Below are 288,358 nucleotides of genomic sequence, written 5' to 3' on the forward strand. Positions count from 1 at the left end.
ATTGTCCTTTGTCAGCCTTTGCCTTGTTAGGCGAGAGGTTTCACATTTTCCCTGTGTCTCTTTGATTGTACGGTGTTAATTAAAGAGTTATTCCTTTTCACAAAATGTCTCTCACTATAGATGTGTATTATGTTTGACAATCCTGGTGCATTGCATCTGGTCTTAGCCTTTGCTTTGAGATTGGCTGTGGAGCTGTCCAGGTGCTGAATCTCCATCGGCTGGCGCTGGCCGGCTGGATCTTATCCGGCCTGCGGAGCTGAGCGGCGGGCCTTGAATGCCTGACCAGAGGACTCGGGAGAGTCAAGGAGACCTCGCAATGGAAACTTTCCAAAGCACCTGTCACCCATAGCAGTAGGGTACGCGTGCATCTGCGCCCTTGCTACTGCCAGGTAGTTCCCCCTCTTTCTAGATTGTGTGCAATGTCGGTCACGGAGGGGACCTGTCGTTCCAAGGCCGTGTGGTGTGTCTCCATGCCTCAGGTGTTAGGGATAGGTGGGGCACAGCTGGAGTTTTGATGCTACAGTGAAGAAGAAATCGCCCGTCACTTGCTTTAGTGTTTTATTTGTATAAAGTGTGGGCCTTTTCTTATATCCACAGACAGGATAGTGGCCGCAAGAGCGAGCCCACTGCGCGAGCGAGTGGCGACCAAGCTCCAAATTGCAGAAATAGCGCGTCACTCTTTCCTGAATGTAATCTTCGGCCCCTTTCCAGGCTGGTACATCCCTTCACGCCGAATGAGCCAGTTCATTATTTGGCTTGGGTTACCGGAAGGGCTCACACTCCGCCCTCGTGGGGCCCTGGCGGGGGCGCACCCCTGTCATCCCCCGGTTTTGGTTGAACGGGTTGGCTGCTGGGGAAAGCATTAGTTACCTCTCCGCTGAGAGTGACGCTCAGCCATAAAACCGACCAGCCCCGGCGGATTGACTGCCGTTCTGACGGGCTGCAGTGTCCACCCGTGCCGGGAGCAGTGCGTGGTGGGGAGGGGGGTCCTGGCGTGACGCGCGCCCTCTGGGGAGGGAGGCTGGGGGTAGGTTTCCAGCGGTGTGTCAGTCTGTCAGTGAGTGACCTGTGGGGGCGGCGGGTGTGTGACAGGAGCAGGGTGGGGAAGGCAGGGGCGGTGCACTGCCTGTATATATACTGCGCTGGCAGAGGCAGAGCGCACAGAACGCGCAGCCCGGGAACCCCTGCTGCAGACACTGACGGCGACCCCAGGTAGGCGCGCGCTGCGCCCTGTGCGCGGGCTCTGCCACGGAGCGCGTGCTGCGCTGTGCATGCGTTGCAAGCTCTGTGCATTTCATAATATTCTTGTAATGGTTTTAGATACCTTTAACATTCAGTCACTTATTAGCCGTTTTCTATTACTTTTTTCTTGTGAATGTTTCTTCGCACCACGCGTTGCTGCATCTTGCAAACAGCTGTGTTTGTGTACTTTAGCGCCAGACAAAGTTGTGGCAACTTCAGGACTTTGAGGAGAGGTAATCAAGAGTCTAGCCTATTCCAGGCAGAGCAGAAGTTTAAGGCAGGGGTACGAATGACGTTGTAAACTTCCTGCTGAAGCAGCCACAGTTGTGCACAAGAGTGTTTTTATATATGTATTGGGGCTGTGGCAGTTTGCGAGCAGCTTGTCCTTGCCCGTGGGGTCTGCATTCTTGGTAAATAACCAGAGCAAATATTCACTCGGTCGCTGGCCCATCGGGCCAGGAAGAGAAGAAAGTAAACTTTGCATTAAATGTGCGGCGAGCTCCTGCTGCAGTGCATGCATCCATTCGGTTTTCATGCAATTTCCAACTTCCATAATTATGTTTTTGTTTTGGAACATCAAACTGCAAACTTTGAACCCCTTCTGCAGGTCTGTGCTTGAGGCACGATGGAAGCAGAGCGGCTCGATATGAATGCCTTTCACCCCCATCTGGGTTGTAAAAGGGAGTATTTTCAGCAAATATTGCCACTTCTGGAACTCTCAATATTCACCCAATCGCTGCAGAAGCGATGGACGAGCGCATCCTGGGACTGCAAATGAGCCTGCAAATATGGGTCTTGGCTTCGGGATGAGACCTCAAAATAGTGCGAATATGGGTAAATCCATCCATCTGCCTATGCCCAAAGATTTAAAATATATTAGATGGAATTGTCTGTCAGGAAAACACCATTCGAGGTGCGTGACCTTGGATTTCTCTTTCACCCCCGTTGCTTCCCGCTAAGTGTGTGTATTTGAACGTCTGTACATCGACAGGCGCCAGATATATTCAGCAGGGCGTGCGTTCCCCATGATTGCAGGCTTTCAGTACGTCTCAGACCTTGCTCCGAGGAGGAGAGCGGCGCTCGCATAAACATTTTTGTTGTAGCGGGTTCACGTCGAGCGCGAGGCGCTGTCCAGCTAACATCAGCGAAATGGGGCTGTGGAATTCAGTTTATAAACTCCGGGATGGGGTGGGAAATTGGGCACGCACCCGGGGTGAGTGGGGCACGCACTTGGAATGGGACTAGATAGCACAGGAGCCCACGTTTTCCTGCCACGTGCAGGGTCTCTTTCCGCGTGTCTTGGGGAGCGGTAACTGTGTGTCTCTGTACACGATCGTTGCTGTGTGTTCGGACACGTTCACAGTCACAGTCCCAGGATTCCGCCCTGAGTGCATCATGTTAGCGCTTCCATGCTGGTCTGTGCTATGTTTAAGTTGTATTCATTTGTAATGAGCTGCGGTGACGCCCGTGGAATCTGAAGGCTGTTCTCCTTGTCTTGGGCGATAATCTGACACCACTTCACAATGTTGTGTGATCCTGGGCGAAACGCGTGACCTTACTGTGCCTTAGCCCCTTATGAGAACAGTTTGAGGCGCTTAGAAAGAGACTGGTCACAGTATTAGGCGCAGTATGCAAATGAAATGCTCTACGGATTTGACAGCAAACATCTAACCTCACATCCGCTAAAGTGAGGCTTTCTTCATTTCGGCTTCGAGTGACCCTAACCCTGCAATTGAAGGCACTTAGAGAAGAATCCAGAAGGAAATTCCTCAGCGTGTCGTTCCTGCGTTAACTTTAGAACCCTAGGGTTAGATTTACTAACAAAAGTGACGCTAACCAGCACAACATGTTTTTCCTAATTTACTTTCCAGTTTTAAACTAGTTTTGCACTGTAAAGTCGCCTGACAGTAACACAAAGCAGCGTGAAGCATTGCTTTGTGTTAGGTGGTGCCAAGGGGGCGCCACGTGAGTGGTACATGGGCGCTAGCATGCAACCACCCATGCCTTTTGACGCAAACCCCCATCTAAAACAATAGTAAACAGAGTTTAGCGCCAAAAGTTAACACAATTTAAAAGGAGGCGCTAACAGGGGAAATGTTTTTATCTCTCCTGTTTTTTCGGACTTTACATGCGTGCGGTAATGTGCAGCACTCATGCAAAGGAGGAAATGTTTTAAAGTGTGTCTACATACAGTATTTTGTACTGGCCAGTACACAACCTATGCTGACTCAGCCACACATCCTTGCACTATGGCGCAAAGGTCTGTGCCTGGCACACAACAGCTGAAATCAGCAGCGGAATAGGGAGCAGGGTGGAGAGAGCCATGTCTCTGTAGATATGCTACTCTCCTGCGCCCTCCCTGTCACACATGCAGCATTTTTGGCAGCTGCCCTGTGTTCTGTGACTTTTTTTGTAAATCTGAGTTCTAAAGTCACAAATCTTGCATTTACCCAGCACTTCTAGGACCGAGGAAACTAATTTGTTTCCAACTATTGACCAGTTATACACTTATCTCTAATTTGCTGTCGGAGTTTGATGTTCCGGTAAAACAATTTCATCCTCAGCTGTGCAAGCAGATTTTGGACAGATCACAAAAGACTCGGCAGCCCAGGCTAACGAGAGTCCAAATTAATTCACAGACACGACTTACGGTAATAGAGCCCTGGGCTGATTTTAATTATAGATTGCTCTAACCTGGTTGGAATGCGCGACAGATTTATTTAGACATAACGAGTTACTTTGAAGTTAGTGTAACATTGCTTTAATCACACACACTGCAATGTACACCTACCGACCGGTAACACTTGGAAAGGAGCCGTCACACTCTGCTCTCTGATATAAAGTCGAGCTCTGGACTCACACACTCTGCATGGGTCACTATATGACTCCATGCCAGAAAGGCACGAGCTGTCACTCAATAAATCAATGCATTCTGAGAATTTCAGTCCTGGTTTTGTTCAGTTGAAAAGAAGGGAGAAAAACATGTATTTATTCAACTTCTTTGTGAAGCGCTATCTTCTTAGAAGAAGAATGTTTTATGATTTGTCCTTTAAAAGTAAGTTGTCCATCTCACACTTGTCTTGGGGGAGAGATGTGGCGCCGCGGGGGTGAATTATGCGCTATACAAGTACTGGATTTACATTTACATTTCACAGACACCAGGGCCAGCCCTGGACCTTTCACCTGCCACTCACTGCTAGCAGGTAAGTTAGTCGGATTGCTTCAATGGAAGCACGCTGAGTCCACAACACCCAGAATGTACTAGGGTGGCACACAGGACCCTGGACTGGAAACAGGGGCCACGGTGACATGGGGTGAGCTCTGGGAACAGGGGCCATGGTGACATGGGGTGACGTGTGGGCACCATCACAGGCCCTGGTGACGTGGGGTGAGGATGCCACCTTCGACAGTGAGGCAGGGGCTAGCGACATGAACTTGTCTGATGACCCTCCTCTCTGCCCTGGTCCTTGTGAGAGATCTTTTAGCAGTCTATGGGTCACAGCTCAGGAGAGCTTGTCTTCACAGCTCTCTGCTGACATCAGAGAAATCTAGGCTTGGGGCCGGAGCAGGGGCTGATAGGTAATGCCCAGGGGCACCTCACCCCCACGTCACTTCTCCTTCAATCAAACACGAGGGCACTTTTTTCAGTTGTAAAGTTTCAGAGCGGTTCTAGGTAAAACTCAACAGATGAAGGCGCTTGCACTCTTGCCCCTGCTCTGTTATTCTATCTTAGTGGTTGTTACAAGACCCCGTTGTGCCTTTGACCTGAAGTCATAAAGGAGCAGACCTGGATGATACACTGAGCGCGGCCACCGCCACCACACCCCCTCAGCTATCCTGTGTCGGTGTGCGGTGGTCAGCCGGGCATCGCCTCGCACTCACAGCACTGCAGTGTGATACTTTTCATTTTTCTTTTACTGCTGCAAATGACCGGTTAGCTGCGGTCCAACCTGCCAGGTCTGAAAATGGACAATCTGGGCTCTAATCCTGGCTGCTCCCCGTTGTGTGTTCGTGGGAAAATCATGTTCTCTCTCTCGGTGCCTTGCCTTCTGCGCCGAACTAAACTGTCTCTCTCCGCTCAGCCTGGAGCACCTGCAGGGGGTTCGGATTGTAGTGCGAAGACGGCAATATATTTCTCTCCTTAACCCTACAAGTGCCAGAATGGGAAGTGATGGGAGCTGAGAAGCGGAGACACGCTGGCAAGGAGCTGCCGGCAGCCTTCCGCGAGACATTGGACATCTTACGCTTCACAAAGAGCTGCTTTCAGCCTTCTTCCGGAGACTTAACATCTCACCCTAGGCAAGCAGCTGCCTGCAGGCTTCTGTGAGAGACTGGGCCTCTCACGCTCGCAAGGGGCTGCCGGCAGCCTTCTGTGAGGTTGTACCTTTAGGATTTCTAACACATACACGCACACACGCGCACTCACGCACCCACACGCGCGCACACACACACACACACACATATATACAAACACACATGTCCCACTGAAACGATAGCCATGAGCTAACTCTGTGTTCTGAGGTTAACCTTCAGCCAGGAGCACTCGGCACCTGTTGGCCCACACTTATAATGGGAAAGTGAAAGTCGTGAGTGCCCCAGGGCATGGTGCTGGTGGCTAAAGTACTGCAGTGTTTCAAGGTCCCCAGTGATGCACAACAGCCCCATGGAATAGAACACCCTCCTTATAGGTTCGAAACCTCATCAGAAAAGAAAAACTACAAGTCCTCCAGTCACGTGATGCTGGCCAACAAGCGAGGCCGGGCTGGAGCTGGCACAGGGTCACCCACCAGCAAGGGCACACTGGCAGGATGTGGGGCGAGTCGACAGCTGTGGCCAGAATGGTCGGGTGTATCTTATAGACACACGCGAGTCTGTAGAAGGAACCTCGCGGTCCTCCATGAATGCATGGGTGTAAGTAGTATGTCACAGTGCAGGCCTAGCAGGAAGGGGGCCCTGCGCCTCACGTGTGTGACTCAGCTCTACCCCATGGCTCTATGTCGCAGGACAGCCTAGCTTCCTGTCCTGGTCTTTCAAGGTAGAAACCTGGCTTGTAGTCGGGTCTGTTAGTCGAATTGGTTCAGTTCAACTCAGCAACGACTACAGTTCCCAGAATCCCCTGCTCTGTTCAATGGAAGAGCAGGACTGGGTGTGTGGTGTCCGGTGACTCGGAGTCATCTCACTGCAGACCCCTTTCTTTGACAAAGACAGTGGGGCAGTTTTCCGTGAGATATAATCAAGTGCCCCTACACCCGAGGTGCATTTCGAAACCTTGGCCTTTCTCTGCCCCGCCCCTCCCAGGGAGGCAGTGACGTTGTAAGGGAGTGACATGCATGCCTCCTGTGTATGTTTGGGTCGGCTTTGATTCTGATAGCAGACCCCCTGCTTTCCAGGCGGCTCTTGTCCCTTCTGTTGATTCACTCATTCTGTGCGGTCTGCGGCGTCTCTGCGGGCCCACTCATGTCTCTGCCAGGGGCGGCTCTAGGCTCATGGCGGCCCTGGGCAGGGAGCGTAGGTAGGGGGCCCCGGAAGAGGGGGTCCGGGCAGGGCAGAGCCCGGAGGCCAGTGAAGAGGGGGGGTGAGTGTGAATGTAAATGTAAATGTCAAGGTATTTGTAGAGCGCACTGCCACCAAGCGGTTTCCTGGCACTATTACTCATACCACTGTGGAACCCTTCCTGGCTTTCCCTGTGAAGTGTCCACTCCTGGGCACCCCAAGGGTGAAACCAGGCATCCTAGCGCTTTTGGGGCCAGTGTGGAGGTTAAGCAAGCTATTGCCCAGAGTTGCTGCGTGGGGCCCATGATTAGAATAGGCACCGAGGTGAGAATTGTCAGGTCCGAGGAAATTGAGCCCAAGACCCGCCGAGGCGGGAATTGAACCCTGGTCCCGGGCTAGACCTCTGCATCAGGGTCTGCCGCTCTAACCATTGAGCCACACTCCTCCAGGGTATTTGGAAGTGGATCAGAGACGGAGACCGCCAAATCCCTGCCAGGGTCCGCCACACAAATATGTATCCATCCTCAGAGGATTATTATATTAAGGATATATATTGGCATGGTGGCCTCTGGGGTTTGGTGGCCCTGTGCAGGTGCACAGCTTGCACATGCCTAAAGCCGCCCCAAGTCTCTCCCAGCCCTTTTGTGGGTCTTCGCAGTTGTCCCGTGTCAGTCCTGTGGTTCTGTTGGTTTTCTCGCCTTTGGTGCTAGCGGTGCTGTTTTTCATGCTGTAAAGGCAGGTCTGCGGGCACCGCAGTGTCTGAACCAGGAGACCCCCTTGCAAACGGCATGAAAGAAGTGGAGAGCTTTTCTTTTGTCTTGCACTCACTCTTTTTCTGTCGAAGGCTGATGCGGGCACTCTCCGGAGTTTCTGCGTTCTGTTCTCTGATGTTACCCCTAGACCCCGCTGCAGTGTCGGGCTGTGACCTCCAGCTGCAGGGGCGGGCACCCTCAGGTGTGTGATAGGAGAACACAGAGCAGGAAAGGGCGGCACAGTGAGGACGGTGCAGTGCCCGCTGCTGCTACCGTCAGCAGCATCCTCCCCCCCTCTCGTGAAGACAGATGCCTCAGAGAGCGCCTCCACTGAGGTGCCAAAAATTCCTCCCACCTCTGGGCGCGCGCGTCAGGGAACATTGACCACAAGCTAGCACCGTCCTTCGCGCGTTCCTGCTCAGAGGATGGGCAAAGGGTAATTTACTCCGCTCCTCAAGCCTGAAAACGAGTCTTCAGGGCACTGTGAGGGTCCGGAGGGCCCGGCAACGGGGGTCTGGTGCAGGCGGTCTCAGAGTCAGGGACCTTCCTTTTAAAATATGTAACTCCAACTTATCCGATTGTCTTCGTTTTTGTGTCTTCGTTTTGGTGTCTAAATAAAAATAAAAATCTGCTTAATTTTTTTAAATAAATTTGTGTGGGATTTCTTTTGAGTCGTGTTCATGTTGGTACTCTGAACTGCTTAACACATGCTCCTCTAGTAAAGCCTGACTGCTCCCTCTGTGCCACACTACCAGGACTGGGCTAGGGATGTATTAATGTGAATCCAAAGGAGCTATTTCGGATAACGTGGCGGTATTGCATGGTGAAGCCTAACCAGCCTCACTATATCATATCCCACTTTCATACACCTACCAGCTTTGGGTCTGGGTGCTTAAGTAATGTCGCTGAGAAGCATCAGTAGCCCTTCTCCCTGCCGAGCTATTCCACCCACCATCATTCAGAGAACCCCTCTCCCATGCATAACTTTTTTGCATGCCTCATATAGAAGCTGCGATAACTTTCATTTCAGCCAACTTAGGGACTGATCTGCAGTAGGGTGGGCAGCTCGCCGCCCATCGGTGTGGCGGCCGTCATACAGAGACCTCTTTGCCTCAGAGGGTCAGCTGCCACTGTGGCTCCTATGCGGCACCTTAAGTTTGCTGAGCAGTCACCATATTTTTAGGGGATTTTTTTCTCAGTTTGGGACCTCAAATTTTTCCCTGGTGTGTCGAACTAAAAAAAATACATTAAACTGTTCCCTTTAAGCAAGGAAGACAATCTGATGTGCCTAAACTGACGGTGTAGGGTTTCTGCCTGTAAAGCTGGTGGGGCAACACTTTCGAGCGCATCTGCCACATCTGTGTCATAGTAGCCTGTCCGCCAGACTCTGAATCAGACCCCTAGCCTTGATTGAGGCGTTGACGTATTTTGCTGAATAACCAATAAGGGCGAAGAGTCCCCAGTGGATGCCTTTTGACTCTGAAGCCTGTCTCTTCTTTCCAAAGTACCCCCAGGGCACCACTGTAGATATCAATCTTAAAACCTTCAGCATTCTGGACAGCGGCAGAGATGTCCCTTGGGCTGAACTCTCCTGGAATAGCCTTGGCCCTTTATTTACTATAAGAGATGTGCCACCAACCCACGATCCCAAACAAGGCTATAAATGACCTAATAAAGCCCCCAGCGCAACAGTTATATTTTGCAGTAACTCGTGAAAGGTTAGTGCTAGATACCATCATATAAGTTTTCTATTTTACAGTACTGTACTGTATTTAAGTGAAACATCACCACCTTTGACCGAGGTGCCCAGGAGAGTGAAGGAGAGTTGATATTGATCTTTAAATTGAACGTTTTATAGAGCGCAGAAGCTGCCTAAGGACTTCCCAGCACTAAGCGATCGAGGTGCGGAGGGGAAATGCTCTTTCATTAAAATTACCGAGGGAATAGCCATGTCCTTAACTTTTTCCTGAATCTGGCTTCTGGATTAGGAGTCCCTCCTTTCTGTCTCATACCCAGTTCAATGCTAAGTGCCCCCCTACAACTTGTGGATCTGTATTAGGATCTGAGAAAGACCCGAAGCTTTGCTCCTATCACTCTGTACTCTCTTTTTCATGTTCTCATAGATCCTTTATTGATTTCATTCATAGGATCTTTCCTTAGCCTGAACAGCCTTGAGATTTTAGAACGTTTTATAAGACACGGCCAAGGCTGCGAACACCAGGGTCCGTCTGCAGCAGGGTTTGGGATCCGAATGTTATTCAGAGCTGAGCAGGAACAGTGGTACTCTCAGATTCAGAAAAGGGGGGTGGTACTCTCAGGCCACTGCAGGAGGTGCCTTGTTCTACCTCCACCTGTGGCCCACGTTGGGTTTGGCTTCTCAAAGCGCAGCCTGTGTATTAGGTGTAAGGGCTGGAAGAGGCTGGCTCTACACATGCCAAGAATGCACATCATGTTCAGTTTTCCCATTTACTCGTCAGGATGCTTTTCAACTCCTCCTGTTCACCCAATACGCTCCTTTATTCTCAGGGCAAGATGCCACCGCCTGGGAACATCGGGGCTTAGTGTACACTCTAAATTTACGAAGATTGACCGAACAAACATTCATTTAGAACTCACTTTAACGAAATGCTAGTCTAAGCCACATATATTTATTTTCTATATCGATATCGTGCTCTTTCACCCCACTCCTCTTCTCTCATTCTCTCTATGCCTCGGTGTTTTTCTTTCTTCTTTATCTTACTGTCTCTTTTTCTCCTCCAGCTGCAACCCCACCTCTCTCTGTCTCTCTGTCTCTCCTTCAAACCCCTTTTCTCCCACCTTTTTTCTCCTCGTTGCCTCTTTCTTTGTCTCTCTACCTCTCCCACACCATCAGCCCCGGCCTGGGAACTCATAGCAGCCTTGACAATTTTCTCGCATTAGCCCGTGGAAAAGCACTGGAAAGACTTGCTCGCTGCTTTTGTTACTTGGGACTGATATTGCAGCACTGCTGAGAAACCGGCCCCCACCACTACAAAACCGGCCCCCACCCTTCCAGCCTCCCAGCCAGTCTGATGCTTGCTATGGCCAGTCCGGTCCTGCATGCCATCTGTATTTAACCTACTCTCTCTGTCACTCTATCCGTCTTTCTCTAGCTGTCTCACTCTTGACATACACACACGTGTATCAGCAGGCTGTATCATTCATTATTTCTAACCTCTTTCTCTAACACAATATTTACCCTCTTAATTGTCTCTCTCTCATTCCAACTCCAAGTGCCTGTCCCTCCCTCCATTTCTCTCTCCCACTTCCCCCTCAATCTATATCTTCCTACCCCTTTCTGTGCCCTCTTTCATCCTCTCTCGATGCATTTCTGACTCCATGTCCCCTTTTGATATGGGACCCTCCTTCTTTGTCTCTCTCTCTCTCTCTCTAGTATGAAAACGTATTTCGTGTCCTAGCTGTTTTCTCCCATTCCTCTTCTTTCAGACGCTGGGCCATTTTCTCTTGTTTGTACAAATGCTCCAATTAATAAAGGGTTGTTGCTACATCTGAATGCTGATTGTGACTTCCACGTGTGACTGTAATTGTGACCATGGTTAAATCACTTTATAGTCCACTTTCTCTGTTCTCTACACTTGAACACAGACATCACCAGGTACAAGATGACATAATGACACTTCTTAGTGAGGTGATACAAAATGGGATGATGGACGGAGCGTTTGAGCAAATCAAACACTCACCCCCAGTCAACTGATCTGGGTTTAATCCATCATCATTGATTGGGGGCGAGTGTTTGATTGGCTCAGACGCTCCATCCATCATCCTCTTTTGTATCACTTCTCAGTGAGGTGACTTATGCTTATTAGCGTTCCCCTCTTGCCTTTCCTTCCTCCAGGCTTGCGTCAGGACACTCTTCGAGTAGCTGTGCGAGTTACAAATCCCAAAAATACAAATACTTGTACAACAGCATCAGCCACACAGAGAGAAATAAGACTCCACAGAGAACATGCAAGCAGCAAATATCACGAAGCGTCTCCTCTTAATAAACAAAAATCAAAGAAAAAAGAAACTGAATAGCATGCAACAAAAGAACAAATCTTAGGCAGAAGGATGAGTTTTGAAATGCCTGGTAGCCACTGCATTTTCTCACTACTGCTCCTAAAACCACCCACTTCATCCTCACCGGCAAATCACCCCAAGTCCTACTTCTCATTCAGTTCCTTACAACTTTGCAATCCACTCAACAGTCTCCAGTGTTCTACTAAAATCTTATTGCAATTGCAGGGAGTATCTCAACTTTTCCAACAATCTCGCCTTAAAAAAACTAGTTCCTCACTATGTAATCACCTTCTCTAAATAGAATTATACTACAACCTCTGCACTCATCACTCTTGTCTACTTGTCTCTCTGCCATCGTCTCCCATAAGCTATCATCATGGGTGTCACTTAGCCATTCACACGGACGCCAACGTGTTTGCCTGCACTGGCTGCATCAGTTGAGATGCAAAAAGCCAACATATACAGCACAGATTTCAGAACATTCACACCACACATGGTATCATATTGCACTCACTCATGCAAAACCTGATTAAATCTGTCCTCTAGACTGTTGTTCTATGGATGATAGAGCACTATCTCATGCTGAGAAACTAAGATATCTGTTCTGACATGTAATTCATACAATTGACTATAATGGGTGGAAATGGATATTCTTCTCTGGAAAGCACATAAGTAAAAACTGTACTACTGACCACTTATTAGGGTCTTTCAAAAACCTGACCCCTGGCAGCCATTGAGCACAGATTAATGGGAAGTTCAAAGAGATTCATGTTATAGATGTGAACATTTTAATGATTTAAAATGAGTGCAAGAAATACTCGTGATTGGAATTGACTGCAAAGGAAGTGGGAAATGAGTTGCCTTTGAAGGGAAAATGGTTGATACTCACAAGAGGGGTTGGGTATTTGTTCTTGCAGACAGGTGCTAAGTGTCATCGGGGTCAGAGAGGGGGAAGCCATTGCCAAACAGTTTTTTTTCTGTGGGCATGGCATCCCCAGGAGCCATACATCTGGGATAGGCTCCATACACCAGAGAAGGATTCTAGCATATTGAGAGTGAACAAATTGGTAAATTCTGAACTAGCTAGATGGGACACTTTACAGGATGTCATCACTAGTCGTTAGGGGACCTGGTAGCCCATTGGCTAGTAGTCACCACAGCCCTCAGAGCATGCGAGCACAAACTGGGCATAAAAGAGGCAGCCCTGGCACCCAGACCATGTATGTACTGCTGTTCCCAGGACCTGGCAAAGTGAGGCCTCCCCAAAGACTGTACTGCACCTGCTCCTTGTTGGGCTAGCAAGGAGAGGACTGTGCCTGTGGTGCCTGCTAGTGATTCTAAGACACAGTTGGCTGACTTCCTGCTACAGCTACCGCTACATGGCCACAAAAGCCTTGGTGTGTTGGTATCCAAGAACAGCTGACCGCCCTTGACTGCTATAGTTTAGCCTAGAGATTAAGTCCCAACCCTCAAACGTTGCTCCTGAGTATGCTGGACCCAGGAGAGTCATTGGAGTGCAGTTTGGTTGTCCAGCAAGGAAGTTATTGCCAGTTAAAGGGAAAAGCTTGTTTCACTGTAACTGGAGACCAGTAGACCAGTGACAACTGGTTTTTGGATGGACTTTACCTAGACTTCGAGGGACATCAACCCCTGTAGCCAAAGTCACCCAACTGTGTTCATAGACCGAGGTATAACCCCAGGAAGACCCCCATCACCAGATCACCACCCTTCAGCATCCTGTATCCGTTGCAGCAGGACCACTCCGTCGACGTATATGGCAGTACACCTAAAGAGACTAGAGCTGGACTGGAGACTGCTTGCTTGTGAAGTAACTGTCCAACTGGATCTCTTTGGTCCCTGTGACTCACTCCCTGCCAGAGTTAGTCACCCCCAAAGCGGGCTGAATTAGTAACAATGACTTATTGGGCTAAGCGAAAAAGCAGTGATTTTTTGGTTCCTTTGAACATTCATATTTCCGGTTCCCTTTGGTGTCTATTTACAGATAAAAATACAACCTATTTTTATACATTTCTGTAAGTTTTTACCGAGTGTTGTTTCTTTCTTATTCAACTGTTTTGGTACTTCTTAATGCTTTACACTTTTTTCTTTGATAAAGTCTGACTGCTCCGAGCCACAGCTACCTGGGGCTGAACTAAGGTTTTTTAATTAAATCTAGCTGGAACCAGTACAGGTAGCGAGTTTATTACATGGGGAGGTCACACAACCACACCATATAATAAACCACTTCCTGACACACCAGTGTGCCTAGTGACATCACTGAGGTTGGCATGCCTCCACCCTACCCGATACATATGTGTGTCCCCTTGCACTGCATGTACCTTTGACACTGTTGACACTGTTGTGTTTTCTTGTTTTTAGTGTTTGTTAACATTAATGTTTGCAAATATATCTTAAATAACAATAGAGATAGATAGTATCCAATTTTGGCAGCGTCAGCATCCCAAGCTTCACAAACACCAGTCATTTGCCAACCTTGAATACTTTATTCGTACTGCTTGTATTGATTTTGTGTCTTTTTTGTTCTAAGTACATTGTGAGGTTTGAGAACATTAGAGCATCATGACCATTAGAGATTCATGAACATTAAAGCTTCATGAACATTTGAACATTATGCACATTCTGTAGTGTGGTGACCCAAAAGGCACTGTTTTATAACTATATAATACTTATCATCTGTTCTACCTATGTTCAGTATCCCCAAAAGAGTGATATTGGTTTTGTGTTGTGTTTTCTACTGATAATATTCTCTTTATAATGTAAACACTTATACATGAGTATTTTTTAAATGGTTGTGAACACACACATATGAGAGGGAGAAGTATCCTTTATGTATCGTGTATGACTTTATTACATTGTACCTGGGCTTTCGTCGCATTCTTCTTTTGAGTTAAGCCTTAGATTGCTTGACCACATCTGCATGGAGAGTTAAGGAACTTTCTGTTGTCAACTTTGTCCTTTGAGCACTGGTAACTAAGAGTAATAAACTCCTTCCCTTATGGGTGAGCTCAGTGGCCCCTGTAACCATTCACTCCAGAGAACCATTTCAGACTGGTGTTGAAAAGAGCTTATATCCATTGACTAATACATGGCATAAAAATTAATCAATATGCCTATGATTCACAACGCTACTTGAAAGTCTCCTCTGCTCTAGACAGCCAGCATCTCAAACACTGCTTGCAAACTCATCCGATCCTGGATGCTCAGCGCCTACCTGAAGCTCAACCCCACCAAGACAGAATTCCTGTTATTTGCTAAATACAGCAAGCAGGAAAAAGTATGAACCTGGCTCAATGACACGAACCTTGATGACCTCAAACCTCAACTTTCCGCAGATGCTAAGTCACTTGGATTCACCATGGACATCAGCCTCAGCCTGAAGGAACACATAGCCAAGAAATATATTGCCTGGTACTAGCTCTCTCTTTTAAGGAAAGTGGAATAGTTTCTTCCAGAAAGCCACATTAGAACACTGTTCAAATCCTCATCCTCACGTTTCTGGTGGATGTATGGTGGTACAACGCGTACCGTTACAACGCGTCCCTTTACGACGCAGTTTTAACAACGCAAGCCGTTACAACGACTTGCGCTGGGGGGGCGCTGATAGTGAATAGTTTAATTTACTATTCCAACACCAGTCCCTGTGGATAGTAGGGAAGGTGTTGGATAGCAAATTAAACTATCCCCTATCCTAGAGCGCCCTCCAGCGAAAGTCGTTGTAACGACTTTCGTTGTTAAAGCTGCGTCGTAACGGTACCGCGTTGTACCAGTTACGTTGTAAAGGATGTTTCTCGTTTCTGGTTGGTGCTAACACTCTGCTCTATAGCCTTACAGATTCCACAATACCCCCTTCCCGTTAGGGCATCCTAGAGGCAGCAGCATGTCTTAAACAGTGCCTGAAGAAAAAAGATCAGATCAGATCACCCCCATCCTGATGGACCTCCACTGGCTATCATTGTCCGGCAACACATCTTCAAAACTGGCTGCCTCATTTGAGAATCTTTCACCACCAACACCACTGCTTATCTCGCAGAGAAGTGCGCCATCTCTGCTGGCTCTGGGCACACCCACAGTCGGGACACCACAAGACTGGAGACTAGTTAGTGTAAAAAAAAAAACAAGCCAGCAGGACTTTTCCATGTATGTACTCAGGATTTTTAACAACATCCATAAATCCATTAGACTTCCCAACGCTGCATCGATTTAGGAAAATGTTGAAAATTCCCCTCTTCTACTTCCAGAACCCAGCTACCTCTCCCATCACTCACTGACTGTGTGCTTTCCTTTGGCCTCATACAGTGATCCATTGCCTCTTGTCTAGGTTTGCTGCATACAAATACCCCATGCATACCCTAATATTGACTATTATGTTTTCTGACCATCAGAATATTTCCATAACTGCTTACCAGCCACTCGAAATCGATCCAACACCTACAGCCACATGCATCATTGTAGGAATTTGCGATTCCTAAATTGCGAAAATTAAGGAATCGCAATATAGGAATCGCAAATTCCTATGCATCAAAAAATCGCAATTTTTTTTGCGATTTCCTAATTTTCCATATTTGCGATTCCTCAATTGCGAATCGCAAATAAGGAAACACTTTACATTGATTCCTATGGGCCTAGAGGCCCATAGGAATCAATGGGAAGGCATTCTCATTTTGCGAATTCGCAATTAAGGAATCGCAAAATGAGAATTTAATTTCAAGGGTGCAGGGGGGGTCCAAAAGACCCCCCCTGCACCCCTGGAATGTCATGTAAGTACATTTTACTCACACACATGTCCTAAGGGCATGTGTGTGTGTAACATGGAAGTTTCAGAAATGCATTTTTTTGCATTTTTGAAACTTTTCGCAAATTACCATGAAGGTTTACTTCATGGTAATTTTTCCCTTAAAAATTGGGAATTCGCAAAAAAAAATAATCATGCATAGCATTTAAGAAATCGCAAAATTTGCGATTTCTTAAATTGCAAAACATGAAAAATAAATGATGCATCCCAAAAAGTGATTTTGGAATCGCAAACGGCCGAATTTTGCGATTCGCACCGTTTGCGATTCCAAAAACGCTTGATGCATGTGCCCCTTAGTTACTATGTGGCACAATTGGTGGAAAATATATGAACTTTGCCCCATTCCCCTGCCCCGACATATGTTTTAAAACTGTGCGCAACCACACACTCTGGGAAAATGGTGGATCTCCTGACTACAGCAAAATAGGAGGTTGGTGTATCATGTTGCGTGTTTCCTACCATTAAGCCCCAACAAACACGAAAGACAAACAACAACAAAAGAGCAACAGATGCCCCAACAAACTGCAGAGGAAACATTGCAGTGTTGTGAACAATAATGGGTTCATGTAACTGCTAACTCCACCAGCATCAGTCCTTCAGTTGCAGATCACTAACCTTTGTTAGACGCCCTCAGCTCTAAAAATGCCTCTACCTGTGGGAAGTTAATCCCAAAAAGCGCAAAGCACAGTTCACTTCATATACAGCAGGCGGATCACTGAATCCAGCTGCTGCTCACTCATAAACCTGAGCCCTTCTGAGTGAGTCCATGAGCTATGTCATCCCTGCTCCTTCCTCATGAGACATGCAAATCGCTGAGACAAACAATGTCCTCCCTTTGCTTGGTTCACCAAAAACAAATCTATTTCATCTCCAAACTGAGACCCATACATGCAGAGGCTGACATGTTATATGTAGCTTACAATTCACTACTCAACTGTCGACGAGCTCAGACTGAGGCTCCATTTGATAGACATGGCAAAGCCCCGCCCACAAAAATAACCAAAGGTGAAACACAAATCCACGTCTGCTGCTACCGTGGACCCCTCCGGACACTAACAACCTTGTTGCCTGTGAAATAAAGACACAGAGTTGAGACGGCTGTGGTTTGCTACAGGCTGGCGCCACCAGCGGCCAGAAGGTAGAATGCAGGAGAGGGAATAGGGTTGTATTTGGAGGGCGAGGGCTTCACAGTCTGGGGCCACTCAGGATGTAGGTAAGCGGGCTAGGTTCTGTTCAGGCTCCACCCTCCCTCCAACTGTCAATCAGCCCTGTCCTCCGCATGCAACAGAATGCCTGTAGGTTCCATGATGGCACTCAGACAGCAGATGCACCATGGAAAACACACAAACCGCAAAAAACACGAAATTACTAGGTAGATAAAAACAGACATTTTAAAACTTTTCTTATTTGTTCAGTGTTGTTTTTTGTTGTTGTTTTCTTTCTTATGCCTGTCCTTTTTATTGCCTCCTGGTCATATATGTTCCCGGTATCGACTGCTCAGATTGATCCAGCCAATCAGAATCGTTAACCAGCTAGCTGCTAGCACTACCGCTACTACTTTGTGGTGAGAAGAACACGATTGCTGGTATATAAATATACAAGTGAGATGAGTGTGTCCTGCGGGACAGAGGGGAGGAAAACGAGACTGAAAAAGACTGGTGTAAAACACACAGGAGAGAAGAACGCACATGCTATGTCTGCTTATGCATCAAATATTAGTAGTGAATAGTTCATAACTAAAGAATAGGAAAGAGATGGATCCAGCTCTCAACTGCTCTTTTCCTGATGATACGCACACACTTTTAGGAAAGGGCCATAATTATGGGGCATGCACTTAACAGCAGTTAAAGCCCCCTCCTGATAGTGTTAAGCATTTTTAATCCACTAAGCAGAATGCAGTGACAATTATCCCAGTAGACATTCATTTATGTATGTGTATATATTTTTTATCTATCTCACTTTTTGCTGGTCATCTTCCCCCTCGTGTTCTATTTATTTTAATTCAGTTACATTGTTTATAGCATGACTTGCACATATACACACATTTCACATACATTGCTAAAACTTATCACTCGAGTCTTTGAGTCTCTGGTAGTATCACATCAGGACAGGAATTCTGCTGCTTTTTCTATCTCCGTCTATCTTGCTTCTTCTTTATGTCACTCTCTCCCTCTCACCCTCTTCTCTTTTCCTTCTTTCTTTCCTCTGTCTCCCTTCCTCTAGTTTTCTCAATTCAATTCAGGTTAGTTCAATGAAATTCAATTGAGCAATGGTTTATTACCTAACAAATGGATCTTGTGTCCCTCTTCAAACTGTAGGAAGTATAGCTTTCGCGTGTCATGACGTGCCGTGGTATATGTAGAGCGCATTCTTGTCTTCTACAAGGTCAAAATTGCAGTTTTGAAAGACCTGGCCCCTGCTGTCCAGGCTCCCTGCCCTTTTTTCAAACGCCAGTCTGTGCTTTATGAGGCTTTGCTTGAGTCTTTAGTTGCTTGTGTTTGGAATTCTTCACAGAGAACAGATGTTCTGCTGGGGTGCAGTTTCTGTCTGTTACTTTATAATGTTCTAATGTGTATTTAATTCTGTTGCTGGGTTTATGAAGTGGGTCTAGTATCTTGGGTTAGCCTTTTTATTGTCTGGCTCGACAGCACAGCTGCTGCTAGACAATTAGGTGAGGTTCTCTAGAGAGGAGCTTTGGCTCAACCCATATGTTGAGAGCAAGGAGTACATGTTTTAATCAGGCAGACATTGTATTCTTCCACCAAAAAAGTTTGTGCCGTCCACACAGCTGTGATAATTTTGGTTATGTATCCAACTGCCTGAGCTTGAACTTTCAGGGGTACACACGCCTCTTGTATGCTATTAAAGTGTCTTAAATAACTAATTACTGAATGTGGTTTTCTCTGGCAGCAGCATAGATTGGAGGAAATTAGTATTTAACCTACATAGATTTTTAGGTCTGGCTTGAGAGAGCAACTGTCACCTAACCTTTTAACATACACTGATATTATTCTACAGTTCTTTCTTTCCACAAAATACATATCTATTTCCATGTTATTTACTTCTAATGCTTCACATTACCATACAACATTCAAGCCAGATCTATTGGCATTGCCAATGCTTGTTCAACACAAGTTATAGGTGGTGTGTTTCCTGAATTTCTCATACTTCTCTTTGTATGTGTGTCTTGGAGTCAGGCACGTCGGGAGTCTTCTTTGGCAATCAAGGGATTTATTTCCCTGCTTGGTTGAAATTGTTGTTTGGGGTATTGAACTGCAGATATATGCTTATGCTTTTTAGGTCTAACCCACTCGGCACTGCATTAGCTGTGAGTTGTAAGATGTATTATTAGCCTTTTGTGGACCACAGTGCCTTTAGTGGGATGGGTGGGTCTCTAAAAGGGCTGTGCCTTTAGTAATTAAGGACGTCTTAAAACGTGTGAAGTACAATCGTGTCCTTTACACAGCTGCCTGACCAGCATTTGTGTGCCTTTTTGTGAGTTTCTGCTAATACATCCAAACATATCACACTACAACAAACATATGCCTTAAACAAGTCAGGGCTATTGGCTTTGTGAGTGCTTGTTAGAAGCGAGGTATAAATATTTAACAACAATGAGTTTGTTGTAAATAATTATAATTTCTAATTACAAGTGGTACATAAATTCTCATCACTCCGGGCACAGTGAAGAGAGGCCAATGATTGGATGAGCACTTCATCTGAACACTATTATCTCCTACTGAATCACACTGCCTTCAGCCTCAGCTCCGGAGCTTTCAATCATGCCCCATTAAAATTGGAAATAACTTTGCTAAGAATATGTTAAACCAAAGAGGTTTAAGCTCTAAAAGTCTGAGCAGCTGGTTTTTCAAAGGCTTCCATGGTTCAAGTGAACTGAGTCGAATTTAGGTGTCTGGTTGAATTATGGTTATGGGCTCGTGATTACAATACAAAATTGCACTAAACCAAAGAGTTTACAAATTCAAATCTTTACTTATGTAAAATATAATTTTTTTATATAAGTGAGCCCTATTGGCTTTGCCAAGGCTTGTTCTGACGTATAGCTGGATTTTGTCAGCCTCTTTTTTATTTTAAATTACCACTCATAGTGCCCAATGGATGTGTATAGACATCCTTGACAAGGCAACCATTTTGGGCATCTTCTGGGGCATGCTGTCTTTGCGTTACATACTCTGCCTGCCGGTTATTTTCCTCCCTTATTCCCTCTGAAGGGACACATACCGTGTCAGGCGCAAGAAAGGAAGTAAAAGAACAGTGATAAATAGGAGTACATCTCATGCAAAACATGGAGAAAAACCCTGGAAGAACGCAAACTGTAACCAGGAGACAGGTAATGGATGGAGATCATAACTTCTCATCCAGGGTGGGGACCCCAAAGAAGTAAGCATGAGCGAATTTTGCGGATCTCGCGTTCGCGAATTTTGCGGATTTGCGGATTCGCAATCCGCAAAATCCGCGAATTCCCGCGAATTTGCGGATTTTTTTTTTTGTGTTCGCCCGTGTTTCTGCCAGTTCGCGAGGGTTTTGTACACTTTCGCAAATTGCGAACTTACCTGTCGGGTCGCAAGTTTCGCGAACTTGTTGTTTCTACGTGTCCAGCCTGTTTGGGACACTCTTCTTCATCACTGCCACTCTCTGTCACCACTGCCACTCTCTGACTACTCATGCCACCCTCTGGCCCACCCATGCCACCCTCTGTTTCATCACCACACCCTCTGGTTGTCCAGTGTACATTATTTTCGGCAAAGCAAAGCACACCTTCCCTGCCTCAAGTGACCTGAATTAATTTGGGGCTGATTAATGTGTCACAGAATATTTTTTTAGCTGGCACCTGCTTCCTTAGTGCGCCCTGATTAGTGATCTTTTGCACTTGCTAAGTGCTTTCATTGTTGCAAAATTAGTTACAACACCTGCCCTGCCCCAACTGACAATAATGAATTAGGGGCTGATTAATGGATTTTAACTTCCAGCCTGGCTCCTGCTTGTCTCCCTTAGCTGTAATTCAGGACCTTTGTGGCATATGTGTAACTATTCTGAGGTTCAGAGCAGGGTCACATAATAGTTTCAACTGGCAACTGAACTCTGGAGGGGCCCCTCAGGAAGCACTACAGGAAATGGCTACTAATGATGAGCCTGAACTTTTGAACCTGGTAAGTAGTTACTTTCAGTTTTGCTAAGATCGTATTTCTGCAATTTTGCACTTATTCGCGGGGCGCGAACTCACGCGAACTCACGCGAACAGTGCGAGCAGTGCGAGCAAAATCCGCTGCTCGCGGATTTGCGGATTTTGCGGGAGATTCGCGAATCTCGCGGATTGCGGATTTCCCGAAAATCCGCAAAATCCGCGAGCGGAACGGATTTTCCGCCCATGCCTACAAAGAAGGAAGGAGAGGAGTTTGGGGAGAGGAGTTGACCTAATGGCTAGGTCGGTCGACCTCGAATCTAGGGAACTGGGTTTGAGTCTCAGCAATGACGCTGAACATCCTGTGATTCTGGGCAAATCACTTAATCTCCCCTTGCCTAACAAAAAAATAAATTAATCTGTCCTCATGTAATGCAACTGGTGCTATGTAAAGCGCTCTGATACCCGATTTGGGTCAAGTTTGCGCCATATAAAACTGTTTTAAAAAAAAAGAAGGAAACAACAGAACAAAAACGTGTTAAGGGCCTTCCAAAAGTAAAGGTAAAAGGAAGCCATCTTTAAACTTCAGGGTTAACAAGGTGCACAGAGCGAGCACCCAGGCTGGAAAGTTTGATACAACACACTGAGAAAAGGTGTTGAGATCCAGAGTGGGGTGATCTAGCAGGAAGATGGAGTGTGAAACAAAAAAGAAGAGGGGATTTCTCCGCTTGATAGGGAATTCTATGCATGATGCAGATAGTTCTAAAGGTCACACACTGTTTAACTTGTAGTTATTGAAGCTTAATCACCGAATCAATGAGATGATCGAGCTTTTGAAGTCCACAATACTGACAGATCTTGAATTTGCAGGAGTTTCACCATTGAGGAATCCGGCTGACCTAAATTTAGAATATGTAAGTAGTCTACTCTTGAAAGGATAGAAGAAGATACCAATTGAGCATGGAACTGATAGGGCAGAAAAAGAGGAATCGTTTTCAATAGTTTTAGGAGGTTAAAGTAAGTGGAGGAGACAAAATTGATTTGAGCCAAGAGAGCAAAATCCTGCTTAGCTTGAACACCCAGAAATATAACTTTAGAAGTGCTGGAAGGACTGTGGCCAAGGAGGAGTGCCAATGATCTAAGGGGCATATTATCAAGGACGGCATTGAAATTATCGCAGGTTTAGTGGCAGAAAACTGCTGCTAAAGCGGCAATAAGGGACGTGATAATATGCCCTGGAGAATTCCAATAGAAGCCCATGTTCACATCAGAAAATGGACTTCTATTTGAATTCTCCAGGGCATATTATCAAGCCCATTATCGCCGCTTTAGCGGCATTTTTCTGCTGCTAAACCGGCGCTAATTTTTAACGCCGTCCTTGATAATATGCCCCTAAGTGACTACCGCAAAGACGTATTTCAGTTTTGTTTACCTTGAGCTTGAAGAAGTTTCATGATATAAAATTCTAACATTTGGAGGCAGGATGTCCTGCATGACACAGAGGAGAGGGCAGCAGAATTAAGTGTGATGATAAGTTGGGTGTCACCAGCATAAAACGTTGATGTATGTCTGCAGGATCTATTCAGAGAAATGAAAATGCAAACATATACATTAAGAAGTATGAGGAACAGAGCAGAGCTCTGTGGGACCCCAAAAGAGATGGCATAGTGTGGGGACCAAAAAGCGTCGGGGCAACAATGTGAGTGTGATTCATGAAAAATAAGAGGACCAATCAGCCACTAAGCTTTTGATTCTGGTCTGGACTAGATGTTATAAGACAATGGTGTCTCTGATCCCATCAAAGGGCGCAGACAAGTCAAGCCAAACAGACTTGGTTACAAACCATCCAGATTTATTTCGTCAATAGCCTAGCCTGACCAGTTTTGCGTTTGCTGTGCAAAAATCAAACTGCCAGAGATCAAGAAGGCTATTTACCTTGTAATTAGTTGGAGAGATGCTTAGACACCATACAGTAAACAAGTTTTCCCTGGCAAGGCAGCAAGGTGCATACATAGCGCTAGAAAGAGCTGATGCGAAAATCAATTGAAGTTCGGAAAGTGGGCCAGGAGTACTGAATTTGGCAAGCGTAAACATAGCGGTAACCACATCTAAGTCAGTGGATATAAAAGAGCCTCATGAACAGCAAGGGACAGTGGGGGGACATGAACTTGGAATCTAGAGCAGTGGTTCCTAAACAATTTTAGAACCACAACCCACTTTTAAGAATGTTACATTTTTGCACCCCACCTACCTTTAATGGACATGAAGCAGGACAATTTTTTTAATGTAACTAAATCATTACGTGACAGCACTATGTCATTTACAGACGATTTCAATTGAAATGGCCAAACTCTTTGCACCGACGTACAGTTTTACTGAAAAAACTAAATAGCACTCAAACATTAAAGTGTGGAAATGAGGTTTCTGTGAATATTTATCAGTTGTGTCTTGATTGTATCCTCTTAAAATATCTGTTTCCAGCTCACTTCAGAATTGCAAAACAAAATGTACTTCATTTTGCTTTCCTAACTCCTCACTTCTGAATGCATACACTTCGTTAATAGGTATTTACATTGTGTTGTGTGTTGAAAAAACCCTGATGTCCTACAGTTTCTCACACTCCATGTACTCCAGCAATATTGTGATATAAATCACATTAGAAACTCTCACTTTGCAGTCAGGGAAAGAAAAGTAAACACCAATCCCATGTGAAAACAGTCAGCAGCAATTTGTAAGCAGACATAGCCTGACATTTGACCTCTGTCTTTGAAGCAGGCAAATGTGGTAAGAAAAATACAGAATTTAAAGACGTCTTTATTTATTGCTCAGACTTTCCAGACCCACCAAATATTGGCTCATGACCAACTGTGGGGAAACTCTGATCAGAGAGGTTCTGGCTGCAGGGTCTTAATAGTAGAGTAAATGAGTTGTATATTTCAGGAAAAAAATAAACACAGTTGTCACAGAAGTTCTGAGAAGTTTGAATACCCAGAGTAGTGCATGTGGGCTGGCAAAAAGCATTTAAGGTTTTGAAAACTGCCTTAGAGGGATTGTTAGGATTATGAATGTGGTTTCAAGTGAAATTCTGACTTGGCCGTTTCAGTTCTTTTTTATAGGTGCAAAAAATAGTTGTTTATGAGCCTAAAAAACAGCTTCCCCATAGGAAATTTTCCACTGCCCTCATGGTGTGTCAGAGAAAGTCTAAAATGTCACTAGGACTCAGAGACACATGTTATACACCTTGTTTATGTGAGGTTTCCCAGACTTAAAAACATTTTCATGGTTTAAAACTTCTTGAAGAGCGGAATTAAAAAGAAGTAAAGCATTTGGGACTATTAAAATGCAAGTCAGTTGTAGTTAACGGCTGAAGAGCTGCCCGGGGAAGAGAGTGTGATGACCTGTCTCTGTGTGGTGGTTTGGTTCCATGCTAGAACTTAGAGCTTGGAACCATCTGTCACCAATGTTCATCTAATGTGAAAGTTCCATATTTGTCAGTTGTTAGCTGACTGTTGGTTGGGGCTGAATAAATACTACATATCAACCTTATCCTGGATGAATCCTACTTTGTTACAGAGAGCACCTTAAAAACAAATGGTCCACAGTTTGAAAGCCACCTATATGTAACAAAACACGTTACTCAAATATTTTGCTTGAGGAGAGACAATAGTGTATTGCATGTGACGGTGTATGTCTTGCAGTGAACAATTCTAGAATCCCAGGCAAATTAAAAAAGAAACAACTAAGAGCCTAATTACGAGTCTGGCGGTCTGAGGACCGCCAGACTCATGGGGCCAGGGCAGTGGCGGTCCAGCCACCGCCGCACCGGACCTTCGACCGCTCCATTATGAGTTGGGCAGTCGAACCGCCGTTGCACTGCCGCAGCCACCAGGGAAGCGCGGTGGTGAGGGCCTCAGTAATATGCTGGTGGTGCCGCTGCGGCACCACTATGCATATTCCGAGTTTCAGCACTGCCAGCGGTGTCATGGAGGTCTTTCCTCCATGAAAAGACTTGCGATCCTGAAACAAAGGGGGTCCTACAGGGCCCCTGTTGCCCATGTGCATTGAGATGCATGCAGAGGGGCACAACATGTGCCCTCCTGTGTGCATGCATCCCAGTTTCTGCACGGCATGGAGTTTACAGTCTATGCCATACATGAACGTTTTTTGGCATTCCCATTGTGGTGTCCATTTTCCTTGGCACCACCAAAAAAAAGCTTGCCAGACACGAGGAAACTCGTAATCTGGCGGGCGGTGGGCTCACAGGTTTGGTGGTGTGGGAGCGAACCGATGTCGTGGCGGTCTGCTCCTGCACCAAGAAACTCATGATCAGGCCCTAAGTAGGAAATGGGTTAAATAGTAATGGATGCTACCTTAGGTCTGCTTGAGAGTTATTAGTGGGAGTGTTGCCTTCAGTATTTGTTCTCCTAACAACACGCGTATACTTTCCATTTGGCATTGTTTAACACACAGTATTGTTATCTGGTATTTGTATAGGGCAGCGTGGGCTAATTTCAAATTCAGCAAAGTCCTTATAGGCCAATCTCCACATCCTTCAGATGTTGGTCACAAAATATTGGCATTGGAGGGAACTGTTTTGGGGGGGGGGGAAGGGGTTCAAGGGCAATCTGGGCTTACTGGGCTCCAATTGTGTCAATGGTGGCATTGACCTCTGGCGTTCTGGGGCAGACTTACCAGTAGCGACTTACCCATTAGCACTAGATCCTCAAAATAACGTGGATAAGCAGCCGCAGAATTACTCAGGAAGGTGGTGTAAGCAACAAACTCGGAACTCAGCAAAGCTAAACGTGACACTCAATAGCAATTAATCTAGCCTGGCTCGGTACCAAGTAGGGCTGGCACACTTTGGCTGAAACTCTCCCTCAGACCCAGTCATCCCCAGCCTAAACAATGAAGAGCCCTGTCTGGCACACAGTCAACAAACCTCTAGGTGGAGAAGTGGGGGGGACACAGGAGTTAGCAAGAGTCCAATCGGGGATTATGACTGTCCCCGAGTGCCCAAACACCATAATTCCCTAGTCACAGCGTGAAAGGAGACAACTTAAGAAATGAAAAGGCAGTGATTCTGAAGCCAGTGAATGGGATTAGGATTTTCCAAAGCTGCCCGTTTTAAGAAGGCAGGATCATCGAAACTAATATTGTTTGGGGTCCTTTTCCCAGATTCTGCTGAAGACTGTTAAGTTTTCTGTGGTGGGGCCACCCACAGGATTACAGGCAACATAGCACAGTAAATAGGCTCTCTCAAAGAGGCACTTTAAGTTTAAATATCTCCGTAACCTTTGGGTGAATTTTCTAGCGTTCTAAGAGGATTAACTCAGCTTGACTCCATCCGGCAAATGCTATTTCCCACTCCCATTCCTGGAAGGAGGACAAAGCAAGCTCCAGGTCCTTTTGGTGGTCTACCATGGGCACACACCGATCATCAGGGAAAGAGAGCTCTCACCACAAAATATCATGTGGAGCTCAAGGTTGATCTTCATTTTTTGTCCTTCCTGCAAAGCTACAGTCTCTTATTTTACGACTGCATAATCATCCTTAAGGGGCATACTTCCAGTGCACCCTTCAACAGGAAGTTAGCTTCTTCCTTTACTTCCCGCACAGTTCATTATCTATGCCCCTTTCTAAGCTCTTAGTCAAGAAGCAGCTGGTCAAAGGATGCCACAAGTTAGGCCCTCCACTGGGTGATGCAGTCCAGCGACCCTTGTTTCATCATTTAGTTATCTTCTCCCAGCGGGCACCTATACAGGAGTCTTGTCACAGTTTTGTCTCCTACCTGAAAAAGAAGCCAGCAATCAAAGGTACTGGCTTTGGCACATAGTTTTATTGTCACCTACAACGCTATGTAACTCATATTAGTGGTCATGGGACTCCCCATACTCCTGAGCAAGGCTTATGCCCTAAAAGGCAAAAGAAGCATATTCTTCAAAAAAGGAAAAAGCCATTGCTACCCCATTCCTACTGATGCCTGACTACGGTGACAATTCTCACGGAAGGGTTAGGAAGGTTCCAGGGTTCATTCCCAAATGAGACAAAGTAAAAGATATGTCTCCTCAGTCAACCAGCCACCAGAGCACATATTTATGCCACGCTCTCCTTACCTTACACAGATAGTTTCCCACCTCCTGAAGTTCCAGGTCATAACAGATACCATTTCCAGACCTGATCTTTCATGTATTCACTAGATGCATTCTGGGTGTTCTAGTTTTGCTTTCCTTCTATCAAACTAATTAGATGAACACACCTGGAAACAATGATTTATGGGTGAAAAGTTGAGGACTGGAAACGGCGTCTATAATGACCTGGAATGAGGGGGTCATCTTGCTTATACATAAAAAGTGACAGGCACTCTCCAAGTATGCTACATAAATGTTTTAACCTGAGAGACCAGCAGGCATCTATCGCCTGAAGACGACAAGCAAAAAGGGCCTATTGCTTCTAACAGAAATTATTGCTGGCACTACTTCCAGTTTCTCTCAGTCTACTGAGAGGACAGTGGTCCCTCTCCAAAGAACGACCAATTTGACCGCAGCGCCATGGGTTGCCTCTCAGTTCATTTAAATAGTATGCCCTCTGGTCCTGGTTAATGGGTTGAATATACCAGACTCGACAATGATTTGGCCTCCTGCGAGGGGCCGAGATATGGTAATGTGAGCTGTTTAATTACTATGTGTCTTTAATCAACCACAAAATAAAATAACATTACAAATTTAAAAAAAAAAATAGTATGCCCTCAGTGAATACCCTTGATTGTCATGTAATGTAATGTAATGTAAGTATGCACTTATATAGCGCGGCTGTCACTCCAAGGAGCATCTTGGCGCTTTAGCCCGTAGCCTTTGTGGAAGGCCGGAAAAGTCAGCTCGCACATCTATCCCATCTATACTGAAACACAACTGTGTCTAAACCAGAGTCATACAGACCGTATCTGACAGGTTGAAAATCCAGGTTTTCAGAGCCTTACGGAAATTATTCTCCGCAGAGATCAGGCGCAGATTGGGTGGGAGTTTATTCCAAGCCTTTGCACCCAGTGTTGCGAGGGATTTCCCTCCTCTTGTTGAGAGTCTGAATTTGGGGATCCGTAACAGATTCATGTTTGCTGATCTAAGGGAACGTGTTGGTGCATACCGTTTAAACCAGGGGAGAAAGTATTTGGGTCCTTGTTGGTGATATGCTCTGAAGGTAATCATTAAGATCTTGAACAGTATGCGTTTGTGAATGGGTAGCCAGTGTAGGGCCTTGAGAGCAGCCGAGGCAGATGACCTCCTCGGCCATTTTAAAACCAGGCGGGCAGCAGCATTTTGGACAACCTGCAACCTATGCAGGACAGATCGATTAAGTCCTGCATATAAACTGTTGCAGTAGTCCAAACGGGAAGTTACGAGTGCTACTGTCACCGTCTTCCTGGCTGTCAGAGGGAGAAAATCAAAAAACTTTCTGAGTCCTCTGATGATGTTAAAACAAGACCCTGCCACTGCCCCTGCCTGCTGTTTAAAAGATAGGGCACTATCAAACCTGATCCCTAGGTTCCGGGCCATGGCGATGGTATCGGGAGGGGACTCTACATCCGATGGCCACCATAGGCTAGGGGAAAATGGGTTTTGGGGGCCGAAAGGTATAATTTCGGTCTTCCCGGTGTTACATTTTAGATGGTTCTCACGCATCCAAATGAAGGTTGCGGTAAGGCAGTCTTTTAGATTTTCCTCTGCCTTTCCATTTTCCCTGTCTAGTACCAGAATGAGCTGAGTATCGTCAGCGTATGATATGGTACTGATGTTAAAGGACGAAATCAGCTCAATCAAGGGGGTCATATATAAGTTGAACAGTACCGGGCTCAAACTGGAGCCCTGCGGTACCCCTGTTTGCGTGATTTTTTCCTCAGAGCAGTGTTCTCCCAACACCGTGACCTGTCTACGATGGTCGAGGAAGTTCTTCAACCAGTCCAACACGGTGCCCGCTATCCCCGCTGCTACCAGACGACTGACCAGTATTGAGTGGGACACCGTATCGAAGGCCGCCGATAGATCAAGTAAGACAAGGACGGCCTTCCTCCCTTGATCCATGGCGGTCTTCAGTGTCTCCACGGTGTACAAAAGGGCAGACTCGGTGGAGTGTGAGGCCCGAAACCCAGATTGATTAGGGTGCAGGATGTCCTCATCCTCCAGGAACTTAGTCAACTGTTTGGTCGCCACAGTTTCAGTCATTTTAAAAAGCAGCGGGAGCAGGGAGATTGGGCGGAGGTTGGAGAGTGTTGAGGGGTCTGGCAAGGGTTTTTTTTGCAGAGGTTTAAATGCCGCCAGTTTCCATTCCGATGGAATCTCGGCAGAGGACAGAGATGAGTTTATGATGCTATTTATGATAGGGTTAACTGTATCTACCAAGGCATGTAACAGCATAGGGGGGGCAGGGGTCGAAGGGAGAGCCAGATTTAGTGGACAGAATCAATTGACGTGAGTCTTCTGGACTAATATGCAGGAAATCACAAAATTGTGCTACTCCCGGGGCAGTTTCTAGGTCCTCTACTGCCTTGACAGCGGGCTGTTCAGAAAAGTCTTTGGTGAGGCTTGATATTTTCTGCTCGAAAAAATCTGCAATCGAGTTGCATAAAGTGAGGGAGGGAGGGATCTCTGATAGGAGGAACCTTGGTTTCATAAAATCGTTAACTACTTTAAAAATCTCTTTCTGTTTATTATTTGAAGAATCAATTGCTTTTAAGTAATATTCCTTTTTGGCAGTTTTAATCTGTGCATGGTACTGCCTCCTGGATTCTTTATAGTGGCTGAGATCCTCTTCCTTGTACAGGCGGCGCCATTTTCTCTCCAATCTTTTAACCTCTACATGTTTCTCTTTTAAGGAGAGCGAGAACCAGGGTGCCGATTTTTTGTTATGGTGTATTTTACTGGGGTTTGTGGCCTTAGGGGGACCACAGATTTTCTTAATCCAGTGATTGAAGTTGTTATTATCTCCCTCCGTGACACCCGTAAGAATGGGTTTCAGTGCCGCAGCTCTCTGCTGCAGGTCTGGATCCTTACTTATTTTCTTCCAATCATGTTTCATACTGGCGCCAGCCCTAGGGAGACCCTTTCTGATCCCCTTCCCCTCCATTAAGAGGTCAAATGGTATGAACATGTGGTCGGTCCAGGTTAGAGGGCAGGGCGGTTTGACCTGTAAGGATGTTAGATTTGTGCATACGCAGGTCCAATAAGTGTCCTGCCTAGTGCGTAGGGTCCCGTGTCAGTAGGGTCAGCCCTAGTACGTCTATTAGATCTTTAAAACAAGACGCATTAACGTCTGAGTCAGAATCAAGGTGAAGATTTAAATCGCCTAAAACAGTAAAATTAGCGAATTTGAGGGCAAGATTGCTGATCACCTCAGCTAGACTATCTAGGAAGTTTTTCTGTTGACCCGGTGGTCGGTATATCAATACTCCAGACAGAGTAAAAGTAGTGGTCTTGTGTATATGGAGATTGAAACCCAGGCTTTCCGCCTCCCTGATATCTGGGAGTTCAAATGTGGTACATTTGATCGAGTCGCGATGGATAATGGCGAGTCCCCCCCGCGTTGTATCTGCTTATCCAATCGCTGGATGTGATACCCTTGCGGCAAAGCTAAAACAATATCAGGGGTACACCAGGCTTTAAGCCACGTCTCTGTGACGAACAAGCAATCCAGATCGTTCTCCGCAATTAGATCATGTACATGCGCTCCATTTTTACACATTGACCTGGCGTTAATGAGTCCACCACGGAAAGTTGTAAAGCCGTTGGGCGTAATGGTATGTTTCTCAGGGATTAGCTCAGCTCTACAGTGTTTACAGCATGTGGGTCCCCGCCAGGTGTCTGCTTGCAGTGTGTTATGGCAGCAACTATCCTGGGTCTGCAACGAGTATATCATATCTCTAGAAATATGTATATCGTGACTGGGATGGCTAAGGGGGGTTCCCTAGTCCCGGCCGTGGCACGGACGGGCACAGACGGGCTTACCTCTGGCGCACCTCCGGGGCGCCATCGGTGCGCCCGCTGCGCGCGTCCGCTGCGCGTCAGCCCCATGTGAGCTTTAAATAGGAGGCTCCTGATGGTCCTAGTGCAACCACTAGACCGTCACCTCTCTAAGATGGCCCCCGGAAATGAGGGTGAAGGACTCCCTCTGTACCGCGCTAGTCCACTCCCTCCACAACAAACAGCACAAGCTGCGGTGGAACGGGGAGATGAGCGGTATCCTGCACACAAAGGTACAGTTTTGCTAATGTGCCAACAATTTAAAATTTATACTGTGCAAATCGTTATCATTTACAAACAGTACATACGGCGATTTTAAAATTGTAATTGTGCAGGTAAAATCAATAGCGTGCTAGCGTGCTCAGGAAGTTCAGCAGCGCGTCAGCATAACGGAGTTTCAATACGAGTGAGTGCTTTGCACAATGAGCTTTGTACAATGAGCTAAAAATTAAAAACCTGCAGACACATACAATAACATACCAAGACTGAACATAGGGCAGGAGCATACACTTTCCAGAGCCATGCAGAGGAAATTTTGGATAAGAAATTGTATCAAATAACTTCTGTCCACTTGCTCAGACCTCTGATCGTTGCTGTTTTTGCACATAACGTTTATATGACCTTTGGTTGGAGGCTTTTTGTGGGTTGGGTGAACTTAACAGTTATTCCCTTCATTATTACAAAGTAACTGGTAGGATACACATATATATTTTCTTTATTATTATTTTACATCGTGTGAACACCAACTAGCTGGGTTTCAGAGCGCTATGAGGTGCATCATTGTTAGAATTGGGGATCTCAGGTTGGCTAAGGCTTGCGCCAAAGCCAGGAAGAGACCACCACTCTAGTCAGGGAAAGGGAGTTACACGCCAAAGATAACCCCTGCTCACCACCTTGGTAGCTTGGCACGAGCAGCTAAGCCTTTCTTGGTGGCGATGTGTAAAGCATTTGCACAACACACACAGTAAGAACACACTAGTCACACCACAAAAGGAACTCCACACAAGGTTATATAAAAATAGCCTTTGTATTATAATAAAAACACATCAGATAGTAATCACACAATATACACTGTACCAACTGGCACTGGCAATATTTACAAGGGATTATTTTCACATGACAGGGCCACGTGGGCCACTGTCAGAATTAGCACTTGGTAAAGAAATAGTAAAAGTAAGAATATATATGAACTTAGAACACAGCCAGTAATCACTGGCAAACACTATACTCAGCGTCAACCTGTAATATAAATCATAACAGGCACATAAGGCGAGAACTCTAATCTGCGCCAACCTCCTAAACTAAAAATAGGATAAACCACAATCTCCTAAACATAACTTGTATTTGGAAATAAACGTAATAACATAACATGTAATAGGGAATAAATCAAACCTAGACCACAGTAGAGAGATAAAACAGTAGGTAAAACCTAGTAACCATTAAAGCACATCTATGAGCATAAATCAAGGTGCATAAATCATACTACAAACATTAAATTTCCTAGCACCTATAAAAAGTACACTAGGGCCTTGCGCCCTACAAACCTAATGGGGAACATCGTTTACAACAAAACTTTTACCACGCACTACCATTACAACGCAGGAATTACAACGAAAATCATCACAATGACTTTCGCTGGAGGGCGCTGTTGAATAGGGAATAGTTTAATTTTCTATCCAACACCTTCCCTACTATCCACGGGGACTGGAGTTGGAATAGAAAATTCAACTATTCCACTATCCAGCGCCCAACAACGCAAGTCGTTGTAACTACTTGCGTTGTAATACCTGCGTTGTAAAGGCATGCGTGGTAAAAGCATGCGTTGAAACGTCATACAACCAACCTAATAGTTCCCTGGGCTCACTGGCCATCTATAAGGGGCTCAAATGCCCTCTGTCCACAAAGTCAGGGTGTGCTGCCAATGCAGCGACAGTCACTGGGGCGCACTTGGCGCAAACCTAAACGTGGCAGCTGCCCACTACGTGTTGGGCTGCTGGGAAGATCAATGAAGGCCTAAACGTTGCAGCTGACACTAAGTGCTGCGCAGCTGTGCAGGCCAAGGTAAGGAGGAAGGAGTGCGTCTCACTCCTAGATTAAAAAGACATGTCCTCTAAAATAAAAGTCCTAAACAGTGCAGCTGCCCACTACTTGCTGAGCAGCTGGGAAAGTCAAACTGCGGCATGGTCTCTCACTGGCCCTCAGAATAAATTGTGCCCAATGTTGGAGCCGCATGGGGCTCTAAAAATCGATCAGCAAACCGTTGGAGCCGTCTAGGCTCTTAAAAATAATGAGGCCAAAAGTATGGAAGCCACACGGGCCTCTGGGTAAACATTTACACAACTATGACCCCCAAATGTTAGAAATGGCCCTGCAACTCTAGGGGCACTACTTTGGTAAAGAACACCAGACTTGTAAATAACTTTGGCCCTAACGTTGGAGCCAAGGGCGCTCTGAAAATGAAATAATGCCCCGGTGTGCCCCTCTGGGATTGTTAACCACTCAGGGCCCCTTACCCAATCCTGGCCCATAAGGAAACCTGCCCCAAACTCGGTGGAGCGGCCCGCTGCAAGATGGGGCCGATCAAGACTAGTCAAGGGCACTGTGCCTCGAAGGCACTGAGCAACGGGGAGCCCCCACTCACTGGGACTCCGTCACGGGATTCCAGCTTTCTTCTGAGCACGCAGTGGGGGCAGGCACCGGCAATGTGCCTCGAGCCCCCTCCACCTTCCAGCTGCACTCAGTGGTGCCTGTGGGGCTCTACCTCAGTCATGGGAGCCCTGCGCAGGCAGGCGCCACCGTTCTTTTCCAGGCGGCTTCAGGCGATTACTCCAGGCTGCCGGGCGTGTGTGGGACTTCCTCCTTAGAACGGGAAGTCTCACCCGCCGTCAGGCACCTGGTGGCCTGACTTCAGTTTTCGCTGCGGGCCACGGCAGCAATCTTTTTTTCTGGGGCAAAAGCGAGGGGTAGGCTCCCTCTAACTACACAATAAACTTAGCAAGTGGGTGGACATCTGTAAATTATAACTGTAGATAGAAGGTGGCCATGACGCGGGACGGCACCCGCGAAGGGAAACGAAGTCGCGGGGTGGGCACCTAAAATTTAAATGAAAATAACACGGCCACAATGCAGGGTGGGCACCTGCTTTCAAATATTAAAATAAGCTGGGTGGGCACCCGCTAGGAGCAAGGAAAGGGGGAATCCCTGGGCTGGGGATTCCTCCAGCAAGGGCTCAGCCCCCAAGCTTTCCCTCGCATTTAAGGGAAAATTAGGCAGAGTGCTCACAAGGCGCTAAGGAGCACAAGACGTCCTGGGAATAGTTAACCACTTCCATGCTAATGACAAGGTCAACTCGTCATGGGTTTTACCTGCCCTGTGCTTATGACGAGTTGACCTTGTCATGAACAATGGGATTTCTCATAGTCCAGCACCGGGGGGGAAAACGCCTTAGCATCCAAGATGTTAAAGCAAGGCAGAAGGGTCCCAATAAGCCCTACAGGCATCCAGGGGCTGGGCAGAGCCCAGGGAGGCAAGCCTTCCCCTGAGCTCCAGCAGCAGCATGCCGTTGGCAGATTCCAGTCCAAGACAAGAACATTTTACTTGGGGTCACAGCCCCTATATTCATACCACAAAATCCTTTGTTGTAGCAGTATAGGCAAGGGGAGAACCAGATGCAACTGGTTCTGTAGCACTTTTTTTTGCTCAGCCCCTCTCCCTATTCTCAAGACAGGCCAGGTACATCAGACGCACCATAAGGGGGGGAGCCCGCCTTGTGGAGGGAAGGCTTAGCCCTGTTCAGGTCCCAGGTGCAACTCCTCCCTCCCATCTAGATACAGATCTCCCTATTCACCACCGGGCAGACTCACCCTGGCTCCTGGAGCCAAGCAACCAGCCAGCCCCTGGCACTAACAAGCTAGACAGGCAATTCACATCTCACAGCACACAGAAATGCCAACTTCTAAAAGTGGCACTTCTACACTAGACACAATAAATCTGCGTCCACCATTGCGCAGAATTTATTATCACGGGTTTGCGCATACCAAACTCGCCCCTGCACTCCCCACATATCAGGAATTACCACAGGCACACATATCCCCCAAGTCCAACAGTCATGATACAGCCAATCGAAACAGAGTGGCTTGAAGGTATTTATTTAATCTCAGGACAAGAGTATCACAATATAATACAGCTGTAAGTCTGAACAGCATATACCTAAAGTGTACTGATCTCCTAAAACAAGATTCTTCCATGACTTTATTTACTGTGATTCAAATATTTTAATACACTAAGGGGCTGATTATGATGTTGGGCCTGTCTCGTAAACGGGTCCAACCAACCTCCGGTAGGCAGTCCCAACCACTTGATTAGGATGCGACTGAACACTGTTAGGTCGCATTCCGACATTTTCCTATAGACGGATGTGTTAGGGCCCTACCGGCCATAGTACATGCTCCCATAGGGAAATGGTGGTGTTAATCCCTTTAGGGCTAATATCACTGCTACACTGTGAAAGAGACTTAATTAGGTGAGATGGATAAAACAGTGTTAGCAATAACAAATTAGGGCGGGGAGAGGGAGAAGGTGTATGGCATCACGCAATTTAATATTTTATTAACAATTTACAGGGGGTTTTAATTTGCCATAATGGATGGACTAAAATAAACGAATTGAAGTGCGCTAAGGTAGCAATCATTTATATCTGGGTGAAAGCGCCTGCTTTTGTGTTATTTATTTTTGGATTCTGTATTCTGCTTGAGAATTAAATCCATACTAATATAATAAAGAGAGAGCCCAAACCTTTGAGGCGGGTAATCTCAGGAACCACAGCACCAATCACAACACCCAATACAGCGTTGGAAAGGGAAGTTGCAGCAGAAGGACATAGGCTATGCAGACGCCCAACATATACATTTAAAAGGTAAAAGAACCGTGCCAGCAAAGTAGTCCCTTGTGGGCGTGTCTGCGTTGTGCTGTGGGCGTGTGCTGGGGCGTGACAAACGCTGGGGGCGTGTGGTACGTTCCTCCCTTCATGCCATGTCTCATATTGTGTGCTAATCCCACCCTGCTCCCTTTAAATACCTCTGCACCCCATAATCATAACCCACCCTTACTCCTTAAAATACCCCAACACCCTTAAACACTAACCCATCTTAACCCTATAAATATACCCTGTACCCCAAAACCCAAATCTATCCCTAAACCCTAAAAATACCCTTGTACCCCAAGACACAAACCTAGCCCTGAACCCTATAAATACCCCTGTACCTCAAAACCCAAACCTATCCCTGAACCCTAAAAATACCCCTGTATCCCAAAACCCAAACCTAGCCCTGAACCCTAAAAATACCCCCATACCCCAAAACCCAAACCTAGCCCTGAACCTTAAAAATACCACTGTATCCCAAAACCCAAATCTACCCCTGAACCCTAAAATACCCCTGTATCCCAAAACCCAAACCTAACCATGAACCCTTAAAATACCCCTGTACCCCAAAACCCAAACCTACGTCTGAACCCTAATACCCCTTTACCCCAAAACCTAAACCTAGCCCTGAACTCTAAAAATAACCCTGTACCCAAAACCCAAACCTACCCCTGAACCCTAAAATACCCCTGTACCCCAAAACCCAAACCTAGTCCTGAACCCTAAAAATACCCCTGTACCCCAAAACTCAAACCTAGCCCTGAACCCTTAAAATACCCCTATACCCCGAAACCCAAACCTACCCCTGAACCCTAAAAATACCCCTATACCCCAGAACCCAAACCTAGCCCTGAACCCTAAAAATACCCCTGTACCCCAAAACACATACCTATCCCTAAACCCTAAAACTACCCCTGTACCCCTAACCCAAAACTATATCTGAACCCTTAAAATACCCAAACACCCCAAAACATATACCTCAGTACCCCAAAACATATACCCCTATACCCATAGTTACCTTATCCAAACATAAAAAAACATGCTTTTACCATTCATGCATTTACAACGAATTTTGTTGTAAATGTATGCGTGGTAAAAGCATATAAAATGTAATGACATGCGTAATGGCATTGTGGAGTCATGGTACTTTCGTAATGAAAGTATGCGGAGTGATGGTATGCGAAAAGAAAGTTGCGGAATAATGGGTGTTTACCCTCCCACGGTAAGTATATTGGTGGCACAGCGGCCCACATCTCCAGCAACATACTCATATTTTTTCACCATCCATTTGAAAAATGCACAGGTCTCTCTCATTGATGGCCAGCACCGACATACACTTTTAGACACACCTCCCGCCACAAGTTCTAGAATTGCGAACTTTAGAGCTGGGGAGCTACGTTTGAATCTTGGCATCAGCTCAACATCCTGTGATTCCAGGCAAATCACTTTGTCTCCCTGTGCCTACCACAAATGAATGTGTTCTTCTGTAATGTAAATTGTGCTCATGCCATGTTGTCGAGTTCGCGCTATATCATATTTCAAGGAAAAATAAAGTAGGGAAACTCGAGTTCACACACTACTGAACGTGCACTCTTAAGTGCATCAGCAGTGCACTGTGAATCGGAGCGTTTCACAGGCCGGTCACAGATAAGAAATGCTGTCAAAACGAAATCCTACAAAACTATATACTACTGGCCGGCAGCAATTCATACCCGGACAACGTCGGGACGGGCTGCTAGTCTCGATATAAAAACAGCAATCCCTTGTCGGAACCAACCCTCTGTGCATCAAATCAGCATACCATGACCTTAGATGTAGGCGAGCCAACAAATTAACAGGGTAAGCCAAGCCAAGGGTCGGCTCTGGCTCTAAGATGTTCACGAGCCGACCCTTGAAAATATTTGGCATGTAAATCATGCAACAAACATTGTTAGAACATGATATGGTGTCTTCAAAATTAAAAAAATTGTATTTTTCTAACACATAGAAGTGATTCATCTTAGTACATCAGACTATGCCTCAGCATTGAGAAGTTTTTATTAAAAGTGAGAGTTTTTAAAGATCAAATGAAAAACATTTATGCCCCCACCCGGATGCCAATGTTGTTAGTGAACTAAGACGCAATTCAGTTGTCATGTGAAACCTATAGCTGGCCTAAACTCATATTATAGATGGAGCAAAATGATATACTATTAAATCTAACACAATAGGTTTTTGTACACCATGCATCCTAAACTCGTGTATTTGCAGGTACTCTCATATATGATAAAAAATAAAAATGAGGCTTTGTGAAATAAAGTATTTGCCTAAGTTCTCACAATTTGGCCAAGAAGGGAAGCCAGGATTTTCCCCAAATTTTACAATTGAACACCGCATTTCTTCTATTTGATGGTATCTCTTTCTGGCATCAGAGGTTAATGCTTTGTCCTTACATCTTGGATGGTGAGGTTAGAGCATGGGTGATAGGTGGAATCTTTGTTTTATTTTTGACACTTTTGCAGAGCAGGAACCTAATCCAAGGACACAAGAGCACTTCGCAAGAGACACCAACTGCATTTCATTTTTTTTCGGCACAGGGAGAGGATTAACATGAAGCTTAGCCGAAGTCAGGATTCATACCTTATCCCCCTGTTACATGGTCAGCAGCTGCAACCATTAGGCCACATCGCCTCCTGGGAAAATGTGGCTCGTTTTGGGCTTGAAGTTCCTAGAGGACCTTGAGCTGAGCCAGACCGCCCACCTTTACATGAACCCACAATACGAACAATGACGCACACATCACATTTACAAGATCTGGACTTATATACACGACATAACACTGCACATCAAAGTAGCATGCATTGTTCCCATGATGCAGCAAAAGTACCTGCACATCAAGGTAGAATGCCCCAGTCATAGAGAACCAGTGCTTTAAATGGGAAAAAATAAGTGCAGTAGGTGTGATGAGGGGGCTAGGGGCGGAGCTGAGGGCAAGACATGATGCTACTTATCAACTACTATATTAGTTGTCGCACATACCAAAACACATGAGAAATGTGTTTATAAAAAGAAAGCAGGTTAAAACATTACACAAAATGAAAGAGAAATGTGATAATATGTTAACATTTCCTTTTTTTGCAATAGTTGCACCTTCTTAATGTCTACTGTTAATTGCTGTTTAGCACAATACTATATATTCTAGAGCATGCGAGTAGGAAGAAACTGAAAATACCCCCACGTTGAACCAAAGCTCTTATGGCACCAAGCAAATGAAGCAACTCATCATGACCATCCACAGAAGATATCACTTGTCTCTTCCATCGATCTATCCATTCATCCTTTCATCCAACCATTTACCTGCTGATGTCCACCATTTAACATTCTATCCTTTATTCAGTCTTTCATCAATCATTCAGTTGTTCACCATTCTGTCTACCCACCCTTCATATCCAAACATATCCATCTCCAAACCTACCCATTCATCATTTCATCCTACCATTTACCTGCTGTTATCCATCATTTACCCTTTACATTCTATCCTTTATTCAGTCTTTCGTCAATCATTCAGTGTTTCACTATTCTGTCTTTCCACCCTTGTAAATGTAAAAATGTAAATTGATACTTGTATAGCGCACTACTCACCCGCAAGGGTCTCAAGGCGCTTGTACGAACACCGCTGTGGAACCCATCCTGGCTTTCCCTGTGAGGCGTCCACTCCTGGGCACCCCCAAGGTGGAGGCCAGGCATCCTTAGCGTTGTGGGGGCCGTTGTGGAGATTAGGCAAGCTATTGCCCAGAGTTGCAGAATGGGACTCCATGATTGGAATAGGCACCGAGGCGAGAATTATCAGGTCCGTGGAATTTTGAGCCCAAGACCCACCGAGGCGGGGAATTGAACCCTGGTCCCAGGCTAGACCTCTGCATCAGGGTCTGCTGCTCTAATCATTGAGCCACACTTCTCCCTTCATATCCAAACCTATCCATCTCCAAACCTATTCATTCATCCTTTCACTAATTCATCTCTTTAACCACCCTTTCCCTCATACATCAATACTTTCACTCATCCATCAACCCTTTCACTCCTTTATTCCATTCACTCTTTCACTCAATCCCTCCTTTAACTCACCCATCCCCCTTTCATCCATCCTCCCTACCTTTCATTCATCCATCCAATCTTTCACTTATCCACTCATCATCTGCCCTTTTAATCATCCACCCTCTTTCATCTATGCATGCTTTCATCCATCCATCTATTCATCCATCCTTCCAGCTATAGAGCCACCCTTGCTCATGCATCCATCCACTCACTCACCCACTCACTAATTCACTCATCCACCCACTCTCCCTTTTATGTTATTTATTAATCTTTGTCGCTGAGCAGACATGTACAAACAAAGTGCCACCCATTTTCTTTGAAATACCTCCTTAGAGTGTCTGGATTCTCTCTCTCTTTCTTTCCTATTTTCTTACAAAAACAGGCATACACACAAAAATAAGCAGACATACAAAATACTAGGGTATGATTAAAGCCATGTAATACTCTTCACCTACCATGGCTTTTTTAATTTTTTAATTTTACAGAGTTTTATATAGCGCAAACTTGACCCGAATCGGGTATCAGAGCGCTTTACATAGCACCAGTTGCATTACATGAGGACACGCATTAATTTTTGTTAGGCACAGGGAGATTAAGTGATTTGCCCACAATCACAGGATGTTCAGAGTTATGGCCGAGACTCAAACCCAGGTCCACCGTTTCGAGGTTGACCGCCCTACCCGTCAGGCAAATTCCTCTCCCAAATGCTCTATCGAGTAGAGCTAGCTTGTCCGATCCAACGTCCGAGGCAGTGGCTTGCTGTGATGAGAGAAGCTCTTAGACTGGGATATTGACAGATTGTGTCAACATGTCCATGAGATAACGGTCTCTTACTTTTATTCATGGCCATACCCTCTCACTCACTAGTGCAGCACTTGTGAGTACCGCGCTATGTTGGGTAGATCTTGTTAACATGAAGCATCTATTTAGTTCCAATGGGGCTTGTGGTTCAGCCAACCATTGGTGGACTTGCACGTCTGCCATTCTGCACCAAGCCAGACTCTCAAATGTAAATAAGAGGTGTGTCACGGTGACCCATCTCCTTTGGCGGTATCTAGGGAATAATGCCACAAGATGCATGGAGGGGCACTGTTCCATTGTTTTACATGAAGCTGTGTGTTGCTATGGTGAATTAGGGTGTGGACAGAGAGGGATTATGTTGGCCAGGTCCCTTAAAAAGCACTTTTGAAGGCTTTCCTGAACAATGCTACAGAACATAACATCTGCCAATATATTTGTATCACTTGTCAAACCAGGGGGCTGCTCCTATTGGTAGAATACAGAGTTACTGATCTGTTGTTCTAACGATCTTTTGATTGAACAAGGTGCATTTTAGCTACGAATCACATTTGGTTTGGAGGACCATTAAAACGCTCCTCATAAGTGTGGAATGGTGAAATGCATGTCTCCCCTGTCTGATGCACGTTACAAAATACAATACAAAATCTAGCAAGATAGAATCATTCTTGATGAATGTTGATGCTTTATCAGAGTTCACTGTAACGGGCTTCAACAATTGCCACCAGGGCCGGACTGGCCGTAGCCTGATGGCCACTGCCAGGTCACTGACATGATTCCTGTGCTTGCACGTACGCACAGGATAGTGTGAATGTGATTGACAGCACAGGGCCTGAATGGACCCTGCTCTGTCAAGCACAGCATGATGGTGAGCACCTGGACCTTATTCCAATCAGCCCTGCTGAATAGCTCAGCTGGGGCTCAGATCTGGGGCTGCAGAAGCGACACCTTGGCTGCCAGAGACACGTTCTACTCCTGCTTACCAGCACAGCTAATGAGCCTTACTTTTCATGAGTACCGGTACTCTCCAAGGCACTAGAGAAGTGCCAGTACTCTGAACGATAAATCTAAGAAGTGCTGGTACTCAGTACCAGTGAGTACCAGCCCATTTAAAGCACTGTAGAGAACCATTACATTACATTAGTTTGTCTTGTCAGGCCGACACCCTGATGCAATCTCTGCTGCACCATTAAAGCAGCCTGCCCTGATTTCCTACCTTTGGCCTGATCTGTCATCCCTAGCTCAAGTTGCTGGAAGAGAAGGGGGAAAGTGGTGGAGTGAGAGGCGGCAGTTCAGACAGCCCACTATTCAATTCAATTTATTTATTATGTTTTGCCTCTCAAAAGAGGGCCACATAAAGTACATACTACAAATACACAAATGAAAATGAAATAAGATACAATAAAATACCAAAAACGGTTTGCAACAATTAACATCAGACAAGATTAATCCACAGCAAACACCTCCATATTTCATTATTAAATAGCTAAAAAACCTTTAAAAAAATTAAAAATATAGACGCAAAACATTTCATTTGGGGGGAATACAAAGCCTGCAAAAAGATGTTCGCATTAAGAATGCCTAGTTGAAGACAGATCGGCTTTAGCCATTTCAACCGCAAAGAGCACAATGCAGGACATAAAAACAACACATGAGTTGGATCCTGTACAGTCATATTACATAGGTTACATACCGGAGAAGATCCATACCATTTTGATAAAAGAAGATTTAAAGGTTATAAATCATATCTTAGAAGGAACCACAGTCTTTGAACTCCATGTGGAATATTCCAAGAGACATACGGTTGGGCAAGCTTTATTGAATAAGAATTAAAAAGGAGAGCAGAAACAGGCTTCGTGGGAACTCTGTTTTAAATTGGATAAGCATTCTTATCCAATTTAAAACAGAGTTCCCACGAAGCCTGTTTCAACAAGGTTTTTAGCTGAGTCGGGGAATGTGTAAAAAGAGTACTTTCGTCCAACTCTAAAAATACCACAGCTTTTCTAAAATTCCTAACTATTTGAGAAAACTCTTTAAAGCTGCCCAATAGTTCTCCTTTAAGAAGAGCTCTCAATGATCCCGGTTCTCCTCTGGCCAGACTAGCCACCCATCTAACCAAAGCACACAAACCCTGAACCCAACTACTCCTAAGGCCACATTCGAGCCTACATGAGGCCAGCGAGCAAGCTGTGTTAAGGGTAGATAAAGATCTTAATAACTTTCCTTCAACTGTGTGACAGAAACCCCAATGCTTCAGCTCTACAAGTTCTATTCCATATAGAAGAGTTGCAGGAATTTTTGCCCTGAACACCTCCAGTAAACAAGCAAAATGTCTTTTCCCTGTAGCAGAGTAAAGGGAACACAGACCTTTGCCATGTGCAAGGGCTTTACGCGAATTATGGTCAATATGGGGCTTCTCACTCAAGTTGGCCGAAATTATTTTACCTAAAAAAGTATAAGATCTAACTACCTCTAGTTTCTGGCCACCTATAGATCATCCAAACTTTCCTGACCTGGATTTCTTTTTTCCTGACATGCACAGAATTTTGCTTTTGGAAACATTTATCCTCATAAAATGGGACTCGGCGAATAAATGTAGAGCCTGCAGACGTTTAGTCAAGCCCTTAGGAGTCGGATCTAAGATGAGGATATCGTCTGCATACAGCAAACAGGAAATAGGAGAACCCCCCACAACCGGGGCTTTGCCCACACAAGCAGACAGGGAAACTGGAAGATCAGCAATGTACAGGGAAAACAATAGTGGGGCCAAAAGGCAACCCTGTTTAAATCCATTCAAGGATGGAATTAGTTGTGAGAGACCCCTTTCTCCACCTTGAAGCACACGACACCAGGTATCCGTATGAAGAGACCGTACAAGATCCAATAGATGAGATGGCATACCCAATGCTGCTAGTTTTCTCCACAACGTACGACGATCTACTTTGTCGAACGCTGTGGAGAAATCAATAAAAGCGGCAAACACCGCCCCCCCTCGAACATGTATATATTCGTCCGCAATCACCTGAAGGGCGGTGAGATTATCTAATGTACCGTGCCCCTTGCGGAAACCAGTCTGTTCCAATGGTAAAATATTATTTACCTCTACCCAATCATTAATTAATTCTAGAAGACACTTTGCGAAAACTTTTCCGATTGAATCAAGGAGGGCTATCAAACGGTAATTCATAGGCTTGTCCCTATCTCCCTTCTTAAATAATGGGACCAATATGCTTCCCCTCCAAGAAGCGGGCACCATTTTAGAGATGAAGCAAGATCTAAACAATGGGAAAAGTATCTTACTCCATAAAATCGGATCCTGTTTCAAGACCGATATGGGTAACTCATCAGGTCCCATTGCTCCCGAAGAGCGCATGTTCTTAATAGCCATTGCAATAGTTTCCTCCGAAGGGGAATCGATAGGAAACTCAGCTGCTTGAATCAACCCACTATCCTCTATCATTGGGCCATTCCCAGCATATAGCTTTGAGATAAAAGAGGTCCATACCTCTTCAGAAATAGGGATAGGGAGAGGGCCAGATCTTACTCCACATCCTTTGCCAACTATAGACCAGAATTCTTTAGCCTTACCATGCATCACGGCTTCCCTTAAACTTATCCACAGTGAGTCTTCTTTTTCTTTTTTAAGTTTCATTCTCAATCTACTTCTCCTTTTTAGCAGAGATAATTTATTTGCTAATTCACTAGATCTACGTAGAAATTGCTCCCGCACTAATTTATTTATTTCCTGATTTAGGGGAAGCATTGCACTAGGATATTGGAACTTTTTCCTAGGAAAACTAGACTTTTTTGCAACCGAAGTGATCTACCTCATAAATCTTTCAAAGTACATGATTTCAGAACCCAGCCAATCACTTAATTCTAGTATAGTTTTACAAAGAATATCGTGCACACCCTTCTTGGCACTTGGATTTCAAAAACATCTACCCGAAATTTTATGGAAATTGACATCTTTATTATTAAATGACCAAGTATCAGAGAGAGGAGGTTGCAAAGAGATACTTATACTAATCACATTGTGGTCACTCAATGCTGTTGGGAATACCATTAGATCCAGGACAAGCGGGAAAATACCATAATCAGAAATCACGTAATCTAGAATTGACTCGCTATAAGCTGACCTATGGGTAAATTTAGCAGGGATGGATCACTGAAATAATATCGACTGACAAAATATCGACTTGCCAAAATATCGTGGACAAAATATCGACAGTCAAAATATCGAGTTTGTATCTACAAACAGGTAAGTACAAAAATATCGAGTACAAAATATCGTTAACAAAAATATAGATGTAAAAAATATCGACTTTATTAAAAACAGTGTTAAATTAAATTAATATTAAATTTTAATTACTAAAATATACTTAAAACGACTTAAATTAAAATATAATAATAAAATAATAAAAGAAAATAATAAAAATAATTTTTTTAAATCTTATTTGTTGACCCTGAACCCTAAAAATACCCCTTTACCCAAAAACCCAAAACTGACCCTGAACCCTAAAAATACCCCTTTACCCAAAAACCCAAAACTGACCCTGAACCCTAAAAATACCCCTTTACCCAAAAACTGAAAACTGACCCTGAACCCTAAAAATACCCCTTTACCCATGACCTGAAAACTGACCCTGAACCCTAAAAATACCCCTTTACCCATGAACTGAAAACTGACCCTGAACCCTAAAAATACCCCTTTACCCATGAACTGAAAACTGACCCTGAACCCTAAAAATACCCCTTTACCCATGAACTGAAAACTGACCCTGAACCCTAAAAATACCCCTTTACCCATGAACTGAAAACTGACCCTGAACCCTAAAAATGCTCCTTTACCCAAAATTTATCAATATTATTTAATTACCAATTAATTATTAATTAACAATAACAATAAAGTAAATATATTAGAACATTAGGTGTAATTATTTTAATAATTAATATTATTTTTTCAAAATTAATTACTTAAAAATAACACAAAATTATATATATAAAAAATGTACTCTAATTAATGTAATTAACTAATTACAATTAATTAATTAACAATTATTTACTAATACAAAATATATTCACAATTATATTAATTAATTAACTAATTAATATTAATTAATTATCAATTAATTATTAATTAAAAATATTAACAACATATATTAATTAATTAATTATTATTAAATTACTTCCCACCCTATTCCCCTATAAACCCACAACCCGCTACAGAATTACATTACGCAATTATTATCAAAACAAAATTCATGTAATAAAATATTTTATAACATTAATACACACTATTCACACATATTATTACATAAAAATACACTATAAAATATTATATATTATTAAAAAATCGATATTTTTGCTATCTATATTTTATACAGTCGATATTACTTCACTTACCTGAAAAACGATATTTTTGTAGTCGATATTATGTCCAGTCGATATTTTGTCCAGTCTATATTTAAAACTCGATATTATGTCCAGTCGATATTTTGGAGTCGATATTTTGTCTCTATACCAGCAGGGATATCAGAGGGGAACCTCCCATTTAAAATAAGCCCCTCAACCACAGACAATTCTTCCAGCAATATCTTCCCTCTTTTGTTAGTTTTTATTTTATCTGGAAAGAGTGATTGTGGAATGAGGTAGGCTTCTTCTTTAGATCTATTTCTAAACAAATCTATACTTGAATTAGAAACTTTACAGTTCGGATCCCCAACTAATATTACTTCAGGTGGGGGGTATACCTCTTTAATCTGCTTAATATAGAGAAACACTTGCTTCAGTAAAATATTAAAACATTCTTCGGGAGGAATGTAAGCATTAATAATTACAACAGAATGCTTATTGTCAGTGCTAGCAAGACTACCTATTGTTATTGCTTGGAAGAGATTACTTGGATCAACATAATGGAAAAATCTCCACTGCAATCTATTAGACAAAAGACAAGCAACACCCCCTTTAGCATGCCCTTTCTTTGAGGGGGAGGCCGCAGCCTCAAGCACAAAGTAGTCTTTCCCTGCACATAAATTATTAACGCACCATGTTTCTTGGATGCAAATCCCGTTAGCCTCCAGAGAAAACAAAAACTCTAGTTTCTCTAGGCTATTATGTATCCCGGCTGCATTCCAAGAAATAATTTTCAGTTTATTGTTAAAGATGTTGAAACAATTTGGGGTTATCAGTGATTTTATTTGACAAGGCACCAGGAAGCCAATTCCACCGTAGATTATCCTCTACAGGATAAGAATTCTGAATTAACGGAGGAGGCAAAACCTGGGAAACCAAACGTTTGCCTTTTGAAACCCAAATCTTTAAATCATTGAAAGAAGGAAGGATCCCATCATGCCCATTGTCCCTTTGAGAAAACCCATTTTGGGGAAAATTACCCTTTCCTAAGGAGCAAATAGGTAAGACATCAATTCCTCTACATTGAAAATTCTCAGCCTGTTGAAGTATAAGGTTTAAAATAATTTTGGAATGAAATTTTACCCTTATACGGGACACGCTGTCTCCACCTAACAAAGTAACCAACTCAATATCACTCGATTGAATAAGTTTTAAACTCTCTAAATCTTTGAAACAATTGAGCAACCATGTCCTATTTAAATGCAGATCAGAATCAAACAATGGCAAAAAGTCCACAATCCGAGTGTCAACATAAGTCTTTGATACATTTGTCTGACAGTGTTGGGAACATACATCAACATCTTCTGGTAACAGATAAGGAGGAGCTAGAGGGTTAAGAGCCCCTGATACAACCGGGATAGGTCTTATCACCTCTGCCACTGGAGGATAAATCAACCTTCCTCCACCATCAGGAGGAAGGGCTCCCACAGAAGCGAGAGGAGTATTAGAAAGAACTTTTTCTCCAAAAGCAGAGGCGAGAGTATCAACATCTGGACTTAGGGACCCAGTTATAGACTCACTAACAATATCATCGTTACCAGTTATAGCAATAGGATCTTGAAAGATTATTTGCCTCTGTCTTTTCTTCCTGTATTTACGCACTGGTTTCCTCTTTTTTCCTTGTTATTTCTATGTCTACCACTATTTTCTTTTTCTTTTTCTTTGTCTTCATCCTAAAGCCCCTTTTTTTCTGGCACGAAAATTGGGAATAACTCATTTCCAGCTTTTGAATCTGGAACAATCATACTTTCTTCCTCTATTTCAAGGTCAGAAACCTTTACACAATTAAGTGCGGCTGAAATAGGAATTTCGGTGGAATCATTTTCTTGGACTACCACTGGAATATTTATACCTAATTTTCCCGCAGAAGCATTACCACACACCGTTGCCCTCTGCGAGCCCGCCTCAGAAGCAGGATCAGAAATTATATCCGGGGCTTTTAGCAACATAGCATTTAATATTTGTGTAACTGAATCTAGAATACAATTAGAGCTTCCTACGAATTTGCTCAATAGTAATAGTATAGAAGCCAATAAATGTTCCAGAGCAATTAAGGATTCAGAAATAGGTTTTTCACCCGAAGAAACAAGAGGACAAATGCCAGATAAATTAAGTACAGGGCTCTTAGTGTCATTAAGCAGAGAGGACATGTCTTGCGCGTTTATAGAGGGAGTACTACTGTACAACAATAGTCCAGAGGGAGTAGCGCCCGCTGGAGATTTGATAGCCTCTGGTAGTTTCGGGCTACCACCATCCAAGTAGCGACCACAAAGGTCAATACTTGACAAAGAAGAGTCACCTCCAGTTGGAACATTAGGCACAGTAACTTTAAGAGCTGATGTATTATTATAATGCTCTCCCTCAAAATTTGGTGCAGAGTGCTCAATATCATTATGAATTTCAGAGTAGACAAGGCAGGACTTCGCAACAGACCCTGCAAGGGAGGAATCCTTCACAATCAGAGAGGAATCCATATTTTCTACCACCATTGCAGGACCCACAGGTGGCACTATATCAGAGCCTACAATTGCGTCAACTGGCAAAACCTTATCAAAGGGTTTTTCCCACAGTTTCAAAAGCTGGCATTGACCCTTCAATAGAAAGTTATTAGCAGATTTATTTCTCAGGGGGTTGGATCTTGTTTTTACGCAAGACCTTCCCCCCAATATTCTTCTGGAGCGGAGTTTCTTTTTCATCATCCTTAACAATTTATAACAATAGACGATTTAAAACATAAAAACCACAAAGAATGTAATTAAGAATAAGATTAGTCCATAAGAAAAAGTGAAACAATGAAGGTGTATCAGGAGGAGCAATCCTGCCTGAGTCAAAAGTTCAATCCGTTGATTATTTCCAAGAAGAGTTCAGCTTCAACTCATATCTTTGCAATTGTTTAAATAAGAAATATCAATAACTAGGCCCAGCCCAACCTACCTCAGTCACCGAGGGCCCGCCCTTTGCCCGGGCTTTGCCCGGCGCGTCCCGCGCGCGTTCCCGCGACGCGGGAGGCTAGCGCAATTTCAAGCACCTCCGGGCGCGGTGATTGGCCTGTGCGGCTGGAGCCGCTAAGGAGTCTGGGAAGCGTAGTCCTTCCAACTACGGCCGCGATGATGTGAGCGGCGGCGGAAGAACAAGCACACAGCAGGTCACCAGCAACAATGAGGAGCCTCCAGGAGCCAAAGGAAATTCGTCCAAATGCCCCCAAAAACGTTAAGCACAACCTGCTCCACCGGAGGCTAGCGCAATTTCAAGCGCCTCCGGGCGCAGTGATTGGCCTGTGCGGCTTGAGCCGCTAAGGAGTCTGGGAAGCGTAGTCCTTCCAACTACGGCCGCGATGATGTGAGCGGCGGCGGAAGAACAAGCGCACAGCAGGTCACCAGCAACAATGAGGAGCCTCCAGGAGCCAAAGGAAATTCGTCCAGATGCCCCCAAAAACGTTAAGCACAACCCGCTCCACCGGAGGCTAGCGCAATTTCAAGCGCCTCCGGGCGCGGTGATTGGCCTGTGCGGCTGGAGCCGCTAAGGAGTCTGGGAAGCGTAGTCCTTCCAACTACGGCCGCGATGATGTGAGCGGCGGCGGAAGAACAAGCGCACAGCAGGTCACCAGCAACAATGAGGAGCCTCCAGGAGCCAAAGGAAATTCGTCCAGATGCCCCCAAAAACGTTAAGCACAACCCGCTCCACCGGAGGCTAGCGCAATTTCAAGCGCCTCCGGGCGCGGTGATTGGCCTGTGCGGCTGGAGCCGCTAAGGAGTCTGGGAAGCGTAGTCCTTCCAACTACGGCCGCGATGATGTGAGCGGTGGCGGAAGAACAAGCGCACAGCAGGTCACCAGCAACAATGAGGAGCCTCCAGGAGCCAAAGGAAATTCGTCCAAATGCCCCCAAAAACGTTAAGCACAACCCGCTCCACCGGAGGCTAGCGCAATTTCAAGCGCCTCCGGGCGCGGTGATTGGCCTGTGCGGCTGGAGCCGCTAAGGAGTCTGGGAAGCGTAGTCCTTCCAACTACGGCCGCGATGATGTGAGCGGCGGCGGAAGAACAAGCGCACAGCAGGTCACCAGCAACAATGAGGAGCCTCCAGGAGCCAAAGGAAATTCGTCCAAATACCCCCAAAAACGTTAAGCACCACTAGACAAGTGATGAGGAGACATGCTAGGGGACAAGTCGTTGGCAGGTGCATGCTTTGTGTAAGTGTGAGAGAGCAATCAAGAAGGCATTTTCTCCACATACGTGTCCAATGTATGCCTGGGGCCACCAATACACCCAGTGCTTAATTTGAGCAAGTGGTTTCCGGCGCTCGCACCAGCCCTTAATTGTCAGCACCGTCACTTGTGACAGTCTGCCATAAGGTGGCAATGTCTGGCTAATTTAGAGATGACCACAACAGCAGTTAATTGTTAATTTAATATGCATTAGAAATTACTATTGCACACCACTGATAAAGCCTTGGCTCTGCAGAGCAAAGAAGCATGCCTTGATCCTCTGATACAACCACAGCCGTACAGAGCTGAAAGGCATGTCAAGGTACCGCAATACCACCACAATCCCACAAGTTATAGGTATATTCAGCCTGTGGAGTGACCCCATAGAAATACTTCAAGCTGACAGATAAGGATTGCCGGGTGCACCTAGTCGGCCATTTAACTTTCTGAATGGAAACGTTTTGCATGCTTTTTTTCAAGACGTCACACTAGTTTGTGCATTCTGGTCACGAGAGAGTGTTCCACAGTTCTGCACTTAACTTGTTACACCATCCCTATCAGGGGCGGCTTTAGGCATGTGCAAGCTGTGCACCTGCAAAGGGCAGCCAAACCCCAGGGGCCGCCACGCCAATATATATCCTTAACCACATGCGCGCTGCTGTTCTTCTGCTGTCATGCTGACTTTTTAAAAAACCCATTGTTCATGACGAGCTGGGCTCGTCATCAGTGTTTGAGGAGGCTACACCATGACGAGCCCAGCTCATCATCAGCCTCGAAGGGGTTAATATAATAATCCTCTGAGGATGGATACATATTTGCGTGGCGGCCCCTGGCAGGAGTTTGGCGGCCTCTGGCTCTGTTCCACTTCCAAACACCCTGAAACACCCCCCCCCCCCCCCCCCCTTGTTCGGGGCCCAACCGGGACCCCCTCTTCCGGGGCCCATACCTACGCTCCCTTCCCAGGGCCGCCATGAGCCTAGAGGCACCCCTGTCCTTATGCACCTTATCCTGCCATGAGCGCCGTGTGTGGGCGATGGCCATGTCGCCTGGCCATGCCCAGTGCTCCACAAGGCCCTTATCTAGCTGCCCTGCCATTCCACCCGCCTGTGCGAGGCTCAGGGGCTGAGCATTGACTCATAAGCCTGAGGAGAACAGGTGCACGCAGCCCGGATATCAGACCACGTGACTCAGAGCGCGCGCGGTGCCGCCCCGGACAATGGCGTCTCGTGAGCTCCATTCCCAGCAGCGCGCGCTTATCAGCCTTCCAGACGCCGATAAGATCATTCGATTAAGAGCAGCAGGGAGAATGCTGATGCTATCGCTCCGGCAACCCCTGCCAGATGAATCGCTGCATCTGCATGGCCGACGGCCCCGCGCGCTATCATCACTCGGCACAGAGGCGACCGGCAGGCCGTCCTGTCAGCGCGTGTCATGGCTGCCCCCTCGAGCGCGTGGTGTCGGGAGCCGGCGGGGCCCGGATGGATGTCTGACTCTTGCTCCCGGCCTGCACTGTCAATGGCGCAGGGGCGCAGGGCCCCAGACACGTTTCTATTGGCCAGGGTGTGATTAGTTGTAGCAACATGCCAGATGCCGCTGGAATAGCTTTGGCATAGATGCCATACATAGATGTAACATGGTGGACAGATCACCCGCAGCTCCACAGAAAAGTGAGGTGATGTGCCGGAAGTAAACCAGGCCATTCCTGGATTTGGAGTAGGTGGACCGGCCAGGTTCTGTCAAATGATGCTCAGCTGTGAAACAAACATGAATAATGTTTGTTTAAAAAAACAAAATATTTGCAATGCTGGAGTGAGCTTTTGTATAAGAGCTTTCGCTTTTTTTTAACAATAAATTATAGTGAAGTTGGGAAGCTGAGACGAGCTGGGGTCTTCAGCTTGCAAACCAAAAATGTAACCTGTGGATCTAATTTTCTGCCATTAGATTTGAAATAGAGTTGTCAAATAGAAAACGACCCCAGGGTGCACAAAAGACTTGCAGTCTCCTATCAGGGAATTTCAGCAGCATTATTATATCACACAGGGACGTCACCTCACAGCGCTATAAATATAGTGATACACTTATTTTTGTTTTTACCGGAGAGGCTGGGACAGCCAGCTTGGTCCAGACAAAATGTTGAATGGTTAAGTAAGGGATACTAGCCGCCTTCCTGGCACCAGTAACATCAACCTTAAAAGCGTGCACGCCACAGCATAGAGCTGAGCGAAGGAAGGTCAACGGTGGATCAATCCCACAATCTATTTAAAGTGCGCAAAACAATGCTTCTCCGACCTCACACATCTCCCAGATGGGTATTCAGCGCCAAAATTAGGAACTGCATCACTCACCACAGCACGACGACCCCACAGCAACCTCTGCAAGTCTTATTGAAGGGCAGCTACACCAGAACGGAAGAGGTCACGCTGAGCCTAAACACAGGCGGCAAAGTAAGGGACAAGATAACCTTAAGGAAGCAATGTGGTCCGCTCTAATTTTGAAGGGCTTGTCTCGAAATATGTTAAAACCAAATCCAGAGGTATCAACATGCCCTTAAGCCAGTGCTTCCTAAACTTCCCCAATTTTGAAAATGACCACTTTCGCGACCCACCTAGCTTTAATGGATATGAGGCGGGTGAGTTTTTTGGTTGCAGCGCACTGTCATTTACGGACAGCTGATTTTCCATTGAAATAACTACTACATGTGCACAGACATAGTGTTTTACTGAAAAAACTATATTGAGGACAAATGATAATGTGTGGGAAAAGGGTTTCCGTGAATATTTATCATTTGTGCATCACCAAGTAAAGTATCTTGGTTTGCTTTGAACCTATTAAAATCTTTGATTCCATCACATCTCAGTATTGCAAAAAAAGTGCTTAATTTTTGCTTTGCCAACTGCTGAATGTGTACAGTTCATATACAAGCATTTACATTTTGTTACTTCTTACAAAAAATTACACCCTACTGCCTTTACTTTCACTCTCCCTGTACCCAGCAAGATTTTCACATAATTTACTTTACTTTTCTTTCCCTGACTGCAAAGTGAGAGGAGTTTGTAAACACCAATCCCCGTGTTAAAAAATAAGCTGCAATTTGTCAGAAGACATTGCCTGACATTTGACCTCTGTCTTTCAAGCAAAGCAAATGTAACAAGATAAATACAGATTTAAAAGGCATCTTTATTTATTGCTTGGACTTTCCCAACTCGCTAAAAATCGGGTTGTAAACCACCAGTATCTCGAGAAAGATAGTTGTGCCCAGTGGTGAAACACCTGATGAGGCCAGTGTCTTTTATCTTTAGGGCTTTAAGATTGCAGTGACCGCGCAGAGGCACATGCTTCAGCCCTGGCTGTAGCAAAGGCTCAGAGGCGTGTTTAGATATCCGAGGTGTGGTAGCAATTAACCAGAGATTACTCCCAACATTGAGTTCCAGCACAGGATTCTGATGGCAATAGCGACAATCTTATAATGGAAGAAGAATTACTGTTCTGTTCACATGTGGACACCAAGCTCATTAGGAGCACACACATACCCGCTTGTTATGCTGTCTCCATGAGCCATTTCGGTGCACGGGGGATGCTTATCCCATGGCCTTTTGCAATAGGCTTGAACGTAGATGTCAAAGTTTGAGTACAAGGTATTTGAGAAAAAGGAGGGGGAAGTTTGTTTGTCTTTGGGGGGCGCCAGGCTATAGACTTTGCTATGTCATATTGATAGTGGCTAGCTTTAAAACGAGGGCCTTAATGGCCCAGCAAAGCCCTGTTCTGAACCTGTTTAGGGAATCTACAGAGGACATATGCCTAATGCAAGACACTTTCTGAAAAATAATGACAATTCATGTGGTTCCCAGGGCAGTTTTTTCCATTATGGAGGGCCAAAAAGGAGGGCTTTACTTGAGGGATTTCTCAGGGGCAGTGCGAAGGGGGCAGCAGATAGCGCTGGGAGATTTCTGAGTCTAGTGGTGGATTGGGGACCCTGCATATGAAGAAGAGACACATTCCAAGATATTGCCAGTTTTGTCAGGGCTTGTACGTCATATGCAACTTCCCGATCGAGCTCCCCGGCGTAATACGCAAAACCTCAAACCTTCCTGACTCCCTGGCGTAATAGATCACTTGCTCCTGACTCCCCGGTGCATCGGTGAGAGTAGTAGGATAGCATCTGTAAAATTCATAGCATGGGACTTCAAGGACAGCCTACTTCCTCAGTCCCTACAGAGCTTTACTACAACATTACCATGCGTGAGACATTGATTACAGGCACTGCCTCTTAGAGTAGAGTCATATATGTCAGTGTGCTTTAATCATCACATTTCTCAGCACTGTGTGTGGTTTGCTCGGTCACACTGTCACTTGTACAATATAGAGCTCCCTTCTAGGTTTAGCCTTTTCAGATGAACAGTCATTCTGGAGGAAGTACTCAGTGATGTAGCATGACACAAAGATTCTGGGGGTGAGTGCCCTTTTGAAGACACATTGTGGTCTTCAGTAAAGGCATTTTGCATATTTAATCAGAGTATCCGATTTACGCTCACTATTTTCCTACTGGCTGGATCTTGTGTTCTACATAGCATCAAAAGTGCCAAGTGGATTGTTTCTTTACAGGACAAGTAGATTTTTGAAGCATTGTTTCCCTGGGACAAGTAAATATTTTAAAAATCTGTTGCCAGTTTCCTACCAACTCTTATGCCCTTATGGACTTAACAACAGTTGCACATGTCCACCTCCCCAGGGGCTTGTCAAAACTTAGGCCCTGACAAGCAGCTCAAGCTTGTGGTCTGCTGCTCTTTGGAGCCTGCCCTCTCCCTCCTGCAAGTCTTGAGTTGCATATTTTATTCCTGCACTGCAGGCCATCTGGGGAGTGTCACTTCCTCCCAGTGGCCACTCTGAGAGGTGGTGCCGGTGCTCCTGTCCCTTTGGGATACCCAAGATGGTATGTACATTTTCTCCACTGCACTCCTCTATTTTCCATGTGGTTTGAACTCTGCGTTCAGCAATGCACCTCCTCTCTCAGAACCCACTCCAGATGGTCAACATTCTATGTTCTTCCTGCAAGCTGTATAATCCTTTTTTAAACAGTCTCCTCCAATAGGGTCACAACTTAGACCCCGCTCTTGCAATGAATTGGCAGATGCAGCTCCTTCACCGGAGTTAGGGCACAAGTCCCTTGCAGAGGCCCTTAATCTCCCAGCAGTTGGACTGATGGCTCCACAAGGCGTGCTGTCCTCTGGGAGATGCAGTACAGTCCTCCCATTCTCCTGCAGGCAGTTCCCCCTCCTGCAAGCAGTTGCCAACCCAGTTTGCAGGGGTCATACTCAGGTTGCTGTGACCTGGAGGGAAGCCAGCATTTAGGAACCCTGGCTCTGGAGCTCAAGTCATTCCCACTCACACTGAAATGTTGGCCCTGATGCTGGTCATTACAAATACTGGAACACTTACCTTGGTTTTCTACACAGTATTTATCCTAATTTTACAACTATGAGTCTTGATTCCAGATCTGTTTCTGTACATGATTGCAGACAGTACATTTGGCATTTTGTTTATTAGCACCAAACTGGTCGGGTAATCCTTTTGTCATTAAAATTCAGCAGGAAGAGGTGCTAGAGCTGGTTGTTGTGTGAGAGGGAAATTTGAAGCAAAGACACACCAGAGAGAGGGGCTTTCTGATTCAGCTACTTTGCAAAACTGATACAACCTCTGGGAAAGTATAAGACAAGAAGAGGAGAGGAGAGGGACTATACCACCCACACTTCAAATGTGCCACAGTCTCCCTTTTTCCTTTCACAGGAGCCTGGCACACTTCAAAGGACCTCATGAATGTCCCTACAATCTACATCCTGATCTGGTAGGCTCTCTCCTTTCTCCATCTCGGGTACCATCCACACACTGGGGATCCAAAAGAAATGCCAATCCGTATACAGTGAATCACAAAAGACACACGCTACACTCATTGTAATGCTCACATTTACCACACACGGTGCATAGGCCGTCTCTATAAATGTTACCTGTAGCCTAGCCCTAACGCTGACACTGGCTGCTGGACTTCTAGTTAAAGACAGACAACATAGTTTGCAGCATGCAGTCTCATTTTAACAGCCCTTACTGTGGGCGAGACTCCACTGGGGAGACTCACTCCATAGGGGAGGTCCAAATGTCAGGAGTCAGTCAAAAGACAAAAAAAAGGAATTGTCACTCGTTATAACCCATTTTCATAACACGTCACCTCCACGTTTGCATCTTTACCTGCACCTAATCCAATGAAGAGATGTCCTACCAGCCAGCATCTCAGACATCCTACAGAGAGCTGATTATTGATAGGGATATGATGTGGTAATGGGTGATGCCAATCATAGGTGCCAGATCAGATTTGGGGGTGTAGGTATTCTTTCACAAGGGACAAAAATAGATTGTGCTAGATTGGACTAGCTGATATGTGGAGATATCAGCCTACAGAATTAAACTATACATTCTATTCTAGTGCTCACATATATGATGCCTTTCTTGGCCACTTTTTAGTGGGAGTGACCCTAGTCAATAAGATCAATATTGGTCCTATTTCCCTATCTCATTACTGCACCGTTGAGCTGTCAGTAAATGTAGAGAAAATGATTCCAAAGCAGAGGGCTCTTGAGAACCTGTTACATCACACATGGATGATGAAAGATGTGCAGGGCTGCATAGATATTGTATGACTGAAAATGATCAGCACAGTATACATTGAGGAATAAAAAGCGAACCCCTCAATTGGATGCTCCTCGTGCCTGAAAATGCTGAGAGAAGAAAGCAGATCCCAGCCTTGGTGTGCGGCTCTCCAGACACTACAGACTTCGAGGGTGTGGCCGCAACAATGTCAGCAACATGTGTGCACGTGGACGCAAAACTCGCGCATATCTCGTCCTTAGCACTAGAGGCACGTGCACTCACAGTCTGCCACTTCTCTCTCAATATACAACAAGGAGGAGCATCCATTTTGTTCTCTAGTATCAATACTAGGTAAAAAAAAGATGGAACAAGCATTTACAATGCAATGGTCTTGTCTTTGTTAAAGCTAGAGTTATTGGCATTGCAAATAACATTATTATTTTTTATGTTTTAGTTTTGAAAACAGATAAATAAATGGCATTGTCATTTACAATGGCAATAGGTGAGCAGTAGAGAGTAGTAGAGAGTAGTAGCAGTGACTCGTAGTTAGTAGAGTGACTAGTAGATTAATAAAGAGTATAGTTGTATAGAGTAGAGTAGGAGTGAGTTGTAGGCAGTAGTAGAGAGTGAGTAGTATAGAATGAGTAGTAGATAGTGTGTAGAGAGCGTGTAGGAGTTAGCGAGTTGTAGAGACAGAGTAGTAGAGAGTAATGAAGAGTACTAGATAGAAATAGATGTAGTCTAGTGAGTTGTAGATAGTATATGGAGTCGTCGATATATTTAGTAGAGTTAGTAGCGAAAGACTATTAAAATTGAGTAGATATTACAGAGCAATAGTTAGTACTACAGAGTAGTAGAGTGTAGTAGAGAGTAGTAGAGTAGTAGAGAGTGAGTATAAGATAGTGGATAGTGTAATTGAGTGAGTTGTGAGGAGTGTGACTAGTAGGTAGTGGAGAGTAGTTAGAGGGTATATTAGAGTGTGATTGTAGAGTGAGTACTAGAATGTGAATCGAGAGTATTAGAGAGTGATAGAGATTGCGTAGAGTGTGAGTAGCTTAGAGTAGTAGTAGAGAGTGACTAGTAGTTAGTAAAGGGTAGTAGAGTATTAGACAGTTATAATAGAGAGTATTATAGTGAGTAGTAATGAGTGGGTAGTAGAGAGTAGTGTTGAGTGATTAGGATAGAGTTGTAGAAAGTAGTATAATTATTTAGAGTAGTAGAGAGTATGTAGTAAGGAATGATTAGTAGTGAGTAGAGCAGTAGAGAGTATTAGTGAATAGAGTATTATAGAGTATTTGAGTGAGTAGTATAGATTTATTTGAGGTGTGGAGAGTAAGTAGTATATTGTAGATAGTCATTAGTAACGTGCGAGTAGGGTAGTAGAAACTGAGTAGTAGAGAGTTAGTAGTAGAGAGTGAATTGTAGAGTGAGTAATAGTGAGTAGTAGATAGTTTGTAGTAGAGGAGTAGAGAGTGTGTAGTAGAGTAGTAGTGAGTACTATAGAGTAATAGCTATTAATAGTGAGTAGCACTGAGTAATAACGTTTTGCGAAAGTACTTGTGTGAGTAGTAGTGAGTATAGTTAGCAGTAGAGAGTGAGTAGAGAGTGAGTAGTAGACTGATTGGGGAGTTTTAGAAAGTTGTATCATAAGTAGTAGAGAAGTATAGTGAGTAGTAGTGATAGTAGTACTTTTAGTATTTGCACACACATACATATACACACACAGAGGCAACCGGATATGATTTAACTAGTCCTACCAGAGTTAACCAGAGTCAACAAGCAACATCTCAGGTTGCCACCTCAGAAAGGGAACACTGTATTAGAAAAAAATGCTAGATCACTACACAATAGACAGTATGCAAAGTAACCCATTCATGGGATTCAACAACAGCACAACTTCCAGTATCACCCAATAGCAATGCATATTCTAATATGCACAGACAGGGAGGTTGCATCACCCAGCTCCCTCTCCCCGATGTAGACATCTACGGGAATAACCCGTAAAAAGCCAGAACAAAGTACGGATTGCACTAACAAGAACATAAATAACAAATCAATAAATTGTGACAACCATGAGTTTTATGAATATGGCTCTAGAGAAAAAACATCAAAGTATGAACAGAAGAACGTGGACAGATACGCACAAGTACAGGTACTGTCTAAGGTTAGAATATAAGACTCCCCAGAAAAGAAGTTAAAAGAGGACATCATGTCACCAGAATACCACTTTGCTTTTAAAATTCAGTCTCTAGTTATGGTCATAGTTTCGACTGACCTAACCAAAGTGTTTAGCTCCCACAACTCAGTGAGTTAATTTATAATAGTAAGGGAGTAGAAACGTTGCTTGGTCGTGACTTGGAGCCATTGGGTAATTAAAGGTATGGAGTAACTCTTAACTGGGACAAACCGCCACCACACAATCAAAGGCGCTGAGAAGCTTTGTAAGCTGTATATGCTGCGCTATGAAAAAAATTAGATATCACCACAATTCTGATCTATCCACATTCAGTCAGTTTGACTCCCCTGACTGGGCTCATGTCAAGTGATATGGACCAGGACGCATGACAACAGAACAATGCATAATTAAACTCAGCTTTCAGAATATTAACTAGTACAACAGGGCATATGTTTAATTTGAAAGAAACAGCTCGCAAATTGGAGGAAATAATCCAACCGGTTCTCTACTCAGAGGGGAAGTCCTATATTAAAATAAGGTAAGTTAAATTCTCGCATACCTCTTCCCACTATCTCCATTACCTCGCGGCTACTCAAACGAAGGTGACGATCTCCCAGTGCCCATTTCGTCTCTGCTTCCCCAATAGCGAGATCTGATTGAGATCTTATCAGAGTGAAAGCGAGTGGTCGGTAGGGCTGAGGGCTGCAGGGGTCGGTCACTTTGCGAGAAATGGAGATACTGTCCTCACAAAACACAGAGATAAATATCTCTGCTAACAAGACACACCCAAGACAACATTAATGCAAGACAAACATATGTCAACCACACCTAAGAATGTCTTCTTAGTCACAGAGAGGGTGACATTAGTCATGCACAAGCCCCCAAACAAGCTCTTGCGACAAACAGCTGACCGTAAAACTCTGCCCTGTTGATTTCTACATCAGGTGGGTGGGATTAGAAACTTCCAGCGGTCGATCGTAAATTCATTGTGTGTACACATACTGGGTAAGGGAGTTGTTCACCCTGTCCTCTCTCTTTTTAAGGATCTACTTTATCTTGGAGACATGGATGATGATGTCATCAGTGATGTCATCAGTGATGTCATTTGAGATGTCATCAGTGATGTCACTGACCATGTCATGAATGATGTAATATGTGACATCGTCAGCAGTGGATGGCGGGTGCGCGAAATATAGTTAGTACAACTAACTATATAGGAGCAATTTCAATGGTTTTGTATGAGTGAAATGTCCAGCTAACTATAACACCCCTAAAACTTATAGTTTTTTGAGTGAATTTTAAAGGTTTTTTAAATGCTAATTCCTAACTATATAGGGCCTGAAACCTATGTTTTTTTCAGTGAATATATATAAATTTATAATCATGGGGGGAAGGGGGTTTTCTTAAGGGGACCCCATACAGCTCAAGGCCATTGAATATCTGTGAGATATGGTAGACACATGGGACCCTCGTCACATTTTGCACAGGGTCACATAGTGAGTCTTTTAGATTGTGTGGGTCCTCTTCACCCTCAGAGAGATATTGGGCGAGGTGATGCATTTACAGGCAGCTGCAGTATTGCGCCCCCACATATTGCCACAAGGGGGTGCTAGACTATAACATAGAACCAGAAGAATGGGGAATGGGCGTGTCCACAGGGCATAATATTATTTTGCAAGGGGCTCAAAATCCTTGATCTGGAGCTGACCGACACTTAACCTTCCAGCTTGTAGATCGGGAATCTTTGCAAAAGAGAAATAGGGGGCAGCAGCATGGTCTCTTCATCCTCGCACAGCACGCCTGAAACAATAAATAAATAAGTAGCAACAGGTTGTGTCACCGAGAAATAATTAGGGTGAAAGACGTCAGTAACAGTGGGTTGCTTAATTGATTGCTTCAGACATGCTTCAGAATCCAGAAAGAGAATACGATGACTGCTAGAAGACGAAATAAAGAAAACGACTTAAAACCTGCTCTATAAATGAAATGTGATAGGTGTAGGTGCAATGCATACTCTTATCTCACTCCCTTTTAGCAGCCAGTCGAAACATGGGGCCTTTATTTAGAGCTGTGTCGGCTTGTGCCTGTCAGAGTATCATAGACTTCCTCGACTTTACCAGAGTGGCTGGGCGCCCCTGGGTTTTCTTTTTACAGGCTGCTTCTCAGAGTCTCGGTTATTAAAGGCTGCTTCTTAGATGTTTTTAGAGCCTTGCTTCTCAGAGACTCTATCTGAAAGGTTTCAGCTTAGACGCTTGCTTATCAGAGGCTGTTTCTCAGAGGCAGATTCTCAGTCGCTAGCTTCTTAGAGGTTGTTTCTCAGAGGCGGCTCAGAGGCGGATTCCCAGGCGCTTACTTCTTAGAGGTTGTTTCTCTGAGGCGGATTCCCAGGCACTTGCTTCTGAGAGGCTATTTCTCCAGGGCGTATTCTCCGGCACTTGCTTCTTAGAGGTTGTTTCTCAGAGGTGGCTCAGAGACGGATTCTCAGGTGCTTACTTCTTAGAGGTTGTTTCTCAGAGGCCTATTCTCAGGTGCTTGCTACTTAGAGGCTGTTTCTCAGAAGAAGATTCAGACCCTTGTTTCTTAGAGGCGGCTTCTCAGAGGCGGATGATCAGGCGCTTGCTTTTTAGAGGCCGTTTCCTAGAGGCAGATTCTCAGGCGCTAGCTTCTTAGAGGCCGTTTCTCAGAGGCGGCTCAGAGACGGATTCTCAGGTGCTTACTTCTTAGTGGTTGTTTCTCTGAGGCAGATTCTCAGGCGCTTGCTCCTTAGAGGCTGTTTCTCAGAGGGTGATTAAGACGCTTGTTACTTAGAGGCTATTTCTCCAAGATGGATTCTCAGACGCTTGCTTCTTAGAGGTTGTTTCTCAGAGGAGGCTCAGAGATGGATTCTCAGGCGTTTACTTCTTAGAGGTTGTTTCTCAGAGGTGGATTCCAATGCTTACTTCTTAGAGGTTGTTTCTCAGAGGTGGATTCCGACGCTTACTTCTTAGAGGTTGTTTCTCAGAGGCGGATTCTCAGACGCTTGCTTCTTAGCGGTTGTTTCTCAGAGGCTTGCTTCTTAGAGACTGTCTCTCAGAAGTGCATGGTGGTTCATGAGGATCCTGCGGAGGTGAAGTGAACGATGGCTTGTTTGGTCCAAGTGAGTTTGGTGACTCTCTTGGACTCTGTTGCTGACAGTGAGGATTGGGTCAAGCATGTGTCCTGCACTGTGAGTGGAGTTGGTGACCAGTTGGGTGAGGCCGATGTTTCTTATGCTTTCAAGGAGGTTGGCAGAATAAGCGTCTTTGGGGTCGTCGAGGTGGAAGTTGAGATCACAGAGGAAGATGTAGTGCTTCTTAGAGGCTGTTTCTCAGAGGCTAATTCTCAGATGCTTGCTACTTAGAGGTGGCCTCTCGGATGCTTGCTTCTTAGAGGCTGTTTGCCAGAGGTGGATTCAGATGCTTGCCTTTTTGAGGCTGTTTCTCTGAGGCCCATTCTCAGATACTTGCTTCTTAGAGGCTGCTTCCCATAGACTCGGTTTTAAGAGGCTGTTTATTTTTCTACCACTTCTGTGTGGGTTAAAGGCAGCAATGTTCTGTGGCTTAAAGGAGAGTGGGCATTGACAATTAAGAAACAGAGGGTTCCACGTTCTTTGTGAAGGAGAGAAGGATAGTCTAGGTTCACATATTTATATGAGGCATGCCCTGTGGTCTGATTTGTAATCTGCTATAAAAGGTTTCATGCAAGCCTGTTTACAAAGCATCTACCACTGTCAGGAAAACATCGCTCCAGCCAGTAACTACTTCAACAAGACCAAGATGCCTTCAAGCTGTTGGATATTACATCTACCCTGGGCTTTTCCCCTTATCTCTTCGGCCCGACCCACGATAAAGGCCACACACTCGACCAGGTCTTCTCCACCTCACCTATTATGGCTGTAACACTTCTGCCGGTCTTATGGTCTGATCACTGTCTTATTCACTTTGAAATATCATCCACTGTGAACCCAACGGTCAGTGCCATGAGACGGCAGGGTAGTAGTTATAGGGCGTTCCATCGGGTGACACCGGATCTGCTAGAGCAGGCTCTGGTGGACCATCCTTTGTCCTATACGGGTGATCTGGAGAAAGACCTTGAGAGCCTGCAACTCTGGCTCTCAGCCAGATTAAATGAGCTCGCTCCTCTACAGCCAGCCAGGTCTACCACCCAACGGATCTCGGCTCCTTGGTTTACGGAGGAATTGGCCCTTCACCGTAGGCAATGTAAAGCCGCAGAGCGGGCTTGGAGAGCCCAGTATGACTCTGTGGCCAAACAAAGCTATAAAACCATGTTGAAATCCTATCATGACTTAATACTGCAAGGCCAGAAATGCTATTTTGCCAAAAGGATTGAAGATGCGGCAAACTCCTGCAAGGAGATTTTCTCAATTGTTCGAGAGTTTACCAGCCCGCGCTCAATCTCAGCTCAGGATGCTCCGGTGGAGACCTGGGCCAACACCATTGCTAATTTTTTTACCACCAAAATTAAGCAAATTCAGGATTCCTTTCCCTCGAGACCAATGGATGACCTGTCGACCCTGCCGATTGAGGCACCTCTCATGTCGACTCCAGACCCAGTCCTGCTGAACTTTCCGCCCCTTACGGCCTCCGCATCCTTAGCCCTGATGAGGAACCTTAAATCGGGCTCACCGCTAGATCCCTGTCCAGCAAAATTTCTAGCAAGAATGGCAGATGTTATTAACCCCATAGCCAATCCCATTCTTAATCTTTCCCTGAGTCAGGGATTTCTGCCACAATCCTGGAAACAGGCCATGGTCATCCCTCTTATTAAGAAGCCTAACCTGGACCCTGAAGTGCCCTCCAACCACAGGCCAATTTCGCTCCTTCCAGCACTTACCAAAATTTTAGAGAAACACGTTCATAGCGTACTATCTAACTTCCTGGAGTCAAACGAACTACTCCATGAATCCCAATCGGGCTTTCGTTCCAACTTAAGCACCGAGACGGCGCTTTTGGAAGTCTCGGAGATTGTGAAGGAGGTGCTGGACACCGGAGGCAGGGTGATGCTGGTTATGTTAGACCTGTCGGCGGCATTTGACACCGTCCCCCATGAGGATCTCCTCACTAGACTACATGACATCGGTCTAGGGGGGACGGTGCTCAATTGGTTTCGTTCCTTCTTGGCCAGCCGCCGGCAGACGGTCTGGGTCCCACCTGGATCTGCCGAAATGCTGCCATTGGGAGTCGGAGTGCCTCAGGGCTCTGTACTGAGCCCCACTCTATTTAACATCCTCATGACCCCTCTGGCGACACTGGCAGAGTCCTATGGGGCCCGGATCGTCTCTTATGCTGACGATACCCAGCTCCTGTTCACCTGTCATAAGAGCGACGAGTTCGATGGAGAAAGTATCCGTGAGTGCCTTGGGGCTGTTTTCAATTGGTTCCAACTTAACAGCCTCAAGTGCAACTCGGATAAATCCGAGATACTATTCTTCGGATGCCCATCGGAACCAGATTGGCATGGTTGGTGGCCCGCCGACATGTTCCCTCCAGCTCAGTCATCTAAATGGGCAAAGAACCTGGGAGTCAAAATTGACAATGAGCTTTCGCTCAAATCCCAGGTCTCTACTCTTACGGGAACATGCTTCGGGATCCTTAGGATGCTTCGCAAGTTCTTTCCCCTTCTTTCTGTGGAACATCGGAGGATAACTGTTCAGGCACTCATAGGATCCAGATTGGACTATGCAAATGTCTTATATCTGGGTCTGCCAGAATATCTCCTTCAGCGCATGCAGGTGACCCAAAACGCTGCAGCTCGAGCGATTTTTGGCCTGCATCGCCGCACTAGCGCCTCCAACCTCCTTTTATCCCTCCATTGGCTTCCTGTACGGAAGAGGATATTGTTCAAGGCCATGACCCTAGCCCATAAAGCCCTGTATGGTAATGGTGCAAAATATCTCCAGAAGAGGCTGGATTTTTACCGGCCTACACGGTCCCTTAGATCGGAAACACTGGCTCTGGCTAGGGTACCACGTATAAAAAGGGCTCGACTAGGCGGTCGGTCCTTTAGATTCCTTGCCGCCAAGCTTTGGAATTCTCTACCGGTATCCCTGCGGACCAATTCAAATTTGCTTGCCTTTAGGAAAGATTTAAAAACCTGGCTGTTCTCTGGTTAATGCGCCTCCCTTTTTTTTTTTAGGTTTCTGTCTCTTTTACTGTTATGTTTTCCAGCTTTTTCTCAAGGTCTGGAGCACAAAGCGCCGGGACACTCCTTTGGAGTAGACGTTGCGCTATAAAAGTCCCATTTTAACATAACATAACATAACATAACATAACATAACATAACATAACTAACTATTGGAGCAAATAGGTAATACCACCAGTAGCATGCGAACGCCACCAGCTGCAGTTTTTGTTCAGAGTGAAAATCCAGCCAGTTTGACACATAATCTTCCACTACTGCCCACATTTCCATCAGTTAAACATACCGTTTGAGGTATAGAATTTACTGCTGGTGGTATCAAATGCATCAGATGTAAGATGTAAATTACAGAGGTACAGGTATTGTATTTGTAGCCTCTCTGGTATCCCCTGTATGTTCAGTGACCACAATTAATCTACCAAAAAATCTGAAACTCTCTACAGCTGAAGTATACCCTGCCTCATCCCTAGCTCTGTCCAGAACAAAACTGAGCCGACCCTCTGTGAACATTTTCCTAAATCTAGATTACCAGACATTTAACTGAATAAAGCAATTCGGGATAGGTGAGAAGGTCACAGAGAGAAATACTCAGTAAAATTTTATGATACTATACCGCAGATATTAAATAATTCCCTCTTTTATTTGGGGTTTGTTGAGAACAACCAGCATCGTTTTATTTTATCAAGTTTTCGACTAAATTTAATTCCGTTATTACTGGGTCACCCTAATAATACATTTTCTGTAAGCAATTTACCGCCTTGTCTGTGTAACAACGTGGGTGCCCCAATCAACTTTCCACTTCTTATTATTCTGCCCCCCTGTTCGCTCTATAGAGGAAGATTTTTATTATCCCACTTTTAAAGAAATTCTCACTACGCACCTCAGGCTTAGCCCTGTCCACATTGTATCAATTAGAAACGCCATTAGTTTGTTACGTTCTTGCTTCCTTTTTTCTGGCCGCCCTGAGAACCCGCAAGGTGCATAGTACAACATCTGTCACTTCTTAAATCTACTGTTTTATCGGAGTACCTGCGCGAACACTAGATTGCTGTTATATCCTCGTTTTAATCTGATGTTTTTAAACCCACTGGCTCTTGTACTGTACTCATCATTTTATTGGATATTTTTACATGTATTTTAAATGTAATTTTAATTGCAATTAAATGTTCTTTTTTATGTACACTTTTATTCATTGTCTCAACGCGAAATAAAGTCGGTTGATGATGATGATGACTGGCATGCTGAACAGACAACACTCCCTCCACACCCTCTGGCGAGATACAAGGAGAATGTTGGCTGTTCCCATGCCTTTTCCAAAGGATAGTAGCATAACCAACTGAGAGGAGGTAGGCTTTAAATAAGACCTGCCATTAAGCCTAGCCCGGTAGAGAAGACATATACAAGCCCACTTATAAGGCAACAGAAGGGAACAGGAAGTCAATCCAAAGGGCCATAGAGTCTCCACAGTCACATAAGGGTGAGCCCCTTACCTGTCACTCTTCTTTGGTATCACGGGAGAGCAACCCTGCCCCTAGCCATACCACATCATTCCTCTCACAGAGAGGCAACCAGGAAGTCTTGCAATGTTCCGATGCTCCAGCGAGACACTGGCCGCCGAGTCCGGAAGTGTCTCAAGACGCAGGTGCCACAGTGAATCACACAGGAAACCTCTGATCCTGCTGCTACGCCTGCCAGACAGGCTCAAGCAGTCCCCAGGGTAAACGGCCTTAACAACGCGGGCTGAGCCATGGATGCCGTTTTCCCTTAAGCTGACCTACGCTTTCCTTAACCACGCATATGCCTTAACCATCTATATGCCTTAACCACGGTAGTGCGTGCGTGCTCTAGATGCTGAGATAGGCGGGAAGAGGAAGGATCGGGAGAGGACGCGGACTAGTGAGTGGGCTCGGTTTTGGGGGTAGTTTTTAAGGGTTGGGGTAGTTTTTAGTGCTCTGAGATGGGGGGGGGGTCGAGTTGTTTTAAGGGCTGGCGGGTGGGGTTGTTTTTATGGCCCAGGGGGTCAAAGTTGTTTTTAGGGCTCGTGGTTTTGGGGTAGTTTTTAGGGCTCAGGAGGTCGGGTAGTTTTTAGGGCTCATGGGGTTGGGTAGTTTTAAGGGCTCAGGGAGGGTCGGGTAGTATTTATGGCTCAGGGAAGGGGTCGAGACTGCTTTTAGGGCTTGGGGAGTCAGGGGAGATTTTAGGGCTCAGGGTGGGCTCTGTCGTTTTTAGGACTCGGGGAGGGGTTGGGGTAGTTTTAATGGCTATGGGGAGGGGTCAGGGAAGTTTTTAGGGCTCTGGGGTGGTCGGGGTACTTTTTAGGGCTTTTAGGTAGGTGTGATCTTTACCGGGGCGTGGCTTGGGCGCCGATGTAGGCAGCAGCAGATTCCGGAGCTCCTCCGTGGCCGCGCTTCTCCCGTAAATATCCTGGACATCAATCAAGGTCCCCGACTCCGGATGATACACCCCTGACACCCGTGCCCTTGCTGAACGGGGGGCACAGAGAATTACGCCCCGGGAGCGGAGTAACGGCACCAGAAGAGGCACCCGAGTAGACCGGACCGGAGGTTCTCAAAATGGCGGCTGAGGTCGCGAGTGATGGCGCCTGACCAGGGCTTCCCCCAGTGTTCGACACGGCTCCTGGAACTCGGAAAGGGGAGCGGACGATGAGAGACCCCGGGTGCTGTGCCCAGAACGAGCGGGGAGTTTGTGGAGAGACCCTGAGTGCCCGGTGAGAAGGCTATTGGAGCCCCGCCTGACCCCAAGATGGCGGCGCCCTCGTGGTGCCAGGACAGTGTTTGAAGGGCGGTCGCCTGCGGAGTGCAAGGCCCAGGGAGGCAGCAGCAGCCTAGCTGGGGATAGGACTGGACGAGCTTGACTAGCGCTGTAAGAAAGAGGGTGCTGGTGGTCTAGGAGCTCTCGCAGGGGGCACGAGAACGCGAGTCCTGATCTACACTTCACTATATATGGATCCTGGACCCTGGACAGTAACCCCCACACCGGCACGCTAGTGGGGCGAGGACGTGACAGGTACCGCTCCCCCGCACGACTTGGGAGAACTTCTGGCTGAGGGGCGCGTTCATGTACTGGCGGCTGGAGTCGCGGAGATAGACACCTCACAGGGGACATTGGCCTGAGAGTGGGGAGCTCCCTGGAGTTTTCCACCCACTACAGAAACTTTGTGCAACAGCCCACGGACCGCGGAGATTCGCTGCAGAGGTGAGTGGAGAGCATGAGACCGGAGCCGGTGCATCCCCAAGTGGCGAGGTGCTTGAGGGGAAGACCAGTGCGCATCTACTAAGGGATACTTGGGGGGCGGCTGCCCATCCCCATGGTAGCGTCGGCCTGATGGAACCGGGGTGACATTTGAAGGGACACTACCTGCGGCCTATCAGACTCCGGGAGGTCGCAGACCGCTGGCTGAGACTGTGCTAAAGTGCGCCCTGCTGGCGCGGAAGGAAGGGAGGTGTCCTGACCTTGGAGTTGGTGGCGCGGGCTGGAAGCCGAGACGCTGAATCGTGCAGTGGCACTCCACCCCGCAGGAGTTCTCTACTCAGGCCCCTCTACAGTACTTAGCCACAGAGGGGAGGCGAGGGAGTTGCGGAGTGTCGAGCGGTGAGGGGCCGCCGCCTTAAATCTACAAGCCTGGTGGGACCGCGACTAGAGGGCGAAGTTTGGCATACCCGGGGGTGAGTCCTGAGGTGGAGAATTGGGCCGGTCATAACGCAGTCTAACGAAGGGCCTCATTACTGAGGGTCGCCGCTCGCAAGTGCCCTAATCTTGATGGGTGACCCTGTCTGAACTGTACTGCCTACCGCCAGTGTACATCTGGTCATCGAGTTAGGTGACGAGTCTAGCCGCTAGTTCAGGCACTCAGGATGGTCAGGGGGAACAGGAAGAAGGGCTTTGAGGCGCTCCGACTCTATGATCCGGGACACTCCATGGAGGAGGAGGATGCAGCGCCTGGGCCTGGAGGCTCTGTGCAATCACGAGACACTTCCCTGAGTGACATTATGCAAGCCATCGTGGCCTCAAGAGAGGCACTGGAGAAAAGAATGGACACCATAGGCTCTGACTTATCTCTCCTGAAAGATGACCACAGGAAGCTGAAGGAACGGGTGGCGACTATTGAGACAACCATGAAGGACATTCCCGATGAAGTTGATGCCCTGAAGAAATCGTTGACTAAAGTGGCGCAGAGAGGTGTGTTGGAGCTCCGGGCTGAGGACAGTGAAGGGCGTTCTCGACGCAACAACCTACGTATAGTTGGTATCCCGGAGCGGGAAGAGGGCCCAGATGCTGTGCATTTTTTAGAAACCTGGTTAAGGGCAGAGGTGGCCCCAGAAGGTCTTTCCGCATTTTATGCCCTGGATAGAGGCCAGGGGGGAATCTGGTGGAGGCGCCTCGGCTGCAACCTTGCCTCGACGTCGCTCCCTCATCTTGACACCGACGCAGCGACCCAGCTCCCCTGCAGGCTGGCAGCAAGAACGAAACAAGGCGGTGTTGGCGGTGGTGGCCATCAGCCAGGGAGACGTCAGCCCCTCCAGCAATATTTCGGAGCGCTCAAGGAGTGCGATTTAAGCCCTGGGTCCAGCAGTGCTCATGGGCTATCGGAGGCGGACTTGCCGGTAGTCACTCCACAAACAGCGGACGGAGTGTTTGGCTGATGGGACTATAAGGACGTTAAGGCAGCCACTGTAAGGTACTGGGGATGTGTGATAAGCCTTGGGCATCGGTCATAGAGGATGGGGGCAGTTTGTTGCAGATTCTCTGTAATGCTAACTTGGGGGGGACCTGATGCATGGAGATGAACTCTTGGGAGGGGGGGCGTCCGGACCTCTTGGGTCGACGTTCCGAATAGCCTGACCTGATTTAGACAATATGTGTATTGCTTTCTTGGTTTGGATGGAGATACCATGTTGGATGTCTGTCCTGGGGCAAGGGAGTTGGGAAGGTTTTGACTTGTTTGTTTATGGGGTATGTTTCAAGAGGCCTGGGCGTGTCGGGGAAGACTTTGGGGTGGAACATCAAGTAGTATGTTGCCTGCAATGGGACCCGCATTAGGATACAAATGTCTCACGTGGAATGTTAGGGGTATGCACACCATGCATAGACGGCACAAGCTTCACTCTTATTTAATAAGAAGAGGTATTCATATCGCCTTCCTACAGGAGACACACCTCTTGGCAAAGGAAGGGAAAGCTTTGCAACAAAGGTAGAGGGGACAAGTTTACCACACTGTATTCTCGGCCTATGCTAGGGGAGTCCTAATCTGGGTACGGGCGGGGGTTCCATTCCAGTGTACGACGCAGCTAGTTGACCCAGAGGGTAGGTATGTAGTGGTGCGGGGGAAATTAGATGGTAGAGATTTAACGATGGGCTGTTTGTATGCCCGAAATGTAGAGCAGCCTACTTTCTTCTCCTCGTTGTCCCATATGTTGGCTTCAGTCCTGGTGGGTCCATTGCTCCTTTGAGGCGATTTTAACTGTGTCACAGATATTGCCCTAGACCGTTCGCACCCCCCCTTACCAAATGCACCGGTGGGCAAACTGGCGATTGCGCGTTCTGCCTGGCAACAACAATGGGGATTGATTGACACCTGGAGAGCTCAACATCCATCAGATAGGGATTATTCCTTTTTCTCTGCCCTCCACAAATTACATGTCCGTATAGATGCATTTTTGTGCTCCCCTGACGTGCATGGAGAGATAGGCACTAGAGAGTATCTCACTCGCACGGTCTCGGACCATAACCCGCTGATGGTCCAGATGAAGTGGTCACAACGTCACCCAAGAATCCCCACCTGGAGACTGCGCCCAGAGGCGCTTGAGGATCAGGTCTTCAGGACCACTATAGCCTTGAGTATAGAAACCTACTTTCAAATTAATGAGGGGTCCGCGGGGTCGGCCACAATTGAGTGGGATGCCTTCAAAACGGTAGTGCGAGAGAGCTGCATTGCAACGGTATCGGGAGCTCGGAAGACCTTACTGCAAGATATCCAACGGGAAGATGAGAGGTTACGCACCCTAGAGAAAGAGCGGCCAGAACGACCAGATAAACAAGAGACCTTATCGGAGGCTAGGGAAGCAACAGCGGCAATGGTAGAACGTCTCAGATGTTTTGACTATAAGTCCTACCTTACAGGGGCGCATTCGGAGCGAGATAGAACGGGAGCCCTTCTGGCCTGGCTGGCCAACCCAGCTCGCCGAGGCTCAGTTATACTGGAACTCAGAGATCATTCGGATGTGGCCCGGTTTGATCAACAGGGAATAAATGAGCTGTTTTTTTATTTTTACACGGAGCTCTATCGCAGCAGGGTACTACTGTCGTAGGCCGACTTACAGGAATTCCTGGGAGAGGTGCACTTACCGGAATTGGAGGAGGAAGATGCGAAATTGCTGGGTGGTAAAATAGAAGTGAAGGAGGTGAGGGTAGCCATTAAAAGTATGGCACAGAATAAAACGCCAGGCTCAGATGGATTCCCTATGGAATTTTATCTCACTTACATCGACCTCCTAGCGCGGCTCTACAACGAAGCTAAGAGGTTGGGTAGGGTGCCGGAGACTACCAGGGAAGCGATTATTATTCCATTATTAAAACGAGGCAAGCAGCCCTAGGATAGGTCGGCTTATCGCCCGTTGTCTATGCTCAACCTGGACTATAAAATCTTGAGCAAAATACTGGCGACGAGATTGCTCCCCCACATGTCCACACTAATTCATGTGGATAAGTCCGGATTCATCCCGACCCGCAATACCGCGCTTAATATACGAAGGCTCCTGCATATTTTGGAGGCCGACACCTATGAAGTAGATGAGGCGGCGGTGTTTGCCGTCGACATGGAAAAAGCCTTCAATAGCTTGGAGTGGACTTACCTCTTTCATGTTATGCGTAAGATGGGATTGGGCTCGGACTTTGTGAGTTGAACGGATCTCCTATATAAGGACGCCTCGGCCATGGTTCAGACGGGGGGAGTAGTCACGGAAGCGTGTGCCATGGGTAGGGGCACTCGTCAGGGTTGCCCCCTCTCACCATTGCTGTTTGCCATAGCGGTGGAGCCTCTGGCAGCGCAGGCTCGGATGGGCCAGGCATACCAGGGGTTGGATACCTACAGGAAAGTGCATCATATTGCGCTGTATGCTGATGACCTCTTGATGTTCTTGGCAGATACTGGTGCCTCCCTGTGGGGAGCAAAGCCCCTACTGCAGTCATTGAGCGCGGTGGCTGGGTTAAAAGTTAACTGGGCGAAGTCGTGCCTATTCCCGACTCGAGAACGAAGGACGTGCCCGCGCTCTACTGAAGGGGTGACCTGGGAGGAGAGATGTCTTCCTGACCTGGGCACGGCAATCTACCATGACCGGGGAGAAATTTTAGAAGGGAATGTGGGGAAAGCGATCAAGAGCTCTAAAGCAAACCTTGACTTTTGAGGCACGCTTCCGTTGTCTCTAGCTGGGAGAGTGGCCCTCCTCAAGATGGTGACCCTTCCGAGATTGCTCTACTTCTTTAGGACTCTCCCCATCTGACTTCCCGCGAGTTATTTCCGACGGCTACGAATGATGGTTAATGGCTTTCTATGGGGATCGGGCAGGCACAGGGTGGCGCACAAGACACTTATGAGGCCCCGAGCGGAGGGAGGGCTAGCGGTACCGGATTATGAGACATACTATTTGGCGGCTCAGCCGCAGTGGCTCACGCAATGGGTAGCAAGGGCCACGAGAGAGGAAGGTGAATCTGGGGAGCCAGTGGGCCCCGTCCAGGTGTTGTCTCGGATAGTCCTGTGCCTCCCGATGGGGGATATGCACCTCTCTCAGGAATTTTCCATAGCCCGGAAATGTTGGCATAGATACCTGCGAAGGGGGGGATAAAGGTCCCTTATGCGCCTGAGATCCTAGGGCACTTCCGCACGGAGGCACATGGCGAAGTTTAGAGGCCTGGGAACAGCAGGGGCTAGCGACCATAGGCGACTTGTATGAAGACGGCTCGTTGATTACATTTGACCTTCTGAGAGAACGATTTGAGCTACCTAGAGGCGACTTTCTGGTACATGCGGCGTTAACGGCGGCGATACGTAAGCATTGGAAATTGGGTATGGCTGAGCCTCCTACGGCTATGGGCTGTCAATATGTTGTGGTTGCTGCGGGGACCGTCAAAGCTGTCACGTGCCTCTACAAGCGTATGATCATGGAGGCTCTGGCTCCTCTGCTAGCCCTAAAGGCGAAATGGGAGGCGGATTTAGAGACAGAGATCCCTGATGCAGCGTGGAATGGTATAGTGGAAAGAGCTTGGAAAGGGACGCACAACGCTAGTTTCCAGCTGGTGCATTTTCACATCCTTCACAGGGCATACCTGACCCCAGTCAGCTTACATAAATATTTCCCAACCCATTCAGCGGCCTGTCCACGCTGTCTGCAGAGGTGGCTGATTTCCAACACATGTTATGGTCCTGTCCAGCACTTGGCTCCTTTTGGCAGGGGGTGGTAGAGCTCTTACAAGAGATTCCAGAAAGGGACTTACAATCCTCAATGGCACACTGCGTCCTACATTGGTTTCCACACACCTCGAAGAACAATATCACTAGCAAATTCCTTGATCTGGAGTTGATCCTAGCGAAGCGTACTATAACTTCCCAGTGGAAGGCGAATAAGGGACCCAATCTAGAGAAATGGAAAGCTGAGTTCTGTAAATGGGCCCGCTGTGAAGGGGAAGTCCGGTTGCAAACAGCACTTAGGACAGGCAATGAACCAGCATTAGAGAGGGCAAGGGCCTGGGAAAGGTTGGTCCTGGAACTCACACTTACAGAGGCTGAGGAAGAAGAGTCCCCCGCACATAGCCCTGTGACTCACTTGACATAGTACAGACTGCAATCTGACGAGAGGCTAAATCCTAGACTGCTGCCCCTCTCCCGTGACAAATGATGACACTGTCAACCTGCTTCCAGTGGTCCGTTCCTGGCTGGACCTGACGGAGGTTGGCCCCAGCCCACACTAGTAGTACTCCGACACGCCTGGGGAGGGTGGGGGGGCGAGGGGGGGTGTTGTGATGTATGGTTTTGGTTTTATTGTTGGAGAGGGAGGGGGGGTTTGAGGGAGGTAGTGGGAGGAGGGTAGGACGTTGGATCGAGTTTGGTGGGTGGGGGCATTGTAGGGGATAGAGTCTGCTGATTGTCAGAATTTACGGGGCAGTCGCCTGGACATTTGAAGACTGCTATATACCTCTTTGGACAATGGGAGACACCTATGTATGTTTGTTTTGGCTTAGGTTGGTGGTTATGAGGGGCTTGCATTCCTGATGTTTTTCCACAATGTCGTCTTTTCTATGTGCAAAACAATAAAAATTGTGTTTTTTTTAGGTGTGATCTTTACCACACATCTCTTTACCAGTCATGCCTTTACCACGAAATTACATGGTAAAGGCATGCGTGGTAAAGAAAAGCGTTGTTCAGACACATGCGTGACTGTCATACAACCATTCCCCTGGACCCGCCTGCATTGATCTCTGCAGCGGAGGAAGCCTGCTTTCGTTTTTTACTGGAGCGGGCGCACTGCACCACACCCACCCTCAGTAGACTATGAAACAGACACAGGAGGTAAGGAGGAGGAAGGAGCTTTTAACTGGGAAAAGGGGGCTGCCGGGGAAGGCGATGGAGGCCTCACATTGTAAGGAAACCTAGGGCCATATTATCAAGAACGGCAATAACATCATCACTGCTTTAGCGGCAGGGAACTGCTGCTAAAGCGGCGATAAGGGGCTTGATAATATGCTCTTGTTAATTCCCATAGAACCCAGTTTCTGGTGTGAACCTGGGCTGCTATGGGAATTCACAAGGGCATATTATCAAGCCCATTATCGCCGCTTTAGCGTCAGTTTCCTGCCGCTAAAGCGGCAAATATGTTATCGCCGTTCTTGATAATATGGCCCTAAGTGAGAGCGAGGAGGAGGTAATAGAGCATACCTTCACAGCGGAACATACTCTAGTGCACAGACTTCACGTCTCCCAAGCCGTACCCCATCACTCCCCAGGACATCTTCCTTGAGAGACGGTATAAAGCGTACTCGGTCACTCATGCCCGCGACAACGAACAGTCGCTCCTTGTGCCTAACATCACAGCCTGACTCTCCATTGTACGGTACACTCTCCCTGCGTCTGCAGTTTGCAGAAACCGCCTCTTCAATGTTCTCTCTTCTTTCAATGGCAAACAGAATCCCCGTGTAGTCTGGCTTACTTTAACGCTTCTCATGGACCAAGTACCCAGAGTCACTCGTCTCTGACAAATGCTGTTGACCCAGAACCCCTCCTATTTCTGTAACATGTAGACTTACAATAGTTTATGAGAATATACTATAGCATTAGGCAATTCATACAAACGATGTTTGTGTACAAAAAGTCTATAATAAATAATACATATTAAATATAAATATATTTAATTTATAGCTAATATTTTTGTGTGATCAACAAACCACCCAGGTGGCAAGGAGGCGCCTGCTAGCGAGTCAGCATGACATCTGGAGCAAAAAACAATGTGAGACATATTGACGAAAAGACCATGAATAAACACTTTCACGAAATGTCACCGTTAATACATTTATTTAAACGCCTGGCAGAGCTGTTGACGTTTACCAGTAATCACACGCTGGATTCACTGAACCCATGAATAAATGGGTGATTTGAGAAATGTGGCCATTTCTCCGCTCAGTCATGTCTGGCCCAGCAGCCTGTCCACCTTACAGTTGCTTTTCTCCATGTTTGCCAGCTTGGTATGAAAGGACAGACTACTCAAGTAGAGAATCTTGGAATGTGAACCTGAACCTGCATTTCAAGGAGAAAAAAGGCCAGAGCTAAAATCGTAAATATCGACAACAAAAATACGAAGATTAGATTTCTATTTATTTTAATTGTCATCTCTAAAGCATTGCTAGCTCCACAGGAATAGTTACTTGATGGTGACTTGCATTAGGGGGCGAACAAGACAGCCTGATTGCTACTTTTGGAACAGGAGGGGTAAAAACACTCCCCTGCACGGTCATCTAGGCATCAGTCCAAGGAGTGTGCAGGTTCCCAAAGGAATGGGCTTGACCAAAGATATGGAAATCAACTTCTATCAAGGCAAGATTCGAGACTTGTAAAGCTTCAAATATGGCCACTCACCCATTGACAGCCAATCAAATGTGGCCAGGGCCGTTCTGATCTGTTCTGGCCCTGGGGCACAGTAGTAGCTGCCGGTGTTTTGATAGGGTGGCGGTTGGGAGGACAGACAGACAGACGGAAGGATGACGAGTCAAATAAAGATTAAAAAACACTTATTGCATTGCGCTCCTCTCAATTTCAGGCACAGACTCCCAGAATCCACTGCAGCCAATCCTTATTCTGCTTTCATGCTGCTGAAAGCAGAATCAGGATTGGCCTGCATGCAAATGATTTGAGCTCTCAGTTAGAGTCGGAGTCTAGGCCCGCTCTCCCCAACCCGGCAACGCAGCTCAGATTGGAGAGAGCTTCAGTGCGCATGACGGTTTGGCCATCCTGATACGGCCGGCTAGACTGTCATGCGCACTGAATAGCAGTGCAACCCCTCCTCCACCAGGCTGTCATCCCCTGGCCCCGTCCCAAAGCCTCGGCTCCGAAAGCAAAAATCAAACAATAATAAACAAGGGTTTAATATAATTTTATTTTTCAGCTTTTTGGCTGCTTGCAGGTGGGGCGATGCTCCTCCGCCATAGCTGAGGAGCCATCTCTGAAGGGCGGATGAGACTTTGTACAGCCACATTTTATAGACTTGTAACTTTTTTAAGAGACAGACTGATAGACCGAGATACACTCCATTGGCGTAATCCAGACTAGACCATACAAAGCAATTGTTGCTTGCACTCTGGGCAACTAGGACAGGAGTTAAATCTCCAATGCACATGGCCAGATAGATTAGATTTTGGCCACAGGACTGTATACCTTCAAACTCTTTGTTTTGTTGAATTTCATTTTAAAAGCTTTGATTCTTCCAATTGTGCAAGTAGTCGGCTAAAATGCTAGCAGACTACTCTTTTTTGCAGTTTTATATAGCACAAACGTGGCCCTAGTTCATTGGAGCGTATTACGCTGGTACCCGTTTACGGTACACAAGTTCAGATTCATATTTCTTTAGGTGCGGAGAGATTAAGTGATTTGGTCCGAATCACAGGATGTTGAGCCGAGGCTGAGACTGGAACCTTGTTCCCCAGCTCCAAAGTCAGCATCTCTGGCCATTAGGACACCTTTCTTCTGCTGTAATAAGGCCTCAATTTAGGAATTATTTGAATATTGTTTCCATAATTTCAAACTAAATACCTAAATGGATGAGCGTGAGTAACAACAGAAGTTTGTGCCGGTGGCCTCCACAAGCCCTTATTTCAGGAGACTGGTCTCAATGCCGACTCAGGAGTTTCCCATACCTTCATTATCTAGCAATGTGAATTGGGAGTGCTTCTTTTATTTCCCTAATAGTGAATATATAGGCAATACTGTGATCCTTCACCATTCATATTTCAGACAGTCGTTCTCCACACACCACATTGAAATAAAAGAAGGACATTGGCTCTCCCTTCAGAATGGTATGCATGCTGCTGTCGGTCTAGGTTAACTACAACTGAAGGATTAGTAGCCGTCAGAAACAGCCGTGTAGTGACTCCACAGCTCCTGTCTAGCCATTAAAAAAGTTAGGCAACTAAGGCTGCCTTCCCTACCCACAACCCTTCCTCACTCACCCGTGAGATGCAATCCCTGAATTAAAACAGCCTTTACAACACAATGCCTTTATGGGTTATTTTAGGCTTTAGTGGTGGGTAGTTGTTAAAACAGGTTAGGTGTAAATTTTAAAAAAGGGGGGGCTTGGAGGTTTCTTCCCAGAAAGGAAAAAATAAAATGTATCAAGAGATTAAAATAAATATATCACCTACTAATGATCGGCAGTAGTTAGTTATAGGTAGGACCATGTTTCTGTAGGAAAAGTGTTTTTTTAACTTGCCTATATCTTTGGTGCCATGTGACGAATCTTCAGGAAATTCTCCCCAAACAGTTTCCTGGTGATTCTTGTTGCGCATGGAAAGTGTCAGAGTGATCTATCAAGCGGGGGCTGAGAATAAGGTGTCACAAAACGTGCATTTTTCCATCTTAATTCCCGTAGGACCGTTGAATATGTCTGCAGCCCGAACTTCTGGATGGAATTATACAAAATTTGGCAGAAAGGTAGATTTGGTTACGCAGATTGTGCTTATTAGGTCTCGCCTGAGGCAATGTGCTTGCGCATTGCTCCGGCGAGATTATAGTAAGCCTTCCGAAAAGTCTACCAAAGCGGCGGATTAGACACAGTTCATGTGAGACAGGCGCGTTCACAACGCCAGCCACGTCACACACCACCATTTGTCTGTGTATGGGCATCAGACCTCAAAGCCTGGCGCTCCCCGCCCTGCATGCACATCGCACACCACCATTTGTCTGTGCCTCGGCATCAGACTTCAAAGGAATGCGCTTCCGCCCGCCCCAGCAATGCCGAGAGCTTGTTTTATGTCTGACTCTCCTCTGTCCTGCCAAACCAATTAATTTTTTTTCCCTAAACAAACATACTTGCTCACTACACCTCGCTTTTTCCTGCATTCGGACCATGTTTTCTTCACATCCTCTTCCGTCCCCTTCTCCCCTCTCACTATCACGCCGACTCCCGCTTTCACTCCTCTCTGTTGACCCATGCTCTTCCTCTTTCGCCCTCAACATACCCAGTATTTTCTCTCCCTCCACCCCATGCACCCCTCAGGCCCCCTCACGCCTCTTCCTGGTGACTGCTCTCTGCTGCTTCCCCTCCGCTTCCATCTTGAATCTCCCTCCACGTCCTTTCATCTTTCTGCTCTCAGCCTCCCCGCGCCCTCTCTTTCACACCGTCCTTTCTTCCGCTTTACCTCACCCACCCGTCTCCGCTTCCTTTCCCTCTCTCTTGCAGTCTCATATCCTTCGCCTCCCTGCTACCCCTACCCCCGCCCCGCCTTTCTCTCTTTTTCCACGTTTGCTGGTAATTCTTCCCTTCTCCTTTCGACCCCCCACCCCCATCCTTTCTTCTTCTCTCACTCTACCCTTCTGTCCCTCTCCCACCTCCCTCGAGTGCTATTTCTCACTCGCCCCTAAATCTACCATCCCAAAATTCCCACACATATGTGTACATTCACTTCACGTTTCCATAGACTACAGGTTTATATTTTTAGCATGGATGCTCCTAGCATGCTACGGGCACATTATAAACTATGTATGTTGGCCAATCGCGTCACCTATGTTATCATGACGTGGTTCCTGGAAACGCCTCATAGACTGGACTGACATGACATCCGAGCAAATCCCAACAGCCCCATTCAGGACGTGCCGGGGTCGAGCAGATTAAAGGATCCCTGCACTGTGCCCTGATATCTTTTAAATGGTCTTAAGGCGTTGTCAGGCACGCTCAATGCTGCTGACAACCAGCTTGTTTATCTCTACCGATTCAATGTATGTGGCATTTATATTAATATTCGTTTGGTCTTTCTCTGTGCGCCGGAAGACCAATATTTATCCGACACTAAACCTCTCTTCCAATTTCAAATGGATACCACGCTTTTTAATGTATATCCTTAATTTCCAATAGCCTTTTATATTTTTCCCTTAATTTCTCCCTCCGTTCTTTTTTATCTGTATTCAGTTTTTTTTTGCAACCAGCTCACACACTTGAGCATGGTGAGACATGTATTTAAACAAGACGTTTCGTACAAACATCACATATTACAAACGAATGGAAAGAAAGTCTTTGTGTTATGAAAAGTAAAAGCGGGCATGTCGAGTTACTTTTTAGGTCTCGCTGAAGCCAACGCACATGCATTGCTTCTGCAAGAGTATAGTAGGGCTTCCAAAAATGCTCCCCAAGTCTGCAGATTGGACACAGTGCATGTGCGACGGGCGCACGCACACCATCTGTCCGCCTGCAGCTTTAGGAGCAATTTCGCAGCCGCTTTGATGTTCTCAGTGAGCCGCGCGGCCACTGAGAACATCAAAGCAGCCGAAAAATGCTCACCTTTGCCTCTTAGTCTCCCTTGTTCTTTTACGTTTTTAAACAACAGCTTTGCACTTGCCTTCTAAATCGAGACCCATCAGTTTTCAAATGTTTGTCATTTATTGTTTAATGGAACACTTCGGCTTTTTTTGTTTGGTTTAATTTGCTTTCTTTTGTGTTTTTCTTGTATGTTTAAACGTGATGTAGAAATTGTTTATTTACTGTAATGTTTGACTCAGTTGCTTCATGACGCCTCAAGAGTTATCTTTGTGCTCAGTCCAAGCAACTAAAGATGAAGCAAAGTTACCCTTGTGGAAACTGGTTTGCTTTTAAGGAGTTGGTTAACTCGGTCGTTTTGAAAATTACCTTTTCTAACCCAGGTTGAACACTCCTTCCAGTTACAATGTCAAATATTCGATTTTGTTTTTTAATTCTTTACGAAAAATTTAATGTTTTGGTCTTTTTGCACAATGTGAAGCAGAATGTGCAGTGTATTTTCGGGGCATGGTTCCTTCACCCCAGTCCTGCCTTCTTTAATAGATCCTCGATTAAATACAGCATTCTCGTCCATAGTTTCCCTATCATTAAACACCTTTTTTTTTTTCTTGCACACTTTCAAACTTTCTCTTTGGCACACACATTACCAGCCGTCAGTGCACGCTTTCACCAAACACACACCACCAGCCATCAGTGCACGCTTCCACCAGGTACACATACCACCAGCTGTCAGTGCACACTTTCACCAGGCACACACCACCGGCCGTTGGTTGATGGTGTGTGCCTGTTGAAAGTGTGCACTGTCAGTGCACGCTTCCACCCCAGGCATACACACCAACAGCCATCAGTGCACACTTCCAACATTCACACACACCACCATCCATCAGTGCACACTTTCACCAGGCACACACCACCAACAGTGAGCGCACGCTTCCACCAGGCATACACACCACCAGCCATCAGTGCACGATTCCAACAGGCACACACACATCACCAGCCTTCAGTGCACGTTTCCATCAGGCACACACACCACAAGCCATTAGTGCACTCTTCCTCTAGACACACACACCACCAGCCATCATCACCAGTCAGTGCATGCTTCCATCATGCTCACACACTACTAGCTGTCTGTGCCCGCTTCCATCAGACACACACCACCAGCCGTCAGTGCATGCTTTCACCAGGCAGACACACACCGCCAGCTGCCAGTGCACGTTTTAACAGGCACACTCCTCCAGCTGTCAGTGCACACTTTCACCAGGCATACACAACACCAGCTATATTTGCATGCTTACACCAGGCACACACACCACCGTTTGTCAGTGTACGCTTCCACCAGGCATACACACCACCAGCCATCAGTGCACGCTTCTAGCAGGCAGACACACCACCATCGGACCCGCCTAATTGTTAGACAACTATTATTTTATTTATTGTCTTTTACACACTTTTGTTAGGCTGATCTATTTTAGTACACATCATGCTGAAATCTGGCATTAATGATTTTTTTTCTGGCACACCTCTACCCCAAAGCCTCTCACTGAAAGGTGTGAACTCTAGCACTGCCACGCTCGCGAATGCCTTACAGTGCAACCACACACACAACCACACACACAACACATGCCTTACAGTGCAACCACACACACAACCACACACACAACACCACACACAACAACACACACACACAACCACACAACCACACAAACACAACCACACACACAACCACACATACAATCACACACACAACACACAACCACACACACACCCACGACCACATACAACCACACATACAAACACACACACAACAAACACACACACTACACTGAAAACCAAACCGTCAGTGCACACTTTCACCACGCACAGACACCACCAGCCATCAGTGCACGCTTTCACTGGACACAGACACCACCAGCCGTCAGTGCACGTTTCCACCAGGTACACACCAACAGACATAGTACACACTTTCACCAGGCACACACACACCATCAGCCATCAGTGCAACTTTCACCAGGCACGCACACACCACCAGCCGTCACTGCAGGCTTTCACCTGGCATACACAGACCACCAGCCGTCAGTGCACAATTTCACCATTCACACACACCCCACCAGACGTCAGTGCACGCTTTCACCAGCCACAAACACACCACCAAACGTCAGTGCATGCTTTTACCAGGCAAACACCACCAGCCGTCAGTGCACGCTTTCAAAAGGTACACACACCACGAGCCGTCAATACACGCTTTCACCAGACACACACCACCACTTGTCAGTGCACGCCCTCACTCTATCTATCTATCTATCTATCTATCTATCTATCTATCTATCTATCTATCTATCTATCTATCTATCTATCTATTGCCCTCACTCTATCCATCTATCGCCCTCACTCTATCTATCTATCGACCTCACTCTATCAATCTATCGCCCTCACTCTATCTATCTATCGCCCTCACTCTATCTATCTATCGCCCTCACTCTATCTATCAATTGCCCTCACTTTATCTATCGCCCTCACTCTATCTATCTATCGCCCTAATTCTATCTATCTATTTATCGCCCTCACTCTATATATCGCCCTCACTCTATCTATCTGTCTATCTTTCGCCCTCACTCTATCTATCTATCTATCTATCTATCTATCTATCTATCTATCTATCTATCTATCTATCTATCTATCTATCTATCTATCTATCTATCTATCTATCTATCTATCTATCTATCTATCTATCTATCGCCCTCCCTCTATCTATCTATCGCCCTCCCTCTATCTATTGCCCTCACTCTATCTATAGCATGATTCCATACAAACCGGGTAGGGTGCTAAGATCTGCTGAGGCAACCCTTCTTACACAACCACGTTTCAGATTAGCGACAGTGGGTGGCCGTGCCATCTCGAATACCCTCCCAGCAGTCTGGAATAGTCTATCGGCGGATTTGCGTAAGGAACCTAATTTGCTGTCCTTTCGGAAGAGGTTGAAGACTGTTCTTTTCCAGAAGGCCTGGGGTGGGCTATAATTTTCTGGCTAGGGTCTTTTCAGGATTTCTGCGGTGTTTACCGGACAAGCGCTTAGAGACCCCTGGGTTATAACGCGCTATAGAAATCGAAAGAAAGAAATAAATAAATAAAAAATCCCTCAGCACCACCAAAGCATCACTCAGGGGCACCACATCACTATGCTCTACCACAGCATCACTGAATGCCACAGCATCACTCGTCGCTACCACATCACTCAGCGCCATCACAGCATCAATCTCTACAACCATTCTACAGCAACTGGTTCAAATATGTTCTCTCAATGTTTCAAGCTTTATTACAAATGTCACAAAAAGAGTTTAATATTTCACTTCTGTTCCTGTATTTTCGTCACAATAAAATACACTGAACATAATCTTCACAAAAGTTATTTACAAAAGTTTAAGCTATTGCCATTATAAATTACAATAACTTTTAAGTATTAATTATTTAAAAAAATAAAAGCCATTGTTATTTGTAATATCAATACATCTAAGTCACGTAAATACAACTCATATTGCATTACAAATGCTATAGGTGTCACATTCGCGAAAGTTAAAACTATCGGCATTGAAAATGAAAAAACTATTAATTTCGCTATTTTCAAAACCAACCCATAAATAAAAAAATTGTTATTTACAATACCAATAGCTCAAACTTTTGCTAATGCGAGACCTATTGCATTGCAAATGCTTGATGTTATTTGGTGTAAATCCATTCAGTAGTTGAGAAATTCAAGAGAATAAAGTTATTGATATCTGTTAACGGCGACAAATTTGCAAATAATAGCAAGCTTGTGCAGGGAAATGCAGAGCTCTGATTGGCTGCCAACACTTCTACGAGAAAGGGTTGGCAGCCATCTTGGGACTCAGCTTCAGCCCAGTCCCACTCAAAAATTTACAAACAGAAAAGAGGGCAGGGTTTGAATATTCTGACCCCCAAGCCTTGGTCTTAGGGTTCCCCTGGTTTCCCACCAGATGAAAAAAGCATTTTTGTAAAAATTGCTGTGAAATCGCGATATGTGAAATAAACCAAGCACAGGCTCCTGCGCTTGCTTTCAAATTACCCCCAGGTTGGCCAGGTCCCAGAGCCTAACATAAAAATAGGAGGGGCGCACAGGCCCTCCCTTCCTCAGGCTTATAAAAGCCCCGGGACTGCCACCTACATGGGGCAGTGCTTTTAATTTATGCAGGGTGTGCATGCCCGCGTGGCAACCCCTGCACCCTGGGGACCGCAACTCCCCAGGGCAAATCTAAAATAAATTTGCCCTGGAGACTGCTACCTCCCACTCAGACACCCCGCAACCCTGGGCCTGCCACCTCCCTGGGGCAATTTATAGAAAATAAAGGGGGAGGATACATGGTCCACCAGAGCCCCACGGACCGCCACCTCCACAGGGCATTCAAAAATATGAATGCGGGCAGGGACCACCATCTTCCCCAGGGCTAAACATATACAAGTATTACTGGGGCCAGTACAGCGCCGCAGGACCTCCATCTCCCCGGAGTGAAATATTAAATTAATGCCGGAGGCCTACACATCTGCCCGCAGCCCTGGGGACAGCCACCTCCCTGGGGCTATTTATTGAAAATAAAGGGGGGCCATGAGTGCCACCCCACCACCGGTCGGCCCGCCACTTCCCTTCGTCGAGCCACGGATGGCCATGGGGACCACACCCACCAGAGCTGTATCCTGCTACCTCCGACTTGTCCACTTTGCAGAAATGGGAGTTTTCATCTGTTTCCCTGCATGCAGACATGCATGCAGGGAAACAGAGGAAAACATTGCTCTGACAGACAGAGAAGCTTACTTTCAGGAGCACCCTGTCTGTCAGAGCAATGGCGGCTCCCGCAGGAGTCGGGGAGCGGGTTGGGACCGCGTGGGTCCTAAGGTTCCCCCGAGGACCCATTGAACACTGGGTGCTCTATGGGCACCCAGGTGGCATGGCTGGGCACTGGGGACGAAATCGGCCCTGGAAGGTAGGCTGCTTGGCCCTCCCCCCTACAGTAAAACAAATAAGATTGTGTTCTAAACTTTTACAAACGAGAAGCATGTATACTTGCCTACAACCCCCCTACCCCCATTTGGTCCCTCCCATATGCATTAGAGGTATGCAGCGTCTTCCAGCTCTTTTATCAGGATGATGTACATCTTACTAAAAGCTCCCTCAGCGCTTTTTCCAATCATTTTGGAGGCGCATACCTCATTTGCATAGGAATACGTTGACATGTCCACCAAACAAAGAAGCACTTACGTCTGTAAAGTACAAATCATCCAAGTGTGTTTTCTCTGCAGTTCCACCTTGTAAGGTTATCTGTTGAAGATGCTAGAGGAATAATCACATTGGCAAAGTTACAGACACACAAGGCCACTGGGGACATTTTCTCATTGTGCTTTACGCAGTTGTAGTGTAGGAGATGCACTATACATTTACCCAATTATGGAGCACTTACTCATTGAACAGTAGAAAGTACTTCAGTTGTGTAGAGGTGTTGCACAACATGTTGGTCTCTTCTTGGATAAATACTCATGGAAGGATTCATACTGGCACGATTCTCATTTCGCAGAAATTAAACCTTAGTGGGAAGCACTTGCAGATATAAACAAAGCAGGTGCCAGAGTTGAAGCTTCACTACTGTTAAGCACTAATCATCCTAATTTTATGGCAATGGCCATGGCAAAGTAGGTGTGTTTTGTTTGCATTCCCACTGTGAAAAGTTATTTGTAATCCTTGATGGGGGTGTTTGCATCCTTGCTTTTCTCAAGCGCAAAATCTCATATAGTGTCTGTGACAAGGGGGTTCTTTCCTGTCATCTGATGCTGAGGCCAGATATTGTGTTGTAAACATTTACAAACTAGAAGTATGTAAACTTGCCTACAAGCTCCACCCCACATACATTAGAGGTATGCAATGTATTTCCACCCTTTTCCCAGAATGATGGACAGCTTACTTAACGAACCCCCCCAGTGTGTTTCCCACCCATTTTGGAGACACGTTCCTCATGCCTAGGAATATGATTGCATCTCCACCAAACAAAGAAGCAATTACTTCTGCAAAGTACAAATTATCCAAGTTGGTTTTCTCTGCAGTTCCAGAACCTTAAAGATATCTGGTGAAGACTTTCAAGGAACAATCACATTGGCAAAGTTACAGACATACAGGGTCACTAGAGACATTTTCTCAGAGTCCCATATGCAGTTGCAGTGTATGAGATGCACTATATATTTAACTAATGAGGTAGCACTTACTAATTAGCCTGTAGAAAGAACTCCAGTTGGGTAGAGGTGTTGCACAAAATGGTGGCCTTATCTTGGATAAATACACAGGGCAGGATTCATTCTAGCACAATGCTAATTTACAACAAATTAAAACTCAACAGGTTACAGTTCAGAAATAAAAAAAAATTGAAACATTGAATTTCATTGAAAACACAAAGGTCACAGGGACGTTATAGTTAGGAAATAGAATTTAAAAACCTTAGATATTGACAGACAAAACCAAAGATTATAAGGATGTTAAACCTAGGAAATAGAATTTAAAAATTTCCTGCAAAAACCCAAAAAGGCTACAGGGAAGTTATAGTTAAGCTCACATTCATACAAAACCAGAAAAATTCAGCAATTATAGTTAGCTGAGCTAACTATATCTTACGCCTCCAATGCACTGAATATGACCTCACATATTAATTCACTCTTGACATGATCAGTGACATCACTGATTACATTTCAACTGACATCACAGGTGATGCCATTTGAGATGTCATCAGTGAGGTCATTGACAGTGACCTTATTTGAGATGGCATCATCCACATAACTACTCATATACCCACTTACAGCCTCATACATCTCATTCACCCACTTCCACACAACCACTGACATACCCATTTACAGCACCATACAACCACACACCGACTCACTGATCCATAGAGCCACTTAGACATCAATTCACCCACACAGCCACTAACAAAACCATTAACTCACATATACAGCCAGTCATGGACCTACCCACTGACCAATACAGCCACTCACACATCCAGTCATACAGACACTTACACACCCACTCATACACCCATATAGCCTTGCACATATTGAATCAGTAACCCATACAGCTACTCACACACCTACTCACTCATCCATACAGTCACTCACACATCCAATCACTCATCCATACAGTTACTCACCTACCCACTCACTTATTCATACATATACTAACACTCACCTGTACAATCACTGAGACAAGCAAATACTCTCACATACAACCTCTCTCACACTCACTCATTCACCCATACAGCCCACTCACACAGCCATTCCCTCACCCATGCAGCCACTCCCATACCCACTCACTCACCTGTACACCCACTTACACACTCATTCATGCACCCATACAGCCACTCATGCACCCTGTCACTCACCCATAGAGACATGTATGTACCTGCTAAGTTTCCCATTCAGCCACTCATGCACCTTCTCATTCACCATTTACAGCCACTGGCACACCCACGCACTCATTCATACAGATACTCACACAGCCACTCACTCATACACCCACTGACACACCCATGTGCTCGCCCATATAAAAACTCACACACACTCTCATGTATACAGTCTCTCACATACCCATTCACTCTTCTATACACCACTTACACACCCACTCACTCACCCATACAGGCACTCACGCTGCTACTTACCTTAGTGTATATGTTTAACACTCAGTAACCTTTAGCAAACACTCACAGTACCTGGATGATGTCAAAAGTGATGTCATTATTGATGTCATTTGAGATGTCATCAGTGATGTCATTTGAGATGTTATCAGTGATGTCATGAATGATATCACTGAGCATGTCATGAGTGATGTAATATGACAGGTCATAAGCAGTGCATTGGGGGGGCATAAGCTACAGTTAGCTCAGCTAACTATAACTGCTGAATTTCTTTGGTGTGTACAAGTAACATGTGAGCCTAACTATAACGCCCCATAACATTTGTTTATTTCAGTGAATATATATATATATATATATACATATATATATATATATATATATATATACACACACACACACACACACACACACACATATATATTTATTTTACTCAGAAACCCCCAGTCATTGCTATAAAAGGCCAGGATGCTGAATGCTAGGATGCTATAACTGTGATTGCACGTCATACCTCTTTAGTCCTCCAACAGATGCTCACGGCCTCCTTCTCTCACGTTTGCAGGTCCCTGCTTTCTCTCTTTCACAGTTTTTCCGTCTTTCTCTTCCTATGTCTTTCATTCACTCTTTTGTATTTTTTCCATCTTTTGCTCTGGCTCAAGCTCTGATGAGGAAAAAAAATTGCCAGTCCCCAAAAATGAGTGCCAGTGGGCCCCACCTTCAGCCACCAGGTCAAATTGCTGCATGGGGCTAGTAGAATGCTTGCTTGACTCTGCACCTTGTAAGAAACATTTTGGGGACAAGCAGTTATTATTTTCCAAAGTAAGCACTGGCAACAGCTAAAGATGTATGCTGGAGAATGAAGGCAATAGGTCAGAGTTGTATTTAGATGGACAATGAACAGCAACGGCAGAAAAGTTAGAGGTATAACACGATGGTGCAACTAGAAATAGATCGTAGGTCACCATTTTGAGACCCACTACATCGTATCCACTAAATTGCAGGACATTTTATTGTCTTGGAGGAGACCCTCTGAACCTCCTTATTATTATCTAATGTAGTTATCCGTAGCTTATTATTTGATTAAATAACATTTCCTCTTAATTTATTTAACCATTTCCTTTACCTTATATTTGCAATAGTGTCCTTCCGAACAGGACCAGAATAAACGTCTTTCAGCCCACTTTTGGCTCGATATGTGTAGCTTAAAGAACACATCCTCGTAAGAACTCCAGTTTAATCCCTAGACTCACCCTCATGCATGGGCAACACTTGGCTTCGATCTCTTATTTTTATTCAGCTTTTCTAGGAAGAGCAGTAAACCAGTTCCGCCTTACCCCGATTTGACCACATAGAGAAAGCAGAAAACAAAAAGAGTTGTGCAGTAAGATTTATACTTTGCTTCCCTACTTGTCCGCCTCCTAGAGCAGCAGACAGGATCTGAGTCCTTGGGAAACGTCAGCTGCTCTACACTTAGCCACTGATTCTCCTTGTTTAGCTATTTCATAGGGTACACAGTCAAAATATCGAATCTTTAGTTTCGACTTACACTTATATCGAGTTGCTAATATCGAAGGGACAGAATATCGATGTCCAGAATATCGATGGCCAGAATATCGACCCTAAGGTAAGTAATATCGAAATTACTTATATCGATAGCATATATATCGATGTAAGTAATATCGACATTACTTATATCGATAGCATATATATCAATGTAAGTAATTTCGATTTACTAATATGTGTTAGAAATTTTAGTTAAGTATTTAAATTAATTGTTATAATATGTGTTTAATATGTTTTTATAAATAAAAAATATATAAAAGTAAATTATATGTTTTACTACCAGAGCGGGTTGTGGGTTTTTAGGGGAATAGGGTGGGAAGTAATTTATTTGTAATTAAATAATTATTTTTAATCATTAATTTATTTTGCAAATAAATATTAATTGGCAATGAATTATTTTAATTGATAAATTGATTAATTAATTGATAATTTATGTATATTTTTAAGTAAATTATATGTTTTACTACTGGAGCGGGTTGTGGGTTTATAGGGGAATAGGGTGGGAAGTAATTTATTTGTAATTAAATAATTATTTTTTAATGATTAACTTATTTTGCAATTAAATATTAATTGGCAATGAATTATTTTAATTGATTAATTGAATAATTAATTGATAATTTATGTATATTTTTAACTAAATTATATGTTTTACTACTGGAGCGGGTTGCGGGTTTATAGGAGAATAGGGTGGGAAGTAATTTAATTTTAATATTAATTAATTTTGGGTAAAGGAGTATTTTTAGGGTTCAGGGTCAGTTTGGGGTTTTTGGGTAAAGGGGTATTTTTAGGGTTCAGGGTCAGTTTTGGTTTTTTGGGTAAAGGGGTATTTTTAGGGTTCAGGGTCAGTTTTCAGTTTTTGGGTAAAGGGGTATTTTTAGGGTTCAGGGTCAGTTTTGGTTTTTTGGGTAAAGGGGTATTTTTAGTGTTCCGGGTCAGTTTTCAGTTTTTGGGTAAAGGGGTATTTTTAGGGTTCAGGGTCAGTTTTCAGTTTTTGGGTAAAGGGGTATTTTTAGGGTTCAGGGTCAGTTTTCAGTTTTTGGGTAAAGGGGTATTTTTAGGGTTCAGGGTCAGTTTTCAGTTCTTGGGTAAAGGGGTATTTTTTGGGTTCAGGGTCATTTTTCAGTTTTTGGGTAAAGCGGTATTTTTAGGGTTCAGGGTCAGTTTTGGGTTTTTGGGTAAAGGGGTATTTTTAGGGTTCAGGGTCAGTTTTCAGTTCTTGGGTAAGGGATATTTTTTGGGTTCAGGGTCAGTTTTCCCTACTGTTGCACCCACTGGAGTGGGAATAGTAATTTTAACCCCTACGCTATCCAACACTTTCCCTACTGTTGCACCCTCTGGAGTGGGAATAGTAATTTTTACCCCTACGCTATCCAACACTTTCTCTACTGTTGCACCCTCTGGAGTGGGAATAGTAATTATTGTTAAGGAAGTATATATTATATATGATTTGTTAATACTTTTTTTTTGGATTAAATATGAATTCTTTTTTTTACCATTATTAAATATATTTAAATATGTTTAAGTAATTTATAAGTATTATTTACAGTATTTTTCATGTAATTTTAAACACCAAAAAAACCGATATATTTGACAACGATATTTTTAACATCGATATTATTTTTTCGATATTTTGGTACTTACCATGTTGTACATAGGGCGTCGATATTCTTGCAAACTATATAATTACGCCGATATTTGTGTAGGTCGAAATTCTGTCTGTCGAAATTCTGTCATAGATCTATTTCATAGTCCACAAATAGAAAGGTAGTCAGGCTCATCTATTCTTAAGATGTCTTAAGATATCTGTGGGCACCCCAAATACACTGAGTGTGGGATGAGTGCTGCCTCAAAGAGAAGCAGACGGAGGCTAGGGAAACTGAGGCTGAATGTAGGCTGACTTTCAAAACAAGCAATAAAAACATCCCACACTCAGTGTTTTTGGGGTGTCCACAGATATCTGAGGAAGTCTTAAGAAGAGATGAGTTGGACTACTTTTTTATTTGTGGACTATGGAATAGCTAAACAAGGAGAATCGGTGGCTAGTGCAGCAGATGGCTAGTGTACTGCACAGAGTTTAGATTCTAAAAGTCAGTAAACAATCACTTGGGTCAGGTTACGGCACTTTGAAATAGTGTCAGGACTAAAAACATTGGTATTCTTGATGTGAGTCTGCAAAGGGATTTCATAGCTGCGCATGGAGGTGAAGGCTGACAGCCTTGTGTAGCCGATGTTCCTGAAGAACAGTGGCGGCTTCTCCGCTAAGGCGGAGGAGCGTCGCCCCACTGCTTTGCAGCAGTGAAATAAAGGAAAATTAAAATGATAATAACTTGAGGTTATTATAATTTAATTATTTCCTGCTGCGCAGCTTCGCAGGTGGAACAGGGGTGCTCTGGGAGGATCGGGGGGAGGAGTGGCGGCACACTGTAAATACACTTGACTGTTTGGCCGGCCGTCTGGGGCAGTCCGAACAGTCATGCACACTAGGGATGAGTATAATTGGGCTCTTCCGGGGTCCAGGCACTTGCATATTGAAATGTGTATCTCTGTGTTTTAGAAGTTGCCCAAAGCAGTAGGCTATTGGTACGTTGAGTATTGGTGATGTAATCTATGCTTTTGGTACAGAGGGGATATTACTAATATTCACTTTTAACTGAGACGTAGAATGTCGAATTTTAATCCAGTTCTTACTACTAATCCCTGCGGCAGCCTAGAAATTGGGTGTTATTTTGTTGAGGAGTTTTTTCATTGGAAAAACGCGCTCTTTTGATCACAGGGCTCATCTATTTGCACCTTCCAGTTGGAATGTATTATCATGTGCAAGGGAAAAGATAGATTTTTCTTTTTGCTGGAAAATAAAAGATAGTGCAGCCATTTGCTCTGCAGTTTTGCTGCTGTAATCGGTCTCAGGTTGCACTTCCTGGGTCCCTCTGATACGACTTCCTGGTTCACTCCTTTTAGGAATTTTATTAGATTGTTACAAACTGACTGTAACTGAAAAAGTTTATACGAAAACGTTAGAAAAAAGTTAACGGAAAGATGTTTTGATCTGTAACTCTGTCACGAGTTAAATCAATCCTTAACTAGACTCTTCGGTTGTAATTGCAATTAATTAATTTTAATTTTAGTACTGTGCTGACTGTGCTTCTCCCGCAGACACAACATTACGTATCTGTTCCTTCAAAGGCCGAAAATGAAAATACAATAATTGTGAAGGGGCTGAGCAGAGCTGCCTGTCTCCATAGCCCACGTCTCACCCCGAGCCAAGCTTTATAAGCCAAATTGTATCCTGTTAAATGCCAGATCTGCAGCCGAGCATGCATGGCTAATTAGAAGCTTGATTGTTGATTGGCTTTAATTTGCTCGACAGAAACGTTGACTCTCAGAATGATCTGTGCAGACGATCCTGTTCCTGCTAACAGCACAATCGTTTCCCTAATGGGAATGGGGGGGGTGGGGGGAGGAAGAGCTGGTTGTGATGGTTAATAATTGCTTTATCTGTTGCCAGTGTATTAAGAAAGATTGCAGAGTAAATCTCACTGTGCACAACACAGCACAGCTTGCTTTGCTTTGGCAACAAACACCAACCCTCTAGAACATCAGACAAACCTGGATGTTATGTTATGTTGTGTCATGTTGTGTTGTTTTATATTATCTAGGCTAGTTAATTGTATTTCTTAATTACGACACACATACTTTATTAGACACCTAAAACCAGCCACTCCCCCACCTCCTCGGGCTGCATTCACTCTTCTTTCACCTTATATTAGCATGTGTGGAAATAGATCTTCCTTATTTCCTCCTCTGTACCTACCTTTTTATGCTGGTAAACATTGCCAAACTGCTGTCCTGTAGAAACATCTTGAAATATACAGGTGGTGTCTGTGTGCATCAGATGCGTCACACTGCACTCCTGTGGAAAGCGACATACTCCATTTTATTACTGAGATTCCTGTTGTTTTAGGCAGTGGTTAATTTGTAAAAAAAAAATAAGTGCCGGGGCTCTCGTCAGGAGGCAGCTTGCACCAGTCCATTTCTCCTGTTAGTGTAGCCTAAATTAAATGTAAATTGATACTTGTATAGCACACTACTCACCCGCAAGGGTCTCAAGGTGCTTGTACGAATGCCGCTGTGGAACCCATCCTTGCTTTCCCTGTGAGGCGTCCACTCCTGGGCACCCCCAAGGTGGAGGCCAGGCATCCTTAGCGTTGTGGGGGCCGTTGTGGAGATTAAGCAAGCTATTGCCCAGAGTTGCAGCGTGGGACTCTATGATTGGAATAGGCACCGAGGCGAGAATTATCAGGTCCGTGGCGGAGAATTGAACCCTGGTCCCGGGCTAGACCTCTGCATCAGGGTCTGCCGCTCTAATCATTGTGCCACACTTCTCCAATTAGAACAAACACCTAAGCATGAAAGTGGGGAAAGAATATGGCGTAACAGATTTCGGAGCTGGAGAACATGGTTTGAGTATTCGACTCTGCTTAGCATCCTGTGATTCTGGGCAAATCAATTAATCTACCGGTAAATTAATCTGCCCTTAATCGGTCCTCATGAAAAGCGCTGATGCTGATGATTAAGTACCGGTGCTGAGCACCGGAAACCACTGGCTCAAATAAAGTCCTGGTTTAAGGTGTGCAATACCTCCATATTGAGAATGTACAGATGGAGTCTGCACCTGCTTCTCTTGCATACCTGGAGATGGTTTTGCTAATATCCAGAGAGAAAAAACATCACATGCACCCTTTTATGCTGCTGCATGCCATCTCCTTTGAATGCTTGACATTCAGCATACAGGTCTCAAATGCCTGCTCAATAAACATCACACTAGTATAAAACCATTAATGAGGAACTGTTGAACTTCACCACCACCATATTATGGACACACAACAACTACCTTCTACTTGGCGAATTGACTCTCAATTGGAACAAAAATTATATTTTGTTAAATGTCATCATCCTTTCTGTCTGTAGACAACCTAGTGTGATTAGCAACAAACCGTCACACATTGACCCCTAGGGCACTCATGTCGAGCTCAGCTCGTCATGGGGCAAAGTGGCGCTGTGCTCTTGTCGAGTTGAGCTCGTCATGACTGCCACGGAACGCCCACGTCGGGATAATTCCCCTGCTGTGCTGGGCGTTCCATTAAACGGGCACAGCGCCACCGTGCTGCGAGCCAAGCTCGTCACGAGCAACCGTGACGCCGTGCGTGGCCCCCCGTACCGTGGGGGGAAATTAACCCTTCAGGGAAGGTGTTAAGGGACCCATTCAGGTTCTTGTCAGTGCAGAATGAGACCTCATACCACTAAAATAACCTATCAGCTCATCGTTTATTTAATCATTAACATCCCAATCCCAATTACTATGCGTTATGAAAACTCAACCAAAGGCAAAATACTCAAGAATACTAAAAACATTTCTCTATAAACACTATATACCCAGGTCAATATTTCAACATCCCTTTGAACCAAATCTTGAAAATGCTTTCCTCTTAGTGGAACATTACACCCCTTCTGTTTCGTCCATCATGAAAAGTCTTGAATGTAAAACTAAAAAGAGAATCAAAAACGAAATTACCAAGGTATGATTGTCTCCTTGCCTAAATACAGACGGGCAAAATGTAGACTCTCTTGACAGAAATGGAGGAAGAAACCCACTGCCACCCTAATCAAGAACGTAAAGCAATGGAGACAAAACAAATATCTAAATACAGAATCTGACTTCCTTTAAAACCAAATAAAAGCACCAAAAAAGCGAATGAAGAAGCTATTCACTATTGTTAAAGCTTAAACCACTTACCCACCCACAATACTGTCAAACTCCATGACTGTAATGGACTAGCCAAATTATTTGATGATGAACTATACTGAACAACAATAACTTTAATTCGTCAGCTTTAAAAAAATAAAGTCATCAACTGAACCCAATTCTCCCTCAACTGAACCCAATTCTCCTCACAGAGCAAAATCTGCAATAAGTGTATTTCTCGACGGAGGCACTGTTTACTTCTCATATTAGAAAGATATTATTAATCCCACCCCTAAAACCCCCAAAACTGACATATCTGCACCCAAAACTACTGCCATGTTGCTGGTCTGCCGTTTATGTCAAAATTCTTAATACATGTGTAGCAAAACAGTTAACCAATTCAACTAGGAGAACAACCTCTGAAACAACTACCAATTAGCTTTCACTCAGGGTACCAATTGCAAAAAGAACATTTGATGGACAGAATGCAGAACAATTACATACATTCACCCCAGTACAGAGATCTAGGCCTAAATCCATTGTTTTTTTGCTCACCATGCCATTACGGTTTGGACCCAGCAATATGCAAATCAGTCCTGACCCTGCACCCAATGGGACCAGTCTAGTCCGAACTGCCATATTCTTCTATCACATCAGTTTCAAGTGAATTGATTTATGCAAATTTGTGTGAACTATATCTTGGCACTAATATGAAGGATAATGTACCAGATAAGCCTGTTGTTGGGTGTCTGCATCAATTCCTGGTGCTACAAAGGTTGACAGCTAGAATTGCTTTTCTTGCCTCTTCCCTGTATATTTAAGATCCCTTGCATTTAATCCATTAAAGAAACTCCTAACTTCTGTAGTTGCTAAGCATACGAGCACTGACTCTAGACTCCACAATGAAAACTACTTCAAACTACTCCTCTCATATTCCACCTCTCACTACCATACTACAAGACTCCCAAACACATTGCATGCAGCTCCACCTTTACACTGTACCTTTCCACAGTAAACTGCACAATAAGACACTGAAGCACACTTCACTACACCCCACCACGGCCTACCTCACAAACCCTACACTCTACTCCACTCCCCAGCACTAAAAATGGTGACACTCCACCATGGCCTCCCACTCATCACCCCATTGCACTCCACCCTACCTTGCTCCACCACTCTCTAGCCTGCAACACTCCACCACAGTCCATGCAGTAACCCTCACACAATCTAGGCACTACTTCATGTCCTAGCGCACTTCATCGCCCCACACTCCACCTCACCCCACACTCCACCTCCCCTTATCCCATCCAACCACGCTTAGGAGACTACACAACTGTATTCTTACGGTACTCCATGAACCACCGTCCTCAGCACACCTCAATAAATGTTATCACATAATATTTCATACCAAAACTACATCACACTGTACTACATCTAAATCCCATCATATCATAACATTTATCCTAACCCTCCTTGTGATACCGAGCACCTATCTAACATTCCCCACACCACAACATTGGTGCTTTACGCTCATGATTTTACTAAATTTCACAATCATAACTATAAATACCCAATTCCAGACCCCTCTCTCTTGAGTCCGTAAAATACAATGCACGTTTTATATAAAACAGCGTAGATCACATCTGCGGAGTTTCAGTGTTTTAGTGGTGAGCAAAATAACAATAGATATAGGCCCAGATCTCTGTACTGGGGTTGAGTGTTTGACATTGTTCAGCATTCCGTCCATCATTTGTTCTTTTTCGAGTGTTTTTAATGACATTAGTATTATTACCAATAATATGTATTACAAGAGGATTTAATGCATTTCTGCATCTGAATAACATTCACCCATATATTAGAACACTCTCTACTTTTTATCACGCTGACTTCCTTTTTTATTCTGACATCCAGACCCAGATCAGTTGACTGGGAGTGAGTGTTTGATTTGCTCAAACGCTCCGTCCATCATCCCCATTGGTATCGCTTTGTTCGCCCTAAGCTGAAATGGTATGCCCAGAGGTGGGTCCCTTGCTCACTCGACCACTGGATTCAAGATAGCCTGGCTGATGAGGATTATGAATCCGAAACCGGTCCTAGGATGCTTGTTTCCGGTCCAGGGAAGACATGGCTTGGCAGTTCGGGCTGAACTGTTCCCATGAGGCACAGGGTCAGACTGATTTGCATATGGCCATGTCTGAACTGGGGTGGTGGAGTGAGCTAAAGAATGGTGATGGATTAAACCCAGATCAGTTGACTGGGGGTGAGTGTTTGATTTGCTCAAACGCTCTGTCCATCATCCCCTTTGGTATCGCTTTCTCACAACTAAGGCAATCTCTATAATATCTCTTGTAAGGGACGGCGCCTTATTTTTCCAAACAGCTAGCCAAAACAAGAGCAAGCAAGCTCTCATGTATACATAAGGTAAGTTCAGTTCACGGTGGCAAATATATTGAAGCGAGGAAATGGTAGCCCCCTTAAAATATATTCAGAATTTTGAGGAGACCTTAGTCATCCGTGAAGAAGTCTTTTAGAATAAAATTAATCCCATTCAGACAGGATGTCAGATTGACACATCTGCACCACATTGTCCTTTTACTTAAATCTGAAATGAAATGCCTATCTCGTGGGAGTAATTGTGTGCTTTTAGACAAAACTGCATATTGGTATGATCACTTAGACGGAGCTCTGTCACTGTACAGGAAGAAGGAAGACTGAGCTGCGCTTCAGTGTACCTACAGTTTAAGTTGTATCTCTGTGTACACATAGTCTGAGCCTTGTCTCAAAGTATGTTTGGACTGAGCTGTGCTTGAGTGTACCTACAGGTTAAGTTGTATCTCTGTGTACACATAGACTGTGCCTTGTCTCAAAGTATGTTTGGACTGAGCTGTGCTTGAGTGTACCTACAGGTTAAGTTGTATCTCTGTGTACACATAGACTGAGCCTTGTCTCAAAGTATGTTTGGACTGAGCTGTGCTTGAGTGTACCTACAGGTTAAGTTGTATCTCTGTGTACACATAGACTGTGCCTTGTCTCAGTGTATATACGGACTGAGCTGTGCTTCAGTGTACGTGCAAACTGAGCCCTCTCGTCTCACAGACGTACCCCATCGTACACACAGACTTAGCCGGGCGTGGCTCAGTGTACATAAAGAATGAACTGTGTCTGTGTACTACAGATTGAGCTGTGTCTCAGTGCACACATAGACTGAGCCATGTCTCAGTGTTTATACGTACTGAGCCGTGCTTCAGTGTACCTACAGGTTAAGTTGTGTCTCCACGTGCACAGAGACTGAGCTGTATTTCAGTGTACATATAGAATGAGGTGCATCTTTGTATACCTCAAGATCTGCCGCGCTGTGTGTCTAAATGCGTATCTTTGTGCTCATTTAAACAGAACCTTCAGTGTGCATATAGACAGACACATGGCTCAGTGCATATACAGACTGAGGCGTGTCATAATGTTCATATTGACTGAGCTGTGCCTCGATGTAAATTCAGAATGAGCTGTGTGAATGTACAAATAGACTGTGTTGTATGGCAGTATACGGACCGAGCCATGCTCGGTGTACATACACACTGTGCTGCGACTCATTGTAAAGCGGCCGAGCCGTGTCTTAGTGTACATATACACTGTGCTGCGACTCATTGTAAAGCGGCCGAGCCGTGTCTTAGTGTACATATACACTGTGCTGCGACTCATTGTAAAGCAGCTGAGCCGTGTCTTAGTGTACGTATACACTGTGCTGTGTCTCTGCGTGCGTAGACTGAGTCGTGTGTGAGGAGCATATTGTAATACATTTAGGTAGAAAGCTTAATGTACTGTTAGAAAGAGCCTTAGCTGAACATTAATTTAGATTGTGTCTCACTGTGGGATAGAGGACATGACTTAGAGTTTGGTGGATGGGTTACTCCGTCACAAACGGGATGGATATCCCCTCTACCTTATTACAAGTCCCATACAGTGGCGTAACAAGGTGCCCCGCAGCCCGTGCGGTGCAGGGGGCCCTGAGAGGCAGGGGGCCCACTCAGCACAGTACTCAGGCCTGAGAGCTCTGATTACATCTGGAGCGGGAGCCCCCCCATTTACCTTGCGGGTGGGGCTCTCAACTTTCGTTACACCACTGGTGCCATAAGATATAATGCACTTGTAATTGGGCGGTGGGATACCCTTTACATTTGAGACAGAGTAACCCAGCTGCCAAACTCTAAACCAGGCGCATAGTTTCGGCAGCGGCATCTCGATGTGTTGACTGAAAGACCCTAAGATATCTGTAGCACGGGCTGATTTACAGAGATAGGCACACCTTGGCTTAGAGCTGACCTACAGAAAGCTGAGCGATAAAGTTGATAGAGCTGCATCAGATATCAGGGTTGATCTCAGATTTTCACAATCACTCCTTAGAGTTACTTTATCAAACGCTGAGCAAACAGAGAACACTACATCTGTGTTCTTTCGTTGAACGATGGACCAGGTATAATAGTGAAGAAGAATGACACCAGGGAATCTATTTTGGTGTGATTTTACTTAAACGTTATCACACACCAGGTACCTGACACGACTGCCGTCCTGTATACGTTAGGGGCCAATCAACGACCAGTAAACATTGGGGCTGACCCAAGACCTTCGCTCGCAAGGCGAGTGCAGACTTGTGAACAGATTGCCTCCATCCATTGTAGAGGGAGAGGTGAAACTACACTGCTGCTCCAACCTCTGGAATCAAACAAAGATGTAGGCCTAGATGTATCAAGGCGTTTGCGAATCGGGGATTTTGCGTATCGCAAAACGGTATATTTGCATGTTTTGGCATGCATCAAAAATTCACAAATTAAGGAATTGCAAAAATTTGCGATTCCTTATTTTGACATAGCATTTAAGAAAACGCAATTTTGCGATTCCTTAAATGGTATATATGTAGCATTTTTCAATTGCAAATTTTGGTTAAGAAATCGCAAATTAACACCAACTTGTAGTTGATGTTAATTTGCGAATTCTTTTAAAAATGCACAATTTGGCATTTTTGAAGGTGGCATGTGACGCACACACCTGCCCATAGGGCATGTATGTGTGCCATATGCACACACATGTACATTTCAGGGGTGCAGCATGGTGTCCTTGAGACACCCCTGCACCCTTGAAATTATTCTCAAATTGCGATTAGCAAATTGCGAATTGCAAATTGAGATTAATTTCACAATCATTCCTATGGGCCTCCTGGCCAATAGGAATGAATGGGAAATTGTTCCTTAATTGCGAATTCGCAAATTGCGAATTCGCAAATAAGGAAGATTAAGAAATCGCAAAAAATAGCAATTTTTTAATACATCCCATTTTGCGATTTCTAAATAGCGATTCTTTAAAAATTGCTATTTAGAAATCGCAAAATGGAACCTTAATACATCTGCCCCCTAATGAGTTATGCTGACACGCATCATCACCTCACTATGATTTGTGTCAGCTGGGGTTGAGGAGTAACTGGGAGGATCTGCTCAGCCAATGTTGTGGTTTACCTTCCTCACACCTCTCAGCAGTCCCAGGGTTGACCAACCACACAGCAATAAAGGGGTGTCTATCCACCCCGCTTCTCTCTTAGTAGTGGTTGGCACATGAACTGAGCTGAACTGCTATGCCACTAACAGTCACATTTCCAAGCAGAGCTGACACTTGCAGCGCATGCTATAAAAGGGTTGTGCTTACTCACTCATTCAAAGCTTCTTTACAAACCACTGCACCCTCTCAGGGACTATTTATTATGGAGGGTAAATGCAAATCTGTACCTACTTACAACCACATGGCTATCAGAGAGGGGCCATGTTAAACTCCATCCGTGCTCTATGACAGTGCACATTTGGTACTGAAGTCAAACGAGGAGTGGGATCAGGGCCACTGCAATTATGCAGCAAGGGAGGGCCAAATTAAGGGGCACAGCGGAGTACATTTTGCGGCTAGAAGAGACACATTATGTTGCATAATATGACACATTTTGTGATAGTATTATTTCCTTATTTTATAATTTTTACACTTGTTTACACTGGCTGGACATTGGTTGCACCTCATTAATACCACTTTAATGCCTAATATAGCAATAAGAGACTGAAAATGACTAGTCGACCTTTGCAAAGGGCCTTCCTGTGCACTGCGAAACGGGTAGCTGCGTTTTAAATAACGTTGTAATCGTTTGAGCTAGAACCAAAAAATTTGTGTTAGAATTTCCAGATTATGCAGAAAAAGATAGATTATGTGGCAAAGGTGGAAATTCTATAATTATGCGGAGAAAGCAGTGGCCTCCCAACAACATAATTCCAGTGGCTCTGAGTTTCGATTGTGTATCAGCTGCACAGTACTAAATAATTGAGTTTTGAATATCGACTTGCATATCTGTTTACCCCACGATACTGATTTGCACTATTTCAGCAAGGCAAATAGATGTGAAGTTAGAATAGTAATTCTAGAGTTCCGTGTGTATCCTTAATTTGAGAATAATGCCAGCATTTGTAAAGCGCACAGCTACCTCCGGAAAGGTATCCCGGCGCTGGGAGCCGTTGGAAAGATTAAGCAAGCTATTGCCCAGAGTCACATGGTGCTGGGCTAACCGGCCGGCAGAGCCAGGGATCCAACCGTGAACCCTGTGGTCTGGAGTCAGGCACCCTGGCCGCTACAGTGGCAGTTGTTACTTTGTAGTCGATATGTGCAGATTGATACCTTATCTCCGATATTTTGACATCCATCTTGTCTGCTGAATCACTGTAAATGTCTGGTGAGAGATTAAGTGTTTGCCTTGTACCCTCTTCTTCTCAGGTCCTTACCACCACCCTGCAAAAATGAAGGCTGCCTTGGGGAACTTGGCGCTTCTCTGCCTCCTCGCTCACGCTCTTGGTGACTGCCAACGGGACTGCCTCACGTGCAACACGCACATCTACCAGGGCGACAACTTCAACACCCTCGTAAGTCGCGGCGCTGCGGCTCCTCCGGAAGCCATTTGTAATAAAACCCTCAAGGCGTCACTAATGGCGCTGCTCAGGGCTCCAGCGGGGATGAGTAATGGCGGCGAGCGCGGCGCATATCAAAGTGCGGAATTTTATTCCATAAACATTAGCACCTGATGAAGTTCTTCTGAAAAAGATCTCTGCGTGTACAGCCTGCAGCACAGGTTCATTGGTCTGTTGGCCTATTTTATGAATACTGGGGGACAGGATATGGCTTAACGGCTAGATCTACCGGCCTTGAAGCTGAAGAGGCAGGCTCGAGTCTCGGCGCCTGCTCAGCATCCTGTGATTCAAGGCAAATCACTTAATCTCCCCGTGCCTTCCAAAAAATGAATGTGTCCTTGTGTAATGTAACTGGTGCTCATGTAAAGTGCTCCAATACCTTCGGGTAGAGTTTGCGCTATATAAAATTGCAACAACAACAAAAGTATTCCTTTGATCTAGCTTAGACCTATTGTGAGCAATCGACATGTGATCGTAGTACAAGGCGGTGTATTATCTACATTTTTGTTGTAACTAGAGTTCTCTTGCACAGTCCTTAAGATTGGGTCAAGGGAAAACTGAGAAACAAGCTCCTTTCCTTAAGATGGGAAAAAGTGATATACCAGTGGCGCAAGAGGCTTGTAATAAAGTCCCATAGAGTTACAGTCTAGGGAATGCTGCGATTGAGCCAGCTCATCATAAGGCTTACAGTCAGTTGTCTTTTTGCCCCCATGATGGTGCGTTTGATAGCTGTAAATTGCTGTTTCCATCACTACGTCCTTGACTCATCCAGTAATGGCACAGTTGGAAATTAATAGCTATTAACGCCTTCAGCTGGGGGCAACAACACATAGTTTGAGAGCACTTCATCAACCATTGCATCACACCCCCTAAAATGGCCTTGTTCTCTGTTCATTGGTCACACAATCATCCTTGCTTTCTAAAGCGGTATCTCATAGGAACCTCAATAAAAACCAGCTAGCCCAGAGATGATCTTTAAACAGTTTTTTCATGGTTTAGTGCAATGTTTTTTTTAATGTTTCAAATACATCTATGATGCCATCTTGGAAGCTTCAATATAGCAGGGCAACTTGAGAAATAAACAGAGAACTTAAAAGCATTAGGCACTGAATGGTGTTACATGAATTCATGTTTAAGCATGAAGCACACAGGATATTTTCGTTTCACTTCTGTCCTGGATTCTGAAATATTTTGACATTTAGCTGAAAAATGAAGTGACATGCAGGGAGGGTTATCTTTAAGAGGTTTCACTGACATTGACAACTGACATGTTTAATGGACACCATCACACACAGTGAGCAAGTGGGTTTTGAAGGCATAGTGGAAGATATGATGGTAGTGGAAAGGAAGAGGCATCTATCTGACATCAGTTAGTAAAATAATTAAATACAGAAATGAAAGATGACTTGAGATGGTAAAAGGTGGCGCTGACCGAAGGAGCCTAGAACAGAAGCTCCCCAGAAGGGTGATAAATTGGATAAGCAAATAGGAAGATGGGCCAGAAAATAATTTATACATCAGATTAGTGAATTTGCTAGTAACCTTGGGGAGGTCTGATAACTTGCTGATTCTCGGTGCTCCTCTGATTTAGTGGTGAGAATCTCTTTGTCTTGAAGAACCCCCATCTTCTGCGTCTGTTCCATTTGAAGCTCTTTTAAGCGGAAAGAGTTAATAAGTGCCTTGGGCAGGCGGGGAGTAGCTATAAACGTTCAATAGATGCAATGGCACCATGGCCCAGAAGCTTGAGGGGCCCATGGATTCCTGATTATTGCTGTATTTTAGCCCCCAAGCCACCCGTCATGCACACCCAATGTCCATGCCTGCTCTAGTCCCATGGCATCCTTGCGGTGCCACTTTCAGGCAAGTCATGCACATTCTGCTCAACATCCAACTGTTTTCAAGGTGGGCTTCTCTTGCCAGAAAAAGGTTTCATTTGCTTTCCTCAGTTAATATATGCTCAGATTGCAAATGCAATCCTCTACAAATTATACTTTTTAATGATATTTTATTGAGCTTTTCTTACTAGTAAGTGTGAAACATTTAGGCCATATGTATTCAACTTCATATGAATGGGTTGTCATGGATTTCACGTTATGATTTGTGTCACTTAAGTGTGTAGTTACATCCACACAACTTAACAGATGTATATTCAGGTCAGTACACATACCACACAAGTACAACATCTATTGATGAGAATCATAAATAGAATAGAATAGAAAGAAGAACATTATCTCAACTGAACAATTACTCTAACCTCTGTTTCCCAACCCCCTCCAAGCTACTGCCCGGGAATCATCCTGTCTCATCCCAGCCAAGGACATCTGTGTCGTTACAAATGTGTGTATGCTTAAAGGATATAGTTGCCCTTTGCTCACGGTGATCGGCATTAGGACATCGAGTACCTGGAATAAGATCTGCCAGTGCAATGTATGTTAGTGATAGACCAGTGTTGCAGAAGCCAGGGACCTACAATTGGGTGCATGCCCCATGCACGCGCCTATTTCAATGCAGGGGTCAGCCAGGGATCAGAGTTGTCTGTCACAGTCTTTTCCAGAGGCTTTGTATGAGATCCCACTGCAAAGAGCTGGGCCAATTGCAGAAGCCTTTCTTTTCATCTCTGCGGAGGGCTTTACTTTCCACTTCAGCCAAGGGTGTCACCTCTCTTCTCCACATTGCCTCTGCAAGAGGTAGAGTTCATTTCCATCTCATGGTTTGAACCCGCTTGGCAAGGAGAAGTGCCAGATTGGTAAACTTATTGCAACTTTGGCGCTCTTGGGTGTGGGATATAATCCAAGTAAGCAACATTCCACAGTCTCCAAATTAGATTTTCCATTTGTCTCTGATATTGCTTGTAGCACTCCAGAAGGGTAGCCACGTAATTTGGGTCGTCTCCACATCATATGCAGCGTATCAGCTGGTACATTGGGATATCTGAGGCACCCAGCCAAAGCAGTGATGAGCATGTGTGGAAGTGAGATAAGCTCTATGCAGGATGTTAACCTAGATAAGTTTAAAGCAGGCATTTAGGGACACTTTCCAAGGATATGCCAAGGCTCTCAACCATTCCTTATCATCAACAAATTAGGCGGAATCTGATTCATATTTATTTGTAAGTAAATGTATGGATATCCCGGAATGGTGTCGTATCACTTTATAAAGCTGTGTGATCCATCTACGTCCATGTCCTGTGGGGTGCAAGAGTTTGTAGAAATGCATGAGTATCAGTTCAGTTTTTTTTAAATTTCCTAAAGGTTTGTATTATTCTATTGCATAACTGGAATTGACCTCCCAGCAGCCTGTGTGTGTCAATCACTGCTTATAATGTTTGGAGTACACATCATTAATAAGATCACCCATTGAAATAAAACCTGCTTCTTCCCACTATGGCTGCGCTCTTGAAACAAGTGATCCCGTCTCTGTGAGAAGGCCTTGTAATAGAATTAGTGGCACGTATGGTGGTGTTGGACGAGTCCAAGTGTATGTGATGCAGTGTTGCAAATACTCCAAAACCATGTGAAACAAAAGTGTTGAATGCTTTGGTGTTCTTGCACCTGGAAAGAATAGCCTTTTCAAATCCCCTCTCTGGAGTTGTTCTCTAGAGCGAGCCATCTCGGTTAGGTGGTGGTGGACAGCCAGCCATTATGCTGCCCTTTGGAGCAGGGCTGCTATGCAGTAAACAACACTACAAGATCTGACCCCCACTTAGTTACACGAACACACAGGGAGCTCTCACTGTGCACCTACCCAACTTCAGTTTAGCGGGCCTTGCAAGGGAAGTTGGGTAGGTGCACAGTGGGAGCTCCCTGTGTGTCCGTATAACTAAGTGGTCTATTTGTGAAGGGTCAGATCTTGTAGTGTTTTTGACTGTTTGACCCCTTATTCCCCCTTTGCTCCTTTTGTGTTTATGATACTACTATGCAGTAACCCTGCAAAGTTGAAGCCCTCAGACTGCTGCCATCAGGGGATGTCTGAAGCTTGGCCAGCGCCGCTCTCCAGCAAATGTTACCCCATACTAATTGTATTTGTAAAGTATCCAGTTGCCTAAATAATACAGGTGGAACCACTACTGGTAAGTCTGCAAAGTAGTGCAGAAAGCAAAAGAGCATTCCCATCTTGGCTATGGCAATGTGGCCAGCCCCCAAAAGCAGGAGGGTGACCCAGCATGCAACATGTGTCCTCAACAAATTTACAGCTCTCTCTAGATTGCCATCCAACCACTGAGGGGTCTTGTGGTAGACCAGAATTCCCAAGTATCAGAAAATGGAAAAGGCCCACTGTAATTCCTGAGCACTCAAAGAAACCACTTGCTGTGTCTGGGTATAACTCAGAGGGAAAACAAAAGATTTATTGTAGTTATCTTTTAGAACCGACACCCCTCTTGAAGCACGGAGAAGGTCTGCTATCAAGGTCTGAGGTGAGATCCAAAACGTGTAGCGATATGTCATCCACGTAGCGTGAGATAGCTTGCAGCGAGCCAGCGGCTGGGGATGTATGTCGTTACAACGCATACTTTTACTCCGCATACCATTACAACGCGGTATTTACAACGCATACCGTTACAACGCATAGCGCTTTGGGGTGCTGGATAGTGGTAAGTATAATTTACTATTCTAACTCCAGTCCCCGTGGACCCTAGGGAAGGTGTTGGATAGTAAATTAAACTTACCTCTTATCCTAGAGCGCCCCCCAGCGCAATGCGTTGTAACGGTATGCGTTGTAATGCCTGCGTTGTAGTGGTAGTGCGGAGTAAAAATTGCGTTGTAACAGGTGTATACCAGCGGCGGGAATACTCCATGTTGTGTTCAGGGATTACATCTTTGTTGCCAAGGGCTCCATGGCAAATATTAATGGGAACAATGGGCAACCCTGCCTGGTGCCCCTAGCCACTGAGTAAGATCCCAAACTATGTCAACCTGTCCGTGCCCTAGCTGTTGAATCCTCCTCAACACCCATCTTCAGTATACGTTGTGCCATTATTTACAACATGGAGCGAATCTCCTTCCTTCCGACCCGTGGTGATCAAATTTGTGAAACTGCAGTTCCATCAATGAGCTGTGGGTCATGCCGAAATTAGTAGGATAAATATGGTTTGCTTCATTTTTTACTTTAGGAAATGCCTAGTTTGCAGAGTCTAGTAGGTATGTTGGGCTAGATGTACAAAGCCATTTTGCAATCACAAAGCTTGCAATTTGCAAAACCACCTGGTTTGCAATCGCAAAATGGCTTTGAAGTGTGCACTAAACCCATTTTGAAAGTCAGAATCTCCTTTCCGACTTGTAATAGGTTTAGCAACCAATATGAATTTCAATTAGAAAGGGTTTGAAATAGGCGTTTGCTCCTAATTGCAACTTGATATGGCACGTATCAATGGTTTGCGACCGCAATTGCTGTTGTAGACCATTGATCAATTATGAACCTCCAAACTGGGATGGCAACAGATTCTCACAGGGCGAAGGGAGGTGTCCTCTTCAGACACCTTCTCCTTTGTGAATAGTGTTAAGTTACCTCAGGGGACGTAGACAATGGCCCAGATGGCTAGTGCCTGCTCCCCCCAAGGTTGTCCCTCTAAGGAAGCTTTTATTTTTTCAGTGCAGAATAAGTTGCATTAAAGAACACATACTGTTTAAAAATAAAGATGTTTTTCTAGTGGAATGCAAACACAGGGATGGTGGTCCACGGGTCCATGCAGGCTACCAACTTTGTGTTGCAAATAGCGACATGCCTAATTCAATAGAAATTAATTCTCCAACCCCCCTGCAAGTGGAGATTTTGATATGACCTGTTAATACACAGGTCTCGCTGGAAAGTCAGAGAGCGGTCATAAAAAAGCGGTTGTGGAATTTACAACCACATTCTGCGACCTGACAAAACAAAAAACAATAACATAAAAAAAGTACCTGAATGACCGCTGCATCCTCGCACTTCTGGCTCCACTGCAGGCATTAGCTCCCAGACTGCCCTGTGGCCAATCCTGACGCTTCTCTCATGCATGAGAGTAGCGTCAGGATTGGCCTCAGCGGTCTGGATTTATGCTCCCAGAGAGACTAGGAGCCTGTGCCTGCTGTCTCCAACCCGGCAACGCAGCTTGGATTGGAGACAACTTCAGTATGCATGTCCATTTGGCCGCCTTGATATGGCCGGCCAAACCGACATGCGCACTGACAACAGTGCACCTTTCACTCCGCCTCGTGTCTTTCCTCTCCATGCCCCCGACTCGATGCTGTGGAGAAAAATAAAACAACAATTACCAAGCTCTATTATGTTTTTATTTTTTAAGTTTTGCAGCCGCTACTGGCAACAGGGACGCCACTCCTATGCCATAGCGGAAGAGATGCAGCTGTCTCTGCAGCTAGGTTCTCTCACCTCATTATTGCATGAAATATATTCAGCAACTTGCTTCATAGATTACCGTTAGGTGAATCACAGACTTATTGAAATATATATTATTCCCGATCCCTACATGATTCAGTTTGTTGTTGGCTTGCTGTGGCATCTCTCAGACCCTGGGAAAGGTTCTTCGTCTATTCAAGGAAAAAATTAGGACTGGCCACAGAGACCTATCACAACATGTTTGTCCTAACATGATATTAGTGTAGCATCAGCAATCCTACATTATCTTTTGGTCCCAGAAAATATTAGCTTATCTGTGAAAAGTTTGACAACATGAATGGGCTTTCTTGTGAAGCTGCTGTTGTGCTTGAAACCGAAAATTAACATATTTTGCCCACCCACTATATTAATACTAATGAACTATTGTAAACATAAATAATGTGCTCAACTGCCTACTAAGGTCTGATTTAGGCTTTGGTCAACAGATTACTTTGTCACAACGTGACCGATGGCCCGTCCCCCTTAATATTAGTGTCATAGGATATAACACAAAACCTGTATTATGGCAGAGGGGGTATCGTCTCGTTTGTGACGGAGTAACCCATCCTCCAAACTCTAAATCAAGATCTAACTTTATTTGTCAAGCTTGCTATAAGTTAGCTGGATAGATGGCTCAGTGCTGCTGAACTCTGCTGGCTGCTTAGCCATAGGTCATGAGTTTGAATTGTGTCATGAATGTATGAATGAACATGCATCCACTGCAGCCATCTTTGAATTAATTTGTAATGTTTCGACAAACCCGTTCAGATATGGCTGCAGTGGATGCATCTGCACCATGGTGCAGCCATCTTTAAATGGGTTTGTTAAACTGATACAAACCCATTTCCAGGTGCATGCCACGTGAGGATCCTCATGCACTTTTGCATGCGGCCATCTAGTAATGAGTAAATAGCCATTTTTAGATGGATGCCTCCCAAGAGCACAGGATGCCCAAAAGTGAATAAACCATTTTAAATGTAAGTGTGAGATCAATGGGTGTAGGAGGTGGGCGGCAGGAAGACATGGGAGTGCAACAAAGCCACAGGTGTTGGGAGGATATAAACAAATGAGCAAGATGGTGTGGGACGGGAATGCAGGGGACAAGCTGGAAGCAAGTGATAGGGAAGCAACATGGAGAGTGAGGAGGGCACACTGGTAGAGGGCAGGAAAACGCATGCACTCCCGTAGAGTTCCTAAAGTAAGAAAAACACGAGTTCTGTGAATGCCATAAACATCAGCACTGACTGCAAGTCAACCAAAATGCTCCTGGGCGGGACAAAGACAAGAATAGGAGGGAAGCCATTGAATCGATAGGAGACAATTAAGATAGATAATACAGCCATCCAATCATGAGCAAGGGACTGACCCAAATCCCATACTATGTATATAGGAAACAATAGGTCTGGCCAACAAACAGCGTGCAGCCGATATCTAAAAATGGTAGTAGCTTTGAAGAAGGTTTGACTGAGGACCAAGGCCTCTGGGACGCACCTTGTCTTTACTCTTCTGTAAATTAATGGGCATTCTCATCCTGTGCTTCACGCCTGGAGTCAGTGGTAAAATGACCACTGTCAGGCCCTTCTGTGTTCCCGTCCATCTCTCTACATGAAACTTAAGTTACATTGTATGCATGGACACTACGAAGTCCTTACGAGCAGAGGCCTCATGACATTGTCTGGGCTTGAAGAGGAGGTGTAGCACCAGTAAGGGTCGGGGTGGGAGTAGCTGCCGGGCGGTGACATGGGGAGGGGGAAGGGCTGGGTGGGGGGGTAGTAATCTATGGATTACGGAGGATTACAGGTAAGTAAACATATAAATAAATAAAACGAATTTTATTGCGTGCACTGCATCGCATTTGGGGATGCAGTGCGCGCAATGAAATTCGCTTTATTTATTTATATGTTTATTTACCTGTAATCCTTCGTAATCCATAAATTACTACCCCCCACCCTGCCCCTCCCCCTCTCCACGTCACTGCCCGGTAGCTACTCCCAACAGCGACCGCTACTGTGTAGCACTACAAAATATGTGATGCTTTGCTAGCATTCAGTAGCAGCCTGTTTGTTACACTACTGTGTTCTTGCAGTGTTTGAGCAAGAATTACAATTACAGTGTAACTGTAGTTCATCGCACATTTAGGCCCATGCATGCTTGTTCCCAGTAGCACATGGTTCTCAGGTAATCCAAAGCATGTTCTCTGGGGAAAAACAAAAATGGAAAGTTACATAGGGAAGCTGTACTTTCGCCTTTGCTCAAATGTACATGTGTACATGTTTTACATGTGTAAATGAATGTGCATGTGAATGCTCTGGGGACAGTGCAGAACCCCAGAAGTACATCTGATACTTCCTTTGAATTACATGAATATTCAAAAATGTACTCAAAATGTAGGCATAATGTACATAAGTACATTTCCTCAATTTGAACCTGGGGATTTTGTGACTCTTGCAGACAGTGACACTTTTCTTTAGTGGTTGAAACAGGCCAGAATCACCATGCCTAAGACATATATATTCTAGTTGAGATAACTATTTTTGCCACACGTGTACACTTGCATATCAATGGATGGCTCAAAACCACTTTTAGATCTATTTTACGAGTTCCATCTCATAGGCGATGGAATCAGGGCTGCAGGGGTGTAGGGGTGTTGCAAAAAAACCCAAAATACCATGATGGAGTTCAGAAGGTGAATGAGCAGTTAAGATACTTTTACAGTTTTTATGTCACAATTAGTGCATATTCAAAGACAAAGGTCAAATGTCAGGATATGTCTTCTGACAAATCCCTGCTTATTTAGAAACTAGCGTTTGCCTTCATTTTTTTGTCTACAAAGTGGGACGATTTTCATAAAGTGACCTGCAGGACAATCTTGCTGGGGTGGGGGAGAGGACATTTTATATTAATTCTGAAGTGTGGTGGAAACAAAGATTTTAATAAGAACAAATCAAGACACTTTACTTGGAGCAAAATTGATAAATATCTGCTGAAACCGGATTTCCACACATCGTTTGCTGTTTGGTAATTGTTATTTGTAAAGTGCGTTATCACCGTCAGGTCTCTAAGTGCTGTGAAAGAGACCTGCCTTAGCCCGGGTAGAGAAGGTGTAGATTAAAGCTTGCCCCACGCTTCCAAGAAAAGTACTGTCTTGATCTTCTTCCTAAAGAGAAGCAGAGCGTATTCCTTCCGTACATTCTCAGGCAACTTGTTCCAGATTTGGGGAATGCAAGTTGAACAGGCTCTTCCTCCGATAGGGCCAGGCAGAAGCGAGGGCTGACCATCAGGATGGCCTCTGATGATCGTAGCATTCTACTCGGATTGTATTTGACTAGGCTGTCTTTAATATACCTCGGGCTTGGCCATAGATGGCTTTATGTGCAATGCAGAGGCCTTTAAACTTTGTTCTCTGCCTAATCGGAAGCCAATGTAGCTGGTGTAGAAGGGGATTGGCATGAGTTTGTCTGGGCACTCTGAAAATAAGTCTGGCAGCATCATTTATGATGACCTGTAATCTGTCCAGCAGTTTCCCCGGGAGGCCAACGTACAGGGAGTTGCCATAATCTAATCTCAATAGAATCAAGGCTGATACAGCCAGTCTGAGTGTGTCGAAGGTGAGCAGGGGGTGAGTTTACAAAGCAGTTTCAGCAAGCTGACACAAGTGCCCACTATTGCGGACACCTGCTGGATTATGGATAGCTTGGCATCGATCTTGATACCCAAGCTTTTAACCGCCAAGGCTGGCACTGGATATTTGCCTAGCTCTTGTGGCCAGAAGAGATTGTTCCAGGGGTTGGCGTCTGTGTTGAAGACCAAAACTTCTGTCTTATCTGGATTAATTTTAAGGGAATTGGCTGTCATCCAATTGACCGTGAGTTTTAGAATATTTTGGACTTGTGAGTGGGCAGTCAGAGTTATCAATGTGAACGATAATTTGGTTATCGTCGGCATCGTTGTAGATCTGATTCAGCACAGCTATCAGTGGTCCGAGATAGACGTTGAAGAGGAGGGGTGATAGTGCAGAGCCCTGTGGTACCCCACAGGGGAGTGTGCATGGATTGGACACATGGTCAGTCAGCTGTACTCTCTGGGATCGGCCCTTCAAGAAGGATGTAAGCCATGCCAGGGCCGTGTCCTGGATGCCCAGATCTGAGATCCGTGACAGAAGTTGGTCATGATTGACCGTATCGAATGCCGCGGATAGGTCCAGCAGGATCAGGGCACACGGTTCTTATTTATCTGCCCTCAGTCTTAGCTTGTCTAGTACCGACAGCATAACCAATTCTGTACTATGGTGGCCCCTAAACCCCGCCTGGTTAATATGTAGGAGATGATTGTCCTCAAGATGGTGAGACAATCAATGTAGTACATGCTGTTCCAGTACTTTTGCAAGGAATGGGAGTTGGGAAATTGGCCGGAAGTTTATCAAGTTCTTTGTATCAGCCCCAGATTTTTTAGGAGCGGAATGACACAAGCCTCCTTGAAGTTGTTGGGGACATGCCCTGTTTCCAGGGATTGATTAAGGAGTGAAAGAATCTCGTCTTTTATCCCGGGAAAAGCCATCTTAAAAATCCTCGGTAGGAAGGGGTCAGCAGGCGACCCTGATTTCACACGCCCTATTAATAGAGCCAGGGAATCATGTGTGAGCATGGGTAAAGTGGTGAGAGGTTTGTCAAAGGAGGGAGGCGGGGTACAGGTTCTGCAGGGGAGTGAAGGGGTGAGGTGGATTTCCGACAAAAGATCCTTCACTTTTGATGTAAAGAAAGCCTGGAACGTATTACTAGCTTCCCTACAGAACAGGGGCTTCTGTTCCTTCTCTTGTCTAAGCTCTTTCAAGATCTGGAAGGTCTCTTTCTGAGTGTTGTTAGCAGACGTAATTTTAGCTTCATTAAATTCTGCTTTCCTTGATAGAATTGCCTTTTTGTAGGCTGCAAACCTTTCGTGGTATTCTAACAGAGCGCCAGGGCCATAGGCTTTCCGCCAAGTTCTCTCACATTGGCGGAGCATTTGTTTCATGCTACGCAGAGCATCATTGAACCAAGGCGCTCATTTCCCTTTAGCCCTTGTTCTTTCCCTACGTGCTGGCGCTAGCGTATCAATAGCGTTATTCAGCCTAGACACAAGGGCAGCACTCTGTGCGTCAGGGTCTCCCTGAGTTGTACTCAAGGGGGTAGATTTACTTCAGATCGTGACCAGGTCATCGGCTCTGATTTTATTCCAGCTCCGCAGCACTTTCCATTCCGGTGGTGAAAGGACTGTTTTCTTCAGGAGTGGGAACCAGCCACTAATTAAATAATGGTCAGACCAAGAGCAGGGGCTGATAACTAGAGGATTGGTGTGCGGCTGGGAAGTCCAAACCATATCAAGTGTATGGCCCTTCTCGTGGGTGGGCCGTTCACAAGTTGACAGAGTTCCATTGCAGTCAATGCCTCTTCCAATTGTTTAGCTTGACTCTCTGAAAGTTGAAGTCCTCCATCACTACAATACATTGGTATCTGAACGGATGTCGTAGATAAGTTCCGTCAATAGTTCAATGAACCTGGGTGGTGTTCGCGGGGGACGATACACAATCAGGACGACAAGACAGGCCATCTGAGAGCAAAACTTTGCCCCTAACACATCAGCCCCCTCAATGCTTTCTGCACAAAGCGTCTCAGCTTTAAGAAGGTGGTTATAGAGGATTGCAACCCCATCCCCTCTGGAACTACCAGGTCGATTGTGGTGGAGGGCCACATAATTTAGCGGCATAGTGGCTACCAGATACGGGGTTGAGGATTCCTCAAGCCAGATCTCTGTGATTCCTAGTATGTCTAGGGTGTCTTCTTGAAGTAGTGAGAAGACCTCCAGATTGTGTTTTTGTAAAGACCAGGTGTTCAGGGTGGCCAATCTAAGTCCCGGAGGGCTAACAGGCCCAAGCGGCCTCGGGTAGAGTGTTGTATAATCATGGTTCGCCTTTCCCATTTGTCGCCTTAACATTCCTTCCGACTTCAGTGCAGCTACTACATTATTATTAAGCGGCGGTTTGTCTTTGTTCAGGAGACAGAGTTCCTCTAGTGCATACAGGAGGCGGGGGCCAGGGGTCCTGGCCCCTGGTCTCGTTCGGGCGCGGACGGGCCAGACCGGCTTGCCTTAGGTGCGCCTGTGGCGTGCTGCGCGCTTGTTCCAGCTTGAGTTATGTAGCCTGAAACTCCGTCCACCCACCACTTAGCCCTGCTGTGCAGCGGCTGGCTTTAACTGGGCACTAGACCATGTAAATCCCGGAAGTGCTCAAGCAGGAAGTGCACTATATAGTTTTACCAGTGAAACTGCAGGCCTTGCAAATTTAGTGGCAGTTTCAACAGAAAATGTGCTTTGTATACCTGACAGTGACAGTGTGCAACCTGACCAGTGATCCAAAATGCACCACCGGCTGCAGACCACCCACATACCACTCTCCTGCTGAATAGCCATGGCACATTTGCCACACAAGTTTTTTGAGTGACACTTGGAGTTTTTACAATCCTTAGGACTTTAGTGATGTAATATTAATGACAGCACCCCCATTCTGAAAACTGTCCCAGCATCACTACTCCATCCTCTGTTAGTGGTGCGACATGTGGAAATATGAGGCATGGAGGGACAAAGGCAAAAAGGTACAATGAAATTTAGGGAGATGAGGGTGGGCGTGAAAAGGGGTGGTAACAGTGATACATGCACATAGATGGAGCCCCTGCAAAACAACAAACTGGAAGAATGAAACAAAGAAATGAGACAAGCCCGGTAATGACACAGGAAAACCAAGCGGAGAAATGGGTGGGGGGGGGGAGGGGGGAAATAAGCAGACTGTGATGAGACACACTTTGCACATCCCAAAAGCATTTATGGGGGGATGCAAAACCTGCATTCCCTGTTGGCAGCCATATAAGCCATGTTTTCCTTTACATGAGTTCTATATGACGCAAGATGATTACAGTTATGACTAACCCCCAGATTCATCAAAGTCCTGTTTTGCGAGTCCTTAATAGCGAATTTTAAGGATTCGCTATTAAAGACTCGCAAAACGGGATGCATGCAGAAATCGCAATAATTTTAGCGATTTCTACAGCTTCCTTGTTTGCGATTTACTAATTGCTAATCGCAAATCGCAATGACTCCCCATTCATTCCTATGGGCCTAAAGGCCCATAGGAATGAATGGGGAGTCATTCCTTATTTGCGATTAGCAATTAGCGAGTCGCAATTAAGGAAGCAATTCCAAGGGTGCCAGGGTGTCCAAAGGACACCGTGTTGCACCCCTGAAATGGTAATGTCCACTGGTGTTGGGCACACACATGTCCCAAGGACATGTGTGTGTGTAACATACAACTTAGAAAAATGCACTAAAGTTTTTGCTATTTACCACGTAGTTAGACTTCGCGGTAAATAGCGGCCCCAGATTGCGATTTCGCAATTTTATAATGGTTCATGAATTGCATTTAAGGAATCTCAAATTGAGATTCCTTAAATGCAATTAATCGCAATTTAGCGATTTCTACATTTGCGATTTGTGCATTTGGGATGATGCAACCCAAATGCAAAAATAGCGCTCGCAAAGGGCCAGATTCTCAGAATCTGGCCCGTGGCGAGCCGATTCTGGTTTGATGAATCTGGCTGTAAGTTTTTACTTATTTTTACAGATAAATACAGACAAAAACAATGTTTTTTGTCTGTTTTTGGTGGAAAAATACAGAAATTGTGCTCCTTATGAGTGACTCTCCATGTTGTCCTTCATGAATTCCAGGCGAACAGCTGTGCAGATAAAAAGCATGTGGATTTAAAAAACAAAGATGAGATTTCCTTAAATACAGGCATTAGGTAACATATATTGGTATATCATGCTATATTTACATGTGGGTGTAGTATGTGTTATATTTGGCTGCTTAATTTGCTAAAAATCGATAGGCATCAAAGTATACATGCATGTTTATCAGTTAAAAAATGTGGAAATATACCATTTTACAACTGTTTATTCTCAAAACACAAAATAAATATGGATAAATATCAATAAGATGGCCCAAAAATAAATATGGATAAATACAGATTGAAATGTTTAAAAAAATACCATAAAACTGGGAGCCCTAGTTATGACGGTAACTGGACGCTGATGGTAATGTGTACCCAATGAGGCTCTGGAACATTTTATTTCTAAGTGGTTCTACTAGACTTCTTGCTTCCACTTGCGGTATTTGTGTCTGAATACTTGGCAGGCTTTGGCTGCCCACAGACAGGACACAGCACCAACTTGTGATTGTAATTGTTTTAATATTGCATGCTGTAAATGCAGACTTTGTGCTGAGTTCCTACAAGGCAGCCTTTAACTCTCTTGTTTCTGATTTCACAACTTGAACGAGGGACCGCAGGAGGGTCCCTCAGCAGTCCATTAACCCTGGATCAGGGGCCGTCCATCAGAGAGCACAGATTACATTCCGAAGCTATGTTTCCTTTACAATGAAGAACAATTTAATTACTTTAGTTAAAAGATCTTGTGAATCCACACCCTTTAGTAGAGGGCTCTGATTGCCATGATGAATTGTTGTATTTGTTTGGCTTGACATGTGAATGTAAACATTTATAAATCAACACCATGGTACTATCCATGGTGCTTATATTCAATAATACCCTATATACAATGCTATTATACTAAATGTATAGAAAGGCAATAAAGAAAGAAAGAAATTAAGTGGCTTTAAGGGACACGAGCGTATGTAGATATCTGTTTAACTGTGCCATTAATAAAATTCAGTGTCTGCTCAAATGTTAACCATGAAATACCACAGTATACCCATGATTTATAGAGTGGTATGCAATGCTTTGCTTGGTACCCGCTACCAAGCAGCAAGGGTTTCCTGTCTGGATGAGATATAGGAAATTCACATGAAGATGTACTGTATTAAAGATGAAGTTACTATGTTTTGTGTTAATGCAAAACTTTATTAAATTCTGTAAAAGATGCATATGAACTTGGCACTGGCTGACAAGCAACTTCTCAGAGTGCTGAAAGCCAAAAGGAGTATCGCCATTTCACTTGGAAATTCACCATTTTCCCACAAATCAAGCCTTCAGTTTCAGCTGTCAAAATGATGGACACACATTTGCACTACAACACCAAGCCAGAAAGCAGCATCTTCATTAATGTATTTATTTATTTAGTAAGGAGTTTAATAATGTTCTATGTGGGCTTCTTCGGTTACTCCGGAGTGCAGAAGCAAATAGGAACAGTGTCCAATCTAGCAAAAGATTGATGGAGGGGGTGAAGCATTTAATAAGATAGAGTGGTACCCATTGCTGATGATCAGCAGTAACAGGCCCTAAAATACTGAAAGGTCCGTTTAGTGATTCTGAATAGTTCAATATTTTGGGGTTTTAAGAGGTCTGGGGAATTTACTCCCAAGAATCAGCCTCCATGTGCCAAGTGCTTGAACGATCATTGCTAGATCCTGTGATTAGATGTTTCTGACTGAAGTGTAGCATGGAGCTACGTTTGAAAGTGTTTTGGGCTTTTTTCAGTAGACTTTGTGGACAGTGCAGAAAACTTTTAATTCGATCCAGGTTTCGACTGGTAGCCAGTTGTATGTTTTCAGAATAGGCTTGATGTGGAGTTACTTATGCACGTTCAGGCACAGGTTTGGCTACCTTGTCTGTATGCTTTGTAGCCTAACATTGAGTAATTTGTGAAGCCCAATGTAAATGATGTTGCAATAGTCCGAAGAGAGCAGTGGGAGGACTTTCTTCAACTCCACCCGATGGAAGAGAGTAGAGAGAGCGGGAGATGTGTCCCTTTGACCAATGCTTTGAGTGGTGCAACGAACAAAAGTTGATTAAAAGAGTAGTGAGATGGCCTCACTTTCTCCCATTGTGGAGATCTCCGTCTTGGTTCTATTCATGCTGAGGTAGCTCTCCTCCACCCAGTGGAGGGTGTTGTACAGGCATTAGATGAAGTTAGTAGTGTTTTTAGGTTATTTTATAGCTGGAAATGAATTTGGCTTTGCTCTACTTACATTTGAAAGATTACTTGATACTCCTCGAAAAGGTTCTGCCAAGGGGCATATATAGATATTGAACAAGGGGCAAGAAAGGGAGGATCCTTGTGAGATGTGTACAAAACAACTGATTGCATGTTCACAATGAGGATAATGGCTGGTTTTAAGGCTGGTTAATTGGCACATGCATTGAAGTCTCCCATGATCACAATTTTGTCGGACTTAGTCTGAAAGTGAAACGGCACTGACAAGAGTTTTAGATCTTTGAATTGACTTGGTCTTACCAGGTAGTGGAGGCAACACTGACAGCATACTCCTTTCACCGCCAGTGACCAAAATGAGTGCTATTTTAAAATATTGTGAATGTTTTTGTTCAGAGGTGGAGTCGATAACATGGATTGATTTTTTTTGTTTGAATATATTTGATTCGTTTTCCAGCATTTATGTTCATTACACACTTACGTATTGAGCAAGAGGAAATAATATACATAATCTGCACAACACCATAACGACTATACAACACAATGGTAATACATGGTGAGTTGTTTAACACGCATCACATTGCTTTGGTAGAATTGATGGAAAATATGAAAAGAAATGGTGACTTTTTGTTTCTGCAAACGTGACGCTGCATGGTGTTTTGCGCATTGTAGTCTTGAGATACAGGGATGAGATGTGATGTGAGGCGGCATGTTCTCTCGGTCATGCCCCTTCCCCTGATCGCGTCTATTAGTTAGCTTGTGGTGTATCCCCCATCGTGAAGTCGCAGCATGAATGATCCGGATTAGGCAGTCATCTGTAACTAATGCTATATTCACAACTTTATAACAAACGTCCCAAAGGGAAACTATTGTGACACCCGGACTTAACAGAGAGGGAAAGAATAAGGAGAAGAAGATAGCTTAAAGAGGAAGGATTAGGGTAAAGGGCTGGTGCAGTGGGAAGAGTGTCAATGTGTGTCTGCAGAGGTAAACTTCCAATTCCGGGGTAAAGGCGTGGGGGGATCGAGGTCATGTGAGGGGAAGGTCCCTCCCGGGGGGGAGAGCGGTTCGGCAGAGCCTGATGGGCACCGGAGCGCCGGTGTCAGGGCGGTGGGGGTTCTAAGCAGCTGTCATGTCACTACTCTGCAACAGTGCCTCGTCATACCGGTGCGGGTTGTGTCTTTCACCAGACTGAGCCGGTGGGACGTCAGTGGGGGCATAATGTTTTGTGTCCCAGCCGTTGCCTAGGGCCGGCTTAGTGAGGGGTGCCACTTAAGTGATCCCCTGGTCCAAGCTCGCCTGTTGGAAGGATTTCAGGGTTTCGTCCCAAAGCTGTGCAATGGCGAATTTCCTCAGTCCCGCGGTCTCCTCCCTGCTGAGTGCGACACCTTCCGCTCTTGCCCAGTTGTCAAAGGAAGCGTACCAGTGCTTGGCGTGTGGGGGTTCGCTCTTTTTCCACCGCTTGGTGAGCAAGCGCTTGGCTGTGATGAGTCCCAGGTGCTGGAACCTAGCCGGCACCCTGTTGAGTTTGGTACTCTTGTATAGTCCTAGAATACAAGCCTCCCATGTGTATGGCAGGTCTTTGCCAGTACTCTGCTTCAGCAGGTTGGTCACTATATCCTAATATGTTGATATGATAGGACAGGCCCAGAGCATGTGTAGGAGGTCCGCATCAACCAGGGAGCATCTGGAGCACGCAGTGGTAGTTGCTGAGAAGTATGTATTGATCTTGTCTGGTGACAGATAAGCGCGGTGTAGTATGTAAAATTGTATGATTTTAAAGCGGGAGTTGCGTGGGATATTGATTGGGCTGGCCAGTACCACTGCCCATTCTTTGTCTGTCCATGCCCTCCCTCTATCTACCGCCCACTTGTCTCGTAGTTGTTGGGTAGGGTGTTTTGTGTGTATCAGGAGGGCCTGTGTCAGCCAGTGGACTATGTGGGTGCCATTGCCCATGACATGGAGATATTGTATGAAGTGATGTGTCTGCAGCTCTTCAGTCATGTCTCCTCAATGGCGCGCAAGTGTGTGTGTTATGGACGCATGAAGGAGAAATTGCCCAGCTGGTAGGCCTGTGTCCCTAGCCAGCACCTCAAAGGGAAGTAGTGTGCCGCCCGCTTACAAATCGCCCAGTGTCATCGATAACATGGACTGATATGATGATTATGTTGTGTAGCCTTGAAAAAGAAACATGTACAAAATAGATGGGGTCTCTGTTGGAAAGAATTAAATGAAATAATACATGTTCAGCTAATCAGAGTATCTGCAAATTATTTTGCTAATGCAGCTATAATAACTTCATGAATGCACAAGGAACACGCTGTTAACAAATCCTTGTCTGCCTTTAGCTGGCTATCAAGTAAGCATGGGCGAATTTTGCGGATCTCGCGTTCGCGAATTTTGCGGATTTGCGGATTCGCAATCCGCAAAATCCGCGAATTCCCGCGAATTTGCGGATTTTTTTTTTTGTGTTCGCCCGTGTTTCTGCCAGTTCGCGAGGGTTTTTACAATTTCGCAATTTGCGAACTTACCTGTCGGGTCGCAAGTTTTGCGAACTTGTTGTTTCTACGTGTCCAGCCTGTTTGGGACACTCTTCTTCATCACTGCCACTCTCTGTCACCACTGCCACTCTCTGACTACTCATGCCACCCTCTGGCCCACCCATGCCACCCTCTGTTTCATCACCACACCCTCTGGTTGTCCAGTGTACATTATTTTCGGCAAAGCAAAGCACACCTTCCCTGCCTCAAGTGACCTGAATTAATTTGGGGCTGATTAATGTGTCACAGAATATTTTTTTAGCTGGCACCTGCTTCCTTAGTGCGCCCTGATTAGTGATCTTTTGCACTTGCTAAGTGCTTTCATTGTTGCAAAATTAGTTACAACACCTGCCCTGCCCCAACTGACAATAATGAATTAGGGGCTGATTAATGGATTTTAACTTCCAGCCTGGCTCCTGCTTGTCTCCCTTAGCTGTAATTCAGGACCTTTGTGGCATATGTGTAACTATTCTGAGGTTCAGAGCAGGGTCACATAATAGTTTCAACTGGCAACTGAACTCTGGAGGGGCCCCTCAGGAAGCACTACAGGAAATGGCTACTAATGATGAGCCTGAACTTTTGAACCTGGTAAGTAGTTACTTTCAGTTTTGCTAAGATCGTATTTCTGCAATTTTGCACTTATTCGCGGGGCGCGAACTCACGCGAACAGTGCGAGCAGTGCGAGCAAAATCCGCTGCTCGCGGATTTGCGGATTTTGCGGGAAATTCGCAAATCTCACGGATTGCGGATTTCCTGAAAATCCGCAAAATCCGCGAGCGGAACGGATTTTCCGCCCATGCCTACTATCAAGCAAAAAAAACTCTGGTTAAAGGTAAACACATGTGCAGGTGCAGTTTTAGTCACAGAGTGAAAGGGTGGATGTGCACCATAAATGTGGTTCTTCCATCCCACCACTTTTAAATCCTGAACTTCAGCTTCAAAGCGCTTCATAAATCATTCAATCTTGATATAACGAAATTACTTTAATGCAAAGATCTACTCTTAGAGGGGGCACCAATTTCCAGAGAGAAATTATGACTCCTTTTCACTGAAAACTGTTTCCACTGTAATAATAAGGCTCGACAAAAGCCCCTGCCTTGTACTGTGACATCCTACATACCATCTTGGGGGGACAAAATAGAATATACGATTCTGTCCAGCGTCTTGTCTATTTCAAGCCTCAGTCAAGCTGATTGGCTGATAAAATTTCCGACCAGACAGAAGGCCAAAAGTTATGTTATCTCCTCCGGGGCACAAAAGAAGACAAAAACGGTGTTCCGGCCAACAGTCAGATAGCACTTCATATCCAGTCATCAACATGATAGAAGTCTAACACAGGACAAAAAAAACTGGCATTGGCAAAGCCAATAGGTTCTGGCCTTGGTAAGCGTACAATATCTTATTTCTTAGTGGTAAACAATATTAAAATAAAGGTTTGTCCCTTGTGACGAAGCACACTAGCCCTGGCACTGAAGTGCACTATTTTTAAGGTATGTGGCATATGGTAAAGAGTCATCATTCAGACTGCAATCCAGCCTATGGACCAGGTGGGCTGACACACTATCTCATGCTGTATTCTGTGGTGGGTACATTCAAAATCTGAACAGATCAGTGGATGAAGAGGGTTGAACGAAAGTCCCTGTGTGTATGTACATATTGTTATTATGGTTTTGTGGAAAATACCAGGCTGTCGACAAAGGCAAAGCTGTGTCTAGACTTAACTTAAAATGGAAGATGAAGATTTGTCTGAGGGAAGGGGAAAGGGAGGGAGGAATCAGGAACCCAGATTGCCAATCAAGGCACATGGGTGAAAAAATGTAATAGTTTATGCCGCGGGAGAAGCAACTATTACTTACATAGTTTATTATATTGTAATGGCCTTTGTTTCGTAAGCTAGAGAGAATGCACTCCTTTGTATTACGTTGGCAGACAACTTTCAATTTAGCCTTATAATGCAGTTCTTAAACCCAGATCCTTTTGCTCCAAGACCTCTCAGCTCTGTCTCACTAAGCACTGTGCAGTTATTTGTGCTTGTTTATCAAGAGCCACAGCAGCTGCAGAGGGAGTAATTTATGCAAAACCATGAAGGCATTTAATGAACTGGACTGCACCAAGGAACCAAACTCATTTCACATAGTTCTTGTAAACAGCCATCTTAAGATGAGGATGTTCACTCACCCCAGACTGGGGCTCTTTTCAGACTTGTGAAGCTTCACTATCTGCATAGCCCTTTCTGAGCCATTGATCTTCAGAAAAGATGGCAATATAACACCCACTCTGAAGGAAAGGCATTGACTTCAGGTCAACCTGAGCGTTATCTCATAGATGAAGACTATAGAGCAAAAGAAAGGTTTTTATAACACTTACTATTTCTGATGAGGGGGTGAAGTGCTGTATGCCAGGCAGCATAGTCCTCCAAAACCAATTTAATGGTCAATCCAATCGTTATTGGTGATTTTCGGTTATTGGGATCAGTCTTGTGCTCTGAGGAGACCATTCCTTGCATTTGCTCCAGTTATTTGTGGTGGATAAACTTAAGGTATTAGATGTGATCAATGGGGAGGGAGGGCCATGTGAGTTCATGTAAACGATTGGTGGGGTAAGTGATAAACAAAAAGAGACTAGGTATTGTTTCAAAGAAGGAGAGGTTGTAATCTATGAAATGAGGTGTGGTCATTTTGGAGATATACAGTAATTGAGACTGAAGTGGACATGCATGCGCTTTAGAGGCAGTCTCGGATTGGTAAGACAGGCAATTGGCATCAGCCGATGGGCCTCTCGCTGAGGCCAGTTGGTGGGCTGTTTTGTTGGACCCCAACCATGGTGCACAGCATGAAAGGCTGTTACAACCTTGACAAAACATGACCCATGCGACTGAAGTCAGGCCAGCGGGCTAATGTCAGCAGCAGAATGACAATAGGCTGCTCTGACTGTCCCAGCAGGAGGTTTGCCTGCGTCCGTCCCGGTGAGACAGAGGCCTTAAGGAGCTGTGGATGGGAATCCATTCGCACTTACTTTTCAGGGGCCTGCAGCAGGGGAGAGGACTGGAGCCTCAAGAGGTTGGGGTTTGTGAGGCCCATCGAGGCAACCCCTCAGTTTTTGATAATGGGCACCAGAGGGGGGTTCAGTGCCTCTTCTCAGGGCACCAGCGGGAGGTCAGCACCTCTTCTCAGGGCACCAGCAGGGGGTCAGCACCTCTTCTCAGGGCCCCAAACATCCTCAAACTGGTCTGATTACACCGAAGCAGCATGTGGTTCTTTTCACAGAGCTTAATTACTGTCACTAAATTGTAAACAAACCTCGAATCTTCAAACATGCAGTCTATAATATAATAAAATAAAGAAATGGCACAATTGCACCCACACTGATTAACAAAGTATGAAGGACAATCAGTTAAATCAGTTCTCTTGGAGTATCTCCTGTAAGTACTGTACATCACAGTGGGGTATGACACAACTAACATTTTGGAGAGAGAGACTGTCTTCTCGTTGTCTTGTCCAGGAGGGGGTAAGGAGCCCTACCCCACCCTGGAAGAGACCAAGATGATACTAGAATACTACATGCCCACCCCTGTGCCCACCCTGGTGGATCCAGTTCCCCCTCCTGTGATGGCTCCTGCCCCTCCACCCCCCAGTGATGGCTCCTGTCCCCCCATGTGGTGGCTCCTGTCCCCACCGCACCTGTGATGGCTCCTGTCCCCCCCCCCTGTGGTGGATCCTGTGTCTGCCCTAGGTGGCTTCTGTCCCTGTCCTGGAATGGCTCCTGCAGCGAGGAATATCCAGGAACGGATTTTTTTCTTGACGGGCCTCTTCTCAAAAAGGCTCAGCTCAAAATTAATATGAAAATGTGGGCGAGTGAGTAAGTGAAGGGATGGGTGGATGGCTGGATGAATTCGTGAAAGGGTGAATGGATGAATTAAAGATTGAATAGATGGATAAGGAGGGATGGATGGATGGATGGATGGATGGATTGATGAGTGAGTGGAAGGATGGAAGAGAGAAAAGGTAAATAGCTGGATTTATGGGTGGAAGAGTAGCTGGGTGGATGGATGAGTGAAAAGGTGGATGATGAGTGAGTGGGTGGATGAGTGAAATGATGGATGGATTGAAGAATTAATAAGTGCAAGGGTGAATGCATAAATGGATGAGTGAAAGGGTGGATGTAAGGACGGATGAGTGAGTGAAAGGGAGGGTAGATGGACAAAAGGAAGAATAGATGAGTGAAGGAGTGAAAGGATAAATGGATGAGAGAAAGGATGGATGAGTGAATGGATGGATGGGTAGAAAAGTGGATGGATGAGTGTACAGATGGATAGGGTGAAAGCGTGGATGGATAATGGATGGATGAGTGAAAGGATGAATGAGTGAAATGATAGATGGATGGATACATGATGGATAGGTTTGAAAATGGTTGAATATGTTTGAATATGGCTGGACTTACTTATATACTATTGCGTGACCTCTGATGTGTCTGTAAAACGTATCCAATTGTCCTGAATTTTCACCTCCTGTCCTGAATCTGTGTCCTGAATTTTGACCCTTTGTCCAGAATTTTTACACTCACCGTCCTGAATTTACAGTTACACCAATGCCAGTTGGCCACCCTACTCTCTGCCTTGTCAACTGCCTTAAGTAGATCGTTTTCCGCTGTTTGGGTCTTTCCAAACGTTTACAAAGGATGGCCTACCTTCGCTCCTAATCACCTATTGTCATGTTGTGCAAGGCACCAGTTAGGAGGCACCCACCCAGGCTCACACCACCTAATCAGCCTAATTCACCTAGCATTCTTGCAATAATTAAACATTATCTGACTGTCCATGTCAGCAATCAGCGCCCGGCCCTTGAGTAAGGAAGCCTGCCATCTGAAGCTGAGGGGAAACCACTTCAGAGCCGGCCCTGTCCACCCACGCTGATTGGGTTTATTCTTCCGGGATTAATCAGCCGTGCGTCTTCGGAGAGCGCGTGCGGACGTCGCTTGTCGCGCGCGAGCACGCCTCGTGACTGATGGAGCGCCGCGTCGGCGCGTGCGGCAGCCGGGCGCCTCGCGGCCCATCCGACACAAATTAATAAATCCTGTTTACGGGGCAGCACGGAACCTGTCACAGGTGTTGAATACAGCGCCCCGAGGAACACCTAAGACTCTCCGAAGCGCTCCGTCAGAGAAACAACCAATTTGCTTCACGCTCAATTATAACATTATGTTTATTTGGCAGCTTCAGAAGGAGAGGCCTGGGGGCATTTTATGCGCACTCGGAGTAAAGTGATCGCCCGGGTAACTTGATGGAATGCAGCTTCCGCGCAGTCTAAGTGCATCAAAGCAGTTCAAGAAAAGCCTTCGGCCCAGGGCGACTCTACGCATTTCGCCACAGATTTTTTTTTTCCACACCAGTCAACGATGCAGTTCGGTGTGAAATCAGCCTCAACCCAATTACCAGTCTACAACTATACATTTAACTAATTGATAAGCACTGCCGCAAACTGGCATCCGCTTTGGAATGCTCAATCCAGTGTCCTATGCCCTATGTAATAAGTAGGGTTGCCGCCTTTACAAGAGAATAATAAGGGCCATTTTTTGTTGTTTTAAGAGTCAACAGAGTCCTGGACGTGTCATAAATTGAACTGTAAACAAATTCGTATTTATTCGTTTGTAACATGACTTTTCTGTCTTTGTTTACATCGATTATTAGTTATTGACCATTAAAAGCAGCCGTAGAACATGTTTAAACGTTAAATGCTGCCAGAAAAGCAGTCAGGGGAAACCCTAGATGTAGGTCAGACCAGTGCAAGGTTTTCCAGAATATGCAAAATGAGATAGATGCACATACAATTAAAATGTAATTGTTTATGTACTCAAGTCTCAGAGTTGCTCTGAAATTCCGATGATGGAGGTTACGCAGCAACTCTGTTCTCTTCCATCCGGAGACACCAAGTGCAGGTTGCATATGTGGAGGATAAATGGGGAATCATCCAGTCTTCTAGGCTGCCCTTTTCTATATTTCACCTTGTCTGTTTAAAATGATATTTCATGTAGGCTTTTTGGAAACATATAAATGAAATACATTTATTTGGGAAAATGGGGAATCTAAACAAACTCTCACAAACACCAAGGCACACCAAATTCCAACGTCACATACACTACCAACCTACAACCACCATCTACCACAAACCACATTACCACAAAAACCTACCACCACCTTACCTATCCCCTACCAGTACCTATTACTGCCACTCCACACTACCACAACACCCTGCCACCATCACCACCCTACCATCACCACACCACCCTACAGACCCCAAACACAACCCTAGCCTTCACACTAACTACCACCACCCTAACCACTAGCACTACCAACACCACCCCAATCACCACAATCTACCCAACCACCACCCTACCCCAACTACCACCACCCTACCCTAACCAACACAAGTTTAGCAACAACCAACACCCTAACCACCACCATCAACACCTAACACCACCCTAATCAACCAAACTACCACTCTAACACCTCCTTCCTAACACACCACCACCCTCACTACTGCCCCCACCACTCTACCTACATTCTATCCTAACCCCCACCACTCTCCCACCACCCTACCACCACCACTATAACCAGCCTACCTCCACTACCCAATTAACACCACCGCATCCTAATGTCACGAACGGGACCCCCGCACCAATGGCGGGCGGTCCCATTCTCCGACAGGATGGCGGGCAGACAAAATCCGCCCACCATCCTAATGACACCCTTAAGGTTCATCGCATTACGTGGCATGCTTATCATAAAGCACTTTCGAACGCAGTAAATCCTGCTATGATGACTTGTTGTATGGGTTTCCTTCTTCATCTTACGTTTGCCCCGCCTCCAGAGTATGACCTCATTATTTGTGTTCTTGCACTGCTTACTTTTCGAGCACTCCTTTTTTCTCTTTTTCTTTTTGATGAAGCACTCCATGAGAGTGTATGTGTTTCCAGCTGTCCCTCTCATGTACTTCTCTTCGCCCCTCGACCATGCTCTGTGTTGCTCTTGCCTGTGTGCTATTCCCCCACCTCCTACGTGTTGTTCTTGGCCTTGTGTGCTTCTTCCCCTACATTGATTTCTTGCCCTTGTACTTCTCCCCGTTTTATTCCACGTCGCTCTCTCTTGTCCATTATGTACTTCTCCCGCCACCCTCTGTGATGCTTTCCCCCACATGCACTCTCTGTGTTCCTTCCACCCTCTCCCCGCTTTCCTTGATGCCTCCCCCACCCACTTAAAAAAATATATTTTTGCTCTACCTTTCCCCAACTTTATCAGTAAATAATAAGCAAAAAGGAACCCGTTCATTTTGTAGGTGTGTGCATGCGTGTTGCACACACCTACAACATGACATGGCTACAGCAGCTGCATCACAGCACTTTTTTGTTTGTTTTCTCCTTAGCCGTGCTGCACAGCATGGCTACAAACCATTGGCAAAGCTAATAGGTCCCAAAGGCGAGACATATTGGTTTTGCCAATGCTCGCTTATTCTATATGATGAATATATGTTTCAACTTTGTGTGCAGGGTCATTAAATAGGTCAAGTCGTAAAAGAAGTTATGTACCTAACCACTCAGTATGTATTTAAATAAACCATCGCCATTAATTCAAATGCAGTCATTTTTTTAAATGTCTTCATCTGGCTGAAAAAAGCTTCAGCTTCTTATTCCAACATAATGCAATTACAGTATAATGTGCTTCATGCAAATACATATCTAAATAGCCGCAAGAGTGAGTAATGTTATATATTCTGATTTGTGCTCATTGTTGACTCCTACGAGTCATAGTTGATGTAGCTAAATTCAATGCTGAAAAATTAGAAAATCTTTTCTCCTTACATTTTTAGTGCTGCAGTGTGTCCATTGGAAACCTTTGGGATGCACTGCTTGCATATATCTGCTGCATAGGTGTCCGATATCTGCATTTTAGTGACTTTAGCCCAGGACACTGAACGCCACCCTAAAGATGACCACAATGCACCAAAAATCCACTACAATCAAGTGACGCATTACTCAACCAAGTGTCCTCTCCGTTAAGCAGAGATGATAAAAAAAATATATTTAACACAACAGTGGAGAGGCAAAGCGTATCAGTAGTTATTTGTGGCTTTAAATGCCATACATATAAATCAGCAAAGATGACAGGAGTAATGGTTTTCCAAACGGTGACGTGATTTTCAAGTGCTTTTATTGTGTCATAAAATCCATAGCCAAAATCCACAGCCTATGCGTTTCGCCCAAACACGGGCTTCTTCAGGGCTTGGTGTCGTGTCTCAGTGTTACAATGGCTTCGAAACTGGATTAGTCCATTTATGTGGTTCCAAGGAAATGGCACATGTGTCCCACTTGCTTTTATTAGAAGGTCAGGTATTATTTCGTGATCCCTTGTATGCTGTCAAACTCCTTGTTTCAGAGGATGAGAGAAGGACTTCAAATTTAGCCGTGTCGCTATACCGGGCCAATTAAGGCATAGTGTACCAACTCCTGTGTCGGAGCCCTTCTCCTTCAATATTCGCGAATATCGAAGGAGAAGGGCTCCGACACAGGAGTTGGTACACTATGCCTTAATTGGCCCGGTATAGCGACACAGCTAAATTTGAAGTACTTCTCTCATCCTCTGAAACTAAGAGTTTGACAGCATACAAGGGATCACGAAATAATACCTGACCTTCTAATAAAAGCAAGTGGGACACATGTGCCATTTCCTTGGAACCACATAAATGGACTAATCCAGTTTCGAAGCCATTGTAACACTGAGACACGACACCAAGCCCTGAAGAAGCCCGTGTTTGGGCGAAACGCGTAGGCTGTGGATTTTGGCTATGGATTTTATGACACAATAAAAGCACTTGAAAATCACGTCACTGTTTGGAAAACCATTACTCCTGTCATCTTTGCTGATTTATATGTATGGCATTTAAATCCACAAATACGTACTGATACGCTTTGCCTCTCTACTGTTGTGTTAAATAAGTTTATATGTCAAGACCATTTCTGGTGGCTAGTCTTAGGAGGTGGGCAAGAGTGGAAATTATAGCGTGCACCAAAGAACGGTTGTAACAACTGTCAGTTAGTGCAGCAATAGTGCCTGCCACCTTTTTTGTGTGGAAAAATGAAAAAAAAAAAATATAATCTGTGTGACATGTAAACCTACAGCATTATGCAAATTGCCCCTTTCTGACCTACTCGGGGATACTGGGCAGGGTTGTCTCCTGGTTTGCCCATGGCTGCACACTACCTATGGTCTCTGGCTGTCCCTGGTAGGGTGAAATGTTGCCCCTCTTCAAGACAACTGGTCAATGTAGATGACTCAGAAACAGAAGATGAACCAGAAACTTTGAAATAACACCTCCTAGGTAGAGGCAGACACCTATCATTTGAAACTGTGAGAATACTGGAGGAATAGTATTAGAACGGGGTTTTCTGTTTGATGCTGTTTGAGAAATTATTTCTAGAATTGATTTTGTTTAGTGCTGTATGTGAGTACAATATTAAGGTGAACAGTGTCAGCTGTACTTTAGTGTACTAGCAGATGTTTACACACCAGCAATACAAGTCGGTATCATACCATTGCTTTCAGTGTGAGCCCGAATAGAGAGTGCCAAATTACGCTTCATCAGTCATAGAAAGAGCATTCAGTCCTATTTAGCTTAGACCCTGTTGTATTAAAAGACCAGTCTCTTTGGGTAATTCCAACATAGTCACGTGTTACCTCTGACACCCAGAACGCCTTGCACAAGAACACACACAAGCAGCAGGTTGTTCAGTGTGTCGCACCCTTGACTAGGGCTGCCTGCTTCTATTCATTTTGTGCTTCATGTTATTATGGTTATTATGTTTTTTCTCTTCTAGGTATCCCCCTTTTAGATTACACATGTTAATCATTTAGAAGTGAATGTGTTCTATTAATGTGGAATGCACTTGTTTCATGCCAGTTTTCTTTGCAACATGACAATCAGGTCTGCTTGAATATATTCCCTTTATTTATTCTGAGCTGATTGTTCTGTCTGAAAAATAATTATTAGGTTGTGAACACAATTTCATGGAAAGTTGATAACCGTGTATTTCGTTTATTGTTAATTTCGAAAGAACACAGTCTTGCAGAACGAAAAACAAAAGGGCATCAGGCCAATGTCTGGTAATGGGTTATCCTGAAAGAATCAAATAAATAAGCTAGGCACAAGGTGTAAAGGGTTAGAGAGGAGCTTCGTGCTCAGTGAGTGGTGGGGTGGCTGCAGTCCAACTGGTTTTCTGTCTTGAAATGGCACATTGATTAAGGGCCAGATGTAGCAAGCCAAATTACAAACGCCAAAATTCCACGAATTTCAGCGTTTGCGATCGCAATTCAGCTGTGTGCAATGTAGAAAGCAAATACCTACTCACAAAATAAGGAATCGCTAAAATTGCGATTCCTTATTTTGCGCAAGCATTTAGAGAATGACAATTTGCGATTCCCTAAATGCTATGCTAGTAGGCATCGCAAAGTGCGATATTGCCTTAAGGAATTGCAAATTACCACCAACTTCAAGTTAGTAGTAATTTGCGATTTCCTTTGAAAAAGCAGTTTTTTGCTTTTTTAAAACTGCCATGTGGCACCCAGTTAGTACCTACTGGGTACTCGCAAATTGCATGCGCATTTCCCATTCATTCCTATGGGCCTCTAGGCCCATAGGATTGAATGGGAAGGTATTCCTTGATTGCGAATCACAATTTGCAATACGCAATTAAGGAATATTAAGGAATCGCACAAAATATTGCGATTCCTACCTACATGGCATTTTGTGAGTCCTTAATAGCGATTCCCTAAAAATCGCTATTAAATTGTGGACGCGCCAAACTGCTTTTACCTACAGCTGGCCCTAAGTCTTTTGTGCTGAGGGTCCGTAAAGCCTTCTTAGGGGTCTGCGACTGCTTAGAAAATGAAATAATATTGACAGAATAATGAAGAACATATGAATAAAACGGCAAATTGTAAAAGATTTAAAAAAAATGTTCTGTAAATGTAAAGGAATTTGAAATTGGAGACTAAAAATTAAGTTAGTGTCCTGAGCTTGAAAATGCTTAGCCCAGCCTTCCAGTAATGACTCAGTGAGGGTCTCCAGATTCAAATCATGATTTAGTCATCTGTTCCAGAATGATTAAGTGGGGGGGCACAGAAGTCAAAAGTTTAAGAACCACTGTTCTTGAGATTAATCTAGAAAATGTATCAATGTTTTTATTCAGATGGTTTTCACCGTTACACTGCTCTAGGCTCACATTTCCCAATAACTAGAATTTCCATACATAATACAGTGTTGAATTACTGTAAATGCATGGATGGTGCAATGTGATTGCTGTGCTGCTGGGTGGCTCATTACCCTGAGCTTTAGTGAGACTATTTTTCAGATGTCATGCATGCATCAATTTTACATGATTTAAAAAAAAAACATCAGCATCTAGGAAGGCTGCATGAATACTCTTCTAGTGTGTTGCATGCTTGAGGCTTACTCTGCGAAAAGTGGGCATCTAGCTGTCCTCTGTCCTCTTTGAAATCCAGATCGCTCATCAGCCGTCAGTCCACCACACACCATGAAGCCAAAGAAGTTTAATTAAAACCGGCCCTTTTCAAGAGTGAACCAAATCTTTTATATTTAACCCTTTGGATGTGTCGGACACCCCCCGGCCGTCCGACGTCAGACGGCCGGGAGCTGTCCGATTTGCGCACACGGGAAATTTTCACCCGCATTTAAAGGGTTAAGCTCCAGTGAAGTCCCCTTGTTGCTCCCTGCTGTCTGAACCAGCCCATACTTGAATATTTGAAGAACATCAGCTAAGCTGACAGACCGAACCACAACGTATCTACCTAGCTCAGTAATGACTGCTTTACTGCACAGTGACTTTAACAAGTGGTTACATTGCCTATAGGGTCACCAGAATGGAGACAGCCTGTTAGCATTTCCCCTCTGTTGTCACCGTAAAATAACTTGAGTATCTCTTCAGTGGTGTCTTGGGCTCAGTCAGCTCTACCTTTTTAAACGTATGTCTCCCTTTTGGCACACCTTAAGCTGTCTTTTGACTATTCTTTCTTCATGTATGCAAAGATATTTTGAGTGTTTTAAAAGTCTCTGAAGTTCTAGACACATATGCCATCCATGTTCACAATTGTATGTTGGCAATACAAAATAGATGTGCTAAAACCACTTAAAGCGTACGATTTCGGCATGATTGGTAAGGGGATATGTGTGGTTAATTTTGACACTACCCTGAGCTCCCCTCTGAGCCTGAGCCCTAAAATTCTATCCCCCCTACCTTGCACTCCCACCCACAGCCCCTAGACTTAAAACCTACCCTCTCCTGCCCTTAAAACTACCCCATCCCCTCCTCCTGCCCTCAGGCCTAAAACCCTGCCTCCTTAAAAAAAAAACTACCCTGACGCCCCTCCACCCTGTGGCCTAAAATTTACCCCATCGCTGCCTGTAAAACTACCCCAACATCTTCCTACACCTTGAGGTATAAAACCCTTCCCTCACCCATAACCCCCTCAAACCCAGCCCCAGCCCTTCAAACTACCCAACCCCCTTCACCCTGAGCACTAAACCCAAACCAAAGCCAGCCCTCAATCAATCAGGGATTTGTAGAGCGCACTATTCATCAGGGAGAATGAGGACAGCTCCGTTGGGTTATTCAAAGAGCCAGGACTTGGGGTTTTTCCTGAATTGGTACAGTGTCGGGCTTTGCTAAAGATGAAGGGGGAGATCGTTCCGGGTCTTGGCTGCGAGGCAGGAGAAACCCTGAAAACTACCCTAGCCCCCTTTCCCCGCCCTGAGCCCTAAAACTAAAAACTCTTCCCCATTCCAAAAATGATCCCGGTTCCTCCGCCCTGAGCCCTAAAACCGACCCTCAACTCTTTAAAATTGACCCAGCCCCACTTACCTGTCTGCGTCCAGAGCTTCCTGTTTCGACATCTCCTCTCCCGACCCGTCATCTCATTCTTCCCACCCATCGGACAGCTAGACCGCGCACTGACTTAACCACGCATATGTGTGGTTACAGCATAAGCGTGTTTAAGGCAAGCGTGGTTTAGCGTGCGGGGAAACGTCACGCATGACTCAGCCTGCGTACTAAAGTTTCCATTTATGGGCCATCCCCTGCTCAGGCATTCCTTTTCTGCTGCAGAACTCCCTCTATCAGATACCCAGTACTCAACCAAGGCACATTTCACCTAATCAAAGCAGCCTAGGTAATCCTGTTAGAGCCAACCAATCAAGGAAGACTACAAAAAGACGGGATTTTGGCTCACAGAAAAGAAAGTCTTCTAACATCTGTTCTGTAGAAGTTATGATAAATTCAACAATGGCAATCTTTTGGATCTATCAGTGCAATTCTTGCAAGTCTTTGAATGATATTATTCCCTTCCTAGCAACATTTATGCGTGCATAAAGTATTACAACATTAGCCTTTGGGCTTACTATTTACAATGGGTAAAAAAGTGAAATGGGCAGCTTTCCCTCACCAGTGACCCTGCCTATAGTTACATTACCCTCAAACCATGGGACTCCTAGGGGAGACCAGGGGGGTACCTGCTATCTAAATATTAATGTCACTTGTAAAGTGCCCATAGCACCAAAGTTGAGTTTGCAGTGAATTTTATTTTACAACAGTGCAACAGGGCTGCTTTTAAAATGATTTCAGGCACTCGGCAGTGCACACATGCAACTACAAATAAAGCTGCTGCCTCTAAACTTCAATGCCCTATTGGATACAAGGGTCTTATAGGTAGTTTCAATCCACTTGCCCTAATATCTACTAGGGACTTATAGGACAGGACATGCCAATTGAAAGAATTTACTTAAAAGACATCCTGCAAGGCAAGGCTGCATTTAACCCCTTCACTGTGGCGACTATTCCGCCGCAGTGCTAAGGGGGCGGGGCGGCCGCGCGGCGGCCGCATGCTGGTGACGGAACCGCTCCGTCACCAGCATCTGTGGCGCTGTGCTTATGACGGAGCGGTTCCGTCATGGCCCGCCCCGCTCAATGGAACGCTCAGCGCAGGCGCGGAATTCACGCCGCGCAGGAGCGCTGAGCGGGCCATGACGGAACCGCTCCGTCATCAGCACAGCACCACCGCAGCTGATGACGGAGCGGTTCCGTCATCAGCAGGCAAGGGGTTAAAGTGACACACAGCCACTCAGCAGTGCACACATGCAAAGTGCATAAAATCTGCTGAGCTTCTCAACCTTCATGTCCTATTAACTTATTGTGACTTATGGGTAGATTAATCCCCCTTACTCTATTAACTACTAGGGCCTGTCAGGTCAATTGTAAATGTACACTAATACATAGTGTACCCTATACATGTGTTGTGTTTTCAACATAGAACTGGCCTGGGCCTTCCAGCAGAGCCCAGGGCACAGTCAGAGTTAGTTGCCACCAGTATCATTTTGCAAAAAATGTGGGGGAACAGGGCAAAAGGATGACTTTCTGTCATAAGTAAAATGCGCTCCTATGTCACGTATTGATATGGTAGATCAGTTTAATGCATCTACGGTAGAAATCTGGGGGCCTGTTGCAAGGCCCCTGCGTTCCTGATGGGTACTCAGTTACTGGAGCCTTTGGGAATTACATGTTCCGTGGTGAATCCATATACCTGGTACATTGCTTAAGGGGACTCTGCCTGCCGAAAGCCACCAAAATCTGAGAGTGAAACTGCTTGGGGAAACTAGGAATCACTGTGCAGTCAGCTCCGCAATGAACGAGTCCCTGATAATACTTCATTTCTCAGAAGACTTCCACATTCAACCCCTGTTAACACTGGTTTCCTGCATTTTGAGTCAATTCAGTCCATGTAAAAAAGGATATGGAAGTGTGCTGATTATTATTATTATTAATTAAACCTGACAGTTTCAGTGTGAACACCAATTGGTTGTTAATGACCTTCCTACACACATTTAAGAACCATTAAAAGTCACAGTTACTAAAGACCCATGCTTATCAAGCTGAGTTGTTCCCCATGCTTTTGTATTGAGACAGGTTCCCTGGGGAAAAACCTTCAAGTGCTCAAATAAAGGAATCTATCTTAAGGACATGAGAAAGCTGGTCTGCCTCTTCGCTGTGAGTGGCATGGCACAGCAACAATGGAGGCTGGCTGTAGCGTGACCTTTCTCTCTTGTTCTTTCCCTACCTACAGCACTATAAGTACAGAGTGCCCACTGGTTCAATCCACTCCTCATTAGGTTTGATCAAAGATAAGTGTGACTCAATCAGTTCATGGTTGGCCTGTAATGTTAATATTATGCTCACCTTTGAGAACCATGCAAAGGCACCTATTAGAATTGAGAGAACGCCATTTTAAATGTACTGACAATAAACTGCTTGCGATGTTGTTAAAAGATAACTTAAAGCGTGCCTGTAATGGCTGCCAACGTTGGCTGGGGCGCAAAGAGATTTGGAGGGGTATAGCTTGTGGGGGGACAAGGAGGGGCAGAAGTTTGAGGTGTGACACCTCCCAAATAAATCAAATCTTGGCTTGGTAGTTGGGTCTAGGGCCTCTGTCAGGTCTGCTATGCCAGTGTTGTTTTTGTTGTTGTTTTGATTTCAATAAAAGGTGACATGGTCATTTTTTGGATTGTTTAATTAAATATATATATAGTAACTGGTTTATTAAAAGAAAGTAGTAAATCTGCATTCACAGAAGTACTTCTTAAATGAGTGCGAATGTACTACTTTTTTATAATTCGCAAACATAGGCAGTAGTAGGCTTGCAAAGCGACACCAATCTTAGGCTTCCAAGCATACTACTGGCAATCAGACATGCAAAAGGTGATGGAATGACTGCCTGCAAATAGTCTAACCACTGCCAATCGGTCAGGTAGCATTCTAACATAATTGTTCTCCCACAGCGCCGCTCTAGGAAGAGGCTCACCTAGAGCAAATCAGTATTGTACATCGGCTGGAGAATGTCAGTGGTTCTATGGGTGCCAGATAGTGCGATGTGTATGGGGCTAGAGCTGTCTTCTGTCAGGTGTAAGGGTTTGAGTTCTTTAAGTCTGGGTGCTTTTTCAAGGGATACTGTAGCATTGTGTTGCCTTGGGAGTGGCGGGCATTAGTATTTGAGGTTGCCTCATGTCGGGAACCATAGCGGGGTTCCTGATTTACTTGCTGGAGATGTGTGCTAAGGAATCACACAACCTTGTCTGATCATGGGCTGTAGGGGCACTCCTTTGCCTTGGGAACAGTGGGTGGCAGTATTGGATGTCTCTTCCTGTCTGGACCCAGAACGTGAATCCCGATTGGTTGGCTAAGGATGTGCATCTATTTACCACACTATGCCCGTTTCTGTGAGGGCTCAAAGGCTGACAGTGCAGGATGATGCAGCCTCCCCTCTTCTGAAAACATTTTTATTTACTTCTTTTTATCCTTTCTTTCTTGCCTCTCTTTCTTCTCTTTCTTATTTCCTTGATTTCATGTCTGTCTCTCCTCTTTTAGTTTCTTTTATCCCCTATATGTATATATACTCTCTATCCCCTTCTTCCCCTTCTCCCTCGCCTTAATTTTTAAAACTAGATCTCTTTCCCTGCTTCTTTATCCATTCCTCCTTTTTAGTTGTTCTTTCTTTTTCAGTTCCTTTCTACTTTTTTATTGTCTTTATTTCACTTTTTCTATTTTTCCCTACCTTTTTCTGTTTGTAACAAGTGTGACTGTAGATACACCTGCTGTGCACAAGTTCCTGTTCTTTGAAGTAATGTGCATGTTCATTTGCTCCATCTTGAGATTGTTTTCGTCTGCCATCAGGTTTGAATTTAGTCATCAACTCTCACTCTTGATGTTCCCTTCCAGTACAAAACCTATGCTAAACTCACGGAGACCCCCTAGCACTATGGCGCAAAGGTGTGTGCGTGGTGCATGGCAGCTAATTTCAGTCCCGGTGCTAGGGAGAGGGGACGGAATGCCATAATTCATAAATGTGGTGCTCTCCTGCTCTCTCCTTCTCACCAGCGCAGCATTTGCACCTGCTGCGCTGTGTGAGAAATTGGTAAATCTGGCCCTCAGTGGTAGAAACTGACTGCAACACAACTCTCAGAAATAAAAAAAGAGTACTGAAGCTGTGTCTGGGTTTCTCTGGGTTTCTCATTTCAAATTTGAACTGGCTGCATCAGAAAGGGAATATATAAACACACTCACGGATTGATGTTTTTTTCCTACACTGATGTGCTTTTATGGCTGTTTTATTTGCTTGTTTTGAAAAGTAGGCCTGTTGGAGGTCTCCTCCATACAGTTGAGGAGTTGAAGATTTAAGCTGTAGGAGTTCAATGTGCATTTAGAAATGGATTTGAGAGGCACTGATATGGATTTTTATTTTGTTTTTGCGGTGTATTTAATCTCATTCAAAGTTAGGAACTCGATGGCCTTTAAAATGTTTCCAGAAAAAAATATTTGGTTCAGATCTCAACAGCAGTGGATGCTGGCTTCAGCTTCGAAACTCAAGACGGGCACCTATGCGGCTTCCCTGTTCCCATTACCATATTCAAATGCAATTTTAGAGGTACCATAAATGAATATTTACACTTGTGTATGAACATTCATCCACTTAAATGCATATTTATCGAGCTAAGATCGAAAACATTTGAATAAATGTAGCGCGCCAACATTTCCCCCATAGTAAACAACCAACGATTTCACACCTGGTGATTTGAGAACCTGCGTCATTGTGTTAACATGTTTTTACAGATGTACGACTATGCAGGTTACAAAAAGCGGTCACAATATGTGACCTGTGTTTTTGTGACCAGGGTAGACTTTGCAAACGGTCCTTTGTAGTCACTTTGTAAAATTCCGAATCGGAGTGGGTCGCGGTCCAGCCTGCCACATTAATATTTAGGTTGCCAATTGCAGCTCACTTTGACTGACCACAATCACACGTATGGTGGCCTGCAAGAATCGGGTCCTCTGAACCACTGCTTATTCCCACTTAAAAGTTTGGAAAAAACAAGCATTGGCATAGCCAATAGGTCTGGCTTTTTTGACCTTATAAGTATTTAGTTATGCAGCATAATATCATTGGTGCAACAATATTAATTGTTGCATGGCTAAACAGTTATAATGTCCCCAAGGTGAGACCTATTGGCTATGCATAAAGAACAGGACGGTGAAGGTTAGTTTGTTAGTTATTTAGTTAGAGTGTTAGTGAGAGAGTGAGAGTTAGTCAGTAATTGAGATAGTGAAAGTTATAGAGTGAGTGATAGAGTTATTTAGTGAGAGTGAGACAGGCATTTACTTAGTGAGAGTGAGAGAGTTAGTTAGTTAGTGAGAGTGATATAGTTAGTGAGAGTGAGAGTAATTGAGAGTGAGAGTCAGTTAGTGAGAGTGAATGAGAGTGGGAGAGTTAGGTATTTAGTGAGTGAAAGAGAGTGAGTTAGTGGGATAGTAAGTTAGAGAGAGTGAATAATTGTTATTTGAGTGAGTTAGTGTTTTAGCAATAGTTATTTTTGTTTTTTAGCGATATTATTTTGAAAGAGTTAGTTAGTGAGAGAGAGTTATTGAGGGAGAGTTATTGAGAGAGAGTTACTGATAGAGAGTCAGTTAGGGAGAGAGAGTTAGTTAGGGAGAGAGAGTTAGTTTGCTAGAGATAGTTTGTTAGCGAGATTTAGTAAGTGCGAGAGAGTGAATTAGTGAGAGATACTTAATGACTTTTTGAGAGTGAGTTAGTTAGTTATTGAGAGTGTTTTGGAAATGTAGTTAGTGAGAGATTGTGAGAGTTACTTAGTGAGAGAATGAGAGAGTTTATTAGTGAGAGTATGTTAGTCAGAATGAGTGAGCTATTTGGTAATTGAGAGTGAGTTAGTTAGTGAGTGAGAGAGAGTGGGTGATTTTGTACGTGAGAGGAAGAATGAACTAAAAGAATAGGCTGCAGGATCCTCAGCTTGCACAAGTGACCACTTTAAACTGCGGAGCTCTGAGAGCCCCAGAGCAGTCTTGGAATCTAGAAGTAATCCAAGGTTTTGCACTGACTTAGAAGGCTGTGGACAAGAACGCGGTGCTTGGGGCCAGAGACTGGGTTTCTCGTCGGAAGATTCAATGGTGGAAAGCAGTACCTCAGTGGAATTAGGTTGATCTTTAAAAAAATGTTTGGCAATTCACCACCTTATCGAAAAGATAGATACAAGAGCTTCATGACATGATGGATGAAACTGTGGCATGTTCTCTCGGACTGAGATGACCTGTGCGTCATATGTATACATGAGAAGTTTGGGGGTAATCTCCACGAAAGAGTCTGGCAAAGAGCTTTTATCTAAGAGTTAAAAAGCAGCAGGCACACCACAGGGCTTCTGTACTAACCACATTTCGTAAGTGTGGAAGTAGGATCAAGAGGCAAGAACCACCCATGGAACACAATTAGAATGGGTGTATTAACGAATTTTTAAATTGCATGTTCTTCATTGGTTTTCCTGGTATTAAATAATACATATTGTCAATTTCTGCACAGGGCTATGCTGTTTGAGTGTATTCCAGCAATTTTCACCTAAAAGGTAACTGCAAAATTCTAAATGAATGAATCAAATATCTGTGATTTAGGAAAGTTTGTTTCTTAAGTAAAAGCATAATGCGGCAGTTTTCATTATTAATGAGATGGTGCTGGTGGCTGAAAGGCAGCAGGTAAAATCCCAGATCACTTGGATTAGACAGAGCCCGTTTCTGGGTTAATTTAGTTGAGCAAGTGTTGATCCGAGAGCCAGGTGGGTGACAGTTTTGAAGTAGCTTATCAAAGTTTTGCGGAGAGTCAGAGTTTAAATTCACTAAATACACTGAATACCAGAAAAAACAGGAAGCTTGGCAGCAATCTTAGGGGTGTTATGGGTTCTTTTATTTATATACCTAATCTTAGACCACTCGTCCTCGTGCCCCATCGACAGCAGGGAGACAGAAACAGAAGGATCTTTAAGCCCTATTTATAAAAAAATTAGACGGAGTAATCCAGCATAATTTCAGGGAATTTACATTATGCTTGTAATTCAAAATTAAACCAGATGACCCAATAATGCATGGTAACATTTTAGTGCTGGACCACGCGAGCAACGTAATTGACTAGAACGCGGGAGGCTACTTTTTCTGCACTGTTATTTTTTTGCATGAAATGTGTTCTTGTGCCAAAAACGAAAACAACAAGGCGCTAAATATTGCACTAAATACTGGTTTTGCGTTTCACATATTTTAAGAAAAGTTGCAAAATGTCACATGATGGTGACCCGTGAGGGTGTCAAGACCTCCGTGGCTGCCACTCGTGCTGTAAGTATAGTAAACAAGAGAAACTTACATTTGAAATTAAAATCCAAATATCCGCGGTGGAAAAGACATCACAGGGTGTCGTCGTTATTCCTGAAAAAGTGCATGTCCGCGTTGGGAGTCTGTGCTGCAGCAAATGGCAGAGTGAATGAGACGCGGCAGAAATCAAGTTGCCGGTCTAGTCTTTCTGGGCTCGCGAGCAACAGTGGTGTTGAAGTGCGCGTTCAACAAACGAACTGCGCACTTCAACTGTGGCGATGCCAGGTCAAGCTGCGTCTCTTCAGCGCGCTCGGACATTGCGAAGAAATTCAGTCAGTTAACTATTTGGTGAGGCAGAAAATTAAAGGCATGCGCAACGAGGGATGTTGACAGTAAGAGATTTCATTGTAACAATTAAAAAAACGTGTGAAGTTGTTGCCAACATGTCGGAGAATCCTTTATTGACATTCGTCAGAAGTTAAGTTTCTTTTTTCCCCGAAGATGCTGCCAAATGTATATTTTCCAAAGGAAATATAAGAGATAGTGTTAAATAACTATCAGTGCATTCCTCTAAAATTCAAGGTTTAGTTTACTCATAGCTAGGGAGTTCTATCTAATATTGGAGGATTAGAAATCTATTCAGTTTCATATCTGCAGTTGGAGTTAATTACAGTTTGGGTATCAAACAGCGTCAGGTAAAGTAGGTATTATAAATACTAAATAAAAGCTATACAGTGATACTAGAATAACATACTAATAGCATTGTGTTGTGCAGGAACTGATACCAGAATACTCATACATCAATTCACAGAGAGAGAGGCTATAGCCCGGGTCCTCAGGGTAAGAGCATTGTAGAATTTTCTATATTTTGGTAATTGCAGTAGTAGTTGTTTGTGGTTATATGCTGTGTTTATCCACAGGTGTGACACACAAGAACGCCAGTGGAACTCGATAGTGAAGACAATAAAAATCTTCTAGCAAGAGGCTGTCTCTCTTTTTCTTCCACTTCCCCTTTCCCCCCCCCACTTTAGACGTTACCTTGAATTGAACCGGGTGACGGTTTAGGTGGTGGGGTGTTGGGACTAACGTCGACTCCTGTGGATCATCCTAGCCTTCCTGACAGATTTAAGTGCCGGTTATTCCACCCGAGTCACCATGGCGGAGGGATTGGACTTAAAGTCCAAGAGCTCCTTGTGGGTACCACTCCTCTGCCAGGGCTGAATCCTACTTGTAGTTCTGTCACAGAAGTCGCAAACCAAGTGATACCCCAATAGTTCCTTTAGCCAATCCAGAGCGATTTAGCGGGGACCCTCAAGGCTCAAATATTTCTTACCCAGTGCTCTCTACATTTTTTATGCAGGTCTGTAGTATTCAAGGAAGATCAAGCGAAGGTCGCACTCCTTGCTGTCCTATTTGAGCGGTGATGCCGCTGCCTGGTCAATGCCATTAGTCTCCCGAAATAATGCAGCTTTGTACAATTTTGAGCTTTTTAAAAAAGAGTTCCTAAGGATTACTGACAGAAGAACCGCTAATCAAGCCACAGACAACAAACTACTTGATCTCAAACAAGGGAACCGAGACTTGGTAGCTTACATTACCCAATTTAACAAGTTGATAGTGTAAACTGACTGGCCCGAGAGTAAACAATCAGCCATATTTTATCGCGGCCTTAAGGAGGAATTAAAAGATGCTTTAGCACAGATACCAAAGCGTCCCCAGGAATTTCAGAATTGATTGATTTAGTTCTTCAGATTGATCATCGTCTTTTTGAAAGGCGGTCAGAGAAGAAGAAGGAGTTCAGACCTTTTATAGCTCGTCTTGATCGCATCAAATCTGAAGGCAACAAGTCCGACATTAATGTAGGAGAAGAACCTATGCAAATTGGCTCCATTAGAGGCCGACTTACTAAAGAGGAGAAAGAGAAGCGACGAACTAACCATCTGTGTCTGTATTGTGGAGCCTCTGGACATTTTGTAAAAGAATGTCCTAAAAAACCTAAAATCAATCAAGTGTTAAAAGACAAATCCCATCAGTAGAGGGAGTTGCCCTGGTGGGATGTATTAAAGAGTCATCTCGAGAACATCAACAGTTGGTTAGCACTTTGCAGTCGGCGGCTCCTCACCTCACAGTTTCTTTCTCCGTGAAATTTGGTTCTCAAGAAATAAAAGAAGTCTCAGTCATGATAGATTCCGGTGCTACTGGAAATTTTGGTGATCTAAAGCATGCCCAAGAAATCGGAATCAAGGCCGTCAAGAAGAAACATTTTGAAGTAGTGAAGGCTGTTGATGGTACAAACCTAACCTCAGGTCCAATTGTTGAAGAAACAGAAGCATTGAAATTGGTAGGGTTACAGGGTCACCAAGAATTTATAAGGTTCAACCTTATAGATGCCCCACAATTTCAATTGATTTTGGGGTTGCCGTGGTATACCGAACATAACCCCACTATTGCCTGGGAGAGAAGAACAGTGAAAATGAACTCAGAATATTGCTGAAAAAATTGCTTTTCTAGGACTAAGCTTAAGTTTGAAGGATCTCCCGCCACAGAGCTAGCTCAACTTCCTACTAGCTTTTGTGTCGTTGAAACGCAGGAAATACCCAGAGAGTATCAAGACTTAGCTAGAGTTTTTGATAAAAAGAATACAGAAAGGCTTCCTCCACATAGGGACTACGACTATAAAATCGAACTAGAGCCTGGAGCAGTGTTACCTTGCAGTAGAATCTACGCACTAACTGAGACAGAGAATATTTATCTCAAAGAATATTTGGAAGAATATTCTAAAATTGGATTTATCCGACCGTCTCAATCACCAGTGTCATCGCCTTTCTTTTTCCGACCTAAAAAGGATGGGACTCTTCGTACGTGCATTGATTACAGGGCATTGAACCAAGTTACCATCAAGAACCGATACACTTTGCCACTCATCTCTCAACTCTTGGATCAGGTCAAGGGGGCTAAAATCTACATAAAATTCGATTTACGAGGGGCCTATCACTTGGTAAGAGTAGTGGAAGGTGACGAGTGGAAAACAGCCTTCAGAACCAAGGGGGTCATTAGGATAGAGGATTTTCCGCATCCTCCGGGCCGGCGGAAGCCACCGCCGGCCCGGAGGATGCGGAAAATCCCCTGCGGACCCACCAGGACCCACCGCCACATTAGGATGGCTGGTGGGTCATGGTTTAGGTCCGCAGCTTTTCCGCCGCGGCTGGCTTACAACCGCGGCGGAAAAGCACTAAAATGGTGAAGGTGTCTCTTAGACACCGTCAGCCAGATTAGGATGTGCTTGGGAACATGCTTTTCCGCGGCGGCTTTTCCGCCGTGGAAACGCATGTGTAACTGCACTGCAGGGGCCCGTTGCGGGCCCCCTAGGTGTAGTGGGGGGTGCACATGGGGGGTACCTATGGTACCCCCCTGCATTTGCGTGCACAATGCAGCAGGCACCGCGCGGTGCCTGCCGCTTTGTGCACGCAAATGCTGTGCATGCATTTTTAACATTGCTACGGGTGCAGCTTGAAGCTCCACCCGCAGCAATGTTAAAAATAGAGGATGTGACCGCCACCCTGGCGGTCACATCCTAATCTGCACAGAGGGAACGCCGCAGGCCATGCGGACGTTCCCTCATGCTCTGGGGTCGCGGACGGACTCAAGTCCGTCCGCGATCCTAATGACCCCCCAAATATGGTTTATTCGAATACCCAAGTGATGCCATATGGGTTTAGCAACGCCCCAGCAGCTTTTCAGCATCTGGTCAATGATGTCCTTCGAGATTTTTTGGACCGAGTGGCCGTGGTGTATATCGATGACATATTGATTTTTCAAATTGTATTGAGGACCATGTTAAGTATGTGAGAGCCATTCGCAGAGATTGCTGAAAAACCATTTATTTGTCAAACTAGAAAAATGTTTGTTTCATGCGGAGAAGATGGAATTTCTTGGGTTTGTTCTACCTGCTGATGGAGTGGAGATGGATGACTCGTAGGTTCAAGCAATTCAAGACTGGTCTTCGCCAAGAAGTGTGAAAGAAATACAGAGCTTTATTGGCTTCGCCAATTTTTATCGGAGATTTATTCCTAATTTCTCAACCAAGGTCGCACCTATTACTCAGTTGTTGAAGAAAGGGAAGAAATTCAATTGGTCCCCAGAGGCAGAATTGGCATTCCAAAACCTGAAAAAGGCCTTCATCACAGCTCCCATCTTAATGCACCCGAACTCCGGACAGGCTTTCTTTGTGGAAACAGATGCATCAGACTTTGCAACAGGATGAATATTGTCCCAAAGAGACACACAAACTGGACAACTCCATCCAGTAGCTTACAGATCTAGGTAACTATCAGACCCAGAAATCAATTATTCAATTGCGGACAAAGAATTGTTAGCGGTCAAAGAAGCATTTCAAGATTAGCGACATTACCTTCTTGGGGCAAAACATAGTGTGACTGTGTTTACCGATCATCGCAATTTACAATTTTTGAAATCCGCAAAAACACTCACACCTCGACAATTGAGATGGTCCTTATACTTCTCAGAGTTTGATTTCATGATAACATACAAACCTGGTGCAAAAAATTGTAAAGCTGATGCACTGTCACAAATGAATTCTTTCGATGAAGTAAGAACTCCTCTAAATGAACCCATAATTCAGTTGGATAAAATCATTGGAGCCATCCATGTAGAGGAATTTAGAAGAGAAATTCAGAAGACTTGCTCAACGGAAGAATTAAAAGAATGGGTCGGTTCGGACGACAAGAAAACAATTTCAGATGGCCTTCCTTACTATGAGGGGAAGTTATATCTTCCAACCAAAGAGATGCATGAAAAAGCTTTGAGAGGATGTCATGATGATCGGTTGTCTGGTCATAAGGGAGTGAAGAAAACAGTAGAATTGATCAAACTGCATTTTTGGTGGCCTGGCATGGCGGCTAAGGTGGGGCAGTATGTTTCGACCTGTGAATTATGCATAAAAGGGAAAATTAATCGAGCAGCCCCTCAGGGATTGTTACAGCCCTTGCCTAATGCACCTTATCCTTAGCACACAGTATCACTAGATTTAATCGTAGATCTTCCATCCAGTCAGGGTAATACAGTCATACTGGTATTGGTAGACTTGTTTTCTAAAATGGGTCATTTAATTCCATTTAAATCTGTATCCACGGCACCCCAGTTAGTGCAAGCATTCAATCAACACATAATTCGAGCTCAAGGAATTCTTCAGGTAATAATATATGACAGGGGTACTCAATTCATGTCCAAATTTTGGAAATAATTCATGCACAATCTGGGTATCGATTCACAATATTCTACCAGTTATCATCCTGAAAAGGACGGTCAAACAGAGAGATTAACCCAAGAATTGGAACAGTATCTGTTTCTCTATCTGTTGGAACAGGAGGGAAACTGGTCAGAATTATTGTGGACTGCCGAATTTGCCTATAATAATGCTGTGCATGATTCAACCGGCTACACACCTTTCTATTTGAACTCTGGTAGACATCCAAAAATAATAATGGGCAGTCAAGATGAAGCTGTACCTGCAATTACAAGTGTGATGAGGGATTTGAAAAAGTCTTATGAGAGGGCTCTAAAAAACTTAATTAAGGCAAAAGAATCTTACAAGAAACAGGCAGACAAGAAAAGAAGAGTGGGGTCTAAGTTTGAAGTGGGTGAACAGGTGTGGTTGTCCACGAAACATTTAAGATTGAAAGGGAATAGAAAGTTTCAACCCAGATGAATTGGCCATTTTAAGATTTTAAAAGTCATAAATCCTGTGGTGGTAAAATTACAACTACCAAAATCATTAAAAATCCATCCAGCCTTTCATTTCTCACTCTTAAAAAAGCACACAGCGAATGCCAGACTCAAAGAAACTCCTCAACCCATAAATGTAGAGTCATGTGAAGAATTCGAAGTCAGCAGAATCTTAGATTCCAGAATTACTAAAAATAAACTGTTTTATTTGGTTGAGTGGAAGGGGTTTGGTCCTGTGGAACGGTGGTGGGAACCCTCTTCCAATGTGCATGCCCCAAGGCTGGTACACACTTTTTATAAAGCACATCCAAAGAAACCCAGATTGGGGGAAACCCTTTTTGGAGGGAGGTACTGTCAAGACCTCTGTGGCTGCCACTCGTGCTGTAAGTATAGTAAACAAGAGAAACTTACATTTGAAATTAAAATCCAAATATCCGCGGTGGAAAAGTCATCACAGGGTGTCGTCGTTATTCCTGAAAAAGTGCATGTCTGCGTTGGGAGTCTGTGCTGCAGCAAATGGCAGAGTGAAGGAGACGCAGCAGAAATCAAGTTGCCGGTCTCGTCTTTCTGTGCTCGTGAGCAATAGGGGTGTTGAAGCACGCGTTCAACAAACGAACTGCGCACTTCAACTGTAGCGATATCAGGTCAAGCTGCGTCAGCGCGCTCGGACATTGCGAAGAAATTCAGTCAGTTAACTATTTGGTGAGGCATAAAATTAAACGCATGCGCAACGAGGGATGTTGACAGTAAGAGATTTCATTGTAACAATTTAAAAAACTTGTGAAGTTGTTGCCAACACGTCGGAGAATCCTTTATTGACATTCGTCAGAAGTTAAGTTACTTTTTTCCCCGAAAATGCTGCCAAATGTATATTTTCTAGAGGAAATATAAGAGATAGTGATTAAATAACTATCAGTACATTCCTCTAAAATTCAAGGTTTAGTTTACTCATAGCTAGGGAGTTCTATCTAATAGTGGAGGATTAGAAATCTATTCAGTTTAATATCTGCAGTTGGAGTTAATTACAGTTTGGGTATCAAACAGTGTCAGGTAAAGTAGGTATTATAAATACTAAATAAAAGCTATACAGTGATACTAGAATAACATACTAATAGCATTGTGTTGTGCAGGAACTGATACCAGAATACTCATACATCAATTCACAGAGAGAGAGGCTATAGCCCGGGTCCTCAGGGTAAGAGCATTGTAGAATTTTCTATATTTTGGTAATTGCAGTAGTAGTTGTTTGTGGTTTTATGCTGTGTTTATCCACAGGTGTGACACACAAGAGCGCCAGTGGAACTCGATAGTGAAGACGATAAAAATCTTCTAGCAACAGTCTGTCTCTTTTTCTTCCACTTCCCCTTTCCCCCCGCTTTAGACGTTACCTTGAATTGAACTTCGGGTGACGGTTGAGGTGGTGGGGCGTTAGGACTAACGTCGACTCCTGTGGATTATCCTAGCCTTCCTGACAGAGGGGTCATCTGTTGTCAGAAACATTTGCGTCACCCCATTGCTGCAGACCTCAACTGCGGGACAAACCCCGAGTCACTGTAAGCTGACCTGCCGACCTGTGCACTTAAGGGAACCCTTGACAGGATGAAGCACGGCCACTGCTGTGTCCCTGAGCTTCTCCGGCTTGATTTTGTGACGGAGGGGGGTTTCTTGAGGAGCAAGTGGTTCAGGGGGAGTTTACCGCGGCTGGCCTGGAGGAGCTGCGCGCATGCCCCGTCTGGCTGCCCAGGGAGGAGCAAGGCGCTGTTGACAGCTGGGTGAGCCTCAGCTATGCACAACGGCCCCTCGCGGCGGGATGCCTGGCTTTCACCTTGTGGATACCCTGCCAGGGTATCTCAAAGGGGAATACCAGGACGGGTTCCCTAAGCAAGCGCATAGATGCCTGCGATGTGGGCGATTTGCGCTATATAAATATATGTACATTTACATTTTACATTTATGCAACAGCCAGAGCCTCAGCTATGCAACAGCCAAAGGTTACCATTCCTGGCGGATAATGCACAGCTACGGCTATACAGCGAGTGTGACTCTGTTAGAACCTAGACAGAGAACGTATGGACTGTCAGGAAAATCCTTGAGGCCCATATTTAAAATGTTTAAACAGAGTAAGGCATTTGTGGGCTGAATCGGTCACTATATTTTGGGGAGAGGGAGCTATCTGCTGTATTACTCTGTGCATAAAGGTGCCGCAATGCGTGGAACTATTGTGAAATTCACGCAGGGAAATGGTTTCTACCCAAATGATTTATCACTCCGAGGGCACAAGACACAGGCCGTTGAAGTAAAATTGCGGGTGGAGACGGGGTGGGGGGGCAGAGGGACATCATCGACAGGGACCCGGATCATGAGCGTGTGTTTGCTGCAGACAGCAGCTTTCAGGCTCAGTCTTGAAGGAATGTTACAGGGGGTCCACGCAGAAAGAAGGAATACAATATGAAGGTTGCAAAAATTCAAGAGTCAAAACAATTACACATATTCATAAAACTTTAGCACAGTATTGCAATTTATTAACAACACTGAACACATCAAATGATGACAAATACTAGATATTCAATAAGCAAATTTAAGAAGCCCCGAGGGGGGGGTAAGGGGGAAAGGGGAAGAGGGGGTGCTCATTAGAGGGAATTACAGAAAGATAGTAGTCATATTGAGTCAGATAAATCAAAATATTGACATACAACAATTGGGCATTTCAGATGCAACAACCAAAATTGGAGGACAAAATTGATGCAATTATGAAAGAGACATTCTCCGGTATGAACCACATCAATGGTAATGTCAGGGACTTGAAACCGGATGTCAGAGAAACACAAGCCGTCGACGTTTCGACCCCTGTATTGTAGGTCAAGTTAGGTCCTTAGATGGGGTCTTCATCAGGACAGAAACGGGGAAGGAGATAATGGGGCGCCAAAATCATGTGCAACAGGCCACAGAGGGCTCTGCTGTAGGAACTCGGGTACACCACTCAGTTGTAGGGGAATATCCGCCGCGAAACCCAATTCGCAAACTTAATTTAAAACCACAGATGGCCTGGGATAACTACAGAACCAAGCTGTAGAAACGGGTATCATGTGTCACTTGAACAAGGGACATGAGTTCGAATAAAACCGTAAATTGAAACGGGAGAAATGAACACCGTAGGTGTGCTGTTTATGGAGGGTTGCAAGCGGTATTGATCCTAAGTGAAATTGTAAACAGGACCAAATGAAGCAAGACTGCTCGATATGTCTCGCAAATCGGGCATTCAACAATTGGGCAAGACTGCTCGATATGTCTCGAAAAACGGTCGGGTTAGTCGACTCGGAAGACGCCGTCCAGCGGAGTGGCGGGAACGAGGGCGCCCTCTTTCCCGCCACTGAGCGGGACGGCGTCTTCCGAGTCGACTAACCCGACCGATTTTTGAGACATATCGAGCAGTCTTGCTTCATTTGGTCCTGTTTACAATTTCACTTAGGATCAATACCGCTTGCAACCCTCCATAAACAGCACACCTACGGTGTTCATTTCTCCTGTTTCAATTTACGGTTTTATTCGAACTCATGTCTCTTGTTCAAGTGACACATGATACCCGTTTCTACAGCTTGGTTCTGTAGTTATCCCAGGCCATCTGTGGTTTTAAATTAAGTTTGCGAATTGGGTTTCGCGGCGTGTATTCCCCTACGACTGAGTGGTGTACCCAAGTTCCTACAGCAGAGCCCTCTGTGGCCTGTTGCACATGATTTTGGCGCCCCATTATCTCCTTCCCCGTTTCTGTCCTGATGAAGACCCCATCTAAGGACCTAACTTGACCTACAATACAGGGGTCGAAATGTCGACGGCTTGTGTTTCTCTGACATCCGGTTTCAAGTCCCTGACATTTCCATTGATGTGGTTCATACCGGAGAATGTCTCTTTCATAATTGCATCAATTTTGTCCTCCAATTTTGGTTGTTGCATCTGAAATGCCCAATTGTTGTATGTCAATATTTTGATTTATCTGACTCAATATGACTACTATCTTTCTGTAATTCCCTCTAATGAGCACCCCCTCTTCCCTTTTCCCCCTTTCCCCCCCTCGGGGCTTCTTAAATTTGCTTAGTGAATATCTAGTATTTGTCATTATTTGATGTGTTCAGTATTGTTAATAAATTGCAATACTGTGCTAAAGTTTCATGAATATGTGTAATTGTTTTGACTCTTGAATTTTTGCAACCTTCATATTGTATTCCTTCTTTCTGCGGGGACCCCCTGTTTCTTATGTACCACATAGCGCCCAGGTCCCAGTGACTGCATGGGTAAAACCCCCTTTTGTGTAATGTGTTGAAGGAATGTTAAGCAGCTTGTTTTACCAGATTACAACATTAGAGTATTGGTTAAATGAAAGATGAACCACACAGTAGTTATAAAAATATGTATTTAATAATATAACACTCTCTAGTACGACACAGTATCTTCTACACGGAGATACTCACAAAGCACACAATACTGTAGCACAGAAACAATAGTAATTAGCACTAATACACAGTGGGCTCCAGGGGGAGACCAGACCATATACTAAATTATTGGTATGAGTATCACAACTCAAATAAAGACAGTGTCTTGAAGATGTAGAATCGCTGGGGTCCCTGCTAACCACCCAAGGTGAGTAAGTAGGGACCCAACGGAGGACGGTGCAATGTGGGAACACAACCACGTGCTCCGTACAATTCTATGAGAAAGTCGCGATTGAAGTTTTAAAGTTTAAGGACCCTTCCCAACGGACTTTGAAAAGACCCGATGGAAGTTAGGAGGTGGGAAAGCCACCCAACCCATGGATACCTTAGTATCAGAGTTACCTATCCCAGGGAAGCCAGGTGCATAGGTCTGAAGTGGCTTCGGAAACTACAGTCGATCTCAATGGAGAACTTTGAAGAAGAGCCAATGCTGGAAGGAAGGAAAGTGTCTGTTGGAATCCAAAGGTGGATTCTGGTTGAAGATTACCTGAAAGCAGAGAGGACAGAGTCTGGATCACTCAGGAGTGACCAGGGGCTTGGTATACGAATGCCTACCGTTGTTGGGTGCTTCGGGGGATTCTTGACTCTGCAGCCACGGGGACCAGGAGACGTCGAGGATGACCAGGAGATAGATATTAGCTGTCCCACAAAGGATGTTGAGTGCTGAGTGGTCAGTGTCCGTGGGAGCACCAACAAGCCTTGGCAACTGCAACTCACGCAGAAGATCAAATAAGGTAACGGTTAGGACCAGCAAGGTCCAGGAGACTCGCCAAAGCAAGGGGAGTCAGGGTAGGCCTGGAGCAACCATGGGATCCCAAGGAAAGCAAAGCTGACCCTCAAGTGGACTCACAGGCTGGAGGCACAGGAGTCGCGAGAGGACCTCGAGCGATTTCACCAAACAGCAGCTCACCGAGCACTCGGTGCGAGGAGGCCGGAGTTCTTGGAAACTCAAAAGACACTGAAATGACACCTTCTGCCAAGCCCTTCAAACTATTCAATTTCAATTTATAATCTTTATTCGGTTCTTAAAAAGACACCATAAAAGCACAATTACAATATACATACACAAGTAAAAACACAGCAAGTGATATACAGTTTAAAAGGTATAAATGTTAAGATTTTCTGTACTTAAGGAGTGGGCCAGGGGATTTAAAGAGTTTAAATGTTCAAATCACGGCCAGGGGATTTAAAGAGTTTAAATGTTCAAATCACGTTAGGGGCCAATGTCTCTGGTGTTCCTCAGTCTTGTTGCAATTCGAATAAAGTTTATCGTGCAAAACAGGGTATAAGCGTCCTCCGCTTCCTGTAGGAATCTCAGCGCCAGTTTTACGTGTTTAAATTTTAGCTCTTTCAGGATTCCCACCAGGAACTTGCGTCTTGGCATCGTATAAAATGGGCACAGTAAAACAAAGTGGAGGGTATCCTGCGGAGATCTAAGATCGCAGCCGCAGGTACCCTTCTCCTCCACTGTGTTGGTAAACCTAGATGGCACTGCAAGGATGTGGTGTAGCTTGTTAATTCTGAAACGGGTCATGAGATAGCGATCCTGCGCGTTGTACATGACCCTCAGATAGGGTTCCATACCTTGCTTCACAGTGAGTTCATTATAGGAGAGATTGGTGGGTTTGTGCTTCTCTTTTTCAGCCCTTAATGTCTTCAACTGTGTAAGAAAAAGTTTTTTAACCAAGGACTTGCTCTCCGGGGTTAGAGAGTTGGGGGATAAGAAGTATTTAGAGCAGCCAATCTCTGTTAGCGACTTCTTAACAAATTTCAGCCAGGGGATTGTGTGGCCTTTGTCTCTTTTGAGGCAGTCCTCAATGATTTGTCTAGTAAGGGCCGTCTCAGGGTTGGTCCATACTTTCACCCATGCCAGGAGAGGTTTGGATTTGATTTTGTCCTCTAGAAAGGATTCTCCTACCTCTTCGTGTATAATGTGGGCCGAAACACTCTGTGGGACTTTTAATATTCTTCGTAAAAATGTGTTTTCTTCAATCTGAAGCGGCTGTGCTTTTTTGCCCAGGAAGCCCCACACTTCTGCCCCATAACTTACTTTCGCACAGCAGATGGATCTGTATAAGGTCAGAATTTGTTCCGGGGACCATTTCCCTAATCTTTGCCCATACCCCATAATTGCTCCTACTGCAGCTGCCAGTTTTGTAGAGTGCTTTTCAATCAGGGGTTTGAACGATAAGTTGTGATCGAATAACACCCCCAGGTACGTAAAAGACTTGACCTGGTCTATTTTATGTGACCCGATGTTATAGGTGAAAGATCCTTTTGTAGGTTTCCCCGATGACATAATATAGGACTTTTCCAGGTTTGTTGCCAGGTCCAGTTTGTCCATGAATTTGACAAACCCGTCAATTAGTTTTTGCAGTCCCAGAGGTGTTCTAGAGAGCAAAACCGCGTCATCGGCGTAGAGTAGTACGGGCACTGCTCGATGACCGATTTGGGGTGAGTCTACTTTGAGTTTAAGGAGGTCCTTTTCCAGTGCATTAATGTAAATAGAGAAAAGGAAGGGCGCAAGGATGCATCCCTGCCTTACTCCACTATTGCAGGTGAAGGGATCGGTCTTTTTACCTTCCTGGCTGTACCTTACGCTTGCAGAGGTGTTCCGGTGGAGGTTTTGTAGAGTGTCGATTAGTGATTGGTCCGCTCCTAGTTCTTTTAACATAGCCCAAAGCTTTCTCCTGTTTACGAGATCGAAGGCCGCTGAGAGGTCCATAAACCCCATGTGTATTGACCCCCTCCCGGCGATGGTATATTTTGCAATCAGGAGGTATAGATTTAGGCATTGGTCGGTGGTAGATCTGCCTTTCCTGAAGCCGTATTGGATTTCGGAGAGGATTTGTTGCTCCTCTGCCCAGTCTTGCAATCTCGATAAGATGACTCGCCCCAGGACCTTGGCTGTCACGTCGATGAGAGAAATGGGTCGGTAACATTGGGGGTCATCACGGTTGCCTTTTTTATAGATGGGGACTATGGTCGCCGTTGACCAGGACTCGGGGAGGCCTGCCTCCACTGCCTCATTTAACACCCTCGTAAGTAACGGAGCCCATAGTTCAGGTCTACTTAGGAATAGGTCTGGTGGAATTCCGTCCGGGCCCGGCGCTTTATTTTTGCTGAGCCCGGTTATTCCTAGTTCGACCTCTTTCAGGGTGAAATTTAGCTTAACGGGCTGGTGGGCCTCCGCTGGCTCCTCCTGGAGTGCCTGGTTTGAATGGTTATATAGGCTCTGGAAGTGATTCTGCCATTGCTCCGGCAGAATGGTGTTCATGATTTTTGGAGCCCCTTGGTCCTGGAAGCAGGGGGCGTTGATCACTTTCCAGAAGGCAATAGAGTCTTTTCTTTCTGCGGCGTCCCTTAAGTCTTCCCAGGCCTGGTTTTGTATACTTTGCTTTCGTGCCTTCAAAGCTTTTTTGTATTCGGCTCTGTTCCGTGCCACCTTTGTTTTGTCCCTTGGTTGGGCATGGAGACTGTCCTTCAGGTTTTTCAGTGCCTTTGTGCAATTTGAGTCAAACCAACGGGGGTTTAGGGGCATTTTATTTTTAGCTCCTGTGGTTTGTAGGGAGTTATTTACCACCTGCGCGATTTCTTCGAATGCCTTCACCACCTCAGCTCCGGTTACGCAGGGGTAAAGACATTTATCGATTGCTGCTGAGGCTTCGAGTAATAGTCTTTTATAGAAGCTGTCCCCATCAATTTTGGCCCATTTGATTCTTCTACCCTGGTCCACTGCTCTTTCCGTGATAGCGAGTCTCTTTTGGAGTGAAAAAACAAAACCTTCCATTTTAATGATCACCGGGTTGTGATCACTAAAGCTGCTGGCCTCTATGATGATTGTGCTGATGCTTCTTTTTAGATTGGGAGAGACTAGTGCAAAGTCGATGTAAGAGTGACAACCTCTACCTTTGAATGTTGGGGTTAGTTCTCCTTTCTCGTTTAAGATAACAAGGTCTAGAGTTTGGATTAGGTTGTGCCTTTTCATTAGTCTTTCTAGATCCCAGCCCTCTGTTGAATGGGTGAAGTGTGGGCCTTTCATGATCGTGCATCTTGACCAGTCGTTGTTGAAGGGTATTAGTTTCTCACAAAGGTGACAGTTAAAATCTCCCATTAGTATTAAACTCGTGGGATTTGGTGTCTTAGATAAAAAATTCAAACAATTTTCTAGTTCATTTATGGCTATGCCCTTCTCCGTTATAGCCGGTGCGTTGTACCAGTTCATTAGCAGGAATGTTAAACTTGGTGAAGTGAACCTTAGTACTTGGAGGTTGTGTGTGGCCCATTTGGTATTGGACCAGGTGCCCTTGATGTCTAAATTGACATAGACCGCGAGCCCCCCACTTGCTCTCCCCGAAGTAGTTTTTTTTGCAGGGACAAAGAAGCTTTTATAGCCTTCCAGGCTATAGGCATGCGGTTCAGTGGCCCAGGTCTCTTGCAGGCATAAGATATGGAATTTGCTTATGTAGCTGAGCCAGTCCTGAGATGCAAACTTGGCCGCTAGCCCTGCGATGTTCCAGGTAGCTATTAGTAGATTATCACGGGTCATAACCTTGGGTGTGCTTATTCCCTCGCCTAGCAAAGGCTTTGCTTGTTTGCCCGTTGCGGGTACGGCGGCCCGGCTTGGTTGCGGCCTGTAGGGGCTGGCGATTCTTCTATGAGTAGGGTGGGAGTTATCTGTTGTGGGATTTGTCCCCTCCCATTTTCCCCGGATGATATTCGGTGGTGTGCTACTACCTCCTATAATATGCACAGGTCCCAAAACATCAGTTTGGCCCTGGTCTGCTCCTACTTTTATCCCTGTTGATGGAGGACTTGGCTCCTTCCCGTGTTTGGTTTTTGGAGATGAACGGCCCAATCTCTGTCAGTCCACCCCTTCAAGTGTGCTGAACCTGTTCCAATGGGCGTACTGCGTTATAGAGGAGTCATAGGTTGGGAATACAGGATTTGGCCTTTGCCATTGAGGTGGGCCATATTGGAAACCCAAATGCGGTGTTCTGTTAGGACCAATATTCTGCCTGGGCCTTTGGGGTGCAAAGGGGTAAAAGTAGGATAGGTGAACCGGGTGAATTTGTGATCGAGTGTAACTCGGGGGGGCGTTGCAGATGAAATTAACTGCCGCCATGTCTCTGAAGTTCACCGTGATAATGTCCCCTGCAATGGTCTTTGTACCTTTGCCGATCCACTCGCCCCTTCTCACTGAGAGGATTTCCCCGTAGATGTTAGGGGGCAGAGGTCTGTGTATTTGCAGCCACTGTGCACACTTGTTTTTTAGTTCGATTTGTGATTCCCGTTGGCCCTCCTTTAGAGGAGGAACTCCAGTTAGGACGACTACAAAGGGCAATGCCTCAGGCGGAAGATTAATTGTCCTGAAGCGTATTGCAGTTTTCTTTTCGTTGGTGGTTGTCGCGGTGGGAATCCTGGAGGACTTAGGGTCCGCCATAGGGGTTAGGGCCTTATTTTCTTCTAGCGTTTGTGAAGATCCGGGTGGGGGTTTATTGTTGCCAGTGGGTGTTTGATTTTTATTTTTGCCAGCTTGCGGGGTATAGGCGACCTTTTGTTTTTCCTTAGCTCCTTTCTGCATGACACTGGTATTATTGAGCTTAGCCCCCCCATTGGTTGCTAAAGAGACCTTATCTTTTGGTAAACTTATTGGTGTAGGGTCCTTTGGCTTTGTCGAGTCCCGTTCCTGCACAAGATGGATTTTCGGGCTGATCCCCTTATTGTTAACCAGTGATGTCAATCTATCTATTTTTGCTATGAGGGGTTTTAACAGCACCGTGATGGAGTGCTCCAGGTCAAGTTTAAGATCCGCCACCATGTTGGTTATCCAGCATGGAATTCCAGGTGTAGATGGGTTTATAGGCGTGATCAGATTGTGATTACTAGATTTTACGTGACCTTTTTTCCTCCCTTGTTTGTGGCCTTCCCTGTGCGGCGTTTTCTCCGCGGGGAGTGCGTCTTTGTCATGAGTGTTTGTTTGAGTGCTTGTTTGTGCGCCAGGTCTATCCCTGCTGGTTTCAGCGGGTGCCTGGGCACAAGGAAGGTCAGCAAAAGATGGTGGGGTTAGGGGCCGGCTAGTGTCGATCTCCTTTGCCAAGTCTTCGGAGGCTTGTGATAGATTAATCAGTGATTCCTGAGTTTCTTGGATGATAGTTACAGGTGGTAAGGACATTCTTCTCTCGGTGTTAGCTATGGCGTCGGAAACCGCCCCTATAGTCTGTTTGAGCATTTTATCGATGGCAGTAAGGGTCGGTAAAGGAGGTGGATGATCCGATTTTGTTTTTGTGCTCGATCTTAGGGTAGGCATCCTGGTCTTCTTAGCAGTTTTCCTCATTGCAAGGGGTACTGTGTTGGAGGGTAACGGGCAGATGTGGCTTGTCTTGATGGGGGTGGCCAGTGGTCAGGCTAGTTGCCGTGAAACTGTTAGCGACGAATTTGTAAAGGGCAATTTTGGTGGGCTGACCCAGCCCGGCCTCTTCTGGCCCCTGAGGGCCACAGAGGGCCCGCCCTTTGCCCGGGCTTCGCTCGGCGTCCCGCTCGCGTCCCGCTAAGCGTTGACGCACTGTATTTGTAGAGGGTGTTGAGGCCGGGGGCGTGGCTTGCTGGGGGCGCGGCCGGGTCCTCCTGGTCTATGGAGTCCCTGCCTCACGCGCCCCCAGTTACCTTGCGCTGTTCTTTGTTCCTCCCGGGTGCTGGATGCTGGGTGTAGACCTGCTGCCTCGACCCCACACCTGAGCGCCGCGCAGCGGCACCCGCGAAGCGGGTGCTGCAAGCTGTTTACGCGGGACTCAGGCGGTCAATCCCTCCTGGGACACAGGGAGGCTGCAGGGGCAAGTGGCGGTTCCCAGATCAAGGCGTCGGCGAATATCGGCGTTCTGGAAGGGTTTTTACCAGTAAGTAAGTCCCACTGCACTCTGGGAAGCTTCGCTCTTTAACAGAGCTTGGACAGCCGGGGGCGTGGCTTGCTGGGGGCGCGGCCGTGCACACCTGTGCAGCGCGGGGACTCCTGGTCTATGGAGTCCCTGCCTCACGCGCCCCCAGTTACCGTGCGCTGTTCTTTGTTCCTCCCGGGTGCTGGATGCTGGGTGTAGACCTGCTGCCTCGACCCCACACCTGAGCGCCGCGCAGCGGCACCCGCGAAGCGGGTGCTGCAAGCTGTTTACGCGGGACTCAGGCGGTCAATCCCTCCTGGGACACAGGGAGGCTGCAGGGGCAAGTGGCGGTTCCCAGATCAAGGCGTCGGCGAATATCGGCGTTCTGGAAGGGTTTTCACCAGTAAGTAAGTCCTTCAAACTATTCTTAGTGGTGTGGTAAAATAAAATACACTAAATTCCCGAGACAGACATAAATGAATATAACCTTAGAGCCATGTTTATGCCAGTGTAAGATAAACCACCACTAAGTTGGACACTCCTACATTCTACTTTATTCAACAATCAGCAATGTTTCAAAATCTTCAGCAAAGTTCTGAAAATAAACAGCAACGCCTTATAAACGTCCTCGCTCCATAAAGTTTGTCTTTAGCACTGCACGCAGCTATTTAACATGGGCAAATGCTCAGATATCCACTGCTGGACAATCTATTGTCAACAGAAGCGTTGGCCTTTCTTAAAGATTTTTTGCAACAGGCATGGGTTTAAGCTGCAACCTACTTTGAAACATACCTCTAAGTCCACATCAGGTGTGCTCAGCCTTTATCTAGAACCTCAAACATTAGAGATTCGTTAAATGTGCAACCTATAACTTTGAACATGCACAACCATACTTACCTCCAGTGCTTACTCTCTTTCCATGCTACGCACCCATACATGTAAACTCAGTAATTCTCTGCTGCATAGGGCTATGATGGTATTGGCGATGTCATCAGTTATGTCATTTGAGATGTCGTCAGTGATATAATCAATGATGCGATTTATTGTTTTATTCTAAAAGTCTCATTTTGAGAATTGTAATTTAATATCCGACGTCCCCATTAGTTAGGATTTTAAATTGTGATTCCAGGGACACCAAACATGAACTGGGTTCCTGTTTGGAAATTACACTTATACATGTAGTAATGTAATGTTAATGTTATCCTATGCTAGAGGTAGGCCTTGCAGTAGATCAAAAATGAATGTATGAGTTTTTCACTACCAGGACATATAAAACGTAAAAGTACATATCCCACCTTTCAATTATACTGCACCCTGCCCTCTGGGCTGTCGAGGGCCTATCCTAAAGGTGAATTTTAGTTTTAAAAAGGGAAGGTTTGGGCTTGGCAAAAGGTTCATTGTGCCAGGTCGATATGACAGGGTAATACTGCACACACACAGGCTGCAATGGCAGGCCTGCAACATGTTTAAAGGCTACGTATGTGGGTGACAATCAGTGCTGCAGATCCACTAGTATAATTATCTAAACACAAAGACCACCGTACCCAAACAGAACCAAAGCTTCAAATCATTTTAGAATCAATAATTTTCATTGCGTGGTAAAGCATCTTAATACACAGCTCAGCTGCCTACATCCAATTGCCGGCAGAGTGTAATCTCTTGACAACTACACAGCGTACGGGTCTACAAACCGGAGGGCGACCCCGCGAAAGACATTTCGGGCCATAACAAACAGCCAGGGCAGTTGCGTAGATACCACTTTTATAGCAGAAAGAAACAAACAAAAGAAACAAACACCCAACCCCTCCACCCCCCTAACACCAACACCCCCACCCTGCTCCGCATCAGCCTCTAACTCCACTTCCACCCTCCACGACCCCCAGACTCATCCTGCCACCACTCAGACAACCTTAGTGGCCCCCCAAGGCTTCAAACAAACAAGCTGAAGAATTTGTAGGTACTTCGGGCACGTGACTTCCCTCAGATCTTTAAAAAGGAGTTGTAGGAATGGACCCCATAGCTTTTCAAATTCAGAACCCTGCCGCGTCGCAAGCAAAGCTAATGCAATCTGTCTACCCCTCAGCGAGCACAAAGGAAAAGACTTAGGATGAGGGAGTCCCAGCAGCGTGTGCTCAGGTGCCCGGGGAAATGTGATCTGGAAGACACTGTCTAGGTCATCAAGAATCGCTTTCCAATACCGCACTAACTTCAGGCAGTGCCACAACAGGTGCACCAAAGTACCCGGAAGGCCACACCCCCGCCAGCAGAGACCCAACTTCGCTACACCCCATGCTTTGATGCGAGCCGGAGTATACTACCAATAAGCGGCCACTTTATAGGCAGACTCGGTACCCGCAGTGTTAGAGGCAGTGTGGTGTATGCGATAAAAGACGTGTTCCCATTCTTTACGTGTCAAAGGGAGCCCCAACTCCGTCTCCCAGCGAACCTGCGCCTTCGTACGATGTTTCTTGGGGTGCAACAAAATCATCGCATACAGTTCAGATATGACCTTACGGTCATCCTTCTTGCAAACTAACCATTTTTCAAAGCCATCAAGGGGTGGGACATTGAAGCGAGGTAAGATGGTTGGGTCACCCAGTGCGCTAACTGCGAGTAATGAAAAGCATCAGACTCTGGCTGATGGAAGTAGTCCCTGCACAATTGAGGGAAAGGGATCAAGCCTTCAAGGTCAAAGAGGGATCCCATCCTCTTACAGCCCTCCTCCCGCCAGCGTTGGAAGACTGGGGACTCACACCCTGACGGAAAATCTGGGTTATCAACAATGGGAGTCATAGGGAAGGGAAATGTAGTCCAACCCCTATGCTGCGCTAATTGGTCCCAGGCTTTCAAAGTCGGCGAAGTCACCGGGAAGAGTAAAGGCCCACGCTCTGTATTTGCGCGGCAGCCACAGCTCACGCCAGATGTTACAAACTTCTATCGTCTGGTCCATAAAGTTTCAGTGTTTGCTGGACAAGGGCCTATTCCATTCCGGGACATATCGGAGACAGGATGCTTGATAGTAAGCTGTCAGCAAGGGAAAGCCCAGCCCACCTGCAGTCTTTGGTGCGGTGACGAGGGACAATGCAAGCCTTGGCCGTTTGTTGCTCCACAAGAATTTATTAAGGAGGCCCTGTAGTTTCCGAAGAGTTCCCGGCGGGGGACTCACAGGTAGCATCTGAAAAAGGTAGAGGACACGCGGAAGCACCGTCATTTTCACCGCCGCCAGCCTCCCGTACCAAGCCAAGTTGAGGCTGGACCAGTCTGAAAGTGCTTTGGTAGTTTGATCCACCAGTAGCTTATAGTTTAGAGAGACCATTTTAGCTATAGAAGAGGTCCGTCGGATACTCGGGTATTGAATATCAGAGTGCACCCATTGAAAGACAAAGTCCTGCTGTAAATCTTGCACCTCTGCATCAGGAACAGAAATGTTAAGGATTTGCGATTTGGAGAAATTGACTTTAAACCCTGCAACCTTTCCGAATTCGAGGAGATCCGCCGATAGGTACCGCAGGGAGGAGTGAGGCTGGGTAAGCGACAGAATAACATCATCGGCATATAAACTAATTTTGTGTGTATCAGCACCAAACTTAATCACCGCAATACCCATATTTGACCTTATGCGTTGGGCAAAAGGCTCCATATAGAGCGCAAAAAGCAACGGGGATAAGGGACACCCCTGTCGTGTACCTCTAGTGATGGGGAAAAGGGCTGACTTGCACCCATTCACTCGCACCGCTGCCTTAGGAGCTGCATAGAGGCACTGAACCCAACGCACAAAGTTGACACCCATCCCGAAAGCCTTCAAAACTGCAAACAGGTATTCCCAGTCCACCCGATCGAAGTCTTTTTCTGCATCGATGGAAAGAAAAAAGGCCTGAGCCCGAGAATGGTGGACCAGGTCTATGAGGTGAAGAAGATGTTTGGTATTATCCCCCCCTGCCGCGTTGGGATAAAGCCTGCCTGGTCTGGATCTATGATTCTGTCCATCAATGGGCTGGGTCTCGCCGCTAAGATACTCGCAAAATGTTTTGCATCGATGTTGAGAAGAGAGATCGGCCTATACGAGCCGCAGTCTCTAGGGTCCTTCCCAGGCTTAAGAATGACTGCAATCACTGCCTCTGACATGGAGGGAGTCACCTCTCTCGTAACGAGAAAGGAGTTGAAGAGACGGGTTAAAAGAGGAAGCAGCCCCACACAGTAGGTTTTATAAAATATGGCAGAAAAAACATTCACTCGGCTCAGCCCCCTGGGACCGAGTGAGCTACCTCTCCCTTCTGTTCAATGTAATGTTGCAGGACGCAAGTTGTCCGCCATTCCTCCAGAGTCCGCCGCCCTTGCCCCCTCCCCCCTTGTACAGACCCTGATAGAACTGCCAAAAGGATTCCACAATAAGGGCGTCAGTGGTATGTTCAACTGCTTGAGGGTCTCTAATGGATTGTATGGCCGTCAACTGAGCTCGCACTCACAACCTATGTGCCAGCATCCTCCCCCTCCATATCCCCACTAAGGTAGAATTTGTGTCGCAAGCGCAGGAGGGCCTGTTCTGCCCTATCTAAGTCTAGGTGTTTCAGCAGGCGCTGCTTTGTCTCTAACTCCCTCCAAATTCTTGGGGCCCCCGTCCTCTTGTGTATCGCTTCCAAGGCGCCCACCTCCTTCTCCAACTCTTTTCTTTACGTAACCGCTCATACGATGCCGCGAGCGCAATAAACTCTCCCCGCACTACTAACTTCAATGCCTCCAATACCGATGCTAGGGGTGTACCGTCCTGGTCATTGTCTGCGAGATTTTGGGTGATAGTATCCCGTATTCGTGTGACCACCGATTCCGAATGGAGTAGGGAGTCACGGAGGCGCCAGCCAGGCGGCGGCGGTCGCTTGCCATGGGAGGGGAGTAGTACCGAGATGAGGGCATGATCCGAGAGGGAGCGCTGTGTAATGTCCGCTGCTGACAAATGAGGCAGGAGAGAGGATGTGGCTAAGAAGAGGTCTAAGCGCGCATATGTTTTGTGCGCTACAGAGTAGATGGTGTAATCGAGCTCCAGGGGGGTGCTGGACGCGCCACACATCATTCAACCTGTCCTCAAGCAGCCACTGTCTCCCCCCCCCGCGACATTGTTCCTGTCTGGTAGGACCGCTGCTCAGACCTATCCATTCCCGGATCCATCACTATATTCAAGTCCCCACCCACCAGGATCGAAGCATCTGGAGACGCTAAAACCTCAGAGAGGGCCACCCACAGGAAGGGCTCTTGTCGTTCGTTCGGGGCATACAGTGACCCTATCGTTAGCTGCGTCTTCCCCTAACTAGACGCGAACAGCCAAAAATCTCCCCTTAATGTCAGCCACCTGAGAAAGGACTTTGCAGTGTGCGCGAGCACTAAAAAGGATTGCCACCCCATGGTTCTTAGCCGGACCTGAGGACCAGAGTTGTAAGGGGAAACACCTATCCTTCAATCGCTTAGTATCCCTAGAAAGGAGGTGGGTCTCCTGTAACAGGCACATGTCGCCCTCGGCATTCTCCAAGAGGGAAAGGATGGTCGAGCGTTTAACAGGGCTGTTTAAGCTCCTAATATTCAGGCACACAATCTTTAGATCTCTACCCATAACCCCCAGAGGGAAGGTAATAACCAATGTGGTACCTAATGCCATCAGTGCTGAGTGGACAAGGGTGCATTGCCTGCAGGCCGGATCCTAGCCTTGCCTTCTGGAGAACTGATGTGGAGCCCCAAAAAAAAACTCAAAACCCCAGACCCCAAACCACAATACAGAAAAACACAAAAAGGAAAGAGACTCAAAAGTTGCATATAGTGACTACAGTCTGTCTTGCGGATCCAACTGTCAGGGGAACATGACGCCATCGTGGAACCCTTCACGCTTCTAATACAGAGCACTTCCAATTCACAAGGACTGAGATAACAAAAAACAAATTCTCATCCAAGAACTTTCCGCCTCCGGCCCCGTATAAGGACTCAACCAATGCCATTCATGAGGATCTCAAGGGATCCCAGAGTTGTCAGTCACCAACGCCACAGAGGTAACAGCAGCTTCTCTCTCCAGTAGACTCACAGACACGTCTGGTTTCACCAGCAGGGGAGACTTCCCAACACATTGCCATTCGGTGGAGCGTCTACGCCGTCTAGTAGGTGATCCGATGCTCCCGGCCAAAAAGCAGGCTGCTCCAGTACCAAGATCTCGAAGACAGCGTCCAGGGAGCGAACCTGCAGGAGCTTGCCATTGTGCTTGAAGATAAGCCAAAACGGGTGGCCCCACGAATAGGGGATGCCCTGCTCACGGAGGTGATTAGTGATGGGCTTAAAGTCTCTGCGCTTGATGAGGGCGGAGGCTGCCAAGTCCTGGAAAAGCGCTGGTTGATGGCCCTGAAATTGCACGGGGTTGAGGTCATGGGCCTTCCGAAGGATCCTCTCCTTAATCTGGAAGTCGTGGACGCACACCAGTATGTCCGGTGGCGGAGCCCTGGTACCACGCGGCAAGCCAACATGGTGGACACGGTCCATTTGGATTTCTTGTTCTTCCCCTTCGCCGAGTATCTGTCGGAACAGCTCACCAACATACTCACGAAGGTTATCTCCCTCCCCCTTCCACGGGACCGCCCGGATTCTAATATTGTTCTGCCGGGACGAATGACGTGAGGCGAATTACATCCTGCTGAAATTGGTAGATTTCATCTGCAGTGCCCAAGTCATGTTCCTCCAAGGTCACCACCCGCTCCCCAATGGCATCGACATCCTGCTGCACCTCGCGCATATCCGAGGAGAGCTGAGAGAGGAGTTCCAAAATGTCCTCCTTTATGGCTGAGAATAGTACTATCATGAATGCTTTGGTCGCCGGGAGATCATTGTCTTCAGGTTGCGAGGATTTGACATCCGACTGAGAGGAAGCTTGACCTGTCGCTTTTTGGAGCAGGTCCTTCAGGGGTTTGTCCCTCCTATTCCCTGGAGGATGACATCTTGCCGCAGGCAAGGGCCCGCGCCCTGCAGCACGTGGATGGGGCAAAGGTATAATCAGCTCCCCAGGGATCCAACCGTAGTCCACTCACGTTGGGGCGCAAACACAAGTCCAGACAGCAGCTCCTCACACCGCCTCACTACACGGCCCTCGTGGCTTTCCGGAAGAAGGATGGCCAGAGCTTGGTCAGGCCCCCACCCAGTCCCTCATAGCACCACAGATTCCTGGAACATAAGTTGCGCCTCAGCCAGAAGAAGGGGTCTCAGCCAAGGGCCTGGATTCCGTCCGCAACAGATGTATACTAGGGGCAGGGGTGGCACTCCGCACTACATACAGCGGGGTCTCGTTCGACCTCGCCGTCCCCCACTGCTGGGCCGCACCGCTGTCCGCCGAAACACAGACCGAGAAGGCGACTGAGGCTCTCCACACGTTGCTCACCACCATGCTAGAGCAGACGCAGGCCCTCAAGCTCCTCTTAGGACAGCGGCACCGCTCCGCACTCCTCCCACAGCACTCAGTTAGGACAAGGAGCACTCTCCCCCTCAACGTTCAGGCTAGGCCCAGATCCAATGGGGAAACACTGCCTGCCGATCCACGGGCCGAAGATGGGCCCCCCGCTCGCCTCAGGACCTCCAGGCCCCAGCTAAGCAGCAAGGCCTACTCAATGTCTACACCAGGGGAGGGATGCTCGTCACCGCTATGGTCTCGGGCCTCCCCTCAGCGAGGTTCGCTCCCAGTCCAGTCACCGCTTGCAGCTCCCACTCTCCCCAAGCGGGGCCTTCTCTCAGCCAGGCGAGGGGAGGCACCCAGACCGCCCCAGATGCCAGAAAACTCTCAATCAAGGCAAGATACAGAACTTAAGGGAGAGGCACCGCCCACCGATGCATGGGCCGATGGTAGGCCTCTCGCTCTCTGCAGGGCTCTCAAACCCCGATGTCGCAGCAGGGCACACATAGCCCCCACGTCGGGGGAGGGCCGCTCGCCACCACCACAGCCTGTGCAGGCCTCAACAATGCGGGGGACACTCCAGCTCGGCCTCCACCTACAGATCCCACGCACTCTCTTAGCGGGACTGCCTCACAGCCATCCGAAGGGGGGGCCACGGACCGCCCCAGACACCAGTGCAGGTAACGAGGCCCCGTGCCTACTCCGCCCGCAGCGCCTCCCACCGTCTGCCGACTCACGGACCGAGCTCACAGTCCCGTGCCAGCCGCCCCTCCACTACTCACCTCACTTCACTCGCCGTCGCCTGGGCCCAAATACCGCAGTTCCTCGCCGCAGTGGCACGGGAGTCCACACCCGCCCAGTGGGGGGCTCGAACGCCGCCGCCTCACAGAGAAAGTGCCCGAGCTGCATTTCACCGCACTGGACCGCCCACGCTCCCAGGCTCCACACTCCCCACGTGGGCCAGGCCTCAGAGCGGTAGAATGGCAGCTGCACCTCGGGTCTCGACTCTGCCCACACTCCTCTGCTGCTCCGTCACTCAAGGCTCTGTTCAGGCCGCCAAGTCGCCGCCTCGTCCGTGCCCCCAGATGTCCCACTGGGCAGTCGGGGCACTACAGGGCAGGAGACAACCACCGCAGCTCCGGACCACTAGACCCGCTGGGCCACAGCTAGGTCGGGGCCGGCCTGCCTGGAAAAGACAGCAAACCACACCACAGCGTGGAAATAGGCACACCGTCGGTGCCGAGATTGCTTGCAAGTACAGCAGAGCCCCGTGGCTGGCTCGGATGGGCACCAGGTAGGGCGACAATCAATGCTATGTTCAGGCGGCGCCGGAGATACAGGAAAGTACGTCCTACTCTGCCGCCATCTTGGCCACGGCCTCTAAATCATTTTATACATAACAGCAGTCCCTTTTGAAAAGATACTTTAATACTCGAATGAACAAGAGAACAATTGCATGAATGTCAATATAGTTGATTGCAGTTTAAGAAAAGATCCGCAATAAGATCACATGCATATAATAATTCAGAACATAGAGACAGTTATAATATTTAGTATAAATTATTCGAAGACATACACCCATTGCACCATGTCACATTACAAAATGTTTACATTTTTCATCAGTTTAAATTTTAAGTACTGATTGGGAAAAGTAAATCATTTTGTTTTATTTTTTGTTTGCAGTAGGATGTATTTAACATTTTGTATTCTTTGATTTGTGTGCTGGTTTCACTGTTGGCAGCATGATTTGTGTTTTGAAGGCAATTGCATTTTTATTAATGTTTGAAGCTCAGCTTTTAAATCCTCCCACATCAAGGCCCAGAGAAAAGTAAGCACTGGCAATGACAAAAGATGTGGATTTAACGTGCCCATGCATCCAAACATATGTAAAAGCTCATATTTGTGTATGATTGTGTTTGGAGGAGTTAGCACTTTAAAATCAGACATATTGGCATTGCCAATGCTTGTTAGGCTTCTCCAGGGAATAGTTCTAGCCCACTTGGGCAAGGTCTAAAACATGTTGTGAGAAAAAGCAGTCACACAGAGACTCCTACACTAAAATTATGTTTTAAACTCTGCCCCAATAGTAATCGGTGCTATACATGTATTTGTTTATCTGGGCCTACTTTTAATTGTACACTTTACTTTCCACTGCTTAATCCTATGCTTAAGGCCAGTCATGTATTGATAACGCATTACACTAGCATCTTACCTCGGATCTCTGCAAATGAAGCATCAACAATGATTCAGCTGACAGTCAAAAGACAAGAAGCAAAGAGAGGCCTGGAGATTCGCATCTTCAGCTATATGAGAGCTGTCCCAGCTTTAATTGTCTGTGCACTGACCCGGGGCAGAAGGCCAGCAGTGAAGAGAGTACTGTTAGCTATTATGACATCCGCTCAGAAGGGCGTTCACTGTTATTCTGTGCAGAGAAAAGGCGACAGGAATGAGGGCAGAGAGCAGATTCATTTTAAAATGATGCATATGTTAAAGTAAATCTAGCTGCCAGGCGAGTATCACCAAAGTGGGGGCTCGAGAAGGAGGTAGAAAAGAATGTGGTACTTGTGCATGTCCACGTGTTTTAATAAATCTTATTTTTTATGAATATAAAGGCAAATCTAGAACAAAGAAATATTGGCCTATTTCTCATTGTCAGTGGCCTGACGCTGAGGTCACGGCTTCTTCCCCAATAGGACTGCCAGAAGAAAGGGAGACTCTTTCCAGCAGCCACTGTGTGCTCTTATGCAAATAATATACTCAGGACAACTGGCACCTTTAATAATGAGCTCCCAAAAATAGAAGGAGAAAGCTGATTGGCACAAAAAAACCCGGATGGGATATGGCAGGAAGGGTCCTAGATCTTTCAATGATGACTTTGACTGAAAGTTAACAAATGAAAGACTCCAAGACTTAAACTAAGAACTGGGACAAAAATGTAAGGAGGCAAAGGGGGTGATGAAAAAGATACTTCAAATGTGTTTCAGTGCAGTCTGTTTCCATCCAAATCTAGCCTTTTAGACTCTAAAACCAGGAAATGTACTGCGATAAACAGGTTGAGTAACAAAGCCTTACACCATCGTAGATTGGGAGGAGGAAGAGAGACGCCTTCAGATTTACTTCCTGTGTGAGCAAGCTGGGAAGCAGAAGTCCTGCCGCTGAGCCCGCACCACCCCAGGAAAGCAACAACAAGGGGCCACGGAGTTCGGGAATTATCGAATTCTACTGTGGAGTATGTGCTATAGATAAGGACAGTGCTTTGCCGGGGCTCATGGTGAGCTTCTGAGACATTTGGGGTCGATTCCGATTCGGGAAAAAAAACGTCCGTACGATTTGTATCCGGAGCCCTCTCCGTACGAATCATACCTGTCCGTCTGAGTCGCGAAGTACGATCCGTATTCTATGAATCCGTCCGAATCGTCGCGATCCGTACGTATTGCAAGGCTGAAACCGTGAACCGTACGACTCGTACACATACCGTACGACTCGTACACATGCCGTACGACCCGATGAGTACGATCCTGTCCGGGGTATGAGGACGCAATTCGTACGGTCCATGTCAGGTAAGGGCGAGTCGTACGGAAAAGCACACAAACACATACACACCGTACGGACCGTACACCCCATGATCGCAGGGGTATGCACCGTACACCTGCGATAGGGCGAGTCGTACGGAAAAGCACACAAACACATACACACCGTACGGTCCGTACACCCCATGATCGCAGGGGTATGCACCGTACACCTGCGATCATGTCGTGTACGAGCCGTACCCCCATTGCACGATTGGTGTACGATCGGTGTACGAGCTGTACCCCATTGTACGATCGGTGTACGAGCCGTACCCCATGTACGATCGGTGTACAAGCCGTACCCCCATTGTACGATCGGTGAACGAGCCGTACCCCCATTGTACGATCGGTGTACGAGTCGTACCCCCATTGTACATGGGGTACGGCTCGTACACCGATCGTACACCAATCGTACAATGGGGGTACGGCTCGTACACCGATCGTACATGGGGTACGGCTCGTACACCAATCGTACAATGGGAGTACGGCTCGTACACCCCATGATCGCAGGGGTACGGTGCGTACCCCTGGGATCATGGGGGGGTACGCACCGTACCCGGGGGGGGCCGTTCCGTACCTGTTTCGGCATGAACTCTGCTTTTACGGCTGTTTTCAGCTCCCGCAGAAAAAGGGTCGTACGGTGCGTACCCGACATGTATCGTACTTGCTGGGTCGTAAAAACCAGCCGCGAACCGTACAGATGTCGTGTACAGCGGGTTCCGAGGGAGAATCGTACGGAGATTAGAGTCGTACGGTGTCTTGTACCATTCATACGGAGTACGGCTCCTGGTACGAATCGTACTTCGTCGTACGTACGGGGGACGTTGCAGGGTACGATTCGTACGGGAAAAACGCTCCGAGCGGCTATTCGGAGTGGTTTTTCCCGAATCGGAATCGACATATGAATGCATCCATTGTAGGATTCATTACGGACTCCATCACCCCGAAAGCAACGTATAGTCTCATATAGAGCAACCCAATTAGGGAATACGATATTGGCATATGGGGATGAGGGAGACCGCCATGCACTCTTTCTTACAACATCAGCCTCTGAGGAAGAGTAAACGCGTCAGGCTGTTGTAAGATGTCCTGTATTACTGGCGAAATACGATGTCCATACCATTAAAGGCTTTGGGGAAAGCAGCGCGTGTTGGTGTGCGGCTCAACTTGGAATTTCCCTGTGTGCATAAAAAAATATATATATGAGTGTTCTGATTTGCAAAGAGGAATATTTTGGCTCTCGGTAATCTAGAGTGGTTCCACATGTCCTGTTTGACCTTACCCACAACTCCTTTCAGCCCCTTGAAAATTTACCCATGTTCAATTATTTAAAGATCCCCGCCAGCCTGCAGACATCTGGCTGAGCTCACAGTGCGCCAGTGACCCATTGCAAGGAAACAATGCTTCTTATATGATTTTAAGGAGCAGACCAGGAAATCCATCAAATCCATCCCTTTTCTACATGGTATGCAGCCTTTGTGCAATGTCTTCAGTGGTGATGGACATTTTGATGCCTGTTTTGCACCGCATAATTAAGCAATGCAGCCGATGCAGGTGGTGAAATGCCACTGCAGGAGGCAAGGGGAAGCAGGGAATGGAGGCAGGGCATAAACGTAAAGAAAAAAGAAGCACAGAGTGGCACCATTCCTGTAAATAAAAAAAAGAATTGCGGAGCAAGAAAGAACGAGATGGAAAAATCTCTGTGGGGCAAACACTCGCACCTAAAGTGCATTGTGATTGTTCCACAGTAAAATATCTGCAAGACATTCTAGACTTTATCTGGCAGGAAGGAGTTAAAATATTGAAAATAGAAGCTACTGTTCCTGCTGTAGTTCCACATATGGAGGCGAAATATCATACACTAGATTCTACTCACCCTTTGCCAGATGGCTCAGATGCTCAATGAAGATCTTGTAATCCGATCATAGTTAATTCCATACCTCTTGATCGAGATGACACACGATTCGAAGCCCTAGACAAGAGGGTGAGTTCCAATGGCACCTCATCCAATAAAGAAGCAAACTCTTTCCCCATTGTTTGCTGCTGTAATTAGGAATGTGGAGTAATATTGCAGCATTCGTGAATGCAAACGCAACCATGAAGGATGGAACCAATCCCACAGCTACTGTCATCAATGCAGGCATGAATGTCTCCAATTTTGTCTTCCGCCAACTAGTGGGTTTGGCTGTTTTCAGAAGACAGGGATGTCTTAAGAGCACTTATTTCCAGCCCAAAGTGCAAAGCAAGGTCATGGACATGCCCTTTGATGGCCCGACGCTATTTGGGAAGCATGTTAATGAGGCACGTCAGAGCATAAAAATTGAAACAAAGAGGGCCTTATCCCTTGGTATCCCTACCAAGGGACCCCTACAGATTCTCAAGTCCTTTGGATTTTGAGTCTCCTGAAGATCGCAGACCTATAGAAGAGGCTCCTTTACTACCAACACTATACTGACCATAGGTACTAAAGAAACCAGACTAGACTTACAACAAAGCTCCGCAGAGATGAAGAGGATCCTTGCATGCTCGAGAAAAAAACACTACCAAATGAGCATGACTTCCTTACAGTGCCAACCCGTCCACACCGTCCATCTTGGGGCATGTAGAATGTCATATTTTGCCTTAGAATGGCAGAAGACTACTACAGAATGTTTGGTACTCCAGATTCTTTCTTACAGACATACGCTAGAATACTTGGTAAAGCTGGCCTGCTACTACCACCCAGCAAGTGTCCTCACCATCAGGACCGATTGCACTGTGGGAAATTCTAAGATTCCTGAAGAGTGCAATCAAGGAACTACCAAAGTACCAGCACAATCATGGCTTTTATTCTAGGTTATGTGTGGTTAAGAAAAACATAGGCAAATGAAGACCTATAATAAATCTGTATGATCTGAACAAGCCCTATAGATGCAGACCAGCAAAGTAGTCACACTACATGGCGTCCTTTCTCTGCTCCAAGATTTCCTGATGTCCTCAGACCTTCATGACACTTATTGCCTCATTGCGATGGCGGTGCGATCGACATTGACAGCACATCAGTGTCTGCCCCACCGCCAGACATCCCTTCGGTCTGACTACCGCATTGCAATGCTGGCAGTGGAACCCTTGTCTGTCAGGGGACGGACCGCCGCCTCAGCCAGGATCAGTGATCCCGAAAGCCAAGGCAGGCACAGCTGTCGGGATTACGATATCCCTTTCCGACATCCTTTTCATGGCAGTCCTACCGCCATGAAAAGAATGTCAGAAATGGACTTTGGGGGCTTCAAACAAGACCTGTGCCCCTTATGGGCCTCTGCAATGTGGCCCTGAATGCACATGTAGTGCCCCCACTCATATCCAGGGTGCCTGGCACATGGCGCATGGATGTCCACTAAGTGCTCATTTACACAGTGTCTTGTGCTGCCGCCCTTTTCCTGGGCCGCAGAACAAGCCACAGTGTAAAGGAGCACTTTCACACCGCCACCACGGCGGTCATGTCGATATTGGGCAGTCGGACCAACAACTGCTTGTCGGTCGGTTTCCTGACTGCCGCAACAGTGGAGGGTGGTCTGACCACCTGATATTATTATTGGGCCATATGTGAGATTTTCTGTGGTGGGGTATCATTACCAGTTAAAATCTCCCCTATATAGCCTCTAGTCTTGCCTGAGGGCATTCACTGAGGCCCTCATTATGAGCTGTGGAATTTCACTTGAGACGATAACCACAAGTGAAACCACAAACTAAATGTATCTGAGTGGTGTAACGCGCCAGTGAGTTAGCGCAATCTTGGACATATCACCTAGGCGGTCCCAACAGGCCCTGAGAGTACATGGACACAAACTAGTGCCAAAAACTCCAGGGATCCTTGCAATCAATCACAATACCCCTGAAGAGCATTATCTTTCAGATCCCTAGGAATATGGATTTAGGCATTAGCGACATTATACCTTCGGGTTTCACGCTTTATGAATTTATTTTCATTTTGTATCTCTTTCTGAGTAGTTTTTAGGCAAGTGATAAGAATAATGTCCTTTTTTCTTATTTTAAGATTTAAGATAAAAACACTGCCTGGACAATGATTTACTGAATATTATTCTGTGTGTATTTTTAGTTCGGAGTCTTTAGCCCACACTACCTCCCTGAGTAGCCTTAAAATCTTCAGCAAATGCAAACTAGACCTGATACTGAAGTACACTTTTTTAGACGGTTGCGCTACTGTGATGGGGCAAAGTGGTGTCACTCACAATCCAAGAAAACCAATGGCTGAAATGGGCTGACCCCGTGCTGTACGGCGCTTTGGACGGAGGCAAAATGTGAATGAAAGTTGCACAGACCAGTGGATGAAGAGGGCTGACTTAAAGACCATCTATGTATGGAATTATAGCCATGCATTCTTTATTTCTATGATTATTTTTTAATGCATGAGTCTGATGTGACAGCTATAGCTGTCTCCAGACCACACCTAGAGAGACATTATACTTGAATTATGGCGAAACATTCAGCACCTTGTTAATGTTTATGATTGACCCCAAGACATTCAAGACTTACAAAGCAATCTTGTCAATAAAACCAGTAACTCTAATTGAAGACAGAAACCCTTTACTTCTCCAACTTGGCTCCAATTACTTTTCTGCAGGTTGTTAAAGTATTTAACAAAGATATATGACAAAGCTTGCCGATCTCTGGAACCCTCGAGATTGCATTCTCTGCTGAGAAATAGGATTAATGACCAGTGTAGATAAGCCTCAGTCGTGAAGTTAGAGTTAAGGCAGATAAAGCTAAACTAACATACAGAGAGGCTCTCTTGCCCTAATCCCCTGATTGTGAAGGAGCTGAGTTTGTCAAGGGCGAGGTAGTTGAGTAGCCGAGAGGGCAAACAGGGGGATCAGAAAGGCTTAAATCAAACTCCAGCCGCCTGACGAATCCATGATGACTTTTGCAGCGACTCTGTGGCTGAACTCTTTAAGTCCATGATTCGCCCCGGCTGGGCAGAGGCGGAATATCTGAGGATAAAAGGGTGATGTGTGGCACACGACTTGCAAAACATAGTGACTGCTCATAGTAAGCTGGAAGAGCATACTGTTTGACAGTAGTTACCTTTAAATACAATGTGCTCATTTTTGTTGTAAAATAGTTCTAGTTTGATAGCTGTAGCCCTCTGCACTCTAGGTACCTACAGGAGGATGTGTCTTTATTTCTTTATTTTTAGGTCTTGCCACCTGTCACCTGCATGTTTCCAATATACATCCAAACCTCAGATAATCAGCACCAGTGGTAGGGGGCAAGAGTGAACACATTGCCTCCTGCAATCCATTCCATTTCCTCACCGTTCCTTGATTTTCAACCACAACATTCTATCCTTTGCCCTTATGTACGTCACATCCTTTTCCTTTTCTAATGAATAACACTTGTCCAAGCATCGATTTTGAATATACAGACTTCATTCAGTGCATTGGTTACGCGCCTGATTTTTGCATCAACGTCAATTCCACACAAAGCATTTGTACCAGCCACGCCACATTTCTGCCTTATGGCATTGGCTTACGTGAGAAGGCCCAAAGCCAATGCAGAAGGCCCTTAACACGCACTTGACTCCTCAGGGCAAGTGACAGACCTATCCAGCCAATCTGTGAAATGCAGAAAACCTACCACAGTGATGGCATCTACTCTGGTAGGTTATACTGTAATGCCTGCCCTATTTCCCTATCTATGACGAGGCCTGATTTCTCAACAAGGGTCTACCACACTTTTGCACTCTTTGTATGGGATCTCTGGGTGTGATGCTGCTGGGGACACATGGATTTATTTCCCAAGGCCCAGAAAGTTGCGGCTGGCGGGCCTCTACCACTGGCCACTCAGGACTTTCCTGGCCTGTGTGCAGGCTAGTCTGAGGCCAGGGAGGCTGCGATTGGCAGGATGTATTACTCACAACGTGGGAGTAGGTTTACTAGCCTCACTCCGTCATAGGGCAGCGGCAGGTGATGTGCTGCGGCAGAGGTCTGCGCTGCCCCATGCTGCGCTTGTGGTGCATGGCCAGGCCTTGTCTTCATGAATGGAGGCAACTGGATTCACATGGGCAAGCAGTCTCAAGTCTCAGTTTGTCTGAGGAAAAAGCCCACAAAATAAAAGTAAGAGATTCCATTTATACTTAAAAGATATTTTCATCAAATTGTCAGGTTGAAGGGTTTTGGAGGCTCATCAGTTGAGGCAATTTCCTTCTTAGGAACAAGTGAATCATTAGCAAGCAGTGCTATTTCAGTTTCTGTCCCATCATTGACATATGTCATTTTTCTGTGGTCGATATCTTGGATGTGTTATACGGTTACTGTAGATATAGCAGTACTGTGTGTTAGACCAACACGAACTTCAAAATATAGGGATTCAGTCCACATATATTATCGGTGAGTGTTGGTGGGTTTCGGCTGCATCGCAGCACCAGGTCTAACCCCTAAAACAAACAGGGTAACAGATGTCATTGGCAACCTCAAACAGGACACTGAAACTGATTCAACCCCTTTCGTTTATCACTCTTGCAAGTCCAAGATAAACACAAGAAAGATACGACAGTGCATTTTCAAACATTCATTGAAGTGATTGTATTATTGCATAAAAAGCGTGATCTGCGATTATCAGAGAGAGGAGACATGTTACCGTAATCAGCATCGTTAGAATGGTAAACAATATGAACAGTTCTACATGTTAATTATTGCTAATGTTTGCCAAATCCTATCTGTAGCTACACTATACTAAAGAGAGCATAGCGATAGCATTAGTCTTCCAAATCATGTGGCGTAATCTAACCCCCATACCTTGGTCCTTAGTGTCAGGAAGTTGGCCGCAGTGCACAGGTTATCTTCCTTAGCAGAATGTAGATCGGAGTCAGCAGGGCTGCAACTCAGTCAAAGTCTGCAGCAGTTATGTGATAATTCCCAGCATGGAAATTCTCCCCTCAAATAGCTTTAGCACGGAAGCTGTTTTTTGTAATAAAACACTGTTCTCATCAACTGTGGCAGAGGAGCAGAGCAGTCCATTTGGCTTCGTCTAGCTGAAATGAAGTGTCTCCTAATGAGCACAGAAAGAAAGAAAGCAGTAGCACCATGTTCTTTATGTACAGCCCTGGGACTAACTGTACAGACTATCGCATGGGTACTCACAAACTTTACCTCGGGGGCCAAAAATATAGTCTGGTTTGTGGCCGAGAGCCGCACCGATGGGCCAGCAGGGGGGGGGGCGGGGTTAGGTGGGTGGGGTTGGTGGGGTGGGCTTGGTGGTGTGGGGGTAACTAGAGTAAAAAAAGATCACCACCTTTTCAAAACATTACTTCACAGAGCTGTATTTCAAAAGCAGATGTAACTATAAAGCTACAAGGAGGAGGCAAGAGGGTTGGTTAAGTCTGTACTGTAGCGTGATGTTGGAAGTATTCACTTGCATTGGTTCCTCTCTTCTCTGCGCCTACTTTGACTTTAATGCATTCAGAATTATTTATTGCACCATGGTGGGCAATGGGCAAAACGCTCATGCACACTCACGTACACACACACTTTCATAGACATGCAATTGTGTGTACACAAACACTCACTTACGAACACACAGTATTTGAGGCAGTTCAGGTTTTTTTTACACTTAATTCCCACAGCCAGGGGCTGCAGCTCCCCTCCTATGCATTTGAAGATCCATACAGTTTATATTATCGTGGGTAGCAGGCATGCAACCGAAAAGGGCTTCAGCCCCACCACCCATCCAGTCGTGTGTCTCGGGCTAGTGGAACTCGAGCTGCTGTGGCCTCCGCTGGGCAGTGTTTGCAGTCTAATCTCCAGCACGCCTGAGTTGTTCATTTAAAGACCATTTGCATATTTACATACCTTTGTAAACTGGTTGCTGAGGCTTGGTGTTTTTTTCTGGTTCCTGTAACCCCTGGGCCCCCCACTCTGCCTTACATTTGTATTTTACATTTACTGCTGTAGTGTGCAAATGCATTTCATGAAAAGGAATATAAATTAGGGTTGCCAAAAGATAAATGCCAGCCATGCGTTTAAAGAGTCTGCGAAGACCTGGTCTTGACACTAAATAGGGTTATAAATAAAAAAAGTATGTAGTCATTTGTAATGTGACTTTTCTGTCTTTGTTTCTTTTAATGATCAGTCATGGATCATTCAGGCAGCCCTAGAACACAAAGAAAAGCACTTTCTATTTATATTTGCTGTTCGAAGTATGCTCAGATAAATACATCTGTAGGTGACTGCTTATTTTTGTACGTCTGGGACATCAAAATAATGAGCTGTCAACCCTAATCATAGGAATGGAAGTGTTGTGCAGGATCAGCACATTTTATTTATTTCCTCCACCCTTGATCCCTGATTAATGTCATAATAGCAATAGTTTAACTTATATCTTAAACCCTGCGCTGTCGTTAATAACATGCTGAGTAACTTCAAGTGTCTGGGAATGCCCTCTGCAGTCAGAGAAAGGTCCACGGGCCGCCTAGGAAGGTCTGCCGGGCTGCTGGCGACCCGCTGGCTATAGTATGAGTACCACGGGGCTATAGCAACACAAAAAGGTGATGGACGGATAGTATTGCTATAGTCGCCCTAAGTGGGAAGGGTATGTCCATACATGGGTCCCGTGGTCATTGTGCCCTGGGTTCAGGCTAGCCTGGCTGATGAGGGGTGATACCCTGAAACTGGTCCCAGGATGATTGTTTCTGGTCCAGGGAGGACCTCACCTGGCGGTTCAGGCTAGACTGTTCCCATGAGGAGTAGGGTCCAGACTGATTTGCATATGGCTGGGTCCAAATTGGGGTGCTATGGTGAGCAAACAAACAATGGATTTAACCTAGATCTGTGATTTGGGGTGAATGTTTGACAATTTCCAGCATTCCATCCATCATTTTTTTGTGTTGCTAGGGCTGCCCTAAGTGGGAAGGGTATGTCCAGATGTGGGTCCCATGCTCACTGTGCCACTGGATTCAGGCTCGCCTGGCTGATGATGGGTGATACCCCAGAACTGGTTCCAAGATCCTGGTTTCTGGTCTGTGAGGACTGGCCTGTCCATTTGGGCTGGACTGTTCCCATGGGGAGTAGGGTCAAGACTGATTTGCGTATGGCTGGTTTCAAACGTGGGTGTCATGGTGAGCAAAATAATGATGAATTTAACCCTGATCTCGACTGGGGGTGAGGGTTCGAAAAGTTTTAGCACTCTGTCCATCATCTTGTTGTATTTGCAATAACTGTACCGACTTCATGGCATCAATGCCTATTGCATGCAAATGCAGCTCATTCATGTGTTAGCAGAAAAATAGAAAACTGTGGCAAAGGGCACCACGCAAAAGAGATGACATCGTAAGGAGTTGAATCTAAAATGGAGAATGCATGCAAGGCATGCCATAAACGAAGTAGCTTTTCTGTTAATTGGCACACCGTTTACCCTTGTTTTACATCCCACTTTTTAGCGGATTCTTTCTAGCTGTCTCAACTTCATGCTAATTTTAGTCAGTCTGAGACTACAAATGTCCTCGTAAATGGATGGTCAGAATCATTTTCAAGTCCTCTGTCATCCACGGTGGTCATACTAAAAAGCATGGACATGCTTAGCAGCTTTGTCATCAAGCCTACTTTTCAAACCGTGGTGGTGGATCTGGTGCGCCCGTGCCTGGACTATTGTAAGGACATGTGGAGCAGCCTCTCCAAAACAACACTAACTTTACCTTCACACCATCAGTTCTCTTCCTACAATGAACACAACACAAAGCACCTTTCCTGCTGTAAATAAACTCACTTCCAGGTTACCCCATGGGCCTGCTCTTAACATGATTCCCAAAGAAATAAAAATATCTACACTCATAGGGTTACATGCATGTTTTTGGTGATTTTTTACTTTCTGGAATTGTGACATTTTCCAGGATTATGCCTGGTAAACCTTTGAGAATTCCCATTTATTCTGAAGTGAATGTGTTTTGCCTGCACAGCGTCAGAAATGCAAGTGCTGAAAGGACAGTCCATCATAGAGGTCAGATGCCCGCTTTAAGCTCATGACGGGTCTTTTCTGCTCTGGTGTACTGGTGAAGTGTCATAGCCAGCTGTCTGTACCTCAGATAGTGTGGAGGTACCATGTGCAAAGCCCCTGGTGGCACCGACGGATGGATCTCTGCCCCAGGGATTTGCTGCGCATATCTCACCAGCTGTGCCACCTGCCTGAGCATGACTGGACCCTCGCCTGGAGCACTGCAGATGCTCACAAGGAACAGAGGCATGCATCAGGAAAGATTCTTGTAAACTTGCTCTTTTTCAGAAAAAGAACTGGCTGGCTGTCTCCTTTGATACTTGTTTTAAATATTCAGCTTTTCACGGTGGTTTGATTTGTCCAGTGTGGGCTCAACTCTCCGCTAACTCATACTGTCTTATTGTGTTGTGGAAAGGGTACAGGTTGCATAATACATTGGTAAAGGAGAGGAGAAAGCAGTACGTAGTAATAGAGCCGGAAACTGGCATACATTTGAAGATATTTTTTCATAACGACATGGTCGTGGAGCCAGTAGACATAAGCTCCACCAGGCTCAGCAGCCAAGACCAACAGCGAATATCAACATTCCACTGCACTAAGCAACAGCAGTGTTCTACAAATGGCATATTAAACATTTTACAAATAATTACAACATTACTACACAGTACTAGACAGGCATGTCAGTAAAGCCACACTAAAAACAGAGAGCTCATTTAACAAAAGCAAAATGGTAATTTACTTCCTTTCTTTGTTGTACATTTACAATTTTCTTGAGATTTTCAACAAATTCCAGGAGTACTCATGGGAATCTCCAACATTTTTATTTTTCCAGCAGTACCCTTAGGCATAATATTTAGACATACATATGACATTTGCATTTGCGCATGCGTAATGGTGCTGGCAAAAGGGTATTTCTACTTACTGTTATGTTTTTCTCCATGACTAAAATTGTATTATCCTTGGAGAAAGCCCCCCCTCCTACCCATTGACAATTTTGAAGGGGTTCCCTTTCAGTTCTCCCCCTGGATAGAAATGTATTTATGCTTAAGTTCCAACGTGACTCAAGTGGGAATGTACCTGTACAGGTTTGTGTATACCCACAAACCCACGAGTTTTTGTGGGTGTTCGATAATTTTCATAGCATCGCCAGCCAGCAATACGCAATTCCACTCCATGGAGCAAATTTGCTCCCACATAATCATATGCCATACTGATGTAAAATTACATGGGATTAAACAATTTATGAGTGTCAATTAACTTTTTTTTCACACAAAGCGTGAATTTGCACTCGTAATTCATGGCAGTTTTGTACCTGGGTGGAATTTAGGTATTTGAACTGTAAATAATGACGTGGTATATTCTAAACTAATTGTCACTTAGGAGTTTTACATAAAGAGGGCGCCTTATGTTTTCAGTTGCTTTCACTTCGGAGTTGTGTGACTCTTAGATGTTCCTAGCATCATTTGTTACCACTTTTGTCATAATTTTCGGATGTTTGAGCAGTTGCACACATTTCATGTATATTTTTTAGTTTCTGGCTCTGGTTTTTTCAAGATTCAGTCTGATGTGTTGTCATTCCTGTGTGTCTGCCTCAGTTGGACCCAGTACATGACCATAACGGTTTCTTCCGCTATCTTGTATATGTATGTATGGTTTATGTATAGGGAGTGGGTTCAAATTTGCATTGCGATACAAATAGAAGAGTCACTTTTCACACATACTCAGGTGAATGTGTGTGGTGTCAATCAATACTTGCTAATGAACCTTTTGCTGTGGTGTGTGTTTAGGGGAGTGGGCAGACTGCTTATGTCTAGGGTCCTGATTTTCATATGTGCCTTTACTAGACTATGGGGCATATTTACAATAACTGGCGCATCCCTGCAAATCAGCAGGGATGCGCCAGTTATTGTGCGCCACAACTCCGCCATCATGGATGTGCCACATTTACAATGCGGCGCACCATGGTGCAAAAACGGCACAGATGTGTGACGCATCTGTGCCGCAAAAGTGACGCAACGGCGGCGTAAATGAGGCGCCAAGGGTTTGTAAATCTGCCCCTAAATCTTTACATTAATATCTTATGCAAAATTCTGTCCAGTTTCAGACTGCCTCACGGAGTGAGGTCTAGATGTCACCCGTTATCTTAACATCCAGATACAGATGTGTATAGCACCGCTGCACCTCCACTTCAAGAAAGAGCTTAAGATGACCCCTGGAATAGTGCCAGGGTATTTGGCACTCCGGGTAGCTGCGCTCCCGATATAAATGTCAATTTTTCAGACCTTGTGTAGTAAAATGGGGCCACCACTAGGTGGCACCCTACAGCTTTTGCATTACTTTGCCTTATTGAAGAAGTTGACCTAGATAACCATCCTCAAGGAACAACTCATTACCCCTTCATCTGTCCACCTGTCACAGTCCTTGCAATATGAGGCGCACCACGCCCTCGAAACAGATTCTTTCACAAGTTCCGTAAATTAAGTAACTTTTGTATTTTTATACTCATGCCCCTCCCTCCACCTATGAATTACCACTCCCCCCTCTACCTCTTCCCTGCTTTGTTCTGTTTCCTTGTTTTCAACGTCGGAGTTTAGAATTGCTTCTTTTGTTGTGCATTGCCCTATCTCCTACCTTGGTCATTTGCTGTGCGAGTGTTGCTGGTCAGAAACTCTTGCTGGTGCACACTAGAAAAGTCCTTGGTTTTGAAACAGGTATCAGAGGAGGGATTTTATGCTCAATATGATTTATGATGCAAAAGTCACTACATAACCTGTTTGAGGGGGTTTCCCCTTATCAAAAAATTGGTTTTCTCATTCTTGATTTGGTGTTAATGTGGCTTCCCAACAGAATCATTCTGGAATTTTATATAAAATAGGCCCAGATTCTGAGGGCTACCAAGTCCACCCCATGAATATTTAACTGTAGTATTCGGTTGATGCTTTGAGACATTGCATGCGTAGTCTGTTGTGAGACATATTTTAGGCTTATCAGGAACATACAGCGGCTTGGAGACTGCCCATTGCTCACCATCTCTTGGCTTTACTGTCACTCTCAGTATCCTCCTGATTTGATGACTTTCACATCAATCTTGTGTTGGTCCCTCCATTGGAGCATTGCCTCTGTAAATGTGTTTGATTGCTTTGTTCTCATGCTGGCTTTCAGGGAACTACTTTTGTGTAAGTACTCCGTTAGTGGGAATGTGTTTTCCATCCTTCTCCCTTGTGTGATTCTCCGTCCCCAAATTGCACTCGCTTGTTGCTTCTTCTCCCTAACCCTGCTCTTCATATTGCTTCCCCCCTTCTCTATCCTTTGTTTACTTCTCATCCCCTCCCTCTTAATCCATCGTTGCTTGCTCCCCCGTGTGCTTCTTCCAACCTAATGTACATTGCTCTCACCAGTTGCTTCTCCTTCTCATAGCGCCCTCCGTATTGCTTCCTCCACCCGTGACCTCTCTCTCTTTCTCGTTTTCTCTCCTTCCATCCTGCTTCCATCTTGCTTCCCACCACTTATCCCCCAACTCCCCATATTTCTTTCCTCCACCTCGCTGTATTGTTGCTTCCGCCACACACCAGCCATATGTGATGCTCACCCATCCACACTGCAATTTGTTTTTTGATTGCTTATCTTATTTTGTAGTTGCATGCATGCATATTTTCATGCCTACAAAATGATGTGAGTACTGTGTCATAGAGGCATTTTAAAAAAAATATGTTTTTTTTACTTTAGCCAGGCAGCACAGCATCATGGATGCTATACGGCATGGCTAATATCCATTGGCAAAGCCAATACGTGCCAAAAGCAAGACCAAATGCTTTTCATAGATGTGGCTGCAAGGGCAAACAAGCTTCAGAAGGCACACTAATTGTGTACCACATATGAGGTTCTGCACCGTCAGGATCTCCCCTGCCCCACATAGGTACACTTTGGACTGTGCAGTGGAAGCATGGGTGTTCAAGGGCTCCTACGCACAATCCCCTGCAAGCTGGTAAAGTCGCTCACCGCCGCCGACCGCACGGGGATCCAGGCCTCCTGATCAAAAAGCCGCCGGGCCCTCTGAATTGAAACGCGACCCAGCGGTTTCAAACCACCAGCTTTGCCTTACAGTGAGTGCAGTGCTTGCATTCAGACTGCACTTTTTAGGTCTCGCCTAGGCAGTGCTAGTTTTGTATTTTCGATACATGCTGTATCCGTGATATGGGATTGAAAAAGCGCCCATATTCTCAAATGGGGAACATCGTTTACAACAAAATTTTTACCACGCACTACCATTACAAGGCAGGAATTACAACGAAAGTCGTTACAACGACTTTCGCTGGAGGGCGCTGTTGGATAAGGAATAGTTTAATTTTCTATCCAACACCTTCCCTACTATCCACGGGGACTGGAGTTGGAATAGAAAATTAAACTATTCCACTATCCAGCGCCCCCCAACGCAAGTCGTTGTAACGACTTGCGTTGTAATACCTGCGTTGTAAAGGCATGCGTGGTAAAAGCATGCGTTTAAACATCATACAACCTTTCAAATGGTTTCTCTTGCTGTCCTTCCTAAATGCCTGATTTTCATTGGTTAATATGCTTAGTAGTCCCTCCTATTCAAATTTTGTAACCTCCCACGAGGACTGCCCCTGTTACTGTGTTGTTACTCTTCATGTTAATTTATGGGACTTAGAGAGCATTCTTTTCTTTTTGTTGGCCTGCCTCTGCTCGTGTGTGCGTGTTATCTTTTCTTGTGTAGGCTAAAAGGTTCCCAGCCGAATCATTAACGAGTACTTCCGCTTCTCCGCTGATGCACATTCTGCACAGGATGATATTTTGTGTTTATTTAAACTTTTACAGGCTTTGCACAGTGTTAATTCTGTTTTGTTTTTGATGCTTCCCCTTTCGCCACTCAACCTCGCGTTCAGGGTTCCACCTGGTCATCCCGAAGGCGCAGCTCCCACCTGATCCTAGTGGTTTTTTATTTAGTTTATCGGCATTTCTGCCATTGACAACAAGCATCATGTATTTACATTCTATTTTTAATTGGCACAGTTTTACCGGTGCCGAGACTTGCACCTGGTTACCCAGGTCTGAAGTTGTCAGCTGTGGAGGGTACGCCACAGTCTCTCTCCTGCTGGTTTACTTTTGCTTGTTTTATATTATTATTTTCATCAACCACTTTGTGTGTTCATTTATCTTGCTCTCCGTCCCACCCCACGCTGCTCTTTATGTCGATCTGCAAATGTTATATCATAATCAATAAGGACTAGCTATGTTTGTGGTGACTCAAAATTGCGTATGCGTGCCGGTAAACCATTAGGTTTGATCATGAAGCCCTCACCCACCAACCTAGTTGGTGGCATGCTTCATCATCAGGACCACCACAGTGACACCGAATGTGTCCCGGGTGTGCTTCAACTCCAGATTACTGCGAAGCTGGTATTTTTTCTGAGTGTGCAGTGTAGTGAGTGAGATAGTGAAGGTTAAAAAGCTATACAGTGGTGCCTGGTACCTGAGGGTAAATGGATAAACTTTAATCACCGGGCCCCTGTTAGCAGCTAAAAGGCAGACGGACGTGCTGGAGTACAGATTATGACCTCCTGCGTCCTGTGTGGTCTACATGTTTCAGCCAGGCCTTTGATTTTAAACTGGCTTTCCTCAGGACCAAAGAGTATGTGAGAGGTGCAAATAAATACTTAATTTTAAGTAATTGTGTATTGTTAAATGTGTCGCACTCGCTAAGGTGCGTTATATGTCAGAGGGGGATTCCCTCTTGCTTTACTGTACATATAACATTTAATGACATAGACAGACGTACAAGGTAGATGTTGCCTGCTAGCTCATTAGCAGCATTCCTTTCTGTTGCTCCCCCATACTCCCCATCGCTGCTTCATTTCACTACCTCGCCCTCATGTCTGCTTCTTCCCCTACTCCTCCTACCCGCATTAACCGGCCTGTGACAGCCGTTGATAGGAAGTGGGCTGCAAGCACTCAAAACAAGCATTTGCAATGCAAAAGGTCTCGCATTACTGGAAGTTTAAGCTATTGGCATTGAGGGCCGGATTGGTAAGGCGGGCACTGGGGCAATGACCGAGGGGGCGTTATCCGAGTTTCAGCTGTGGGTTGCTTCTTTTGGATTGCCTGGGCAGATTAGGGTGATGTCTGTGTTGTTCGGATGCTGCCAGCGGCCCAGTGGGTGCCTGAGTGGCCTTTCTGGAGGCAGATGGGTGTCCAATAACTCCCTTTTATCAATGGGCACAGGTGTAGATTACTTTCTCTTGCTGGGCCGGCCCATTAATGTATGCATATTGAGCGGGGGCAGGGGACCTGAGCAGAAGTGGCCTCACTTGTTTTCAGGTGTTTTCACCAGTGTGAACTAATCCATGCATTTTTTAAATCTAAGTAAAGTTAAGAAAGCATGCCCCTCGAGCTGGCACGTAAAGAGGGGGGGGGTAGGGGGGCGGGGTTGTGTGTTTACCATATCCTGTGTTTGACTTGTTTTTTAATGGGTTTTTTTTCATCTTTTCTTCTTCCCTTCAAATGTAACTGACGAACTTACTGATACAGTGACAGTGGCAGTTGACTCTGGAGAACAGAGCTCTGCATAATATGTGAGTTCAGACAATAAAATCTGTTTAAAAAAAAAAAAAAAAGCATGCCCCTGTAAGAGACACCCCCGTCTTTTTATAAAACTTAGCCAAAGTAGTATTTTTCTGAAACACAATATGCAAATGAGGGCCACTTTTTTTAACGTGCCCGTGCCGATTTTTTATCCAATTCCAACTGTGTTGGTGGTTGCATTATTATTTGCAATGCCAACAGCTCAAACTTTCAGTAATGCGAGACCTATTGCATTTTAAAATCGTTTTTTTTTGCGCTGCGTCTCGTGCAGAGAGAAAAGGACGTTGATAAAAGAGAAAGTAAAAAAGGTTGGGGTTAAATGCATGCAGAGAAAATAATTACACAACTCGGGTTGTTGTTTGTCCGTTTTTGCTTGGAGAGCTGATCAAAAGAGTGTCTGCTGACCGGCGTTCCTGCTCTCAGGATACCAATAAAGCCGGTTTAATTCTATCACATACTTCTCGCGAAACAAACCCAGCGCTTACATAAAACATTCTTTTTTTTTACATTATGTCCTTTCGCAAGAGCACACTTGCAATGTTTATTTGACCTTTCTATACACTTTGATTTCAGGTGCTAGTTACCACCAACCACTAGAGGTAGAAAGCACAAGTCTGGGCCTGCAGAGCCCAGTATTGAATGGGGAATACAATTGTTTTTCTCCATGTTTACAGTCTGTTTGCAACTTACGAGCTGCTGTACATTGCTCACTGTGCCACTGTATTCAAGCTAGCCTGGCTGATGAAGGGTGACATACCCTGAAACCGATCCCAGGAGGCATGTTTCTGGTCCAGGGAGGACCTGGCCTGGCAGTTCTGTCTGGACTGTTCCCATGTGGCACAGGGTCAAGACTGATTTGCATATGGCTGGGTCCAAACTGGGGTGGCATATTGGGCAAAAGAGCAATGGATTTAACCCAGATATTTTAACCGGGGGAGAAGGTTTGCATTTCAGCTTTCCGTCCATCATCTGTTTGCTGTAACACTTTTCGCCCTAAGTGGAATGAGTGTGCCCAGACATGGGTCTCTTGCTCACTGTGCCACTGGATTCAAGCTAGCCTGGCTGATGAAGAGTGACATACCCTGAAACCGGTCCCAGGATGCTTGTTTCCGGTCCAGGGAGGACCTGGCCTGGAAGTTCAGTGTGGACTTTTCCCATGGGGCACAGGGTCAAGACTGATTTGCATATGACTGGTTCCAAACTGGGGTGGCATAGTGGGCAAAAGAACGATGGATTTAACCCAGATCTTTTGACTGGGGAGAATGTTTGCATTGTCACCATTCCGTCCATCATTTGTTTGATGTTGTACATTGAGGCAGGCCATGATTTTTGTGTATCTGGGCAGTGGTTGCATGACCTCTACCCTGATAACATGCTTTCAGGTACATGTTTGCTTCTTTTATGAGAAAGGTCTGTTAACACCAGTTTAATTTCCAGCTGCACGCTGCATTCACAGCGCAAGACACTCCTCGCACCTCAGACGGCTCTGTGCATTGTAAAAATGTGCAACAGCCCAAGTCGCTGTGTGTAACTGGAAGCTTCTCCTTCACAATCTGAAAACTGCCCCATCGCTGTTCATGTTCCGAAAGTCTTTAAAAACCTGGCTGTTCAGTCATTAGAAATGGTAGCTGGTCACGGATTCTCGTCACTTAGCACCAATACGCCTCTGGGCATTCATTGAGCTTTACAAATCTAAAATTAATCGATAAATCAAACTCAAGGTGGCACAAACACCAAAGGTGAATCCTGCACACTGGGTGTGCCTGACAAGCACATGGTGTAATGTAAGGGTAAAAGGAAAACATATAAGGAACCCCAACACTGGGGGGGAGGGAGGCATAAAAAAAATAGAGATCGAGTTATTGTCAACCCATTGCCCTCAGGCGCATGCAGTTGTTGCAGGGATCTGCGTCAACCTGATGGTCAAAGGTTTGAGACAATACAAAATAGCTTAGAGTGTTAATGCACATACTGCAGAGCTCCGTGTAAGTTCGTCTGCAAGTAAGAAAGCGCAATTAGTCAATGCATTTATTGCAGAGATGATTTCATAACTTGCAAGTCAAATGTTCCAGTCCTGGTAAAATAGCTCAGTGAGTAATTTGCCTGCTGTAAACAGCTACCTGAAACTTGAAAAAGAGCACGTTTTCCCTTTTTAAAGTTCATAAAATATAAGGTTATCAGATAACTTCATGCCACTGGGACAGAAATATTCCGCTTTTCGACTTCTTTTTCCAATTCATTGTTTTCAGGTGATCTGATTTCTTCTTACCTGGAAATTCTGGGCTGGAAACAAGTAAACACGTGGCATGGAGTGTCAACAAGTGCCCTTTATACTGGACCACTAGAATTAGGTGATTGTGCGACCGCGTCAACTTTCGCATATTTATTGATTTGCCGCATTTGCCAAATAGTCCATCATCTGATGCATAATCTGCTAATTTAAAAAAATATATATGTTTCTAGCTCAAACGGTTCAAAAGTTAATAAACATGCAGCAACGTGTTGCAGCGCAGTGAAAGGCCCTTTGCAAAGGTTGCCTGGTCACCTTTCTGTAGCGTATTCCTGTGTTTGGGTGTTAAACTGGTACTAATGAGTTGCAATTAATGTATAGACAGTTTTAACAAGTTTAAAAATGACACCATAAGACAGTAATACTGTCACAAAAATTGTGCTGCATAATTTGTCTTTTCTTGCCGCATAATCTACTCATCCCAGCCGCATAATTTGACCTTCCCCTGCCCCAAGTGGGTTCCATTAAAATGGGTAATATTTAACACCAAAAATGTAGGTCCAAATAAGAACTCCGTTTTTATTGCATGCTTTACAAATAGTCAATATTGTTGTAATGACATAAATAGACCTACACAGTTTACAAACATATGTATTCTTAAGAAAGCGAAACACTTAACATCTTGGTTACCTTGTGAAGTGACATTCCAAGTTGTATCTTTGTTTACCCCAATGGTCTGCTAAGTCTGTAAAGAGATGTGGCTGTATCCAGCTGGGTTTCTGTTTGTTGCTGACACTTGCAGCCTAGTCACAACTAGCAAACAAGCATTTTCAATGCAATAGGTCTCACATTACTGAAAGTTTGAGCTGTTGGTGTTGCATATAATAATGCAAGGCCAATAGCTCACATTTTCAGTAATGCGAGATCTATTACAGGCTCAGCTTGTTTTCTTCATAATTGGGTGCGCTGCCCATCCTGCACTGCGACTGGTATTGCCAATGAATGGTGCAATATGCACTGGGGGACACGAGGTCGCAACCTAAATGCAGCTGTTTTATCGTGCCTTATGGGAGTGCTGGCCCTGCATCCCCGGTGGAAGTACTCTAGTCCTGAATAAGCGAAAAAAAGAAATATCTATGCATAAGCTTGATTTAAAAAAAGCACATTAAAGCCTATATCTAGGCCAAACTCCTATGTCTACGTCCTACGTATGGTAAAAACGAAGTTGATACAATCCTAACAAAGACAACCAAAAGCGCTTAGGGGGAAGTAAACGACAGATTTCCCGCTATATAAATTCCGCATAACAAAAGATAACAGATCCATCTCGATAAACGTAGTGTTGTGAAAAATGTTAGGCATAGGTTTGCATCCATTTTTTACAATTATCGCTTTCTATTTATGTTATAGAAGTACCTACAGTGTGTGTCCCTTATGCTTTTTATTACGCATGTAACATATGTTTCGCAGTTCTAAATTTACGTTTGATTGCGCGATCAAAAGGCGATCATCACGGCGCGATCGTCACCGCATTCCCATGGGCCCGGGATTGTCCCGTGAAGAAGGTGTTAAAATTAACACTCGATGCGCGCGCGTGACAGGTGCCTGACGTGACACCAAGCACGCGCATGGGCTTTGACGGTGGAAAACTCGTCTATTTCCAGTTCATCGAATAATGACAAAGTGAGTTGTGCTGGGTTTTGTTTGTATAGTGAACAGCTTTCTTTTGTTCATATACAGAGGAGGGGAGGGAAGAGGATGTGGCGTCACGGCCGGAGATGCCAACTTTGGACGTGGGGAGCCGGGTTCGAGACTCGACACCAGCTCAACATCTTCTGATTCTGGATAAACCACCTAATCTCCCAGTGCCTGCCAACAACGAATGTGACCTTGTGTAATGCAACTGGTGCTCGCGAAAAGCGCTCCAGTACCCCTGGGTCGAGTTTACGCTGTATAGAACTGCAAACAAAGAGTTCGGTGGTGGTAGTGCGGAGGTCCGGGGGCATATGGGTTTGGGAGTGAATAAATTAGTAGAGACACACTACAGCACCAAGGAGCATAGTAGGAGGCGAGAGGGGAGTAGGAGTTGGAGTAGAACAGCGCTTTAGATCGTCAGAAGGAGGGAGAAGAGTTATAATAAGAGATCCAGGGCCACAGGGGACCTCTCTGAGGGGTCCTGGTGAGAAGCAGGGGCCACAACTCTGGTAGAGACTTTGATAAGCAGGTAGATGGGGTGGGGAGCGTCCAAGTTTAGGAGAGAATGTGAACACACCTTGGGAAATACAATTGCAGGGGAAGACTTGACCTTGGAGAGGTCTGCAGCAGTTGCCTGCTCCCTGAGAAGCGTCTGCATGTGCCCAGGGGGACTGGTCTGCTTGGAGTAGATAGCCAAAAGAAAGGGGTTTAGTACATAGGAAGTATTGGCGCTCACCAAATGTATGTACTGTGCATATTTGTAAACTGGTGAAAATGGTGCTGACCAGGAAGGGGAGACCCTTATAACCCCTCAATGTGTGTAGGGAAAACCGTACAGCAAAGCAGTTTAGCTCGATCCTGGGCACACATACATAATCAATCAAGTTTATACAAGGGTGAACTCAAACATATGTACAAAGTTCTTGAGTCCTGCTGAAAGTTTTTTTTATGTGGTAAAACGCAACCAGCCGACACGTGTTTTGTCAGGGAAAAGTTTATTAAAACCACAGGTGCCGCGAGTAAGGAATCAGAAAGATCCGATTGGAGAGCCATTGTGGTTGTTGGGATTAGAAATCTCCCAGCGATATTTAGGACGATCAAAACGTTGGTGAAGTAGGTGTGGAACACGTGTGTGCATTCACCATCACTTTTGTAGTATCAGGAGGCAACACGTCCTGGCGGCACCGATTCTGTGGTAGGAGTGTGTGCACTCCTTCACCAACGTTTTGATCGTCCTAAATAACTCTCCAATCAGATCTTTCCGATTCCTTACTCGCGGCACTTGTGGTTTCAATAAACTCGAACAGAGATTTTCGCTATACATTCGTGGTACATCGCGGTGGATACTCTAGGACTGCCAAGTTGGAATTATCACTGGCTGTCCGAATACGTGACTCTACTGAAAACCTTGCAGACGCTAAATACCTTCTTTTCTGGAATCCTACATCATATACTCGTACCCAGCCGGGTTGGAATTATCTCCGGCCTTGGGACTTCGCTAAGCTGTCGCAACTTTGTACAGCCCTAAAGAAGTCGTGGGACGAAACACAAGTCGGCCGGTTACGTTTTACCACATTAAAAGAACTTTCAGCACAACTGAAGAACTCTGTACATATGTTTGTGTCCAACCTTGTATAAACTTGCTTGACATGAATTGTTGTGCATGGAGTGATGTGCCCTGGGTGACTGGTCTGCATGGAGTGGTGTGCCCAGGGTGACAGGTCTCCTTGGAGCGATGTGCCCTGGGTAACTGGTCTGCATGGAGTGATGTGCCCAGGGTGACAGGTCTCCTTGGAGCGATGTGCCCTGGGTAACTGGTCTGCATGGAGTGATGTGCCCTGGGTGTCTGGTCTGCATGGAGTGAGGTGCCCAGGGTGAGTGGTTCGCATGGAGTGATGTGCCCATGGTTGAATGGCCTGCATGGAGTGATGTGCCCTGGGTGACTGGTCTGCATGGAGTGATGTGCCCAGGGTGACTGGTCTGCGTGGAGTGTTGTGCCCTGGGTGAGTGGTCTGCATGGAGTGATTGGACCTGGCTGAATGGTCTGCATACATTGATGTCCCAGTTGAATGGTCTGCGTGGAGTGATGTGCCCTGGGTGACTGGCCTGCATGGATTGTTGTGCCCTGGGAGAGTGGCCTGCTTGGAGTGATTTGTCCCAAGTTGAATTCTCTACATGGAGTGATGTGCCTTGGGTTAGTGGTCTGCGTGGAGTGATGCGCCCATGGTTGAATGGTCTACATGGAGTGATGCTCCTTGGGTGAGTGGTTACATGGAGTGCTGTGCCCTGAGTCAGTGATCTGAATGGACTAATGGGCACCGTGTGAGTGGCTTAAATGGAGCGATGTGCCATGCTACTTCCTACTCTTAATGTTTGACAGTGGTGGAGGCAGGTTTTGGTACCAGAGGGGACACAAGTTAAGATCAAGTCTCTACTTTGAGAAATGACGCATGTAGCAGTAGTGATGTTTGAGTTGGATAGCCCATATGAAAAAACGTATAGTCAGCATGGCTAACAAACAGCTTTTCGCCTATTTAATGAATCTGATAGAGACAGCTAGCAGTACATTCCTTAGGATATTCCCCAGACCTCAGACTGGATCTGGAACTTTTTTGAGTTGCACCCAAGCACCCCGGTAAATGGCATCGTACAGCTTGATGTCGGCATTGTCTGTGTCAGAGGTGACATGCACAGTGCCTCTATTGGCGCCATCTCAGCATGCTGACATCAGTTTTTTCGTTTGGCACCAGTTAGCGCTGACCTGTGAGGGGCCAACATAAAGAAACGTTTTGACAGTTTTTTTCTTAACTTTGTGTCAACACTTGTTTGATAATCTATTCTACTGCTGTGACAAGGATGTCCCCTAAGAAACCTACAGGTTTCAAGCCATGTGACATCTGTCACAGGCAGATGTCTGTCACAGGCCTACACTTGGTTTGTCTGTAGTGTAGTGTTTGGAGAGGGACCATCACTTTTACCACTGACAAGCGATAAAATCAGGCATATGGGCTTTACAGATAGTTCAAAGGGGTTACTCTATCCCTTTTCTGGAAAGCCCTCTATCCATGTCACCAACTTATGACCGGCTGATGGAGGACCATCTCTACTTGCTACATCAGGAATTGTTGGGTCTCTTGTCCAAGAGAGCCATCAACAGGGTGCTGGCATAAGAAGTAGGTTGTGGTTGCTATACCTGCTACTTTTAGGTGCCCAAGAACAACAGAGGTCTCTGTCCTATTCTAGACCTTAGCCTTCTCAACTTCTGCCTGAAAAAGGAGAAGTTAAAAATGCTCACATTAGTATTTCCAGTCTGTCCTTGACCCTGGAGACTAGATGGTAGTGTTGAACTCACAGGACACATGCTTCCACATTCCCGTCCTGCCTTCCCACAGGCATTACCTGCAGTTCCAAGTGGGCCAAGAGCACTTCCATTTTGTTGTGCGTCCTTTTAGCCTCGCTTAGCCCCTGTGGGTGTTCATGAAAGTGAAGGCGATAATTACAACACACCTGCTGAGGTCAGGGGTTCCAGTCTTCCCCTACCTCGACCATGGGCTATTGAAGGCCGGCTCACACCAGTGGTTTAACACCTGTCAGGCTCTCTGAACGCCAGGATGGACAAACTCAGCCATCAAAGCCTAATGGATCACAAATGGCACCTTCCTCCAGAGGTGGTGCAAGGTCTCTTTCAAGAATGGGGCGATCCTTTGTGCATTCTCGCCAGTGGCGAACAGATCCAACAATGTCAGCACTTCTGCGCACTGGAGTTCCAAGGTGGCTTTCGTGCCGCAACACTTTTCATCTCAAGTGGAATTCCAGCCTCCTATACACCTTCCTGTCGACACCACTTCTTCAAGAGTTCTCAAGAAGTTCCAGAACAACCAGGCCAAAGTCATTCTTGTGGTTCTGGATTGGGCACGGAGAGTATTGTATCCCGAGCTATTGAACATGAGCGTCAGTCCAGCTATACATTGCATCTAAGGGCATCTGAACACATGGCTTCGGTGTTGCAAAAATCAAGAAGCAAATAGGAGAGCAGAATGCAAAAAACCTGTTCAGATGACAACACAGCAAACCTATCTGGTCTGTATGTAAATGGTAGACGTCCAAATAACAATTGCATAGAAAGCACACGCAATTTTGATCATCACATTACCAGCTGAGTGAAATACAAGGCGTACATTAAGGAAGGAAACATATTCTGCAGTGTATTTAGAACTATGCAAACCCTGTCTACTTTGTTTTTCAATTTAACACCAGGGATTGTTACTCACCTGCAAACTATCCCCATTTCTTTTCTCATATTCGAGTTACCCTCACTGATAAGGCAGGTATAGGCACCAAGCGATTGGGCATGAGCAAGTAAGGTCCCCTTTGCTTAACAGTAAAGCTAAGAGGCGCACCCACCTGCCAGCAGGGGTTTCTGATCTACTGCCGGACCATGGTCTGGGAGGGCAAGTGTTAACTCTTCCTAACCTTCTCCTGCCCTGGAGCTGGGGTCAATCTTGGACCCCTGGACAGGCAGGGGCAGCCACGTGAACTGTGATGCATTTTACATGTGAAATGCAAGAATCAATTTGCAAAATGGGTAGGGTCCTGTGCATATGTGCACTCCTAGAAGAGATGGTATGCCATCTCGTCCACGGTGCACCCTCTCGGGCAGGACTTGTATCAGTTGAGTCCTTTTGCGTGCATGAAGGCTCTCACGGGAAGTCCTCCGGTAGCATTGCCAGATGTGAGGAGCTGGAGAACGGGGTGATACCCCAAGAATGAGCCTTGCAGCCGAGCTTTGAATGAGTTGGAGTCCCTGAGAGACGTAGATAGCTAAACGTAAAATGAAGATAACTGCCATAATCAACGCAGGATTGTATGGTAACCTGGTCCACAGTAATATGGCAATTTGGAGCAAGGCTAGTGTCGACCTTGCCAAGAACCCAGAAAAGCCAGGAGGGTGGATCACTGTTGATTCGATTATATATTTTAACATAAATATAACTCTCCTTGAAAAGTCTGTGGACGTCTTGAGGCGCCCAGTTAACAGTCATCACTTCCCGTCGTAGCGCCAGGTGTACGCATGACGTCACCGAGACCACCGTGGGGCTCGGCTCGCTGTGAGAACGAGCTTCTATTTTCACTCAGTACAGAAGGCGAGCAGCTAGCACTGCGGGGGGAGGGTGACGGGGAGATATAATCTCGGCCCCCGCAGGCCTCTGCGTGGAGCAGCTGCGCGTTGTAGCTGCGTGGTGTGCGTATTTGCATAGAGAATAGAACCAGCCTGTCTCCTCAGCAGGCCTGCCTTAGCAGGGGGTGTGGTGTAGGCATACCATCACACTCGAACATTTTATGGTGCAATCTGTGAACCGCCTACCAACAGGAGGTTTTTGCATACACAGCCCAAAAATGAAGAAACGTGGACTGCCCAAACCTGTTTTGTTTACTTGTGCTTTATTTTTTAGCATTCGTTTCTTGAATGGTTAATGTCTCGTTTAGGAGCAGGTGAACAAAAACGGTGCACGATTTATTATCACTGGAAAACGGGGACAAATGCAGACCGAATTCCACAGATGTTAAAAGCCAACCTTCCTGCTGTGAAAACTAACCAGAAGACCTGACCAGAAGGGTTGGCAGGTTGCAGTAATATCATCACCCAATAATTCACTTTCAGCTCTGCACCCTATTTTACACATCCAGTAAACTCTAGATCAGTACGTCAATGTTTTAAGGCCTGTAAGATCTTTGATGGTGGAACGCACGGACACTCAGCATTGGTTGAGTTAACTTTTTCTTTAAGAGGCAATGCACGCCACAGCTGATGTGGTTCCAATAAAAGCTAGCTGCAGACAGCTCTCAAAATGGTTTCATTATAGGCTGTAGTCTCCCCAGTACAGCAAATACCCTGCATTGAACTCCCACCGACAAGGTCCAAACTGAATTCTGAGCTTTTGAATTGGCACCCAGAATGTAAAGGGGATGCTCTGGTGTTTCTGAGTTGTAGGTGAATTTAGGAGTTCCTTGAATAAAAACTTTAATAATCTCAGTGGAACAGAGGTGCAAGTGAACCCTCTGTTGGTGTTCTTTGCAATTTCCTCAGACAGCTCGTAGGGGAAAAGCATTATTTGAACATGGTGTTCTACCTTAGACTTCCAGCTTGAGTACTGAAGTGTGTTAAATGGGAAGGAGCTACCTCCATCGTGTCAATATTATTACGTTCCTGAATATGTTTAATCTATAGACTCCAAATAGCGACGCATGTGATCGATTTTCATTAGGTTTTTTCAAGACATAAGACAGAAGTCGTATCCACTAGTAATTACCCACCCCTCAATTATTGGAGGGAGGGTAATTATTAGGAGTGTGGTTGCCATTGGGATCAATGTTGACGTGTGTGCTTATTTTACGATAATGATTGGGATTGGAATTTGCAAGTGTATGTCCCTTTGCGCCTTTTGCCTGGCATCCACATGAACACAGGCAAGCTCCACCCACCCAGTGGTTTCCCCCAGTCACCTTGCTTGTGCACACATACATAGAAAAGCATGCAGATGCCGCACGTGTGCATCAGAGTTCTATCATTTGCTCTTTTTTTTGTGAGGAAAATTGATATCTGTGTGTAGGCCTGTCATAAGTTTTTACAGACACACAAAGACGAATCCCCTTCAAACACTTGTACTCAAAGCAGACACTTAAGCAATTTAGGTGCCTTATAATGTGTATTTTTTATTTTTTTAGATCTGGTGTTAGCCAAAACCTCTTGATTTTCTTAAGATTTTATGTGAGAAAAAACGAATTTATAGGGGGTGTCAGCCGGCCCCTTCATCTCTTTTGGTCTGTTATTGTGTAATTTTTTCTGCTTATTACATAAAGCATGGGTGAGTGGGTCACTCAACTTCAGTCTTTTGCTAACTTCATTGTGAGTGACTACATTCTACTACGATCAACCCACACACAGAAAATAGCTCTCTTCTGTGCCACGGACTTCTATGGCAATGTGTGCTTTTAGAGATAGAAAAAAATTAGTTTTGCCTTTAGCCTCTATTTGACCAGAGCTTGGCAGATTCCCTAACAATGATGTTTTGCAAAAAGCAAGACAAAACAAGCATTGACAAAACTAAAAAGCTGACAATCAAGACCGGGTCTATTGGCTTTGCCAGTGCTTGTTTGGAATGGGTTACCTAGATGAGTGTATTTATCTGTGTGCTATTATTATTATAAGACAGTCTGCTTTTGTTAAAGCATGACACTCGAAAGGGAGGTTAATCTAAATGCCAATACATGTTGGTTTTTCGAAACGGTTCTGAATGTGATGCTGATTGTTGCAAATCATAGCTAGAGTTTTTTAGAAATCGAGATGTCTGATTACACAATTCCTACGTATTTGAAATGAATTTCGATAGATTCCTGAAGAACCCTGACTTCAAACTACTTATGCAAGTAATGAGAGATAGAACATGGATTATGTAGGAATTGTTGGAATAGTTTGTAAAGTACTAGATTATGGTAATACCGATAACTTGGAGGTTTCAAAATACCATAATGTGACAGCCTTCTGGCAAGTGGGGTGGGAGAAGCAGGTACAACACACACATAAAGTTAACTTTAAGAAGCATTTTAGTTTGCAATCCTGATGCAGGAAGTCAATCTTTTAATCTCCAAGGGTGACATTAATTGGGTACCACACTTGGAGAATGGAGAAGCATGCTGTTCAGGCTCCTTCCTCATTTCAAAGAAAGATGAGGACCTCAGACGTGCTATTGACCTCCGTCCTGTCTGAAGAAGAACAAATTACAATTGCCTATGCTGGCTCAGATCCTTTCTGTTCCAGAGCCAGAAGACGGGATGGTATCCCTGGACTTGTAGGGAGCGTATTTCCTTATAGCTGTCCTGCAGTTCCACAGCTGTTGCCTGCAGTGTAAAGTGGCCCAAAACCAATACACCATATGCCCCTTCCGCCTTACATCTACCCCGCAGGCGTTCAGAAAAGTGATGACAGTGATTACTGCCAATCTTGCAAGGTTGGGAGTATGTGTTTTCCTGTGCCTCCATGACTGGCTGCTTATCTCAGTCATTTGTCGTCCACCTACTGACAATGGCTAAACTCTTGACTTGGTTGGGCAAATAATCACTCTCCCAGTATTTTTTTCTCTGCCTCACCCCTCAAAGGAGAAGAGACCCCTAAGGTTTAAGTTTTTACATTGACTGCATTAAAGACTATTGGGTAGATGATCAGTTCTTAGTTTGATTTTTATGTGTAAAGAAAGGTCCTGTCAAGGTGGACCTCTGTTTCAAGATCAGCTACACACAGGCCAACATGTAGCACCCTTAAGACCTGTGAGCCTACTTTACCAGGGCTGAGACTGCTACAATGGCAGGAAGGTCACTTCTCCCGGTCATTTCTGCAGCACATTGAGGCCTGAGTCTACTCCCTAGACCTCTACCTTTGGGAAGTACTGCTATGGTATCTAATCTAAAGGAATGGAATCTGTAGTTAGATGTCTTCATCAAAAATACTTTTGGTAATGCTCTTTCAGTTGGATACACTGTCAGCTATAGAATTCTTACAGCCCTCCTACTGCCCCATTCCGTGGAGTGATGTCTTGAACATCTGAAGAGGCCATACGTTAGAGGTCAGCACACTGTCCCAAACAAATTGTTCAACACTCTGTATCTGGAGACATGGAATGAGACAAATGAGCGAAGCAGACGTCAGTGCTTCGGGGTGTCGCTTATATGCAGCTACTCCGTCACTTCCAGGTGGTACTGAGTCACCAGTAAGCTGCGTACCACGCATCGCCACCCATTGCTAAGAAAAATCTCTGGAACCATTCTAATGCCTGAGGATAATGTAAGGGTGAGAAATCTGCAGTTAGAGTTTCCACCAGAAAGAGAGTTACCAAAGGTAAGCAACTTTACATTCATAGCAGTGAGAGTAACTAAGAATTCCCATCCACAAAGAAGGGACATTAGAAAGTTTTCTTTTTCTTTTAGAGTCAATAGTTGAATGTGTCTAGCCAGAAACCACCACAGCTTTTTAGGTCTCGCCTGCGCTGCATAGGAGGGGACCTTTTGGAATCGATCAGCATCTATTGCAACGCTTGCACGTTTGGCGTTTCCCTTGCGGGAGCGAGCTTTAGCGACATCTGTTTGTAATTATCTTGCAAACAGATGGTGCCCCTGCTCTCTCCCACAATGGAAATGCTGTGTGTGTGTGTTTTCGCTCCCGCAAGGGAAACGCCAGACATGCCCTCAGCGTCTACAGGCGCAGGCGCCATATGTTTTTTTAATTATCGTGTGCCGTACCCGCTTTCACTTTCAAAGAAGCTGGCGCCCTGTCACAGACCCGCCGGATAACTCGTCTCCCCGCACCCCCACACTAAGCAGGAGCAAGATCACAGATCACAGCCGACCAGCTCGCAACTTCCCTGAGCAAGAACCCACCCACCAGCGCAACGAACCCCAGCCAAGCGGCCACCAACCTCACGAAGTGGATCAGCGACTGCGCAGACAACCTCGCCCCTCTGAGGACCCCGCCTAGCAGACCCGGCAGCAAGAAAGCCCCATGGTTCACCGACGAACTGAAGAGCTCCAAGAAGGACTGCAGAGCCCTTGAGAAAGCCTGGCGCAGAGACCCAACACCGGACAACATGACTGCCCTCAAGCTCGCCACCCGAAAACACCACCAACTGATCCACACCACCAAGAAAACGGCATTCAAGGAACGACTGGACAACAACGCACACAACAGCAGGGAACTCTTCAACATTGTTAAAGAGCTCTCCAACCCCAACGCCGGAAACAACGACATCACCCCTTCGCAAGACCTCTGCAACTCCCTCGCCTCCTACTTCCACAACAAGATCGCGGACATACACAACAGCTTCAGCACTCAACCGACGCACGCCACGACCGAACCACTGCCCCCCACCACCACCCTCCGCGCCTGGACCCCGATCAGCACCGAAGACACCATCCGCACGATAAACTCCATCCACTCCGGATCTCCGACCGACCCTTGCCCTCACCACGTCTTCAACAAGGCTGACGCTGTCATTGCACCCCACCTGCGGGACATCATCAACACCTCCTTCAACACCGCTACCTTCCCGGAGAGCTGGAAGCACGCCGAACTCAGCGCCCTACTAAAGAAGCCATCAGCCAACCCCACCGACCTCAAGAACTACCGACCCATCTCGCTGCTCCCGTTTCCCGCAAAAGTCATCGAGAAGACCGTCAACAAGCAGCTGGCCGCCTTCCTCGAGACGAACGAATCCCTCGACCTCTCGCAGTCTGGCTTCCGGGCCAACCACAGCACCAAGACCGCCCTGATCGCAGCAACCGATGACATCCGAGCCCTGCTCGACAACGGAGAAACAGCGGCCCTCATCCTCCTAGACCTCTCCGCGGCCTTCGACACTGTCTGCCACCGTACTCTAGTACAGCGCCTCAGCAACGTCGGAATCCAGGAGAAGGCACTGGAGTGGATCACCTCCTTCCTCGCCGGAAGGACACAGAGAGTCCGCCTCCCCCTGTTCAGATCAGAAGCCACCAAAGTCATCTACGGCGTTCCTCAAGGCTCCTCGCTCACCCCAACCCTCTTCAACGTCTACATGAGTCCCCTCGCAGCCGTCGCACGCCAGCACAACCTCGACATCATCTCCTACGCCGACGACACCCAGCTGATCCTCTCCCTCACCAACGACCCCGCCACCGCCAGAGCCAACCTACACGAAGGGATGAAAGAGGTAGCCAAATGGATGAAGAACAGCCGCCTGAAACTGAACTCGGACAAGACGGAAGTCCTCATCCTGGGATCCTCACCCTCCGCCTGGGACAACTCCTGGTGGCCCACCGCCCTAGGCAGCGCACCCAAACCAACAGACCACGCACGCAACCTGGGCTTCATCCTGGACTCCTCCCTCTCCATGACCAGACAAGTCAACGCCGTCTCCTCGTCGTGCTTCAACATCCTATGCATGCTACGCAAAATCTTCCGGTGGATCCCCACCGAGACCAGGAAGACGGTCACCCAGGCCCTCGTCACCAGCCGACTGGACTACGGCAACTCCCTCTACGCCGGAACCACCGCCAAACTCCAGAAGAGACTCCAGCGGATCCTGAACGCCTTAGCACGACTCATCCTGGACATCCCCCGGCGCAACCACATCTCCGGACACCTGAGAAACCTGCACTGGCTCCCGGTCAACAAGAGAATCACCTTCCGTCTCCTCACCCACGCACACAAAGCCCTGCACAACCAAGGCCCAGGATACCTTAACAGCCGCCTCAACTTCTACGCTCCCAAACCCCAGCTTCGATCGACCGGCCACGCCCTCGCCGCCGCCCCCCGCATCCGAAGAGCCACCACAGGGGGAAGGTCCTTCTCCTACCTCGCCGCCATACTTGGAACTCCCTCCTTACCCACCTCCGCCTGACCCAGGACCACCTCGCCTTCAGGAAGCAGCTCAAGACCTGGCTGTTCGAGCAGTAGCGGAACCCCCTCCCCTAGCGCCTTGAGACCCTCCGGGTGAGTAGTGCGCTATTCAAATGCTTTGATTGATTGATTGATTGATTGATTGAGCAGCGGGACCAGTGCCACCCATACATACATATAACAACAACCTTTATATTTAAAAAAAGGTTTAGGGAACTCCCTTCATTTCTGGACACTAAGAGACTTAAGTCCAGGAGTACATTTACAAGATCCGCACATGGACTAACCATGTATCTGGCAACACCCACTAGAGGCAGGATTCCTGGATCAGCGGTTGGAGCGGAGATGCCCTTGCACCAGGAGAACATGAACGATCCTGCTCCCCGGGCTCACAGTACCAGCAGAAGGGAGCGGCTAACTTTAGGTTCTCATGAGTGGTGAAAATTTTGATGAAGTAAGGAGGAATGGAACGGGCAGCGGGGAAAAGCGCTTTCTCGACTGCCCATAAATAATAGATGTATGTGTGGACCCAGCGGTAACAGGGCTAAGAGCATGGCTGCCGTAAGAAAATGTTTTGTTTATTTGAATCACAAACTCAGTATTTGAACAATCAGGGTATGTGTATGGTCCACTCTGGTCCAGAATTCTGTGTTTGCTTGGGCAGTGTTACATCGACGGTAGACATACACCACCAATTAAGCCTATGTCCTGTGACTACATTTTCAAATATTGTGTGGTTTTTGAAAGTTTGCATGCATGGTTAGTGGCACTTCGTACTATGTGCAAAACGCATACTTAATTAATGGTCTGGCATTTCCTTTTCTTCGTGGTAACAATTTAAACTACTGTGTGGCTTTTGATCGCTTCCCTGCCTGGGTGACAGCCCTTCAAACAGTGAAAGAAACACACGCCTATTAAATTATATGGCATTTTATTTTCCTTTCTCGCTGAAACACACTCCTGCACCAGAACTTACTACAACCCTCACTGCAATGCACTCACCCACCTGCACTCACTAAAACCCTCACTGCAACACCCTGCTATTCCAGCACTCACTAAACTCTCACTACAACACACTCACCCTCCTGCACTCACTATACCACTCACTGCAACTCACTCCCACTCTGCCACTCACTAAAACCCTCTCTGCGACACCTACCACTCTAGCATTCCCTAAAACACTTACTGCAACACACCCACTCTCCAGCACTCTCTAAACCTCTCACTGCTAAACACTCACCTCCACAGCTCTCACTCTGCCTGGTTTGAACCTCATACTCAAGCTCACTGCACACTACTTCCTTGACCCTAAACCTTCACCCCGCATTGCCCGTGTCCGACCCTTTCTCTACCCCACCCCCCAGGTCACCATATTCCCTCTCCGACCCTCGGTGTATCAATCCAACACACAGTGAATTCTTCCCCACCCTCATTATGCCTGCTTTGCCCTCATTGCACCTCCCTGCTCCTCTTATGCCCCCCATGCCCTCTGGTAACTCTGTTTCTCACACATGATCATTTGTTGGGGAAGAACACGTTCACAGGTAGCAAGTGGGGGCTGCATCTTACTCAGTGAGTCTCCCACCGCCCCTTTACCTGGTGAAACCGGTGATCTGCGCACAGCTGCCTGCGGCTGGTGTACGTGTTTTACAATGTAATTGGGGGCACCCTACAATGGCGCAGACCGGTTGTCCAGTGGGACCGGGGGTGGTACGTCAGTTCTCTGCTGCACATCATGCTCCCCTCACACTATATCCATTTACTTGTGGATCACAGTGGGATTATGACGCACCCATGGGAAGGTTGTGTTGCGTCTGAAGGGCCAGGAGGCTTTCAGCCGAATTATGGGCGCTAGTTTTCATGTATTTTCTACTCATTTCCCCTTTCCTGTATATTAATTTCTCTCCCTTTCGCACTTCCTCTGTCACCCTTTCTTTTCTTATTTCTCTGCTCCACTGTTTATCTTTTTCCACTCTTCCTCTCACCATTTCCCCTCGTCTCTTTGCTGCTCTTTTTTTATCTTTGTATCTAGTCTTCTGCCGTCTCTCTTTCTCTGTGTAGCCATCACCCAGGCACTCATCCTATATCTTTTCATCGCTCCTGTGGTCACTCTCTTTGTAACACACACTATCTGTTCCCCTCTCTCAGTTGAATGAATGAATGAATGAAAGTGGATTTTTAGAGCGCGAATTGCTGCCCTGAGGCGTCCAAGCGCTAGAGGAACCTGTTGGAAGGTGAGTGAGGTTGCAGAACCGGAAGAGGAAAGGAGAGCTGGGTTTATTGAGGGGAATTGAACAGGTGTGTTTTTAGTTGTTTGCGGAAAGAGACTAGGTCAGGGTTGGATCTCAAAGAAGAAGGGAGGGAGTTCCAGATCTTGGCGGCATTGAAGGCAAACATCCTTCCCCCCGATCTTGTCCTTTTGATTCTGGGGACTGTTGCCATAAAAGCCTGGCTAGATCGCAGGTCTCTGCCTGGACGATACTGGCTTACTAGGCTTCGAGTAATTTGAGGTCCCGAGTCCCAAAAGGCCTGGTGAGCAATACACATTGCCTTAAAAGTTCGCTCCTTCTCTCTCTCGCTTGTTCTATCTCTTGCTCAAGCACACACACATACACACACACACACACAATTTCTTTCCAACTATCTCTGGATAAACATTTATAAGGTCCCCAAGGCGAGACCTATTGGCTATGCCAATGCTTGTTTATCATGCATCTGAAACCTCTTCTGTTCGTCTGGGACTGGAAACTGAGAAGGGCGATACGCAAGGAGGCATTAACAGTTATGTCTTCTGAGACTTCAACCAGGAAACACAAAATGATATATTTCCTTGATACTTGTTCTAGAAACTGCTAGACATGGATGATTTCAAACTGCCCGCATTTCACTGCAGACAAGCTGAAATCCATCCGCGTCCTCTCCCAGTATACTCCTTTCAGAAAGACTCCCTGATTCCAGCGTTGGGCAGCCTTCCTTCACCTCCCTTGGATGAGGCTAGAAACTCTCCATTGATGATAGTCCTCAGCATCAGGCCAAGTCATGTTACAAACACCAATAGTTTAAGAATTAAAATATTTTATTTTCACTGGATTACACTGTACCAATAACAAAGTCGAACAGCTGTGCCATCATCATCCCATGCATGCCGTAAAACAGCAGTAATTCAGTAAAACAAACAACAGTAGTTGCAATGTTCTACTTCTGTGTGATGTGACATGCACTTATTGCAGTGAAGTCCAAGATAAACTGAAGATTGTCTACCATAAAGACTACCGTAAAATCCAGAATGTTGATCCTGAATTGTTTGCTGGTTGCATAGCAGATATAGATGCCGCAAAGTTTGTGTTCCAGCAGCATCTTGTTAGGAGTCAGAGACAATCCACTTTTTCTTCTGAGCTCCCACTTTGAGATTTCTCATCTCACCATCTTGCTCTGCTCCCAATGTATCTTTTAAATTGGCTTCACTTAAATGTGCATGCTATTGTCACCTTGCTATTGTATATAAGAATTTTTTACGTTCTTGGACATAGGTGCAGGCACAATATGCAAAATATCAATAGTCAGATCCATTACATACAAATCATTTCAGACTCTCTTCTTCCTCCTGGGATTTCATTGGTTGGAATTTGTGTGCTCTACTCGCGGCTCTTCGGTATACATAGCGGAGCTGTTTTCATAAGAAAAGCTCCTTTGCGTAATGTAAAGCGATGACACTCAGACCTATCAATGACTGCAAAATGGATATAAAATGGTATCGCATTGCACAGGCTTTAAGTCACATCTACTGTAAGATGAATGAGAAGGATCTTACTGCATTGGAGATGTAAGCTGAGATTTTGACGCTGCGGGTGCAAACAGGAATTTGAAGTCTTTGAGTGTTAAGAGTCTTTGGGGAAGCCCCTACTGACCAAGTGAAGAGCCTAGGCCCTGTCTTTGATTCAGACCCTTCCTTCCTCCTAAAGATCAGTGCTGATGCCAAGAGGTTGGACTTCCAACTGATAACACTTAGGAAGGTCCTCTTTCTCTATCAGTTCGACCACCAGATGGAACTCCCAGTGCAGTGGTGGTCTCCTGCATAAATTACAACAACCAGTGCTCTGCAAAAAAACATACATAGGATCCAGGATAAAGCCACCGGACTCTACACAAGCCTGTGGAAGGGCTCACAACCTCCACTCAGAAAGAGCTTCATTGGCTACCCATGAAATAGGGAAACACAATACCACAAAACTGATCCCACGATGCTTGTTTTCTGGTCCAGGGAGGACCTGGCCTGGAAGTTCGGGTGACTGTTCGCATGGGGAGTGGGGTCAAGACAAATTTGCATGTGGCTGGGCTGAACTGGGGTGGCGAGCAAAATAATTATGGATTTAACCCAGATCCGTGACTGGGGGTGAATACTTGTCAATGCTCAGCATTCCGTCCCTCATCTTTTTGTATTGCATGGAAACGAGAAGTGCATTAAAAAATCTGTGCAAAGTGCATGTGTACGTCGAGCCCTACCAGTGCATTGGTGGTATGTATTGCCAATGCATTCGATGCTTGCATGCTGAAAAGGATGCTGAGGAGGCTCCCCTTTCCTTAATCTTGCCCGTGACGCCCTTCTTTACGCTCCATTAGAAGCATCCGCGTGCTTCCCTTTGATTTACCTCTGTCTCGGTTGTTTGCCCCACGAGTGATTGTGTCTTCAGCCATCCTTTGATTCAAAAGCATAAACCAGCACATAAAATGTAACGCTGCTATCAGCAGGCCAATAGAATTTTAGAGCTGCAATGAATTGTGTGGATATCTAAGTACCTGGCACTATTGCTGTGCCAGCCTCAGCATCTCCAGAGGCCTGCACTCTTGCAGAGTTTGCATCCGAGTGAATGATTTCACGGCTGTCTGTGGCTAATCCAAGCGCTCTGCTCTTCAGCGTTACGTCTGCTAATATAGCGCCACGGCCGGGAGTAATCACCTTCGGTGCGCTGCATTACCTGCAGGCGTCTTACAATGCCTCGCCACAGTCCTTTTCCTCCACAGTGGTTTCCCACCGTGTAATGGCCTGTCAAATTGCTGCCCCCCTTCCAGAAGGAGCGACGCAAAGGATGCTCCGGTGCCTTTAGTGGAATAAATAGAAATCGGTTCCATGTAAATGTTTCATTTTAAATTAAAATTGCCAGTTGGTTGTTAGCGCTTTAGCTTTGGATTGACAGGAACGAAGTCGATCGCAAATCATTTGCAGCTGGAAACAGCGCCGGGGAGGCAGTGGGGGGCCCCTCCCCGCCAGACTCGGCGCAGCATCAGCACCAGACCTCAGGCTGACACCCACTGGCTTCGTGCCCATGACAGCTGCTGCCCAGGGCACAATCTGTCCACTGTCGTGCTGGTTATTTATTTGTTTATGTATTTACTTATGTATGTACTGTATAGCATGACGTTTACCAGTGGGCGTCTCTCAGAGCACCGGACGCACGGGCTTCAGATTCACTGCGGCATCAGATGCGCAGTGGACAAAGGTGTTGAGGGAATACGAGATGCTCAGTACGGAGACCTCAACACTTTCTATGGAATAAGAGCAAACAATGTGCGTACAAGTCAAACTAGGTCTCCCTGCAGGGCATCTGAGAAAGGAACAAAACGAGCCACGATAAAGTGCATATGTATAGGCTGAGAGAGTCGTATTATATAATAATGGCTGGACATAGCTGAGATTGTGTCAGGGGTGGGCACACAGTGAAACATAGTGGGTGACTGCCTGCTAGGGCAGGGATGTATGCAGGGACCCCTGACTCTGAGGGGCCCCTTTCAGTTGTTGCAGCTCTCTGGACCAACCAGAACATACCGCAATATGTAGGTATATATATATCTATATGTATGTGTAAGGAGTACCCACCAGGATCAGGAGAGGAGACTTAATCTACTAATGAATTAACTACTGTTCTTCTACTCAGTTGTTCTTTCTAATGCCAAGTCAAACATGTTCTATATAGAGGGCAACAACGAGCTGGGGAACAAAAGATAGAGACCATCTCATTAGGTTTACCCATTGTGCCACATGAGATGGACAAACTGACGTCAGAAGTTGAGCTGAGATGGTGGGCATGTTGCCTCTATGTTGTGTGTCCGGAAGATCTTCCGGTGGATCCCCACCGAGACCAGGAAGACGGTCACCCAGGCCCTCGTCACCAGCCAACTGGACTACACCAACGCCCTCTTCGCCGGAACCACCGCCAAGCTCCAGAAGAGACTCCAACGGATCCAGAACGCCTCAGCCAGACTCATCCTCGACGTCCCACGACACAGCCACATCTCCGAACACCTGAGAGACCTGCACTGGCTCCCGGTCAACAAGAGAATCACCTTCCGTCTCCTCACCCACGCTCACAAAGCCCTTCACGACCAAGGCCCGAGCTACCTCAACAACCGCATCAACTTCTACGCTCCCAAACGACACCTCCGATCAGCCAGTCACGCCCTCGCCGCCGTCCCCCGCATCCAAAGAGCGACGACAGGAGGAAGGTCCTTCTCCTACCTGGCCGCCAAGACCTGGAACTCCCTCCCGACCGACCTGCGCCTGACCCAAGACCACCTCGCCTTCAGGCAGAAGCTCAAGACCTGGCTGTTCGAGCAGTAGCAGCACCCCCCCCCCCCCCCCTAGCGCCTTGAGACCCTCCGGGTAAGTAGTGCGCTCTACAAATGCCTATGATTGATTGATTGATTGATTGATTGATTGATTGATGTGTGCAAATGTGTGTCAATCAATCATTCTGGATTTATAAATAACAGCTAATCTCCCACAATAGTATCCAGGCGCTGAGGGCCTTGCTGCTTTGAATGGGTTATCCAGGCACTGAGGGCCTTGCTGCTTTGGGTGGGTTATCCGGGCTCTGAGGGCCTTGCTGCTTCGGGCGTGTTATCCAGGCGCTGAGGGCCTTGCTGCTTTGGGCGGGTTATCCAGGCACTGAGGGCCTTGCTGCTTTGGGCGTGTTATCCAGGCGCTGAGGGCCTTGCTGCTTTGGGCGGGTTATCCAGGCGCTGAGGGCCTTGCTGCTTTGGGCGTGTTATCCAGGCGCTGAGGGCCTTGCTGCTTTGGGCGGGTTATCCAGGCGCTGAGGGCCTTGCTGCTTTGGGTGGGTTATCCAGGCGCCGAGGGCCTTGCTGCTTTGGATGGGTTATCCAGGCACTGAGGGCCTTGCTGCTTTGGGTGGGTTATCCGGGCTCTGAGGGCCTTGCTGCTTTGGATGGGTTATCCAGGCGCTGAGGGCCTTGCTGCTTTGGATGGGTTATCCAGGCGCTGAGGGCCTTGCTGCTTTGGATGGGTTATCCAGGCACTGAGGGCCTTGCTGCTTTGGGTGGGTTATCCGGGCTCTGAGGGCCTTGCTGCTTTGGATGGGTTATCCAGGCGCTGAGGGCCTTGCTGCTTTGGATGGGTTATCCCGGCGCTGAGGGCCTTGCTGCTTTGGGTGGGTTATCCAGGCGCTGAGGGCCTTGCTGCTTTGGAATGGTTTTCCAGACGATGAGGGCCTTGCTGCTTTGGGTGGGTTATCCGGGCTCTGAGGGCCTTGCTGCTTTGGATGGGTTATCCAGGCACTGAGGGCCTTGCTGCATTGGGTGGGTTATCCAGGCGCTGAGGGCCTTGCTGCTTTGGAATGGTTCTCCAGGCGCTGAGGGCCTTGCTGCTTTGGGTGGGTTATCCAGGCGCTGAGGGCCTTGCTGCTTTGGAATCGTTATCCAGGCGCTGAGGGCCTTGCTGCTTTGGGTAGGATATCCAGGTGCTGAGGGCCTTGCTGCTTTGGGTGGGTTATCCGGGCTCTGAGGGCCTTGCTGCTTTGGATGGGTTATCCAGGCACTGAGGGCCTTGCTGCTGTGGGTGGGTTATCCAGGCACTGAGAGCCTTGCTGCTTTGGATGGGTTATCCAGGCGCTGAGGGCCTTGCTGCTTTGGGTGGGTTATCCAGGCGCTGAGGGCCTTGCTGCTTTGGGTGGGTTATCCAGGCGCTGAGGGCCTTGCTGCTTTGGGTGGGTTATCCGGGCGCTGAGGGCCTTGCTGCTTTGGGTGGGTTATCCAGGTGCTGAGGGCCTTGCTGCTTTGGGTAGGATATCCAGGTGCTGAGGGCCTTGCTGCTTTGAGTGGGTTATCCGGGCTCTGAGGGCCTTGCTGCTTTGGGCGTGTTATCCAGGCGCTGAGGGCCTTGCTGCTTTGGGCGGGTTATCCAGGCACTGAGGGCCTTGCTGCTTTGGGCGTGTTATCCAGGCGCTGAGGGCCTTGCTGCTTTGGGCGGGTTATCCAGGCGCTGAGGGCCTTGCTGCTTTGGGCGTGTTATCCAGGCGCTGAGGGCCTTGCTGCTTTGGGCGGGTTATCCAGGCGCTGAGGGCCTTGCTGCTTTGGGTGGGTTATCCAGGCGCCGAGGGCCTTGCTGCTTTGGATGGGTTATCCAGGCACTGAGGGCCTTGCTGCTTTGGGTGGGTTATCCGGGCTCTGAGGGCCTTGCTGCTTTGGATGGGTTATCCAGGCGCTGAGGGCCTTGCTGCTTTGGATGGGTTATCCAGGCGCTGAGGGCCTTGCTGCTTTGGATGGGTTATCCAGGCGCTGAGGGCCTTGCTGCTTTGGGTGGGTTATCCGGGCTCTGAGGGCCGTGCTGCTTTGGATGGGTTATCCAGGCGCTGAGGGCCCTGCTGCTTTGGATGGGTTATCCAGGCGCTGAGGGCCTTGCTGCTTTGGGTGGGTTATCCAGGCGCTGAGGGCCTTGCTGCTTTGGAATGGTTTTCCAGACGATGAGGGCCTTGCTGCTTTGGGTGGGTTATCCGGGCTCTGAGGGCCTTGCTGCTTTGGATGGGTTATCCAGGCACTGAGGGCCTTGCTGCATTGGGTGGGTTATCCAGGCGCTGAGGGCCTTGCTGCTTTGGAATGGTTATCCAGGCGCTGAGGGCCTTGCTGCTTTGGGTGGGTTATCCAGGCGCTGAGGGCCTTGCTGCTTTGGAAAGGTTATCCAGGCGCTGAGGGCCTTGCTGCTTTGGGTGGGTTATCCAGGCGCTGAGGGCCTTGCTGCTTTGGGTGGGTTATCCGGACTCTGAGGGCCTTGCTGCTTTGGATGGGTTATCCAGGCACTGAGGGCCTTGCTGCTTTGGATGGGTTATCCAGGCGCTGAGGGCCTTGCTGCTTTGGGTGGGTTATCCAGGCGCTGAGGGCCTTGCTGCTTTGGGTGGGTTATCCAGGCGCTGAGGGCCTTGCTGCTTTGGATGGGTTATCCAGGCGCTGAGGGCCTTGCTGCTTTGAGTTGGTTATCCAGGCGCTGAGAGCCTTGCTGCTTTGGGTGGGTTATCCAGGCCCTTGCTGCTTTGGAATGGCTATCCAGGTGCTGAGGGCCTTGCTGCTTTGGAATGGTTATCCAGGCGCTGAGGGCCTTGCTGCTTTGGGTGGGTTATCCAGGTGCTGAGGGCCTTGCTGCTTTGGGTGGGTTATCCGGGCGCTGAGGGCCTTGCTGCTTTGGGTGGGTTATCCAGGCGCTGATAGCCTTGCTGCTTTCGGTGGGTTATCCAGGCGCTGAGGGCCTTGCTGCTTTGGGTGGGTTATCCGGGCACTGAGGGCCTTGCTGCTTTGGGTGGGTTATCCAGGCGCTGATGGCCTTGCTGCTTTCGGTGGGTTATCCAGGCGCTGAGGGCCTTGCTGCTTTCGGTGGGTTATCCAGGCGCTGAGGGCCTTGCTGCTTTGGGTGGGTTATCCGGGCTCTGGGGGCCTTGCTGCTTTGGATGGGTTATCCAGGCACTGAGGGCCTTGCTGCTTTGGGTGGGTTATCCAGGCGCTGAGGGCTTTGCTGCTTTGGGTGGGTTATCCAGGCGCTGAGGGCCTTGCTGCTTTGGAATGGTTATCCAGGCGCTGAGGGCCTTGCTGCTTTGGAATGGTTATCCAGGCGCTGAGGGCCTTGCTGCTTTGGGTGGGTTATCCAGGCGCTGAGGGCCTTGCTGCTTTGGATGGGTTATCCAGGCGCTGAGGGCCTTGCTGCTTTGGGTGGGTTATCCAGGCGCTGAGGGCCTTGCTGCTTTGGGTGGGTTATCCAGGCACTGAGGGCCTTGCTGCTTTGGATGGGTTATCCAAGCGCTGAGGGCCTTGCTGCTTTGGGTGGGTTATCCAGGCGCTGAGGGCCTTGCTGCTTTGGAATGGTTTTCCAGACGATGAGGGCCTTGCTGCTTTGGGTGGGTTATCCGGGCTATGAGGGCCTTGCTGATTTGGATGGGTTATCCTGGCACTGAGGGCCTTGCTGCATTGGGTGGGTTATCCAGGCGCTGAGGGCCTTGCTGCTTTGGGTGGGTTATCCAGGCGCTGAGGGCCTTGCTGCTTTGGAATGGTTATCCAGGCGCTGAGGGCCTTGCTGCTTTGGGTGGGTTATCCAGGCGCTGAGGGCCTTGCTGCTTTGGATGGGTTATCCAGGCGCTGAGGGCCTTGCTGCTTTGGATGGGTTATCCAGGCGCTGAGGGCCTTGCTGCTTTGGGTGGGTTATCCAGGCGCTGAGGGCCTTGCTGCTTTGCATGGGTTATCCAGGCGCTGAGGGCCTTGCTGCTTTGGATGGGTTATCCAGGCGCTGAGGGCCTTGCTGCTTTGGGTGGGTTATCCAGGCGCTGAAGGCCTTGCTGCTGTGGGTGGGTTATCCAGGCGCTGAGGGCCTTGCTGCTTTGGATGGGTTATCCAGGCGCTGAGGGCCTTGCTGCTTTGGATGGGTTATTCAGGCACTGAGGGCCTTGCTGCTTTGGGTGGGTTATCCAGGCGCTGAGGGCCTTGCTGCTTTGGGCGGGTTATCCAGGCGCTGAGGGCCTTGCTGCTTTGAATGGGTTATCCTGGCACTGAGGGCCTTGCTGCTTTGGATGGGTTATCCAGGAGCTGAGGGCCTTGCTGCTTTGGGTGGGTTATCCAGGCGCTGATGGCCTTGCTGCTTTGGGTGGGTTCAGCTGAGGTGGGTTGAGTTGAACAGCCATTTCTTAGGTCCTTTCCTGAATTCTAGAGGAGAGGATGAGGTCCGGAGGTGAAGAGGGAGGTTCCAGGATTTGGCAGGGAGGCGGGAGCATCCTCCACTGTTGCTTCGGTGGAAGAGGGGGTTGTGAGGGAGAGGGAGGTGGAGCGCAGGGGTCTGGAGGGTCGGTGGAAGTTCTTGTGGTAATTCTTGTATGCTGGTCCTTGGTTGAGAAGGAATCTGTAAGTGTGGATCAGCATCTTGAATTGACATCTCTTGTGGACGGGGAGCCAGTGGAGCTTCCTGAGATGGGGGGTGATGTGTGTCCGCTTGGGGAGGCCCTGGATGAGTCTGGCCGCTGACCTCTGTATGGTCTGCAGTCTCTTCAGGAGGTGAGTGTTAATTCCCATGTAGAGTGCCTAGCCGTAGTCTAGCCGGCTGGTGTCTAGTGCTTGAGTGATGTTTTGTGAAGAGTTCACAGGGAGCCATTTGAAGATTTTCCAGACCATGCGAAGAGTGAGGAAGCAGGCGGATGAGTCTGCATTGATCTGGCTTTTCATGGTGAGCTTGCTTTCCCGGATAAAGTCAAGTTTGCAGGCAGGGTCTGTTGGAGTGGGTAAGGGTCCTAGTTTGGAAGGCCACCAGGAGTCGTTACACTGGAGGGGTTGTTCCCGAAGATCAGCACTTCCGTTTCATCTGTGTTGAGTTTTATACAGTTGCTTTTGATTCAGTCGGTGACGCTTGTCATGCACCTGTGGAATTTAACCCTTGTGGTGGAGGGGTCTTCTGATATCGAAAGGATGAGCTGGTTTGTGTGTGTGTGTGTTGGTGTGAATGTGGGTCGGCGTATATAAAGATATGGCTATTAAGGCACAAGGGTAGTGTGTAATTGATTGCAGTAACCAAGGGGCAGAGTAAAACAGTATTAGTGATGGCTACTTAAGGAGGCGTCTAGAAGTACTAATGCTCTGCATACTTAGGAGGAATGCAAATGAAATAATGGCGCAAGCAAAAGAGGGTAAAAATGAATAAAACGATTGGCATACAGTTTTAACATCAAATGATAGCTGTGGCTATCACACTTTAGTTGACCCTTAAGTATGCATTGAGTGCTGCTCTGATTCTTCTCATCTTCATAACTTTGGCTTGTTAGGTGGGGAGGGGGGGGGGCTTGAATACAACATATGGTTTGGAATTTACAAGTTGATCGGTTGGAAATTAAGAATATTAATCTGGGAACGCCAAGATTCTGGTGCCCCAGTTTTGGGGAAGCTACGCACACGTAAGGGGTTGTTAAGGAATTTGCTCCATAGAATGTAAAGTTAAAGGTTAAAGGTGAGCGGAAGTGCAAAAAGTGTAAACTGAATCTGCAGATGACATCTGCAATATGAGTGAACTTCCAATGTTTTCTAGGTTTTGATGTACCCTCTTTCTGAGCTCCACTGAAGCCTAGGCCTGTAAACCTCTCATAGCGGACACGCTTCCGCCAATGGACGTTGCCTTACGCTCATGCGCACATTGTAAAATCAGTGTCACCTGACACCCTGTGTAAACTGTGATAACTGCATGTGGGCTCATTCTTTATTCTAAATGCACATTGAAGGAAAATGTCATTTTCCCTCTTACAGTTCTGTCTACGAATGAGTTAACCTTTTCAGTATGGGTTGAAATAGCAAAGCCGGCAGGCCCCGTTGTAGCTTCTAACTTAATGATATGTGAAAAGTCTACGTCATTTACCCTGAAACGTCTAAAATTGGAATCATTATGTTGAGATCTCTCTTCTGATGAGAGGAAAATTTATGACCAAGTAAGCTCTAATATACATTGTCAGCGTTGGACTGGGACAGAAAATAGACCTGGGCACCAAAATAAAAAAAAACATAAAAATAAATAAATAAAAGTGGCCCACGTTGATAAATCAGATAGCTAAAAAGTGACCCGTGTTTGCAGATTTGGGCAGTTTCCAATTTGTCCAGGCATGCTGTTTACAAGTTTTGCGGGGTATAGAGGACTGCATGGATTTGAGCTTGCTGTAGACAATGTGTGTTTGTCAACAGTAAACACTGGCTCTGCAGACCATAAAACAGGCCCAATAACAGCCAAAAACCAGGCCTATACACTGACCTGCCCGACCAGCCCATCGGGCTCTGCCTGATTGCCCTATAGGCCAGTCCGTCCCTGTACATTGCTATGCTTAGGCCTGACTTGAACAGATGTATCCATACTTCCAATGCATCTTCCTGGGAATGCCTTGGTGGAATTCCACACCTTGGTCATGCCCAGGATGGTATGTTAGCCTTGATTAAAAACATGAGGAGTCTTATTCTTTCCAGAACCATGGTATCCACTGGATCCAAATTCAACATGGGCTCCTCCCTATGTTCCGCCTTACCTCATTTACTATTCTTAGCAGAGCTATGTATGCCAAACAAAGGACCTCATATCTTGGAATTAAGAGGAAATTGATTGTCAGATTGTACTAGCATGAAATCAGCTCTCTGAGTGTTGTTGAAGTTTTTAGGCAATAACAGTAATTGTTGATTCATTTATTGACCACTACCGTGGGTGAGCCTTAGGCTTCGAAAATGCAGAAAAAGTACCTTGCCTGGGCCTATGTAGTGCCAATCTTGGACCAGCTGACTTTGTGTCCGTTCTGATTCTTGAAGACCCTCCTGCATCTTGAAGCTGGAAGATTCAAAGACATTTTGTTCTCTGTTGTTCTACATTCATTACAAAGATTAGAGAATATGATGTTCTCGCTGCCTTTCTTTGGAGCTTCAATGTCTCTGGAAGCGTTTGTGGCCACCGTGGTCATGGTGGGCCTACAAGAAGAACCAAACAGCACCCCACGTCTGTACCTAAGCACAGTATAGCTTTACTCCTGCGTCTGGCTATGTACAGGCAGAGTAAAAGTATTCTACTGATTGTGTACAAAAGGAATAAGAGACGTTACCTGACGTCTCTGGCCTGATTTACCAGTTACCAGATCATAGTAAAAAAAAACTAACTAACTGTAAACTTCCAACAAAAGGTATTTCGAAGGACTTTGGAAATGTATATGGTTCACTGTGTCTACTCAGCCCAACAACGAGATCCAAGCTCTTCGAATCTTCACAAACCTGTCCAAAGCTCCTACCAGCATCATCTTAAATTTTGCATTTTAAACTGTACGATGCAGAAATTTTATTGATTATTCTGTAATGTTAAAATCTCTTCCATGTTCGTTTTTTTATGGTTTTAATTAACTAGACAATAAAGTTTTGTATACACTCTGTCCATCGCGTGCTCCTCCACGACCTTCCCAAAGGCCTGGAGTCCTGCTCGGCCTCTGTCTGCCAACCAGTTCCAGCTGAAGGGACAAATTCTCCACCAAAAGAATTTGGCCAAGGAGCTGTCAGCACATATGAAGCCCTTGTCCTTCTGAGGCAGCTACACGGCTTGGGTGTTTGAACATTGTTCTTCTTCATCGCAGCAACTTGAGCATCATCACCAGATAAAGTCTAAGAGCCGGTCACGTTGGTGAACATTTTATTCCTTAATAGAGACTGAAGCCATCAAACAAGAGTGGCTACAAAATAAAACAACGATACTCTGCATTAGTAATTACACTACTGTGTAGTATTACTGCTGTGTATAGCTCTATTTTAAAAACATGGGGAATATCTCGCAGGACGAGGCGATTGACATCTAAATACCGCATGTTCTGCTGTGGGAACTCCCAGCCTATTGCCAGGCATGTTTTCAGAAGTGTTACTTTTCCCCGTTGACATACATTGTGTTTGTGCAAGCTCATATCAAGGGTTGCTTCCATAAACTATCATTCAAATGGTCAAACCCATTCTCTCCACCCTTCCATCACTATCATCCTACAGATTTATTGGTAATTAGTCATTCACTAATATTTTCTTTTGTATTAACTTTGTTTCCATCTTACATTACCATTTCCGTAATTTGCTGAGTAGTTGGTTCTTGCGCCTCCACGCAACTCCCTCAAAATATGTTTTGACCCCGCCAATGCTACCAATGGGTGGGACAGGAGTTCTTTTAAGGAGTTTGCCTCTTGAGGCCCTATCTATCGCGGCAGCAAGGGTAGTTTGCCAGTCTACATCTGGGCAAAGTCCAGGAAGGGCTCTTAGAGTCCAGGAAAGGCTCTTAGAGTCCAGAGCGACTGACGCCCAGTAATCACGGCCATTGTTCAGTCACTAAGTCAATCAGTGGCCTTCTATTTGGGTCCGGTAATACTTCCTGGGAAAAAATACACATGGCCAGACTGGCCTATTGGGCTGTAATATTTCCTCGGTGGGTTGCAAGATAGGGGGCTGTTTTCGGGCCGGATGGGCTGCCATGATTCAGCTCTGAACTTGCTTTGTTACTATATTTGAACAACTTTGCTTTAATTTGTGACGGTGGGCCCATTTTGCAAGACTGGCTCAAACATTTTTCCAGGGTTGATCTTGATTTCCAATCCAGCCCAGCACAGTGCGCTTTTCCCCGTTCTGTATTACATCATCATTCCTAGCTTTTCTGCTCGAAAAAATGGATATTTGTCCACCGATTACCCCAGACTTTTCCCTTTCTATGTAAGTTCGCTTTGGAAATCTCACACAGTTTTCCAAATTCTGCACCACAAAAAGTATTGGAGGTGGGGTAATTGTGCTAAACGTGCAGTACCGTAAAACAAAATGAATTCCAGGGCCTGAATTACAATAAGTGCGCCCTTTCCCTGTTTGCACCACTCGCACCTTACAAAGAAGGCACTGCCCCCAGGGCAGTCGCAAACTCATGCTTACCTGGGGCTGCACATTGAAGTGAAAGACGAAAGTGCTGCTTCAAAGCTGCTCCCTGTGTCACAGGGCAGGTGGCACCCGCTTGCGCTTACAAGAGGGATCAGAGATCCCCCTGTTGGCGGATGCAGTGAGTGACTGTACCCGCCTGCAAGGAGATGTCTGGAAGGTCCATGGTACCCTCTTTTGCCCCTTTTTTTTTATTTTTTATTTAAAATATATTTTTATTGCAGGAATTAGTAAATCGTTACAGTATCGACCAGCTTTGTATCATAGGCAGTATCAACAGTAGAAAAACCCCTTGGCCCCCCACCTTCAATCCCAAACACAGCCATCCGGCCCACAACCCTGGGGTCGGGCGGCGAAAAAACAGAGGGGGGTCCTTAGGATGCTTGAGCTGGTCCGGATGATACACTGTCCGTCATCTGCTTTTCTAAACAAGCCTATAAACCCAAAAGAAAGGAAAGAAAACCCCCACCCACAAAATTCTAAGCAAAGAAACCCCACCCCACCCCGCCACCAGCGCTAGGGAGCCACCTATATAGGATCTGCCTTGGGACCCACGGGGAAAGCAATAGGACCATCAGTACAATCGTTTACTGGGACTCGGGGCGAGTCGCTTCTTCACTTTCCGAGTCGCTGGGGGCACAATAATCCCTGAGGGCCTGAACCAACATTTCCCATTCCAACGCGGCCTCCTGCGCCTTCTCATTACGCTGCCTCCAAGCTAGTTGATACCTCAGCGCGCTCTCCCCCGCCGCCCATTTCAAAAGCTCACTGTGCCATCTGCTGCCTGTCGGACCAACCCGTGCCTTCCAGTTCCTGGTCACCTCTCGCTTAGCCAGGAGAAGCCCTAGGTCGATAAATTTACTAGAAATTTTATTTCTGGGGGTATGGGGGAACCAGTGCAGGAGCCCCACCGCCGCATCGAATGACAAGGCTCTCCCCGTCACCTCCTCCAGGGTCGTCTCCACTTCCCGCCAGTAAGATGACAGACCCGGACAGGCCCATAACATATGTAGGAGGTCCGCTTCCGGCGCCGGACACCTAGGGCATGCCGCCGAATTCGTAGCAAAATATCGCTGGATTTTCGCCGGAGTTAGGTACGCTCTATGGAGAACGTAATAGTGCACCAGCTGGAAACGGGCGTTGCGAGTGCCCTTCCAGGCTCGTCTCACCAACTGGGACCAAGTCGTCTCTGGGATCTCCCTACCAATGTCCTCCTCCCAGCGGTGTCTGAGAGTGGTGAGAGGGGCTAACCCTTCGTTGATCAACCTGCCGTAGAGGCAAGTGACCGCCTTCGCCGTGCCCGCCGACATCATCACATACTGACACACCTGAGATAAGGGGGGTTCCTCCTGCCCGTTCTTCCAGTGGGCCTGGATCGCTCTCGTAATGGCCGAGTGTAGCAGAAAGTCACCACGGGGGATCTCGAAGCGGTCAATAAGATCTTGAAAGGATAAGAGCGCTCCGTCCTCGTATAAATCCCCAACCAGCTGTAAGCCGGCATCCTCCCAGGCCGCCAAGCGCGACCAATCCCCGCCGTGGGGGAGGGCCGTCAACATCCCCAACGGTATTTCAGGCGCGTACGGGATCCTCAATTGGCCCCGGGCGTGGGCCCGGTTCCAACACAGGCGGACAGTCCGTTCCTCCATCGACAAGTCCCGAAGGGCCAGTCGCTGTCGCAGCGCTATAAAGGATAGAACATGCCTGGCCATGCCCGTTCCCCTCCCATCCTCCGGGCCCCGGAATTCCCTGGCGACCTCCTGGGTGAAGGTCTGGAGCTGTGCCGCCAGATAGTACTTTTCGAAGTCCGGCACCGCGAGCCCCCCCTCGTCTTTCGGTCTCATCAGGGTCTTGAGGGCCACCCGCCGGCGGCCCGATCCCCAGAGGAATCCGACCACCATGGAGCGTAGCAGTTGAAATGTGGCCGGTGGGACCCAGATCGGTAGAGTCCGGAAATAGTACAATAGCCGAGGAAGCGCCACCATTTTAAGCAGGGCGATCCGTCCCGCCACCGAAAGCGGCAGCGTGGCCCAAAAGGCCATGCAGCCTCGGAGTGCCCGAATGCTGCGGGCAATGTTCCCATCTAGGAGGTCAGGTTGGTCGTGATAGACAAACACCCCAAGGTACTTAAAGCAGTCGGGTTCCCACCTAATCTCCCTACTTAGAGCAGGGGCAGGAGTGCCCCTGCGCACCGGAAAAAGACAGGTCTTGGGCCAATTCACACGGAGCCCCGAGACCTCCCCGAACTCCGTAAGCGCCTCCGCCGCTCCACGTAAAGCGTCGATCGGGTCCTCCAGGAAGAGCAACAGGTCATCCGCATACAGTGAAACATAATGCGGGCCCGCAGGTGTCCACAAGCCCGTATAATGGGCTCCCGATCGAAGATGCAGCGCGAGTGGCTCCACCGCCAGCGCAAAGAGAAGTGGGGACAGCGAACACCCCTGCCGCGTGCCTCGTTCTACCGGATACTGCGAGGAGATCAGCGGTCCCGCCCGGACCCTGGCCGACGCGGAGGCATATAGAACCGTGGTCCACCTGATAAAGCCCTCTCCGAGGCCGAATCTCCGCAGTACCGCGCAGAGGTAGTCCCACCCCAGGCTATCAAAAGCCTTCTCTAAATCCACCGACAGGACAACCGGGGACGGGGCATCCACAAAAGGTTCCCCTAGCAAACGGAACAACCTGCGGCTATTCATAGTCGTGTTCCGTCGTGGGATGAAACCAGCTTGGTCCACATGTACTAGGGAACTCATGTGTCCCAGCAGCCTCAAGGCCAGGATGCTGCTCAATATTTTATAGTCCACCGTCAGCATCGATAGAGGACGGTAAGACCCCGGGTCGGATGAGTCGCGGCCTGGCTTCAGGAGAGGAACAACCAACGCCTCACACATCGAGCTCGGGAGTCGCCCCAGCCTCTTCGCCTCCCTGTAGACCACCAATAGCCGAGGGGCTAGGAGGTCAGCGTAAGCTGCGTAAAACTCTACCGGCAGGCCATCTAGGCCCGGGGTCTTGTTTCTCGCCATCCGTTTGATGGCCCCACGGATCTCTCCCAACTCAATGTCGGATCCCAGGGCTTTCGCCACCTCCTGCTCCACCGTGCAGAGCTCCAGTGGACGTAAATAATCCTCAAGTCGGTCAGGGTCCCGAGTGGAGCGACTACGGTATAGACATTCGTAATAATGCCGGAAGCAGCTAAGAATCTCGGGTTGGGTGTGCACCTCGGTGCCGTCCGCCTGTCGCATACTCGTCGTCGATTGGGATTGGCGCGTAGGGTTCGCCAACCACGCCAACAACGCGCTCGATCTGTCCCCCTCTGCAATGGATCGGACCGTATAGGCCTTATAGTCAAAACAGCGGAGCCGTTCGACCTCTGCCGCCACCTTTTCCCTCGCCTCCGCCGTTGGTACTTGCAATTCCGGGTGCCCGGGGCGCCGAAGTTCAAGCTCGCGGAGTTTCCGATCCGCTACATCTAAGTCAGCCAGGATAACCCGCCTCATGCCCACCTTTTTAGAGATACAGTAACCCCTCACCACTACCTTAAAAGCATCCCACTCTAACGCTCTGGTACTCGCGGTGCCGCCGTTGGACGCAAAAAATTCCACCACCTTGTCCCCCAGGTCCGCCCTGAAAACACTGTCCTCAAGGGTCTCGGGTTGCAGCTTCCAGGTGGGCACCGCCGGCCTCCCGGGGAACCAGCGAAGGTCCAGCAGGAGGGGGTTATGGTCCGAGATGGTCCTGGATAAGTACTCGGATCGGAGCGCCGCCGAGACCAGTTCGGGCGACCCCAGAAAGCCATCGAGTCTGACATGTAGCTCATGAAGGCTCGAGAAATATGAATAATCCCGAGCAGCGGGGTGATGCGCCCTCCAGATGTCCGTCAAACCCCAGCGAGTCTGCCAATCCTGGCGACCCTTAGCCGTGCGACGAACCGGAGAATCGGGAAGCGGTGGATGCGAGCGATCAATGTCTACGTCCACTACGGAATTGAAGTCTCTGCCAAGCAGAAGGGGCCCGGAGAAGAAGTGGGCCAACGAGCCCGATAACCTGGAAAGGAAGGCAGTCTGGTCCACGTTAGGAGCATACACACAGCAAACGTTCAAGTCCCTCCCTCCCAGTGTTCCCGAGATGGCCACGTAACGTCCCTCTGGATCAACCACTGTTTTCGTGACCTGGAAGGGGACCCCCGCCCTGATCCATATTAGCGCCCCTCTGGCATAAGCGGAGTACGAGGTGGAGAAGACCTGCCCCCGCCATCTACGCTGTAGCGCCGCCCCTTCCGCCTTGTTCAGATGAGTTTCCTGCAGCAGCGCCATTTGCACTCCCCTACGCACTAAGTAAGCGTGGACCTTGTGGCGCCTGGACATAGTATGAAGCCCCCTTACGTTCCAAGTGACACATTTCAAATTAGCAACATCAGCCATTGTCCCATAATGTTCTCGCACAGTCTCCCCATCCGGGTCCCCACAATAGAAAAACATCATTCTTCCCAGCGCTGATGGCGGCCATTTCCCCCAACCAAAACCAAACCACCCAAGAACGAACCAAACCCTCACCCACCCGCCCCAGAACAGGACCCAAACTATGCCATCCAGATCCCATCCATACCTCGCCTTCCAGCAACCCAATAACCCCAACTAATCCCACGGTCGCCACCGTGGGAAGGCCTTAAGGGCCAGGTGCGGGCTGGGCGGAGGCAGTGGGCCCTCGACGCTTAGGCCACCAGGACCACTGCAAGCCCTAAACAGTGTCGACAACCTCTCCCGGGGCAAAAGCAGGGCCCCCCTTCCCCCCCTCGTTGTCAGCAACTTATAGACGGCAACCGCCTCCCCCCTGCCGGGCCCCCACCCAAAAGAAGGCAGCAAACCCCGTTACCCTTGTCCATCCAAAAGGTCCTCCACCGATTTCGGTGTGATCACCGGAGTATGGGCACTATCAGTTACTGAGTCCTCCGAGTCCGACGGTGCCACCTCTTCACCCGGGTGTTCCTCCTCCTCGATGGCTTCGTCCCGGGCACCCGACAACTCCGACAACACTTCCAGCACTCCCCTCCGCTCCGATGATGTCTCTGCAGTGGAGGGCCGACCCGTGCGGCCACGGCGATTCCTGATCCTCCTGGATCGCCGCCTCTGTTCCGGCTCATCTGCCTGTTGGGACGAGGAGCCGAAACCATCTTTCCCCGCCCTATATAGCTCGAGCCAGGCACAGACATCCTCCGGGGTGTCGAAGAACTGAGTTTTGTCGTCTATTATAATGCGGAGCCTCGCAGGGTAGAGAAGTGAGTACTGGATGCCCTCGCTCCTGAGCTCGCGCTTGACCGCCAGGAAGGAGAAACGCTTGCGTTGAGTCTCGTAGGTGTAATCCGGAAAGATGTTCACCTGACTGTTCGCTACTTTGAATGGACCATCACGCCTGGCGGCGTTGAGGATTAAATCCCTGTCCCGAAAATGTAATAAACGCGCCACCACCGGCCTCGGGGGGCGTCCCTGTTGCGGCGGCCGCGCCGGGACTCTGTGGGCACGCTCCAGAGTGTAGAAGGAGGATAGCCCCTCCGGGGCCACCGTGTCGCGGAGCCAGGCCTCCAAGTATGTCACCATATCGCCATCTTCGATTTTTTCCGGGAGGCCCACGACACGAATGTTGTTCCGCCTGTTGCGGCCTTCCGCATCCTCCGCCCTCTGCTCCAGGGACGCAATTCGGGACAGGGCATCCTTCATCGTCGCAGCCAAGGTTCGCTGCGCCGGCTCCAAGGTCTTCACCGAGCCCTCCACTTCTTTGACCCGGTCCGAAAGTTTGCCATGGTCCGCTCTGAGGAGACCAAGGCTCGTCGCCACCTGGGCAATGTCTTGTTGGAGGGCCGATCTCGTAGTCGTTATCGCCTCTAGGACGCGGTCAAACTGCCGTTGCATCGGCGCGCCATCAGAACTCTTAGGGTCCCCAAGCTCTTCTTTGTCCTGGGCTTCCGAGTCCTAGGCGGTCGGGGTGGGCCCCTTGGCTCCCCTAGGTTTCCCCATGTCGCCGGGGGCACTCCGTGAAAGTCCCGGAGTAGGCGTCTCCGGGCGCAGGTGTCGACCACGACCCTCCCGGCTCCTGGTCCTCAGATCGAATACAGGTGATCTCCGTCTCCAGGGCCTGTGGAGACTTCTCCGCTTCGACTCACGCCACCGCCACGGCGTCCGAGGGCACCGATGAGGGGGCGGAGACAGCCGTCGTCGTGCCAGGCAAGCCCGCTCACCCGCTAGGGATCCAGGGTGAGGGTCCCCAACTCCACTGGACGATGTGTAGCGCCAAGGTGTCGCGCCTCCCATGGAAGTGGGCTGGCCGGGAAGATGTAGCTCGGTGCGGAGTCGCGAGACGGGCCACCGCCCAGAGCACAGGGCGTCCGCTCCCGGGGTCCCCTACAACGTGGGCACCCGCCCGGCCACCCAGCCGAGTGCAAAGTCGTCGTGAGAGATCCAATCCAATAGACAGCCAGTGCACAGAGCAGTCGGGGATGGCAAAGTCGGGCGCAAGTCGCCGCTCGCTACGCTCCTCCAAGTCAGTGGGTCCGGCCAGGGGGACAAAGAAATCCGGGCGCCATGTTGGGACGCACTCCGCGACTCCGCAAACTTCGGTTGCGCTCCGGAACAACCCTCGTCTGAACTCCACCAAGGGCCCCGGCAGGTCTCCGTCGGTCCGCTCAGCCGAGTGCGGGGTCTGGGGTGCCCCGCAGCCACCGATTTACAGGATAAATCCGGGCTCAGTCCCGGAGCCGAGCTCTCAGGCGACCATCGCCATCGGCGCCCAAGCCACGCCCCCTCACCCTCTTTTGCCCCTTGAGAGGGCTACCCTCAGGGTGCGTACTGACAGTGAGCCACCTTTTCGTGGCGCATATCAATGAGCCCCTTGATGGCTTTTTTGCTTTTGCGCCCGTGTCCATAATACAGCGGGTGCGCAGGGGCAAAGAAATTCCCTCAATTGCATGAAGCCACGCCCCTATGTAAATGAGGGAACGCCCTCTCACAGGAGTGCTGGTGCTACATGTGCGCTGGCACAAGTATCTGCTGCCCATTCTGTAATACCAAAGTGCCCCAGAGGAGCACAAAACAGGCGCACACGCCAGTTGCTCCCCCGGGACACTTTCTGCAATATGTCCCCTGGGAAGGATGTGATGTTACGACCAGAGCTGCTGACTTTGTAACTTGTGAACTGGGTTCGAGTTTCTATGTCTTGCAGCATCCTCTGATTCTGGGCAAATCACTTAATCTCCTCATGCCTGAAAACAATGAATGCGACCTTGTGTAATGCAACGGGTGCTTGTGCAATGGGCTCCAATACCTTCAGGGAGCTATATAAAACTGCCTAAATAAATAATAAATAAATAAAGGACTGAGAAACGATTCAGTTTATGGTGTAAGCCAAGCACATGTAGCCGCGATGCCTGTGCCAAGGTGCCCCTGTCCAGCTCATTCTCTGAGTTGTGCCCGCCGTATCCATGTCGATGCGCTGTTTCTGTGTGTACCTCACGTGTCACAAGCCCATCTATCGGTTTCTTATCCTCCTTGTTGTTTGTGATAAGCAATGACACCAAATTGGCAAAGCGTCGGGTCTGTTTCCTTATCTCTGGCCTGTAGGCAGAGCAGTGACACGTGAGACGGCTCCAGTGATGTCCTGTCACCCTCAGTCGCCCGCCTCCCTGCCCCGCACTTAAAGCCGCATCGATCTCTGAGCCAGGGAGCCACCGGCCAGCCATTCTGGTTTACACCCTGACCATTACTTAGAGCTACAGCAGAGCGTCACTTCTTAAATACTCCGTTCCGTTAAACAAGCAGTACTTTTCCACTGTGATCCAGCGCCTTGAGACCCTCATGGGTGATTTGCTGTGCTTTACAAGTCCCTGATTGAATGATTGAGACAAGTGCCCAGGGGCGTAACACAGACCCCCGCAGCCCCCGCGGTAGGGGGGTGAGGGGGGGCAAACCTCCAAGGGGCCCCCTCAGCACACCATTCTGGCCAGAGAGCTCCTCATTGAGCCCACAGGGGGCCCCTACACGTACCTTGCAGGGAGGCCCCCTCAAGTTTAGTTACGCAAGTGCAAGTGCTGGCCTGTGCATCAGACCATCAGGTGGCCCAGGGCTTAGGCAGGAACGCCTCATTGAGATGGCTGTCACCGAACATAGTTGGACTAGGAAAGGCAGAGAATTCAATTTAAAAGTTACTTTTCACCCCACTAGCAACTATGACTGCTCAATGACATAGTAAGGGACCCAAAATATGTAAGGAAAATGGGACCAGGTGCCCCTCCCCACTCAGGTAGTTTAGTATGAGACAACCATAACTAGTTGCTGAGAGCACCTTGCACACCTGGGCGCTTGGGCTACAACGCTAATGATAAGTACACCACTACTACTGCACAATAATGAAAAACACAAACAAAAACACTGTGTGCTACTGATGAAAACAGACTCCTTGTATTGACTGTATTGGCTCCTTGGATTTCAATTACCTAGTTAAGTGTAAAGGTCATGCAAAGGTATTGAAGGGTGAAACCTCCTGCGCCAGGCTGTCAGGCTGCCGTAATCCCCACACCTGTCCCATTTCATTTTGTTTAAGGGAATGTGCTATCTTGTAAGTCGCGACCTGTGTAGACCAGGTATACAAAGGCCTTTTTCGGTCGTAAATTCTCCAATACCAATTCAGAGTCTACTGCCAAAAAACAGTTTTTAGCAATGTCCTAAACCCATTTTAGAAGTCGGTAATTTTTTAACATCTCTCAAAATGGGGTTTGAAATGCATAAGTGATGTCACTACCTAACATGTAAGATGTAATTATTTTTTTCTCGCTTTCACAACCATAAGGGTTTTCACTCACGTAAGGTTATCTTCTGCGCTATGCACCATTTCACAGACAATACGCCATGTACATATTTTTCCATACTGTACTATGTTTTTCATCTCACCCCCAGCCCTGAAGAGTCACGGGCTCCTTGCCTGCTTGACGAAACACGTGTCGGCTGGCCATTTGCTTTTGAAGTTACCTTTCAACAAAGGAAGGTCAAATACAATCCTTTGAAGAACAAAAAGACTTTCTATCGTGTCCACTTTGTTTCATTTACTACCTATTGTGTTCTTTTGATTTAGCATTATACATGTATACACCTCGCTTAACGTGTGCACAGGATTCTTGTCATAATTACCGAGTGGGCCCTGGCCACTCTCTGCAGCGGTTTCGGGGTCTCCTCTGACCTTGCTGCACCGCAGCGACGGCTCGTGGAGGGAGTTACGGTGGGGCAGGAGGGTGGGGAGAGGGAGGGGCAGGGTGGAGGTTGCTAAAAACCGGCATATGGATAATTGCAGGTAAGTAAACAATTTAATTAATAAAACGAATTTCGTAGTGCGCCTTGCATCGCAAAATGCAATGCAGTGCGAGCTACGAAATTCGTTTTATTAATTGAATTGTTTACTTACCTGCAATTATCCATATGCCGGTTTTTAGCAACCTCCACCCTGCCCCCCCCCCCCCCGCCCTCCTGCCCCACCGTAACTCCCTCCACGAGCCGTCGCTGCTGCACCGTCTTCATTATTGTTGTTTTTTACCTAACACACACCGCTACCAGTTAAGGCGCCACACTTCCTGTACACGTCAAAACCCTCCACAGAACCCGCAATAAAGAATCACTGTTTGTATGGGCCGTGTTGTAGGTGTCCCTTAAAAATTGCGATGTTGATCCTTTTGTATCAATGGTTTAGTGCCAAACAATGGTTGCAAGCAATTGAAAAGTGACTGACCCCCCCCAAGATAGGGTGTTAACCTGTTCGCAAAAGGGAAGGGGTCACTTTGGACCCCTCCCCTTTGTGATTGTTAAAACAAAGTTTGAAAGTCGTCCACAGGACTACTGCAATCTCTCAAACAAACTAAAAAAAAAGAAAAGAAAAAACTTTTCTTTTTAAAAGCAGCCTGGTTTTCTTTAAGAAAAATGGCTGCATTCTGCATTTAAATTCACGCACTGACAAAGCCAATAGGTCTCACCTATGTTAGATCTATTGGCTTTGTCAATGTTTTTCAAGCTATGTTGTATAGCAGCGCTGGCTACAGTGCAGCATGGGTGAAAGTAAAAAAAAGCACTATGACGTGGTCAACGCTGGCTGTGGCAACAGCTTTTTTCCTTTACTTTCAGCCATGTTATAGATAGGCAATTTAGTGTTTCTGTATGTTTAGAAGAGAGACCATTTCCTCCAGGGTGAATACACTTAAGTTCATGTGTGCAGCGCCATCGATTTTCTCTTTCTGTCTGTTTTCACTAAAGTTGAAGCTCTGGAGGAGGTTGGTTCTTCACCTGATTCCATGTGAGTGGGGGTGCAGATTTCTTCAGTGAGGGAGATGTCTTTTTTTGGTGCAAAGCACCATGTGCAGCGGCAGTGGGGAATTAGGGATCAAAGTGTTCTCTGAACTTTGTCGTGAGAAGTGTTTTGCTTCTGCTGCATGCTTGCTTCCATCTGGTGTTGCTGTAATCTGTTTCTTGCACTGCTCAAAGATTTCTGAAATGAAATTTGGGAAGAATGCTAATGGAAACACCTTTACTTTGTGGAAACCTGTTTGTAAGCAGATAACCACTTTTTCTATCACTTGCTCTTTTCTCCTCAACCACCCTTGTCTTCTTTTTGCCATCCTCATTCTGCCTCCTGTGTCTTTCATTATAAAGCGCTGCAATCAGCATCTAGCACCTAAAAGATACCTCGTACCCACCTAAACTTAATTGATGGCTTACAGGGAAACCAAAGGTCAGTTTTTACTTCAGTATTTGTTGCTCATCATGGTTAAGAGGAAGCACCATGACTGCTACACTCCTAATCAAACCTTTTGTTGTAATTTTAAAAATAATATTTTGTTTGTTCATAGAACTTGCTGGGGTCTTCGAGCGTTGAGGCACTGCAAATAAAATGTGTTACTGCTGCCGAGTTCAATAGTATATCCATTTGATCAACCTCATGAGCATGAAATACTGAGTCAGTATGTTTAGATTTGAATCCCTGAAGCAGGCTGCACAGAGATTTCTATAATATTTGCATTAGCTCCATTCAAAAGGTAGTATTAAACATGAACTCACTTAGATTTACAAATTACTTTCCCACTTAAAGCAGAAGGCCATTTCACGCAACAGTTTCAAGTGGATCTTTTAAAAACCGTGTCTGTATAGGGTAATTCAACAAATAATAAACAGTGAAAAATCCAGGAGGACAGAAGTCACATAGAGAGCAAAAAAATAAGAAACAAACTTATCTCTCTGTGTCTAAAAAAAAATTCTGTCATCACTTGTTACATGATGTCCGATTTAAGGGTTATGTTACAGCCTCGTAAATGGAGCATAGGAGAGCACCAGGGGACTCCATGCGGATACTTTCATATAAACACTCTCATTTTGAAGTCAGCTAAAAGCACAAGCTCTAAGGAAGACGCAGCTTGACATTTGATCTCTGTCATTGAATGCACAGCAAATGTGATGAGATAAGAACAATATTTACAGGCCTGTTTACAGAAAGGGAGCTCTTGGAAGAATATTGGTAAATCAAGTTTTAGCATGGGAGGGAGGAAGTGAGCCTTTAGAGCCTAAGCAAGCAAATGAGAAGCAAGAAAAGGTGAGTTATAAATCACAAAACCGTTGGCAAGCAACAGGCAGAATGCATTCCCAGGTCAACTTTCTGAAACTCCCCAAGATGTCAATCAGTGACACTTATAAAGCGCGCTACATACCCGTGGGGTCTCAAGGCGCTGGGGGGGGGGGAGCCGCTACTGCTCGAACAGCCAGGTCTTCAGCTTCTTCCTGAAGGAGAGGTGGTCTTGGGTCAGGCGCAGGTCGGTCGGGAGGGAGTTCCAGGTCTTGGCGGCCAGGTGGGAGAAGGACCTTCCTCCTGTAGTCGCTCTTCGGATGCGGGGGACGGCGGCGAGGGCGTGGTTGGCTGATCGGAGGTGGCGTTTGGGAGCGTAGAAGTTGACTCGGCTGTTGAGGTAGCTTGGGCCTTGGTCGTGTAGGGCTTTGTGTGCGTGGGTGAGGAGGCGGAAGGTGATTCTTTTGTTGACGGGGAGCCAGTGAAGGTCTCGCAGATGTCCGGAGATGTGGCTGGTTCGTGGGATGTCGAGGATGAGTCTGGCTGAGGCGTTCTGGATCCGCTGGAGTCTCTTCTGGAGCTTGGCGGTGGTCCCGGCGTAGAGGGCGTTGCCGTAGTCCAGTCGGCTGGTGACGAGGGCCTGGGTGACGGTCTTCCTGGTCTCGGTGGGGATCCACCAGAAGATCTTCCGTAGCATGCGTAGGATGTTGAAGCATGCCGAGGAGACGTTGTTGACTTGCCTGGTCATGGAGAGGGAGGAGTCCAGGATGAAGCCCAGGTTGCGTGCATGGTCTGTCGGTTTGGGTGCGGTGCCCAGGGCGGGAGGCCACCAGGAGTCGTCCCAGGCGGAGGGAGAGGAGCCCAGGATGAGGACCTCCGTCTTGTCCGAGTTCAGTTTCAGGCGGCTGGTCGTCATCCACTCGGCTACCTCTTTCATCCCTTCGTGCAGGTTGGCTCTGGCGGCGGCGGGGTCGTTGGTCAGGGAGAGGATCAGCTGGGTGTCGTCGGCGTAGGAGATTATGCTGAGGTTGTGTTTGCGTACGATGGCCGCGAGGGGGCTCATGTAGACGTTGAAGAGGGTGGGGCTCAGAGATGATCCTTGGGGGACGCCGCAGATGACTTCGGTGGCCTCTGACTTGTACGGTGGTAGGCGGACTCTCTGTGTTCTCCCGTCGAGGAAGGAGGTGATCCACTCCAGCGCCTTGTCCTGGATTCCGACGTTGCTGAGGCGCCGTACTAGGGTGCGGTGGCAGACCGTGTCGAATGCCGCGGAGAGGTCTAGGAGGATGAGGGCCGCTGTTTCTCCATTGTCCATCAGGGCTCGGATGTCGTCGGTGGCGGCGATGAGGGCGGTCTCGGTGCTGTGGTTGGCTCGGAAGCCGGACTGTGAGGGGTCGAGGGATCCGTTCGTCTCGAGGAAAGCGGCCATCTGCTTGTTGACGGTCTTCTCGATGACTTTGGCTGGAAACGGGAGGAGCGAGATGGGGCGGTAATTCTTGAGGTCGGTGGGGTCCGCTGTTGGTTTCTTGAGTAGGGCGCTGAGTTCGGCGTGTTTCCAGCTCTCGGGGAAGATGGTGGTGTCGAGGGATGTGTTGATGATGTCTCGCAGGTGGGGTGCGATGACAGCGTCGGCTTTGTTGAAGACGTGGTGAGGGCAGGGGTCGGTCGGTGATCCGGAGTGGATGGAGTTCATCGTGCGGATGGTGTCTTCGGTGCTGATCGGGGTCCAGGCGCGGAGGGTGGTGGTGGGGGGTGGTTGTTCGGTCATGGTGTGCGTTGGTTGGTTGTTGAAGCTGTTGTGTATGTCCGCGATCTTGTTGTGGAAGTATGAAGCCAGGGAGTTGCAGAGGTCTTGCGATGGGGTGATGTCGTTGTTTCCTGCGCTGGGGTTGGAAAGCTCTTTGACGATGTTGAAGAGTTCCTTGCAGTTGTGTGCGTTGTTGTCCAACCGGTCCTTGAATGCTGTTTTCTTGGCGGCGCGGATCAGCTGGTGGTGTTTCCGGGTGGCAAGTTTGAAGGAGGTCCTGTTGTCCGGTGTCGGTTCCCTTCTCCAGACTTTCTCGAGGGCTCGGCAGTTCTTCTTGGAGCTCTTGAGTTCGTCGGTGAACCATGGGGCTTTCTTGCTGCCGGGTCTGCTGGGCGGGGTCCTCAGTGGGGCGAGTTCGTCCGCGCAGTTGCTGATCCACTTCGTGAGGTTGTCGGCGGCCTGGCTGGGGTTCGCTGAGCTGGCAGGAGGGTGCTGGCTCAGGGAGGTGGCGAGCTGGTCTGCTGTGATCTTGTTCCAGCTTCTGCGGGCGGTCTGTTGCTTGTGGTGGTGGGTCGTTGTTTTCTTGAAGGTGAAGTGGACGCAGCTGTGGTCCGTCCATTGAAGCTCTGTGGTGTGGCTGAAGTTGATGTCCTTGCTGGATGAGAAGACAGCGTCGAGTGTGTGTCCGGCGAGGTGGGTGGGGGTGGACACCAGTTGCTTGAGTCCCAGGTTGGTGAGGTTGTCGAGCAGGGTGCTGGTGTTGCGGTCGTTGATGTCTTTCGCATACCACATAGCTTCGCTCTCTGGTAGGCTCTGACCTAAAAAAGGTTTACTTTATTGAAATGCGATTAGACATGGTGGTCTGCTGATCCCAGCATTCAATCATAGTGAGTCGCAATTTGTGACCTACCTCATTAATATTCCTGAGGTAGATTGTATTCCGACCCACTACGATTCAGATTTTTTAGTTCCGACCTATTAGAACATAAGTTGGTTCTTAAAAATCTTTACGGATTGAAAACATACTCGTCGCAGTTCAAGACCAGTAAGTGTCCAGATAGTCATACATCTGGGCCATTGTTGGCGGCACTCATTGACTTAACAACACTAGGCTACAGGAACATTTCATAACAGACTCATACCAGTCTGAGATAGTGCAGTGAATCGCATGTCAGGCTACAGTTGATTGGCATATCACAAACAAAAACTCCAAATTCTGATATCAAGGTGGTGTTTATGACAGGTAGGTGCAGCTCGGGCATGCTCAATCGCATGCTATCCACTGCTTGATCTGTAACCTGGGGTCTCTGCAAGACCAGTAAAGCTTGCACTATGTCTAGCATTGAACAGACTCAGCACTAGCCATACCTGTTGTTCTGAGACAAGGGTCTGATTGTGCATTGGTAGGTTCATTATGGGTCAGTATGCCTCTTCCTTTGTGGGAATATGTATTGTTGAGGGGTGGGCATTTTGTAAAGACAAAAATGTACGCTTGACCTTCACACCAAACTCTACACCTTCATGGCTCTTTTCACGGCACCCACATTGGCATTTCCAGACATGAAATAGAACCAACTGCTAAGCTACTTCTTAAAAAATGCTACTTACCTTACTATACAAAAGGTAGAGAGATGTGAAGGTGTGGGGATACTAAGCAGAAGAGGCTCTGACACCACCTTTCTGTTGCCCATTGCTAGACGTAGTAATCCATTACTGCATACAGCCAGGTGACCTACACCCTGTGTGGCACTGTTAATGTGCAGTTAGATTGGGAACCAAATAGAGCTCTACTGAAAGGGTGAGTTTAGGGTATTTCTGGCTCAAATAATCCAACTCGGTCAGAACTTGGGAAAATACATCACTTGTGCTGGCCTGGATGCCACAGATTGCTTGAGGGGAACATTTGGAACTAGTACCACGCAATCTACTGAATGCAATCAGCGTACAAAAAGATAGTCACAAAGGTCCTGGTATTTAATTAATATTATACATATTAACATCAGTAAAAACATGTATCAAACATATAACCACAGAATGACATAGTCTGTGCCATGTAAGGACCTGATGAAGAAAACAGCAGAATATGCCAGAATATCCCCACAAGATTATTGGGTACATAGTGGCAGAAGGTTAGCAGTCTAGATGTTGTCAAGGGGATCAGGGCAACACATGGCATCTTCAAATGATTAGCACTAAGAGTGGAGCCAGAGAGATAAGATGTCAGCATTCACCCCGCCCAAGTGTAGTCTCTTAACGGGAAGTTAACTCGAAAACAAAAAACAAGGTACCCTTCTCCTCTCATTAGAGTATGGCCATTGTCTAATCAAATTAACTAATCAGGTTAGAGGATTCAATCCTCCTGTTTTCTGAATAGAAGGAGAAGGGATCCTTGGGGCAGATTTACAAGCCCCTTGCGTCACTTTTGCGTCACTTTTCTCATGTTAAAAATGCCGCAAAAGTGGCGCAAGGAGCTTGTAAATCTGCCCCCTTGTTTTTTGTTTTAATGTATATACCCATCCCTTTTCCAAGAATTAGGGTACCTCCCAAGTTTTTTGAGTCTCTTAACGGGAAGGCCCTCACTCAAAATGGCCACCCCTTTATGTAAAGGAATGATTAGTAGTAAATAGAGGCTAGTAATTTTACATAGAATGAAAGGTAACAAACAGTCCATGGAACAACAGAACAGCAATAGTTTGTTTGCCCCCGCTAACCAGATCTCCTCTTTCTCATACGTCACTGAGATCCATGGCTTCCATGCTCTAGAAGAACCTGCTATCTCCCATAGTACCACGGGCCAGGTGGCATCCAGTGTCTCCAACGCTCTTTCTCCTCCCCATGCTCATGAACCCTTCTGGCTCACCCAGCGCATGGTGAGTACATCATGCGAGGTACCAGCCTCTCCAGGCAGACCCCACAGGTAGCAGTGAAGTGCAGTGGGGTGGGACACTTGATTCCAGATGGATTCTAATTAAATGACAAGCTAGGAAAATAAACACTCCAGGAAAAATGAGAGATTAATGGTGAAAATGGAGAATTATAGGTTATAACCCATGCATTAGCAAAAATAGGCACTGGGCTATCTACCCTAATTATACAATCAAAGGACCAACAGGAGATCCCAAGATGAAGAGACCTAGCAAAGGAAGTCAGTATGGAGACTTAAAAACACAAAGGAAATCCTGGTTTTCATTCAGTCTATGACAAAAGACCCCAATCAAAAGATTATCTGGAAAGAATCAAGAGTACTCCTGCCTTTAGAGGGCCTTTCAAAAGGCCCTGTCTTTACCTTCGCACTAAAGCTACAGTTTGATCATGCAAAACTTTAATCACGTTGATTCACTCTACGCACACCAAAGGCAAAATAATAGAATTATGCAAAGTTAAACTTCACTTTATGAATTTTTTTAATTCATTTTGCCAACTTTTTTAAGTTCGTGAAGTAAGTAATAATTGAAAAAATCCTGCTCTGTGCAGCTGTTTTTGCAGGGAAAAAGAACAAGAAAACGTTTTTTTTCCCAGAAAATTTCAATAACAGGCAAAGTTTTATGAAAGTGACAAACTTCACAACCTCATGAAGTTATGTTATGTTATAAATTTATACAGCGCATGAATACCAAACTGTGTCTTGGCGCTAGCAGAACAGGTACAATGAGCAGGAGCACTAGTCAACGTTTAGAAGCGACATCGCAGATTTAGCCAAATGTGGGCTCATAATAAAGTCATGGAGATTCTGGGTCTTGTAGTTATAGCAATAAAAAAATAAATAACTTAACAATTCCACATAATTTTTGGAGGGATAGATGAAAAAGTTGCAAAAGCTTTTAGGGTGAATCTTGTTTTAGTTGAAATTTTACAAAGATGGGGAATTTTGTAACTTCATAAATTTGGTTAAGTTGAGGTTGTAAAATAATGTAATGGGTGGAAAATACTCCCAAAACAATTTTTGGGGGGAGCCGTATCCTGAAAATCTCTCTTTTTATTCATAGCAGTTCGCTTCCAGACAGAGGGCTTGATTTAGAGTTTGGCAGAAGGGTGACTCTATCACAAACATGATGGATATCCCATCCACTTTATTACAAGTGTATCCTATTGAACTTGCAATAAGGAGGGCACAATATCTGTCATGTTTGTGATGGAGTAACCCGTCCACCAAACTCTAAATCAAGCCTTAAAGTTTCCAGACTTCAAAAGCGTGGCAACTTCATGAAGTTAGTAACTTTGAACCTTTGCAGAACGTTGCCGCACCCCTAGCATAAACCTCTTCCACCATGCTTGGAAAGGCCATATCTGCTTATAAAGAGACCGCAACTATGTTACTGCATTAACATATAAATAGACCTGCCCATCGACTCTGAAAATGTATATCTGCAATGTAAGCAGTACAAGATTCCGAATGCAGCGGGCTTACAGGTACAGGGTGGCGCTAGTTTGCACTTGACCTGCGAATGAAGGAATTTGAAGTCTTACCTCAATGCATGGGTGTCCGCAAAGGGGGGTCAAGGGATGGCTCTTGCCCCCCCAGATATTTCACTCGCCCTTTAATGAATATGCCCCTGCCCTTTGAGATTGTCAAAAAGGGTTAGAGGATGGATGAGGTTAAAATTATGTCCCCGCCCCCCGAAAAATTTCTGCGGACGCCCATGCCTCAATATCATACTAGTATGTATAGAAGTTAAATTTATGGTGCTGTGTGCAAACTACTAACAACAGTTTTATTTCTCTTCAGCTGTGCATTGTGGAATGCGAAGGCAAGACTTATCCAAGCGGCATTTGGGAAGTGTGCATGAACGCTCTGGGGCGGGCCTCGCTCCCAGTCAATGCCGACAGCATGGAGGAAGAAGCATACCAGCCCTTAGCGATGCGTGACAACCTTTTTGCGGGCAGCCTGAAGCACCTGGATGACCTCACTAAAGTTATTGGGCTAAGCAAGATTGAGGGGGAGAAGCGCGTGTCCAAAATTAGTGGTGTGATCCACGAGCGGGAAGAAAAAGATGGCGGCCTTGAGAGCCGCGAGACTCCCTTGGGGCTGACTAAGGAGGTTGACAATTTCGGCGACCCGGAGGGGGAGCCGAAAGAGATTTCCAAGAGGTATGGCGGCTTCTTAAAGGGCAAGTACAGCTACCGGAAGTTCATGGAGCCTGCGCGGGGCATGCAGAAGAGATACGGAGGCTTCATCGGCGTCAGAAAATCAGCCAGAAAATGGAACAACCAGAAGAGGTTCAGCCAGTTTCTCAAGCAGTACCTCGGCATGTCCACGCGCTCCAGTGAATACGACAGCTTATCCTCTGATCTTAATGAACAGAACGAGATATAAAGACCCTGTTTCAAAGCGTCATTTCATAAATGTATCTAGAACTTACCATGGCAAAAGGTCAACCTCACCCAAGGAGTGCATTTAGAAACCACTGTACCCAAAGGCGCAACAAAGCATGAATAGATATTTCTCCACATGTACACTGCATAAATGTCTTCTTTCTTTAAATTAGATAAAACAGCTCAGAAAAAGATAACTACAATGTGAGCGCAAATTATGCTGGGAAGGTGTCAAAAGTAGATTCCTCTCATTGAATTTGTAAGACCGGGTTTGAAAGTATAAAATTTGATTTATCAATTTTTCTCCTTCTTTCATCAGCCACATCCACTTCACTACAGATTTGTGCTTTTTCACCCAAGACACAAATTCATCCAACTTTTTGTTCAATTATGCAGGTGTCAAAAAATCCCATGTTCTAATATCTTAACTGGTGCTCCATAAATTGCCTGTAGCATAGTTTAGTAAATCTGACACCACACACTTAGACTTTGAGGGTATATCTGCCACCAGAAACTACCACAGGTGTGGGTGGGAAACATATATTGGAACTTTGAGAGTGTTTCTCTGTTGGATGTGATGGGGATGCCAATCAGTGGGAAAGCAACTCACGACATTTACTATGAGGTTAGTAGCAAAAAAAGCACACCTGCCAAAGCATTTACGGGTTACTGCCAGTCAACAATCAGAAACGTACATTGTGTATTCGAATTGAGAAAAAACGATGTCATTACATCTTAGGTCAGTGGTGGCCACCATCGGTTCTGGAAGTACTTGCCAGATTTTGATGATGTACATGTTACATTTACAGACAGTGAATCTAAATGGAACCCATTTACATACTTACTTATGTATGCATATGTGCTTGTGCACAAAATATGGCATGGGTTCGTCCTTCTTGGGCTTTTGATGGACATCTCTACCTGGGGTGATGAGACTTGCGATACTAATTAGGGACCATGGGGGCAACTGCTTTAACATGAAGGACAGCGGCTTATTTAAAATCCATGCTGAACCCTTTCCATTCCATCTCACCTTCCTTGGTAAATCGTAAAGTTTTGCACTTGAAGTAAATAGGGGAGTTTTGGATATGTCCTTCTTTTGAACTATTGCAATCTAAAAAAAAATCTACTTTCTACCAGCAATTGTCTCAGGGGTATACCAACCTCAGTCACAGGCATTTCTCAGATACAAAGGACTGAGCCTGTAATTCTCCTAATGTTAAGTAATATTTTACATTTCACAGAACAATAGTACATTGCTTATTTCAGTGGCACAGACATGTCAAGCACTAAATAATCATGCTTCATTCAAAGCACGTAGGGATTACTTTAGCAGTACTCTACTCCAGACACCACCATTTACTGTGGTGTTGGGTGAAAATAGGGTAAAATGTGCTAATAGTGTTATTATTCACATGTTCTTAGGCATTACCAGCTAGTAATTGTTCTAACCCATATTATGTGCCTTTGCTTTTGGCTTTGGCCTGTAATTGTGGGGTAGCCTAATAATAAAGGGTAACACCCTCGACAGAGAGAGTAAACCACTGTTAATATTAAGAGAATATGGAAATAAACGTTTTTAGACAACTGAGATTGGCTTGGCCATTCAGAATACTTAGAACACTGACACTAACTACTGTTGTTTTTCTGCATTGTAGTTCAGTGGCAAAGATAGAAAGCAGCCCGTTTTTTTGCCTATGTTGGGTGAGATTGGAGTACTGGTCATAATAACCCTTTGCCCACATGCTGTCAGACATTAATAGCCCTTTGTTGCCCTTCTTCCCATTATTGACGTTTTTCTTTAGCTTGTGCTCATAAGCGCAAGGGAGGCAATTAGCAGGGGTTAATGTCCTCTGCAGAGGGTGTTAGCCACTAAGAAGTCCCTTTGCAAAAGGAAATAACACTTAAGTGGTATTCTACCCTATTGTGTCCAATCATCCCACTGGCGCAGACATCCTTTTTTGCTACTTGGATTTTACAAGTTAGCTTGGCAAAAGCCCAGAGAAATGATGATCTAACTTGACCGTTCACCATCTTCACTTTTATATATTGATGAAGTGGTGGGTTTCCCTTTTGTTGGGCTGACAAAATGGGTACTGATATAGTACAAGACATATCAACCATCTATGGAGAAGATCACTTTTTTGCCATTGCAATCTCTTAAGCTTGGGCACCTTCACGTCGCTTGCAATAGGTGGTCACCACTTTAGGAGCTGTTTTCCCTACAGCTTGTGCCTTACAAATTGTAATCTGAGATCTCATTTAAATGTTGTTCATGCAGTGTTTGGTCGTTATGTGTTTCTTCCGTTCTGTCCTCAAATTTCTATTATTTATTTTTATGCTTGAATCATGTAGTAATATATCACCAGTAGGAAAGTATTCTAGCACATTTTCATCAAAATTATATGAAATACTTCGAAATTTTTTATAAGCCAAAGATGACGAAGTTTATGTTCAGTTAAAATACACAACTTTACAATACTGACTTTGAATCTTAGCAAATTCTATACCTGTCTGTCGCAGCAAGATTATCATTACCTGGAACATTAAGAATAAGAATAATACTTATTTTTTAATTATCTCTTTAATACTATTTCAAACAACATACTAAGTAATGAAAATTTTCTTTGGCGTGTTTAACTATTAGCCATTGAGGTCCTCAAAAATGGCATGAGTCCCTTTAACCCCTCCCACGCTCATGACGAGCTCAGCTCGTCATGAGCCACGGTTCTCATGTGCTCATGACGAGCTCAGCTCGTCATGACCGTTAGAACACTCGCATGCTGGGCAAATTCCCCTGCTGTGCGAGCGTTCTAATTAAAAGGGTGTGGTCATGACGAGCTGAGCTCGTCATGAGCACAAGACCACCGTGGCTCACGACGAGCTGAGCTCGTCATGAACACTGGGGCGCTGTGCGCGCCCCTCCCCTCCCCCAGCACGGCAGGGGAATGACCCCAGCAGCCAAGGGGTTAAAACCGGAACTTGCTCTGGATTAATAGCCCACATTCCAGAGAATCCTTTGCCCTGCCCTCGGATTTCTCAGTGCTAAGTTTTAGCTTTTGGGGAGAGAGGATCACTGAATATGTCTCTGTTTTTGCTGTCAAAATTTCTTCTGCCTATGTGTGATATTTTCTTTTGGAGATTTGACATTTTCCAATCCTTATTCGTTTTGAGTTGTAACAGAAAATCCTTCAGTTTGTGGAGAAAGTAAAAAATTAACCCTGGGCAGAGTTCGCAGAATTGCACTACGCTAAACTACGTGAAGCGCAAAAAAAACTCTGTCGCACTATGCGGAGCTCCGCGAGCGGCAAGTACAGTATAAAAATGCTGTTTGCGGTGATTGCACCGTACCGGATGCTTGTCCGCACTGTGCAATCATTGCAAACAGCACCATGCACAGCACAAACTTACCTTCTCTGCCGCTTGAGTAGATTTTTACTCAAGCTCCACCTTTCTCAACGCAAACGGGCAGTTTCTCAACGCGAGTGGTCACCATAATACGCGACCACTCGCAATGAGAAACCTGATCCCCCGCATTGATAAATCTCGCTGGGAGATTTATTTTCCACGCTTGCGCTCGCCAACTTGATGTTGGCGATCGCGAACGAGAAAAAAATCTCACCGGGAGAAAAATCTCGCCAACTTGACGTTGGTGAACGCGAGGGAGGAAAAAACTCTGCTCTGTGAAGTGGAGTTTTTCGTAACTCCGCGAGGTTCATGTAACTCGGAGTGCGGGAAACTCCGCAAACTCCGAAAGTAGAGCGGAGTTCACTGCCCAGGGTTATCAAAAATATGCTTGTTATACAAACCCGCCCCCCCCCCCCGCCGCTCTGCTGTCACTGTGGTGGAGGTAATTCCACCAGAGAACTCACTACAGACTGATGACCCTCCCACAGAAGATTTACCAGCGCCTCCACAAATCAGTGTATTTTCAATACCACCCAACCCTAACTCAAGTCTGGAGTGTATTTAAAGCCTTCCAGAAAGACATTACAAATATGTGGACTTATTGGAGCATTAGCTCATAATTGGTCTTGAAGGAAAGAGTGGTTGATAGGCTTCAGATTAAACTTGGCAATTATTGGACAACATCCAAATCAAGATCAACAGTGAGAGAGCTCCTCAGGGTCCTTCAGCTGGGTCTGTGCCTGCACAGTCCACAGATAGGAAGAAATTGCTAGGTTTCGCCCCACCTTATACCCTCACTTTTGGTTCAGCATCATCTAGTTCAGTCACCTGTTCACAGTCTTGAATGCTAAGGTTACAAACTTGTGTCTCCCATTCCATTCAGGTGGTCCTTTACTAAGCCCCTTGGCTTTCTATGACATGCCTACAAGGAAGAAGAGGATTCTCCTTGCAGGAACATTAGCTTTGGGGTAAGTTACCAGCAGTCCGGCACAAGCACGCCCACCATCTGAAATTTAGAAGAACATCAAATAAAATGGTTGTATCTATGTTAGTATCACATCACTTATAACGTAAATTGTATGGAGACAAGAAGTTTCAGGTTGCATACTGTGCTTACAAATCCCATGAAGAGAACCATAACTTTTTGCACTAAATAATGTGAAAGACCACAATAATATTAAGGTCCTTGAGATAAAAGTAGTGTTAGAATGTGTATTGCAAAACACTGGGATATGTCGAGACAAAGAACAACACTGGGACAGTGCAGAGCATTTAAAACACTAACCTAACAAGAGACTTATCTTTGACTGGAAGCGAGCAAGTGCACTCAGGCTGGCAGTTTAGGTGAGTGAAAATATAGATGGAAAGAATTGTTTACTTCTATGGGTAGGTTCATTCATCTGTGTCTGACCTCAGAGCCTTAACACAAGTAATTCAGAGAAATATTAACCTGATTTAACATATCAGTGAGTACCGTTTGTATACACTGTGTTTTATTATTAGACAATAAAGGCTCGATCCTGCTTAAAACACCAGGAGTAGCACACTAGAATGGAATGCTGGGCCACACATATTGTTTAAATACATTCAATTTGTACAGAATGTTGGAGAAATCATACATTAGTTCTGGCAAAGGTCAAAGAGTGACTTTCTACGTTATTTTGGTGGAAAGTTCAACATGGTGAGCTTTATGGAATATGTGTGTTGGTGTTTTCCCAGGGCCTCCTCTCTCATAGAGCAGTGATGGGTATGTATTTCAGGATGCTTGTGGTTATCTAGTTAAATACACCTCACTGGAAATCTCTGTTGTTGAACTATGTGGCATGATCAGATCTAACACTTTCTCACTCAACAGTTCAAAGCCTAAGTTATTGGTGCTTAACACAATATCCAACCATCGAATCATCTTGTGGGCTTCACTACTCAAAGTCAGTGCTAAGTAAACACACAACAAAAAAACATTCTCTATGCTGATATGGATTTTCTGAGACACAATCTTGGAAGACCATGCACCACCAGCTGTGGTGTGCAGGTCTCTTCTTCTATAATCAATAAAGTTGACTCTCAAACAGCAATATACCTTTTAGGTTATGAAGACTAATGCAATAGGTCATGGCACAATTGAGGCAAAGCATGAACATTGCATTGTTGAACATTGGTATCCATATGTGTTATCAGATGTAATGTTGTGTTGTATGTGGTGCTATTCACATTTGTAAGCTCACTGTAGCCTTGCATGGCCACCTGGCAGTGTAAACTGTGATCCTGCGCAACACAACTCTGTGTATTAAGGAAATGGAAGGTGCATAAGGTACTATAGAAATGCCTAAACATAAAACTGTCCAAAATTGTTTTTATGGTAAAATGAAGTATTATTACATTAATAGGTGGTTTGGAATAGGAATGAACAGCCACCCAAAACTCTGTTTCCTCACTTTAGGGACCTCAGAAAAGCACAGCATTGATAGAAGAAGTTGGTGAATAAGCCTGCATAATTGACATTTTTACTAAGAAAGGGCGCACACCTATGCTGTTGACACTAGTCTGCAAAGGAGAACACCTGAAACTGGTTAAATGAATAAATGTGAAGCAAATGTAATGGCTCCAGCCCCAGCATTCTGAAAGCTCTAAGTAGATTGAAGCAAATAGTCAGGGCTGCCAAGTTACACAGTTATCAGTCAGTATTTGACATGATTGCCTTGACTTTGAACGTGAAAGAATCTGTAGGGTTCTCTTCAACAGCAGCATTTGACAGAATCCTACTTTTTCCATATTCCCTATTCAAGAAACCAGCGACGGGCCAGAGTCCGCCAGATGTTGAAAGCCACAATTAATTGGCTACCAACTGCTGCTAGCCACTAAGTGCTGGTTTTTAGCCATTCAGTTTCAGTTTATTCACCACCATCCTGTGCCCTGCTGTATGGAAATAAGTTAAAATGTTCTTTAATTCAGATTCCTGAAGGACTGAGCCATGACAATATGTACTGGGTTTGTAAGTACTCTTATATCTCCTCTATTGGATATTTAAGTTGGCCAAAGTATCAGTGAACCATTTATTGGCGCATTTTGATGTAAATCCTGTTCACTAAGTGCAGTGGCGTAAAAGAAATCCATCTAACCAGATTATGGTACTATGTGATGCTCCACGTCCCTCCAGCAGTGGCCCTAATAGACCATATACCAAAGCTTCTTTCTTTGACTTCCTGGTAAGGATGTCTGTGTGATGAATCTGTTCAAATGTACTTAGGTCCTTCTTTTTATTCATTAACCATACCTTCAATTACACAAATAATGCTTAACCTCTCCCTGCACAGTGCTCTTGTGATGGACATGACACATTTTGCTTTCTATAGGCATCTATATTTTTATAACGTATACATGTTTGTGTGTCCTATCTCAATTACAATTCTGTTCAGAAAAATTGGCCATGGACCTGACTGAATGGCATATTTACTGAACACAGCACAAACACAGTGACCTTTGGGTGCTTGAACCGTAAGGGTGGGATCACATGAACTGCCCTGGTAGTCCGGTTTCTTTTTGGTCTAAAATAATTTGTGCAGGGGTATTATTTAGCACAATATCAGATATAGTGTAAGGGAGCACAACTCCAATTCTTAGTGCAAATATCAATTTCCATATTTTATCTGCTGGAGACAAAATACATCCACACCTTACAAATAGATATATTGTGCTAAGAAGCTTCTTGATGCAGTTTAGCACAAACCAGTATACACATCAACGCCTGGCCAGTTTTGTAATCCAGGCCCTGGTCTTACTGTAGAGTGTGTCAGTATTAACTCTTAAATTCATATTCTAGGCGTGGGTTGACTTTCTGCTAAATGCAACAGGCAGTGTCTGAATGTTTTGTTAGTATAGCCATGGCATGTACTGTCCAGCTGTCCAGCTGCTGACATTTTACAAGATGAAGTTTTGTTTCTGTTTGTGATTCACTTTGGAAAGAGGCAGCACCTGCTCATACCTGCAGATGGAAGCATGACCGACAACCTGGAACCTGGATGGACGTGCCAGCGTCAATGCCGTGACTGTTTGTAAAGAGTTGTTATTTTTAATTGTTTCATAAACTATTTCTCCATTAAACTTGTACATAGCAAATGATTAATAAACTAGTTTACTATTTCTATTGTGAGCGTTGTTGTGAAACACAGACGAACCAGGCCCTATAAATATAGGCTTTCACTCATCTTTCAACGGGTGAGAGGCGAACATTGATGAACCTGTGAACCTGTGATATTACCTACGAGTACTAAAAGACACCCTGTATAATTTACCATCGAAAGGCAACCTGATTATGAAAGAAAGATGTGAACAGACCGTTAATGAGGAAACTAATGAACAAGAAACAAAAGTTATAAAAAAAGAAAAACTCAATGGTACACAGAGATACAGAACTTGAATAAAGGATGTGTTCCTTTAGTAAGGTGTCAAGGGGCGACCCCTGTTAAATGTGTTAAAAATCAAGGCCAAATAGGGGCCGTTTCATTACAATTCTCACATAAATTGACAAAAAATCCAGAGGTTCTGAAGGGACAGAAATGAAATATTACAATCATTTGGATGTTTACTATTCCAAAGATGACTGTGGAATTGTTTTTGCTGTACTGTGGATTGGATTTTTTAACATGATTTATCAAACAATTGATTAAATAGATATATGTATAACAAAGCTTAAAACAAATCTGATTATGCAATCCTATCAAGCATATCAGTTATTTATCAAAATCTATACTGCGTCTTTTTTCACTCCATTGGTTCATAAGGAGTGAAGGGGGAAGCATGCAGTAATCCCTGCTTCACACGATGCCCCTGCCAGATCTGCCTCCTTTTATTGGCTGGCTGTATATGAAGGCTCAGCCAATGAGAGGAGGGGTCAGGGGCCTGGAGTCTGGTCACGCCTCATGTCAGGGCTTCAGGCATGCTCCTTGATCTTCTGGTGCCATTGAAAAAGTAGTGCTTTTGGCAATACCTGCCTGGCCTTATCGCTACCTTTCCGATGCACATTAGGTTTGCAAGATTAGGCTGCATTGAAATCTTCCACCCATACATGCTCAGCGTGTTATATGTCGACTGTATTGCTACTCTTCTGCCAGGTTCAGCAGCGGAGGAATATCAAGCCAGCCTGTTAATCTCCTCCTCCCCAGTCCCACTTCCAAGTTTGATGGGCACTGATCCAAGAGCTGCATTGACTGAAGATCCTATCAATTAAATGTTCTGCTTCAGGAGCTTCTTTTCACCCTTTCTGCAGGCTCTGCCAGGGGTAAGGTGACGTCGCAGCTCAACTGTACACACCTTTTACAGTAGAGCTGGCTGTGTCATAGCTCTTTTGTGGTGGAAGGGAGCACAAACATTACTAATGGGACGGGGGAGCAAGGGGGCAAACAACAAAGGCAGGGCAAGCAACAATGAAGAAAGTGGGGAGGGCGTGGAGGCAAGCGACAAAGGGAGGGGGTGCAAACAACAACGGCAGTGAATGGGGGAGGAGGGATGGGAGACACGCAACAACAGTGGGAAGGTGTGCAAACAACAACTGAGACCAAGCAACAACACCAGAAGGGGAGAAGGAGGTAAGCAACAATGTTGGGAGGGGGAGCAAACACCAACGATGGGAGTCCTCAGTGTGCAAAGAAACTAGGACACTGGGGAAAGCAACAAGAAAAAAAGCGGCATCAATCCGAGTGTGAGCAGCCGGAGGACAATGATAAAGAAATGATTCAGTACTTGGTTCATGCTCCAGGAAAGGGATGAACAGACACAGAGAGAATGAAACCAGCATGCACTGAGCAATGAGAAGCAAGAAAATAAGACTGACAGTGAAGCCAATGAATTGTAAGCAATGGGCAGCCTCCTTGAACCTTTTAGTTAACAAAATGTCTTGCAAGGAACAGCACATGAGTTGTCTCAAGCGAGACCTAAAAAAGAAAATGATTCACAGCAGTTCATAGGTATATTACAATCTTGAAGCTGTTATTGTGTTGTCCATTAAAGATCAAGGTACATTATGCAGTAGGATGCAAAGTGGCAAAACAACAGTTAGTAAGAGACATACACACGCAAATGTGTTGTTTCACATTTATTCACACATCCACTCACCTTTTAACTCCTTCGCTGTGGCGGCTATTCCGCCGCAGCGCTAAGGGGGCAGGGGGCCGTGCGGCGCTCACACGCTGGTGACGGAACAGCCCCGTCACCAGCCTCGGGTGAGCTGTGGTGATGACGGAGAGGTTCCGTCATGGCCCCGCCCGCTCAATAGAACGTGCAGCGCAGGCGCGTCGGGCGGGCCATGACGGAACCGCTCCGTCATCAGCACAGCGCCACCACGGCTGATGACGGAGCGGTTCCGTCATCAGCATCGATGTGGTTAAAATAGGACTGAAATGGCATAAAAAGAGCAGTCTGGAGTACCAGAGGGGCCAACTTGACAGATCAGTGTGTGTGCCAGTTTTGTGGGTGTGTGCCAACCAGTTTCACAGTGTGTGGGCTGGTGTTGTGGCTGCTTGTCGGCTGTTGTTGTGAAAATCTTCTTAATATTGGCTAGGTTGCACTAGTAGACCACAAGGATCAGGAAACACTAGGTTGTGCTGAGTGCTTTGCTGGGTGTTAAAGATGAAATGGTAGGTCCACTCTCTAGCTCTACTCTTCCTATTGGCATGGGCACTGAGGAGCTGAACTTTGCCTGGCTGACTATGTCACAGTCCTGTGGCCATGACCTTTTCAGCCTGATAAAGTGCCTCAAGGCTCTCTCCCTCATGACGAGGGGGAGTATCATTGATAGCCTTGGATATGGGTGCTTCAGTTTTAAGCCCTGAAGTGCCCAAAGTAGTCATTGACACTTCATCACAGAGTGGGGTAGGATCAGCAAGTTTCAACTACCTCATCTCCCTCTGGGATGAGGTAGAGACTGCCGCCTTCCCTTAAGGAGTCAATAGTCCCAACCCTTCTGGAACTACCAAGGCTTCCCTCACTGAGACACTGCAGAAGATAAGTGTTATGTTTTTTAATGTTAGGTGCGTGCATGTGTCTATGTATGAATGTATGTGTGTTTGTGAGTACATGCTGTGAATGGGCGGGTGTGTGTGCTTGTGAATGGTGGGTGTATGTGTGCATGCTTGTGAAATCATAGGGGTCTGAGAGAGTGCACATTTAGATGGGTTAATGTATATGTGTGTGTGTGTGTGGCCCGTCTTCCCCCTCCAGCTTAAATTACTGTTTGCCACTATATATGTCTCTACAGAGGGTATATTCTAGAGGAAATGGGAGAAAGTACATGGGGTAGCAGAAACCATTTAGGGACATATTTTAGTCACCTTATGCATCCTCCACCTACAGAAAAGTAAGAAAATCACCAACAAAATGAATGTGGGTGAAGAAAGCAGGGGTTCATTTGTATCAGGATGAAACACCTGGATTAAAAAATGTATGGCGCTACTGAGGCTGAAAAGCTACATTACAAGAAAAACATTGAAGTTAATGTATTAAAAAACCTCCAATGTATTTATCATTTTACTCTTTGTTATGGCGACCAGCTGCCTGCAACGTGGATCAGCTCTTATTTTAGTGACTCTCACTTTAGTAGTGTTACAATATTAACAGCAATAGTATATGTTTTATACAGCATTTCCTGCACAGATCATAGTGCTGAAGGTTTAAACACCGGAGTAAAAATTTGGCATTCTATGGCAAAAGTACTTGCGACTGCTCCCCAAAAAAGATATTATTAGACCACCTGCTTCTCCGCTGTGGGTCTAGTGTAGTTTAGTGGATAAGTGAGAGTTATCAATTGAGTCACAGGTTCCCCCGGACTCACTGCGTTATACTGGATGATACTGAATCTTGAGGTGCCAGGTACCCATCCTGAAGCCTTTTAGAAATAGTGGCATCTGTGTTGGATCGCTGTACACATCACTTGTGGAAGACAGTGCTGTTATACTCAAGCTCCTTGAAATTGGCCACAGGCAATTGCTCAATACGTTTGGTACAGAGGTATAGTGTAACATACATATGGTTCAAGTGAAAGAAACAACCATTCCTTTAAAACCAATGTCTGAAAGTCCACTAGAGCTCCAGAGATACTATTGAGGGCCTGTTGTCAGAATACCGTGTGGTGAGTGTTAGTGGTAATATGTAGTTGTAAACTCTAAAGGTCACTTTATGTGGTAAGTCCTGGGCACCAATCTCTGTTGGTGCCTACAAAAATCCATCCTGAGCAAGTAACCTAGAATCCGCCCATGAAATTAAAAGACCCAGGGCTTTACCATATGTCCATGTAATGTAAATGTAAATGTAAATGTGGGATACTTGTATAGCGCACAGTTACTCTACCCGAGTGTCCCGGCGCTGTAGACCGCTGGGGAACCCGTCCTGGTTTTCCCTGTGAGATGGTCCCTTTTCTGGGTATCTCCAGGGTGAAACCAGGCATCCCTGGCGTCTGTGGGGGGCCGTTGTAGAGATGAGGCAAGCTAATGCCCAGAGTTGCCGAGTGTGCTCCCCGGTCGGAGTGGGCACCGATGCGAGAATTATCAGTCCGCTGATCCTGGTCCAAGACCCTGCCGCGTCGGGAATCGAACCCTGGTCCCGGGCCGTTCTCTGCACTCGGGTCTGCCGCCTCTAACCAGTGAGCCACACCTCCCTACTATAATAGAAGTGACTAGACATCATGAAATCTTACTTGAATCCCCCATTATTAAAAGCATGAAACAAAACTAGATCCATTAATGGGTTACTTTGAAGATACTTGGGTTGGTCACCTGCACCAAGCAGGACACTGACACCAACCAAAGTATCATGTTCCATGGTAAAATGTCTATGACAGCACTATGTCCCCTGAAGGAAAGACAAATAATACAGTGGAAGGGTGGTACCATTCCTCCCAGCTACCCTACACTGTGCCACTATTTAGGAAATACTCAAAAAAGAACAGAGTCACTGCTGGACCTGTCATCCTTGGTGTGGTCTTCCCCCATACTTTTTGCCTTCACCCCTCCTGTTTTCTGTGCACTTTACCACTGCTAACCATTGCTAACGTGCTTGTTCTCTCTCCTTAAAACATGGCACTTATGGCTTACACCTGGTTGGCATATTTAATGTACTTATAAGTCCCTGGAATATGGTACTACATGTACCCAGGGCAAGGCCAGGAGATGAAATGCTACCAGTGAGCCTGCAGTACTCATTGTGCCATCCACTTATGTAGCACTTTAAAACATATATCAGGTTGGCCATTGCAACCTGTAGTGCACATTTAAAACTGTCTATTCGACCTGGCAAAGTAAACCATTTGCCAGGCCTAACCCTTCCTTTATAAAAGATAGAGGTCACTCCCAAGTTAGGCCTTCAACAGCCCATAGGTCAGGGTGCATTGCAATTAAAATGTAGGACATATGTTTTTAGGTTTTGAATGTCCTGGTACTGAAAAAGACTAAATTTGTTTTCACTACTTTAAGGGCTATCTCTCCCATTGGATAACATTGGGTTACCCAATTATATTTAAAAGGTGCTAATTTTTTATTGAGAACAGCTAGGAATGTCAGGTTTGGACTCAAAATGTAATTTCAAACTTTCGTGAATGGTAAAGTTATTTTTATGTGCCAAGTCTGGAAATGCCACATTTAGAAAGTTTACGTCAGAAAATCAGTGCACTCCCTTGTTTACTTCATTGTATTCAATTTTTTTAAATCTTGTTTAGTGTGCAGGTTGGGATTCCCTCACTGATTATAGGTCCCCTCAGAAATATGAAATACACCAAACTTGATATAGTGTCTCCCCCGCACTGCTTGTGGTCCCTATGGGGTGCCAACCAAGTTCTTTCAGAATATCTTGTGAGTAAACATCAAAGAAAATAAAACTGAAAATATTTTAAGTCCTCACTTTTTATTTTATTTTCAGATTCGCATTTCTGAGTAGCTTCAATTATAACATATAATTATCCTTATGTATTCCTTTAATTAGTATCGTAATTTGAATGTTCAAATTATGATACTAATGAAAGGAATGCATAAGGATAAAGGACTTCCTCAAGCACACAAAGAAAGAAACGCAACACCAGTCTTTTGTCACCCCAGATTAATTAGAGCCTTGGTAAGGGAAGAATTTTTCAAAACCAGATATGGGGGTAGCCAAGATGTCGTTCCCATTTCAAAGACTGGCACTATGTATAAATCTTGGACCTCCTAGACAACCTCTTCAGTACACTCCTGGGCCTGTGAAAGATTACAAAAGGACTGTCTTGTACTCAAGAGGACTGCCATGCTGCTTGAGGCCTGCCTTACTTTTTGAAGGAGCGAGGACATCTCCTTGAACCCATTACTACCAGTCACTCCAAAGGTTAGTTGACTGGCCTCCTGTGTGAGCGACAGGGACAAAACAGGCTACAGAGACTTTAGATCCTGCCACTAGTCTCTGTTGGAGTTAGTCCCAACCTCCAAGTGGTACCCCCTAGGTTCTGGACCCTTGGAATTGGTGTTTGAGGTGCTGCTCCTGCCTAACCCTAAAAGGTGGGACTTAGAAACATTTTCACCAAATCGTGCCAGTAGAACCAACAGAAGACCTAGACTTACCTGCCAGCCAATCCAACCTTGGTGCATTGCCAGGCTGCCTGACTTTCCGGTAGCTTTTACTAAGTTCTTCTCCATTGGGACCTCCAAGCTCAGTATCTCGCCTATTGGAGCTTACTTCTGTTATGGGTTACATCTTCGTCCCCTTGAAGGGTAACATTTTCACCAGGCTGGATGGCAACATGCTCCGCATAGACGACGACAACTTTCTCGCCCTGGAAATCTGGCTTCTCCCACTCTGAGCTGTTTCTGGCCATCGTCAATGGCTTTACCCAGACCTCGTCCAGTGCTCCCTGGTGACTCCTCCACGAACACAGCCTGCTGCCTTGCCCCACTGAACTCTAACCTTTCCTAGATATTTTCTCAGAATATCGGTAGGTATGCTGAGACTGTGTCCAATCCACCTCGTGTATCAGTACAGTGCCACTTCGCAATCAGCCTCAACCATTTGACTTTGCCCCAGTCTTGCACAACTAGATCCCAGTGGTTAGCACTTTGATCTCCTAGGTGCTAATTTTCACAAAAAAGTCTAAAAATTCATAACTCTTGTTCTACTGATTTGCTATAATTGGTTTTTGTGTTATTTTATGTATTAACATTTTCTCTCTTTGTCTAAATTGGTGTGGGATTTTTATTGTGTTGTGTATTCACTTTATTACTGGTTGTGTGCTACATAAATACTTGACATAGTGACTCTAAGTGAAGTCTGACTGCTTATGTACCAAGCTACCAGAGGTTTAAGCATAGGTTAATTTAGTGACTTTGAGGTTCACCCTGACAAGGCTTGTGGTTGTTGCTTGAGAAGAATTTTCACCCCCCTGACCGAAAAGTGTGGACGAGGGAGCCAGTGGAACCAAGGGCCCTACAAGGCCGCTGGTCTGGGCCTTTGGTTGTAAAGGAGAAAAAGGTGGAGGTCACCTTTTTGATGAACGTAAAGGGTCCTCTATGTTAACCGCCTCAAGCCCCACTACGATAGGTTTCAAGTCAGTATGCCCCTCATGATCTAGGTGACAGATGATGGAACAGGAGAAGAGAATGAACCTCTGCCAAACCTCCTATCTTCCAATGAGCAGAATGGGTGAGTGGATGGAGTTAACCTCTCCCCTACCCTCACCCCAGAGCAGCAAAGGGTCTGCTGCCAATCGCTGGGACAGTTTGCCTCTTTATTGTTACTGACCCATCTGTGTACCTATGATGTTGACACTGGAGGCAGCATGATGTTAAAACATACAATTTACAGGCTGTCTGACAAGGATTGTGCTTGTTGCTTGAGAAAAGTTTACATCCTTGTGTTAAGTTGAACACAGAAACAGAAGCAATGCCTTCAAACTTATGGCCTGATTTAGATCTCGACAGACGGGTTACTCTGTCACAACGGTGACTGATATCCAATCTGCCGAAATATAAATCCCATAGGATAGAATAGGATTTGTATTTCTGGGATGGGATATCCTTCACCGTAGTGGCGGAGTAACTCATTACCCAAGATCTAAATCAGGCCCTTAGTCTGTATTCATAGATACATCTGAGACTCCATCCATCAGAGCAGCGACTCCTCCAACATCTCCCCACCAACTGAATCTAAAAATTCCATATTGCTTAGCTACAGCCAACATTCTAGACATGGAATACAACACAACTACCTCTTATTAAACAAACATTTTTATAAAAAAACACAGGAATAAAAACAAAAAATAAAACAAATATTGGTGCAAAGCACCATAAAAAAAATTACATAATCATGCAGATATGCAGGTTTTTTTTTTACATTACAACAACTTTTCCTCACATTTCCCTGTGTGTTCTTGGTGACAACATCTTCGCTCCTTGGACTTTTAATCTTAACCCAATCACCTATGTTCACTTTTGTTTTTTAACTGCTTTGCATTTAACAAAGTTCATTTTCAAAAAGTGTGCAGGAAATTTTTACATTGGTCGATTTTTGAAGAAAAGCTGCTGTTGGAAGCCTTTTAGCTTTAGGCCACAGGAACAAAAGGGATTTTTTTAAAATAGTTTTCAGATTTTTTTAATAGCAGTTTCCGTTTTTAGTCTTAACCTTTCGTTGCACCAGTGCACCGAACGTTTAACATTGAGCTTGGGAAAAATGTAAAAAAAAAAAAAAAAATATTTTGTTTTTAGGGCAAGGGATACATCAAATTAAGCCTTTTGTTATGCTGATTCTCAAGCCAGAAATGTTATTTTTTTAAATGTACCTTAACTCATTTATATGCAACTTTCTCAGGAGGTGTTTTATATCATTGGTAAAATGCTGAAATTTAGGAATTTCTTTTTTTGAAAAGTAAAACATTGGTTTGACTTGTTTTCGCATTATGCTTCACAAATAAACTAAAAAAAAACTCTATGTGTCATTCTCACTTTTGGTGTAACGAGTCAAGCTCATGGGACTTGTGCCCCCAGCTTGAGCAGGGAAGTCAGAGAGCCCTCGGGAGCATACCTGCCCAAAAAGCTCGGAAAGCCTAGAGAGTCGCTGGAATGTGGCACATGAATAAAAAGTGATGAAGAGGTCTCAGGCAATATAATGGATGCAGGCAAAGGTATAATGGAACCCAGAGAGGGTAAGAATATTTACTGAGGGGTCTGGGCTTCTGATAAATGAGCACACAAATGTGGGGGTACTGAGACACATGAGAAGGGAGAGTGTGAGTGATTGTTGGGAAAAGGTATATGTTAAGATCTACTAACCCCCTCGTTGCAGACTCTTTAGTAAACCCAGTTGCCGTTGAGGGAAAGGAACAGTGAAGGTTAAACCAAGGGTAATGTAGGGAATTCTAATAGACCCTGAGGAAAAGTATTCTCAAAGGGAGCGCTTACTTACGTACGTACATTGCTAATAGCAAGTTATCTCAGCGATAATTTCCGGCGATGCTTAGCGATAAAAACATCGTTACAAAGCCTAGTTAGTGATAAATATTGCTACTCGTTGGTAATATGCCCCCTATTCCCTCAGATTGCTTCCTTAGTTGATGTTATGAATGAAATTGAGCCAAGGTGCAAGAAACATTGTAAAATCTTAAGACATTTTTTGTCATACTCAATAAAAAAAAAATACTCAGCTCAGCACTAAAGGAAAAATCCCTACAGGCACAGGGGCTTACCTTTGCAATCGGGTCGGATATCTCACGTGGCACAGATGATAGGCTATGGGAGTGGGGTAAATGCTTGGAGGAGCGGCAGAAAGTCTGAGCCAGTGAACAACTCCAGTTCCCAGAAATGGTGATTGTAATGTGGAGATACAAAGTGTACAGTGTTTTTCCGAACAAGTAGATGTGGATAATTTTCTAACAGATATGAGGTCAAGGGAAGGTGAACAGTTTAAAAAGGATAGGCACTATGAACACCTGGAGGAGGAGCTCACACAGGGATTGGTAATGCCAAGAGGAAGGTTTCAGAAGGTTCCTGCAGGATGGTTCACATAAGGTGGGGAGAAAAAAAAGATATGTCCTCCAACTAACAACTGGATAATAGGCAGAATCTGACTCATATTATTTAATTGGTTACTCAGGGAATGGGTGATCAGCAAGTGAGCCGGGCCTTCTCAATACTTTGCTGGAATGTTAATGGGTTGTGGGTGAAGAAAAAGCAATGCTTGATCTTGCAGTACTTAAGAGAGAATGTGTCACAAATTATAATGGTAGGAGACTCAGCTATTGAGACAAGAATGTATAGATCTTATGTCAAAACGGAGATGGTCGGAGAAAGTGGTAGCAATTGACCAGCAACATTGTACTAAGGGTGTAGCCATCATAGTAAGGGAAAATTCAGGAGTGAATGTAGTGAGGTACAGGCCGGTTGGGAGTGGTCGGTGGCTAATTGCAGAGGTCAAAGGAAGACAAGGGCCATTTACCCTGGTCAGCTACTATGGCTCATTTTCTCTCCATGGTAGAACGTTTGAATCTGTGTGACACTTGGCGGAGAATAGAAGGAAACTGCAGGGATTACACTTTTTATAGTACTACTCATGATAGATCATTTTTTTCCAGCCCGCTAAGAAGCAGAAAGGATTCAAAAGATATAACACCTTCCAATTCACCTATCAGAGCATACTGCTGTATATTTTGAAATTAAGGTATTGGATCAAATGGGGAGTAGGAGGTCAAATGTTGATAGGAAGCTTTTTCATCAGTTAGAAATAGTGAGGGAGATGGAGAAGGGAACAGAAGATTTCTTTAGTTGGAACCCAACATCAGCCCCGATACATATAACCTGGGATGCATACAAAGCTTGCTTAAGAGGGATTTTACAGAGTCTGTCAGTTGCTTGAATTAGGAAGGAGAGACAGCAAAAAGAGCAGCTAGAGAAGAAAATTGCCAGTTTAGAGTCTGCATTGAAAGTAAATTTGTTAGCAGAGCGGAGCAGACGTGGTGTAGAGCAAGCCCTGGAGGCTTGTCAGCTGGAGTTTAGAATAAAAATGGAAGAACAAGTAAGGCAATAGTGAGAGGCAAGTAAGGTCAGAAATTACATCTATGGGGAGAAGCGTGGAACATTTCTAGCATGGAAAAGGAGACTGGAAAGGAATAGGAACTATATTATAGAGTTACAGAATGAGCAAACAAAAATTATCAATAGCGGATAGTAATGGTGGAAATTTACTCATAAAATATGGTCTTAAATAGTGGGAAGCTAGAAAGTTGGCTGGAAGATAGGATACCCAGGCTCACTTTAGAACAGCAGCAATTTTTAAATCATGAAATAACAGGGAATTAAATCTTAAAGGCATTAAAAAAACTTAAAAGGGGGGCGTGGCTTAACGGGCGCTGATGGCGGACGATCTCTCTCTAGAGCTCCCGCTAGCCCGGCGATTATCCGTATCATTATCCTGGCCCTCGGACCCTGAATCCTGTGCCACACGTGGGGTGACGGTGGCGGACAGTGCTGGGAGCCGTCCGATCCTGGAAGCGGCGCTCCCGGGACATCCAGAGCGGCGGAACCGGCCGGAGCGAAGAGCGGCCTAGACCCGGGCGCCGGCGCCGGGGCCTCGAGTTTGGCGTCCCCGGACCGGTGGGCTCGTGCGTGGGCCGAGGAGCCTGCCTTTCTGCCCAATCCCCGGGCTGCCTGGCATTATCGAGGCACCGGGGTGATCCCTGGGTGCCCCTGCAGTGGTGGTGGCTGGGGCTGGTGCCCGGGGGGGCCGCAGAGGACGAGCGGCGGCTACCTAGCCTGGGTGAAGCAGGGGCCTTGAGTTTGGAGGCGCCCCGCCTGGCTCCACCGGCTTCTGTTCCTGTGGCTGGGGTGCGGTGGCAGCGAGGCCCGGGGGCGACGGGGCCAGAGGGGTGCCAGCATCGGCCTGCAGCGTCCATCGTAGCGGTGTGCATTGGAGCGGTGGCCTGGGAGCCAGTGGGACGGCCAGGTGAGGAGAGGAGGAGCGAAGGAGCCTCCTGCCGCTTGCGGACCTGACGGCATTGCTGGGGGCTGCGGTGAGGAGGCTCTGTGGGAGGACATCACGAAACCTGAGGCAGTCGGGTCCCCCGAGACTACCGGGGACAGTGTGGTGGCGGTGCGGGCCTTGGGCTGCCGGCGCGAGGAAGGGAGCGCCCCGCCCGGTCTGTGGACAGAGGTGGGCCCTGTGGTGAGGCCCTGGGGGGTACCGGTCTGGAGGATTGGCTGTGCCCTCTGTCCCCGCCGATCCGGAGAAGTGGACTGCGGCGCATCGGCGCCTCTCTCGCCCCCCTGACTCTGGGCCCGAGGTTGGTGGCTGGTGCGGCTCGGAGGAGCGGCTTTGCCTGGTTGCCGCAGCCTCGGGCTCCGCTGTGCCTGCTCATCTACGGCAGAGAGGTGTTCGGCGGACTGTGGATGGCGGAGGTGGCTGGCGTGGATTGGCGGGGACCCGAGACAGTAGGGTGCTGACCTAGCCGCTACGTTTGCTGCTGGGGCCCGGTATACCATCAGGTGCACCTGCTTGCTAGACTTTGGCGTGGTGGTGGCGAGTGGGTGCGGCGCAGTGCCTGGCAGGACTCAGATACCCCAGTCTTACCCCGTGTGGCAGCGGATCTTAGAATACAGTGTCGGGAAGCCTATTACGGACGTGAGCCGACCCGCCGCTACTGCCGGGACCATGACCAGAGGCGGGGGTGGCACGGGCGCCACCAAGCAGGGGCCCATTGATAAGTTCACCGGACCTGGAGGAGGCTCGGGGGCGGCCGGGGGGGGCCAGAGCACCGGACCGGACAACGCGGCACTGATGGCGGCCATCACGCAGTCCAGGGACATGTTGGACGCAAAGATTGGCGCAGTGGGGGCTGATGTAATGCTGCTGCGTCAGGATCTCTGCAACGCAGTCGCCCGCATCACGGAGACCGAGACCAGGGTCGCAGAGGTGGAGGGAGACGTCGGCACCCTTAAAAAGAAAGTGGCGGACATGGAGAGGATCCAGAAGGGCCTGGCGCTTCGCGTGGAGGACGCAGAAGGGCGAGGCGACGGAATAACCTGCGCTTTGTCGGCTTACCGGAGGATTGCGAGAAGGGCCCTATGGATGCCTTTCTGGCGCGGTGGTTGGAGAGCTGGCTTCCCCCGGACACCTTGTCGCGCTGCTTCGTTGTGGAGCGCGCACATAGAGCCCTGATGCAGAAACCACCGGCGGGGGAACGGCCTCGGCCAATCATCGCCAAAATCCTGAACTTTCATGATAGGGATGTCATACTCCGGGAAGCAAGGATCAAAGAGATATTGTTATTTGACAATCACAGAATCATGATCTTCCCGGATTACACCAAGCAGGTCCAGCAGCAGCGACACTCCTTCCTGGCGGCGAAGGCCAAATTGCGTGGCCTGAAAATCCAGTACTCACTGCTCTATCCGGCCCGTCTTCGGGTGATCTTCAATTCCAGGGCTCACTTCTTCGACTCTCCGGAGGCCGTCTTTCAGTGGACGGATGAGACGATCAAGATCCGACCGAACGCCCAGCCGGGGCTGAGCTCTGGACCCTCACGCAGCTCATTCCAGGAGCGGAGCGACCCACCCGGTAAAGGGAAACGTCATCGGAAGTCCCGTACACGACGGAGGTCCTTGTCCCGAGACCCCCTCTTGGGGGAAACACAGCCCGACACGGACCAATCTGGCAAGGAATCCTGATCATTCCACAACGTTGGCACTTGCCGATTGCCTTTGGTCCATGGATGTACTCTGTGGCAGACCGGACCTTGATGGTGGAGCAGACACTGACTGGTGCAGTATGGATTTATGTTTTAGCAGAGCTTGAGGGTCCCCACGGGGCTGGTTTATATCTGCTGAGCCTTACTTGTGGACCGAATGCTTGTGGGATTGGGATTCGGGGCACTGTTTGTGGGCTACCTACTCCTCTTGGGGTTGGGGGGTGGTCCTGGGGGCGTGCCCAGTTAGTGGGGGGAATAGTTGGGATCCATTGGTATGGTTGGCTTTAGGCGCTCTGTTCTGGGCCTGAAGCTCCCCATGCCGTGACAGATACTTCAATGTTTTCTAAGGTATAGGAGTGGGGGGTGGGGCTGGGGTGCTGGGTTGTTTGGGAGTTGGGGCTGGTTGAGGGGGGCGAAGGGGGTCGGGGTTGTTCTGAATGGGGTGCACGTGATTCTTGCGATATATGCTAGTATGGTGTTGGAGACCTGGGTCGGGTCTTGGAGGTCGCAGAGACTTGCTTATCGAGACAATGGTTGATATCCAGCGACCAGTACAAGCTAGTGCCTCTATGCGAATTTTGAGCTGGAATGTCCGGGGGCTGTTGGACAAGATCAAGCGTGGGGCTGTGCTGCGCTGGGGCAAAAGGGATTTGGCTGATGTGATGCTCCTTCAGGAAACACACATGTTGGGTACTAAAGCTTTGAGTCTACAGCGGTTTGGCTTCCATCAGGTATTCCATGCCGGGTTTACCAGGGGCTCGAGGGGGGTGGCCATTCTTGTTCACAGACAGCTGTCATATACTCATGAGCGTCACTGGCTTGATCCCCAGGGTCGGTATGTATTTGTACAGGGGAGGATTGGAGCAGAACCGGTGGTGTTTGGCAGTGTGTACGCCCCTCCCCCGCTGCAGTGGTCCCTGGTGGAGAAACTGTTTGACTTGTGGACTGAGATTCCCCACTCCCTGGCAGTGATTGGAGGCGACTGGAATGATGTTGTGGATGTGAGTCTGGACAGGCAGAGGATGCAGAGGATCGCGGCTGCGTCCTCGCCCACGCGGCTGAGTGCACTGATTGATGGACTGGGATGGGTGGACGCGTGGAGGCATCTGCATGCCAGGGAGCGGGAATTCACGTATATCTCAGCAGTGCATGGTTCCCTCTCACGTTTGGATTGTGTGTTTGTGCCGGGGGCCTTCCTTGACAGGGTGAAGGGGGCTGCGATCCGGCCTCGCGGGCTGTCTGACCACTCCCCAGTGGCGGTACAGATTGACCTGTGCAAGGCACGCCAACCGTTCCGGTGGCGGATGTCTTCGTGGCATCTGCAGCGACCGGCCTACACCCAGCATCTGCGCAGTGCAATCGCCCATTATTGGCAGGACAACCTCACGGAAGGGGTAGACGCGGTGACGGTATGGGAAGTCATGAAGCCCGCCCTGAGAAGTGTCGACATTGCCTGGTGTGCTTCTGCCCGTCGGATTCGGCAGGAGAGCATTGTTACAGCGGCAGAGCGGGTGGGGATGCTGGAGACGCGCTACCGGGGAGGGGGGGATGACAGGGTGCTGCGACTGCTTTTACAGGCGCAGCAATCCTACGCTTCGGTGTTAATGGATGAGGCTCGCCAGGCGTGGCTGGCTACATGGAGCAGGGTGTACCAATGGGGAGACAAGTCTTGCACCATGCTCCATAGGCTCTGTCAGCAAACGATGCAACCGATCACTTTGCCTGGGCTTACGGACGAGGCAGGTGCGGTAATAACGGACTCTGCGGTCCTTGCAGCAAGCTTCGCGCGCTACTATGCGCAACAGTACGCCTCTCGTGAGAGCCTTTCACCCGAGGCGATTGAGGGGTTCCTTGTGGAGGTCCCTCCGCGCGCGGTCTCCGACGAGGTCCGGGAAGCCTTAGACCTCCCCCTGACGGCGGAAGAGCTGGGGGATGCATTGGGTCAACTTAACGTAGGTAAGGCGCCGGGACCGAGTGGGTTCCCCAGCGAATTCTATAAGAAATTTCACTTGCATCTTGGGCCGCACTATAGGCGGGCGTTGGAACTGGCGCGGGAGCGTGGTAGTCTTCCCTCGGACTGGCGCCAGGCCGAAATTGTGGTCTTCCAAAAACCGGGTAGGCCTCCCGACAGCCACGAGTCCTATGGCCCAATCTCCTTGATCAACTTTGAAGCCAAGCTTCTGGCCAAGGCGCTGGCGAACCGCCTGCTCCCGCATATTACAGACCTCGTCCACCCGGACCAAGCGGGTTTTATGCCACACCGGGCGATGAGACACAACATTCGACGTGCACAGGCCGGGATAGATGCGGTGGGGGCGACCGGGGATCGGGCAGCGCTATTGCTCGCTGACATCGATAGGGCGTTCGATTCGGTCAGCTGGACCTATCTTTTTGCCCTTCTGCCGCTTCTCAACTTGGGGCCGGTGTTCATCTCCTATGTGAAATTGCTCTATACAGACATAACTGCCTCGGTACGCGTCTCTGGGGCGATCTCCAAGAAGTTCCCCATTGCCAGGGGCACTCGTCAGGGGTGTCCCCTTTCCCCTTATCTTTTTGCGTTGGCCATGGAGCCGCTGGCCGTACGGGTGCGCTTGGACACACTGTATCGGGGCTTTGTGTGGGGGCGGAACTCTCAGATCGTATCGCTTTGTATGCAGACGATGTCCTTTTCTTCATGACTGACCTTCACCGCACAGGCCCTCGTATACTGGATATGATGCGGGAGTTTGGCGAGGCGTCGGGGCTCTTTCTCAACCCACGCAAATCGACCCTGTGGGTACTGGGGGATGAACCGGTGACATGCCCATGGGCCGCAGCCCTACAGGTGGCGGTCGGAGGCCTGAAATATCTGGGCGTCTTCCTGTCGGCCTCGGCTATGGTGGCGTGGGACCGAAACGTGCAGCCGGTGTGGGACAAGGTTCAAATGGATGTTAAGACTTGGTCACGCATGCCCCTCAATATATATGGTAGATCTGCCATTTTTTAGATAGTTGCCCTGCCACGGCTTCTCTACCAACTACAGAATCACCCGCACAGGATTGACCCGCAGTGGTTCCGTCGTGTTAACTCAGTGCTTGGCCGGTTTTTGTGGGCCGGGGGTGCCTCCAGGGTGGCACTGCGGACGTGCTTTCTTTCCACATACTGTGGCGGCCTAGCTACCACTGACCTTCTGTCCTATTACCAAGCCTCCCACCTCCTGGTGCTCAATGAGTGGTGGTATGGTGATCATAGTGACCCGGCTTATGCATTAGAGCACTCTCTGATGGGGGATGCCACGCTCCATACCATACTATACTCGGCCGGGCGGAGGAAGAGGCTGCCGCGAGTCACCCAGGTGGTCTTCGCGATTTGGAGGCAAGCTTTGCGCCGCATGGGTTGGTGGGGCAGGCTGACCGCCGAGACTCCGCTGTGGAATAATGGTCTGCTTCCGGCACTGGCTTCCCTGTCAGGATTTGGAGGCTGGGACGCGATCGGAATTTCCTCACTCGGCCATGTCCTCACCGGGACTACACTTAAATCCTTCCAGGACCTTAGCTCCGAATTTCATATGCCCAAGACCCAATTCTTCAGGTACCTCCAGTTCCGCCATGCCCTCGGCCCGAGCCTAGTGGGTATGGATCTACTTCCCGACTTCAGCCCCATTGAAGCCAAACTTTTTATGGGGGACTTGGGCGATAAGAAGGTTTCTCAAATATACCGCTCCCTGGTTACGCATTGCTCCTCTTCCCTCCTGACACTGAAGGCCTCCTGGGAGACTGATGTTGGCCCCTTGGATGAGGATGACTGGCGTGAGGCCCTTGAATCCCCCAGTGGAGCTGCCATAGCAGTCCGCCTCAGATTTATTCAGTTTAAATACCTTCACAGGGCATACTACACTAGGGAACGATTGTGGAGGGCGGGCCTTATTGCCGCCCCGGAGTGCCTGAGGTGTGGAGCTGAATGGGGGACACTCTTACACACGGTGTGGTCTTGTGGGGGCCTGACCCGATTTTGGAATGGGGCCTGGAACTGCCTGTCGGAAGTGCTGGGGTGGGACCTTCCTCGTACACCTCGGCTGGGCCTCCTCCATGTCCTGGAAAACGTTGGGGGCAACATTTACAAACAACATCTTTTGTTACTGGGGCTGGTAGTGGCTAAACGGGATCTGGCAAAGGCTTGGAAGAGTGACCGTGCCCCCCCACTCAGCGCCTGGAAGGCGGGATTAGACTTTCTCATGGGGCTGAAACTGCCTGTGTTTGAGGCCAGGGGGTGCCCCCGGAAACACTACAAAATCTGGAAGCGGTGGGCGGACCCTGGACCCTCCAATTGACATTGAGGATGTGCTACCTCCGGATGTGGACCCTGGAACTTAGGTTGTTGACCCACACCTGCATTGCCTTCCATCTGTTGTTGTTATCTTGTGAACACGTGCACTGGGTTAGGGTGGGATTAGGGGTGGGTAGTTGGGGAAGGGTATTGGGGTATGTTTAAGGGGTTGGTGGGGCAGGGGGAGGGGTGGGGAATGTTCTTAAACTTTGGGTTCTTGGTCATGCTACTACCTGCATATTACTGACAGTATCCTCCTGATTGTGGAGAACTGTATCGATGCTTGCCTGAACTCTCAATAAATGCGGTTATGAAAAAAAAAAAACTTAAAAGAGGTAAATTTTCAGGGCCAGATGGGATTCGCTATGAGTTGTATATTCTAGTGGTAAAGAGGGTAATCCCTGCCTGGGTAAGGCTATGTGACGCTATCCTAATAGAGCGTTTACCCATACCATTTGGAATGAAGCAACAATCTCCCTGATTCTGAAGCTAGACAAGAATCAGGCTTAGTGCCGGTCCTATCGTCCCATAATCCTGCTAAATTGTGACCATATGGTGTTTTAGGTATCTTAGCTATGCACTCAAGCAAGGTTGTAGGACGTTTGATACATAAAGATCAAAAGGGCTTCTTGCAAGGACGACACTTAATGGAGTTGACACACATAATGATAGGCTCCATCGGTCCAGCGATAGCCTCCAAGACTCCTTTGACAATTATAACACTAGATGCAGTTAAAGCGTTGATTGGGTTAACTGGGAATCATGCTGAAGCACTTTGGGAAAGGGGTTTTGTTCTCTAGGGTACTGCAGCAGATTTACTGTTCCCTGAGTGCCTGGGTGTTGGTGAATGACAACTTAACAGCACCAGTAAGGATATAAAGAGGGACCAGGCCAGGGTGGCCCCTCTCCTCTTTGATTTATATATTGAACCCCTGGCTCAAAGGTTAAGATTGAAAAAGGAAATAAGCCTTTCACAATAGGTGAGTTTTAGAGGAAAATAGCACTCTATGCAGATGACTTGGTGGTCTACACTTCAGGGGCAGTGAGTGCCTTGACACAAATAACGTCAGGTGTGAGGCTTTTTGGGGAGTTCTCGGGGTAAGAGGTAAACAAATCAAAGTCAGAGGTTATGGCCAGGAACCAAGACTGGGAGGGTACTGAACGCAGAGAAGAAATAAGATATTTAGGAATAAGAAATCTGTAGAACCTGGAGAAAATCATGAAGGTGAGTCTAGAGAGTGTTAGCAATGAGGCAGACAAGATATTGAAAAAATGGAAGACTCTACCACTTTCCATATATGGCCGGGTGAATCTGGTGAAAAGGGCTATTCTGCCCAGATTCACCTACATGTTCGATATTATCCCACTGAATTTTGACTGGAAAGAGGTTGGGAATAGTCAGGGGAGAATAACCTTGTTTATATGGGCTTGTAAAGGTATACAGCTATCCTGGGAAAAACAGAGGAGGATGTAAAAAGGGGGGTTTAGCAATTCCTGACATCCAGTTTTACTGTTGGGCATTTCAGTTGAAGACTGTAGGATGTTGCTCCTTCATCTAGATGAGTTGCTTATGGAAGCCATGTATCATGCTATGTTAGTAGGTTTACCAAGGAAGGGTTTCTCCTACAAATCTGGAGTGCCCAAATACTTTAAGAAGGTGCATCTGAAGTGTTTAGAGTCTGCTACAGGATTATGGTTTAAGATAAGGACAACACTGGGCGATCCATATTTTAGAAAGTTTTCACAAGTGTGGAACTCCCCTCGGACTACAGAGTGTCTGGCAGACTGAATGAATAACTTTATTGTGTGGTTACTTAAAACCATTACATTAAGACCAGAATATAAAATTACAAAAGTTAAAACCAAAAATGTTTCTGCGGGCAAGCATTTAAAAAAAGTTCTCAGAGTTCAAAATGGCACACGCAGTCAGGGACCTGTGAGTGCCACCCAGTGTCCCGCAACAATGTTTCTATTCCTGTGCGCCCTTGGCTGCCATCAGCACGGACCGGGTCTGTTGTATAAACTTTCCGAACGCGGCCATCTGTTTTACTATGCTCAAGGAGTATAAATGTTGGATTGCCTCCTTGGCTGTGCGTGTCCCCGCGTCCCTAAGGATGGGCCTGAGGTAGAGGGTGCGGGGTGCACGTAAGGCAGGGCAGCAGAATAGTAAGTGGGCCAATGACTCACGTTTGTAGTTACAGAGTCTGCATTCCTGAGCTCCCGTGCCCGCATTTCCCGGATGGTATAGTTCTTTGAGCGGGAGGGGGTGCAGTCTGTAGGCTAGGATCTTTTGGAGAGCTGGGAGACCCACGGCCTGCATGAGATGGTTTCGGGGGTTGTGCGCAGTGTGTGGCAAGCATAGAGACTCATGGAAGGCTCTTTTTGCGAGAGACTCAAGGTCCGAGGCCCGGGAGCAGGCACGCACTTGCTTTTTTATCGCGTGTTTGATGGTCGTGTAGTTGACAAGGTCTGGATTCCACGACTCGATCGCCAGGTTAAGTTGGGTTTTTGCCATTTCAATGGTAGCTGACCAGGGGTTCCCAGGTGCCATGAAGATATGTTTCAAGACGGCCTTCAGTGTGTTGTCACGTGCCGCTGTTGTTAAGTAGTAATATTTGCTTAAGGCTGCCATCTCTTCTAGTTTTTGTTGGTTGAGTGAAAATTCCAGGCGAATTAGAGTGTTTCTTGTACATTTTGGTAAATGATACAATCTCTTGTATGCCCCGCAGTGAATTTTTTCCAGCTCCTTGTACAGTTTTCCTGGATATGCCTGTTGTGCGTAATTGAGGGCCGGCATTAACTTGGCCTTGAGGACTCTTTGGATGGCAGTTGATGAGGGGCTGTGTAAGGAGGCTTGTAATTTGCATAGGGCGAAGGTGATGGTCTTCCCTTTGCCCTGAATTTGCTTTAGGTGGGTGCCACACAACCCCGATTCGTGAAAGGAGACCCCCAGGTATGTATACTTCTGAGTGCTGTCCAAGGTCAGGTGGCCAAGGCTCCATTTTGCTCTTGTTTTTTTGGGGTAGTGTCCGAAGATAGCTATTTTTGACTTGGTCGGGTCTGCTACCAACCTGTTTTTGTTATTGCGTTATAGCGTGTCTGGCAGACTGCTTAGCAATACCCCTGAGAGAATGTGGCATAAATAAGAGGGGGCAGGCAGTCTAATCATCATGGGACATTTGGGAGATGATCACAAATGGGACGTTATCAAGATTCAAATACTATCAGATGACTACTTGGCTCAAAACCCAAGGGTGGATACATCATGAAACAACCATAAAGGAGATGGAACTTCAGGATCCCAGGCAAGGAAGAAGGAAGTATCCTTTTGGTATAAGCATTTCCTGAATGCAGCAGAGGAGAGCATGAAACAACCGCACCACGTTTGGGACAGATACTTGCCCTGTGCAGTCCTGGAGGAGCTATGGCAAGTATTATTGAGGTAAAGCCTGCTACACTAAGGAGAAACCATTTTTTTACCCTCCACAGAGCCAATTAGAAAGAATGACAACACCAGATGAAAGAGGAGTGGAGCCCAAGAGGCGGACAACGTACACTTGTTTGCCAGTTGTCCCAGTTTGAGGGGATACTGGCTATTTGTGAGCCAGTCAATATCAGGAATTTCGGGAAAGGCTTTGGAGGTAAGGCTATTATCATTTTCTTTGGTATACTGCTAAAAGATGGTGGGGAAGTAACAATAACGTTAAACCAATCTAAGTTGATCTTTTTAATTCTCCTGGTGTGAAGAGAAATATATAGAAAATGGCATCAGCCAGAACCAATCGGCCTGGTGCGAGGGGTGGGGATCAGTTAGATACTTGTATGAGTTGGACAAGAAATGTATGGAAGGGAGCAAGAATGCATAATTTTGTGACCAGCTGAGAGCTGGATGAGGGCACAAGATGAGTCCAATGATTATGCCTCTTAAGTCAGTAATGGCATGGAAGGTGTCATTGCGGAGCCGTAGCACAGATTACTCACTGAGTCTGAGCCAGAGTAAGAGCACAAAGAGGGTCGTGGATATAAAGTATGCAAATCAGAGTCGAAATGAGGAGGAAAACAAAGTGCAATCTTTTACACGCTTTTCTCTTGGTTTCTTTTCCCAACTCAGTGTTACCACCACTCAAACGTATCTCAATCACCCAGCTGGGACTCACAAGACAATTAGCTGTTCTCTTCCTCAACAACTCAAATGGAGACATCCCAGTGGTGGAATGTGGAGTCAATCTGTATATTCTCACATTTCTTTTTAAATCATCCATCCAATTTAGACCATTAACCTTAGACTATTGTATGGACTCCTTCAACACTTTGTTTAAACATTCAACCAGGCCATTGGCCTCAGCATAGTATAAAGATGTTTTCCTATATACAATCCATCTTGATTCCAAAATTCTCTCCATAGCCTTAGACATGAGTTGTACTTCATTATCAGATAACAGAGTTGAAGGGAAACCCTCCCTCCCCAAAAGATCATCAAGAAACTCATTACTTTTCCAGAGTGTCTACCAAATTTACAATTTTTACTTCCTGACACTGAGAATACATGTCCATACAAGTTATAATAAAAGTGTCCACTGTTGAAATTCTTATGGGACCTACAATAGCCTAAGTGATTTCAACCCACGGTCCAAATGCAGGTTCCATTACAATCATGAGCTGACTCTTACATTCAAAAATCTTGTCACTATTTACACACTGTGAGCAGCAAGGCACTATTTTTTCCATCTTTAATTCCATATCCAACATGCTTCCCTGACTCTTTCCTTGTTTTTGGTTATACCAAGATGACTCTTATGTGCATAATCAGTTTTAATCTAAAACTGCTGGGTGGCACTAGTCTAATATCCCTCATAACTATTCCATTCATAAGACAAAGTTCATCCTTTACATGCTAGAGTCATCTTTCGACTTCCATCCACCCCTCAACTTGAAAATCGCACAGTGCAGGGTTTTATCGCCCTCTAGTTCTGTCAAGTGCTCAAGGTAGCCATGGTCGGAAATGGTGCTAATTTACATGTACACGGTTCTTCCCTAAAGTGGCCTTCCCTTTTGTCACATTGACTTTTGACATACTCGTCCATTTACGATGCTTTGGGTTAAGTTACTAAGAAACACAGACCTTATTGACATGCGTGATACAAATGTTTTGATTATCACATCCATATGGTGATACAGCTATCTGCAAAATGCAAACAATAGGCAGCTTGATCACAATCACGATCTGAGGCAAGGATACCCATATATATATATATATTTGTCTCCAAATACAATCAGAGGAGACACTTCGGCTGACTTCGATTGGTCCCTGCATGCTGAAGCTTTCACCTAGCAGCTGACAGACATCTCCTTGAAGGTTAGGGTTTGCATCCTAGGTTTATGTCATCCGCAAACGCGTATTCCTACTGATTAGAGGAAACAACACAACAGTTCTTGTCTCCATTCATACTCTATTACTTTACCTTCTAAAACCGCCCAACAATAATTTATTCCTCCTTAGTTTCATCGAAGCACTCACTGTTCAAATCATCACTCTCAGAGCCAACCATACACAAACATGAAAAGCAATCCGCCACCACATCCCTTGCACAAGGAAAATACAGTATACCAAAATCAAATTCATGCAGAGCCACAAACCATTTGTGAATCCTACTTGAGTTGGAATCGATACCTTTATTATTAAAGGCCACCTTCAACTGTTTGTGTCAGTTTTAATCTCAAAATAACTATCCCACAAGTGTTGTTTTAGTTTCCTCACTGCCCAATATACGGCCAACGCTTCTTTCTCTATAACTGAAAAGTTATTTTCTACTCCCTTCATTCCATGAGAAATTAACAATATGGTTTTCTCCTGGCCCCCAGATTTCTGTAAAAGTGCAGCCCCAAACCTTTTGAACTGCCATCAGTCATCAAAATAATTTCAGCCCCTTGCTCAAAACTACTTAAACTAGAAGCATTGCAGAAACACTCTTTAATGCCATTAAACTCTTCCTCACACTTCTGACTCCATTCAAAGTCTACACACTCCCTTTACAGGTTCCTCGTACAGCTACTCTTCTCAGCAAAACATGGAACAAACCTACTTTAGTAATCTGCCGTTCCTAAAAATTTCAATAACTCGTCTTTGTTCACAGTCCCAGGCATTCCTTTGATGGTATTCACTAGTTCCTCCTTTGGTTGTGTAACTTTTGCCATTATCATGTATCCTAAATACTCTTAGAAACATTGGATTTACATTAACAAATTGCCACCATAGACTAGTACATCACCCTGATAAATTTTGTAAACATCTACTTCTTTCAGAACATTTTCCATTGCTCTTTTGAAAGACTGAGGAGGCTGAAATTAATCCAAAAGGCATGCACACAAATTCATAAGTACCAATAGGTGTACCAAATGACGTTAGCTCCTGGGGATTTGGATGCAACCTGACTTGATGGTAAGCAGGTGTCAAATCCAGGGTGGAAAAATGTTTGCACCAGCTAGAATATATAACATTTCTGTTATATTGGGCAAAGGATAATGATCAACCACTACACACTTATTAAGCGCATGGAGATCCACACACAATCTAGCATCGCCATTCGCTTTATAAACCATAACCACATGAGGAAGCCTCTACCTCTTGAATTATCCCTTGTTCCTTCAGTTTCTCAATTTCTCTCAACATAGCTTGCTTTGCCATAACGGGAACACTTCTAACTTTTCCATCTTTGGGTTGTGACCTCAGATTGAAAAATTATGTTCACTTTATAGCGCTCAAACAACCAAGACTCTTCTTAAAACCTTCAGGATACTTTTCTTCATATCTGAATGTTTCGACTGGGTCTTGTACAACTTCAGCAACATTCACTCTTTCTCTAAATCTCACTGAAAGGACTCCTTTGGGATCTAGGTATACAGATAAATCCCTTTGGTGAGACCAACTTATTATTAAATCCCTTTTAATAGACACATACATTTTCCCAGAATTACTCTCTCACAAAATTCTATGGTCCCCCAAAAGCAACCGAACAACTAAATCCACTATAACTCTTTGGTCTAATATCAGGCTATAATCTTTTGCTATACCGTTAAATTTTTCTTCAAATAGCATTACGGAATCAGAGTAATTTTAGCTCCAGAATCAAACAACATCTTGAGAGGAAACACATTAACTTGCACTTCTCCAAATGGCCCATCATCTTTCCAGACTGAAACCTGAAAAACAATTTCCTCACACTCCACAACAGAAGTATAATTAACTTACCTGACCCTTTTCTTATCTGTACTAGGCTTGCAAAAATTAGTGAAATTACTTTCTCCCAGATGCTTTGCAAACTGCTTACTGAACCAGGACAATCTTTCAAAATGGCCATGTGACCCATATTGCCACATCTAAAACATTTCCCTTGAAATTTCTTTTGACCCTTTGTGCTTGTTGCAGCAGAAGCAGATTTCACTATGTGGATCATCTCATTGTCACCCCTGCTGTATTGGATTGTGTTCTTGTGAATAACATTCACACATGCATTTACTTTAGAAAGGAACAAAACTATAGTTAGTGCTGTAGAAAGAAAAATTAGGAATCTGTAGCAGGGAGGACCTACCGGCGGAAGGAGAGACCCCTGTGATGGACTGGTGGGTCACTGACATGGATACCCCTCCCTCTTTTTCCCCACATCAGGATGATTGGAGGTCTGACTCGCAGTCACTAAGGCCGGACAACGCCAGCGAGGAGTGTGAAGGTTCCTTTATTTGGGCTGGTAATACTAAGGAAGATACGCCCCTGAGTGACGTTTACGCAACAGGATTGGTTAAGACCCAGGAAGCAGGAAAGTCGGCGTGTGACGACACTGAGCGAACGGGAGCGGTGTGGAGTCGAGCACCAGGAGAGTCAGGAGGAGTTTTGCGGCAAGAAGAAGGATACAAAGAGGAGCAGTTCCGAGGAGAGAAGGACGTGCGAGACGAGCGGGAACCAGAAAGAATACTGGAGCCAGGAGGCCACCATCAACACGAGCCGCCCAGCCACACTCACCAGGGAGTGTGGCTTCACCAGGTACGGCAGCGTATGACTAGCTGGTTTGGGAGGAGGGGAGGCACCACGCAGTAGCGCGTAGACTGTTATCCTAAGAGTCGCGCTTGTGAGATACTTTGCGTGCTCCCCTCTGTAACACTTTCCAGGTCTCATGCACAACCCCACCCCCTCACAGTATCCTATCACTCGAATAAAGACTAGATTGCACGGTGTCCCTATCACCCCGGTATCCCCTGGGTAAAGCCTAACCTGAGCCATACCTAACAAAGTCCTCATTTCTCCTTCGCATGTCCTGCGGTGGCGCAACTGAGGAGGAGGCAGAGTGGACAGCTGAGGACCCCAAGAGAGAGAGTGGGAGACCCCATCCAAGACCCGGAGGAGTCAACCCGGCCATATTGTCCAGAGAAAGACTGACTTTCAGGAAAAAGAAGACTTTCATAAAAATAAAGCCCTACATACCCAGGTCTGGTCTTCGTGCCCTTCCTTCAGCCCCGTCACCCCCGCAACAGACACATTTTAAGTGAGTTCTCAAATATTTTACTCTTCTATTTCATTAAAACATTCTGACATACAGACTGAAAGATGCACTTTCAATACCAGCAGTAGACTGGCAGTTACGGCCCCAGTGATCAGCAGTTTACTACAGTGTTCTGATGAGCAACTAGAGTGCTAACATTCTGAATTCATGCCAAAAGTGTGGCATATCTGACATCCATCTTGATGGAATCAAAGTGGAAAACTGAAAGCATTTCCTACCGAGGATACTGCAGTACATGAGTAGGTTGAGGAGCTTCATAACAAGTCTCCCAAGATGGCCAACAAAGAGAAAAGAGTCAAGATGTAGCACAAATATATCCCAAATGTCGCACAAGTATAGCCCAATGGCAGAAGTGTGCAAAACACCCACATATATAAGGCTTCTTTAGCAAAGTGCATGAAAGGGTTAACATACTAACCATTCAATGGAATGACAAAATAAAAAAAAGAAAGATATGTTTTTATTTGCTGCCTTTGCACTATCAGAGGGTGCAAAGTTGTCATTAATTGTTGTTAGAGTGCTGTGACATTCTTATGCTTAGTTTTTACATTTCCTGATAGTATTGTATCTATCTGAGAAGACCAAATAATAATATTTGATCAACAAACTAAATTTTCAGGTATGCAAATTATATTTAATTTAAGAAAAAATGATTGTAAAGGTATGTGTATGTGAAAATGTTATAAGAGAATGTAGCAGAGGCAAAGAGGTGCTTGTTTATAGCCACTTACATAGGTATTTAGCGTGTCATAGAGATACTAAAATAGACAGTCACATATTGATAAATTTACTTAAACATCACATGGCACTGCTGCAGGTTTACTCCTACCATTTCTCACATATGATGGCATGTATTGACAACCTTCTCATTCCTTTAGAAAAATACTCTTTCAAACATGGATGACGCTTAGTAGTACAGGTCCTGTGTGTGCATTTTCACTTGTAGCACAATTTGCCATGTAAAATCTGTTTGTCAAGTCTTAAATCCAAGTTTCAGTATGCACAAGTCATAGTTGTGCTATAAAGCATGCTGCTTTGTGCTGAAAAGATGAGAGATGTTCATTTCAGTTCACTAAGTTAATTGTGTACTTGCATGCCTCTATGCCAAGTACCACATAGAGTATGCCATTCCTAAAGCAACTGACGTACCTGTTCAGAAAAACATAAAGCCTCTGTTTCAGCTACTGAGACAGCTACAGAAACACATATAGATTCAGTCAATCGCCAGAAACTATTAATACATGCTGCAGACTCAAAGGTAGTTGCAGACACACCAACGTAGCTCTGTATTGCCTAACACAGGCATTGAAGTATTTCTGCAGCCACTTACATACACATTTAAACATCCATACAGGTATTATAGCAGGCAGTTACATACTAGCACATTAACTTAAACATCTCATAGCACTGATGGAGGTGTACTACTACCCTCTCTCAGATATGTAGGCAAATACTGGCACAATCTTCTCAACCATGCAGAGAAATACGATTTCACAATGGGTGATGGCTACTAGTGCAGACCCTGTCTGTGCACTGTTGCTGCAAGCTTCACCTGGCATATTATAGGTGTTTCTGAAGTGTCAAACCCACGTTTTTGTGCACATAACAAGCTTGTAAAATATACTGTCCGTATGCCATAAAGGATGCTGTTTTGTCTTTAAGAGATTAACAGATGTCCTTTTGAGCTGAATAAGTTATTTGAGCCCTTGTTGGTCCTTAAGCCTAGTACTACTTAGGTAATGCACCCTCAAAGCAACTGATAAACATGTTCACAAAAGCGCAGACCCTATCTGCAGCCTAACCAGACAGGTACAGAAGCACAAATAAATACAGTCACTTACTAGAATCTACTTATGCTTGCAGCAGACTCAAATGTAGTTGCAATCCCACGTTCATAGCTCTCTATTCCCTTACAGAGTCACTGAAGTATTTGTGCAGCCACTTACATGCACATTTAGACAGCCATAGAGATACTAAAACACATGGGGCCGATGTAGGTAATCCCAGATTACCACGTCTTAAATACCGAATCATACCGATTAGGTATTTAAGAACTGGCACTGGGGATGTAGGTATTTTTACCTAATTGATTACCGAATCGGTAAGATTCGGTATTTACCGATTCGATAATTAACGAATCGGTTTTTGGCATTGATTCCTATGGGCCTTGAAGCCCATAGGAATCAATGGCAAATACCGATTCGGTAATTACCGAATCGGTAAATACCGAATCCTGCCAGGGGGAATCCTGGATTATGTGCAATGTGACACACATACATGCCCTTACGGCATGTATGTGTGCCACATGGCACAGGTGTACATGTACACAGGAATTCCTTATTTACCACCCAATTGTATTGGGTGGTAAATAATGAATTCTTAGAGGCCTCTAGCACTGTCAATAGTGCTACCTACATTAGAATTTACAGATTCTGTATTTTTACCGAGTCTGTATTTACCGATTCGGTAATTGTACCGATTCGGTAAATACAGAATCGGTAAAAATACTGAATCTGTAAATAAATGCCTCCTACATAGGAAAAGGCATTTACCGGTCGGTAACGGCCGAATTCGGCCGTTACCGACCGGTAAATGCCTTCCTACATCGGGCCCCTGGTCACATACCAGCACATTTACTTAAACATCATTTGGCACTCATAGAGGTTTACTGCTACACTCACATATGTAAGAGAGCACTGACACAACCTTCTGAACCATGCAGAGAAATAGTTTGTGACCATGGGTAATGGCTACTAGAGCAGACCTCCTCTGTGTATTCTCACACCAGCTTCGCTTGGCATGTTATAGGTCTTTCTCAAGTATCAAACCAATGTTTTAGTGCACAAAATACACTTGTAAAATATGCTGTAGGTAGGGATGGGTGGTGAACTCCGCTCCGCTGGGTGAGCTTGCAAAGTTTTCCCTGCTCCGCTTGGAGCACCAAGTTTGGTTAAAAACTCTGCTTCCCGCATAGTGGAGTTTTCCAGCCCCCCAGCCGGCCCATCCCTGTTATTGTTTGTACTGTTTAAAAATGTGTGTGAGAATAAAAAAAGAGGGCGCATGAAGAAATCCGAGCTGATTCCAGATTGCGTAGGCTTAGGGTTTGTGCAGAAGTGTACTGTGCCTCTCTGCTCTCAGAGCCAGCAGCAGCAGCGCCAGCTCTGCCAGGGTCAAGCAGCCTCACATGATCAATAATTTCAGAAACGGGCACGTTAACCCAATGAGTTGGACTGAGTCGAACCCCATAAGATAGTGGGGGAACGCAGTTTCTAAGCCGGACAGAATGTCCCCGTTTTTGTAGTGCTCGTTTTGGAGTTACCTGTTTCGAAAAGCTCCCAGTTTTCACTAACTTGGCCACAATAAGATTGACATTTTTCTTGGACTACACATATTGGTCTACTGAGGAGCCTTGATTTGAACCTATGTCTGCCTGTTCTTTAATGGCATTTCACACTTGGACATTGCCATTCTTGTAGAAGGGAAAACAACAACACCTCCATTTACAGATCCTGCGTGTTTCTAACCAAAGTTTTGCTTTCATGTCATGTGTAGACTGGCTTCAAGTTTGTGAATGACGCAGATGTCAAACTGGTGCTTTTAAGAACATCCAGTGTTAGTAGACAAGGAGCATGCTGTATACAGCGAACAGAAGGCTGGGTGAAATTGCGCAGAGTTGTGAAACAGTTTAAACTAGTAGAAATCTCAATAGATCAAAGGATAAGGCGACAGCCATCCATCATCCACCAGTTGGCATAGAAATTCTATACCATTACAGAACAAAAGAGAGATATATCCTGAGCTTGGTTCACTAACAATTAGAGTCCCTAATAAATCAAAGTCGAGACGATCTTCTTATTCTTCATTTATTTCACAGAGCTTCTCCAAACACAGTCCTAGCCGCCAACACATGTTTCGTCTTTTGTGGTGTGAGCCACAAACTTCCTCAAGGCTAATTTCTATAGGTTATCCAATACAACCAGCAAGGTGTGCAGCAAACAGCTATTAAAATTCACCAAGTCAGGGTGTTAATCAAGTTCTGTAACGCGAGGCAAAATATGAAGCCTCTCCGAAGGTCTTCAAAGGCAGGAATTCACCAAGTAACCAGATCCAACGGCATATCTTCAGTCGAGTTAGTGGAGAAGTGGCGTCTAGCATGCTGGTCTGTGGGGAAGCTGGGATTGGAAGTTATGTCAACATTTAACAATTAGGATTAGGGGAAGAACTGGTTAGTGGCAGGAATTATGCCCCAGACCAGGAGGTGTTTGTGTACTGTTGACAATATTGTGTTACAAGCCGTGTTTCACTGCCACATGAAGACCAATGTCACTATGGACTCCTCTCTAATGAGCAGGAACCCCACAGCATCTTCTCTGGAAAGTAGGGAATCCCAGCACTACCGCTCCTATAGTCCTGGGTTCCAGAACCCTCGCTTGACATTTGGAGTCCCAACACCAACTGCCCCCCATAGGTGAGAGGTATAGCGAGGAGCTAGCTGTCTTCCTTCAATAAGGGAATGAGGCAACACCTTGCCTGGAGAGGTAGCGCTGAATTTGCCCTGTTAAAACTAGTGATGCCAGTTCTTGAACCCCATTCCAGCCTCCACTCCAAACACCAAAGAGCGAACTTACCCTTCACTCCTACTCTCGTGGCTTCCCTACTTTCACAGTTTCCCTAGTGTTCCTTCCAACAAGTTCCCCTGTAACAATTCTTCCTTGCTTCTCGCTACTACATAATACAAACTATATTGTAAGCACTTTTATTTGTACCTGAAAATCAGCTTTTAGTTTTGCGCTAACCAAAAATGTGTAGAGTGCATGTGTCCTTGCGTCTCGGATCGCTGGCGGCAGAATGTGAACAATGAACAGCGCGTTGCGGTCGGAAGAATAATAATAGTCAATGGGGTAGACATTTTGAGTAAGTAAATTCTGGTGGTGAATAACGGAAGCACAGAAGTCAACCGTATTATATAGGTTCCCCATTAGACATTTACACCCCACTGTTAGCAATCTGCTTGTCGAACCATGATAGTGTCTGCAAAAGTTACCCGAGTAGAGCAGGTGATCGGCAGGGCAAATATGGTCTCGTGTTAGTGAGTTGATCCCATTATAGGAATACGTTCTAGTTGGGGGGAGCAGAATTCCACTGAGTTTTTATGCAACTCCATTGAACTCCGCATAGTGCAACTCCCCGAACTTTGCCCACCCCTACCAGTAGATATGCAATAAAGTATGCTGTTTTGTGCTTATGACATTGACAGATGTCCTTTTGAGCTGAATAAATTACCTGTGCACTTGCAGCCATCTATGCCAAGTACTACAAAGAGTATGCCATCACTAAAACAATTGACATATATGTTCACAAAAGCATAGCACCTCTCTTTCAGGTACAGAAAAAGCTACAGAAGCACTTATACATTCAGTCACTAACCAGAAACTATTTATGCATACAGCAGACTCAAAGGTAGTCGCAGTTACACATACATAGTTCTCTATTGCCTAACAAAGGCACTGAGGTATTTGTGCAGCCACTTACATACACATGTAGGCAGCCAGAGGTATTCTAACAGGCAGTGACATACCAGCACATTTAGTTAAATATCTCATGGCACTGATAGAGGTGTACTCTTACACTCTCTGGGGTATGCAGGCAGGTACTGAAACAACCTTCTAAGCCATGTACAGGAATAGTCCTTCAAGCATGGGTGATGGCTACCAGTGCAGATCCTGTCCATGCTCTCTCACTGTAAGCTTCACTTGGCATGTTATAGGTCTTTCTAAAGTGTCAAATCAACTCAGAAACACATGCACCCACTTACTGTTACACTCAGACACTCATCACCCACTTAGACATCTTACTCAGTCAGAGACTCACTCAGACATTGATACACCCACTCACACATCCAGTGAGACAAGCATGCAGGTAGTCCCAAACCCACTCAGACACACACACAGTCACAAACCCACTGAGGCACTCACACACTCAGTTACACACCCACTGAGGCACTAACTCACACACTCATTTTCAAAGGTTACAGGTAGTAAATAGAATTTAAAAACCTTAGAAATTCACTGAAAAAAATAAACATTACAGGGACGTTATAGTTAGAAAATAGAATTTAAAAAACCTTCGAAATTCACACAAAAAACAAAGCTTACAGGGATGTTATAGTTAGGAAAAAGAATTTTTAAAAATCTTAGAAATTCACTGAAAAAAAAAGGTTACAGGGACGTTATATTTAGGCTCACATTTTAATTGTACAAAGGCAGTGAAATTTAGTCGTTATAGTTACCTGAGCTAAGTATAAATTACCCCCCAATGCATTGCTTATGACTTCACACATTACCTCATTCACGAGAGGTGGAGGCGCTTGGTGCTGCTTGCAGGATACAAGCCACATGCTGAACACTAGGGCTACTTGTGAACCCCTCAGAAGCTGTCATTCAATACTTCATGTTACAAGCAAAAGGCCCTGTCCAAAGAACAATAACAACATTGACATTTACGCCAAAGCCACTGGAACCAGATGGCATTACAAGTATTATCTTTCTGTCTGCACGCGGATGAAGATCTGCCATGAGTGTGGACAGAAAGATAGTACTTGTAAATGTCCTTTGTGAATTCCCAAATGTCTATGTTTACCTTTGTGACTCAGGCCCATAGAGTCTACCTCAATGACAAGCCTGATGCCCAGACTAATTTACGAACTTCTTCCAGAAGACTAAAGTGGGCAGGGATCCATCTGTGCAAACTATCCAAATTATACAATCTGTACAGTCTAAGACAACTAGAACCAGCAATGAGGCAATCTGTAGCATAGATGCTGAAGAGATCACAGTATTCCGTTGGGGTGTAAATCTCCTAATGAACCCAGACAGATAGAGCACATAGGGCAGGACTGCCTAACTAATTTAGAGGAGTTCGGACTAATTGAGAGGCCACTGAAGGATGAATGTAGAGTAAGGCAAGATTAATCTATCAGCCATGGACCCAGGAGTAGTGGGTCATATGAAAGATCTTCAACTGATGGAGACCCTCCAATGACCATTGAAATAGTAAAAGCCAGGAGTAACAAAGAGGAAGCGTACATGAGGAACTCATCAGAGGATATATTCCCGTGAGTTAGCTCTCCAATTGGTTATGATTATACCCTCCCGGATGTACCTATTAAATTAGCTCAGAGAGAGGAGCCGAGAAAGGAGTACACAAACACAGGAGCAGGAATTACAGTTGGAGAGCAAGTGCACAAGGAGCCTGATGATTTGGCTAAGTGTTCTGTAGAGCACAGTAAAAACCAGCAGTAAAAGGTTACAACTAGAGGATGCTATTGTTCTGAATTTGCCTGTTCACATGCAGGAGGCTGCGAGTATTCAAATTTTTGAAAATCGTCGAGACTGTGTTATCTCAGAAGCCTTAAATGCAATCCATAGAGTTCTGACTTCAATACTTGCATTCCTGGAGAAATCCCTGGGAGGGACTGATCATGTATCAGCTGCCATGACCAGTTTCCTTCAAACTCTCGTCATTCCTAAGCCTCGAAGGGAAGCCACCTTGCAGGTAACAGAAGCATCCTTACGGGAAGTAGAAACAAAACTGTGAAAATGTATACAATCGCAAGGAGCGGGATTAATTAACAATAAGGAAAAGAAAGTGTTAACTAATGAAGCTGCTCAAGCTACCCCACCAAGAAATAATGGAAACACTATACTTGGCCTTAAGACGCATACAAACGAGTATGGAGGTATGGGCACAGAAGAGTTGACGAAACCCTACAATATATTTAACAAAGTTGTTCCGAAAAGAAAGATTTGGCTGGCAAAGGCAGCGGGTGGCAAGGCTAATGAGGCTGTTCTTGTGAATAGGAAAGGAGGGAGGAGGAAACCCCCCAAAGTTAGTGTGAATGAACTAACGCTGAAGGGCCCATCAACATACTCACGAGGTGGTTGTTTTCCCAATCATTTGAAAGTGAACCTGAGTCTGCTTCGGCCTATATGGGAGAAATAATAAGCAAAACAAATAGGCTAGCTGTTGATCAACAATTGAGCACGCCAACTTATCCCATCTTCAATCCTAAAGGATATGGGGACCCAAATAAACATGAAGCAAAATGGGAAAAAAGCGCAGAGAAAGAATCGGCTCTAGTAAAGGGAGAAAAGTAAGGAGCCACCAAGAGAGCTTCTGGCTGAAACTTATATCATGATTGTGAGCTCAGCTCGTCATCAGCACAGCTCCACTGTGCCTCATGACGAGCTGAGCTCGTCATGAGCATCAAAGGGGTTAAGGAAGTATCTCCTTAACTCTGTCCGTCCCAGAATGACTTCTTATGGTCTCAATCTAGTGCGCATGCACACGCTCGGAGAGCACAAGTGCAGGTCCTGAAAAGACTATACTCTGGTCACGCTGCTTGCAGTCTGATGGATCTTTATTCTATCCCAAACAAAAGCCCACAACCCCCCAAAAAATCTGAGCCTACACAAGTGAGGTTTGGCCGATGTCCCCACAGACAATGGGGATACCTTCCTTCTTAGAGCATTTTCTCTGGCACTCAAGTTTTTGTCAGTTGGGAACGCCTATGTAGTCGTAATTTTAAAGTGGCCAACACATATATGTGCTTGATGTATCTTCCTGGAAACCCGCGGAGCATGCAGCCAGTTTCTGTAAGTACCCCACATTCATAGATGCTCCAGCTTCAGCACATGCTGCAATTATGCCCGGGTCCTAAAGACATCACCCTGTGGCTCAGTGATGCAGGTCTTTGCCTGAGTCACAACATGCAGCTTCAGTTCATCCTTCCTCTAGTCCTTTGCCGTCCCACCTCTTCTAGGTGGTATCTTCCTCATTCAATGGCACATCCTATGCCCCTTCTAAGCCATCAGTCAGCCCATTCTTTCAAGGAGGCATAAGGCAGCTGTCTTCTGGAAGGCTGACGAACTTACCAGGCTTCTGGTCTCAAACCTGGCAAAGGGGAATTGGTGGTCAACACCCCAACCCTGGAGCACTGAAGAGATACTTGGTCACCGCTGCTTTGGGTCCCCCGATTCCGGTAAACAAATCTTGGTACAATGGCCAGTAGTTTCTGCCCCATACTTATATTACGTTTGCAAACAGAGTTTGTGTATTTCATAAGTGCACTCTGGGACACGTTTCAGGCAGCTCTTGCTTTTGCATATTTCACCCAGACTGGTCCAGCCTTGGTCTTTATCTTGCATTGTCAGCAGGATGGTGGGGCGAAGTTGGTAGTTTCCTGTCAGATGATAGCCAAGCAAAGGCACATAACAGCGAGACTTAACCACCACTTAAACTGTTGTAGTTAACACTTATGGAAAAGAAAGAAGCAGGATGGTTGCCCTACACTACCCACTCTTACCCGCTACGTTGTCATGTCCCTTTCAAAGGATCCCAGAAATAGTGCGGAAAAGCCCTGCAATTTACATTGCTTCCTGGGGCTGTTTCCAACCCCCATCTTAGATTCCACTTCAGTGAGGGGAATTACAGTGGAATCCTGAATGTACCTGTGTGCACCTGCAAACACACACACACACAACATTTCATACCTACCATGCCCACACACACATGTCTAACATGAATAAAGTAATGGACCTGATTGCAATTGACTGGCAGACCAAATTAAAAACACAGAAGATGCTAGTCGGCAACTTGCTGGTGATAGGTAAAAAGGCCTCTCCTGCCATTCTAATCTCTTGCTGCCACCAGTGTCAGCCATCTAAAGCCTGGTGAGCTGATGATTGTCATGCTTAGCATAAGTAACTGCACATATGGGTCCCTGCAGACTACAGAGGCATGCTATAGGTCACATTACATGTTACCGGAAGCTCTTGGTGCACATGTATGGTTGTTGTGTGTTCAGAGGTGAAAAGTCAAAGAACCTGCAGAACTTGCTATGGAGAATTTAAGGCAGTGGTGCATACTCTCCAAAGCCATGCAGGGAATCTTTTCTGTCCCCACAATCCAAAATAAATAATCTACTGGCTACTGACTTTTTCAAAGGGTTCTTCTCAATCAATCACCAACTACCTATGAGCTTTGACAATAGGGAAGTTGAAGAGCGAACTGTGGCATAGGGGATATGCTAAGCATGGAGATGGAAGACATCGAGGTGCTTTGGGATGTTATCTCAATATCTCTCCCTTAAGTTTTCAAAAACCTCCTATTTTACCTGTGCTGTACGGGTGTCATTATTACTGCATATTTAATACCAAAGCATGCTCTGTGAAGTTGTATTATCCTCAGAATCAGGGAGTTTCTATCCCAAAATGGGACTTTTTCACATTTTCTACTCTGAGGTTGAGCAGTCAAGGTACCCTCCACATGCCTAAAGCCAGCTGTGCTTGGAAAAGCTAGACATTTATTAGCACTGACTGTAATGGAATTTACTAATCTGTCACTATGCACCAGTATTTGCTGCTAGTTGTGGAAACTGCTTTGATATAGGAATTTACTAATCTGTCACTATGCACCAGTATTTGCTGCTAGTTGTGGAAATTGCTTTGATGGGGTTTCAGGGCAAACAGGGGTTATCAGGGGCGGCTCGTCCATTAGAGCGGAGGAGGGTCGCCCCACTGCTTTCTCACAGTGCGAGAAGCAGAAACATAAAGTGGGTTTGTTGTGCCACACGATCTTTTCCTAAATGTCCTGTGAATTTTCCTGCCTTGATGTCAGGTAATGCGAGAGACAAGCTGGAGGCAGAGAAGCAGCATGACCACCAAGAAGAGTAACAAAAGCACATCACAGGCCCATGAGATGCAGCCAGCACAGGATTGGCAATCTAAGACCTTGGACTAAGCAGACATAGTTAAACTGGCTTCCTGAAATCCCAAGTGGCTGGTCTGGTGCAGGCTGCCTCCTCTCTTAGTCCTGACACCCTCCTAAGATCTCTCTGCCAGAACCTAATGAAATTCATTACCCTTCCGTCCTAAGCACAGGAGTGTGGTAAAACAATTTGTGCCTTCCCATAGGCATCTCAAGAGCAGTTAGAGGAGAGAGTCTGCAGTGAGATGGGGATCCCACATGCACCACCTTATTCTCCTTTGTCCTCGGCGGGTCTTGGGCTCAATTTCCTCGGACCTGATAATTCTCGCCTCTGTGCCTATTCTAATCATGGGTCCCACTTTGCAACTCTGGGCAATAACTTGCTTAATCGACACAATGGCCCCAACAGCGCTGGGATGCCTGGCTTCACCTTGGGGGTGCCCAGGAGTGGACATTTCACAGGGAAAAGCCAGGAAGGGTTCCACAGCGGTATGTGTACAGCGCCAGGAAACCCCGGTTGGGGTATAAGTGCGCTTTACAAGTACAAATTCATTCAGCGTGCTAACAGATTAGGCCTTCGTCTCTCGTCGGCGTCAACCCCATCAAAACCTTGTGGAGTGATTCTTCTTTTCTTGCAGTTTACAGATCTCATCCAAGTACTAAATGCAGCTAAGTCTAAAAAGCATCTTTTTTGGTCTGGTGCTAACTTGTTTATCTCTCATGTTTCTATTGCAACGGCTAAATTACGGAAGGACTTCCTCAAATTACGACCTGTACTACGGGCCCTAGGCGCACGATATGGGCTTTTTCATCCTTGTCTCTTTAAGGTGACATTTAAGAACAACACATCCACATTTGATGATCCTGCAGACCTGAGAAAATTCATTATTTTGCACTCTACATAGTCAATGGAAATTCCTGGTCCTTCTTCTGTCTCTTGACTGTTATGCAAATCTTGTTCTCTGTTTACTAATGCTTGCTTCCATTACAGGTTGCTCTGTATGTAATTCTGATTTTTCTCACTTTTTTCCTTTGTCAATTCCTTTGTAGACTCTTTGGAATTCAGTTGCCTGTTTCCCTATTTGTCGTTTTGGCGCCCCGGCATGATACCTTCTCCCTTGTCGGTTTTGCCGTCTTCATTTGTTGTCGCCACTCCTTTTGTTGTCTTCATTAACCCCTTAAACGGTACGTATTACAGTCAATTTGACATGTACTGTCTTCTCTGGCTATCTTTTTTCCTCCTTCTTTTTCTCCTCTTTTCTAACATTCTTCTCTCCCCCCCCAGTATATGCTTCAGTCATAGAGCATATACACTGTTTGTATACCTATCTTATTCTACATTTTGACTTTGCCTATTGCTCTTCCTATACTCTTTCATTATTGTCAGTTCCATTGTTTTCTATCTGTGGTTATTTCTTGCATTCAGAGTTGTTACATTTCTCCTATTCTTCCCTTTCTCTTATTCTTTTCATTGGAGATTTTATTTTAAAACCTTCTTTTTTTATTCTTCTTTCTATTTCTTTGCATCAATGTTGATTGTGTGATTCTATATTTAGTTCATTTTATTTACATTCAAAGTTATTTCATGGAATATAAAGGTTTTATTAATCCCATAAAGAGGCAGAGAATATTATCCAACCTAGCTACATATAACCCTGACTTTGTTTTATTGCAAGAGACACATTTGACAGAGTCAGAAGCTCTGAAACTTAAAAGACAGTGGGTGGGTTTAGTCTTAGAATCCCCTATGATCACAAAGAGAAATGGGGTACTTATTCTAGTTCATAAACGTTTGAAATGTTCTGTTATCGCTAAGGACACTGAATCAGAAGGTAGATGGTTATTAGTTAAGTTGTACTAAACAAAAGAGGTATGCTGTTCCCAAAGGCGGACAACGAGACAAAGGGTAAAAGGAGGGAAGGCATCCTTGTCGGAACTAAAGTCCTCACACACCCAGCAAGCTAGGTGTCATGCTTCATCATATGGACTTGCTCCTCGTAGGGTTGGCGCTGTAATACTCGACGGGCAGCCTAAAAAGGGCTCTTTAGCGGAGATCTTTTGTTCCTGCCATATGATGCGTGGGTGTGAGGGCCATAAAAATCAGGGTAGATGTGGTGCAAGTGGGTGATGTTAAAAAAGGTTAGATAGTCCACATAAACTCTTTATTAGGCTGGTAATCCACCTTCTTAAAAACAAAGTGAGTGGCTGCTCTCTGGGTCTATGGTCCAGTGGAGCTCAGCTCATCTCATGTGATATGATCGACATGTTTCATGCGTAGCGGTCAATATTGATCCATTGCATTTCTTCAGGACCGAGTGTATTAATACTATCTACACGTGGTGGTGGTGGGCAATGAGGCTCCTACCTACCACACTCCTTGGATGCGAGCGCGAAGTCTAGTCTTTCCCAGTGGTAACCTAGCTATAGGAAACTACTCACTCCATTCAGTATTAAAGGGGGCTTCAGACACCAGAGTCGTGGTGTCCTGTCCACTGAGGATGTGCGCCGGTTCACCTCCTGCGCGTGGAGCCGCCAGAAAACCGGATACCCGCCATATCATTTGTGTGCAGTTTAAAAGGGCAATCCGAGCTTCCTGCAGCTTAAGTTGCTCATTAACAATATTTCTCTTAGAGTTTTTAATATTTAGGTCCAACTCAACTGGATTCTTCCATTTGGCCTAATATCACAAAAAAAGACAATTTTTTTTATTTTGGGTGGTGATTGCAACGAAGTTATGGACCCTTTTAGTGATCGACAATCCCAGGTCCATTTCATCCCCCACAAGACTCATAAACAATTTCAAGACACAATATCTCAGACTTATCTTGTAGATGCCTGGAGACTCTGTAACCCTGACAACTCAGAATTCTATTTTTTCTCCCCCCCCACATGGCAGTCTGATACGATTAGACTATATTTTTCTTTCTTCTGCCTTAACACAGACGATTATTTCCTCCTCAATCGAACCCATTGTCATTTCCGATCATGGCCCGGTTGTTGCTGATTTCAACTTGCTTCGCTCGCATCAAAAGTCTTCTAGATGGAGGTTTAATAATTCCCCTCTGCAGGATGCACTTTTCTCTTCTTCTTTCATCTCCTTTACAGAAGAATTTTTTTTCTCTTTGAATTCATCTCCTGATACCCCTCCTTCACTGCTTTGGCATACTTTCAAAGCTACAGCTCGGGGTTTTATTATAGATTATATATCCAAGAAAAAGAAACATTTTCTTAATCAGCAAAAAATTCTGCTAGCTAATATTAAACGTCTAGAGCATCATTTTTATACATCCTCTTCTGAATCCTCCTTACAGGAGCTTGTTTGTGCTAAACTTGACTATAATAACAACTACTGATAACGCCCCATCTGTTTTATTCCGAACGAGAGCTCCGTATTATGGCGCACATAATAAAGTTGGTAAACTCCTGGGGAATTATCTTAAATCTCGAAAAGAATGTGTTTTGATAGATTCTATTCATTCATCGGATTGGAAAACCCTTTTCAAAGACCAAGACATCTTAAGTGAATTCATGGAATTTTACAAAACTTTATATACCACAGAATCCTCTTCACTCCCCTCTTCTATTGACTCCTATCTTAATCATGTTCCACCTTCACCTCATATGGACCTTGACTTTAGCTCTCTAGAATCTGATCTGTCTATCCAAGAAATATCTCAATCCCTAAATCTTCTTAAGAAAAATAAAACGCCAGGTCCTGATGGCTTTACGGTAGAATGTTTTTTACATTTCTCACATCTTTTTTTCCCAAAACTTCTACAACTTTTTCAATTTGTCCACACTAATGGTAAGGCACAGGGTATTTTCTTAGATGCTCCAATCTGTTTAATCCATAAAGATGGCCACGATCCCAAACAATATAAAAATGATTGCCCTATATGCCTTGTAAACGTAGATTATAAAATCTTTGCCAAACTGCTTCCGATACGTCTTGAGCCTCTTTTACGGAAACTAATTGGTTTAGAGCAATGTGGTTTTGTTAAAGGTAGATTAACATCTGACAACTCGCGTCTATTTTTAATGTTTTAAATAAGGCCTCTTCTATTTCTTACTCTCTTGCTGCAGTCTCTATCGATGCAGAGAAGGCTTTCAACAGAGTTAATGGATCCTTTTTATTCAAAGCTCTCAATTGGCATGGTTTTGGTCCTAAATTAATTTCTTTGATATCTTTGTTATATTCAGCTGCTAAAGCTTCCGTAGCAGTTAATGGTCTTGTTTCTCAATCTTTTAACTTAATCTGCGGTGTACATCAAGATTGCCCTCTTTCGCCCCTTCTTTTTATTTTATCACTTGAACCCTTTTTATCGCATATCGGACAGAATTCGTCCATTTCTGGTTTTTCATATGGTGATCAACATTTGAAATTATCTGCCGATGTGGATGAAATCTTACTCTTCATATCTCACCCCAAAACTTCTATCCCTCCTCTTGTACAAGAACCCCCAGATTTCTCCCTTGTTTCAGGTTATAAAATTAACGCTGACCAGACAGAAATTCTCCCCATCACAAAATGTTGCTTTAAACAGCACTTTAATGCCACTGGTTTCCGTTGGAACAGTTCTAAAATCAAATACCTAGGCATTTGGTTTAACAACTCCATATTAGATTCAGTTAAAATTAACATTAAGGTTGTGCTGGATCGTATCTCTAAACTTCTTTCCTCCTGGAACCCTCCCTTTCTTTCTTGGTGGGGACAGCTTGATTCTATTAAAATGATGATTACTCCTATTTTAGTATATATTTTTTCTATGATTCCCATTCACATCCCAAATGGTGCTTTAAAAAAATTGACTCCCTCCTCTCAACATTTTTATGGAACAATAAAAAATCTAGGGGCATATTACCAACAACTAGCGATAATTATCGCTATGTTGGCTTAGTGGCAATATTATTATTGCCGAGCTCCGCCGATTTTTATCGCAGATAAACCTTGCTATTATCAAGGTTTATCTCAAAAGCGATAAAAATCGGCCAAAATGCATGAATATCGCTGAAAAGTTCGCGATATTCATGCAATACTCTTAGCCATGTTATCCACCTACCATTGGATAACATGGCTAAGAACTGCTCTGGGCAGGCGTTAGCTTTTGGAGATATTCCCGTTTAGCGCGAATATTTCCAAAAGTAGGTAATAGGAGATAGCGATGTTAACGACTGTTTCCAGTCGCTAACATCTTGGCACGCCCACTTTGCATGTCATTAGCAATAATTATCGCTGACATGCAAAGTGGGCCCCAAGATGATCGCTATCTCCTACTAGCTGCCGCTAACTGGTGTTAGCGACAGCTAGGTAATAGGGTGATAAAACTATCGCCGCTTTAGCGGGAAAAATTCCTGCTAAAGCGGCGATAAGACCCTTGGTAATATGCCCCCTAGATTTTCTTTGCCACATCTTCGTAAACTTAAATCTATGGGAGGAGTGAATTTTCCAGATTTTCGACTGTATCATAAGGCCTTTTGTCTTCGATTAGCTTCTAAATGGCTCCTTTCCAAAGTCTCCCCCTTTACACCCTTATGGATCACAATCAAACAATCCTTACTTGCACCCTTTTCTTTTAAGAAACTCCTTGCTTTCTCAACAAAGGTCACCATTCCGTTATTTAAACACACTTGTTCATTATTGAAGCCTCATTATCGATTGGAATCTCTCTCTAGGAATACTTTCCTTCAATCTCCCCTTTGATACAATCGTGTCATTACCTTCAAGAATAGTCCTCTTTTTTTGGAAATCCTGGAGACTTAAGGGGATTATATGGGTTCAGGATTTGTTTGATGGCTTATCTCCATGCTCCTTCCCCCAATTTCAAGCCACCTTTAAATGCCTTCGCTCATTCTGGCATACATTTTCTAATCTTAAAACAATAATCTTAGATGTTTTTTATTCTCTACCCTCTACTGAACCCATTCCCATAGCAGATCCACCACTCAAAGTATTAACTACATTTCCCAAAGCTTCCTTGATCTACACAGTTCTTCTTTTTCCTGATCTGGTTCGCTCTTAATCTAAGGTAGAGGCTGCCTGGGAAGCTGATTTGGGCTGTGATGGGAGCATTGATTTTTAGACCAAACTATGGGGTAGATCTTTGAAGATCTCTGGATCTGCCTCCATTACTCAGTCTATGTTCTTTCTTTACCACAGATTATACTACACACCCTCATCTAAAGCTAAGTTTACACACTGTAATGGTGATGTCTGCTGGTCCTGTCAATCTCCTTTGGCTACTCTGATGCACCTCCTTTTTTTCTTGCCCCGCTGTCGCTTCCTTTTGGAAGGATGTTTGGAAACACCTCTCACATATTTTTAACCTACAGACTCCTTTATCAAACATGAATCTCTTTATAGGTAGATTCAGATTCATTGGGATTGTCTTTGCATGAGAAGGGTTTATTTGATTTAATGTTAGCCTTAGCTTTTCAGCAGATCTCACTTAATTGGAAATGTTCAACTAAACTCTCAGAGAAATTCTGGTGGAATAACGCTTGTCATTATCATAGATTAGACATTGCATTTGCTTCTTCTGTTAAACCTTATGTAAATAGGGATTTATTTTTGTTATCATTAGCCAATTATTTAACTAAGATTTCAACTCCTGTATCACGTAATTAATCTGAGAATTTTCAGCCTCCATAGATCATTTGGTCACTGTTTTTCCCCCTACACTACTTTTCCCCTTTTCGTATATTGCATTTCTTATGTTTTGTATGTTTGCCTGCCTCTTAGATAAGATACGATAAGTTTAATAAGTCCAATAAGTTTAATAGGCTGAATAGGTTTAATAAGTTTATAATATAATCTCATGATCTTCAATTATAGAACTGTATTCTAAACCCCCTCTTTTCCCCTCTTCCCTCCCTCTTTTTCCTTTATTATTGCTAAAAATGAAAATAGCTTTCTACTCAGCTTTATTGTCTGTTGTTATATTTCTATTATACTATAGATATTTTGTTTTTCTTGACCTATTCTTATGTAATTGTTACTTACTTAATAAAGCTTATTAAACATTTTAAAAAATCAAGTCTTCCTACTACCTAACTCATTTGTACTCGTTTCAGTATCATAACAAGAATTGGCAAAGCCATTAGGTCTCGTCTTTATAAGTTAACCTATTGGCTGTGCAGCATCAGCAGAAATAAAAAAGAATGAAAAAAAGAACAAAATTACATGTACATGTACGCATCATTACATAATGGTGACCTACCTTGATGGTGTCCTAGCG

The 288,358-nt window shown here is 46.0% G+C and overlaps 1 protein-coding gene across 1 annotated transcript; it reads left to right on the forward strand.

Moving 5' to 3' along the window:
* The first annotated feature begins 1,089 nt into the window (after positions 1-1,089).
* On the forward strand, positions 1,090-238,956 carry PNOC (prepronociceptin). Its single transcript, XM_086925481.1, has 3 exons — positions 1,090-1,212; positions 102,703-102,848; positions 235,822-238,956. Exons 2-3 carry the CDS (start codon positions 102,726-102,728, stop codon positions 236,407-236,409), a joined length of 711 nt encoding a protein of 236 aa, XP_086781607.1. The 5' UTR covers positions 1,090-1,212; positions 102,703-102,725; the 3' UTR covers positions 236,410-238,956.
* Positions 238,957-288,358: the final 49,402 nt, after the last annotated feature.

This window comes from Lissotriton vulgaris, chromosome 6, assembly GCF_964263255.1.
Source record: "Lissotriton vulgaris chromosome 6, aLisVul1.2, whole genome shotgun sequence".
In the NCBI taxonomy this organism is placed as follows: domain Eukaryota; kingdom Metazoa; phylum Chordata; class Amphibia; order Caudata; family Salamandridae; genus Lissotriton; species Lissotriton vulgaris.

Coding starts and splice junctions, on each gene's coding strand:
- PNOC (XM_086925481.1), top strand. CDS start 102,726: ATGAAGGCTGCCTTGGGGAACTTGGCGCTTCTCTGCCTCCTCGCTCAC. Junction 102,849..235,821: donor GCGACAACTTCAACACCCTC/GTAAGTCGCGGC, acceptor ATTTCTCTTCAG/CTGTGCATTGTGGAATGCGA.